At 46.8% G+C, this 288,358-nt stretch overlaps 3 protein-coding genes and 2 pseudogenes across 7 annotated transcripts; 2 read left to right on the top strand and 3 right to left on the bottom strand.

Annotated features, from left to right (window-relative positions):
- Positions 1-115,030: 115,030 nt before the first annotated feature.
- Positions 115,031-175,462, bottom strand: IPO8 (importin 8). 2 transcript variants are annotated; one of them, XM_058655750.1, is made up of 25 exons: positions 175,105-175,461; positions 171,211-171,292; positions 169,385-169,541; positions 168,183-168,341; positions 166,812-166,968; positions 165,003-165,092; positions 163,216-163,310; positions 162,569-162,653; positions 160,785-160,919; positions 158,761-158,860; positions 156,340-156,416; positions 155,908-156,024; positions 155,436-155,525; positions 152,347-152,512; positions 151,084-151,244; positions 150,341-150,466; positions 146,254-146,320; positions 143,068-143,193; positions 142,414-142,511; positions 139,324-139,419; positions 127,548-127,768; positions 125,455-125,660; positions 120,680-120,874; positions 117,431-117,547; positions 115,031-116,639 (listed from the first exon to the last, which is right to left on the bottom strand). In XM_058655750.1, exons 1-25 carry the CDS (start codon positions 175,186-175,188, stop codon positions 116,542-116,544), a joined length of 3,105 nt encoding a protein of 1,034 aa, XP_058511733.1. In that variant the 5' UTR covers positions 175,189-175,461; the 3' UTR covers positions 115,031-116,541. The 2 variants fall into 2 exon arrangements, with proteins under 2 accessions (XP_058511733.1, XP_058511734.1); XM_058655751.1 differs by lacking the exon at positions 139,324-139,419 and having other exon boundaries at positions 175,105-175,462.
- Positions 143,592-144,192, top strand: LOC118760276 (DNA-directed RNA polymerases I, II, and III subunit RPABC4-like; annotated as a pseudogene).
- A 5,323-nt stretch (positions 175,463-180,785) lies between the features above and the next one.
- LOC118760286 (U2 spliceosomal RNA) lies at positions 180,786-180,931 on the top strand (annotated as a pseudogene).
- Positions 180,932-182,924: 1,993 nt separating this feature from the next.
- On the bottom strand, positions 182,925-229,360 carry CAPRIN2 (caprin family member 2). 4 transcript variants are annotated; one of them, XM_058655997.1, is made up of 19 exons: positions 229,157-229,360; positions 228,223-228,479; positions 226,023-226,085; positions 218,146-218,232; positions 213,843-214,081; positions 212,437-212,519; positions 210,226-210,393; positions 207,484-207,527; positions 205,289-205,966; positions 202,960-203,082; positions 201,455-201,536; positions 200,136-200,191; positions 196,814-196,915; positions 195,240-195,377; positions 192,594-192,762; positions 189,397-189,582; positions 187,803-187,903; positions 185,091-185,154; positions 182,925-183,523 (listed from the first exon to the last, which is right to left on the bottom strand). In XM_058655997.1, exons 2-19 carry the CDS (start codon positions 228,463-228,465, stop codon positions 182,955-182,957), a joined length of 3,195 nt encoding a protein of 1,064 aa, XP_058511980.1. In that variant the 5' UTR covers positions 228,466-228,479; positions 229,157-229,360; the 3' UTR covers positions 182,925-182,954. The 4 variants fall into 4 exon arrangements, with proteins under 4 accessions (XP_058511980.1, XP_058511981.1, XP_058511982.1 ...); XM_058655998.1 differs by having other exon boundaries at positions 189,397-189,579; XM_058655999.1 differs by having other exon boundaries at positions 189,397-189,519.
- Positions 229,361-247,403: 18,043 nt separating this feature from the next.
- Positions 247,404-271,784, bottom strand: SINHCAF (SIN3-HDAC complex associated factor). The gene is made up of 6 exons (XM_058655962.1): positions 271,486-271,784; positions 257,716-257,870; positions 256,296-256,395; positions 255,516-255,642; positions 250,432-250,582; positions 247,404-248,324 (listed from the first exon to the last, which is right to left on the bottom strand). Exons 2-6 carry the CDS (start codon positions 257,841-257,843, stop codon positions 248,165-248,167), a joined length of 666 nt encoding a protein of 221 aa, XP_058511945.1. The 5' UTR covers positions 257,844-257,870; positions 271,486-271,784; the 3' UTR covers positions 247,404-248,164.
- Positions 271,785-288,358: the final 16,574 nt, after the last annotated feature.

Here is a 288,358-nt window from a genome sequence, read left to right as displayed (position 1 = left end):
GACAAGAACAAATCTCCAATGAAAAGCACTTGCTCTTGCCCAGGTATGGGCAAAGACATCTCTCTCAAAAGAATCCTCATGGTTTTGAGAGAAAAAAAAAGTTGGGTCTTCTGTGTACCTACATTTTCTCCAAAAATGTAAGCTCAAAATAATTACTTTACAGGTCCTGCGGTGTGGCCTAGTGGCTAAAGTCCTCACCTTGAACGCCCCGGGATCCCATATGGGCGCCGGTTCTAATCCCGGCAGCTCCACTTCCCATCCAGCTCCCTGCTTGTGGCCTGGGAAAGCAGTCGAGGATGGCCCAATACTTTGGGACCCTGCACCCGCGTGGGAGACCTGGGAGAGGTTCTTGGTTCCCGGCTTCGGATCGGCGTGCACCGGCCCGTTGCTGCTCACTTGGGGAGTGAAACATCGGATGGAAGATCTTCCTCTCTGTCTCTCCTCCTCTCTGTATATTCGGCTTTCCAATAATAATAAATCTTTAAAAAAAATAATAATTACTTTACCAAATCTACATATTTCATGATGGTACATCCTTAACTCCTTCAAGACCATGTCACCTACCTGAGTGTTCCCTGCATCCCATAGAGGTGGGAGCCCTCTTAATCCTTCTGCAGCCCACCTGAGCTAATGCTTGGATGCTGAATGCCCACAAGGGTTCATGTGTTGAGGGGCCGGCCCCCAAGATGGTACAAACAGGAGGTGGTAGAATCTGTAGGCCCTGGCCTAGTTCAAGGTCCTTAGGTCACTGGGGGTGAGCCCTTGGAAGATGCTTTTTGTGAGAGGGCTGTTACAAAAGCCAGACTTAATACCTAGTCATTCTTCATTTTTGGGGTTGGTATGTGATCCTCGTTCCATCCAACCTCTGCCACCTACCATGGGGCCCTCACTAGAGCCTACTTCATCAAAAAGCCTTTTGAACTTTCATTCTCCAAAACTGAGCTAAGCAAATCTCTTCCATTGGTGGTTTGCTCAAAGGATTTCATCGTGGCAAATGAAAATCTGAACAAAACAGTTGTGGGAGCACATTTGTAACTTCAAATAATCTCACTAGCTAGGGGCATTCATAGTAATTGAACAAGTATGGGTCCTGTGGCAACTGAATGATGGCACAAGTTCTGAGATGCCCTCTCAGAGACAGGACACCTGTATGTTCTCCCACAGAATCCAGGCAGCCTCTGTGACTGCTTTGACCAAGAGTAGCATTCTGTTTGTTCCCTGACCCATGCCTTAAGAGCCTCACAATTTATTTCTCCTGTATCTTGGAACTCTCCTTCTCAGAGAAGCCAACCACCACCTGAGAAATACAATTACCTTGACACTACCATACTGTGGGGACACTCAAGCTGTAGGCAGGCAGTAAGGCTATGTTGGGTCAGAGATATCCTGGGCCTGCCTTAGCAGGTATCACCGTCACCGTGATACAAACAAAGGACACAAATTGTACTGGCCATTCTGTTGTTGGCCAGACTCAACATAAACAAAAACTGAAGAAACGAGTCAACAGACCAAACCACAGTTGTAGGCATATACACAATCTGAGCCAGCTCTGCTGTGGTCCTGGTTATCACTGAGCATAGGTAATGCACACCCCTTTTTCCTGCCTGTATTCTGACTCCATGTTGTAAGGCTTAGCAATAGTTTGTCTATTCTACTAGATTTGGAAGTAGTTTGTACACAGCACACAGTCTGGGAACCTGATAGAAGCAGCGGGCTCTACCAGAGCAGGTGGACATATATCCACAGATTTATACAAAATCTTACATCGCCATCCCTGACCAATGCATCTTTTTCTGATTCTGGGCAAAGTATATGGTCACAATATAATTTTGGAAGTCTTTTACAATTCAGCTCAGGGGGAAAAAAGGCAGCAATATGTATTAATGCTAGACACATGTTCATATGTGAGGAGAAATCTAATCTTAAGGTAAACCCACAATACAAGAATGGAAGGACATTTCTTTTAACAGACACCTTCTTGCAGGAGTGACATTTTTCCCAAATTTTCTTTCTTTTCAAGAAATTATGACACAATGACTAAGGTAAAGTACGACATGATAATTCTGCAATTACAATACACATTTTTGTTATCACAGACTCTGCTAAAATAGTGCACAGCATTTCTGTGCAAATGGAAGAGCGTTTTTATAAGGTATGCGTCTCCAGGCGGCATTGCTGAACTGCAGAGGAAGCCAAGACAGGCTGGACCACATCTGGAGAACCTGCCCTTCAGCCTGGGTGCCACAGCAGCAGTGAAGCCCACTCCAACCTTCTCAACCAAGCCCAATGCCATGTAGCTTTCAAATTTCTACAGTTCAGTGTGTGGCTAACCAGTCAGTACTGGATACAGGGCCATTACAACTCAATACCAAATCATGCTTTAATGAAAAACTCTAGGAGGATTTTAAATTAGAAAAGAAACGTGCGTGCATGTGTATGCATACTGCATGAGTATGTGCTTCTGTATATATGTGAGCAAGCATGTGACTGCATGAATTAAGTATGGGTGAGCATGTTGTGGCTGTTTGGGGAACCATTGGGTGCAAGTTCTGTCTCCCCGCTAACTCTGCCTTTCAAATAAATTTTAAATATCTTTTTTAAACAAATAAATGCAGGAGAAGTGGGAAGCAGTCAGTCAAGCAAGGAGCTGCACTCTGTGTAGCCTCGGGATGAGGCTTGGAAATGGCTAGAGTCACCTGCTTTATCAGCACAGGAACCTGCTCCACGAGGTGGCCTACAATGGGCACAAGAGACTTACAATAAATACAGAAATGCTACCCATGCCATTAGTACTTGCGCATTCCAGTTGCCATCTTCTCTTCAGTCCCAACACGTCATTGTCAGGGTCCACACTTCAAATCATTTCCTTCTTTATGCACTGCCTGCACGTGCCTTCAAAACGTGTTTCCTGAGCCTGTGCCTTGTGCAGGCCTAGAAGACGAGTCTCTGCTCCTGCATGGCGTCCTTCCCAGTAGAGGAAGCCAGATGACCAGCACTGCAGTGAGCACCCTGAGGAAGGAAGCAAGACGTGACGGAGAAGGCTGAGCCACCAGGGTGAGTACAGAGGCCTCCCTGAGCTCAACTACTTCACCATGATTCTTACAGCCAATTGCATGCAGGACTTCGGAGTTTGAACCTTGCAGTCAGAAGAACCAATGTCTGGATCTAGATTCCTTGTGTATTTGAGAATGGGGAAGTTACTTAACCTTCCTTGGTCTCCCATTTTCTTGTCTCAGAAATGGGAAGGCTAAGGAGGAGGAGGAAGAGGTTTGGGAGAAGAAGGTGGCCTTCCAAACAAGCCCATATAACAAACATGTAACGCAATGGTGACAGTCATTGTCACCACTGTTAGCAGCATGATGCTCACGGCTCCTAAGTGGCCTTCTGCTTTTATTGAATTACTATTTATTAAGTTTCTGGATTAATGCATCACCTAGCGATTGTCTTAAAGGGGAAAAAAAATCATACTACAAGATAGGAGCATTGACTGCAGGATAAGCAGCTGCATCAGCCAAAACTTTAGTTCTTGGTGCCTTTTCACTGTGATGCTCCAGGTTCAATACTCCTCCCCACCTTACTCACATGTTTGCCGTTCACCTTAAAAAGCACAGTGAAGACCACAAGAAATTTTCCCTTCCGCTTAAGTCTATAGGAGAAAGTGCTTCAAAAAGTGTGTGGAAAATGAGATTAAATTCTAAGCTTACTTTGATAACAAACAATTGTTTGAAAACATGCCTAATTTTTTCCTAATCTACATTTCCGTAACTTTCTAAAGATTATTCAAAATCATGCACTTTGAAACTCTTGTAGCAAACCAACCTTGATCATTTCATTCCATTTTTTTCCATAAACTTTTTTGAATTACTGATGTATTTACAGTCTCTAGATTAATTTTCCTTTCGTGAGCTAGTGGCCAAAATGTTCACCAGGAATCATTTATTGGGGTTTTTTCGTATATTTTATTATTGATGATATTTACATAGTTGATCAGGGTGGGAAGGTCCAGGATCAAGGGTAAGTGGGTGAGACCATTGTTTCCACATTTTCTTTTACCTCTTCCTGTGCCTGAGGGGATGTGAAAAACTAACCTTTCATACCCTAATCCCAGTGCTGAACACAAGACTGAAGGGGTTGTCTTACAGGTGAGTGCTCTGCAATAGCCATGCCAATCGTACCCTCTGGGACTCAGGCAGACAGTGGAACTTAGAGGAACCTCTAAGATGGGAGAAGCCACACGTAGCGTCCCAACCACCTCAATACCCAGGGTCCCCAATGTGAAATATGCTCCAAGGGTTCTGCTCAAGTGATTTCAATAGTTCTGCAATGCTGTCGATCTCACTAATCCAAAGATGAAGCAATCCTTCTAAGGTCAATTGGTTGACATAGTCCACCTTACAGTCTGCATTCACTCAGATACTTGTTGTCAGTGCTTGGCTAGGAGAGTTGTTTGTCTTCCTTCCTCTGGTTATGGTCCCAGATGTCCTCTGCAGGCTCCAATGGACTGCCATGTCCCCCATGCGCATTTGCGTATGCTGTCCACTGCTCCACCTAAGCCACTAAGGAGACCCAGTTCTGATATATGCGTTCCATGGTCAAACCATAGATCTTGCGACTCTCACCTCACCATGGTTGGAGTTCTAATCCAGTAGTTCAGTTATGGGGATCCCCAAAAGATAGTTTTTGACTCAGGGAATCCACGGAATCCCTGATCTCTGCTGCAGGATTTTTTTATGTTTAGACATTTATTCAGGAGATGCTTATCGAGCACCCACTTCGTTAGCTCTACCACTACCTAGGAGGTACAACAGACCTCAGAACAAAAATGCTCTCCATGGATTTAGGACATGATCAGGAAGCTTTTACTTACATTTTTCTACTTTTCCTGGAGGAAACACAATTTAGACTTTCACTCAGTGGACCTTAAATGTCTTCTTTATAACTTTATGGCTTTACACAGCCAACTAAATCAAGAAATTAAGACAGGTTTGGGAGTACAGAGCAGTTTCATGCTGGGTGCTAAATTAAACCCACAGAATATGTAAAAGTCAAGAGACGTAAAGAGGCACATAAAGATTATGACCTTCATCGCTGTAACAGTAAGCCAAACCTTTAAGTGTCACTTTAATGTTCAACTTCCATAGACCTTGAACTGCACAACTCTTGTAAGAATCAAATCTCTCCAGACTTGCTTAAACCCCTGAGAGGCTGATGGTGCTACACATGTATGCAGTGCCATGGGGCTCCCAAGTCATCCTCAGTAACAAGGAATGGGTGCTCACAGAACTCATGAGGCCACATACTTCCTGCGGGTTGAGCTGCTGCCTTCAGTGATGTGATCAGATGCATCAGGTGTATTAAAGAATAGAAGCATCATTTCAACAGAAGGTTGAAGGTTCATATTTATTTAGCAGATCCCTACCTGCTGTCCATTCCCACCATTTATCAATGGCGAAGTAAGAAACCATGCTAGGACTCCACCTTGTGAAGCAACAACCATTTTCTTACAATCATGGGTCCTAAGTTAGAAATTCAGGGTACAATGAGGAGGTTCGTCTAAGTTCCATTGTCTGCCTGAGTCCCAGATGGTGTAATCTGCATCGCTATTGAGGAGCGCCCACCTGTAAGACAACCTCTTCAGTCTTGTGTTCAGCATGGGGTTAGGGTGTGAAATGTCAGGCATGGCTACAGACTGCCATGTGGCCTCAGGCATGGCAATGTAAGAAAGTCAGGCTTCTTTCACAGCAGCTCTCACGACTCCTAGAGCAAACATCCCAATGAACAAGACAAAAGCTGCAGCCTCAGAAGTCGGGCCACCTTACCTCAACTAAAATGCATTGGTTGAACTGGCGAACCAGGGCTTAAAGGAAAGATAAAGACTCTGCCGATTAATGAAACAAGCATCAGGGCTGGCATTGTGGCATAGTGGCTTACGTTGCCAATAGCAATGCAGACAACCCATATCAGAACACCAGGTTCAAGTCCAAATCTGAACTATCTTCCTACTAACATGCCTGGGAAGGCAGCAGAAGAAGACCCAAGTACCTGGGCCCCTGCCACCCATGTGGGAGACCCAGATGAAGATCCTGGTTCCCGGCTTCAGCCTGGCCCGGCTTCCACTATTGTAGGCAGCCCGAGTCAGAGAATGGAAGATCTCTCTATATATCTAACCTTCCTTGTCACTCTTTCAAATAAAAACAAATAAATCTTTAAAAAGGCATATCAACGAGCCCTAAGCTTGTATATCCCACAACTTTAAATATTCAGTGAAGATTAATCCTGTTGCATGAACATGTGTCCAGTGGAAGATTAAAGGGTCTAAGACCCTTTTCTTAGACCACCCTTCATGAAAGTGGACATTAGCATTTTCATGTAAAGGTTATTCCCAATGTCTGTAAGAGTTCCTCTTCTTTTCTCTACACTTCTTTCAAATTTTCCTCATAGGAACTCTTTAGTTCATCAAGTGCTAGATCACATACTGTTACTGAATTTTTCTTCTCCCTGGGTAGTAAAACCTTTTGGTCTTTCATTGCAGACCTCATGAGAACTACAAGACACGGGAACAGGACCCTGTGGAGTCGGGAAGGCGATTAAGATAGGACTTAGGGAAGAGTAGCTCACCGTGCTTTCTGATGACCACAAATACTGTAAAATCACTTATTAGTAAAATAATTCTGTATCACTCCAGTGATCTTCTCGGGTATATATACATCAGCTTTCTTTTGCCTTCTCATCTGTATCAGTTATACTCCTCTGAATTAATTCCTTACATATCTAAATTGTTCTACATAATTCACTACACGTACATACATATATATGTATGCAAGCATGTATACACACACGTTTTGTGAAATGTCGATATCTTCTGCCAAGCCTTGGTATCTTTCATGTTCTTGGAGTGTAAGCGTACTGATGCATGTTAAATTACTTCAGGAAAGAGGAGGGTGATGGAAGCATTTTACTGGGAAGAGTGGTCAGATGGTCTTATACAGTGACTGGACAGACATGACAGGGATTGCTGCAGACTCCTTTTGAAAGGTTTGTTCATTGCTATTGGTAGGGCACATTTACAAAGAGAATGAGAGACAAAGATCTTCCATACACTGGCTCACTCCCCAAAGGGCCCCAACAGCCAGAGCTGAACCAATCCGAAACCGGAAGCCACGAGCTTCTTCCAAGTCTCCCTTTTCTAGGCCCCAAGCGGGAGCTGGATAGGAAGTGGAGCAGCTGGGAAAAGAACTAGCACCCATATGGGATGCCAGTGCTTACAGGTGAAGATTAGACGGTTGAGCCACCATACCAGCCCCAACAACTGCAGACTTTAATAAAGTTTGTATCTGTGTAACGTTCATTTCTTACGGATGGTCTACATTGCTTGGGCAAGTATCACCCGAGAGAGAGGTCCCAGCTTCAATGGTGTTTAGGTTGATTGGATTCTCAATTTCTCTCATGTAAATACAGGGATTATTGAAGCTAAAAAGGTTGAAAGAGGTTTAGGGGTTTTTGCTTTTAAATCATGATGCACTTTTCCTAACCATTAATAGAGAATGTTGATTCTCCTTTTAAGTCAGATCTCAGAGCATGCAGTAAGAAAGAAATTACCTTGATGCGTTTTCTGAAAACTACTCTGGTGCTTGAACTAAGCTCAACATTAAGGCAGATCATTACAATAAAGTGCTTTTTGGCTTCTTTCAGAACTTAGCAATAAAAGCTTCTTCCAAATAAATCATATGCTAAGGACGCAAATTTCCTTTAATTTATGAATGGCTCTAGGTGGAGTCCCCCATTGCTGATGACCTTGGATCATTTTGACTAATTTGAGTGAAAACTGTTGCTTAACACTTTAGAATCTGCTGGTGAGTAACTAAACTCTTGCCTTTCTCAAAACAGAGTACTAGTTCTCAAAGCATAGTGAATTTGAACCCTGAAGATCCCCAAGAGCTTCTCAATGAGTCCATGGAGCCAAAATCATTTTTCAGTGTCATCCTAAAATGTCACTTGCCTTTTCCACTGCATTGATGCCCACAGAGATTGTGCAAAGCAATGATGGGTAAAAAATAAATAAATAAAAGGCCCCTTGAACAAATCAAGAAAGGCTCACTCATCATTTTTTCATTGTCAGGCACCTGCAATTCCTACTTTCATTGCCCACGTACGTTTTCCATATTTTCTACACAGAATGAAACAGACTTGCAAAGCACTTACGCTGCACCAGAACCAGCTGGCTGTGTTAAAGAGAGGCACTTATGTAATTGGTTGGGTTGCAGTTGAAGCGAGCAAGCTTTGTTCCTGGATGGCCTTTTTACATAAAAGAAAGACTGGAAAACAAACCTTGTGTTCTTTTTTTTTTAATATTTGTGGACTTAGAAGACATTTTGATGAAAAAGAATCAAGTATGCCATAACTTCAAAAAAATAACTGATGCTACTGATACTATGGCAAAAGGTAAAAACTGAATACTTTTGGCAAATTGGCATCCAGACCAGGAACTTCCTAACAATCTTTGTTAAGGATTGAATAACTCAGATATCAAAGAATATGATTTTTTTATATTGTGTCATCATCATTTATATATTAGAAAAAGAATCAGTTTTTAATCCACCCCACATGCATCCTAAGCAGCAGTTTCCATGGGCTGTGGGGTGTCTGGGTCCAGGTTCCTGTCTCCAATACAGGGAAGGAATTCAAAAAATGAGATGTAAGGAAAGAAGTAAGGTTGATTTGAGCACAAAGCAAAGCACACACTCAGAAAGGTGTGCAGCAGACACGCTTGAGAAAGAGCTGAACTCTTCAGGGTTCAGGTCCATTCTTTCTAGGATCTACAGCCATGACAGGGAGTGGGGTGTTTCTGGGCAGGGTTTAATTGAATATTCAAAGAGCATGGAGTTAAAGGAGGGGTTCACAACCATCCATTTCATTGCCCATTTTCGGAAAACTCAGAAAACTCATGGTCATGTGCAAATCGGACGAAGTGTGTCAGCCCTGCAAATATGCTATTAGAATGAACTAAAGGATCCTGCAGGAATGCAGCCAGCATCACTTATCGCTGGTAAAACTGCAGAGGCTTCGGTTTCCCACTGCACCAAAGTTGGCAGTGACTGGGGAGGCGCAGGCCCACCCATAGGGCTGGTAAGGCCACAGAGGAAGCTGGCAGCCTCAGCTCCTCCTTGCTGGCCATCCGCCTGCCTGCACCGTGTGAAGGAACTGACAGCATTTTTTTTTTCTTATATATTTAGACTCCAAGAGTGTTGGTAATGTGTGAATTTAAAAGAGCATGGATTTTGAGGGCACGAAAGCAATTGAGATATCAAATACAAATCCATGTGTCCCTACTGTTCCAGCTGAATGCAGAAAACAAAGTAAACTGTCTTAGACTGAAGGCTATTTGTTCCTAATGAATAACTGATACACTCCAGTTATTAACTGTAGGCTTTTACATGTCTGACAGTGATGTCTTTATCATCGATTTTTAATCTTTATACTTTGCATCTGGCTTTCATTAGAGAACCTTCTTCATGACTGATTATGAAAAAGATTATAAGCTATGCAGCAATTATAGTGAAAAAATGCGTTGAAATCTTTGTTTATCTGACTCCATAACAATTTTCGTTTTTAACAAAGGTATTTATTTTAGAAAGGTGAGATATTATGGACACATTTTCCCTGATAAAAATTGTGTCTGCTCCAATTCCGTGATGCATACATCTAAGTGGCAGGCACTTTAGAAAGCTGAGTTCTTTAATCAAAGGACATGGGTGTGATCAAGCTATATGACTAGAAAAATAGAATGTCTTGAAATGAAAGCAAGTACCAATGTTTCTTCGGCTCTTTTCTGAAAATTCAATGTTGTCCGAGCCCTGCCCCCTCCACTTCTGATTGGCTCCCTGCTTGATGTGCGTCGTGGAAGATAACAGATGAGGTTCAAGTACTCAAGTCACCATCACCTACATACAAGACCTAGATTGAACAAGCTCCCACATTCAGCCTGGCCCAATTTTGGCTGTTGTGGACATTTGGGTCTTGTGTATGCCTCTCTCTCCCTCTCTCTTTCTCTCTCTCTCTCTCTTTCTTTCTCGCTCTCTCTCTCTCTCTCTCATACACACTCACTCTTGCTCTCTGTTTCTCCATCTTTCTACCTTTCATTAATGAAAATAAATTTCTTTAAAAACCAGTGTCTAGGTCCTTCATTGCCAGAAATACCTACTATAAATGCTTCTGCTACTTTTCCAAACGTCAAATAAAAATACAAGCTACTCGAGTTAAAATAAAATTACAATCAAAAATTAAAATCATGAGAGGTTATAGCTGCAACTGAGTATGAACAACAAGAGGAAAGGAGTAGATTCTTAAAGATCGATTTATCAGTTTATTAAGATTTATTCATTTTGATTGGAAAGTCAGATATGCAGAGAGGAGGAGGGACAGAGAGGAAGATCTTTTGTCCATTGATTCACTCCCCAGGTGTCTACAACAGATGGAACTGAGCCAGTCTGAAGTCAGGAGCCGAGAACCTCTTCTGGGTCTCCCACATGGGTGCAGGGTCCCAAGACTTTGGGCCGTCCTTGACTGCTTTCCCAGGCCACCAGCAGGGAGCTGGATGGGAAGTGGGGCTGCTGGAACATGAACCAGTGCCCATATGGAATCCCAGTGCAAACAAAGCAAGGACTTTAGCCACTAGGCTACGGCATTGGGTCCTTATTAGATATTTGTATGATATGAGTTGCAGTATAGGTTGGTTGGCTGGTTTTGTAGTATTTACAACTGTCAAGAAAATTTAGGCAAATTCCAGCTTAATAATGTATGTCCCCCACTGGCTGATGGAACCAGTGCAATGGAAGCCCTTGACCAATAAGAGGGAAGCTTAGGGAGGACCAGTATGCTGGGAAGGGGTTCATCTCCAAATCTCCCAAAACCAGAAGCAGAAGCAGACAGCAGCAGCCCTTCTTCAGGATGGTGAGGGCTGGCAGCCTACAGGAGATGGCTCAGCTCTCTTGGTGGAGAGAAACACATCGTCCCTGGGGGGCTTGCACCTCATCTCTCCCAGAGTACTGGGGACACGACACGAGGGGGAGGCATTGTCACACCGGATGAGCAGACTTAATCTCAGCATCAACAGACAGCGTGGGGCAGCGTGGTGAGGCCACAGCTGCTGCAGCACCCACATGAAGACGCAGCATGTAGTTAATGAGACTAGAAAGCACAGCAGGTCCTCACGGGATAATAAGGCACAGAGACCGGATCCTGGCTCTCCAAAGCAAGCTGAACTGATTTTCCCAGGTTATGTGCTAAATGATTGTCATCAAGGACAAATAAATGAGCATGTTCAAAGACCTCGGTGTTCTGTGGATAGATAGCTTGATTTGTCAAAGCAAAGAAAACGCTTTGATTTGTTAAAGTGAAAACCATAGAAACCGTCTCAAGACAGACAAACCAAAGGGCAATACTGAAAGAGTCTTACACACACACACACACACACACACACACACACACACACACGAACAAGTGCTGAGGACAAAAAATCACTACCATTGGCACAGGAACTGAGGGATGGGAATGCAGGTTTGAATAGGCAAGTGGCTTATAAGCTGTCCAGGCTTTTGCTGAGGCATAAAGCCACCCTGATTACAAACTTCATCAGATCACAGCTCAGACAGAGAAGCAGCAGCTTGAGGTCAGAAGATAGAAATTAGGAATTCTGCTCTGGAAACAAGGGTCACGGGAGTGGTGCGTGGGGGGACCAGAGTCGCTCTTGTGACTTCTCCAAGGCAGCAGCTCTGCCTGGTGAGCCCCAGCCTTAAAGATAAGTGAGTGATTTCCCAGTAACACTGAGGATCTGCCTTTGATCACCGCTTCTGGGTAAACAAGAAGCACTAACAGGTGAGCCCTGACGTCAGCAGGCCATGAGCCTGAGGCCTGAGTTCAGCCCAGTCAGTCACCTGCCCAGGGCTCCCACACAGTGGAGGAGGAGACAGTGACCCAGAACCCAGGCAGATGTGAGCTTACACACAGCCCTGTCACCTGCGCCAGCCACAGCTCAGCAAGTCGCTGTGAGATAACCACATCTCTCTACAATCTTGTGAGAACAACAGAAGCTGTTTGTAGCCCGGTTTTGCTCCACTTCCAGCCAAGCTCCCCGCTAGTGGCCTGGGAAGGCAGCAGAAGATAACCAAGTGGTTTGGCTCCGGTCATGCATGTGGGAAGGGCTGGCTCCTAACTTCAACCTGCTCAGCCCGGGTTAAATGCATCCATTTTGGAAATGAACTAGCAGATGGAAAATCTCTCTCCCTCTTTCTCTCTCTTCCTCCATCACGCATTACCTCTCTCCATCTCTGACACTCTAACTTTCAAATCAACAAATAACTATTTTTTTAGAAAAAAAAAAGATGAATTAATTGATTTTCAAGTCAGGGTGACAGAGACAATCTGCTCAGTTGTCATCCAAATGGCCACACCTGCCAGGTTTGCATCAGTCTGAAGCCAGGAGCCAGAAGGAACTCTACCTGGGTCTCAAACATGAGTCATTGCGCCATTTCTCATGAGTTTCTCAGGGAGCTGGATTGGAAGCAGAGCACCCAGGACTTGAACCAGGACTTCAAGGCAGAATGCCAGCACTGCAAACTGTAGCTGAACCCACTGTACTACCATGTCAATCTCACCTTGGGTGACTCTCTTGGTTAAATACTTCCACGTTAGCTTTCACATTTAAGCCTCACAACAATATATGACAGCTATTTTTATCACTTACATTTTTATATTTGAGAAAATCGAAACTCGGAGGATAGTTTTTCCAACCAATATATATTGTAAGGACTTGAATTCAGGCCTTTCTTGATTCAGTCCCATGCTCACTGTGCTGTGGAGCTCAGCATAAAGAGCAGGCGCCGCCGCACTGCTGAGCACCTGAACACGGCTGAGTGAAGCGGTGCGACTTCGTTTCTGGAGTTCCAGGACAACGGAATCATTTGGGTGAAGAGAGGAGACACAAATGCCATGCCAGGACTAGTGAACATCTGAACAGAGCAACAACTAGAAATGAGATTGAGTCAGTAATAAAACACTCCCCATAAAGGATTATCAGGGTATAGATGGCTTCATTACTGAATTCCACCAAGTGTTTAAAGAATTAATATTAACTCCTCTCCATTTATTACAAACAATAGAAGGGAAGGAAATTCTTCCAGACTCACCCTGCAAGGGAAGTATCACACTGATGTCAGGGCCAGATAAGGGCACAACAGCAACAAACAAAAGGACATCTACTGGCCGATATCATGGATAACACACATGAAAACATTCTCAACAAAATAGCCGCCAATCAAAACCAACAGCACATTAAAAATATCGTCCATGATGATCATGTCAGGTTCATCTTAAAGTTACAAGGATGGTTCAACACGCAGAAATGGACTTGAAACACCACAGCAACAGAATGGACAAAAACAATACGACAGAGAAGGCAGTGTTTTGGTACAACCACCCCCCAATATCCCATGTAGAAGCAATGGTCCAGGTCCTGGCTGCTTCATTTCCAATTCAACTCTGTGTTTATGCACCTGAGAAAGCAATGGAAGGTAATCCATGTCCTTGGGTCCCGTGTAGAAGACCTCAATGGAGTTCCAGGATTCTGGCTCCATCCTGCACCAGCGCTGGCTATTGCAACCATCTGGGGAGCGAACTACTGGATGGAAAATCTTTCACTCCACCTCTTCCTCTTTCTATTGTTCTGATTTTCAGAATGAATAAATAAATCTTAGAAGGAAATAGAGTTGTAGCCAGACCTATTAGGCAACAAGACCAAAATGCATCCGCAGTGGAAATAGGAAAGTCAAAACATCACTGTTTACAAACAACATGATCTTGAACATAGAAAACCCAAAGACTATTAGGACTAAGAAGCAGATTTCGCAAAGTTATAAAATATTGGATTAACTAACAAAAAAATCAGTAACGATGCTATTTATCAATAGCGAATTACCTGAAAAGGCATCAAGAAAATAATTTCAATTATAAAGTTGCAAAACAACTAAGAATTCATTTAACATAAAATAGTTACACTGAACACTATAAAATCTGAAGAAGAAAACTGAAGATGACGCAAAGAAATAGACATCTGATGTTTACGGCTGGGGAGAATCAATATTAGTAAAGTGTCCATATCATTCAAAGTTACTAAAGGCCCAAAGGAATCCTTACCAAAACACTAAACCACAAAATTAATACACAATCACAAAAAATCTGCAAATACATAATGAAATCTTGAGCACAAAATAAGAGACAGTATACTTCATGACTTAAAAATTTACTATGAAGCCATAATAATAAAAGCAACTTGATGTTAGGATTAAAAAAAATACAAGTAATGCAACAAAATAGATAGCATAGAAGTAAAAATGATACATCTACAATCAAATGATCCTCAGTGAAATTTCTAAGAACATGCATTAGAAAAAGGACAGTCCTTCCAAAAAAAAATGGTGCTGGGACCCTGGCACCTGTCCCTGACAGCATACAAAAATAAATGTATAGTGCATTAAAAGCTAAATTTAATTTTTAAAAAGACTTCATTTATTTGAAAGGGTTACAGAAACAGAGGGAGAAACAGAGAGAGATTTAGTTCCATTTGCTGATTCATTTCCCAAATGTCCAGCATGGCTGGAGCTGGGCCAGCTCGAGGCCAGAATCTTGGACTCCACCTGGGTCTCCCCAGGAGTGCAGTGGCCCAAGTAATTAGGCCATTCCGCACTGGTCTCCCAGGCACATTCGCAGAGAGCTAGGTCAGAAGGGTCAGAAGTAGACTAGCTCAAACTGGACCCATATGGGATACAGGCATTATAGGAAGCAGCTTACTGTATCACACCACAATGCCAGGAAGAGCTAAATTTCAAACCCCAAAAACTATGACACTGATAGAAGAAAACACAGGAGAAACGCAATGTCTCAGGCCACGGCATGCACAAGGACTTTTTTGCTAAACCCCAAAGCACAGAAAACAGAAGCAAACCAAATGGGATTTCATCAAACCACAAAAGTTCTGCCCAGCCAAAGAAACAATCAATAGAAGGAAGAAACAACCTACGGAATGAGAGATATTTGTGATTTATTTATCAGGAAAGAGGTGCATAGCCAAAAACAATTAAGGAATTCAACTAACTCAATCTCAAAAATACCAACCAAGCTCATCTAATAAAGATGCAATATATTTACAGATTTTTTTCAAAGGAAGAGATACAAATGGCCAGCAGCTGAATTTTAAAAAACGCTTAACATCACTAGTCAATCACAGAAATGCAACTTAAAACCATGATGAAATATCACTAAAAATGAGGATTATCACGAAAGCAACAGCAAGTGCTAGTGAGATTGTAGAGGAAAGGGAACCCCCACACACTGTTAATGGAAATATAGATTAGCACAGACTTCAGAGAAACTAGTATACAGCAAGAAAACAGGCCATGGGCAGCAGAGAAGGGCCTTCTTGCAACACCCCTCCAAGGTCCTCCACTAATGATGGTGACTCCCTCCCAGGTGGCAAAGGAGAATCGGGCAGAATCCAACCACCTCAACACTCAGGTGGAGAGAACACTTGAACTGAAGAACAGTCATCAGTAACTCTCACAGCATCTCAGCCAAAAGTGAACAGGATTGGAGGAATTCCTGACTTTGGAGTGAGTTCAGTTTTTCTAGACGAAAATTTTGAGTGAGGACATTTAAACTAAGGACGTTCCATGTAAAATGCACAACACATAGGAGTTAAAAGAACATTACATTGGAGGAATTATAAGCAAATGTTAGAGATTGGAGTCAACCACAACTAGCAGAGGACCAAAGAATGCCTCATTCACATATAATTCAAAGTTCCATTTCATTTTTTTTCCTAGCCAACTGGCCTCTTAGATAAGGAAAAGTGAGATTGCAGAGATGAAATTTAATAATTCAGCATGAACCTGAACACAGAAACCAAAATAGCTTTCTGAGATTTACCTGATTATGAAGTTACAGATTTGCTCAGTGGAACTTCTCTATTTTGGGAAGGGACTGGGGTTGGGACGGCACTTGTCTTGCTCATATCCTAAGCGTGTGTACTTGGCAGATGATCAAGGACCATGTGCATGGGAGAAGTCTGGCCATGAGGAAGGGGCCAAGACATTCCCACTCTGAAGAGAGCAGCCGCTAAGTCATGCCATGACAGTACTGCCAAATCCGTCCTTGCAGGTTAAGTAAGTGAAAGTATGTCTACAGACATCTTGAATAGTCATTGGAAAACAAGAGAATTAGGTTGAGGAAGGCTACTGGGATGGGCCTTTGGTGCAGTTGTTTCAATACCAGTACCCCACATGTTTGTGCCTATGTTCACTGCCAGCCTTACCTCCTATCTGCAACTTTCTGCTAATGCAGACCCTGGAGACAGCCAAGCAGCCCAGTGGCTGGGCTCCTGCCACCTGCATGGGCACTCTGCAGGGCAGTCCTGGCTCCAAGCTTCAGCCCAGCAGAGTCCTGGATGAAGGTATGTGGGCAGCGAGGCAGCAGATGAGAGTCCTCTCTTACTACGACTGTCTGTTTCTCTTCTTTCCATCCCAAATAAGCAAATGAATAAATAAACAGCAGTGGATCTTTCCTTTTGTCTTTTTTGATTTACAAATCACCTGTATTTACCTTTTAAAATTGAATATTTACTATAACATTAAATTCTAAAATACATACCTAGACAATGAAGATTTCATAATTATTTCTTTTTTCCATTTTTAAATTATTATTATTTTATGATACAGTTCCACAAGCTCTAGAATTTCCTTTACCTTCTCCCCAAATGTCCTCCTTCCCCTGAGCTCCCCTATATTATTACAGTAGTATAGTCCTTCATAAGCAATCCTAAATCCATTATTGCAGGCAGCGAGCCCAACAACCTATTGTCAAAATATAATTAACAGTTTCATTGGGAGTCCATCTTTGATCCAGAAATAGAGATACATACTGCATTGTATTCTCACATCTAGATTTGCTAGTCTCCATTATGCAGTTACTGTATATCCCCTTAAATGAAAAGCCACAAAACAAAATCAACAACAGAAGAATGGAAATTTTACAATGCCATGAACTTAAATAACATAATACTGAATGACTATTGTGCTGCTGAAGAAATGAAAAAAAATCAATTATTCAAGTGTCAGATGAGAACCTGGACCAGTAGCCTACAAACACTGCAGGATGGGTATTACGGCACAGCAGGTTAAGTTGCCACATCCCACACTGGAGCACCTGGTTTGAGCCCTGGCTACTCTGTGCTTCTGATCCAGCTTCCTACCTATGCACCTGGAGGCAGCAGATACTGATGCAAGTACTTGTTTTCCTACCACTCACGTGGAAGTCCTGGATGGAGTTCCCAAGAAGAGGAGCTTCAGGACTTCTCAACGCATCACAATCATGTTAGCAATAGTATGTCCTTTGCCATGGAGAGTTTGCCATGCAGTCTGTGGGGCAATGTGATTCTGGACCCTGGAGCCCAAAGTGCAGTGTACACAGCATTCGTACACTGGCGTGCCAAGGAAGGCATGGAACCTGATTAAGTCTCTGTGGCCTGCCTTTCCAGAACATGAAAACAACCTACTTCGTGAATTAATACTTTCTATTCTCACTTTTTAAAACTAGTCATTTTTCTGTTTCTGTCTCTAATAATGGTTTTCTGGAACCCATCGTGCCAATACCTAGGACGGCTGAAGACCAAGTGGGTGACACACATCCACATGGGGCACTTCTTCTACCTTTCATTATTTAGTTTTAAAGATTTTATTTGTTTGAAAGATAGAGTGACAGAAAGGGAGGGACACGCAGAGACACGGGTCTTGCAAGCATTTGTTCCTGCTCCGCATAGCCATAATGGCTAGGGCTGGTCCAGGCCAAGGCCCCTACTATTTGGGCCATCTTCTGCCCCAAAGCCTTCCCAGCAGCTTTATCAGGAACCTGGATCAGAATAAGAGCACCTGGAACCTGGACCAGTGCCCAAATAGGAGATGCCAGTGTGACAGGTTTAACCCTTCATGCTACTCAACCAACCTTTTAAAGAAAGGTCTAGCTCTCATGTATCATAAATTTAACATTGACTCCCTATCTGGGAGAGAGCCCCAACTCACAGACAAACATGTAATTCCAAATGTTCCCACAGATGGGATTCCAAATGTTGGTACTTTCTGGCCCAAGCACACCCAAAATAAAAGAGATGAGTAAAAATGAATAATCCTTAAACAAAAGGGGGCAAAGACAATTTCAAACACTTGCCAGCTGATGCTGTGGCAAAGACCAAGCAACCTGCCGTTACTCTGGCTCATGCCTGCACCAGTGGAAACAGTCAGCCCAGCCTAGCTCTCCTCTTAACCCAGTTCACATGCAGGCCAACAGCTGTTGCAGCCCTGCCCAGCCTGGTCTTCCCCGCCCCCCCCAACCTCCCAGTTCTCACATTCATCAGCAAGAACAATGGCCCAGCAGGGGAATCCCCATATATCCCCTACTGGGCTCACTCCCTTGCCACTTCCCCCAGATCCCACAGGTGCTGGTGGGTGCTGCGGCCCAGGCTGGCATGGCCCAACTCACCTTGGCATTTGCCAGAGGTTTTGTAGCCTGGCCTCACTCAGTCTGCCCCTAGTACCAGTTCAGTCTTTTGATTTTCTAAAGGTAAAAACACTTCATCTCTGACCTAGAACTAGTCATGGATATCCGCTCTGATCCCTCATATTCAACACCACATTGAACTTCTTACCTGGAGAAACTAGATAACAGAAAAAAATTAAAAGCATACAAATAGGAGAGGAGAAAGTCAAACTACTCCCACGTGCAAATGACATGGTTCTGTTATAAACATCTTAAGATGTCGCCAAAAGACTGTTATATGTCACCAGTGAGTTAAGAAAAGTTGCAAGATATGAAAGCAACATACAAAAATTAATAGCATCTTCATACAACAATAAACTTGCTTTAAGAATTATAAAAGCAGTCCTATTCATAATGGTTATGAAAAACATTAAGAAAAAATTTCATCAAGGATTAAAAGGCCCTTACAGTGAAAATGATAATATAAATACTGATGGAAGAAATGGAAGACACTGGATTTAAAAAATGTGGCATAGAGGGCTCGGCAGTGTGGCCTAGTGGCTAAGGTCCTCGCCTTGATCCCATATGGGCGCTGGTTCAAATCCCGGCAGCTCCACTTCCTCTCTATCTCTCCTCCTCTCAGTATATCTGACTTTGTAATAAAAATAAAATAAATCTTTAAAAAAATGTGGCATAGATACATGATGCCTTTTAGCCATATAAAAATGATGAAACTCTGACTTGCAACAAAATGGATTCAACTAGAGATGATTATGCTAGGTAAAGTAAGTCAGATCCAAAAAAGGCAAGCAGCAAGTTTCCTGATTTGTGGTAGTTAGTACACAGGCAGAATATTTTTTTAAATTACTGTAAAAAATTGAAGACAAAAAAATTTAAAAGTTTACCCACATTCATTTGTTAAAAGAAGTAATATTGTTAAAATGTCCATACTACAAAAATCAATTTAAAGGTTAAATTCAACTGTTCTCAAAATATCTGATCTTCTTTCCTGAACTAGAAAATCATTCCTAAGTCCAGAGGGACGCACACAGTTCCCTGGTAGACCAAGCAATCCTCAGAAAAAAATGAACACTGCTTTAAGCATCACAACGCCTGAGCTCAAGACAGCCACAGAGAGATTCCAACCAACTGGCCCAAAAACAAACACGCAGAGCAATAAAATGGAATAGAGATCTCAGAAATAATCTAAGCAACCTGTAATGCTTTCAACTGTTTTGAATGAAAATGAGGTTGCTGAGACTTCAAGTTTTTCATCCAGCACAAAAAAAAAGGGGGGAGGTGCGAGATTATATCAACATATAAGAAGATAAGAAAACCAAAAAACTAATACAGGCCCCTAGGAAGACAGCTGAGCAACTCTACAGAACCAAACATCCTCTTACCACGTGACCCATTAATCACAATCCTTGGCATTTACTGAAAGACATTGAAAGCTAAAGTGCACACATGCTCGTAACAGCTTTCTTCATAATCACCAAAATTTGCAAACCACCGAAATGCCCTTAAGCAGGTGAATGGCTAAGTAAACAGTAGAACATTCAGACACCGCAATGTTGTCCATCTGCTACCAGAAAGAAAGGAGCTGGCAGGACACAGGGATCTTAAACATTTTTGCAGTTTATTAAATGATAACACCAAAACTACTTTTGTATCATTTATATTATTATTTGTGTAGCACAACCACTAATACTGTATTTTATAAGTAACAATATGTTTAAAGAAAAGCTTTATAATTTAGTACTTCTAGATATATTTATTTCCTGCATTTTGAATAATAATCTCCACATTCTCATTTCATTTTGCAAATTTTACAAGTGATAGCCACCCTGGGCAGGAGCTGGCTGGCTACAAGCCTTGGCTCCAAGAACAGCCTCAACCGCTTTTATTTGGCTGCTTGACTCTCTGAGCCAAGACTCTCCAAAGTGATTGAGTTTATTTATTCATTTTAACTTTAGACTGCTAAGAGTATCAGAAGATAAATGTCCAGAAATGAGATGTGCTTCTAATACCATTGGTTCTTTTACAAGCAGGATTGAGCAAAGACCTTCAACAGACACAATCTTATCTATAATAGGTTGGGCAGGAGGGATGGGGGCAAAAAAAAAAAAAGGAATGCAGAATTCGGTCAAAGTGGCACCAACTTTTCAAGGTAACATGGCCTTCCCAAGAGAGGCCAGTTATGGAAGGGATGGATGAGCCTCTTAACACGCAACAACAGTTCATGTAAGTGAATAAAAAGGAAAGAACCTTTGTCTCTGAGTTGTGCCATTCTCCCATTTAAATGAACTTGTGCTGCCAGATTTCTGTGGCAAGAAAGTCAATTTCCCCACACTTTACCATAGGCATGTTTCTAGGCCAAGGAAAAGCATATTTATGATTAATCTGAAAGAAAAAACACAGAGACGGAAAGAAAAAGAGAGAAAGAGAAAGAGAGAGACAGAGACCCACCAGGTCTTCCACTTGGGTAGCAGTGCTCCAAAGTACTAAGCCAGCACCTGCTTCCTCCCAGGGTTATTAGCATTTAAACAAATGAAAATTGGAAATGGAGTCAGGACTCAAACCCAGACACTCCCATGTGGGACGTGGTCTCCCAAGGGGCGTGTTAAGCATGATGCCAAATGTTCACCATTTCAGCCTTTGGATATTTTTTTTAGGTGAAAAATGGACCTACTGGAGCTTTCTTTGTACAGAATGAATTTAAAACTGTGTTTAATCTTCTGGATGAAAATGAAAGTTTGAATGTAAAGAGGCACACAAATGCCAGTTGATATGCCAATCCCTCCACAACAAGCTTCCTTCCTGCTATGTAACCTTATTACTTTCACGAGGCTGAACAAAGAAAACATAGAGCTCAACAGTGGATGTGAATTTCTGGTTTTCAGTGTTCTGCATTCCATTTTCCTGTAGAATATACCCTCCCCTTTGGTAGAATTCTTAAAAGAAAACCAGTGAATCCCATTCATTTTGGTTTTGCGCGTGCTTCAAAAGAGAGAGAGAGATCGGGCAGGACAGAGATTTTTGACACTGAACATCTTGCAAAACTGAACATCTTGCAAAAATAAACAGGAGCATTGTTTGCAAAGTAGCACAGCATAGAAGTCAATGAGTTAAAAAGAAATATTTTCATTACTGATTAAAATTGCCACCCCCTTTCCCAAACATAATTAGTTTTTGAATTGCTTCCAAATGGCTTCTTTTCTGCTTAAATTGGTTGAAAAATTGTACTGCTACGCCAGCTTGTCCAGTAACACTGAGAACAGTTCATTAGCAAGACTGATCTGAATTCCAATGAACTAGAAGGTAAGGGGTGTCTATTAGTTTCCAGTTAGGAGGCATATATCTTAACAGGGAGCATCATTTTGGGTAAATGAGTCTGATGCTGCAATATTAAGGAACTGTTTTCAGTTTTATTATTTTATTTTCTTTTCTGGCTAATTTTGTTCATTTGGGGCTGCAGAAACAGCTATTTCAAGAACAGCAGTGCATCATTTTTAGACATTTTTATTACTGAGAGGGAGAGACACAGGTTGAGAGAGAGAGAGAGCTCCTATGTACTCACTCACCCTTCCAAATGCCTGCAGTGCTGGGGATGGGCTAGGCCACAGTCAGGAGCCAAGGACACAACCAATGCCTCCCATTTGGCGGGTAGGAACCCAATTACTTGGATAATCATCATTACTCCAGAGTTGGAATTTGTAGGAAGCAGGAGACAGGAGGCATAGGCCAGTTGAAAACTTAGGCACTCTGCTATAAGACATGGGCACGCTTACTGGTGTCTCAACTGCCTAGGGCAAACACCTACTCAAGAGTGCTTATGCTGAGTTTAAAATATCTCAACAAATAATTCCATACAGATTGAAACTTTTTTTAAAGTTGTGTTTGTCTCTTTAAATAACATAATGCACACATAGTATTAATATCAGAGGAAAAAAAGAGGACTCACTCCGCAAGGCTAAAAAGAAAGGGCTTAGAGAGTAAAATTATCCTTAATATTTATTCACTTTTTTCTACCTACACTTAAACCATATTTTATGAAGCTATAGAATAGCATACATAAGAAACAAAACAGCGATTAAAATAAAAATAACAGGTGCGTCATTTTTTACCATCCCAAACTCCACCTTCCAGGGACCAAATTGGGAAATTTGCACCTAGATATTTTTATACTTACTGAAATAAACATAAAGCCTGTGTGTCTGAAACGTAAATGAGGCACCATCCCAAGTGGCAACATCTCTTAGGCCATTTCAGCACTGAATGGGAACATAGGAAAAAGACTCGAAACTTTGAATGTTATCAGAATTTTGTTCAGATTCAGAAGTCAAGATTGAGAATTTGAGGCTTTGTCATGCTGTGAAAATAAATACCAAATGAGGTTAGGGACCGATTTTTTTTTTTTTCTATTTTTGTAAGACACTTATGCCTTGAGCAATAGTTCATTATTTATCAGAATAAATCCTCCGTGTATATCTCTGAGAAATGCAGCAGCCCTTACTATTGGGGAGATTGTGGTGGCTAGAGGCTTCTGGGTATTCCACGCATGTCCATCATTTCCTGGGACTACTTACCCCCTGCACTAGGGCTAGATTTAATCCTCTGTCTTTCACAGGCACGTTTAGACAGTCAGCACTAAATGAAATCCTTTGTCAGTAACGAACTTTCAAACAAACTAATTTGCTCTTAACACTTGTAAGATGATCATTCTGTTGGCTACTTGCACAGCAAAGATTAGAAAGTATCCGAGGAGTGAACGCTGATTAGTCTGTTTTCTTCTACCACCAGTTCACGTTTATAACCTAGGAGGACAATAGCCTGAACATGCATTGGAGTGTGCCTTTGAAACTCCTGAAGATGTGTGGTGAAGTAGGCATGTGTGTTAGCAATAAATAATTACATAAGTCAGAAAAAAAATCGTCTAATTTTGATTATTTAAAAGAATTAGGACCATCGATGCTGCTTTTCATAGTTCTCTACTTCCCGTGACCTCTAACACAGCTTCCTTGCAATCAAGAAGAAACATCACTGAGTTTTAGTATGAGTGATGTAGTTAGCTGTGGTCTTTCATCACCTTCTCACAGGGCATCCTGAGACTTGCAGTTATTCTTAGTATTACTTTGCAATCAAGAGACATACTTGTCTGTGGAGAACTGTAGGAGCTCTTCAGAGTGAAAGGAAAGAATGGATTTGCTTGATAATAACCACTGAGGACCTGGAGACTGATCCAGGGCGTGCCCTTTGCGTATGGATAAGAAGCAGCAGAGCATCCCCAAAAGGTTTTTCTTTTCCTAACATGTGACCCTCTGTCCTCATTCATCCACCCATCTTCTCCTCCATCAATCCACTGACAAGCAATCCAAACCTTAGGCTACAGCTCTTACACTTGAAAAATAAGCTACATTCTCAGGTCCACACTATAACAGATTTGTAGCCACCAATGACAGCATGGAGAAAAATGGAAGGTTGCAATGCAGCAAAGGCGACTCCTCACCCCGAGCGCTGACTCCACACATCCCATGGAGGAACAGCTGCTCTCTGTCTCGCCCTGGATGAGTCTCCAGCCTGCTCATACCCAGGTCCTCAGAGACCTGCTCACCAAGAGTGTGCAAACATCTGATAGAGCAAAACAGAAACTGTCAACAGAACACTCACACCTACCAGGAAAACAAAAAGGGAACGTGGGTCACTATCAGATTTCAGCTCTGCCACAAACTACCACAAAGTTAGCAAAGCTATTATCTCACAGATTCTGTGGCTCTAAAGTCAAGGCCAAGCTTAGCTGTTCTCAAGGCAACACTCGGTGTGTTTTCAGCTGCAGGTTCAACTGGAGACGGATCTGCTGCCAACTTTCGTCACTGCTTGGTAGAACTCAGCTCCTTGCTGCTATCTGACTCCATCTACCTGACTCAGCTGCTGACTCTATCTGGCCATCACTACCACAACTGGAGCCTCCCACACTTTCTCAACATGTGACCTTATGCCTGGGATGTAGCACCTCCTGGAAGTTTAACTTCTTTAAAATCTACAATGAGAAGGTCTCTGGCATATGTCTACCAGCAAGATGGAGACTTACAAGATCCTGACTTTGCAGGATCCTTCATAGTGTTCATTTAAAAAAATTGAAACAAATTTATTTTGGTGAAAAAACAACTTGAAATCTATGCCTGGTTCGTTCATCATCTAACTTTTTGTTAACTTTTTAAAGGTCTCTCATAGATTTTAAATCTCTTTCTGTGTCAAAGTAAACTCAATTTTTAATTCTGTTATCTATGAACTTTTGAAGTGCCCTCCTATTGTAATCCCAAGAGTGATCAACCATAAGTCCTGCAATAGACTAATGGCTGGAAGTAAGTACGGCTCTTGTCATTTCAAGGAAGAGGAATTGCACAAGAGTATGATCAGATAGCAGAAATCATGGGGCCAACTTACAGTCTACCTGTCATACTACTGTGAAATTATTCACTCTGAAAACATATGAACTGCATTGCAAATGCACAGTACAATAGGAAAGACCATTCAACTAACATAGATGTGGTCAGTGAACTGGACAGCAAGGGGAAAGGCATTAGCTGAATCATAAAGTCGAGTGACTTTGGCAACATACAGGTCACTTCAGAATTGCCGATTCTAGAAAAAAGGATCATGAAATCTATTGGAATTGCGTCATGTTTTAGAATGCCCAATAGAAAATAAAGTTGGACTTGCTTGATTCTTTCGCTCACATGCTAATTCCAATCTTAGTCTTCCCACCACCACCATGAAGACAAGCTTCTCCTCAAAGCTTGATAAATAAAAATCACGTTCTTTAACCCTCTTGAGACAAAAAAAAAAAAAAAAACAGCCTTGCTGTCATTCTAACTCTTGCTTCTGGGACATCATGCATACTTATCCAATAACAAAATCAGTGGACTCCAGCTTTAAAAAGAATGCCCAGAATATGTCCCATTCTGACCCCTTCTGCCAGGTTTCCCACTGCTGTCCAAGCTGATGTCATTCTAAGCACGTGACCACTGCTTTCTTCCATCCTTGCCTCCTTGTCACCCTGACGCCATTCAAGGTTACAATCATGCTTTCACAATGAAGTCGCATGACGTCACTTTCTGCTCAAGGTGCCCAGAAGGCTGCGCCTCACTCAGAGCATAAGACTCCCTCAAAGCACAAGAGAGGGTCTTCCCCTTCGCGTGATGGTCCACCCTCGTCTAGAACACTCTTCCCCCAGCTGGAGCAAGCTGTCTCATTCACTCACTTCCAAAAGTCCCCTAATGTCACCTTTGGACAAGCCAAACCTATCTAAAACATCTCTCCTCAACTTCTCACTACCTGCCCTTATTTCATTTTATGTTTAATCAACACATAATGACTATGTATGTGGTACAATGTGATCTTTGACACAGGCATATATTGCATAGATACCAAATCAGAGTAATTAGTGTATCCATCTTCAAACATTATGGATGCTTCTTTTGGTAGAAATATTCAGTTTTTTCTTCTAGCTGGTTATCATTGACACCCTACTGTGTGACAGACCACCAGAACCTACAGCGTATACTGGGATCTTCAGAAAGTTCTTAGGAAATGTGCATTATAAAAAAAAAATTTCCATGAATTTCAGTTATTGCATCAACATAAAAACTTTTTAGATTTCATTTTTTCGATGAACTTTTGAAGTCACTTTATATGTGAACTCTAAAAGAGTTATCTTGTAGAAGCAGGGAACAGAATGATGGTCACTAGAGGCTTGGAAGATAATAGGGACCAGGAGACGGGAAGAGGTGGACAATCAATGAAAAGTTTCATTAGCCAGCAGGATAAGCCTGTGTTCTATAACCCTCCCTAGCCTGTTATAACCTTCCTACAGCATCAACTGCCACCTGACACATTGTATTTCGTGTGTTTATTTCTGTCTCCTCCAGTGAGAGTACAAGCCCCACGGAAGTAACTCCTGGCTGTGTTCAACTCTAACTCTGGGGCCCAGAAGAAACTGTGTACCGCACAGTCACCACTCAATGAGACTTTAAAAAGTGAAACAGCTTAAGTAGCACATGACATTTGAGATAATATCCTCTGCATCAACGATGACCAAAAACCAAGTACACAAGTGGGCATCTGGCACAGTGGTTAGGATGCCACGTGACATGCCTGCATTCTCTAACAGAGTATCTAAACTCAAGTTGCAGTTATGTTCCTGATCCCAGCTTCCTGCGAATGCATGCCATGGGAGGAAGAGAGATGGTTCCAGCAGGTGGGTCCCTGCCACCCACATAACAGATCTGGAATGTGGTTCTAGCTCCTGGCTTCTACCAGACTCAGCTCAAGCAGGCTTGGGGAATGAAAACAACCAATGGAACCTCTTTTTTTCTTTCTTTCTCCCTTTCTCCCTGTGCTCACTCGCAAATGGATAAAAACTAAAAGAACTCTCCATTGTTTGTGGCCCCTTGTTTTTGAGGATACAACGCTGTGAAGAGGTGGGTTTCCTGTGACTCTTTCCTAGATACGACAGGACGTGAAAATAAAATAATAAACCTCAGCACAAAGGTGAAGATGGTAATATATCAAAATGCAAGGGTGAGAATGGAAATGCCAAGTGAATGTCACAAGTAGAATGAGCTTTGGTTCAGAATGGAAATCAGTTTTCTCAATGGGGGAAATTAGACTGATTCAGTGCTTAGCACGGAAGGTGTTCTTTTACTCTCTGTAGATTTTATTAAGATCTATACAACCCTCACTTCAAATAACTTTCCCCAACACTATTACCTTCTTCTTTTGTTTTTTAGTAGTTAATTTCTTTTTTTGTTAATATGAAGAGGACAGATTTCATATGCCCCATAATAACTGCACATCCCTGTGCCTCCCCCACGCTTCCCTGCACCTCTTCTGTATTTTACAGTCACAATTCTAATCTACTCTTTGCTCACAGGCTTAGTTTGCCAATAATCATACTATTATTCCAGTAAAAGTCAGAAGATGTTTCCACTGGAGTGTAAACATGGTCTAAAAAATGATGGTCATATCCCAAAAGGACCATTTAATTCTTACATTATTTTGTCCTTTCTGTATTAGCTACTACGTGTCAGAGAAAACATATCATATTTGTATTTTTAGGCTGGATTCTTTCACACAGCATAATGCTTTCCAGTTGCATTCACTGTACTGCAACAGATAGGGTCTATTTCTTTTTATGGCTGGGTAGTATTCCACAGCACACCATTCTACATTTCCCCTCTTCGGTCATCTGTTGATGGACATCTGGGCTAATTCCATAATTTAACTTTGTGAAACAAGCTGCAGGAAGCCTTCCTTAATTGAGATACACTAGGAGCTTGTCCAAAAACACGAAAAAAAAAATAGAATTTAAATGAATCAAGACTAGGGAAACATCATTCCAGAAAAAGATAGGGAAAAACTGAAGATGTAATGTTGGGAGTGTATGACATGTTTGGAACAAAAGAAATAGGAGACCAAAGTATTCGCTTGAGAATTTTACGTGTGTAACTGACCCATCACGGAGCTGGAAAAAGGGATGCTTTAACAAGTTGTGGGAATCTGTACACGTGGACTTAGGTCACTGGGGGCGTGCCCCCGGAAGTCAGCTCTCGTGGGAGGGCTGTCGTGGAAGCACATGTCTGGGCCCAGCCACTCCCTTCTTTCTGGCTTGCCAAGCAACCGTTCCTCTGCACCTGCTCTGACATCTCCCATGAGAACCTGACCAGCGCCAACACCTGTATCATGCCACATTGACTTCTAACCTCCAGGAACATGTGCTCAATAAACCTCTCTTTGCTTCCTCAGTAGATGGCCTCTGGCATTTGCTGGGAGTAACAAGAATTAGTAGGTGCTGACCATGAAAAAAAGGCTGTGAGGTTAGCGTGTCAGACCTCCAGGTCTCCAGTGGAGCACAGAGACATTCCTCCTTCACGGCCGCACTGCAATTGCTGCTAAGTGTAGTTTCCTCAGTGTTTGGTGGATGTTGGCCGTGAACAGAGGAGGAGCAGTGCGTGCTCATTCGAACCGAAAGCAACTTAAAATCCTTTGACCGCAGAATTCCTTCTTGTCATAAAACATTGTAAGCACAAACAAAAGAATCACAAAAGAGACATTTTACAAAACTAGTAGCCAAGCATATCCCCGACCTGAGAACTCACCTGCAGCATGACCCACAGTGTCTAGGTAACTGGTAGTTACAGGTGCTCCTGTGTCTGTGTGAACCATCATGAGATGTTCCCCAGACATCTTCGGGTGATTTCAATTGGTAGGAATGGCTGACCCCATACTCTGCCTGGGAGAGGGGCTCGGCAAGGGGGGACTTCTGTGCAGGGCAGACCCTGAGGGTGAACCAAACCATCCCCACTAGGAATTTCCTCCTCTTTTTGACTGGCTGCACTATCTCCATACAGAAGCCCTGTGGGTCTAATTAGCACTGACTGAGGACCACCAGAGTGGTTTCTGGGACTTTTGCTTCAGCCCCTTCCTTAGGGAGGGGAGGTGAGATTTCGACAGAAGGAGAGCAGGAGGGATGAGTTGTCAAGGTCTGGATGTGCCTGCAGCCAAGTGGGCACTCCTGAGCTGCAAGCGGTGCTGAGTGGCGAGGAGGTGAGCCTGAGCCAATGCTAGCAGACATTTCTGCAAGGGCTGCTCGGATGCCTCAAGGTCTTTGGACATATCCATCTTCACAGAGCGATTTGTGGACACTGCCTTCACACACACAAAACTAGCTCCCTGGCTCGGAGGCCTGAAAGCTCGCATCACACTGTGGAATCATCTGCCCCCTGGCTCAGAACGCTGACTCTTACTTGATGCCAGAAGGCAACTTTTCCCTTACTAACATTCACCTCTTCCTTCCTTCCTTCCTTCCTTCCTTCCTTCCTTCCTTCCGGTTCTAGCAAACACGTATAAAGCTTCTTCCAGGCTCCTGTCTCACACGAAGAATAACTAAAGGCAGGCACCCGTAAGAAGCAGAGTGATACTAACATTGTTTTAAAGGGTGAGAAAGTACGATCCACACACATAAACACGGCATGTCCCACTTGGAGAAATTAGCCCACTGTGAGTGTACTAATGCTAGTCACCTTCTTTTTGATGCTTAATTCCAACAGCTAGGTTGAGAACTCAGTATATTCAAAGGTCACAGAAGCGCAGAATCATAAAACCGCTCGTTGAGCTAAAACTGAATGTTTATCAAAGGAAACAAAGAATGGCAGCAGCACGTGCCTGATTTAAAGTCAGACACTGCTGTCATCAACCGAACGTGCAAACCACAGGAGAAGAACACCCGGGATGTTTTCAAAGAAATTTGGAAACAGCAAAAATGAGCAGCAATTCACAAAACGCCTCTGTTGCCGGGTTTCCCACGCCCTTCCGAGGTGGGGCTGAAATAAAAGGAACACAAGAAAGAAACGGGTTTTCTCCAGAGGCGCTCGAACAGGAGCTCCCAGGGCCTGCCATCCTGTTTGTTCTGGGCTGGAATCCTGCACCAGTCCCTCCTCTCAGGCCACGTACCACTTCCACAGGCTCGTACCCGGAGCACGGCACCTGCTGATCATTGGTCCGAGGTCTGGTACAGGTTTTCTATACTATCTAATCATTTAATCCTTCCCCTGCCCTCATGGGACAAATGCATTCATAAGAGTCCAAGTTACAACAAAATGACTTCCCAAGGCTGCTCTCCTAGTGTGTTCACACTCCTTGCTGAGTCACTGAAGTTGTGGACAAAAGACTTTACCAATTGCATTGCAGAAAGAGGTCACAGACAAATGTCTGCGTCTTTCTTGATTTCTCTAGTCCTGCTCGAATGTTTTTTTTGCTGCGACTGTCAGCAAGAATTCCTAATCCCGAATATGACATCGTGGTAGAAATAATCACATTTTAAATGTAGAATTGATTTTTCAAGGCAATGTTATTTTTCTTAACTTAATGCTCCACATTCTTACCCAAGGAACTTATTAGCATTCAGCACTGCCACATTTATGAATATTTGAAAACCACTTTCAAGGTCAAGAGGTGTTCTTGTAATATCTGAGGCCATTCTGCCCTTCCTGTTTCTGTACAGAACATGAACTAAATATTTGGAGAAACACATTTTTTTTTTTTTGCTATCCTAAGAAAAATGTGGAAAGTTTAACATGGGGGAAAATCGGATAAAATCAGTCCACCGCACAGAAAGACTATTGCAAAGTCCACACTCCTCTGGGAACAGATGTAAACAATTCCTAAAGTTTCTTTCTAAATTTATATATTTCCATTTAATTTGAAAGGCCAAGAGAGAGACAGACAGAGAGAGCTTCCATCCACTGGTTCACTCCCTAAAGGCCTGAAACAGCCAGGGTTGAATCAAACCAGAACGAGGCACCTACAATTCTACCCTGAATTCTCACACACACAGCAGGGACTCGGCTGCTGCCTTTTGGGTTATGCTTTCATTAGTAGGAAGCTGGACTGGGAGGGAAAAAAACCAGAGGATCAACTATGCTTTCCAGGGGGGATACAGTTCCTCCTACCCTTTTTCCTGAAATAGTGTAAGAAAGGATTATAGAGTAGGGCCCCACACGATAGCCTAGTGGCTAAATTCTCACCTTGCATGCACCAGGATCACATATGGACACCAGCTTACATCCCGGCTGCTCCACTTTCCATCCAGTTCCCTGCTTGTGGCCTGGGGAAGCAGTCAAGGATGGCCCAAAGCCTTGGGACCCTGCACCCACGTGGGAGACTCAGAAGAAGCTACTGGCTCCTGGCTTCGGATCAGCTCAGCTCCAACTATTGCAGTCACTTAGGGTGGTGAACCAATGGATGGAAGAGCTTTCTCTCTCTGTTTGTTTCTGTTTTTCCAATAAAAATAAACAAAACAAAATCTTTGCACCACTTGCTTAAGCTAGAATGTTTGATATCTCTCCTCCCAAACACTCTACCTAGTCATCACTACATCGTGTCTGTTCTTACCACCTCTTGTCCAAAGTCTGGCCACTTCTCACTACCATCTATGCCCAACACCGCACTATCTCCTTGCTTGCAACCTTTGACTCTCTGCCTCACCCCCACAGACTATTCGTAGTATGGCAGCCAGAATAACACTTCAGCTTTGTAGCTCCCTTGCTTACAAATCTTCCAGCAAGGACAGGTTACCAGTCTAGAAGTTAAGACACTGGTTAACATGCCCATGTCCAAATACAAATCACAACCAAATTATCACCTTTCCCGTGCTGGAAAGACTAAAGTGCAAAAGACACAGAGTAAGAAATGCTGACAGGAATGTAAACCAGAAAATGGGTAGCATTTGTGAACTGTTGCTGTGAGTGTAATTAGTGCAGCATCTGTGAACATCATTGCAGAGAGTTCTTTAAATACCAGAAATACGCTTGCCATATGATCCAGCAATCCAGCTACTGGATATATACCCAACACAGTGGGAATACATAGGGTATACGGGCGCAAACACAGCCGATCAAAGAGACACCTGCACCACCGTGCTTGTAGCAGCGATGTTCAGAAAAGTCCAAATTTGGAATCAAGGAAGGTGTCCATCATCAGATGAATGGATAAACAAAATGTGGGTATTGTATACACAAGGGAATATTATTCAGTTACATAAAAAAAGAATAAACTTGAACCATTTGCAGCAAAATGGACGCAACTGGAGGACATCATATTGAGTGCATTAATCAGGCCTAGAAAGGAAAACACCACATATTTACCCTTCTATGTGGGAGCTAAAATTTGAAAACAAACAAATGGGGGGGTCAGTGTTGTGGTACAGCTGCTAAGCCTTTGTCTAAAGTTACCAGTATCACACACAGGTCCTGATTTGAGACCCGCTGCCCCACTTCCAATCCAGTTCCCTGCTAATGCCCTGGGAAGGCGGCAGGAGACAGTTCAGGTCCTCAGGTCACTGCACCCACATGGCAGATATGGAAGAAACGCCTGGCTCTCAGCCACAGACAAGCCCAGCTCTGGCCATTGAGGCCATTTGGGAAGTGAATCAGAGGAATAAAGATCTCTTTTTTCTCTCTCTGTAATGCTGCCTTTCAAATAAAAAACTAAATCTTTAAAAAACAAGTAAGAAAAAAGAAATATCTGTGTGTATCAGTATTGCTGCAAATATATCTTTGTAAAACTTTGTTTTTCACCTTTTTCAAATCAATGTGAGGATGGGAGGGAAGAAGGGGCTATCACCATGTCCTCAGTATTGGATCTACAAATCACATTGGATCTACAAATCACATTGCATCTGTTAAGAAACCTAATTCAGAATTAGCCTGCAGAGATAAGAAGCAAGACACCCCGACCTGTCACTTTATACAAAAGTCAGCTCTCAATGGATCGAGGACCTAACTCTGCATCCAGAAATCATCAAATTATTAAAGGAAAACATAGGAAGCACTGCATATGACATAGGAACTGGGAAAGACTTCTTTGGAAAGTCACCAAAAGCACAGCAAGCAAAGACAAAATAAACTAAGAAGCTTCACTCCAGCAAAGGAAGCCATCGGCACGCTGAAAAAGCAGCCAACACAACAGATCACTGTACACTACACAACCGATAGAGGGCTAACATCCACAATTTACAAAGAGCTTCAGAAACTCAACCACTGCAAAACAAACCAGCCCTGTGAAGAAACGGGAGAAGGAAATGAACAGACATTTTTCAAAAGAACAAATTCAGATGGTGAATAGGCATATGAACAAAGGCTCAGGGTCCCTACCTGTCAGGGAAATACAAATGAAAACCGTATTGAGATTCGCCCACATTGAGAACTCTAACAATACCTGCTGGTGTGGCTGTGGGAAAGGTACCCTCCATCACTGTTGGTGGGAGTATAGGCTAGTACTCTCCCTCTGTGGAAGTCAGTAGGAGAGTGCTAAGAGAACTGAAAATTGATCTGCCATATGGCCCAGCTACTCAACTTCTAGAAATATATTCAAAAAATGAAATCTGAGAAACTGATCTATAAATCTGTATTTATCTATGTATCATAGCAGCACAATCTACAATAGCAAAGACATGGGAACAACCCAGATGCCTGTCCAAAGAGGAGTGAATAAAGAAACCATGTTACATCTACTCCATGGAATACTACTCAGTCATTAAAAATAATAAAATTCTACTATTGCAACCAAATGATCCCAACTAGAGATTATTATGCTCAGGGAAATAAATCAATCCAGAAAGAATACCATATGTTCTCTCCAATATGAGGTGAACTTCATGCAAAATATAAGATCAGTAACTCTCAATACTGCTTTTGCTACATCTCATGAGTTTTGATAACTTTGCTTTTATTTTCATACCTTAAAATAAGGGGTTTTTTTTTCTTATTAATTTCCTCACTGACTCATAGGTCAGATAGCAGCATCATTTTCTTCAAGGGTTTTAATTTGATTGATCTCTTCAAGACACGTTAATCATTCATAGCATGTTGTTTAACTCCATGTTGCTATAAATTTCTTATTTTTCTTCCTGTTGTTGATTTTGTTTTATGGCTTTTCATTTAAGGGGATTCTACTAACTGTTTAATAGAAATAAGCATATTCAGATGTGAAGATACAATGCAGTATGCATCTCTACTTCCAAATCAAAGATGAACTCCCAATGAAACTTGAATATATCTCGACAGTAGGATGCTGGACTCTCCACCATTGTCCATGCCCACAATGTCAGGATATACTTACATAGCAGAATGATGGACTTAGGTCTGTTTATCAAGGACTGTACAACTTACTAACATAGGGGAAAACAACGGTGGGGAGAGGATTTAGGGAAGGGAGGAGGGAAACACCAAAGCCTATGGATCTGCATCAAAAATAACAAAATTAATTTTTTAAAGATTTTTTAAGTATTTTTATTGAAAAGTGAGATATACAGAAAGGAGGAGAGACAGAGAAGAACATTTTCCATCCGCTGGTTCACTGCCCAGGTAGCTGCAATAGCCAGAGCTGAGCCAATCCGAAGCCAGGAGCCAGAATCTTCCTCCAAGTCTACCACACGGGTGCAGGGTCCCAAGGCTTTGGGCTGTCCTTGACTGCTTCCCCAGGCCACAAGCAGAAAGCTGGATGGGAAGTAGGGCAGCTGGGATAGGAACTGGCACCCATATGGCATCCCAGTGTATGCAAGACAAAGATTCATGAAACTCTCACCTGTCTCCTGCCTTCTAAGTGATACAGCATTACTTGTCAGTACCAGCGAGATTATAATTAGAATCATACATTATGGCTTTGTCCTAACAACAACCATGGCTGAGAGACTAGCAAAGAAATAAGATTTGCTCAAGATGCTCAACCTGGGTAACAATTTCAAAGGTGATTTCATTATTTAAGAGATCCTGAAAAATGCAGGTAAAGAAAAAAATAGTTAAAAACCACGTAAGTTTGAAAAGTCTCCATTTCCAAAACAAACTGATCTCCTATTTACCTTAAACGTTTTGAAGCACCCTCATGGGGGAATCACAGTTTGTCCCATGCAAAACTCACTGGACATCTTTTCTAACTCTTCACAACTGCACAGTTTTCCTTGTTTCTCTGGTAACCATTCGAGCTCTGCAGTCGGGAGCAGAAACATTGTAATTCAACATATGGCTTTGGGGGACAGAACAAGGCACAGATGCGAGTAGGAGGAACAAGCTCCCCGAAGGAGCATTCTAGCGTCTGTGGGGACCACTGCCCTTTGAAATACCTCGCTGTCACTCCTATGTTGCGTCCACGCGAGGCTAATTTTAATGAGAATGTGGTTAGCGCTTATGGTACTCAGTCCATTTTCTCAAGGATCCTTCCCACAAGAACTTACCACACTGTTGTCAAGATCCATACCAGAAATCTGTGTTCTTCGGTCATGGGGGCGTTGTCAGCAGAGGATTTGAATCTGGTAAATAAGCAACAGCCAGCACAGAGAACTGGCCAGAAATGCTGAAAAGCATCATTGTCTTGAAGACATGCAGGCTCTGGCAAGCCCAGCAGCCTAAGCTGAGACCCAACTCGTTGGTCCTCAAATATCATCAACTGTCTGGAACCAACATAACCAGAAGGGTGGCTGTTCTGCCTTGCAGCAACGTGACCTTGTCCTAAGAAAGTCTCTTTGCAAGGCTGGAGAACAGAGCCAGGGGACCAAGTAGGGACTTCCTGAGCTTACAGGGGCAGATGGTTCCAAACACGCTTTGTACTTGATGGCTAATAAATATCTGTACTTGTAGCTGCGTCTTATCACAACCTACTTTCAATGCTGCATCCCATCTGGCAGTAAATACCAGGAACCACCAATGCTGACAATGGACTTGGCAACCTTTAGGAAGCCAAACTGGCCAAGGTTCATTTCTAGCACCAAGACTCGCACTTGTTACTAAAAACTCAATCAATAAGAAGAAACATTGGAAAAACCGAGTCATTCAAATGTATCACAAGACCTTCTGACGTCAGAAACTTGGGCCACTGGATTCTACATAGATCTATCTACATAAAAAAGAAAGTTAGAGGCCACATTGGACAAGTTCATTTTTAATAACAAGACCAAATATTTCAGGAAAACTAACTCTACTCTGCTTTCAATCGAACACATTTATTTTGACCAACTTCACAGATTTTTTTAGAGACCAGCGTATTGAGTTTTTTGGGTCTTGATTCCATTTGCAAGCTTCAGATGGGTCCCAGCAAGTCTCCTCTCGCAATAATATTTTTCAATTCAGGTTGATACATTTCATGAGAAACAGTCCCTTAATGCATGCGTATGTCAACATCTACTATATTCACACTAACACAGGTGCTTGGTTTCATTCTTAAATATGTATATAATCATTTACTTATTTGGAAGGCAAAATAAAATAGCCAGAGAGAGAGAGAGAGATCTCAAATACTGCTCCACTCCTCAAATGCCTGCAACAGCCAGGTTTGGCCCAGGCTGAAGTCTGAATCCGGTAATTCAATCCAATCCTCCTACATGGACTGCCGCAACCCAGCTGCCCCAACCATCACCTGCAGTCTCCCAGGTTGTGCTCTAACAGGGAGCTGAAATCATAAGTGCAGCCAGGAGTCAACCCAGACACTCTGCCACAGAATGTGAGTGTCCCAAAAAATCACCACTTCACCAAAAACCTACCCTGTGCTATACTGAAACACAGGGCTTCTTTTTCTATCCATTGGTACAATGCAGCAGACAATTACAGTTGCCCTGTTACATGGTAGAGGTAGATTATTTGAATGTGCACTTAATTATGAAGGAGGTGTTATCTTTAAAAGTAGCTTTTTAACCAATTCTCTTTTTTTAAGATTTATTTATTTTATTACAAAGTCAGATATGCAGAGAGGAGAGACAGTGAGGAAGATCTTCCGTCCGATGATTCACTCCCCAAGTGAGCCGCAACGGCCAATCTGAAGCCGGGAACCAGGAACCTCTTCCAGGTCTCCCACACGGATGCAGGGTCCCAATGCATTGGGCCGTCCTCAACTGCTTTCCCAGGCCACAAGCAGGGAGCTGGATGGGAAGAGGAGCTGCCGGAATTAGAACCGGCGCCCATATGGGATCCCGGCGCATTCTAGGCGAGGACTTTAGCCGCTAGGCCATGCTGCCGGGCCCAATCAAAATATCTTGCATCTCTTCGGACAAGACCAAATTCCTTATTTCTGAGAAAGGTGGTGATGAAAGTGTGATGGATTATTTGCTTCTTAAGAAGTGGTTAAGGGCCTGGCAGCGTGGCCTAGTGGCTGAAGTCCTCGCCTTGAACGCCCTGGGATCCCATGTGGGTGCCGGTTCTAATCCTGGCAGCTCCACTTCCCATCCAGCTCCCTGCTTGTGGCCTGGGAAAGCAGTCGAGGACGGCCCAATGCATTGGGACACTGCACCCGCGTGGGAGACCTGGAAGAGGTTCCAGGTTCCCGGCATTGGATCCGTGCGCACCGGCCATTGCGGCTCACTTGGGGAGTGAAACATTGGACGGAAGATCTTCCTCTCTGTCTCTCCTCCTCTCTGTATATCTGACTGTAATAAAATAAATAAATCTTTAACAAAAAGAAAAGATATTTTGATTATTAAAAGCATTTTGTTCTGCATGAATACAGGATGGGCATCACGAATCAAATTTCTTAGTAGCTTCTCTGGGATCTTCTGTGCAGGTAAGTTCTTCTTCTTTAGCTGTTAAAATACGAGTTTACTGGATTTACTGCTATTTGTATATGTCATTAAAATCAGCCAGAAATCTTTCACCATTTCCATTTAATAAAGTGCAATGCACATGTGGCTACCTTCCAGAAACAAAGCTCTAAAATCTTGTCTCTTTGCCAAGCGAATGAAATTCTGGATGCCTTGGAGCTCCTTTCCTATTGATTTCAGATTATGGAGCAAAGGCGCCATCTTCTACACAGCAGTCAGTAATAAATGCCAGAAAAAGCAGAGGTCATGACCTGCAGTTTTACAGACTCTCTGATCTTACTTCCTCTTCCCCAATCTGTCAATGGTACTCCTGGGGAATCAAGTTTGGTATTAGCAAGGCGAGTGCTAAATCGCCTGAGAATAGAGTGGCCACATCTGGTTTTGTCTACCAGGTGTTTACTTTCCTCATTGACGTGTTAGCTGTGGATTGGATTGCTGCTGGGAGTCAGGAAGTGATTCAGCCATGCCAGCCAAGCATGCCACACCCCAGTTTGGCTTGATCCTGTGGGGTGGAGCAGAGAACAGCAATTGTGTCCTGCAAGAACGACTGGACTAGAGATCCAACATGCCGACCCAGCTCCCAGCCAGGAGGGCTGTCCTAACACACCTTACCACGTGGTGTCGTGCTGATGTAGACATAAGCCAGGGACACGGCCAGACGCAGCAAGGACAGCTTCTTGGGAGAAGCTTCAGGTCTTCTCATCTCGAACGTCCGCCAAACCTCTCTTGTCACAGCAGTGCCATCTGGGTGTTTACATATGTAAATCTGTGTCTGTAGCTGAGTTGTCTTTATGGCGGGCCCATGCCCTGAGAGAAGAGGGAGGGACAGCAGGTGCTCCCATGTTATGCTCTGACCCCAGAGCTGGATTCCTCTGCCATGATGGATCGCACCCAGAAAGGCCGCTGCTCTTCCTTAAGCTGCCTAGCCCATCACCACCGAGCCAGACTCAGCTGACCCTGTCCCCTTGGAGTTATTAATAGGGTTGGTGAGGTTGGAGATACTTTGGTTCATCCTCCTGAACGATAAAAGAGAAAGCCAGTGACACCTGCCACAGGAAAAATATTCGCATCATCCCACCTCCTGTTTTCAGGAATTTTCTACCAGACCAAAACGTTCAGATTTTAACACCTTAGTCCTGACTGATTATCCAATTAAAGTATAAAAAAGAAATCTTGCTGAAATGGGTCACAGGTCTATGAATGCAGGCTTTGAGTGGCTGATATTATCAGGTAGCTTGATTTTAATTTCCATGTCTTTTCCTATGTAATTAGAGATAAGTCAGTTTTCACTGGACTCTTCCTTAAAATTAAATATGTTTCTTTGGAAGTGAAGCACTCCCTTTGAGAAGCAACCTCAACTTCTACCTTCTGCTTTTGAGTTTCATCTTGATCTATTCGGTTGTCAAATATGTGATCCAAAGATCCAATTCCTGATAGGAATTCTTTGTCAGATAACTAATTTAGGAATATTTTCCCCATCCCGTCGGACAACTCCACGCTGTTGACTACTTCCTTTGCTGTGCAAAAGCCTCTGAGATGATGTAATCCCGTCTGTCTAGATTTCCCTGTGTTGTCCCCACTTTTAGGGGCTTATTCAAGAAATGATGGCCTGCCCTAATACCCTAATCTCTATTTCCTTCCAGCAGTTTCATAGTTTCCAGTCTGACAGTCAGGACTTGGATCCATCTTGAGTTGATTTCCATCCATGGTGAGATGTAGCTATCCAATTTCATTCTTTGGTCACCACCTTTTTGAACTCTTTCTCCAGTGAATGTTTTAAGCAGCTTTGTCGAGTCATTGGCTTTATGTAGATGAGCTCATTCCGGGCTCTCTATTCTGTTTCACTGATCTGTGTGTCAGGTTTGTGCCGGTATCGTGCAGTTTTATTTACGATAGCTTTCCAGTATGCTTGGAAATCAGGTGCCACAATTCCTCCAGCTTGATTTTTTTTTTCTTTCTTAAGATCACTTTAGCTCTTTGGGGTCTTATGTGATTTCATATAAATTTTAGGATCATGTTCTCTAATTTTGCAAGAATCGTCATTGGTGTTTTGAAAGGCATGGCACTAAATCTATAAGTTGCTTTAAGTAATATGCACATTTACGCAAGCTAATGTTTCTGGTCAATGAATCGGATCTTTTCATTTTTTTGTTTCCTTGATGCCTTTCATCAGCATTGATTTATATTTACTATGTTCAATGGCACAATTCAAATTAACTTGTTCCTCTCATTGTCCTTTTTTTTGCTTTTGCTATTTCATTTTTCTTCCATGGGAACAACCTCAAGAAAACTTGATCTCAAAAAAACAAGTGACTAGGGCCCGGCGCCGTGGCCTAGAGGCTAAAGTCCTTGCCTTGAACGCACCAGGATCCCATATGGGTGCCGGTTCTTATCACGGCAGCCCCCGCTTCCCATCCAGCTCCCTGCTTGTGGCCTGGGAAAGCAGTCGAGGATGGCCCAAACCCTTGGGACCCTGCACCCGTGTGGGAGACCCAGAAGAGATTCCTGGTTCCTGGCTTCAGATCGGCGCAGCACCGGCCAATGCAGTCACTTGGGTAGTGAATCATCGGATGGAAGATCTTCCTGTCTCTTCCTCTCTGTCTATCTGACTTTGTAATGAAAATAAATAAATCTTAAAAAGAAAAGTGACTTTAAGATGCTAAAGAACATTCAAGTTTGTGATAATATCATGTTAATTAGCTCTGAATAGTTGAACTTTTAAAGTTGTTGTACCTTGTATGTTCTCTTCTCTCACTTTAATGTCTCACTCCATCACCTGGCAGTGACCCTGAAACAAGGAATCTGTCACTTCTTGGTCCTTTGTCCACCAAGACATGAAGCTTCTTGGAATCACATCTTCTCACTTTTCAGAATCTGGTATTTGATTTAAACAATATCTGAAACTATATCATTCCATAATCAATAAATAAAGAATAGCCGTTTTGATAAGCAATTATCATAACCCAAAACATTACTTAGAAATTATTTTTAGGATTTTGAACTAGCAATAATCAGAATATGCAATTTAATTAGGAATGGACCAAAAAATTGATCCATGAAAAACCAAACATCTCATGACTTTCTGGAAACATTTCAGGGTTTGGTTTCAATTGATTAAGGATGAAGTCACATTAGTAGATGCTTTATCAGGCTTTAGCACAATTGCTCAATAAACATTTAGGGAAAATAATACAAAATTTCTACTTGTGCCTTAAATTGCTATTCTTGTGAATTCTCAGGAAACGAAGTTGATATTTGTACTCCATATATATTTACAGGTGTCAGGAGCTTGAATAATTTTATTAGACTTATACTAGATTAAATGAGGACTTAATTTAACATATATGACCAGTCTGATTACTTGAATAAGTAAACGTATTCTTTATTTTAAAACTTTTAGTTATTTGGAAGGCAAAATCAGGAAGAATCTTCCATCTGATTGTTCCTCCCAAAAAGCCATGATAGTCAGGACTGAAAGAGTCCAAAGCCAGGAGCTTCACCCTGGTCTCCCACATGGGTGGGTGGCAGGGAGCCAAGCACTTGGGTCCTCTTCTTCTGTTTTCCAAGCACGTTATCAGGAAGCTGGACCATACATAGAGCAGCTGGGACTCAAAGTGGAGTCCATATGAGATGCTGGCTTTTCTAAAAGTGGTTTAACCTGCTATGCCACAATGCCAGCCTCATAAAGGCATTCTTACTTTAGTAGTTTCAGAGCAATTGTGAAATAATAAGCATATTTTTCTAGCCCCCAGGCCACAGAAACATCCAACCCACAATAGGGTCTGCCCTAAAGTCAACGTGTGGCTATCATTGCTAACTTCACTCAGAACTTCCGTAAGCCCACAGACTTTCTTTACTCACTATTATTTTATCATTTATTAAAGGTAAATCAAGTTTTTACTGAGCCCTTATCTGTATATGAGACATATGCCGGGTCACTGGTATGCATTCACCACATACACTTGCAATGGTTCCCAGCCCAGCCCCTAAGAAAGGACGTTCTGGGATTGAATTTAAATTTACCTCAGACACCAGCTGGGAAAATGACCCCATCTCAGTTATCACCTCCAATTAAAACGGAGGCTGCTCAGTAGGTCAAGCCATCACCTGCAGTGCTATCACCCCACATCAGAAGACTGCTATACTCCCGTGCCTAGGAGTAGTGAAGACCCTGCATTCGTGCAGAACTCGATGGAATTCTAGACCAGCCCAGCTCTTGCAGCTTCTTAGGGAGAGAACCAGCAGAACAAAGATATTTCTATCTCTTCTTTCCTCTACAAAGTTTTATGAGTAATCATATAAAGTATTAACAGTTTGGGGCCCGGCGGCGTGGCCTAACGGCTAAAGTCCTCGCCTTCAACGCCCCAGGATCCCATATGGGCGCCGGTTCTAATCGCGGCAGCTCCACTTCCCATCCAGCTCCCTGTTTGTGGCCTGGGAAAGCAGTTGAGGACGGCCCAATGCATTGGGACACTGCACCCGCGTGGGAGACCCAGAAGAGGTTCCAGGTTCCCAGCTTCAGATCGGCACGCATCGGCCCGTTGCGGCTCACTTGGGGAGTGAATCATTGGATGGAAAATCTTCCTCTCTGTCTCTCCTCCTCTGTTTATATCTGGCTGTAATAAAATGAATAAATCTTTTAAAAAAAAAGTATTAACAAATTGTTGTGGGTGATGTAAATGTTCAATGAATTTTAATGATTACTGCTGTAAAAGCACACTGAACAGAGACATTGCTGCATATCAGAATTACCTCCTTGTGGAAATCTTGCACTTTCCTGAGAAAAGGAAAAGGAGGCAACCCCAAAGCCTGGGACCCACTTGGTGACCCTACCTCTGCCCGCACACCCCTGGGCTTTTGGGGTCACCAGGGAGGAGCCCTGAGAGTGGGGACTGGATCTAGTTATAGCTGATGTTATCACCAGTCAGGAGGGCATGTAGTGTTATGAGAATCTTAATATTGCACAAGAACTCTGAATTAGCTGGTTGCCTTGGAAAATAATTGAAAAGGACCAAGTTTCCACTTCCTGAACTGCAAATTGAGAGGGCGGCCTTCCTCCCACAGTGTTGCTGGAACGGGAACTGGGGTCCGTCGGTCCATGACAGATTTTTAACTGATTTGTGAACAAACAGAAACTAAAGGGAGAATGGTGTAACTGGGTTTTCACTAAGCTAAATGAATACAGTTCATAAATTCTGAGACAGAATCCTGTTCCAATTTCTTATTAATAGAATGTTCTTTCTCTTCTAAAAGAACAAAGGCAGATGTTTCATTAATATACTCTTTTGGCAAAATCAAGGGCATAAGCCAATAATTATGAATATCTTTATTTGATACCTCCTTATTACAAGCATTTTTTTTAGCATTTGCACTTCTGGTACGGGTTATGTATTTTCTCCGATTTCATCAGCCTCTGCAATGTGTCTTGTAATTCAAAGTAAGGTTAGAGACAGCACATAGGTGGTGGCCTGAATCATTTATGCAAGGGTTTCTCATCCTGGGACACAGTTCTTATGTCTGGTTAGAGACAGCAGGATATGCCCAGGAGGGAAGGCCAGGTGTATTCACCTGCTGAGAGGACAGTTTTTCTGAAGGATCAAGAGATGACACTGGGAAGGCTCTCCGAGCACTGGTGTACAACCTCCATTGGAAGGGAACTGTGCCCTCACAAGCAGCAGGAAGACAATGGTCAAACATTCCCCTGAGCGAGCAACCCTAAGGAACGTCGACGCACGCCACTAAGGAGGGTGGCAAGAGCAAAGGCAGACCCAATGTCTCCTTGGGCAAGAGCACAGGCAGCCCTACCATGAAGGATGTAGTCGTGAGAACAGGCCGAAAGTCCACCTGCTCACACAAAGGCAGAAGGTGAGACTGGGACACTGGGTGCAAACCCAAGCCCTAACCAGAGTTCAAGGCTGACATGAGACTGCCAGCGAAGGGACACGCTCCATCTAAACTGGCCAGTTAGGTGACTCAAGTCCCTCTACACAGGCAGTAGTTTTATTCACTGATATCCTTATGTGGAAAAAAAAATTGCATGTGGTTACTGGGCCCGGCAGCATGGCCTAGCGGCTAAAGTCCTCGCCTTGAAAGCCCCGGGATCCCATATGGGCGCCGGTTCTAATCCCGGCAGCTCCACTTCCCATCCAGCTCCCTGCTTGTGGCCTGGGAAAGCAGTTGAGGACGGCCCAATGCATTGGGACCCTGCACCCGCGTGGGAGACCTGGAAGAGGTTCCTGGCTCCTGGCTTCGGATCGGCACAGCACCAGCCATTGCACTCACTTGGGGAGTGAATCATCGGACGGAAGATCTTCCTCTCTGTCTCTCCTCCTCTCTGTATATCCGGCTTTCCAATAATAATAAAAAATTAAAAAAAAATTGCAATGTGGTTATTAATACCTATTGGCTATTAAGATTCTCACCTAACAGGTCTCTGGAAGCCCCTTAATTTTGCAAGATAAAATTTTGGTGCACCGAGGCATCCTTTGACAGATAAATAGGTTTTTTAAAAATGGTATATACTTCCAGGATGACAGAATTGTTCCAAAACAGATGTGGTGAAGGTTTCACAAATTAATAGATTAACTAAAAATAAGCAAATTGTCCATTTAAAATCAGTAAAGCATGTAAACTATATCAGTAAAAACGAAAATAACAGATAATGTGGGAAAAATCAGAAATGATAGTGCCACTAGGCATATAATTTCTAAGACGTCCTACTTCTAACGTTCAACTGCTTTGTGATTTGAAGGACACTGCAGAGAACGTGTGGGGATGCAGCGAGGCCAAACGTTTTGCTAGGACTCAAATCCCTGCAGTCTGTGAGCAGTGAGACCCAAGTCCACTTTGTGTGATGTTCTCATACAATAAAACACTGTGGAGGCAAGAAAAGCAGCTGCCCCGCCCAACCACCACTCAGGCACATATGGACCTGTGACTGCATGAAGGCGTTTTCCAAAAGTTTGAAGAAAATGAATGTGACAAAAACTGTCCGTGGATATTTTTTTGTTTGTTTGTTCAAAAGTAAATTTAACTTTTAACTCCATTTTTCCACAAACTTTCTGCAGTGGCTTCTTGGTCTTCACTACATGTCATACATCCCTGCCGGGGCCACTGGAAGCACCAACCCAATCTCTGGCTTCTTCCCAGAGCTGGTTCATAACAATGGCACAAGAAAAAGAGTAAACATTTTCAAAGACCAAATAGAGAATGCTGTTGCTAGTTAGCATATAGAACATCCTGAGAGACTGCCAAACACACCCTAACTGAGCAAACAACAAAGATCATATAAACAACAAAATCAAACAGCTCTCAAATCAGAGAGCCAAGGCTGCAAGGACTCTATGTGGTTGAAACTCCAAAAAGAAAATTGAAAACATTTCATAAGTAAGAAAATACCTCCAGCAAATCTTACCCCTGGTGTAGTAGAGGGGGAAAAACCTGCCATTAGCTAGGAGAAAAACAAGCTAGAATTTTAATAATATTTAGAAGCTATTTATGGAATGATTTATAGATTATAATCTCAATGAATCAAACCACAGAGAAAATCTCTATGTACACCCCCGGATCTGCAGTATGCTATATGATCACTGACAAAAAACAGGCCACTAAGAAAAATGAATCCAAAATATTTCATAAGAGGCAGACATACTGAGTGAAATCTCCGTCATTTCCAGGATAATATGATCTCCGTCATTTAGAAAATGTGGGTGGGCATGGCTCAGATCAAACTCCCTAACTGTGCAGACAGCTCCACTCTGACTCACCTCCTGACGTTTGAAAGTTTATTTAGATATAAAGTATAACTCTGGAGTCCGACAAGAGCTTACACCACACCTGCAACATCTGAAATCAGCGATGAACTAACTCAAATTAAACTTAAGAAAAGCCAGGCACAGGCATATCCGAGTCACTCAGCTCCTCCACTTGCCAGCTGCCAGGAAGCATGCCAGGAAGGACCATGACTGTCAAGGAGCAAAACATTACTTATCTTAACGTCTACTGTCCCATTATATACAACATCTAACACAAAATTGAAAATTACTTATTTACAAACCTCACTTGCTATACAAGAAGAAATATGTCCGGTATCCAAAACAGAAAACAATATTATAGTTAGATAATACAGGATCATGTAATTGCAATATTCTAGTTGTATAATACAGAATTATAACATAATGGTGTAATAATTAAAATAACAAGATAGAGTGGAAAGGTAATAATAATGCAAAAAGATGAATAACTTCAGCAGACTCAGGAACTATTACAAATAAAATTCGAACAACATAAATAAAAGCAAAATAATCCACAAAATAATTAAATAGATACACTGTACAGCTAATTGAACTGAACAGAGAGAGCAGTTTTATCTGCTATACCACAGTGTCAGTCTATTCATTCACTTGCAACTTAAGGTATTTTTAACTTATGATGAGTTTACTGAGGAGTAATGCCATTATAACTCATGGAGGATCTGTATTTTAAAAAAGAATTGCTGAAAATTTCCCAGAATAAATAAAAGACATTATGTCAAATACCCAAGGTGATTTGCTCATGGTAGATTCTCAATGAACGACCGCTGAGGAGACACAGAACACTGGACAGGTGGCCAGGCTTGTACCTGTGCAACCAGGTGTGTGTTAACAAGAGAAATGGAGAAATGGACAGTGACAAACACCTATGTCTCAAAAGAATATGGGGAAATGGCATGAACTCGATCCTAAATGGGAGTGGACTGTACGGAAGTGAATTGAGACTAGAGATCCACTTGGCTTGGAGCATGAAGTCTCTGAGAGTAAGATGGCAAACCTAAAGGTGATTCTTTGCACTGGGCTAAGAGGATGCAAGCCAGCCAGGTCTTGGTTAAAGGCATCAGCAAGCAGCAGCACTCCAAACCGGGAAGGCCAAGTCTCCAGGGGATACCCAGGTATCAGCCTCCGTACAGACCCTTAGTATTTTATTCCACACAGATTAAACTTAAAAGATTCCTGAGGGGTCAGAGCTGTAGCACAGCTGCCACTTTTGACCCTGGCCTACCATGTGGATGCCAGTTCGAGTCCTGGCTGCTCCACTTCTGATTCAGTTCCCTGCTAACGCATCTGGAAAAGCAGCAGAACAGGGCCCAAGGATTTAGGCTCCTGCACCCACATGGGGAACCTGCAAGAAGCACAGGGCTCCTAGCTTTGGATTGGCACAGTTCCAACCAATGTGGCTATTTCAGGAGTGAATCAGCGAAGAAGAGATTATCTATGTCTCTCTCTCTTAACTGTTTCAAATAAATAAAAAATAAACCCAAAAAAAAAAGACTTTTGAATGACAAGTTCTCCAATATTCCTGGAAGATTACACTCTGTATACTCTTTCATTTCACCATAATAAACATTGCAGAAGTGAGTAAAATAGGAGAATTCTATAAATACTTGTGGATTTTAGACTATGCATCTACATCATCAGAAAAAAAGGATATGGATATGTGTGTGTGTGTGTGTGTGTGTGTGTTTCCACAACTGAACTCTTCTCATAATTTTTGTTCCTGGAAAAATTATGTGTACATAAAAAAATTTTTTAAAGAAATATGATGCCCCAGGGAAATTGTTAAGACTACTATCAGAAAATCATCCCGTAAAGCAAATAACTGCTCTCTCCATATAGAGTTCTGATAAATGCATTTAAGTGTGTTCACAGATGTAATCCCTTGGTTCATTGACAACTTACTTAACAAGAAGACACTAAAAGCATATCTAAACACAACTCTATGTCTGATGATGACCGTCCACATTTTGCTGACGGATCGCAAAGAAATTCATTCCCTGTTCTCTCCCCACAATCCCATGAGATGCAGGTACCTGGAAAGAGCCTGTTGTGTCGATGAAGAAAGCAAGGCTCAGAGGGCTTGGATGACTGCCCGTGGCCACAGCCTCCGCAGAGACAAGCAAGAATCCAGGGCTTTCTGTTCCAAGTGCTATGCATCCTTTACCAGATTCCTCTTTCCTGTTGAATCTGAAGTTATAAGGAAATAGCAATAAGTTCCCAGAATTGTATATACAGATCATATTAACGGTTTTAAAAACTAATTACAATTTTAAATTTAATTATTTAAAATCTGAAATTATAAACTGATTCATTTTTTTTAAATGCCCATTGTCATATAGCACACATAATATAAAATCGACCATCTCAGCCACTGTTAAATGTGTAATTCAACAGCATGAAACATATTCGCATTGTTTTGCAATATCATTGTTATCTCTCTATCAATGGAACTCTTTTCAATTTGCAAAATTGAAATTTTGGGTCCAGATAAACAGGAACTCCTCACTTTTCTCCTCCACGCAGCTCCTGGCAACTGCCAATCTATTTTCCATCTCTATGAGTTTGTCTACTCTGGGTCGCTCACAAATTACTTGTCCTTTTGTGACAGCTCACTTAACTTTGCATAATGTCCCAAGTTTCTTCTAGGTTTCAGCACATGGCAGAGCTTCCGTTTGCAGACTGAATCCTATTTCACTGCATGTACACACACCACTGCATCCTGTCATCAGATGGCAGACATCTGAGTTGCTTTTTTGGATTACCGGTAATAAAGCTGCAACACACACAGATACACAAATGTGGCTTTGAGACGCCACCTTCAGCTCTTTGGGGAGCACACCCAGTAGCAGAACCGGTAGATCACAGGCTTTTCCTACTTTTAAACTGTTGAAGAACTGCAACTTCACCATCTTACATTCACACAAAAATGTTCCAACATCAAACCAACATCTACATCAATGACAATATTTGTTACCTTTGCTTTTTTGATAGTAGTCATTCTAACAAGTAGTAGTAAAAGCTTTTTATAACAATGGCTTTTTCACTTATGGCCATACACTTTACCCAAAGTATGCAAAGCAATGAGGTTTTTTAGTGTAGTCACAGAGTCATGCAACCTATCATGTTAATTCACTAACACCAGGATCACTCCCCCAAGTTCCAGCAAACAGAGCACATTCCACATTGACTTTCAAGCACATCCAAGCCTAGGCCACCACTAAATGACTTTTATCTCTCTAAGAATTTGCCTCATCTCCTGCCTACTAGGTGTGAGCCAAGTTCGTAAGCCCTCGGGGTGAGGGATCCAGAGGGACTCGGGTCACCTAGTCTGGGTCTTGGGGCCTGCCTGTGAGGTGGGTGCTATTTTCGTGAGCCCTGGGGATGGGGAATCCAACGGGGCTTGGGTCACCTGGGCCAGGTCCTGGGGCCAGCCTGGGAGGTGGGTGCCTGGTTCATGAGTTCGAGGGATGAGGGCTTCGGCGAGGGTTGGGACACTTGGTCCTGGTCCTTGGACTCACATGCAAGAACATGCCCTACTTAGTGAAGAGTCAGAGCAGTGGACACAGGCCCCGTTGTAAAAGAATATGGCAGTATGGCAGTTCATTTGGTGCCGTAGCAGAAGGAGAACAGAACAAACTGGACAACTACCCCAGTTAAACAATGATACCAAAAAATCTCAGTGAATGGTGACTTGGGGCTTACTATGTCAGTCATTGGACATTGGGAGGGTGGCATCATCCTTGGATCGGTGAAAACCACAGCATCTCAGAACTATCCAAACCACTTGGACAGAATCCTTGGAAAATGTACACATAGAGACACTGGGTTGATATGAGGTGGCTGTTCCTCATCCCTGGGTACTGGGACATTTGGTAAGTCATGTGTGGCTCCTCTGGTTGTCTCTCCGCCCAGAAACAACAAATAGAAATAGCAAATTTGGGAACGATGAGTTCATCCAACTTTCCCTAAATCTCGATCCTTTCCACCCTGATCAACCGTGTAATCACTATTAAAAAAATAAAATGTAACAAAAAAGAACTTGTCTCATCTGAAATTTTACATGAATATAACACTCAAGGTCTTTATTTTGAGTGGTTTCTTTCCCTGAGCAAGGTTCATTCATATTGTAGCATGTATCATTTCTTGGTCCATTGTATGGTTGAATAATAGCTTACTGTGTGGACATACCATGTTCTGTTTATCCATCCATCACTTGAGAGATCTTCTGGCACCTTGGCATGCAGATACCCTGTGGGTATTTTATAAATTTGTTTTGCTTTATCTTGTTTTGTCTTCATTTTTATTTGAAAGAGACAGTGACAGGTGGACAGAGAAAGATCTTTCATCTGCTGATTAACTCTGCCAAATACACACAACAGCCTGTGCTGAAGCAGATCAAAGCCAGAAACCCAGAACTCACACCCAAGTATTCGCAAAGACTGCAGAGACCGTCACCTGCTGCTTCCCAGGGCAGGCATTAGCAGGAAACTGAAGTCAGACGTGAATCCAGGATTCAAGCCCAGGCACTTCAACGTAGGATGCCAACACCCCAAACACCAAGCATCTCCCTATGCAGAGTAATTGGACTGAAGGATACTGAGAGGGCCTCAGAAACCAGTCCTCTCTGACCATTTTCATTATTTTCCTCCTTCAAGACTTGTCAGAGAAATGAGAGTTCCTCTCTTTCCATTGGGTCATTGAAACTGGAAATGGTTTTTATCTTAATGTCTTTAATTTTAATTAGCTTATAACAGACTCAAAATAGTTCAAAGATAATATATGATATTCCCTTCCTCCTCCTCTCCCTTTGTCTTCCTTCAGCCTCCCTTGTTTGAGATAATGTCTTTCAGATGTACAGTAAAAGATTGGGGTGCCAGCATCCCATATAGGCACCAGTTCTAACCACAGCTGTTCCCCCCTTTCCCATCCACCTCCCTGCTTATTCCTTGGGAAAGCAGTAGAGGATGGCCCAGACCCCTGGACCCTTCACGCACATGGGAGACAGAACAAGCTCCTGACTTTGGGTCAGCTCAGCTCTAGCCATTGTGGCCGTTTGGGGAATAAACCAGCAGACAGAAGAACAACAAGTAAAAAATAAATAAATACATAAAATAACCCTACCTGAGTGGAAATATAGACAAGAGCTATAACAATAATTGAGTGGGAAAATGACCATTTCGCCATATGCAGTAGCTTTTAAAGCAATCAGAGAGCAGTAAAATTATAGCAATACATCATTCTTAATCATTGGCTTGATATAAACCACCATTTTCAGTTTTGCAGCAACGCTAATACACACAAACATTTTGTTGTTGCTGTTGTTTGTTTTCTTTTTAATCTTCCCTCTTACATATCAGGAAAATGCATAGGATCCGGAAAAACTAGAGTTGCTATCCTGCAATCGAAGCATCACACCCAGGAGGCTGGCTGACACTCTCTACCTTGGGGGTCCTCATGGGTCTAAGTCTTGCCTTGGGCCTTGGGGGAAGGAAGGTCTGAGAGAAATACAGAGGAGAATGCAGTCAAATAGCCACACTGCTCTCCTCCTCAGCTTAGCACCATCCCTGCCCATCACTGCGTGGGCTTCTTCTGTCCATCATGTTTCTGCATGGCCATCTACTTCCTCCATCAAATTTGACCAAAAAATCAGCTTTTCCTAGATTTTCAGATCAACCTGTCTGGAGACTCATGTAAGACACAAAGCTTTGTTAAATAAGTCTATTAGATTTTTTTCTCTCCTTAACATGTCGTTTTGGATAAGAATGTCTGCATGACCCACGTCCCGGACACAATAGCAATCATGAATGGCACTGCCATGAGCATTTGTATGCACATTTTTATGTAGATACCTGTAGAGTTTTTCTCTTTGGTAATTCCCGCCACGGCCTGGCTGGTCCTGTGGTCCCTCTGCGTGGACCCTTCCTCTCAAGGATGTGACTTGGATGCTTCAGTCCTAGTGTCCTAACAATACACAGTGTGCTTGGAATGCCAGCACACTCCAGGTACATTGGATTGCTGGCATCACACATGGAACTTACAACACATCAACATCACACTGGTTCTCTACCCCAGCAAACAAATACCCAGGACAAAACCCATCACAGTTTTGCACTATGTTTCATTATCATTGGTTGAATATTACACACCAGATGTTGTCATTAGCACAGCCACCATTCCAGGTAATTACTGTCATTATCCCCAATTACCAGATGAAGAAGTCAAGATCCAAAACAGTGCTGTCCCATAGAGACAAAATACAAACCACCTGCATGATTTCAAAAATTTTAGTAGCCACGTTAAAAAATAAAAACATGTAAAATCTATTTATTTATTTAGCTTTACATATACAAGAGATTACTCCAACATGAAACCATTTTTTAAAAAGTGTTGCTGAGATATTTTACAGCATTTCTTCATATTGTGTTTAGCGTTGACTTTTATACTCAGAATATATCTCAATTCAAACTAACCACATTTTAGATGCTCAATAGCCACAGGAGGTTGGTGACTGAGCACAGATCTGAAGACCTTCGATCATTTGTCTTTCTGGCATAAAATCTAGAAACTAATTTACAGCTAGGCTACATTGTCTCTCACAGCTAGAAATGTGTCACAATCATTAGAGCTCATAGGATATCAATGAGATAAGTATTTCATAGTCCAAGGTAAATTAGAATTTAAGATAGCATCTTAGAAGGTCAATGGGTGACCTGGTTCTCTGGGTTTCACTGCAAACAGAATTCAGCAAAAAAAAAAATGCCTGTGGTCTGTGTGTACCCATAATGAGTACTAGGAGTTCTTCAGATCCAACCACAGGAAGCTGGAAAAGAGCTCTTTAAAGGGTTGCAGAAGTTTGAAGAATGTGAAGTTCTAAGTGGCAGTTATCCACAATGTTTATATGAAAACTGTAATTTATATATTTGAGAGGCAGAGTGTGTGTGTTTACTCTCCAATGCCAGCAAAAGCCAGAGCTAGGCCAAAGTAGGAACTCAGACCAGAGGCATAGACCCAACCCGCTGGACCTTCGCCACTGCCCCCAAGCCTCCCCACCCCACCCCTTGCACCGTGTGCACCTGATATGAAAGCTGGGGCCAGGAGCCACAGGCAACCAGAGCCTCCATATGGGACATGGGTTTCCTGAACATCACCCACCTTCTAAGCCAAATGCCTGCCTCTGTCAAGTCTGCGAGATGAAGAAATCACAAGAATCTACTTTGTCAGGGCTCACAGAAGCCAGCAGCCTCCAGGTTAAGTCTGACCAAGGCATCTCCACTACACAGAATCACTGACTCCTCACTCCCTCCATGATGCAGCCTTGAACCCGTATCCAGACTCAGCTTCTGAGCCACTGCAGACCAACAGCCACAAGGCCTAATCAAGCCTCATCATCAATAAGGTACCAAGCACATACATCCAAGGGCTCTACAGGCCGTGGTGATCTAAGTGAGGGAATTAGCTTTGGTCTAGCAAGTTTTTAAACTTAAGTAAACCTCAACAAGCTAAAAGTGCGCTTAAAGTTTCATGTTATTTTGTTCAACATTTGTAAAAGTCCTACTTAGATCAGGGGCCTTACAGTCAACCCAACAATAGAATCCTGGGAGCTTTTAGAAGTATGGCTTTGATGACTAAGAGGAGTGTGGAAGAGGAGGAGAATGTTCAGAGAAGGGGGATGGCAGAATTCAGTCTTGAAAATGAAGGTAACAGTCTCATTTGTGACCCCATAGATGGGCCCTGAAGGCACTGAGCTAAGGAAATGTGTCAGACACAGAAAGATCCACACTGAATCATCTCACCGATAGGGTGAGCCTAAAACAGTTCAACTCACCTTAGAAACCAAGAGGAGAAAATTGATTTCTAAGGAGCTGGTTGAAAAAAGTCAAAGAGTAGGATGATAGTTAAGTCACTAGGTTTCAGTTAGGCAAATAAAATTGTTCTGGAGGTCTACTCAGCAGCGTGGTACCTAATAATAATAATTATTATTATTATAATTATAATCCTGCAGCTCCTGAGAATCTGCAATGGGTGTCAATCTTAGATCAAGCATTCTTACTCCCCACACGCAGATTCCACTGCCACCAATAACAATGGGGACAGGAGGTAACACAGTTAGGAGTAGAACTGTACTATACCCAGATCATCATCTTCCCATAGCACTTGGGATAAACTCTGTCTGACCCCCTTCCCCCCAGGGTCAGTCTTTGCATTCTGTGATGTAACTGTTTTCTTAAATGCCTTTTTCCCCAGCGAGTTATCAGAACTTTTATGAAGAACCCCACCACAATTCTGTTCTGTGATATACTCTTCCCTAAACAGTGGGCATGTCTTAACCACACTTGGGAACTGAGTCTTTGGATAGGAAATAGCTTAAATCAAAGATAGCAGATTGGAGAACAAGTCCTCCCAGCTGAGACCAGCAACTCAAATGGAACTCCCTGGCCTTGACCCCATGTCTAGGGAAGTGTTGTTCTTGTGACCAAAGTGTGTTGAGATTTGGTTGGTAAAATGAGCCATTACACTTTTGTGATCAAAGAGACTAGGGTCTCAGGGACCTGGGAAGACACTTTAAAGATTTTTCTCAATATACAAAGAGAAAGAATCAATAGTTTCAGAAACTAGACCTATTATCTTTTTTTAAAGTTAAAATAGATCTTAAAGATTTAAGGCTTTGCATAGATGAAAACACTTCAAAGAATCTGTGAAAGACTGAGTTAAGAGATGATTATGATAGTGCAATATTTTGAAATGCATCAGTAGTTTTGTCATAACATGCATGCTCCCGTGAACTGTGAAAGGCCTCCCCTGCTAAGGTCCTCACGGCCTGGAAGCCATACATCTGCCTGTGCTAAGTGTGTTTGGAAGAGTTTAATAGACCCTTACTGCTTAGAATTCTTTTTTTTTTAAACCTTAGAAATGTTTTTTAATCTTGGTTTTCTGATTTCATCAAAGTGATCATTGCTTTTTAAGTAATTTTTTTCTTTTTTTAATTTATTTGTTTTTTTAATAACCTTATTTAGTTGATTAGGGTACAAAGGGTCAAGGGCTACAGGAAAATGGGTAAGACCATTGTTTCCACACTAATATCATTTTCCCCCTGTATCTGGGGTCAGGGGAGAAACAAAGGCAAAAGCCTCACCCAGCCTCCCACCCATCCCAGGTCCCCAATGTGAGGCACGCTCCAAGGGTCCTGCTCATGCAGTTTTGATAGTTCAACAGGTCTGAATTGCTGCCAGTCTCGCCATTCCAATTGCGATGAAACCTATTCCCTTACTGCTTAGAATTCTAATGTTCATGGTCTGAGTATGTAACTCTGAGCAGGTTCCTCAGCCACTCTGGCTTTCATATCTTCATCTAGAAATGGGAAAGACCAAGAACGGTATGAGACAAAACAAAGAAGTGCAAGCCTTTGGTAAAGCTGCAGGACCCATCGTCACTATGAGCTAAGCACTGAGACACAAGGACCATGAGACCTGGCCCTACTCAAGGTAGGCTGGCTGCCCACGAGACAGACCCAAGCATCCTGAAGTCAACACAGGAGCTGTGCAGGCAGAGTCCAAAAGCAGGCCTTCAAATACACTTCTCCCCTGAGCATGTAGGAAGCCCCACAGGGTACATCATTCCCAAATAAGCCATTAATGGTATAACACCCAAAAGCAGACTACAAGGAACCATGTCCATCAAATGTCCATCACTCACAGATCTCAACACATGTGCTTCAAAGAGTGGCAGAAACAGCCACAGCATAGGCACACACGATGTTTTGGCCAAAGTTATGTTTCAGTTTCCTCCTCTGTTCCAAGCTAATCTTGCTCTCCAATTCCCAGACACACAGCCACTCCCAGCTTTCTCGTGTGGCCACTGTCCTTCATTCTAATCAACAAGAAGTCCAGGTAATTTCCTTCTGCAGTCCACATTTCTACTATCATTTCCTTAAATTGAGGGAGTAATGATGGAATCCAAAGATTCAGGTGGAAATCCTGGCCATTCTTAGCTGTGTCAAAACTATCGCCTCTCAGTTCGTCAATTTCACCACAATAATCTGGTAACAAGATTGAAAGGGCTAAAGAAATGAGTGCACATGAAGTACTTAGAACAGCATCTGGCCCACAGGAGAGATTCATGAGTGCTGGCTGCTAAGTCTTTGTGAACTCACGGAACTACAACCTCTTTCAATAAATAACCAAGTGCCAGCTGCTATTATGTAAGAATTACATTATTACCACTCTGAAGTTCAACCCTAAATTTAATGAAAGCAAAGCAAAGAAATGTAAATCCTGGAGGGGAAAATCAACAAAATTATTGCTGGAATTCAAAAAATTTATAATATGAATAAAACCAATGTCAAAATTTCTGTGTCTTAACAACTGCCAAGTGGCTCTCCATGGACTGAGATGCAAAAGAAAAAAACAGAATTAGAAGATACAAAACTCGAGTCGTGGAGGTTTGGCTTTCTAAAGTTCCTACAAAAATATTCTTTTTTTAAAGTTTTATTTATTTACTTGAAAGTCAGAAGTACAGAGATTGGCAAGGAGAAAGAGATATTCTATCAACTGGCTCATTTCCCAAGTGACTGCAAAGCCCAGAGCTGGGTTCTTCATAAGCTGGCCCATCAGAGCTGTAAGCCAGAGTCTTCCCAGGTCTCCCATGTGAGTACAGAGGCCCAGGGACTTGAGACATCTCCCACTGTGTTCTCAGGCTTTTAGCAGGGAGCTGCATTGGAAATAGGTTAGCCAGGACTCAAACCAGGATCCATATGGAATGCGGATACCACAGGCTGAGTATAAGCTTGCTGTGCTACCATACTGCCTGAACATGCCCCATTGGACACTCTTAAAACTTAGCTTTAAAAATCAGCATTCTTAGAAACACTAGCATGTTTGGGGGGTTATTTTCCAATTATTTGTTAGAACAGTATTCTACATCCGTGTATTTACCATCAATAAATCAATATTTAGCAAAACCAGCAGTTCCCAAAAAGCCACCAAAAAAATTTCCCAAAGACCACAAGTAATGAAAATCCCAAAGGGAACCTTGCCTCGTGTGCTGGCATGATTATTGAAGACAAGGTTAAAGGCAATGAGATGGCCGTATTCTTTTATTGGGATGCAGATTAGCAAAAGCAACCGCTCTAGATGATACCAGTGGGACTCTGTTGATTTTTACATTCTAAAATTGCTGAGCTTTTCTTACTGCAAACAACCTTTTCCACTTTCAGGGCACAGATCAGCCAATGTTGGTTCTAATGGTGAGTGACCATTGAATGACTTTACACAGGAGGAGAACATGAGGGTTACAAATACCTAACAAAACACAGGGTGAAACGAAATGCTTTAGTATTTCCACAGGAAAATAAAGTCAAGGACAGACACAAATAAATAAAAATTTAAAAAAACAAAAAGAATGCCTGTCCTGCCCTCTTCAGCCTTGGGTCTAACTGCACATCATGTTGGCAAATAGGAGAGGGAGGTCTCCTGGGGCATCCGCATTCCATTCACCAAGCAGGGCAGGCTACCAGGGTGGAGCAGACTTTGGAAGCTGAGTTTACTGGAAGCATTTCTGCAGTCCTGAAGATACCCAGGTTTTATAGGTCTTTTTTTTTTTTTTACAGTCATGTTTTCCTCTTTGATCTTTTTATTAACAGGACATAGGAAATAAGCATCTGACCTTTGCACAGTTGACCTCCAATAAATAAATAAAATGTGAGAATGAAAATCAGGCAAGCAACACAGGGTGTGTACGCTTAAAGGAAATTGCAAACTGCAGGACATAATGTGATTTTTACTCTAAGACCCAAATTACTTACAATGACATGAGCAATAAAAATTGTTGACATCCATGACTTTTGAACAGATGGTGCAACCTCTCAAGGAAATCGTTGAATAAAATCTAAGTCTACACTATGGTTTCATGAATTTCAGCAAGTGCTAATCTCTGTGTGGCCTGGTTTATACCCTTCTCCCCTTTTTTCATCTGTGATTTTAGCCTTTAAATGTTTGGTGAATGATGGAGCTTAAAGTAGAGGCGAGAACATATTGCACTTTGATATAATTTTTATATAACCCCGGGTGAGCCAAGCCTTGTGTATTTTCTTAGGGTTATTGATTCAAAATAATCTTTCCATCATGTCACAGTTTTCATAGCTTTTATGCTCTTTTTGTTTGACACAGAGAAAACTGCTCCTGTTAAAGATAAAATCTAACATGGTTCCTTTCCCTTTGGAAATGTGTTACATCACTTTGAGTGCCATAGGGGGGTCTTCAAAATGCTCATTTTAAAAAAGATTTTATTTATTTGAAAGTCAAAGTGAGAGAGAAGATCTTCCACCTACTGGTTCACTCCCCAAATGGTCACAGTGCCCAGGACTGAGCCAGGTTGAAGCCAGGAACCAGGAACTTCTGGGTCTCTCACATAGGAGGCAGGAGCCTAACCTCTCAAGCCATCCTCCAATGCTTTTCCCAGGCCATTAGCAGGGAGTTGGATCAGAATTCCAGGAGCCAGGACACACCCATACGGAATACCAAAGTCTCGGGCAACAGTTTAATCCTCAAACTGTTCATTGTTTTTTCAAAAGTATGAATTTCTCTTGCTCTAATAATAAACATATTTAATTCCATTTTGTATACATTCTAAGTACTCTCATATAAACAAGAAATTTGTTTTTCAAGATAACAAGAAGGGGCTGATGCTGTGGTGTAAGCCTCCCCCTAGGATGCTGACATGCCACGTGGACACTGGTTCAAGTTCTAGCTGCTCCACTTTATCCCCAGTTCCTGCTAATATGCCTTGGAAAGCAGCAGGTGCCTGAACCCCTGCACACTTGAGGAAGACCTAGTAGAATTTCCTGACTCCTGCCTTTGGCTTGGCCCAACCCTGGCCACTGTGGCCAAGCGTAAACCAATCTCTCTCTTTCCCTCGCACTCTCCTTCTCTCTCTCTCTCTCTGTCTTTACCTCTATCATTGTAATTCTAACTCTCCAATAGATAAAAAAATCTTAAAGAAAACAATACATTGGAAGGGTTCAAAAAGACCATATCTGGGAAAGTATATGCTGCAAAGTACACAATAAATGTCAAAAGGTCATTACCATTATTTTAAATCATTTGTAATTATTTTTTTTAACTCCTGCATTTTGTTTTTCCCTTAAACAAACACAAAGACTATGAGGAAAGTACATACTTTCTTGCTTGTCCACTTTGGTTTGACTTAAATAAAAAGTTTTTACTTAGGTAAAGAGTAAAGTTTCTTAAGTGCTTAAATATATGCTTTCTGATATTTCAATAAAAACTCTCAATAAATTAGAATTTCTTTCCTTGAAAACTAATTTCTTTCCTAGCCCTTCCCTTCCCATTCATCTCAGTGCAGTGTCTTTCTTGTCCTTGCATTTGTCTTTCAAAATGAAAATCAAGGTTGATTACTTGAGTGTATTACATAAGCTCATACAGTCAAATATTGCAATTCAGAAAACTACAAAATGATCAGAGCCTCCCCATACTGTTCACACGGATCCTCCACACTGGCCCACTCATGTCTCAGGCTGCTCAAAGAAGTTTTTGCTTTTTGTACCAATGGAAACCTACAGAAGTAATTCCAAGATATGCTTAAATGTGTTCTGACAATTGATGTGGAAAACCAAACACAGCTTCCCTTGTTCCTATTTCCAGTAGACATAATTCTAATCTGGCCTTTCTGAAGACCTCAACCTCCAATGTAGTTCAAGCACAGCTTTAATTAAAGAGTGAACACGCTGGATGAAAGCAGGTGTTATATAGAACCAAACTGACAAAAACTATCAACTGTTACATTTTATGGTTTAGTGAAGAATACCTTTAATAAAATTTAGTTTTGTTTCATAAATAATACAGTGCTTCAAGCTCTCTTCAATTAAATCTAAGGAAAAGATCCTTAAACATGCACGTGTCAAAAATCAGCTGACATATAAAGGAATGTCAATTAAACTCACAGGAGACTTCTCACAGGAAACTACAGGCTAGAAGAGAATGGAGTGACATATTCCAGATTCTAAAAGAAAAAAATTGTCAGCCCAGGTTAACATATCCAGCAAAGCTTTCCTTTGTCTTTGAAAATGAAGTAAAAATTCTTCCACAGTAAAAAAAAAGTTAAAAGAATTTGCCTCTTCCAAGCCTGCCCTATAACTGATAATTCAAGATGTTCTCTTGACAAAGAGGAATAGCACCTACCAAAACCAAAGGCAAATGCAAAGAACATCCCAGTAAAATCACAACAGAAGACTAAATCAGTGAACAACCCATTGCTAAAATGACAGAACCAAATTACAACCTATTTGTATTCACCATGAATGTAAACAGCTTAAACTCATCAATCAAATGTCATAGATTAGTAGACTGGATTAAAAAACAAAGCCTATCTATTTGTTCCCTACAGGAGACACATTTCACCAACAAAGATCAGCGGAAACTGTATCTCATGGATTTTGATTTTTTTGTGTGTTAGTTTCATTTCTTCAAAACACTTTGTTCTGATCAAATTCTTCAGTGACTCATAAATCATACAGAAGCATCATGTTCTTCAAGAAGCTTCTTTATTTTTCATTTCTCAGTGACACATTAGTCATTTAGTAACGTGTTATTTAACTTCTTGGTGTTGTTAATTTCTATTTTTTTCTGCCTGTTGGTGATTTTGTTTTGTGGCTTTTCATTTAAGGGGATGTATAGTAACTGTGTAATGGAGACTATCATATCCAGATGTGAGGATGCAATGCAATATGCATCTCTACTTCCAGACAAAGTTGGACTCCCTGTGAAACTTAACTATACTGTGACAATAGGATGCTGGACTCTCTGCCATTGTCTATGCCCGCAATGATGGACATATGACTGTGAATGAAGAACTATACTATAATAACGATATAGGGGAACTCGGTGAGGGAAGAGGGAATTGGGGAGAGGATAATGAAAAATCCCAGGGCCTATGGAACTGTATCATAAAATGATCATAATAAAAAGAAGTAAAATTTAAAAAATAATAATACAGTGCTTGCCTATAGTCGAGTGAGGTCTGTAGAAATTGCTACCTAGAGACAGAAAGGTAATCACTCACAGCCCTTTGTTCTTACTAAGCAATGGGGAAAGGCCACACTTTCAGGTGGAGAGTCATACTGTGCACAGAATCAGAACGTGACAATAAATGCTAGTGAGCCATCTCTGATATCCTGCCGTTGGCCATTAAAAAAAAAATCTCTTTGAGCAGAATATATGTTAAAGGCCTTTCCCACAGTTAGTGTCTTCACATTAATGGTTTTATCTCAATACCCAGCGAAATCATCTGGAAATAGTCATGTTTTTAAAAACTGCCAATTTTCTGGTAAAGAGGGAAAAGCATCCAATACACATATTCTACTTTTTTATTCTCAAGAAAGTTAAGTGTGAGAATCACTCTCACCATCTCCCCTGGACACCCCTGCCATCCACCAGAGGTCTGTACTAGCCAGCTTTCATTACTGTAAAGAAACACCCAAGTCAACTGACCAGCACAGGGAAGGTTCCCAGATGGTCCCATCTGTTCACTTCTGCTGACAGTGTTCTTGTCAAAGACCTGAGCTATTCCGGGCACAGGGAGCCATGTGTCTGTGCCCGTGCCATCTGGGTCTGGTCACACAGGCTCTATCTTAATGACCCAATCCACTCTACTCAGTTCTCAGAACCCCACCTACAAACACCAGCAACAGATTAAGTCTCCCTCCTCTGCACCAACACAAGAGTGAGGGACAAATTCCTGGGTGCCAAGGTATAGACAGCCACATCCTATCAAATTCAGAGAGCTCTGCTGAAATCTCTCAGTCCTGGCCCTGGGGCTGGTCTTAGGGTGCAGTGGGCACCAACATCCCATATCAGTGTGCCTCTTTGAGTCCCAGCTACTCTGCTTGTGATCCAGCTTCCTGCTATTGTGTCTAACAAAGGAGACAGATAATGGCCCAGCTGCTTGGGCTCCCACCATGCAGGTAGAGGACCTAGATGGATTTCCTCGCTGCTGGCCCAGCCCTCACTGTTGTAGACATTGGGGAGTAAACCCAGCCTAGTGCTAGTTCTTGAGTTTAAGACACTTGGGAACTTTGGGCCTGGCAGCGTGGCCTAGCAGCTGGGGTCCTCGCCTTGAATGCCCCGGGATCCCATGTTTGCGCTGGTTCTAATCCCGGCAGCTCCACTTCCCATCCAGCTCCCTGCTTGTGGCCTGGGAAAGCAGTCGAGGATGGCCCAATGCATTGGGACACTGCACCCGCGTGGGAGACCTGGAGGAGGTTCCTGGTTCCTGGCATCGGATCGGCGTGCATCGGCCCGTTGTGGCTCACTTGGGGAGTGAATCATGAGATGGAGGATCTTCCTCTCTGTCTCTCCTCCTCTCTGTGTATCTGACTTTGTAATAAAAATAAATCTTTAAAAAAAAAAAAAAGATACTTGGGAACTTTCATGGGGAAAAAAAACTGAAGAGTATGTTTTTCTAGACAGATGTTTTTTTCAACTTCTCTAGTACCAGACAAAGGTTACAATATCCTTTGTCTTCTTCCGGACATAGCACCTGTGATGTCTTGTCCTTTGGTCACTTCTGTCAACCTGTGGGGAAGACACGGAAGGCCCATGAGCTATCTTTGTCAATCTCAGGTGTCTGCCAGGAGGAGGCAGAACCTGGTGCAGCCCTACACGCTGCCTCTGATGATAACATCTCTTCAAAGAGCTCCCAAAGCCCTTGCGTGGGTGTTTTGAGCTAACTCATCTTCCTTGGCCCTTCAGTAGAAACCCACCCCTACTGCTCCAAAACTAAATTGACTTGTCAGTTGAACTGACAGGCATGGATCCCATTTGTTATTTCCTTAGATGTTGTTTTCAAGCTTATGGAGGGTGTGATGGTCAGTTAAACCAATTCTGCCCCATGTCAGTCAAGAGCAGCATTCACCAGAGAATCTTCCAGGAAATGTAAAAATGCTGACAGCTGAATTCAACTAACTTAGGTAGCCTTTGCTATGCGAATCATCCATTTACTAATTCATCCTGTGAATTTTCAAAAACGTAGCACACATATGAGGGTACCTCAAAAGATTCAAGGAATTAAAATATCATGTGTAGTTCCATGAACCTTTTTAAAATCCTTCCCATGACCATCAAAATTTCCTTACAAATTTTTTCGTCTTGTTGGATCTTTTCCAGAACAAAGCATTCCCTAGAAATGCTTGCAGTAGTCTTTAGGTTGAAGGGATGGGTTGGGGGGTGCTCTAAGGGCCTATAACCAAAATAACAATAAAAAAAAAAAATCATCAAACTGACCTGAAGTCAGTAGTGATAACTTTCACTCTTACAGTTAACTCTAAAATGCAATCAGTGGTGTACGGCATGTTATTCTCTTTAAGTGTTGAAAATGTGATCAGGGTAAATGGAGAACAGGTCTACACGGAGTTTTGCGCCTCGTGTTCTGTGTTACCACAAGTCATGTTGGACATGGAGCCATGACCACAACGGAGAAGGCGCTGGGGAAGCACGGGACTGAGGATTGAACTTTTAAACTCAAGAGCTGTATTGAAAACAATGCAAATGGTAAAAGGGGTGGGGGGTAAAAATAACTGAAGTAAGAGAAAGTAATTAATACACCTTTTTACTTGTTAGAATATTAACAATTAGTACAGTAAAATGACCTCCATGCTGTTAAGCTTCAGGAAACCATGGTAGACAAATATAATTGCTCATTTTGGTGATCTTAAAACATCTACAGTGCTCCTTGTTTAAACAAAGCAAAACATCTCATCAGAAATCTGTTCACCCCATGTCATATCAGGATAGCACCCTATTTTATCTACAAAGACAAAAAAGCTGAAGATAAAACATCTCTTTACACATACTTTGTAGGCGTTCTCAGGTCAAAAGTTGGTAGGTTATTTTGAAGGTAATGATAAAGTACCATTTGCCTTCTGTTCATAAATGCTTATTATTCTAGAATTCCTAATTTCCCCAATTTCACATGGAATCTTCTTGTGTGTGCACTTGAACTTCTTCAGGAGGTTGCTTTTCTGGCTCAAACAACTCATGAAAGTCACAGGTGCCCCACTAGGCAGGCATATTGGAGTGTACACCAAATCACAGAAAATGGATTCAAAGGTTCATATTGGTGTGAAAAATTTAAAATCTATGTATATGAGAAGTCTTCAAAAGACTTCATGAAAATATGTATTATGAGAAAAGTTATGCATGGGTTTCAAAAGTTCTTGCAGCAATATACACTTATGCTTGAGCCTATGAGGGTGTTGCAGGCCCCTTGCAAAGTGGCTGGCACAGTTGCCTTCATTTTTGTCCCCGGGGAAGGCCTTGCCAGAAGCTCCAATTGCATCCTCGTTTTCTCTTCACCATAATGCAATTGATTCATCTGTAAAACACCTCCCCTTTAATCCACTTTACTGGGGTACTCACAAAAATATTTTCCTTCTTATTATTTTGTATTTGTGTGCATATATATTTGATAAGAAAAGCATTTATTGAAGTTAATTATAAAATACCATGCTACTATATATGTTTAAGAATGGTTCCGTCTATCTTGTCAGAACACAAAACTTGGATGAAATACTAAATACAAAATATATGCCTATAGCATTTAATTAAAGAAAGTGAAAGAAAAAAAGTACAACTAAAATAAATTTTAAAATTAGATCATGTATGGCTATAAATTGATATTAACTAGAAATGTCAAAAATTGAACAAGAGTGGATGTTCTGGAAGCTATATCATTTTTACAGCAAGACAGTCCCTACTAAAATAAAAAGAAATCCTCCAAAGATGGGAAAAAGAAATCATTGTTTTTATGTTTTTAGATTATTGTTTAGATTAGAGGATCGTATGATGTTTACTATTTTACTGTTATTTTGAAGTTGATGTGGTCCCACTTGCTTTTCAACACCATTGCCACATCTCAGTATCATTGCCACATCTCAGTGTTTTTGGGGAGACCAAAAAAACAGAAAAACTACGGAAATTTTCAATGCCTCTCTGGAATCTTATTTTAAGATTCAGGCAGACACTTTGTTTTTTCAGACAATTCTTTCCAAAGACAACAGATATAATACAAATGCATTCCATGCAAAACAGGACATTTCCTTCAGTTACGACTGCAGCATGAATCCAAAGCAGACTCCTCGTACAAACCACAGCAGAGCCTCATCCGTTCCATTTTGCCAAGTCCTGTAAAAGGAAATGCTTATGAACTCTACTTTTAGCCTCACATTGTCTTTATTAGTACATATGAATTAAACTTAGGAAACTAGATATTTTTTAAGCATGAAAATTGTTCCTTAGTTAATGATATTAAAGAGGGATATTAAATATAGAGGGAAAGTATTTTTTTATTTCATTCAGGTAAAATCAGTTCCTGGTGTTGATCCATGCTTACAACATCTCCTTACATTTGTGCAATATTATGTAGATTTCCGAGTGGCTGCTACTCTTTCGTCAGAGCTGCACAATGAGTGTGTTACCTAGGATGGGACGGAGGCCAGGGAAGCCCTGGACATTCGGTGGCTTGACCAAGGACACAGATTGAGGGCTGAGGTCGCCACTCCACTTGACCATTCACCACACCACACGCAGAATCTGCAGCTCTGCAGTAATGACTGTGCCACCTGCAGCTAGCTGCATCCAGTGGGTTAGCCCAATGTGACACCTACTATTTGAACAACGCTCCCAGGTGTAAAATGTTCTTATATAGCCATTATTTCAGCTCACCTTGCCAACAGCCTGTGACATGGGAATTACTAAATGAGTTCCTATATGCAAGAAAACCAAGGCTCAATAATAGTATGTGCTTTTGCCCTTGGTTATAGAAGATTTAGACTTTTGATTCTCATCCCATTTTTCATAGTGTGTGCCAGGCTGTCAGATCATTCACATTGAACATTGTAACATATTTTTTGCCAATTTGAGAAAAAGCATCTTCCCAACTGCATCTTTCTCACAGAAGCAATCAAGCTAGACTATATTTCAGGAGCTGGCATCCCTGAGTGACAGAGAGAGGTGACAGGGACATCACCATGAATCACCAGCATTCAGATCAACGCAAGCTTTAAGGCACCTTCCTGAAAATGTACCTATTCCTGGAGACAGATCAAAGCCAGAGAGAGATCTACCAAACCCATTTGTACTAGACAAAATGTATTCCCTATTTCTAACCTATTTTCTGTTTTTCAATAGACACCTAACTTTTATTCATATTGGAAGCATTATCATCTATGTAATTTTTCTTGGAAAACCTGTGAAAGACTCCCAGAGAACTGATGTATGAAAATGACCCTTGTCCACAGAAAAGCAAATCCCCGTGTGAATCCTGACCAGTCTTGCTTCTGGTGGTAAACCCATCACGTCACTGCTCTGAAGTCTCCTTTGCACTAGTTACAGCCTTCAACCGGTTCTCTAACTAATACACCGAATAAAATCTTCCACAGAGATTTGCATGACAGTTATTTTTGCCTTTAAAAAATTCTTTGGAATAGAACATTCACTATGAAAAATCAAGTTCACTTCTTTGAGGCAATCTGCTCAGGGACAGTGTTGTGGTCATGTGGACTAAAGCACCAGCTGCGGTGCTAACATCCTATATAGGCACCAATTTGGATCCCAGTTACTTCATTTCTAATCTAGCTAGCTCCCTGCTAATGCATACGAGAAAGCAGAGGAAGATGGCCCAATCTAGAAGGCAGAGAAGAAGGGGAGAGATGAGAGAGAAACCCCTATACTTCTAAATATGCCTTGCGAAAATTGAGAAATCTCATTTTATATAAATGTTAACATTGAAATGTTTAAAAAGAAAAGCAAGTCCCCAATATGATGTCATTAGGAGGTGGGGCCTTTAGGAGGGGAGGAGCTCAGGCTTCATCCGCTCAGACCTCAGGACCACCCATCCCTCTGGCCGGAGACAATGCAGCAAGCAGGCAGGCACTGTCTATTTTCCTGTGAGACTGCGCAGCCACACACACGTTCATGAGACGTCTGTCCATGGGGTTTACAGGCTACATTGCACATCGTATCTTGTAGGCCATTGGAACTAAGACAACTGGGATGGAAACGAAGACTGGGACATGAGCACAGCTCTCAGAGCCCCCAGAGAAAGCCATGAGCATAACTGTCACGCTCCACTCCCTCCCTGACACCCTCTCCGTGCTGGGACACTGTGGAGACTTCCTTACTCATCAGCTGGACTGTCACAGATAGCCAACTTTAAAGCTTTGTCAACCCAAAAGCTCCAGCTTGTATCAGAACCACTCATTTCCATGAGAACATCTTATAGCCCTGAGAATAGACTGGGGCACTTTGATCACACTTGGCCCTGTTGACTGTAATGCTACTGAACACTTCAGAATTCCTCCATTTCATTCCACTGCAACGTCACATTAATGCATTACAATTCTGCAGAGCGGAGGCCCCAGTTTGTGAGAGAGAGAGATAAGAAAGAGTTTTCCGTGGAGGCATCCTTCATTTACATTTAATTACTGCTGAGTTTGCTGGGAAACTAAAATGTCAACACATTGTATTTCCAGGAAGCAGCCAGGATTAGCATAAACATTTTATGGCTAATCGCATGGGCCTGAAGGGTCAGAGTATGATAACTGAACATTTAGCTTACTATGCAAACTGAAAATGGCGTTTTTGGTGAGCACCTGTCAAGAAGGCAGCTAATGGCACAGCTCGTTGTCTCCCACAGGGACCCTCCTCTTGAATCTATTCGCCTGCCAATTCGCCTGCACACGAAGTGGAGAAGGAGGAAGCCCAGGGAGGGAAGACTTCCAGTGCCTGGTTTTAATTCAACAACAAGAAAAATTGCACTGAGGAAAAAGGAAGCAGAGTTGCCCAAGCCACCCGTTCCCTGACTGTCAGAAGTACCTGCACAACAGAGTTGACAGATTCAAAATTTATCCAGCAGAACGGGGAGAAGCATATTTACAAGCCACTGCTCCGACAACGCACTAGCACCCAGAAGATATAAACAACTCAAAAACTCAACAACCACAAAAAGAAACCCAGTTGAGAAGCAGGCAAAAGACCTCAAGAGAAAGCTCGCAAAAGAAGGAACACAAAAAGCCCAAAATACACAAGAAAAATGTTCAGTACCATGGGATATCGGGGAAACGCACCTCAAAATGACAGTGAGATGTCCCTTCACCCCCGCAGAACGACTGCTCTCTAAGAGAGCAAGAAATGCAGGCGAGGGCTTAGACAAAGAGGAACCTGTACACACTGTTGACAGGCACATAAAGGAATGAAACCACTGTGGAAAGCAAGATGGAATTTCTAAAAACCTAGTCACAGGCTTAGCATACGATCCAGCAATCCGACTACTGGATCCGAACATGTCACACCAGAGAGACACCTGCACCGTCATGTTTGTAGCAGCATTGTTCACAGTAGTCAAAATATGGAATCAATCAAGATGTCCATCAGACGAATGTACAAATTCATGTTTATATATATATAATGCAATATATATTTATATCTGAAACAACAAAATCCCACCATTTGCATCCAAATGAATGCAGCTGGAGGACATGATGCTGAAATAAACTGCACATACAAAGACCTTTGCATGTTTTTCATACATAGGAGCTAAACTTTTTTTAGAAAAACCAAAGAGATGTTTGTGTGTATCTGTTTAGCTGCAAATACAATATTTTGTCAAACTCTGCTTTGAATCTTTATTGATTCCGTTTGTGGAGCAAACTGTCAGGGATTGTGTGTTATTCTGGCCCGATGATTTGTGACTATCTGAAAGTTCGCTGTGCATTGGTGACTGCGTGTTGGCATCTTTCCATGTGACTCTTGTTTATTGCCCTTGCCCACGTTACTGCCAAACTGTGGGCTTTTTGCCTTCCGCCAGCTGACTTTTTCATTTAGTAGAGCATTAAGCCTTTGGGTGTCATGTTTATAGCTCAAACAATTAACAAAATTTTGTACTAAAATAGTTTAACTTCAGAAAGAGTGCTGCTAACCTTTTCAGCAGCAATTATTTTTAAAGTGCATGCAAATCTTGAGGATAAATTTTCCTTCTTAGATTTTAAACTTCTTCTTTCATTGTAAGTGTCACAACTATAGTTCCAACATTTCCCAGTTCTTAACTGAAACTTCATTGACTCCGTAATGCCTGCCCAGTAAGTGAACAGAGTGGTTCTCCGGGAGCCCTCACACAGGCTATCACGCCACACTGCAGTTAGAACTGACAATGTCCTCAGTTTCCACGGAATTCCCCAGACATCCAGTGCATCTGCAAACCTTCCTCTCATCTCGCTCCCAATCAATCATCATCCTCCTTCGCTCCCTCTGTCTCCTTCATTCCAAGGTTGCACCACTGACATCTTCATCACGGAAATCTTCTCTTGACCTGTTTCCCTCTGGACTTGGTCTCCTCTCTCTCACTTTGCCCACACTCCTGGTCTGTCACCTCATCCTTGCAGGTGCTCATCTATGCAGGGTGGTGACTGACAGCTGAAGCTGCTCACACTGTCTCACACTCTTCTGGACACAGTGTCTCTCCTCTTGCAGCCCCCCATTTATGCTGCTCCCGTTCATGGTGGCCTTCTGGCCTCTCTGCTTTTCACTGGCCTCATAATCCATCAGTATGTTAGTCCACGTCTCCCCTTACTCGGACATCTCAAGGAAGTGTGCAATGCCATATGAAGCCCCCTGGGTGCTCAGTCCCTCCCTGGGCCCAGTTGTGCAGGCCTAATCCTGACCCTGTAACTCCACCCACCGCTAATGACCAGGTCCAATGAGCACTCTCCTCCCACAGGAGGCCCGCCCACAAGGACTTACTCCCAAAGAATACCAAATAACTGGGAACAACCTGAAATGGACTTTGGTCCTCTGACCCTGGATGAATTCTGGCTCAAAGGGTGACCACAAATTAAAGGCAAGGAAAAAAAAACATATACCACATTCCTATACAAAATATTATTTTTAAAAACAGATGGGAGGGCTGCGGGAGAGGACGTCTAGCTTGGATCCCGAACCCAGTCCGCCATGTGCCCATGGCTCATGGCGGGCTGGGCCCGGACATGCCTGGGTGCGGCCTGCTTCCTTCTGGGGTGAGTACGCCGAGGGGGGAGGCCTCCGTGACTGGGCATGTCCGGGACCCACCCAACACCCTCATTGGGTGGTGGGTGAACGGGATTGGGGAGGGGCGCAACCTCGGGCCTGCAGGATTTAACCTCCGGCTGCCAGAGGCGAGCCGAGGGCTGCGGGAGAGGACGTCTAGCTCGGATCCCGAACCCAGTCCGCCATGTGCCCATGGCTCATGGCGGGCTGGGCCCGGACATGCCTGGGTGCGGCCTGCTTCCTTCTGGGGTGAGTACGCCGAGGGGGGAGGCCTCCGTGACTGGGCATGTCCGGGACCCACCCAACACCCTCATTGGGTGGTGGGTGAACGGGATTGGGGAGGGGCGCAACCTCGGGCCTGCAGGATTTAACCTCCGGCTGCCAGAGGCGAGCCGAGGGCTGCGGGAGAGGACGTCTAGCTCGGATCCCGAACCCAGTCCGCCATGTGCCCATGGCTCATGGCGGGCTGGGCCAGGGCGGCCAGTGCGCCATTTGGCGCCAGGCTTTGGCTGCTGGCCGCCCGGCCGGGGAGCTCTGGGGTATTGGACACCTGAATCGCTGCTGAGATAGCTCTAGAGTGACCCCACTGTTTCTGGGATCTGAGTCAATCCTAAAGATTCCCAATGCCAGTAACTCTTCCTTTGAAGAACTTCCAATCCCTTAATAATGCTGAGCTTTGAACACCTATCAAGTAAAAGATAAGCTCCGGCTTGTGTAGCAGGCTGGCACCTAATGGTCCTCGGAGCAACCACGTGCAGGTGCGTGATTTACAGCTAGGAACGGTCCCAATCTGGGATGCCACAGCTGGGATGAGGTTCCCACCAAGGGGTGTATGTGCTGGAATGGGGGCTGCATTCTATCTAGGAAACAGTTGCAGTCACCCGAGGCACTAGTGTGGGCTGGGATTGGATGCACCAGGCCGGTTCAGATCCCAGCACCATCTGGTGTTATGGAGAAACAGGGTAGATGTGGGACTGACTAGGCTGGGTCTCAATCCCCTTCTGAGCCATGTGTGAGCTGTATGTGGGTATGGACGAGCCATGGCTGGGCTGAAACATCCAACAACAAGAGTCAGAATGGGGTGAAAGCCAGCCAGGAAAAGCCACTGTTCCTGCTAGGACAGGAGGTGAACTGAGTAGGGTTGGCTCAAGAACCCCCTGGCAAGCGCAAAATCTGGCATTGGGAGGGGTTCTGATGGAGGAGCCTGGGCAACTCCTCTGGCAGGACACAGTCCCTGCAGGTAAGCGCGAGAAGCATGATTGGAAACAGCCCAGAATAGGCCATGGAAAGTTTCCCACTGGCATGCATTCGGCATGGGTCAGGAGCAGGCCAGGCTGAATCAGTTCATGTCATCCTCTGGCAAATCCGATCACCAGAACAGAGTGTGGAATGGGCCGGGTTTGGTTGCGACAAAACCAGTACACATTCTGGAACGCCAGGGCGTGGTTGCCTGTACTGGATATGAATGGAGCACCCATCCAGCACACGTGAGATCCAGGAAGGGAGGGGCAGAGCTGGCGGGGGGGTTAAGGGGCTGGTCCCCTCGCTGGACAACCACTCCCACTGGAGAGTGTTGGCTGGGATAGAGACAGACACGACTAAGCAAGGCTACAACACCTGTGCGCTGCATGTGGACAAGATCAGGGCCACAGCATCAGCTGGCAGAAGCTGGCACTGGGGACTAATTCTATCGAGTCAAATCACAGGACCACCTAAAGAGTGCATAAACCGGGACAGAGAGACCTGGGAGGGAAAAAGTGGGTTCCCCCTTCTTGGGTCACTATTCCCGTGGGAGGGCATGAAAACTAGGATGGGGGCTGGGATGGCTAGACAGAGGCACTCAACAACATCTGTGAGGGCTGGATGGTTGAGTCGATTAGATAGAACTAAGCTTTAATACCCATTGACAAGTACCAGAGCCAAATGGGATGGGGGACAGACTGGTCTTCTGCTACACAAATTGGCAAACCAGGGTAGGGGGCAGGCTTGGTGGGGGTTATTGTGGGTTGCCCCGACTAGGCTGCAGCTCCCACTGGTTGATGTAAGGGCCGAACCAGACTGGACTGCAACACCCATTGGTTCCAGTGCAACTCGGGACTGAAAACAGAACCAACACAGCAATTGCAACCACCAGCTGATCAGGGTGATGGACTGTGCCGGGCCCTGTGCTTGCTAGAACATACAAGAATCTGGTCTGGGAATACCTCAAAGTATCTTTGGAGATCTCCCCACTTGAACTGCTGGACTCAGAATTCTAACCAAGAAAAGACAGAAGACAGAATAGGACAATCATTCATCTCAGCTACATGTTGGCAGCGAAATATGGGACAAATGGAGACTTCATGATGGACCATATCAATCAGTGGACCACCTCATCGAGCGAAACTGGCAGTGACTCATAACTGGAGAACTATTAACTCCACTTGAGCACATATCTCAGAGCATGCCCCACATCCGGGACTTGGGGTGGGCGGGAAACCGGGTGGGGCTTCTCCCTCAATATCCCCTTTTACCTCAGATACATGATGGAAACAATATGGACATAATAGCATTGCCCACCTCCCTATCCCCCTGAACCTTTTTTTTTTTTTTTTTTTTTTCTTTCTTGATTTTCCTTCAACTATAGTTAACTATGTAAAGATTGTCAACAACAATACAATAAAATGGATTATAAAAAAAAAAAAAAAAAAAAAAAAACCAGATGATTTGTGTCTTAGAAATAAATGCACATCTCCAATTAAAAGACTAGGATACAAAATTCTGAGCTAGAAAGGTGATAAAGTAGGTTGATTTTTTTTTTCCTTTTGAAAAGAATTTTCCAGAGGTTTTTATTTAGGTCCTCAGTCCATTAACGTATTAGCAATAGCTTCAGATTTTCCTATTTATATGCAATCTTTCAGAATCATATCTAGTAATTTGTGAAATGACAATTTATTCCATTTCTGTTTTTTATTAGACAAACTCCTAGAAAGGGATCACAGATTTTCTGTATCTACAAATCATCTTGGTCAGTGCTTAGTGCCTTTCTGACACTCTGGCCTCAGTTTACCCAACAGAGTGATTCAAAACAGGCTCCTTCCCTGCCTTCTGACCTGGATCCCAAATAAATGAAACCAAAGGAACAGTAGGAAATGGCTTCTCCCTGGTGCTGTGGCATGAACTGGACGTTGAGAGCCACATTTGGGGATCAGAAAGCATGCCATCAGGGCCTGCAGCATGGCATAGCCGATAAAGAGGCAGCCTATGGTGCCAGTAACCTGTATGGGCACATCCAATCTGTCTCCTCGCTAACATGCCAGGGAGAGCAGTGGAGGGTGATGGCCCAAGTTCTCAGGCCCCTACACCCACCTGGAAAACCTGGGAAAAGCTCCTGACTTCTGACTGCAGACTGGTCCATCTGTATCCTTTGGGTAGTAACTAGAGATGGAAGATTCTCTCCCACCCTCCCTCCCTCTTTCTGTAACTCTGCCTTTCAAATAAACAAACAAATAAATTTTTAAAAAGATAGTGTCTTCAACGAAACATAAAGCAACGTGTCTGTACTTTAGTAATAGAAGCCTGAAAAACAAAACCAAAAGACAAAACAAATTCATAAATGGGTATTCCCATTGCCTATCATGACTATTACATGGTTCTTACGGGCAAAGTACAAACAATATTTCTGAGTCTTACTAAGGGTATTTATAAATCCTTCTAAATGAGTCTAAATTAAATTGAAATGCAAATGAAAGTCCATTGCCATAACTGAAATAGAAAATGTTCTTTTTCATAATGTGACCACAATTAAATTTATCTGATATTCACTTGGACACTACCACACAAGAACCCTGTATCCCCAGGCAAGCAGGTGTGACATCAAAACCTGCAGGTGTCTCAAGTGGCCAGAGAACTGCTAGGGTGAGGTCCTACCTCACAAGAAGTCAAACGAAAAGCCAAAATAACATGACCAGCACTGACGAGGAGCACGACCCACCAGCCCAGGCAACACTCTGAGAAGGAGAATGTATTCACCAAGTACTGTGTGACTTCAGGAGCAGCACAATCGGCCATGCAGAGCGTGAGAGAGCAAGAATTACAAACCCAGCAGGCAGCTCTTTTACACCGTGAGGTTCTGGCTGTGATCACAAGCTTCAGCATTGTACTGACAAATTATAGTAAGGCCGAATACTGGAAACATTTGAAGCCAGCTTCTCATGTCAGAAACACGACCTTCACAGAAGACAGGGAAATACCAGGTAAGTTGCTGCCCTCCGACAAGCCTGAGTGAGACTGATACAGTAATACCTTACAAGCACAAAAAAACAAACATGGCTAAATGCGTGACTTAGTGAAAAGCAAACAGACATTCACTCGCACAAACAACACAGGTGCTTGATTTTTTTCAAAACACTAACATAATAAAGATACAAGCACAAGTGTCTTGATATGTTTGATTTAACCTTGAATTCAGAAAAGCAGCAACAGCTTTCCAATTATACTTTCCCCCCCTCCAGGGCACTCACTGTCCTGTGTTTCAATTATCCCTAAATGCATGTGTTTGCTTGAAAGTCACACGCAATTCTTGCCCAAGTGTAGGTTTTATTGTTTTTCATTTTTTAAAAAATTCAGTAAGTTGCAGTGTATTCAAATAAATTGCACAACCATCATGCTCCCACGTGACAATATTTGCATCATGTCAAAAAGGAACCCTGTACCCCTCGACAGTGCTTCTCCATTACTCCCCGTACCCTAGGCATCCTCGACTCCCACGGTCGGTCTAGTCTGAACATTTCCCGTAAGTGGGGCCATGCAGCAGGAGCCTCACATCTTACACTCCACATGTTTGAGGCTCACTTGTGTTGCAGCATGGTTCAGCATTTCATTCCTTATCCTGTCCAGTGACGCTCATTGTCTGGATATGAGGTACCACATTATGCTATTCATTCATCCGTTCATAAATCCTGAATTTCATCTTCTGTTTTACATCCTGCGAGTCATGCTCCTCTGAATGTTCAAGTTAAAGTTTTTGTGTGTCTGTGTGTACCCATTTCTCTTGACAAAGTACTTAGGGATGGGATAGCTGAGTCATAGGACAACTTCCTGCTGAGCAATTTGAAGAGCCAATGAACTGTTCTCCAAAGCGCCTGCACCATTCCACTTTTCCCCAAATGCTGGATGGGGAAATGCTCATGACCCCGCACCCCCCACCTGCTATCCATCTTTCACTTCAGGCATCCTAGTGGATATGAAGTGCTACACCCCTGTATTTCTGCTCATACTTCCTAGTGGTTAATGACATTGGGTATCGTTTCTGTCCTTTGCCTTGCTGTGCAGCTTTCTCTTATATGTATCTAGTATTTTTATTTGAAAATTAGAGAGAGAAACACGTGTGAAATTCTCCCATCTGCTGCTTCACTCCCCAAATGCCCACAACAGCCAGGGCTGGGTCAGGTAGAAGCTTCAGCACTGCTTCCATGTGCCTGCCTCCTGTTGCCAGCAGAGAGCCCAGTACCTGAGCCATCCGCTGATGCTTCCCAGGGCACACCACAACAGGAAGCTGCACCTCTCCTAGGAGGGTAGTCATCTCAATTATGAAGGCTTTGCCCATCCGGGCATCAGTCCATGCCCCAGCCGCTCTACTTCTGATCCAGCTCCCTGATAATGGTGCAGGCAAAGCAGCAGATGATGTCCCAAGTGTCCAGGCCCATGAGATCAGGATGAAGCTCCTGGCTTTGGTCTGGCTGCACTTTGGCTATTGCAGCCATTTGAAAAGTGAACCAGTAGGCAAAGTATCTCCCTCCCTCCCTCCCTCTCCCCTTCTCTAACTCTCCATTTCAAATAAATCATTTTTTAAATGTTGGAATAAATGAACAGACACCTGTACACACTTGGAAATTATTAGGTCTAGGGACCAAGTCCCTACTCTACCCAAGATCAGTCACTCTCAACATAGGGCTGCCAACCTGTGTGCAGACACATGGCCACAGAGCGGCCAGCAACTGCCTGCCGGGATGCAGGAGCAATGGCCTCAGAGGGCAACTGAAAATGGGTGATTTTAAAAAAAATAAGAGAGTTAACATTGGCACTCGTGAGCCCCCACTGTGTTGGGGCCTGTGTGAGGCTCCCTCAGTGAGGAATCTGCATTCCTGTTTGTCTTCATCAGGGCGCTGGGATAACGCTAGCCCTCCACCTTCAGCAGAGGAGGCCACGGCCTCCCAGGCGACCTCCAGGGTTCCTGCAATGATCCCAACTCAATACTAGACAGATGGTCCCAGCAAGTGAGAACTCACTTCCTCTCCGATTTGTAGAGAAAGAAAAGCGTCCGTCACCACGATTCCGTGATATGATTTTATAACCTCTGGAAAGTTCTTATACTAGGACCTCCAAAAATGTTGTGGAAAATGGGATTCAAATATATTTTATTTTAATGAATACAATTTGAAAAGAGACTCATGGGTAGCTGTTTCAACAATTTATGGCAAATATTATGGAATGACCATGTAAGGATTTCAAGTGTTTTCCTCGTAATACGCTTGCCCTTTAATCCCCTTTTCGACACTTTAAAAGTCCCCGTGAGTACAGTTTGTGAATGAAGTTTCTCCCAGAATCCTCTAAACTAGATGTTCTGTGCCCAATCTTTTCACAGGAATGCATTCAGAAAAAGAAGAAGGATGCTTCAGATCTTCCTTTACCTTAAATAGGTGATGAGATCTAAATGATGAGAAACCATAGCTCATCAAGTTTATTTTTTTATTTTTTTTATTTATTTAACATATTTTATTATTATACCTCAAATACCAAAAATGATAGAAGCAACATACAAAGTAAAATTAGAAAGCAGCTGAACACAAATAAAGATAGAAGATTCTTGACAAAATGTTGTTAAGTCTTGCCTGGCAAAACTTAAAATGATCATACATCAAGACAATATATTTTATATCCCCTAAATGGAAGGTTAGTTCATCTTCTAATACCTATCTAATCAACAAAAATATTATCATAACAAATTGGCAAACAAAAACCATGACCATCATCATCAAAGCAAGGGCCTTTCATACAATTTGAACACATCATTTTTAAATAAGAAAATACTCCTATTAACGGGACATAATATGATTAAACCATCAAAGAAAATTACTTTTTTTTTTTTTTACTATTTTTTTTTTCGGGCTCATCAAGTTTAAGTAGCTACGGGAGCTCACACTGGCCAGAGCTGATTCCCACCAGCCTGTGGGAAGATCAGCTCTGCCAGCAGAAGCACCATGAGTGAGTTTACTTACTTCGTTATTACCAGTGCAGCTCTTACTGTCTGTCCTCTAAGTTTGCAATTCCAAAAGGGTAGAAACACCTAATCTCGTCAGTCATAATATTTGTTGAATTACCTCTTTACACTCACCCTTCTATCCTTAAAATATGGGTAAAAGAAAAAAAAAGATAATGTGACAAAATTGGTGGGGAAAATGACACTGTAATTCTACAGAACAGTGGATGGATTGTGCAAGTTATTGTGACTTTTTTGTTTACTTACTTACTTGACAGGTAGAATGACAGAGATCTTCCATCCACGGATTCTCCCCCCACCCCATCCCGATAACCATTACAACCAAGGCTGAACCAGGTTAAAATTAGGAGCCAGGAACTCCAATGGTATCTTTCACAGGGGTGGCAGGATTCTGAATACTTGAGCCATCCTCCTCTGCCTACCCAAGTTCGTAAGGAGGGAGCCAGACCAGAAGTGGAGCAGCCAGAATTGTACTTGATGCTCTGCTCTGGGATGCCAGTACTGCAAGAGGCAGCTCAACCGGCAGTACTAGAGCAAGTGTCCCTGTTGCGACAATCTAACTCAAAGAAACTATGAACAACATTAACTTTAGACTGGATAAGGGAGGCAAAGGAACACAATTGCATAAATAGATCTCTCAATTGGGACTTCTCACCATTTAACATTCAGGACGTCACACTGTTTAATCTGTGCACAACGCAACCTGTCCAAGAAAGAAAGAAAAAGAGACAGAAAGAAAGAAAGAGAGAAAGGAGAGAAAGAGAGAGAGAAAGAAAGAGAGAAAGAGAGAGAGAGAGAGAGAGAGAGAGAGAGAGATTCTTTTTTCATTGGAGATGTGACTTAGGGTTGTGGAAAAAAATGGGGGGAAGGATTCTTAAAGATAGACAGAAAAATGAGAAAAGCCCACCTAGCCCAACAGTTAAGAGTGTATGCTGTGCAATTAATAGGGAGCTTGCTGCCACCAAGTGGTTTCCTAATCTGTTTAATTCTCTAACTGGCGTTTCTTAGATTCTTTCTTAAAGTTTCTTGTGGGGTTGTCAACCAGCCACAAACAGTGGCTCCCATGTAGGCAACATGATGAGATACAAACAGTCAGCACAATGAAATAATCCAGAGTTCTCCTTGAAAATCCTGCTGCCTGCCTCCCAACCCCTGACCCTCTGGTTAATCGGTGTAGGATATAACCCAATCACTGGATTTTTCTCAATTGATTGATCGATTACTTGGTTGATTGGAAAAGCTGAGTAACAGACACACAGAGAATTTTCTGTTTGCTGATGCAAGGATGGCCCAGGAGTCAGGGGAACTCCATCTGGGTCTCCCAAGGATCTAATTACTCGGGGCAGTACCCACTGCCCTCCCAAGTGTATTAGCAGGAGGCTGGATAGGAATCAGAGAAGTCAGAACTCGAACCTGCTCTGCATTGTGGGATGCAGCTTAACCCACTGTGCCACAATTTCCAGGTTTCCAGATGATTCTACTGCACAAAAAGGGGGGGGCCAGTATGAGGTGATTAATAGACCTATGCATGATGGCTAATTTACAGACAGAAGGTCAAAAGGAAAGAATACCTTATCAAGGTATGTGATTCAAGTCCCAATTCCACTTCTACTCCAGCTTCCTGACAATGCATAACCCGGGAAGCAGCCAATAACAGCTTGAGTATTTGCGCTCTGGCACCCACATGGGAGACTGCCTTCAGCCTGGCCCCAGTCCTTGTTGTGGGCATTCAGGGAGTAAATTAAGCACTGGAAGATCTTTCTCACTCTCTCTCTCTCTTCCTCTCAAACTAAGTCAGTGAATAAATTAAATTTCAAAGTGCTTGTTTTGTTGAAACTTGCACCACTCCCACCCCATAGACGGTCATAGAAGTTTTAAGATGCCTATTGTACTGGTCTCAATATCACATGATTTTAAAAAAAGAGGTAGGGCACCCTTCTTGGTGACTGATGTGGGTTCAAATGGGACTATAGCTAACTAAACCAGGTGTGTCCTGAGGTAGTACCTACTTGGACCAATTATTTTAATTTTAATTTCTAATTTAAAATTAATTTATCATCATGTTTATTCTAGTCATTCATTCAACAAATATTAACTGTGCTCACTAGCATGAAAAAAAAAAACAGCTGGTAGACTTCATCACATGACTTGTCAATTCACAGGAAAATGTTATTTGGCTACCCTGTCCCCTTCTGAATTAATCTTTCAATCCACCAAAATTGTGAGCAGTTCAGCCTAATCTGGATGGGAGCTGGATCCATCACTCACTCCTGGTTTCATAAAGCTATTCGTGCTACACTGAGTTCATGCTTTCGGGAGTGCGATGGTGCCGTACGTGCTATCAAGTGGTCACCCAGTCGAAGCAGACAACTGGCGCTGCTAAGAAATGACCTAACATGCGTCTGAGATGGTCTCTTTGTGTCCCTCCTTTAACTCCTGAAAATCGACACTTGCAGGAAGCTTGCCTGCTCTCCCTAATCCACGGGTTCCAAGAGTGGCTGCTCATTCTCACCTCAATGTTCACCTTCTAATCACCCAATGACCGCCCCCTGGCTTGGTCCTCATGTCAAGCGCGTGAATTCTGAACACCGGAGCGCCCTTTAGGACTCCTACCTCAGTGTGTGTCTTAGAAGAAAATGTACAGGGTGAATGACTATTTGTCACCAGTGTTATTTTGTAATGAGTGTGGCACTATCATCGTGACTGCTGGGTTGAAAATCGCTATGATGTCAGAAGGAAAACTATTTTCATACCTATCACCACTATTTTCTAAAATGATTTGAGCTATGAAAGGTTGGCATGTATGTTTCAGAATGAACTGCACTGGAGCTAGCACAGTGGAGTAGCACACTAAGCCTCTGTGGGGCCAGCGTCCCCTATGGGCACCACTTCATGTCCCAGCAGCTCCACTGCCAATCCAGCTCCCTGTTTATGGCTCAGAGAAGCAGCAGAGGACAGCCAGAGGCCTTGGGTGCCCACATGGGAGATCCACAAGAAGCTCCTGGCTCCCAGCTTCAGATTGGCTCAGCTCCAGCTGTTCCAACCATTGGGGCAGTGAACCAGCAGATGAAAGACCTCATTCTGTCTCTCAATGAACCTATTTTAAGTAAAACAAATAGATATTTTTAAATGAATTACATCAATCGCTTCTTGGCCTCTTGGCTAAGATATAGTGTAAACATTAATTACATTGTACTCTATTTTAAAAAGCAATTTCAGAAAAAGGTAACTACTTTCAAACAATGATTTTAGAAAAATGACATCAAAATGATCCAAAAGGGCCTAACACAATGGCTCAGTGGCTAAATCCACACCTTGCAAACATCAGGATTGAGTATGGGCACCAATTTGTGTCCCGGCAGCTCCATTTCCTTTCCAGCTCCCTGCTTGTAGGTTTGGAAGGCAATAGAGGACAGCTCAAAACCTTGGGAACCTACACTTGCCTGGGAGACTCAGAACAAGCACCTGGCTCCTGGCTTTGGACTGGCTCAGCTCTGGCTATTGTGGTCACTTGGGGAGTAAACCAGTGTATGGAAGATCTTTCTCTGTGTCTCTCCTTCTCTTTGTAAACATGTCTTTCCAATAAAGTAAAATCTTTTTTTTTTAAATAGCCCAACAAAAATAGCGACTTTTATATGCTTGGCACTTACATAATCAGTTAAAATCATTCCACAGTGAGTGTCTGGCCTAAGAGTTAGGCATGTCGGAGTGCCTGCATCTGATGCCTGGTTCTCCGATTCCAGCCTTCCTTGACTGCACACCTGGGTGGCAGCGGGGGTGGCGACTATCTCCTGCAATCCACACGGGACACCTGGATTGGCAACCCAGAGCCAGCCTCCATCCATATGGCCACCCAGGGAGTGAACCAGGAGAGTTGAGCACTTTTATTCTCTCCCTTCTTCTCCCAAATAAATATATAGAATTTTTAAATAAAATCATTTTCTTCTCACAACACCTCATTTACACAGGTGCTTCTATTATATTCATTTCACTGACGAAGAAACACAAGTACAGGGAAGTGAACTTTGCTGAAAAACCTGCAGTTGGGTAAAAAAAAAAAAAAAAAACAGTGAGGTCTGAACTCAAGCCTTTTGATTTTAGAACCAGGCGAAACGAAGCTTAAGGACGAATCACTTAAGGAGGGCCTGGTAGTTAGTAAGGGCTTAGGAACTGGACGCTCCTATCACTTGTTTTCAATTATGAGTCACTAATCTCTAGGATTACAAAGGCCCTTCAAAAAGTTTGTGGGAAGATAGAATTATAAGTTAAATTTATATTGATGCCAAAAAATTTTGGACTCCATGCATAGTTTTTTTCCTGTAATAAACACTCCCCACAAGCTTTTTTAGTGCTCTCATATTTCTGTAGCATTGAAGTGCTGTAGAACGATAGATATATGAAGCAAGTACTTATTAAACCCCACACAGTATTGAGTAAAAGAGAAACTTAGATTTATGAAGAACGTTAAAAAAAGACAGTAGTAGACAGCCATGTTTTACGAGCTTAACAAGCACCTGTTAACGTGCCAGTAAATACTGATCACTCCCCGGATCAGAGTAACACCCATCAAATCCAGCCCCAGGAATCTGCAACTAGTCATCCGTCACACCCAGGGCCTACAGCCAGGACAGACTCCCTGGTAGCCTGCAGCAGGACTGCCGACAGCCACACATGCAATTTAGAATGGTGGTCCTGCAGTACCCTGAGGATCCGTGGTCTGCTGGCTGAGACCTTGGCATTGGCACCAGGCAGGGCCAGGATCCTGCAGCTGTCTTACCACATCTGGGCTGAGCAGTGCGAGCACACTCATGGACTCCCTGAGTCCTGTTGCTGGCTTTTCTTGTTAAAAAGAGGAACCAGCATCTGTGTCTTCGTGTGCCAAGGCTGCCGTCACAAAACGGGAAGCCTTACACAATAGGCATGCGTCTTCACACTTCCGGAAGCTAAGAAGTCCAAGATTAAGATACTTTTCACATTGGTCCTCTCCAAGGCCATTCTCCCTGGCTTTGAGGTAAATGGCTACCTTCCCAGGTTATCCTCACCTAGTTTTTCCTTTTGAGGTGATCACAGTGTTGAAAATGAAAGTCATAAAAATCAGTCACTTAAAAAGCTACCTGCCATACTCAACAAATGAGAAAATTGTTTGGGATGATGGAAATGTTCATCGCAGCAGTAGTTCCATGAAACTGACTAGTACCCCCATCTCACAGCACCACCCACAAAAGCTCCACCCCAGCAAATCCTGCATCTCAAGCCATGGAGACGCCCCAGCTTTGCAGTGTTGGTTACAGAGAAAAGCTACACAGAAACAACACTGAAGCATCCACTCAGAAACAAAGCCAACACAAGAAACCCAACCAACTTCCAGGTGCACATCCCTAGGGGAGACTGTTTACTGTCAGATTAGAGGCAACTATTGATCCTATGCCATGGACTCCCCCAAAAAAACAGGAAAAACCTACTAGTATGATGCCTCTCCAAAGGAACAAGATAACTTTCTAACCAAAGCAACCAAAAAAAACCAATAACCAGAAGCTGGTGACTACCTAGAAAAAAAATCAAAACAATGGGGCCAGCATGCTGGCTCAGCACTAGCATTCTAGGTGGGTACCAGTTCATGCCCCAGTTGTTCCACTACCAGCTCCCTGTTTTGGGCCCGGGTGGGCAGCAGAAGATGACCAAGGTCTTTGGACCCCTGCATCTACTTGGGAGTTCCAGACAAGGCCCCTGGATCCTGGCTCCTGGCTTCAGATTAGCTTGGCTCCACCGAGGTGGTCATTTGGGGAGTCAACTGTAGATGAAAGATTTTTTTTCTCTATCTCTCCTCTCTATAGATCTACCTCTAAAAATATGTTCAAATTTAAAATAGTGTTTTCAAGGAAATTTAATGAGACACAAGAGAATATAATTTCATGAAATCAGGAAGATAATTCATGATACAAATCAGGAATATTAAACAAAACATGAAGATAATAAAAATAAGCAAAACAGAAACCATTGAGCTAAAAAAAAAAGAATTTAATTACAATCAACTGCTGCCAAATCAAAATAGATCTGGCAGGGAAGAGTGTCTGAGTTTGAAGACGAGCTTTTAAAATCATCCACTCAGACAAAAGAAAACAAACCAGCTCAAAAGGATGAAGAAAGACTATGAACATCACCAAGCAAGCAAACTTAATCATTAAAGAAACTCCAGAAGTTGAAAAGGCAAGATTCATAGAAAATCTATTTAACAAAATAATAGTTGAAAATTTTCCAAAACCTTGGGGAAAGTGTGTACATTCAGCTCTAACAAAAGTCAAAGGAATATTTATAAACCTAAGGAGAACAAAAATCCTCTTCAAGGCATGTTATAATCAAACCATCAAAAGAACAAGACCAAGAGAGAATTCTAAATACCTCAGGAGAAAAACACCAGTGTTTTTAGAAGGGAATCTCTGTTAGATGTATAGCAGATATCTCTCTCCTTTGTATTTTTATTGTTGTTATTTTCCATGATATGAGCTTGTAGGTATAGAGATTCCCCCTCCACCTTCTCTCCCTCCCTCCCCATGGCCCCCTATACCATTTTCTTCCATATTATTACAATAGTATAGTCTTTCAGTAACACTCGGAAGTTCAACATTCTGTATAGCACCTTTCTCACTGGAAACTTTACAGGCCAAGACAGAACAGGGGATAAAAAAAAAAAAAAACTTTTACAATGAAAGGCAGAGTTACAAAAAGGAGACACAGAATGATCTGGTTCACCCTCTAAGTGACCACAACAGCCAGAGCCAAGCTGATGTAAAGCCAGGAGCCAGGAACTTCTTCCAGGTCTCCCACGTGGTTGCAGAGACCCAACGCCTGAGTCATTCCCTGAAGCTTTCCCAGGCCATAGGCAGGGAGCCTGATGAGACGTGGGACAGCTGAGACTAGAACTGACACGCACATGCTATGTCAGTGCTGCAGGCAGAGGCCTAGCGCACTATACCACAATACCAACCCAACAAGAACTTTTTAAAGATCGTATATATAGCCAAAGTCCTGGAAGGTTTCTCTCCCTCTCTCTCTCAAACATATCTTTAAAAGAAATGAAAGAAACGTAGAAGCTAAAGAAATGTATCGTGAGAGGCTTGTTCCACAAAAGGCTTATTGGAATTCATGAGTAATAAAAGGATGAACGTGTAAACTCAACAACAGAGGAGGTACACAAAAGAGAAAATGTAGAATTACAACCTATCAAGTCATTAAACAACCACACCAAAAAAGATTAATAACAAGAGAAATTGGCAAAGGACAGAAGGAGCTTTGTTTTTCACAGGAAAAAATTCAAATGGCCAACAGACACATGAAAAAAAAAAAAAGCTCAAGATCCCTAACCCCCAGGGAAACGCAAACAAAACCACAATGGGGTTTCACCTTACTCAGAAATCAGAAACAATAAATGCTGATGAGGACTGGCGACAAAGTTATCCTAACTCACCATTTGTGGCAATGTAAACGAGGGCAGCCATGATGGAAGACAGAATGGCAGTCCTCAGAGGTCTGAAAATAGATCTGCCACATGTCCTGGCTATCCCACTCCTGGGAATTTACCCAAAATAAATGAAAGCAGCGTAGGAGAGAGTTACCTTCCACATTTATAGCAGCTTAAGTCACAATACCTAAGGTACAGACTCAGCCCAAATGTCCACCAACTGATGGCTAGATGAATAAAACATGGTGTGTGTGTGTGTGCGCGCGCACGTGCACTATGGGAATACAACTCAGCGACGAAAACACTAAAATCCTGTCTTTTGCATCAAAATGGATGCCACTAGAAACCACTATGCCTAGTGAAATTAGCCAGTCCAAAAAAAGACATATGTCACATATTGTCTCTAATCTGTGGTAACTAATCGAGAGTACAAACATGTAATCTACATGAGTGAAATCGACATTTTGAGATTTATTGTTTTGATCCTTGTCTGTACTCTTAAGGAACAGTATTTTATTTTTTGCACTATTTTTTGAATTCTTTAGCTAACGAATTCTGAAGCCTGAAATTATAAAGTCAAAAACATCTCATTATAAAAATTAAAAATTAAATAAAACAAAAGATTGGCTAACAAGTATGGGAAGGAGGAGGGTGGGTAGGGTGAGAAGTATCACTATGCACCTAAAACAGTACATAATACATAAAATATGTTTATCTTATATTATAATTACATATACACAAATTTAGTCATAGTATACATACCTTTAATACATATATACATACATATAATAAAGGTGTGCCATGAAAACAGAAATGGTAAGCAAGCAGGAGTAGCTATACTAATAATAAAGTAGAATGCAAGTGAAAACTATAAAACCCAGAAGGCCATTTCCCAATGATTAAAGGACCCATTTAACCAGAGGAAATGAAAACTGCAAATATATGTTCACTCAGCCCTGGAGCACACAGTCATATAAAGCAAATACTACTAGATCTAAAAGGAGATATAAACTCTACTCACAGCATAGTGAGGGCCTTCAAAACTCCACTTTGATCACTGAACAGATAATTCAGACAAAATATTAAGAAGCATCAGAAGCCAACTGTACCAGGAAGAAAAACTATCTAGCAGGTGCCTATGGGACATTTCACCCGATGGCTGCAAAGCACACTTTTATCTCCTCGATACACAAAATGTTCTCTATGACAGAGCACATATCAGGCCATGTGATAAGTCACAAAAAAATTTTAAAGTTGAAATCACGTTCTGCCTCTCCTCTAATCTCAATGTTATAAAACCAGAAATCAAAAGTACCAAGAGACCTGGAAGCTACACAAATACATGGAAAGCAAGAAACATCTTGAAGACAATGAGTTCAGAAACTGAGGGAAAACTTCATCCCCTGAAACTGATAATAAAGGCACAACATACCAAAATCTATTGGATACAGGAAAGGAGTATAAGAAAGAAAATTTATTCATAACAATAAGTGCTTACATGAAAAAGAGAAATATTTCAAATCAAAAATCACAGCAACTCAAGGAAGTAGAAAAGCAGGAACAAATCAAACATAAAATTAGTAGAAGGCAAAAAATTAGTAGAAGAACAGAATTAATAAAGATCAGAGCAGAGCAAACAAGAATAAAACACAAAACAGCTAATCGAGAGATAAAAACTAACAGCTAACTAGATGTAAAAAAAAAAAAACTCAGTTAAAAAAATGAAGAGCTGAGAAGCAGAACAGCACAGTTAATATCACAGAAACAGAAAAGATCGCTAAGCATTTAATGAACGACTATATGCCAACAAAGTGGAAAGCCAAAAAGAATAAGCCAATGTTTACATGTAACCCACTAAAAGTGAGTTCTGAAGACAGGAAATCTGAACAAAAGAACCAGACTGAACAAGTAACAAAAACCCTTACAACAAAGAAAATTCCAAGACCTGACAGTGTCACTAATGCATTTTACCAAACCCTTAAAGGCTAATGAATGCCAACTCTCCTCAGATTCTTCCAACAAAAATCGAATTTGATAAGACTCAACACCCCTTCGTGATTTAAAAAGCCCTCCACAGATTAGGTATAGAAGGAACAAACCTCAGCAATATAATAAAGGCTATATGTGACAAATCAATAGTTAATATTATATTGAATAGACTGTGTATTGCATCATTGGGTAACTGAAATCCAAAGTTAATTAAGTGAAGAAGTATTGTATTATTTGTGTTGTACAATGTACTAGGATGAATCTTGGCAGCAATACTGGCCACACAAAAAGGATACTGCACATCATTTCTTAGCCAGGAGACAAGCCTGAAAACCTTTTTTAAAAATCAATACAAAGAAGGGCCCTCTCTGCCCAGCTCTACAAAGGACCACCAATGATCTGTCTCTTAAAAGGAGTACAATTTCGATAGGGACAGCAAAGTTACATGATACATTTTCCATATCCTTTATTTCCCACATCTGGACGTGTGAGAATGTTATTGATTTTAATATATCTCTGCTCCATTTCTACATTCCTTCTTAGATCCATTTTATTGAAGATGAAAGTTAAATTGAACATAAACATAGACCTTTAACCTCATCTATGTTTAAGAAATGGTGGTTAACCTATTTTTAATCAACAAAAAGGTTTCATCTGGATAAGCCGCAAAGGTACACTCATGAAAATTTCATATTTCATATACTTGTTATTGTGAACATATATAAGAAAAAGGGCATATGGTTAAGACTCTTTTCCTAAATACAAATTCATACACCCTTCACCAACCTTCAATGCCTTAAATGTGACCCTAAAATTCTAAGACCCATAGATGTAGATCAAAGACGAAAATTTCACTTCAGTTCCTCCAGCTGTTTACTCTCGGATTCCTGATAGAGCAACTTTTCTCTTTCATCATCTCCCCTTCATATAATGATTTTTAGAGTGTATTTGGGCTACATACCAGCCATGCACGCGCTTTAAAGAAAAATTGATTTGACTCATTCTTCAGAAGAAATAAATTCATTTCACGCAGGCGCCAATTTGTGCAGCAGCCCAGCATCTGAGGTGCAAACCAAATATGAGATCGTGTCTTAACGTCGTGGTTGGTCCTCTCTGCTGGACCTTGTCCCTCTATGATCTTACAGTCTGTTATGAACACAAACACGGCCGTCATGGTACTTCTTGGGTAATTTCCTTCTTACACTAAAATTTTACATCTTCCTCATTTTCCCTGATTTCATTTTTCTACTTGCAGTTACATGGCTTGGAATGCCTGGCCCGGGTACTTGGACTCGCCTGTAAGAACATGTCCTACTTAATGAAAAGGCTGGAGCAGTGGACACACGCAGAGCATTTGGTGCTGTAGCAGAAGAAGAACAGAACAAACTGGACAACTACCCCAGTTAAACAACGACACCGAAAATCTCGGTGAATGGAGCCAATGGACATCGGCAGAGTGGCATCATCCTTGGACCGGTGAAAACCACAGCATCTCAGAACTATCCAAACCACCTGGACAGAACCCTCGGAATATGCGCACATGGAGACTCTGGGGTGATGTGCAGTAGCGGTTCCTCATCCCTGGGTACTGGGATGTGTGGAAAGGCATGAGTGGTTTCCCCTTTGTCTCTCCTCTTCCCTCAGAAACAACAAGAAGAAATAACAAATTTGGAAGCAATGAGTTCACCCAATTTTCCTCTAAGCCTCGATCCTTCACACCCTGATCAACCAGGAAATCATTACTAAAAAAAATAAAATTCAGAAATAAAAGAACATATTCATTGTAATGGATCAGCTCAGCTCTGGCCGTTGACAGCCGCTTGGGGAGTGAACCAGTGGATGGAAGATCTTTCTGTCTCTCCTTCTCTGTAAATCTGCCTTTCCAGTAAAAATAAGTAAATTCTTTTTCAGACAGACAGACAGACGGGGGGGGCAGTGAAAGGAAGGAAGCACAATGCCGTGGGGGTCAAAGGTGAAAACCTGGTCCAACAGGTAACAGCACCACTGTGTCAAGCCATGAAGAAAAATTTCTAATTGAGAAACTAAGATCAGTGCTTTGGGAGGCAGTAGTTTCCGGCTCCATTAGCACTGAGGACGGGTTATGCCCCAGCTTCACAGAGCGACAAACAGGTACAACACAATATTAGATGCTTCCTCATTCGGCCCCGTGCTAGAAAAACAACAGAAGGAAGATAATTGTTACTACAACCGTAACAGCCTGTAAATGGTTCTTCGCCTCAGGTTTAAGAACCATTTTTAAAAATTGTGTTAATCGCCCGGGCCCGGCGGCATGGCCTAGCGGCTAAAGTCCTCGCCTTGAAAGCCCCGGGATCCCATATGGGCGCCGGTTCTAATCCCGGCCGCTCCACTTCCCATCCAGCTCCCTGCTTGTGGCCTGGGAAAGCAGTGGAGGACGGCCCAATGTATTGGGACACTGCACCCGCGTGGGAGACCCGGAAGAAGTTCCAGGTTCCTGGCTTTGGATCGGTGCGCATCGGCCCGTTGCGGCTCACTTGGGGAGTGAAACATCGGACGGAAGATCTTCCTCTCTGTCTCGCCTCCTCTCTGTATATCTGTCTTTATTTCCTGGATCTTCAGACAGTTTTTGTAAGCTCTATTCTTCTCTCTCTCTCTTTTTTTTTTAAAGATTTATTCGTTTTATTACAGCCAGATATACACAGAGGACGAGAGACAGAGAGGAACTTCTTCCGGGTCTCCCACGCGGGTGCAGGGTCCCAATGCATTGGGCCGTCCTCAACTGCTTTCCCAGGCCACAAGCAGGGAGCTGGATGGGAAGTGGAGCGGCCGGGATTAGAACCGGCGCCCATATGGGATCCTGGGGCTTTCAAGGCGAGGACTTTAGCCACTAGGCCACGCCGCCGGGCCCAAAATGAATAAATCTTTAAAAAAAAAATTGTGTTAATCAAACAGCAAATCTAATTTTTAAAAAAAGTTCATGCGTTTTGGTGTGTGTCCTCACCAAGAGTAGGAATAAAAACAAAACTGGATCAGCTCCGTACATGCCTGCTGTAGAAGCTGAGGTTTCAAATCACACCCAACATCAATTTCTCTTGTGCGGATTCCGTCTGCCCCTTGACTTAAGCATTCCAAGAACAGAAGGAAGTCCGTGCTCCTAGAGTTCAGGAGCAAAAGCAAGCAGAAACAGGAAGTTGTCATTGAGTCCCACGTCATTTCCTTTGTGTCTCCTTATATATCTTTGCAATTGTGGCCCTTGGCTCATGTCACATTTTTCTGTAACTTTTACACGACTTGGCAACTCCTTTTTTATTTTGACTTTTGTGGTTTATTTATACTTAGGCATTTTTTAACATATTAGATTCTCAGGTCACAAGTACATCATAATGACCACAATTGTCATCAAGTCTCACGTGAACACGATAATGATAAAGAGAACAGGTGCAACAGAGTAGATACCTACAGTTCTTTTTTTAAGATTTATTTATTTTTATTGGAAAGTCAGATATACGGAGAGGAGGAGAGACAGAGAGGAAGATCTTCCGTCCAATGGTTCACTCACCAAGCGGCCACAACGGCTGGAGCTGAGCCAATCCGAAGCCAGGAGCCAAGAGCTCTTCCAGGTCTCCCACGCGGGTGCAGGGTCCCAAATCTTTGGGCCATCCTCGACTGCTTTCCCAGGTCACAGGCAGGGAGCTGGATAGGAAGCACGGCCACTGGGATTAGAACCGGTGCCCATATGGGATCTCGATGCATGCAAGGCAAGGACTTTAGCCGCTAGGCCACACCGCCGGGCCCCCTACGTACAATTCTAAAAGCAAAATCTTTCTCTTCCTTCTTTTCACTCTCCTCTTTTTTCAAGTCTTGAGATAAAATGTTTAATTTACGTTATAGTCAAAGGCTTAATGCTCCTGCCGTCTTTACTAACAAAAAATATTTGCATTTCAACACATAATCACCATCAAGCCAGGCAACCAGCTTTTTTCTACGTGCTGATCCTTGCATGTGTTTAAAGCCTTAAAGAAAGTGCTATTTCTCTCTTGCTTAAACTGTCCCTGTGTTCTGCTGATCACATCCTGCTGAGTTGAGAAAATCCCAAATCTAAAAAAACTGGATGCGTTGGTAAACAGAATGTCCAATTACTCATTTCCACTGTATGTGAAAGACGCAGCAGACAGCTGCCATTCAACACCGATTGCCATAAAATGTCCAACAATCACAAATGGGGAGAATGCATCCCCCTCTGGTTGCACAAAGTGCAAAAGAAAGAGTTTCTCTGCTGTGGTTTTGGCCTGGTGTGTTTTCCATAGCATAGTTCTTAGACAATCAGCATTTGCCTGCATTGCCCTGAGCTAGATTTCAGATATCTGGATATAGGAGTAAAATTACTTTTAGCAAAGATAAAATGCTGAAAAGTACAATTAAAGTCAGCAGTTACAGTTTGGAAAACTTCTGTTCCAAACAATATTTGATTTCTGAAAGCGAAAATATGAGTGAATTGACTTCAGCGTATCTTTTCAGGGAAAATGCTTTCAAAGCTCCAAGTTGGCTTAAACGATAGCTTCTGAAATATGAAATATTTGTAGACCATTTTTTAAAACCCCTTTGACTGCTGCATGGCACTGGGGTTTATGATTTCAAGTACACGAAATGATGTTAGGATCTTTCACACCTATGTGAATTCCTAACACAGTTTATCCACACGATAAAAGCTGCGTCTCTCAGAAGTAGCTGACTATCATCCTATGTTGCCTTTCTCCTTTTCTGGTTGGATACTCAGTGGCACTAACTTGGCATACTACACTGGAAGAAAGGTTTCAATCTGGAGCATCTTAAAATTTCCAGGTTTTCTGCTGAATCACTAGTTTTTGCTTCACCTGCAGAGCTGTGCCACAGGGTCACTAAAGTTGTGTGGTAGGGCCCAGTGGCGTGGCCTAGCGGCTAAAGTCCTCGCCTTGAATGCCCTGGGATCCCATATGGGCGCCGGTTCTAATCCCAGCAGCTCCACTGCCCATCCAGCTCCCTGCTTGTGGCCTGGGAAAGCAGTCAAGGACGGCCCAAAGCTTTGGGACCCTGCACCCACATGGGAGACCCGGAAGAGGTTCCTGGTTCCCGGCTTCAGGTCGGCACGCACTGGCTGTTGCGGCTCACTTGGGGAGTGAATCATCGGACGGAAGATCTTCCTCTCTGTCTCTCCTCCTCTCTATATATCTGACTTTGTAATAAAATAAATAAATCTTTAAAAAATAATAATAATAATAAAAAGTTGTGTGGGTAAGGTTGCACGTCAGGAGTTTATTCTTTCAATTCTGTCAGCTGTAATGCAGAGGTGAGAAAAAAAAATCTGGTAAGATCATTTAATTCTTGAAAATTGTGAGAAATCTAAAGCGTATGCCATGTGGTTTTTAGTGTGAGCAAGAGTACTTACTTCAAAAAGTTCATGAAAAATAGAAACAGACAGACATTTATTGGGGTGCAAAATGTGTTGACATTTGTGCAGCTTTATCATAATCCATGGTCCCCATGAACTTTCAGGAGATGCCTCCTGTTTAACCAGTAGTTGTATGAGGTGTGTGTGTGTGTGTGTGTGTGTGTGCACACGTGTGCACACTTTTTGCTGAACAAAGAGCCGAGCTGACCTCTCTGGAACACCTGGTTTCACCCTGTCTTGTTGGTGCAAGTGCTGGTGGGGGTGGCTTCAGGGCACTTGCCAGAGCCGTGGCTTGCTGGTCCCAAGCTGCTTTCTCATGGGTAACAATGTCCTGCCCCCCGCCTTGTGGAGCTACAAGAGAACAGATTCCTGGGCACTGGCCACATCAGGGCTAATGCCTCGTTTGAATGGACTCAAAACTTCCACTGCAAAAGCGCACTGATGAGGACCGGGAAGCCCCAACACTGAGGTTTCAATGACCATGGGTCATTAGGATGGCTCCAGAAATGAATGAACGGCCAACGGGGTGTGGGAAGTTCCGCAAAGATGAATTAAACCAAGAGCAGAAACAGGTGGAGCACAGTTGAGCGCTTAGTTTATCTGTACAAAAGCCCGAGGGGTGAGGCAGGTCTCAAAAACAGACACAGCAACTGAGCAGGCAACAAGACAAGCTGGCTTCGCTGGTTAGCGAGTTCACTTGACCATGAGTTTGGGGCAACTTGTGCTAACCATGGAGTTAGCAAGCAGTCGCACATTCAAATGCCTCTGAGCGAGGGATTTCCCAAAATGAGAAACGTGTGCCCATGGAGTGGGGAGTCAGCTTCTGCTAACACTGCTGAGGAAAACAGCGTGAGTATCAATGCCAGATCTTCTAGATTTTCAAAAGAAGTCACAGCATGAAACTTTCCAATGCTTACAGCCAATTTTAAAATGCTAATCCATTTTATGGGCTAACTAAACTCAATACTTGTGTGCATTCTGAGGCTGGGCAGTACAAGCAGGATTCTGTCCTATGTGAATAGATGTCAAAACCAGTCATATCCACTAAATCTGGAAGGTAACCATGGGCAAACTGCATGGAGGTGCCACAGACCTCCAGGAGGCCAGCAAGAAACAGCACCCAGGGCACAGAGACTGGGGTGGTGATCGCCAGGGTAAATGGATTAGTGAGCAACCAGGCTTGGGCTATGGATGTTTCCCAATTGCACAAAGAATAAGTAAAGCCCCCTTACGGTCTGTATCAGCCCCCCAGAAATATACAAAACCTCCCCCAAAAGAACTATGCACTGTATATTAAGGGACAACAATTATTTTTTTCCAGTTTTATTCAGATATGATTGACAAATTAAAACTTGCACATCTTTATGGTGTATTACAAGATGCCTTAATACAACACATGCATGGTAAAATGGTTATTATCATCAAGCTAATTAAGATCCATTGTTTCACATAGAAGTGTGTGAGAAGAATACCTACAAGCTACACTACCAGCAAGTTTCAAGTAGATAATGCAATCCTATCAACTAGGGAGACCATGCTGTAAGTCAAATCTCCAGGGTTTTGTCACTGCACAGAACCAAAACTCCTGGACCTGTGACCAATGTCTCCCCATATTCCCCCATCCTGCAAGCTCTGAGAACCACCTCACACTTCTGTTTGCATGAATTTGATTTTTTACAGTGCATATATAAGTAATATCAGGCTCTATTTGTCTTTCTTTTTCTGGCTTCCTTCTGGTTCATTCATGCCACCAAACCAGGCAGGATTTCCTTTAAGGTTGAAGCACTGAGGCAGAATAACCTTTCATTCCGTATGAACATACATATCCTTTCTTTCTTATATATGCATATATACATAAGCATACATAGACAGCCAGATATACCACTCTTTATTCATGCATCTATCAAAAGGAATTTGGGTTATTTCTGTTTGTGGGCTATTATGAATAATGCTGAAACAAACATGAGACTGCAGTTACAAATTTGCACAAAACAAATTTGGAAATATCAATATATACTGAGTTGAATATATACACAAAACCATAATTACCAAACAGCATGGTCAGGGGTGAAAACAGACAAATAGACAAGAAGAGATAAAAAAAGCCTACAAAGAAACCCAGAAATTCATAGCCAACTGACTTTTCTTTTTTTACAAAGTTTTCAAGAACACACAATATGGAAAGACCATTTCCATCAGTAAGCAATGCTGAGAAAATTAAATATTCATATGCAGAAGTCTGAAATAGACCCTCTTCATATCTATAAGTACACACACACTTCAAAAGGGAGCAAACACTTAGGTATAAGACCCCAAAACTCTGAAATACCTGGAAAAATCACCCGGGACATTGGTATGGGTAATGAATTTCAGGAAAAAAAGAAAGATCCAAGGTAGAACAACAATAACAAAACATGACAAATGGAATTTTATTAAAAACTTGTGCCCAGCACATTATGCAAAGTACATGCTTGCAATGAAAGAATTATGTCTGGATTTGAACTGTAAGACTGCAATAAGGTGGAGGAATCCACCATGGGGGTTGGGGAAGCCCAGGGCCTATGAAACTATGTCATAAAATCAAAGGCAAATAAAAAAAAAAGATGTGAAGAAAAAAAACTTGTGCCCAGCAAAGTGCCCGTCATGATTAGAACCTAGATTTGCAAACTATTCATTTGAAAAAGCGCTAGCACAAAGATCTACACAAAATTTCCTTTAAAATGGAATGAAAAAGTTTATGGGTAAGCCTTGTGGTGTAAGCCACTGCTTGCATGCTGTCATTACATATCCAAGTGTCAATTCAAGCGGATCAAAGACGAGGAGTCCCAGGCAAAAAGCTGATTGCAAGCTTTTCATTTCTACCTGGGTCTGTTAAAAAAAAAAAAACTTCAAGATAATCCTGGAAAGATTTGGGTTACAAGGGTACCTACCGTTCTTCCAGTTGCTGAGACATAGTTTACACAATACAGTAGCTACAAACATGCATGTCAGTACCCGTAAAGCACTTCCGGGTTCTCATGAACATGTGTTCTTCATCTAGGTCATAAGCCACAGTCGTTTTCCAAGGATAAAAGCAAGCCTAGGGAGGTGTGTGTCAGGGGATACTGTGGCAGAGCCTGTCACCTAGGCGACATTCCCACATGGTCATTCAGGCACTTGTCTGCAGGTCTTCCGGAACACCAGGGCACTCTCACAGTTCAAGGCCTGGTTACCAGGTCTCAGCACGCACTGCTCCAAGCCCCTCATGGCTACAGACGTAAAACCAAGATGGAGTTCATGGCTACTGGCTGCAACTTGTCCCAGCCCTGGCTGAACCAGGGGAACAGGCAATGGTTCTCCCAGGCCCCTCTATCATTCTGCCTCTCGCTCTCTCTCTCTCTCTCTCATGCATGCATGCACACACACACGTTTTTAAAAGCTAACTTTATCTCTCCTTAAGGTTTTTGAAGTCTCTTCATATCCAGAACACAGAATCAATTTAACAAGTTCAATAATAAAAAAAAATAATAATTAGGGCCCGACACTGTGGCCTAGCAGCTAAAGTCCTCGCCTTGAGCACGCCAGGATGCCACACGGCTGCCGGTTCTATTCCTGGCAGCCCCACTTCCCATCCAGCTCCCTGCTTGTGGCCTGGGAAAGCAGTCGAGGACGGCCCAATGCACTGGGACACTGCACCCATGTGGGAGACCCGGAAGAGGTTCCAGGTTCCTGGCTTCAGACTGGCTCAGCTTCAGTGTTGCAGCCACTTGGAGAGTGAACCATCTGATGGAAGATCTTCCTCTCTGTCTCTCCTCCTCTCTGTATATCTGTATATCCAATAAACATAAGTAAATCTTTTTTAAAAATCAATAAAATTAAATTAAAAATAATAATAATTAAATAGAAATATTACATGATACTTTGACTAAGATTTATGTATTTTATTTGAAAGGCAGATTTACCAAGAAGAGAGATCTCCCATCCACTGATTGACTCCCCAAATAGCCACAATGGCTAGAGCTGAGTGGATCTAAAGCCTGAAGTTTCTTCCAGTATTTCATGTGGGTACAGGGGCCCAAGGCCACTCTTTGCTGCTTTCTCAGGCTAATAGCAGGGAGCTGAATAAGAAGTGGAGCAGCCAGGACTAGAACCAGTGCCTGTAGGGGATGCTAACACTGCAAGACAGATAATTAGCCTCTTGAGCCACAGCTCCGGTCCCGAACAATACTTTTCAAGACAGATAATTAGCCTCTTGAGCTCCGGTCCCAAACAATACTTTTCAAAACAAAGAAACTCAAGTGGCCTATAAATTCATGAAAAAATGTTCATGGTCCTAGCCAAAGCAATGACAATGCCGGTCAAAACCATACTGAGACATTAGCTCTATTCCATGACAACTGCTGTACTGTGAGTGAGGGCTCTCACTATCTATTAAGACTGCAGCAGCAAAGACACACTTTTCATGACAAGTTACAGCATGTTAAGAAAAAAGTGCTTAAAATGTGTAGCCTCATCTACTGAACATAGGAAACAAGGTACCATGTCTGCTCACTGATTGCGTTAGCGCACTTCCATGTATCTAACTCTAATAACACATTCTAATTTTGTAGCAAAAACAAAGAATGGCTATTATCAAAATGGCAAAAACAAGAAATGCTGATGAGGATGCTTAAAATGAGAAATTTCTAAACATGATTTTTTTGAGGACTTAAATTAGCATAGCCATTACAGAAAACAGTATGCATATTCCACAGAAAATTCAAACCAGAACTACAATAGGACCCAGAAATCTCACTACTGCATATAAACCCAAAGGAATTACAATCCATGCAGAGACATGGCACTCCCAGGTTTACTGTAGCACATTGGTCAGGTATGAATCAAGCCAAACGCCCATCAACAGATGAATGACTAAAGAAAGCATGGTGCATATACACAATGGAATCATGTTCAGCCACAGAAAGCAGGAAACCTTGCCATTTGTGGTAGGGTAGATGGACCTTAAGGAAATCATTCAGTGAAGTTAAAATAGGCATATCACAATATCTTACTAGCATGTGGAATCTAAGAGAGTCAATATTGCAGAAGTTGAGAACAGCAAAGTGAGAGCAGGATCAAGGCAGGAATTGGCAGAGGTTAGCATCAGGTACAAGGACACAGTGAAGAGAATAAAATCCAGTGTTCCAATGCACAGCAGGGTGAACACACTAAGAACAATGCATGGTGCATTTCCAAACGGCTAGAAGTTTTGATATTCACCACAAAGGGATGAGAAGATGTTAAACTTGATGGACATGCTAATCGCTACGATTCAAGCATTACATAATATGTGCCTAGATCAAAGCATCACGTTGTATCCCAAAAGGATGTATAATTATTACGCATCATTAGAATGTTTTAGAAGAAAGTTGTCACCTACAAGGAGATGCTACAGTGACTTACTGTTTCTTTGAGATAGTAACTCAGTACCAGCTTTTTCTATCTTATACACATAAGAGATACAGCTGTGAAAAAAATATAATGGGTCATTTTCCATGTGAAGCAGGACGTTTATACCTTAGACAGTTGTTTGAAAATAAGAGTTTGAGAATTTTCAATACTGAAAGAATACACAGAATGCTTTCATGGTCAATGTTGATATTAATGCAACCAGAATATGCCAAGTGTTATCCACGATACTGGCATATAGTTGATGCTGAATACATGTTTGTAATTTTCTCACTTTTCCTATCTTCCTCATTACATCTCAGTTTTCCTTTTTAGTATCTCATACATTTTCTTTGTGTTTGCTCTTGAACAGTTTGAAGATGCTTATAAAACTCATCATAATGAATTTCTAGAAAGCTCAGATGTAATAACTGCAGGGTTTTTTGTTTTTTTTTTTTTTAGTCAATCCTAGTAGGAGATTAAGTTCTGTTGACTAGATGGTGCTATGGTCAAAAAAGTGTCAGTAGCCTAAATAACGCCTCAGAAGTCAAATCCACGGAGCATGGCAGGGAATTCGTACTGCTGCCACTCACATCGGACCTTGGGGATGCTACCCTCTCCATCTCGACATTCAGCACAGCACAGCATTACAATCACATCTCTGGAAAACTCCACAGTGGATAGCTTCTGGCCTTGATGACTGAACAAGCAGCGGTCTGACCTTAGTTTGACTTCTGTACATACAGAAACCCAGAATCTTACAATGCATCTCAACAATGCTGCAAAATCGACATTTTATTTTTGTCCTGGTCCATGGTAGACACCAAGTTCATACATCTTACAGAAGCAACATGATGATAAACATGATGCTCCTGTGACAGGTGCTATAGAAAATTCCAACAACAAAAAAAATAGATCACTTAATTTTATGATGATATGACAACTACATATTAATATACAATTATAACAAAATTATTTCCTTACAGTTATTGCTTTGTCAGTGTTCTCTCTGAGGACAGAAGAAAACAGAAATACAATCCGAATCTAGGCAATGGCTTCTCATTTGTTGCAAAATGTGTTGTGGGACATTCTGTTTTGAGGATCTCAGCAGAGCTCCAAATATTATTGGCATGTAATGAATACTTATAAATAATTAAAGATACTGAGTTTAACAGAAGCACATCATTTCACTTTTATTGACTAACTCCTGGAAATAATTCTATTTCCATTATCATTTTCAACATGGCAAACTCAAAGAAATTTTCATTTTCTGGTATATTTGGATCTGGTCAGTTTTCTAGAACATAAAATAAATTATGAATTCAATTTAAGCCAGACAACTTGCCTAAGAAAAGTGCTTTTATTCTTGCCTTTCAAATTGCCGGATAATCCTGCCTGCTGTCCTAATAGCAACATAGTCCAGATTAGTAGTTACACACAGTGAGTAATTAAAAACCAGATTGGGGCCTCAGGAGAATAAGCCTTATTTCAACGACAAACCCCCCAATCAACTCGTCATCCCATATTTTGTCTTTATTCAGCTGACAATACACTTGCTCTTTGCCTTGTGTGTTTATACTCACTACATGCCTCTTCTTCCTCGTCTGCCACCCACTAGGTGGGTGGCAGGGGCCAACCAGACTTGAATCCCAAGAACACCTGCAGGAAAACCCAGCGTAGAGAGAACCATCATCCCACTGGGCAACTGTGAATCTGGTCCAGTGACTCACATTCAGAAATGTGACTGAGCTGTTGCTTGGTGACAAGTCTTCTAGACCAGAGAGACCTCATTCTCATTCCTGCTCTGATCCTTGCCATTGGCATTGATAAAGGACTTAACATCTTTGTGCTCCAGCTTCTAAGTCTGTAAACTTGCACATTTTGCCTAATCATTTAATTTCTTAGATAAAAAGGTTTTAGGTAACTAGGTGATTTAATATATTTGATAGGATACCACATGAACAGTATCTCAACCCTTATACCGCACTAGATAAGCACAAGATAATGCATCTGTTATGGGGTTCAAAGTTCTGGTCACTGTTCCAGCACTACTGTGCTGAAGTCCTACCTAGTGCTGAAGTCCTGCTTTAGCCACTACCTAGTAATCCCCACTCCACTGCTGTCTTTAATATCCTTTGCGAGCTAATGTAAAAGGACATTGCCAACTTCATGGAAAATGAAATTAAAAGATAATTTTTTTCACCCAAACTAATCTCAAATGTATGCTAGATTCCCATTTTCCATGAACTTTTGAAAGTATAAATCCTACTGGTTCTGTGGATTTTCCTAGAGGCTGTTTTCATTCACCTGCCTTCATTTCCAGCACCTCCAGGGACTCTGTCTGAAATCAAAAGATACTTACCTGAGCTTTAATCCACTAAAAGTAAAGTAACTCAGAAAGCAAAAAAGCAAATACCCATAGATTCTCTCTCGTAATCTCTCTCTCCTCACTTAAGGAAGCTAAAAAAGATAATATCATAGATGTAAAGAATATAAAAAGGTTTCTAAGTCTCTCAAGGCCCAAGAATGAATGAATGGGTACAAGGGCACAGATGGACAGGAGGAATAACTTCTACTGTTCTGCAGCACAGAAAGCTACAGTTGATACTAAATTGAGTAGAGCTAATAATGAGGATTTTAAGTGTTAAAAGTCTGAAGTGATATACGCCTATTACCTGATCTGGTAATTACACATTATATATCACAAAAATCACAGTGTGCTCCATAAATATAAATGGTTATCTTGTGTCAACTAAAATAAAATATATGGTGGGAATAAAAGCTTAAAAGAAGCATTTGACCAAGTTCTTATAGTAGGAGCATTTCACGGAGTTGAGACACAATATTATTCCTTCCATCTTTAGGAAGGAATACAGAGAAATCAGGCTTCATTGGCATGTTTGGTTAATCTTTGGTTACTCAACAGCGTGTTCCACCCTTCCCCACTCCTATAATGCGGTCTTTCAAATAAGCAAGTTCTTCAAAAAGTTATTCAAGTTTCTTCTTCAAAGCCTGAAGTGGGAAGCAGCTATTCCTTTTTATACACCAGAAGACATTCACAGTGGCCAAGGGAAATTCATGAATGTTCCTCTAGACAGACTGAATATCTTACTGCAACTGACAGTGGATATCAGAGGAATAAACATTGCAACCTAAAATAGGGTCTTCAGTGCCTCAAAGCTCTCTTTTACTAGTGTGCCTGTCTTCTTTTAGAAATATTGAATATCTTGGGCAGGTACTTAAGCCTGAGCCAGATGGCCAAGATTAATGATGCAATAATACAAGATGTTCTTGAATAGGGTACTGACCTGCCTTCGACAAGGACTTTGAACTTCATGATGACAAAAAACAAAATTCCCAGACAAAATTCCATGACATAAAATTTGACCACAATTTCTTGAAGATGATACCAAGTCAGAGTGAACACAAATAAAAATAGACACTCGGAACAAGATTAAAAGGCAACACACAGATAGGGTAGTGTGTGTTGCAAACCATATTTGAGAAGGAATGAATACCCCAAAGACATAATGGATTCTGGAACTCAGCAATAAAAACCAAACAACTTGATGCTTAGTGGGCAAAGCATTTGAATGGACATTTCTCCAATCAAGAGAAATAGATGATATACAATAAAAACATGAAAGATGTTCAGTGTCACCAATGTTTAAGGAGATGCAAAAATGAAATGACAACACACTATCCGCTACTACTGAACACCCACTATGATGGTTGCTATTAGAAAAACCAGAAAATTACCAAAGTTAACAAAGATTCAAAAACATTAGACCATTGTGAATTGTTGGTGAAAAGGTAAAATGGTGTCAATAGCACAGAAAATGGCATAGCAGTTTCTCAAAACATTAAAAAAGAATGATCATGTGATCCAACCATTCCATGTGTGAGTTTAAACCAACAAGAATTTAAAACCAGGTCTCAGAGATATTTGTGCCTCCAAGTTCATTATTCACAAGCACTAAAACCTGGAAGCAGCCCAAGTATCTATAACAGAAAACTTGAATTCACAAAATGTTGTCTATACGATAAAAGGGATATTGCCTGGCCTCAAAAAGAGGAAGTTACGACATACGCTACAGTATAGTTCGGAAGTGTGCTGAGTGACGCAAATCATGACCAGAAAGGTGGATAGCGTACTATTCCATTTATAGAGGCAATGAGAGTAGTCAACATCACAGACCGGACATGCAGAAAGATGTGCCAGTAAAGGGATGAAAACTACAAGTTATTATCTAATGCATACAATGTTTCAGTTTTGCAAAATGACAGGAATGTCGATAAATGTTATGATGTTGTTGGGCCCGGCGGCATGGCCTAGCGGCTAAAGTCCTCGCCTTGAAAGCCCCGGGATCCCATATGGGCGCCAGTTCTAATCCCGGCAGCTCCACTTCCCATCCAGCTCCCTGCTTGTGGCCTGGGAAAGCAGTCGAGGACGGCCCAATGCATTGGGACCCTGCACCCAGGTGGGAGACCCGGAAGAGGTTCCTGGTTCCCGGCATCGGATTGGCGCACCGACCCGTTGCGGCTCACTTGGGGAGTGAATCATCGGACGGAAGATCTTCCTCTCTGTCTCTCCTCCTCTGTGTATATCTGGCTGTAATAAAATGAATAAATCTTTAAAAAAATGTTATGATGTTGGCTGTACAGCAATATGACTGTACTTAACACCACCAAATGTAGTACCTTATGTAAAAGATACTAAGATGGAAACGTTCATGTTCCATGTAGTTTATCTAAAACAAAAATGGGAAGAGAGAAAAGCATTTTCATACCAACTCCCTAAGCAGTGTGTTTTGTCAAAGCTGAGAAACAGCTTTCTCATAAGGTTAGGCCAGCAGGAAATGATGGATTGTTGTAGAAATCCCTGGGGTTCCCCCACAGACGCCTTCCACCTCTTCAAGTCCACAAAATCTGCTCTGCAGGAAAATTACAGGCTCCAGTTGCGTTCACTTTAGAGCCAGCAGCTTGTGCTGCACACAGCACTTTGGAAAATAATAACTGGTTTTTCTATTACTTAGAACGTAATAATGGCAATTATCGGATTAACCATTTGAAAGATTGTGCGTGAGGAGAGCAATTTTCACCACCCTGTAGCGTTAAAGATGGGTTCTCATTCCTTTTCCTAAAACATTTCCTACTTATTTAGAGCAATAAAGCAACTTTAGAACTTACTCCAGATCAAATGCAGGCCTGGATGAACATGAGTAGCATTCAAAAATCCAAATATAATAAATAATTCATTCCTACATAGAAGTTTTCCCTTTGTGCTTTCTCATTCTGAATTTCTTATCTCATAAACGATCAAAAATCTATAATTGCACAGATTTTTGGGAGATCAAAAGCATGCACATTTGGAGTCCACATTGCAAACAGAGGTTAAGCCGACTGCAGCACAGGCATCCCATCTGAGAAGGTTCAAGTCCTGGCAGCGCCACTTCCAATCCAGTTCCCTCTTCATGTACCTGGAAAGCAACAGAAAATGGCCAAAATGTTTGGGCCTCTGCATCCATGTGAGAAGCCTGCGTGAAGCTCCAGGCTGCTCTGAGCTTTGGTCTGGCCTAGCCCTGGCCATGACACCCATTTGGTGAACAGAAAAGATTCATTCTTGTTCATTTGTTCATTCTCTCTGTCTTGGACTCTCCTTCTCTGTCTGAAATGCTAACAAATAACTAAGTAAGAATGCATTTAAAAGCAAATTGGCAGGTTTTTTTCGCCCTGCCTTCTGTTATCTGGATGTGGGAAAATATGAATCTCTTGGTCTTCAGGAAGAGAAAGTGTATCAGTCTTGCTCATAGTCTTACTCATCACAAATGGACTCCTGTGGAATTCCAGGAAGTATCAGTACGCAGTACTCACCAGGTATACTACGGGGACTAAATTTAGAGTTTAGTGGGCATATTTTTCTTGCAATATTTCTAAATGCCAACACTAAGATGCTATTTATTTCAAAGACAGAGTTAAAGATAGAAAGAGACAGTTCGTTCATCCACTGCTTCACTCCCCAAAATGGCTGCCAGAGCTAGCACTGGGCCAGAGTGAAGCTAAGAACCTTCCAGGTCTGCTACGTGGGTATGTGCAGGAGCCCAAGGACTTGGGCTATCTCCTTTTGTTTTGCCAGTCACATCACCAGGGAGCTGGCCCAGAAAGGAAGAGTCTGGGACTTGAGCTGACTCCCAGACAGTATGCCAGCATCTCCAGCAGCAGCTTTACCCACTATGCCACAAAGCCGACCCTAAAAATGCTATTTAAAATATTTTTTCACATTTTCTTGTATCTAACATACCCTTTTTCCCCTCCCTGATCTTTGATAACTAAGCTTTTTTTTTTCCTTTTTGTCGAAGGAAAAGCTTTCCTTACAGCCAAAGGCACTAAAAATTATTTGGCTCAGAGCCTAGTAAGAGCAAAGATCCATCACCTGTCATTCATTGTCTTGCACTGTGACTTAGTTCTCTCTACCTCTCCGCCCCTAGTCCGTGCTGAGCCTCCTGTCTCACTCAGCCAACATCCCTCCTCCACAGAACAGAAACACTGGGATCTGTGCGCTGATCACTAACAGCTACTTCAGACCACAGGTACGCAGAGGGCCGGACAGCCACGTGTGCATCAAAGTCACCCAGAAATAACTGCACATTCTAGGGAACTCAGTACATTGTCACACGTGCTGAAGGAAAGATGCTGGCTCAGAAAGGATCAGAGACCTTACATATGGACCTGAAGCTATCAGCACATGGCATACAAAGACAATGAACAGCAAACCCTGGGGAGGAGTAACATCTGATCTCCACGGTGGTCATCCTAAGATCACACCTCAAATATCCAGTTCACACACCAACTGCAACAATTCCCAGATACACACAGATGCCCCAGCTAAGGAAAAATGTAAACCAACATAAATTATCCCTGAGAAAAAAAACAGGTAACAGATCTACCAGACAGAATTCTTTAAAAAAAAAAAAAAACATTCAAAACATATACAAAGAACTAAAAGATAGAGAAAAAGCAAGAAAATAAGAAAGCAAAAATATCAATAAATAGAAAACTTTAAAAAGCCAGAAAAAAAGTCTACAATTGAAAAGTGCAATGATGAAGAAAAACACAGTAGAGGAATTCAAAGGTAGATCTGAGCAACAAGAAAGAAAAAAAAATTAGTGAAGATCAGACCATTGAATGGCCAAGGCTGAGTAACAGACAAAGGAAAACCTGAGCAGAACCTAAGGGGACTCTGGGCGGTCATCCTGTGGCCCAACGTACACACCCCAGGATATCAGGAGAAACAGAGCAAAGCTAAGGGCCAGATGACTTACAGGAATAATGGGCGAAAATGTCCCAAATCCGCACATAGATTTTTTTTCTTAATATGTATTTCTACAACTTTTTAAAGACCACCTGCACAGTTGTAAATTCCAGATTCGCTTTTGCCTTAAAAATGCTACAAGTTAAAAGACCCTAAGGATCACATTTACAATCCTACAAAAAGCATGCCATGAGAAAATAGATCCACCTTAAAGAAACACGTTTTATTACATTTTTAAAACCCCTCTAAGGAGTTAAGGAATTCTCTCAACCAAGCTTAAACAGCTGGACAGCATCTTCATTCCACTGCAAAATGTTAGCGGCTCAGTCACATCTGATTGACAGCACAATCCACTACTCTAATTTAGCGGATCTCTACATGGCAGAGTAAAATTAACAAGGTCCCCAAATAACCATCGCTAAGTGACAGTTCCACAAAAGCCCTGCAAGCCAAAAACCCATGTAATTGTGTTATGTCAGCAACCGTAGCCTTGTGTTCAAGCCCTACGGTCAATTCTAAACCCAGATGTCCGTAACAATTAGCCTTCCGAGTTGAATATAAACACGAGATGGTTAAAGCAGAACCCGAGGGCAGAGAGGCATGCCCAGCAAAGTGGAAACCCGTGAATGAGTCCCAGAAGCAGCTCAGCAGCAGCACAAGCTGGTCACGCCCATCAGATTGCTCCTTTCTGAACCGTTCTCAATGGAGGGAACGCTCCTGAGAAGTAACGGGCTCTTCTAGCTCTAAAATGTGCTTTTTCAATACACAACTGAGGGGGGCAGGGGTTTGGCACCGTGATTGAGACACTACTTGGGACATGCCCCTCCCTTATCAGAGCACCTGGGTTCCAATCCCAGCTCTGCTTCCCATCCAGATGCCTGTTCATATGTTCCCTGGGACGCAGCAGTAACAGGCCCAGTGTGCGAGTCCTTGCCATCCCTGAGGGAATTCCGGGTTCCTGTCTTCAGCCTGGCCCATGCCTGCCACAGACACACAATTAACCAGCATGTGGAAGATTCTCTCTAGCTTGCTTGTTCACTCTCCACCTTCCAGATAATTAAGGTAATTTTTTTTTTTTTTTTACCTATATGGAGTGCATAAGACTATTGAATAAAAAATAAACAAAGGTTGCTTCATAAAGTAAAAATTGAAGGTACAACTTGGGATAATGTCTAAATGGTGAGGGTTTAAATACAGTCGTAGTCGCACATGAGGTTTTATAGCCCTAGAAATATAACCTAGAGCCTCCCACCAAGCTGCCCTGGGACTGGCACAGAGGAAGAAGCACCTTAACAGGGCAAGCAAATGCTGCCATGGCTCATGTGCACCCGGGGATTCTCCCGGCGGGATGAAGCCAGGTCCCGGCAACCCCGGATCTGGCCTGGAGGGTGAGTGGGGGAGGCGGGGCGGCCGAGTCCTTCAGTCCTTAAGGTGAGGGCATGCTGCTCCTCCCTTTATCAAGGCAAGATAAAAATGGAAAGGATGATGTCAAATTATCCCTGCTTCAGATGCGCTGCTCCTACACCTAGGGGAACTAACTGACTCCACTAAAAAACTGTTGGAACTCACAATAGAGTTTAACAAAGCTGCACAATACAACAGCTTCTGTAAATAAGACAAATATCAGTTCCATTCACAACGGAGCATCAGAGACGTTAGGATCAACGCAACCATGCATGTGAAAGATCTCTACAAGGAATGTTACAAAACATCAAGAAAAAATTTTATGTTCCTGGACTGGAAGAATTAATATCATCAAAATGTCTATACTATCCAAAGCCATTTACAGATTCAATACAATCCCAAGAAAAGTAACAAAAATATTCTTTTCAGAACTAGGGAAAGAAATGTCCCTAAAATTGAAAGGAAATCACAAAGAGACCAATAGTTAGAACAGTCCTACACAATAAAAATAGAGCTGGAGGCACTATATAGATTTAAAGACATCTTACAGGGTTGTTCTAATCCACACAGCTCAGTGCTGGCACAACAGACCTGTGGCCTCTGGAAGACTCCAGAGATTGGAGACTGGATCAGAGACTCCAGGAATTAATTCTGGCATCTGTAGCAACTAATCTTTGACAAACAAACTAAAATCACTCCCTGGAGAAAGGACACTCTCCTCCACAGAGTTGGGAAATATCAGATTTCTGCATGCAGCAATATGAAATAATCTCTACCTAACAGCCATTTTAAAAAATATTAATTCACCATGCATCAGGGATATAAAATGAAGACTTCAAGCCACCAAACTGTTAGAAGAAAACATCGGGGAAACACTGCTAGACGTTGTCATGAACGAGTTAACACACGGGCTACGGGCATATACTGTGATGTGATAGTCTAAGCTTCTTCCTGCAGCGCTGACATGCCATGTGGGCCCTGGTTCATGTGTCAGCTGCTCTACTTCCAATCCAGCTCCCTGCTTATGATCTGGGAAAGCAGAGGAGGATGGCCCGAAGCCTTGGGCCCCTGTACTCACATGGGGGACCCAGAGGAGGCTCCTGGCTCCTGGCTTTAAGTTGGCTCAGCTCTGGCTGTAGCAGCCATTTGGGAAGTAAACCAGAAGATGGTGGAACTCTCTCTGTCTCTGCTTCTAACTTTATCTTTTTTTTTAAGATTTATTTATTTTTATTACAAAGTCAGATATACACAGGAGGAGGACAGGCAGAGAGGAAGATCTTCCGTCTGATGATTCACTCCCCAAGTATCCACAATGGCCAGTGCTGTGCCAATCCGAAGCCAGGAGCCAGGAACTTCCTCCAGGTCTCCCACGCGGGTGCAGGGTCCCAAGGCCTTGGGCCGTCCTCAACTGCTTTCCCAGGCCACAAGCAGGGAGCTAGATGGGAAGTGGAGCTGCCAGAATTAGAACTGGTACCCAAATGGGATCCCGGGGAGTTCAAGGCGAGGACTTTAGCCGCTAGGCCACTGCGCTAGGCCTTTTATCTTTCAAATAAAAAATAAGATAAAATATCATCAGAAAAAATGGGCAAAGGATATGAATAGTCATTTGTCCAAGGATCAAATACAAATAGCCAACAGATACATGAAGCTACGCCCAGGAACATTAGTCATAGTGGAAATGCAAATAAAATCCACAATGAGGTCCCACCTTACCCCAATTAGGGCTATGGTCTTACTGTGTACGAGTTACTGTCCAAAAATAAAAACATAACAAAGGTTAATGAGCATGTGAGGGAGAAGGTACTCTAATACACTACTGGTGGGTATTTAATCTCCTACAACCATTATGGAAAACAGTGAAGAGATTTGTCAAATATCTGAAAATGGATCTAACCTTCTCCCCCTCCTGGCAATTTATCTAAAGGAAATGAACTCAGCACATGAAAAAGTGGTCTGCACCCCATGTTTCTAGCAGCTCCGTTCACAATAGCTAGTATATGGACTCAACCCAGACGTTAATAGCTGACTGGATAAAGAAATTGCAGTACAGCTACATGATGAAAATATACTTAGTAGGAAAAAAAAATTGAATAATCTCACAAAGTGGGTGCAACTGAGGGCCAGCATTGTGGCATAGCCAGCCGAGCCAACACCTGCAACACCAGCATCCCATACGGGCAGCATTTCAAGTCCCAGTTGCTCCATTTGTGATCCAGCTCACTGTCAATGGCTTGGGAAGACAGAAGGCAGCCCGAGTGCCTGAGCCCTTCTTCTACCCTGATGAGAAGGGAAGCAGAATTATCTACTGGCTTTGGACAAGCCCACCCCTGGTTCTTGTAGCAAATGGGACATCTTTTTGTCTTTCCCTTTGACTTTGCCTTTCAAATAAACATAAGCTCCAGCTTCCCCGCCAGAGCAGACCCAGGGAAGCCCTGCTCAAGGAAGTGTGTCCCTGTCGCCACATGGGGGAACTGGTGTCATCTCCCAGGTCTGCCCGTGGCAGGCTTTTGAGGACAGAATCAGCAAATGGGATCATCTTCTCTCTAACTAAATTAATTGAAACTGTATCTAATCATCATAGATCTAGACAAGGAGATTTAGCAGCAAAACTGGGATTTTTAGCTACACTTGAGATAGTGCAGAAAAACAAATTACCAACTATTCAGTTTGCAAATCCAATTTAATGAAGTACTCAAGAGCCAAGTAGTTCTAGATCAAGAAATAAAACCATTTCCTGACTTCCAAACAGAACAATCAGATGCCTTTGACGTTGATTTAAAGATACAGTGCAAGTGTCATAAAGATTGAAGACGGCACCCTGCACACTTTTCCCAGCCAGATAAAAAGCCTTGGTAAGACTCTCGAAGCACTGTAGGACAAATTAAAGAAGTCTGTCTCAAAAAACAAGAGAGAGTGTGGCTTTCAGGGTGTGGAGTGAGTTCCAATAAAACATAGAACACAACTAGCGCGGCCTGAGCTGGTTTAAACAGAAGAGGTTGCACAGAAACAGGACAGACACAACAGCTTGTCCAGGTAGGGTGGGGGGCGGCTGGGCGCGCCCCCTGAACGGTGTTCCCTGACAGTCAAGGGATGCGCCCAACAGGTACCCACCTAGACCTCAAAATCCTCACACTGGCACTGCACAGTACCTTACATGACTTCAGAGGCCTTAAACTCGAACAAGCCACACAACCTCTGTGTGCACTCTTGGGCATGTGGCCAACATGGTGGCCGAGAGTGTAGTGTTTCCCCTCTGTGGGAGAAGCAGGCCTGATGGAGCAGGAGCACCCACCCCAGGCAGTCAAGCTGCAAGAACAGGCCCCAAGGGCCCCAGCGGCGTGGCCTAGCGGCTAAAAATCCTCGCCTTGAACGCCCCGGGATCCCATATGGGCGCCGGTTCTTTTTTTTTTTTTTTTTAAGACTTATTTATTTTTATCGGAAAGGCAGACACAGAGGAGGAGAGACAGAGAGGAAGATCTTCCGTCCGATGATTCACTCCCCAAGTGAGCCGCAACGGCCGATGCGCGCCGATCCGAAGCCAGGAACCTGGAACCTCTTCTGGGTCTCCCATATGGGTGCAGGGTCCCAATGCATTGGGCCGTCCTCGACTGCTTTCCCAGGCCACAAGCAGGGAGCTGGATGGGAAGTGGAGCTGCCGGGATTAGAACCGGCGCCCATATGGGATCCCGGGGTGTTCAAGGCGAGGACTTTAGCCGCTAGGCCACGCCGCCGGGCCTTACCTTTCAAATTTTAAAAGCAATACAGACAAGACCTTAGAAAATGTTGGGTTAATTGTTGTATGACTATGTTAAATTTAAAATACCTCACACTCATTTAAATCTCTCTTAAAAACTGTAGTAAACAAAACATGGCAGTGAAGATCAAGAAACACTGAAGCCTGCGGAAACACAGGGCCCGTGGGGGTGGCCCTGTACACGGGGTAGAATCAAATCAAACGTTGGGTTCTTCCTCGGCAGCACCTTTGTTCACCTGACCCCTGCCTGCCTCGGGCCCCGCGAGTCACACCTGCAGTGGGCTCAGAGCCCAGCCCCAGACACCCGGGTGCAGAGAGCTGACTCCGCAGCCATGACTCAGCGCGGCTGCAGGGACCTGGGTTGTGGGCCCCAGGACTGAGAAGCGATCATGTTCTCAGTTCATTGAGTAGGCATCAAGTTCAAGTTTGGCACCTCAACAAGAGAGGGGAACAGGGAAAAGAAAGAGATTGAAAGGGAAAGAGCCAAATGGGGAAAAGGCACCAGAAGAGCGCGAGGCTGGGTTCTCTTCAGCTTCAGGTCTTTGGATACCTGTCAACATGAGCACCAACACGAAACGCCGCACACCTGCCTAGGAACGGCCGAGGGGTGATGAGAAGCACCTGGCCAACAGTGCTGGGTGGGGAGCTCCTGTTGGCCTTACGTGCAAGCAAGTGTACACACGGAACACGAGCACAGAACCATCAGAAATCTCACTCTTTTGTCCAAAATGGCTCAATTCCACCCCATTTATGACCAAACAGAAAACATACTCCCCCCCCCCGCAAAAAAAGCAGTTTGTTGTGCCTACGTCAAGAGTGTCACAATTATTTGCTTGACACCAGAAGCAGCTTGTCAAGCACAACCCAGAGTCTTAGCTTGGGTGTTCACCCCAAGATGCTTTGTCTCGGTTGAGTGAAGGATCTCCACACGGTTCGCATCCCTCACCACCCGGTCACTGACAGATCCGTCCTCATCATGATTTTTTTTTTTGTCCCAGTCCAATGTTCTGGGGGAAAAGATCTCCAAGACACCCAGCTCCACACAAGAGTTCAGGAGCGGTCACTTTTCCTCTCCCATCCTCTTTTCTAACTTCACTCATTACAGCAAGTTAGTTTAAATGCCTAGCAGGTGTTTTTAGCCAAACTCCATCACTTTAGATGGCAAAATATAATCTCAATGTAACAACTCCTGTGTCCAAATGCTAAGTTGAAGAAACACAAGCTCCTGTATCTAACACACACACACTCTCACTCTCTCTCCCCCAGTCCCCAGGACTCAATTCTTTTTTCACTGTTACTGTATCGTTACTGCAGAGTGGCTTACAGCAGACAAATAGACCACTTTACCGGTTCAGAAGTCTCCAAGCTCAGGTTCCGCTGCTCCCGCTTCATGCAAGGTGGTGGCAGAGGGCTGCTGGGCAGCATGGAGGCCCTTGGGAGGGAACCCATCTCCTCATTCCTCCCAGCTGCTGGAAGCCGCCTGCCTGTCTCAAGGCCTCCATCCACCATCTCAAAGGCCAGCCGACAAGGGGCACAGGCTCTCCCACATTTTCTTCATTCTGGCTTTCTGCCTCCCTCTCCTAATTTTAAGGCGCCTGACTCTATTGGGCACACCTGGATAACCTGGGCCTTGCATGCCTAATTTAAGGTCAGCTACCTAACAAACTGAATTCTCTCTGGAACCTTAATCCCGCCTTCTGAGGAAGGCAACGCAGGCCCAGGCAGCAGGAATGAGGACGAAGACACTGGTGGGAAAGGGGTGGCACTCTGCCCACCACAGCCCACAATCCAGCAGCCAGCTAACGCACAACCACCAGCAGGAGCAGCAACCCAGGGAGGGGGGCAACAGAAGCAGGAAAGGGTAGGAGGGGCAGAACATAGCCCGACAGTGGGCAAGCTCTGCTCGCTTGCGAACCGTGGGTTGAGAAAGGTTGAAAGCTTCCTGGGTGCAGGTATGTGGAGAAGGTAAACTGCTTGCTTAACAAGTTTCTTTGGGGTTCATAAGTTGGTAGACAAGAAACTCTAGGTTTTTAAGTATGCAACACAATGTTTTCAAGTATACGTACATTACAGAATGGCTAAATCTAATATTGTCTTACACCATAATTATCTTAAGATTTATTCATTTTTTATTAGAAAGTCAGATTTACAGGAAGATCTTCCATCCACTGGTTCACTCCCCAAATGGCGGCAGGAGACGAGTTGATCCAAAGCTAGGAGCCATAAGCTTCTTCCAAGTTTCTCACAAGAGTGCAGGGTCCCAATACTTTGGGCCCTCCTCCACTCTTTCCCAGGCCATAGGCATGGAGTGGGATGTAAAGTCAAGCAGCAAGGCCACAAACTAGTGCCCATCTGGGTGCCAGTGCTTACAGGACTGGTCAGTTGAGCTATCGCACACTTCTTCAGACATCTGCTGGCCATGTGTATTTTATCTTCAGAGGCAACTCATTCATCTCTTATTAAGTGCTAGGGTTTGAATATGGTTTTGCCCTGGAATTTATGCAGGTGTTTAATCCTTAGTCACATGTTTATCATACAAAGATGGAGAAACCTGGGTTGATGCTGTGGTGGAGCAGCTAAGTCACACAGGGGACATTCACTCCCCGTATCAAAATGCCCGATTTTGAGCCCGTTTCCCCTTCCATCCAACTTTCTGCTAACCACAGCTGGGGGAACTGTAGGTAACGGCTGAAGTAACTGGGCCACTGCCCCCAACATGCGATGGACATCTGGCTGGTGACTCTAGCTGGTCCAACCCCACTAATTGTGGGCATCTGGGAAGTGAACCAGAGATTAGATGGCCTTTCTCTAGATTGCTCTGCCTTTCAAATTTTAATTAAAAGAAACTACCTGGCATTTGAAGGTGAGGTTTCTGGGACGCACTGAAGATTGTATTAGGTACTTAAGGTGGCACTCCATGAATGAGTCCTGCCTGGCAGCTTTGTAAGGGAAAAGCCATGCATGAGCAGCCCCCTACCATCCTTGCCCCACTGTGGCATGGCATCAGGATTCAGGTCGCATGGAGGCCACCACCGGATGTGGACCCTGGACTGAACACCTCCAGAACTGGAGTCAAAATAAACCTCCTTGCAACGGGAATGTTAACCCTCCTTGGTTGCACAGCTTGCAAATATTTTCTGTCTCTTCTCATTTCCTTGCCTGTGCAGAAGCCCTTCAGTGTGATGCAACGGTCACTTTTCGCAGTGTTGAGCTTTTGAGATCATCTCCAAAAACTCAATGCTGAGGACAATGTTGCGGAGCTTCTTATTTTCTTCTAATAGTTTGTTTCACTTCCTACATTGAAGCCTAATCCATTTTTAAGAGCTTATTCATGGTGAGATAGAAAGGTATAATTTAATTCTACATGAACTTACATAGTTGTCATTAACACTATTTCCTGAAGAGACTGGCATTTTTCTGAAATGGATTCTTGGCACCTTTGTCAACATGTGATTTCCGGGTTCTTTTATTGTGTTGCAATGCTGTCAGTACTATACTGTTTTGGCTACTGCATCTTTGTAGTATGTTTGGGCTTTGGGGGGATAAAGATTTATTTACTTACTTATTTGAGAGGTAGAGTAACAGAGATCTTCCATCTGCTGGCTCGATCCACAGATGGCTGCAATGCCCAGGGTTGGGCCAGGCTTAAGGCAGGAACCAAGAATTTAAACCAGAAGACCTGAACCAATCCTAAAGAATATTCTTACATATAATAAAGAATCTCCATTCGATGTGCAGCCTGTCCCATTATTAAGAGTTTCAGCACCTGGTGAAGAGCAGAACTTGGAATGTTAAGATGGAGAAGCAGATGGTCTGGCACAGGACCTCAGGTGTTTTCCTTGCTAGAGTTCCTGATACTGCGCTACTGTGGCTGCCCTGGGACCAGGAAGGAGCTATTCACATTCAGAGTCATGGAGACTGCTCTGAAACACGCTGGGCACTGTGCAAGGTGCTCCTGAGACTTTAAGATGCACACAGTAACTTTCATGTGGATAGTGGGCTTCAGAATCATGGAGACTGCTCTGAAACACGCTGGGCACTGTGCAAGGTGCTCCTGAGACTTTAAGATGCACACAATAACTTTCATGTGGATACTGGGCTCCGGAAGCATGGTGAAAAATGAACCCAAGGTGCAGCTATACTTACTTGAATGCAAACACTGCAAGTGTTGAAAGGGCCTGCTTTCATGGGGATGGAGAAAATTAAACCTCAGCCAACTGAAGCAGAACTATAAAAGAAACCCACTAAAAGAAACAGCAGTTGCCAAAAATCACCTTATCATCTATGTCAGATCTTACGAAAGCAATGATGTTGACATGAGTAATCCGGAAATTCTGTGAATTTTGTCATCTTCGATCTCCCAGTCTTGAGTGGCCACCTACCTGTCAGACCCTTTGCAAGTTGGGGCAGCTCCAAGGTGGGCTTCCTCTCACATACCCTGCTAGGAGCCTGCGCAGCACCCCCGTCCCCAACGGCTCTCTCCACTGCTACCACCGCTGTCCTCCGACCCAGCCACAGGTCTCTTGTTGCTCATGTGCCTTTCTTCTGGCCACATGATAGGCCGGGGCGCCCAGCGCTCTGCTTGCTCAGGTCTTGGAGAAGCGTTTGTTCGCCATGTCTGCAGCCCCGCTCACCAGGGGACTCCTCGTGGGTATCTTGATGAGTTTTCAGCTTCCTTTGCCCAAGAGAAAACTCTGCTGTGGCTCACTGTATCATCCGAATGACAGTTTAGAACAAGTGTTTTCTACCTTAGGGATTTTCAACTGCTTAACAAGGTACTGGAGAAGGGTCTGTCATACAAGGCAAGTGCTGAGAGGGAGAAAGCCAGCACATCCCAGGTTAGTTCTGACGACGCATGACGTGATGCTAGCCCCGAGCAGGTGGCTCCATTTTGGCCACCTTCGCTTCTCCTCTGGGTCCTGGTGCGAGTCCAGGACCTGTCCTCCCCCGTGGCACACCCAGGGAGGATACATATCAGGCGGGTTCTGCCTCCCACCACTCCCCACACGGCTGCTGCTCAGCCCATCCCTGTCCCACACCAACAGTCACCTTGCTCCAGTGCCCACAAGTCAGGAACACATCCAGATGGCTTCTGACCACCTGCTTAGAGAAGCTCTGCATTGCAAAAGAACACATCACACAGGAAAGCCCAGGCTCCCGGGAATCGGCCCACACTTTATTTTACAGTACATTCATGTGAGTTCCTGCATTTCCAAGCTCATCAGGTTAGCACTGCTGGTAACAAACCACACCACTAACCTGGCTTCCGAAACAGGAGAGGGGATACACTTCAGCGCTTCCTTCCCCCGTACCACTGCCGAAGACACGCACCGCAGAGCGAGACCTCCAGTCGGAAGCCTCACTCCAGTGTGAGGCCAGACCGCGGCGGGCACGGCAGAAGTACAGAGCTGGCACGAGTACACAGCTGTGCAGCCCTCTCGGATGCCCCACTGCCACGTCCCTCTGCCTCCCCCACTCAGCCCCGAGGCCCTGGGAAGGGAGGCCGAAACAGCAAGGGACTGTGCTCCTCCAAAGAAATGCACGGCCTCTTTAATTCCATAAGAATTATTTACCCTAACATTTTAAAAAGTGTTAATGTGACTATAATGGTTGGTAATAAGGGAAGCACCTGGAAAAATTTTCTCCAGACACAAACGGGTGCTTCAAGCTGCAGGCCTTTCACAAAAACGGAAATACCGCATCACACCCAGTGACATGCCATGCTCAAGAGACAGCGTCGCTTTGCTGGCCAAGGATGCTGCCGCCCAGATCCAGGTCTTGAGCCAGCTTGGAACAGCTGTGGCCTCCACCCACATTGTCTCCCAGGCTGCAAGAGGGCAAGGGTTCCCCAAGAACACAGCTAACCATCACATGGACCCCCTGAGAACTGACCTGCAATAAAGACAGAAACCAAGGAGGCAGGAGGCAATGCTCATGGGAGGAAGTGAGACATCAGATTGATTTGGGTTTTTGCTAGGAAAATAAAATGTAGCATTACAAAAGGCTTTGGACCCTGGTCTGACACAGCTGGAATGGCAAGGAACCGACGATGCAAGTCCCCTCCCAGGGACAAAGGTTACCAGGCAGCCCCTTTCTCCTGGAAGCTCAATGTGCTTTAGGAAAACTCATCAGGGCACAGGAAGTCCCAGATTCAGGGTGCACCTGCAGTCATGGCTGCCTCCAGTGAGCCAAGGGCCCAGGCCACAGGCTGCCGAGTCCTGCATTTACCAGGTTATGAACGGAATTGATACACATATGGTTAACCCCAAAATCATCATCAAGGCAGAGATACAGTGGGGGGGCGGGAGCTAAGACACTTGTTAAGAAAGCCACAAAACGTCTGAAAACCCAAGGCCAGTGCGTGTGCTGCAAGCCCTGAGAGCTCCAGCGGCAGGCTGAGCAGAGAAAACTGCGAAGCTTGTGGAGCCAGAGAGTCATGGTGACTACGTGAACTCACAGGGTCTGATGCAGAACACACCGACATAAAACCAAAGTTCACACTGTTTCTAGAAACACATTTTCGGCTTAAAAAACATCTGCAATGCACACCAGAGAACTCTGATAATTCATGTATGACAGAAGGCACTGTTATCCGCATACATCCACCAAGCCTCCCGGCCAGAACCTGGGAGTTCCCAGTCCACGCCGGTCGCCAGCACCACGGCAGCATCAGCTCTGCACTGGGTCCTCCTCGACCCGCCACTCTGCTGGTTGTCCCGCACTGCAGTGGCCACTCAGAACGCAGACTGTGACGTGAGGAAGGTCCAAGGGGGAGAGGGCAAAGTGAGGCCTAAAGCCAGGTGCGGTGCGGCCCGGCCCAGTAGGACAGGACGCCCCGTGCTGCAGCGCCCAACTCCCAGCCCTTGGCACTCACACTCTAGTGCCCAGGGCATCGTGGCCAGCATGTGCTCTGCGTTGTCCCTGCCTCAGTTGCTGCTGGGCACGGCCCCAAAGTTAAACGCCGACAAGACTCCCTTGTTCTCAAATGTGACGCCTCCCTGCTGTTCAATGTTCTTCTTGGCTTCTAGCATTTTCCAAAAGAAGGGAGGGGAGAAACAGAAGAGGATTTAAGGCAAATGGACTAGAACCTTTACACACCTGGAACAGTGAAGGAGTGAGACTCATAGTTCTGGTTATTCCTTGAAACTGAATGTCAGCAGTTAATACCCCAGGGCCAGGAAGGGAGAACAGTTAAAGTGTTGTCAGGGAAAACCTGGCCACAAAAAATTGGAGACTGACATTAAGTCTTAAAGTTGGATTCCACTGACTTTGTGATGCCCACTGCTGAAGGGCCCAGGCCTTCCATCCCGAGACTGCCATGGAACCTGTGCCAGCAGAACCTGTGGGCGGCGAGCGGAGCCAGAGTGTGGACTCCAGCCGCCAAGGCCAATGTTTCCTACCAAGGGATTTTAGGAATCGCAACTCCTGCCCCCTGGTAACTGAGGAATGGCCACAGATAGCAACCTCAACTTAAGTAACTGTGCCAACTTCCAAGCTGGAAACCAGCAGCAATCACCACATCATGCCCAGGAAATAACAGAACTTCACCTCCAGGATCCCTGGGGCAGGGGGCCACTGTGGCTGCAAACCAGGTGCGGGACGGGACTGAGGGGCGTCACGGGGAGACCCAGACGAATGCACAGGTCTCCACAGAACTAAGGAAGGATGAGGAGTAACCTGGAAGAGCTACCAGACAATAAAAGCAGCTCTCTGCATTGTGCGGGGCTGGTCTCAAACAACTGCAAAGGAGGCCGTCGGGGGCCAACTTGCTCTTCACACTGGGCTGACTCCAGGCACGGGGCCCCCGGCGCTCACCTGCCACCGTCCTCCGGTGCTCTGCCAGGGAATACACCTCCTGCAGCGCCTGCCTCTGGTCCTCGCTGAGCGGTGCCGTCAGCAGCTGATACCAGGCAGCGTCCCGATGCTGCACGGCTGTCGAGGTTTGGGTGTGGCGGGTGAGAAGGAAAAGAGGACAGGGCCCAGTGACACTGTGGTCTCAGAGAACTTAGCAGCCTGATCAAAGTACAGTGCAGTGTCAGCAACGAGACTTACTGCCACCAAGCTTTATTTCTGAGGCCCAGCTGGTGCTGAGCTTTCCCTGGCGGCCAAAGAAGGCAGGAACTGGAACAGATACAACATGCAGGCAAAGGCCTTTCCCGAGGCATCCTGGCATCTTAGATATGCTGGATTTCTTACATTTAGATTAAAACAAATTTAACGTTTTCCTCCCATGGTCCCTTCACTCTCCACCCCCACCGTAAGTTCTGTTAGCCTCCCAGTCAGCCACTGTAAGCCCTAACATCATAATTTTACTTGGAAAGTCAGAGTTATAGACAGAGAGACAGACAGACAAAAAATAGTCCACGCACTGCTTCATTCCCGAATGGCTACAATGGCCAGAGCTGGGCCAGTCCAAAGCTCAGAGCCAGGAGTTCCTTCCAGGTCCTCCCGTGTGGGGTGCAGGGGCCCAAGGACTCGGGCCATCCTCCACTGCTTTCCCAGGCCATAAGCATTGAGCTGGATGAGAAGTGGAGAAACTGAGACTCAAACTGGTGCCCATATGGGATGCTGGTGTCAGTAGGTAAAAAAACTACCCAGTTACGCCAACACACCAGTCACAGCCCTAACATCTTTGACCTTGCCCTCTCATCCAACCCTGTCTGTTTTCATGACTTCTACCTTAGGATCTCCTTTCAAATGTCATCCTCCCACCTCAGGGCCCTGTTACCTCAATGTTCATAAGCTCATTTCGTGATGCGGAGTTCCCATGCCGAGCACCCCTCAGCTCTCCTATAGTAAACACTACCACACCCCCAGGGTCATACCCTTGCAGAAAACTATCCGGCACCCCTCCCCTGGCAGTGGGGCAGAGCCCACCTCAGTTGGAATTCGAGGCTGCTCTAAACCAGTCCTACTGTTCCTCCACAGAGATTTTTAAGAAGCTATTCTCTAAACTGGTCAAAAGCTGGCAGCCTATTACTTGAGGAGCTTTCTTAAAAATTTACCAATTTATTTGAAAGGCAAAGTTGAGAGAAAGGGATGGAACCAGGGAGAAAGGGAGAGAGACACGCACTGACTAGTTCACTCCACCACAGGCTGCAACAGCCCGCTCTGGGCCACTCCAGCCAGCCTCTCACACACTATGGCAGGAGCACAGCTACTCAGCCATATTTTGCTGCCTTCCCAGGAGCATCAGCAGGAAGGCTGGATCCGAAGTGTGGCAGTCAGGAGTTAAACCAGCACTCCTATACAGGATTCTAGCATCACAGGCAGATGCTTAACCAACTAAGCCACGACGCCAGTCCCTTAGGGGCGTTTCATAAATATGGTCTGTATTCAGAGGCTCCAGCTAAGAGCAGCAAGCTTGCTGCATGAGTTTGCTGCCTGGCCACATGTGGAAACAAGCAACTTAGAGCAACCTCACAGCACTTTGCAGTCTCTGATCTCTGTCATTCTACATTCTGCACTTGGGGATAGCTCTCCCTGCATCCCCTGCCTGGTCCTGCCACATTTCTGCAAAGCCACAGAGTGTTCATCTTCACTGATGCTACCTTTCCAACAATGAACCAAGCCATTATGCTAGGACTGCCTTGTTAGTAACAGTATTTTCTACACTAGGATGCTCATGTTAATTGCAAAATATTGAAAATAATCTTTAACGTTCAAGAAACTGTAATATACTCAGAAATCAAACACTATCAACATAAAACCAGTAACAAGAATAGGATTTCTCTATTCCCAATTTCCTCTAGACAGTGTTGTGGTATGCCAGATAAAGCAGCCACCTGGGATACCACATGCCACACAACAGTGCCTGGGATGAGGCCCACCTCCGCTCCAGCTCAGCTGCAGCCACTGCCCCTGGTGAGCAGCATGTAACAGCTAGGAACCAGAGATCGTGTGTGGACACCTGGATAGGGCACCTGACTCCTGGCTGGAGTCCAGGCCAGCCCTGGTCGGGAGGGGATTTACAGGGTCAATCAGTGGAGGAAAAACCAGTGTTCCTGTTGTGCTTTCAAATAAATAAAAACAAAATAAGGTTAACTTAATTTTACTTCTAAAAAATGGACTCCAAAATTTAAAGTTATACTAATTTTCTAAATATTTCCACTGGTTCATTATTTCTTTTTCCTCAAGCATTCCATCTATGTCTCCGATTTCTATATTCTGGATAGCTCATCTTACTGGTGGATGGGCCTTTGTGTTCTGGACGCCTTAGCTTCTGACACATTTCCTGTGAGAGCTGTAACTATAAATTGCAGAGCACCGAGAGGCCCAAGGTCACTCACTCACTGCACCTAGTCTGCAATCCTTCCCCCAGCAGGGAACTGCTGAGTAACCAACAGATACTAACAGGTTCATGACCACAGCTTGTAGGCAACATGCACCTGCCGCACCGTATTCTGCTCCGCAACAACGCCTGTGCACTGACACCTCGGAGCATGAACCCTGTACGTGATGCTCCTGCCCGAGATCACCTGCACGGCAACAACCTGGGGCTTGCCTGCTGCGTCTTGGGGATGGCAGTGCCCGCTGTGGGCGATAACTGGCCTCCTTACACTAATCGCTTTCCCTGTGTGCTCGTCTGGGCATTTTCAGAACAAAAAAAAACAGAGTCCACACCAATTTGGGAACAGACAGCAAAACAACTCGTAAGAGAGAAGAACAGGGCCCGGCGGCGTGGCCTAGCGGCTGAAGTCCTTGCCTTCAACGCCCCAGGATCCCATATGGGCGCCGGTTCTGATCCCGGCAGCTCCACTTCCCATCCAGCTCCCTGCTTGTGGCCTGGGAAAGCAGTCGAGGACGGCCCAATGCATTGGGACACTGCACCCACGTGGGAGACCCAGAGGAGGTTCCAGGTTCCCGGCTTCGGATCGGCGCGCATCGACCCGTTGCGGCTCACTTGGGGAGTGAATCATCGGACTGAAAATCTTCCTCTCTGTCTCTCCTCCTCTCTGTATATCTGACTGTAATAAAATGAATAAATCTTTAAAAAAAAAAAAAGAGAGAGAGAAGAACAGAGCTTACAAAAACTGTCTGAAGATCCAGGAAATAAAGACTTACTTAGCAGAGCTTGCGTGAAAAACTGATACTCATCCACACACTCGAGTGGCGTGCTGAAGCTCTCGAGGGCCGTCTCCTCCAGGACCTCATCATCCCACTCCTCCTCCTCCTCATCCTCATCTTCCCCTCGACCAGTGCTCGACTGCATGGCCTGCGTGCTAGGGTTCGTCTCCTCTTCATCACTTGAAATCTCCTCTGTGAATACAATAATCCCAAAAAAGAGATCAGAACACCCAGCGATCAAATAACAGTTTTACACACACGCACAAAGATATTCTGGCAATGGAAAAACCAGACAGCTCTACTTGAAATCATAAAACAATAAACTTTATATGGCAAATCAAGAATGGCTGTATTCTCAATGAAAACAATTTCCTGCCCCACAACGGCCCAACTAATTACTGTCATACTGTGAGTGCCTAATAGCAAATTCCCAAATTAATTTTTCACAAAGTATGTGCATGAGTCTTCAGCCACTCCAGCTTCCCATTAGCAGTTCAAGTCTCCACAGAAGTAACTAAGCTGACCATGAGCTGTTCAGAAAGGGCTAACTGATAAGGTCACTGCTGAAAACAGCAGAACCCAAAAACAAGAAAAAGTCATACATGAGGAGGAAAGTGAAAAACCAAGTTAACCCCTTGGATTCTGCATCTGTTTTCAGCGCTGGTCTCCTGGGAGCAGTGAGATCAGCCCTGGGGACAGGATGGAACACAGAGGGCGCAGAGGTCAGATCAGCAGCAGCAGAAGAGAAAAAGCCTACAGGAAACCCAGCCCAGGCACTGCTCATTCAAAACAGTCCACAAACTCCAAAGGTGAGGGCTCTTCCTGGAGTCCAGGGGGAAGGTAAGACATCACCATCTTGAACCAAATACATGGGGGGAAAAATACATAGCAAAGGTATCATTACAAAAACAACAAGATATATATGTAGCCAATCATTCTACAGTGTAACATGAATCAAGAAAGCATGGGCTGGGCCTGGCATGGTAGCCTAGCGGCTGAAGTCCTTGCTTTGCATGTGCTGGGATCCTATATGGGTGCCGGTTTGCATCTCGGCTGCTCCTCCACTTCCCAAACAGCTCCCTGCTTTTGGTCTGGGAAAGCGGTCTAGGACGGCCCAAAGGGAGCCTGTATCCATGTGAGAGACCTCAAGGAGGCCCCTGGCTCCTGGCTTCAGATCAGCTCAGCCCCAGACATTGCAACAACTTGGGGAGTAAATCAGCAGATGCAAGATTTTTCTCTGTCTCTCCTCCTCTCTATAGATCTGACTTTCCAATAAAAATAAATATTAAAGAAAAAAAAAAGCATGGGCTATTACCAAAAAAGCCTTCCTTCAAATCCTGTTCTAAAGCCAGTTAAGTTAGTAAAGCAAAAAATAAAAGAATATCATAATCTTATAAAAGATTACTAATTCTATAATTGATGGCAAGCAAACATCTTTTTTTTTTAAAGATTTATTTTTATTACAAAGTCAGATATACAGAGGAGGAGAGACAGAGAGGAAGATCTTTTTTTTTTAAAGATTTATTTTTATTACAAAGTCAGATATACGGGCTTGGCGGCGTGGCCTAGTGGCTAAGGTCCTTGCCTTGATCCCATATGGCCGCTGGTTCTAATCCCGGCAGCTCCGCTTCCTCTCTGTCTCTCCTCCTCTCAGTGTATCTGACTTTGTAATAAAAATAAAATAATAAATCTTAAAAAAAAAAAAAAAAAAAAAAAAAAAGTCAGATATACAGAGGAGGAGAGACAGAGAGGAAGATCTTCCGTCCGATGATTCACTCCCCAAGTGAGCCGCAACGGGCCGGTGCTGCGCTGTTCTGAAGCCAGGAACCAGAAACCCCTTCCAGGTCTCCCACACAGGTGCAGGGTCCCAAAGCTTTGGGCCGTCCTCGACTGCTTTCTCAGGCCACAAGCAGGGAGCTGGATGGGAAGTGGAGCTGCCGGGATTAGAACCGGCGCCCATATGGGATCCCGGGGCGTTCAAGGCGAGGACTTTAGGTGCTAGGCCACGCCGCCGGGCCCAAACAACATCTTTTAGTAATACCTCCTGGTATACAGCAGGCACAGTGAGTTAATGCACCCATACTAGAGAGTCGTAGTAACGAAGCCCAGCCACTCCACTCTCAATTCTGGTTTCCAGCTAATGCACACCCTAGGAGGAAGGAGTTAGGCTCCAGCCACCCAGGTTGGAAGGCTGAGCAGTGTTCTACACTCCTGGCTTAGTACCTGGCCCAGGCCCAACTGTTGGAGGCATGTGGGGAGCGGGCTGAAGGATGAAAGAAAGGTCTCCTGCTTATCTCTGTCTCTCTCATCCCTCTTCCTTCTCCTTGCCCTGTCCCTCTCCTATTAATAAAAAAATGATTTCTAGGAGCTGGCAGTCGTCCAACTGGCTAGTCTTTCTGCTTAAAGTACTAAGATACCATATGGGCACCAGTTCATATCCTGGCTGTTCTGCTTCGCATCCAGTTCCCTGCTTGTGGCCTGGCAAAGCAGGTGAGGACAACCCAAAGCCTTGGGACCCTGCACTTGTGTGGGAGACCCAGAAGAAACTCCTGGCTCCTGGCTTTGGATCAGCTCAACTCCAGCTGTTGCAATCACTTTGGGAGTGAACCAGCGTGTAGAAGATCTTTGTCTCTCCTCCCTAAAATTTGTCTTTCCAATAAAACTAAGTCTTATTTTTAAATTTTTTTCAAAGCTTCAGAAGGCCATTTAGAATTCAAAAAAGCAAATATGAAGCTGCATTTCATCTGAGGAGGAGGGTGCATTACAATTCTTTGTGGCTGAACACAGCGGAAGGCACGTTCACCTCCACGTGCTATCCCAGAACTCAGCAGACAGAACTGCACACTTCCTAGCAAGAAGGCTGGCTTGGCTCAGTTGCAGATCTGTTTTTAATCAGATGACAAACAAAGCTACTTCCCAAGCTTCTGCAATTTGTTTTATAATCTTAGCATTAAACAAAACAAAGGTCTGATGTTCTGGACTCTAACAAAGTTTCTTCTCTCAATTATGCAAATCGTTCGTATCTTCCCATTTTAATTTTTGACATTAACCCCAGGATTTTTTTTTTTTAGGACACACTTGCATCTCTTATCAGAGCCAGTTCAATCCCTGTTGCCCTATGTTCGCAAGCCAGCTTCCTGCTGGTACCCAGGCCTTGGGGTCCCGCCACCCCCATGGCAGATGGCGACAGAGTCCCCAGCAGTCAGCGTCAGCCAGACCCACGTGCAGTTTGTCAGACAAACAGCACCATTCCACCCTTTCTCTATCACTTTGCTTTTCAAACAAAATAAAGCTTTACAAAGTAAAATACCCGACACTCTACCAGCGGACTATCCTGATTCTCTGCCCTTCATCTAACAGCTCCTTGAACTTCTGGCTGCTGCTTCCCTAAGGCAGCAGACAAGGAAACCCGAGGTTGCGACTGTAGTCATGAGCACTTGATGCTATTAGAAATGCACCTCTCAATGTGCAACAGCCACTAAGCCATTTAAAAAGTCATCAAGCGTACCCGGTGTCAAGACATACAAAATGGGCCAGCATGGTGGAGGAGCAGGCTAACGTGGGTGGCCCGGGTATCCCACATGGGTGCCTGTCCCTAGCTGCTCCCCTTCTGATCACTCTCCATGCTGGTGACCCAGGAAACCAGCAGAAGATAGCCCAAGTCACTGGAACTTTACACCTACAAGGACAACCCAGAAGCAGCCCCAGGCTCCTGTCTTTGCACCAACCCAGCTCTGGCCAGAACAGCCATCTGGGGAGTGAACCAGAGGACGGAAGACCTCTCCCTCTACCTCTCCTTTCTAATTCAGACTTTCAAGTAAAATAAATAAGTAAAGTAAAATAAATAAAAAAGGACACCAGTTGTTGTAGGAGGACATTGTTACTGTAGGTCAGCGACTGTAGTCAGCGAGCACAGGATTACAGTTGATGGGACAATATTTGTATGATAAACAACTGAATGGATGTCTTGTGTGTGACTGATTGGATATCCTTTGCATGAGAACAACTGTATGGTTACCTTTTGTATACCTGATGAGATATCATTTGTATAAGAACAGTTGAGTGGGAAGTAATATACAAGGCAAAAGGACTTCCAAACTAAGGCATGGAAACAGTTGATGGTTCTGTTGATGAACTAAGTATCTCTACCCTAATCCTGTATGACCCTCAGCATATAAAGTCTGTTGCCCCTAATACATTTTGGCTACTGATCATCAGTCAGTAGTCCAAGCGTGTTATTATCGGCTCCGTGCACCAAGTCCATCGCTGCAGGACAGCGACAAGTTGTAATTTATATCATCTAATTAATAACAAGCGAATCCCGAAATATTCATTAGACGCGCATCAGGTCTGGGCCTAATGCGATGGCTCAGTGGCTAAACCCTTGCCTTGCATGCACCAGGGTTCGTGTCCCAGCTGCTCCACCTCCTATCCAGCTCCCTGCTTTTGCCCTGGGAAAGCAGTATAGCCTTGGGACCTTGCACCCACATGGGAGACCCGGAAGAAGCTCCTGGCTCCTGGTTTTGGATCAGCTCAGCTCTAGCCGTTGTGCCCACTTGGGGACTGAACCAGAGAATAGAAGATCTTTCTCTCTGTGTCTCCTCCTCTGTAAATATGCCTTTCCTATAAAGATGAAATCTTTAAAAAAAAAAAAATCTGCGCATGTCAAGCAACATAAATCTGATTAATGGCTCCAAATTATGAAAATCCAAAGCAAATGCATGCTCAAATAAAAACCAATTCTAGCATTCACTGCAACACCAAGACTTTACCGTTCTCTTCCATGTCAGCTTTCTCCATTTTTGAACGATCCTCTTGGTTTAACATTTGCCTAGTCGCACAGACCTGCTTTAGGCCAAGGAAAAGGAAGAGGATTGAGGGGAGGATCTGGGCCACCACAGCATCTACTGCAGGAGGACGGTTTTGCAGTTCCAAAAGAATGCTCAGTCCTATTATACACATCTTCCGGTCATGATGCCTGCAGAACAAAGCAAAAAAAGACTTGAAAAACACAAGAACAAATTCCTTAGAAATCACGGAAAGGGGTGTCCGAAGTGTATTCTAAGGTTCACAGAGTTATCCTATACTCTGTTTTGCACTACATGAAATCTCACGTAAGATAGGATTCTGTAACTCAGAGACTACCACCTAAACCCCAGGGCAGTGTGCAGGTGGCACAGTGAATCCCACATTAACACCAGCTCACCACTACTCTACGTGCTACATGTGAGCGTTGGCATAACGAGTCTCAGCAAGCAGAAATGCCAGCATTGGACAGAAAAAGCTCCTCTGGACCAAAAAATTCAGATACCTTTGGCTTTTCTGCCATGATGCTGGCCCACAGAACTCCTGGCCGACTACACTAATCTAAGAGGCCCAAACAGGCTCCAAAAACTTAGCATCCAATAAGCTGACTTCAGTGGCTATGAATTAATCTATTTAAGTTCCCAGCTGTAAAACACAAGGAAAATTTAAATGTAAAGGGAAAATGTTTGGCCATTATATATTGGTCGTATTTAACCAGTGAACAGTCCCTGTACATTGCATACCAAAAAAAAAAAAAAATATTAGTAATTAAGACTGCATATTGGTGTAACACTCCAAATTCCAAACAGAAACCAACAGATTATATGCAGTAAGTCAAGTCTAATAATCATTTCCTGATGACCACGTTACAGCTCCTAGGATTACTCCACACCATCTACATTCCTGCTTTACTCAGGTTTAAAGCCAGAGTAGGAGGCTGTAATGGAAACTGCATGTGACCTCAGGTCTCCTCCTTCCACCAAGTCCCTAACTCGCAGACAGGGAGGAAGCCAGTGGCCCTCGGCAGGACACTGGGCCTCCAGGGACCCAGGAAAGCACAGGCCCAGTGGTTCAGTCTACACACAGCTCAGTCTGTCTCTAAGAACATGCCCACAGGGGCATAACTGCTACCGTATCCCTCCTCTCTACAGCTTTAGTAGAATTAACTTCAAAGTCCATTTCTTCTAAAAGTATGATCCTCCCATCAATACTTTAATAACAAATCTACTTAAAGTCAAACCCCAGACTCCCAGGAGCAGGAAAGTCAGAAGACACAACACCGGCTTGTGAAAGCATCCCCACTTCCCACCCCTGTCCTGAGCCAGGCCACCACCCTCCGCCCACCTGCCACAGCCTAGCTCAGCAGGAACTCCATTTCCCTCAGCAAACTCTTTTACATGGTATCTTACAACACTGAACAAGAATACTGGTTATGTTCAGGGCTTTAAAACAAATCAAGAAAGCCATCTAGCTTGAATTCTAGGGTGACCATCACTCATCACTAACAGGAGACTGAAGTGAGCACATAATCCCATCTTGGCACCTCACTTTCCCCACGCTCGAAGATGAAAAGTGTCTCTCAGCAAGTCAGTGCTCCTATGGGACACTCATGACCACGGCCAACAAGCCTTGGACCTCACAGTCAAGAACAAGCTTCCTGGAGGTTCCCAAAGAGGTCAGCATCGTGGGACAAAGCACTGAGTCTCAGCCAGGATCCTTTCCCAGGAACCTGACTCCACGGAGAATGCCCTGCACGACAGGTGCGTGGCCATCCGGGAATCCAGTGGACACCTGATTCTTGTTGCTCAGGTAACCACTGACACACACACGTCAACACCAAGTGGGAAGGCCCACATCTCATCTTTAGAGCCTGTCTCCTTTCCACTACGTCAGAGGGCTGAAAGGCACTGTTCATTCTCTAAGATGTAAATGTTAGGTTAGCAAAGCACAATCATTCCAAGGAAGTGAAAATTCTCTTTGCGCGTGCTGTCACACTGCATATTAAAAACTAAACATCCCAGGAACAGAAAAGTAGCGTAATAATCCCAAAGTCACTTACCCAAGGAAATAATCGGTGTCGCTCATCCACTGATTTATAAACTGCACAGTGATTGGCCCAGGGTTGTGAGGCAGCTGCATCCGCTCCAGCGTGTGCAGCAGCAGGTCGGGGCTGTAGTACAGGGCGGCAATGGCGACCTGAAGACACATGGTGCGGAGCTCACTCGTCTTGACCCCGCGCGTCAACCTCTCCAGCACAAGCTGCACGAAGAGCGGAATGCACTAGGGGACAACAAAGAGACACGGTCAGCCCAGCCGGCCACCGTCCCTTGCGCGGAGTGCCCAGGAAGCTGAACGCTGGCAAACACTGGTACCAGCAAGTAAGACCATCTTAATAAGACGTGTGCTTATTTTTCGGTGCATATCATTGAAAAGATACAAATTCTCAAAAATACCTATGAATATTAAATAGACAAAAACAAGTCCTGTAGCAGTGTTGAGAATCCCTTCCTTTTAGGGGCAGATTAGAGTTAGCAGGAAATTATCAAGAACTTCCACTCAAATGCTGGCAACAACTGGCAAAAGCTTCCATGCTTTTTTAAGATTTATTTATTTTTATTACAAAGTCAGATATACAGAGAGGAGGAGAGACAGAGAGGAAGATCTTCCGTCCCATGATTCACTCTCCAATTGAGCCGCAATGGCCGGTGCTGTGCCAATCCGAAGCAAGGAGCCAGGAAACCTCCTCCAGGTCTCCCACATGGGTGCAGGGTCCCAAGGCTTTGGGCTGTACTTGACTGCTTTCCCAGGCCACAAGCAGGGAGCTGGATGCGAAGCAGAATTGCCGGGATTAGAACCGGTGCTCATATGGGATCCTGGCGCGTTGAAGGCAAGGATTCCAGCTGCGAGGCCACGCAGCTGGGCCCAGCCATGCTTAAGGGAAACCACCAGCATGGGATTTTTCTTTGACAAATTAAATTGCAGGGCCCGGCGTGGTGGCCTAGCAGCTCAAGTTCTCACCTTGAATGGGCCGGGATCCCATATGGGCACCGGTTCTAATCCCGGCAGCTCCACTTCCCATCCAGCTCCCTGCTTGTGGCCTGGGAAAGCAGTCGAGGAAAGCCCAAAGCCTTCGGACGCTGCACCCACATGGGAGACCTGGAAGAGCTCCTGGCTTCGGATTGGCACAGCACCGGCCAATGCAGTCACTTGGGGAGTGAATCATCGGATGGAAGATATTTATGTCTCTCCTCTTCTCTCTATACATCTGATTTTGCAATACAAATAAATCTTTAAAAAAATAAAATTGCAAATGAGTGGGGCTGAAAGTACACATGATGCCATCAGAAAGTCTGTTAAGACAAATTCCCGTTGAGCAAAGTGAATGATGAAAAATATCAACCCGGCAGAATGGCTCAACAGGCTAATCCTCTCCCTTCAAGCGCCAGGATCCCATATGGGCACTGGTTTGTGTCCTGGTTGCTCCACTTCCTATCCACTTCCCTGCTTATGGCTTGAAAAAGCATCAGAGGGTGGTCCAAAGCCTTGGGACCATGCACCCACATGGCAGACCCAGAAGAAGATACCAGCTTGTGACTTCGGGTCGGCTCGGCTCTGGCCCTTGCAGTCACTTAGTGACTGAACCAGTGAGTGAAAGATCTTTCTGTCTCTCCTTTGCTTTATAAATCTGTCTTGCCTTTCCATCAAAAATAAACCTTTCAAAAAAAAGAGGAAAATTATCAAGGAAGAAAACACAGACCCTTCACATTAAGATCCCTTCAGTCCAACCCTAACTATGGACTCGGTCTCATTTTCATTCAGTGTATTCTGTGTTTTGGTTTGGTAACAAAACACACGTGACAGAAGTGTTGTTTGAGATCACTGTCACAATCAGAACTGCAGAGCAACGGAGCCTCAAGGAAATGGAAACCGAGCCCAAAGAGCTCTTCGCGAGGTTTTATTCATCCTAGGATATATTCACTATTTTGTGCAAAGTCATTAGGAATACAAACAAGTAAGCCTAGAATTATCTCCTCACATTCTACTAAAACAAAATCAATTCTCTATTATCGACTGGTTGGGGAAGAAAACAAAATCAGAAATCTACTGGGCCCTAGGCAGCAGCAACAGAAACACAGCCTCTCTCCACACCGGGCTGCAGCCATCTGCGTCAGCCGCAAAGGCAGAGGGGGACATGACCCGGATGCACCAAAGTCTCTGTGATTAACAATGTGGAAGGGAAGCAAGGGGACATGGGACCTGGAGGCTCCACCTGCCTGAACAAGCTTGTTCTGAAAGCTCCACTTTCAGCAAGCCCTACAATGAAGTCAATGACTCCGACAAATGAGGAATGATTTTAATGACTCTGCCATTCCATTTTGATTTTGTGTGTTTGTTTCTGTGTGTGTATCTCAGTGCGCACAACGATGGAAAGAAAAAGGAGCCTTCCAACAATCTGAGAATGTTTACAAATGGGTATACAATTTTTGTTTGCCAACAATACCGCTAAAAAGCTTCAGAAAGCAGGGTCACGCCCATAAGAATCGAAAGGATTTTGGTGCCAGGGTAGCACAAAGTGGTTGGCAGCCAGGCCAGCAGGCCCTCGTGCAAGGGAAGGCTGCAGCAGCCAAGAAGAATCCTCCTGTGTCCAAAGGGACCTCAAGATGGACCAGAAACAGTGCAAATCTACCGCTGGAAAGAACTTAGAAGGGAAAGGAAACCATGTATGAGCGGAACAGTCAGAATGACAGTAGCTCACAACACCAATTAAGAATACAGACGTTTTAAAAAGAACTCAACGGGGATTACAGACTTCAAGTAGTACAAGCAAATGGAAAAGTTGAGGCCAACAACCGACCAGATCTGGCAGAAAAGAGACTCAACACGCTTACAGACAGAATTGCAATGGTCATGCGAAAAAAAGGAAGATACCCAAAATGCTAAAGAAATGTGAAACACAGTGACGCATGCCAATGTACATCACAACAGAACCCAGAGGGGGAAAAAAGAAGCAGAAAGAATATTAAAGGACATAATAATAAAATAATAGTTGAAAACTTCCAAAATGTAAAAAAAAAAAAAAATCCAGGCATAGAAGGCTAAGCTTCCACCTTGGAACCAGCCTCCTACAGGAGCAACTTCCAGTCCAGCTCCCGGGTTACAGCCTGGGAAAGCAACAACATGGCCAAGACCCCACGGACCCCTGCACCCCCATAGGGAGACCCAGTTGAAGCCCCTGGATCTTGGCTTCAGATCAGCCCAGCTCCGGCCACTTCAGCCATTTGGGGAGTGAACCAACAGACAGAAGATTGGTCAATCTCTCTAACTCTGCCTTTAAAACAAAAATTTAAAAACCTATACATCCAAGAGATTCACAAACAAAAAGTGTTATAAATTCAAAGAAGTTAACATAAATCGCTTGTCAGCCTTTTGGCTAAGATCAAGTGACAGAAAGATGTCATAGGAAAAACGTTCAAAAGATCCCAACAGCAGCAGGAGAGAAACAGAATAATTACAAGGGCACCTCAGCAAGGCTAACCATTATTTTTTTTTTTTCAAGATGCTTTTATTTGTCTGAAAGGCAGAGTTAGAAGAGAGACACAATGAAATCTTCCATCTGCTGGTTCACTCCCCAAACTGCCCCTCAGGAGCCAGTGGCTTCGTCCGGGTCTCCCATGCATTTGCAGGGGCCTCAGCACTTGAGCCATCCTCTCTCTCAGACGCATCAGCAAGGAGCTGGATGGGAGGTGAGCAGCCAGGACACAAATCAGCGCCCATGTGGGATACGGGTGCTGCGGACCCAGACATGAGCTGTTGTGCCACGTTGCTGGCTCCCCATCTGCAGACATCAAAGGAATTCAAAGTTGATGCAGAAGATGTACTGCGGGACAAACTGTCAGAGAAACATCCAGCAAGATTATCTTTCAAAACTGAAGGCAAGGAGCCAATGTTGTGATGTAGCGGGTAACTCTCCCGGCTAATAGCCTGGGAAAAGCAGAGGAGGGTGGCCCAAGCGCGTTGGGTAGCTGCCACCCACATGAAGAAGCCCAGCCTTGGCTCTCGGGTTCCACCTGGCCCGGCACTGGCCATGGCAGTTATCTGGAAAGTGAGCCAGCAGGTCAAGATCGATCTGTTCTGCTCTTTCAACTCTCACTTTCAAAATACAAATAAATCTTTAAAAAAAAAAAAAGTGGCAAAATAAACATATTCTCAGATCACCAAAAGTAAAATGGATTCATTATTAGTAGACCTGCTTTACAGGAAGCTCCAGCTTTTCACACTAAGGTGAAGTGATCCAGATGGCAACGCAGTATCACACATGACATCAAAGAGCACCAGTGAAGATAATTACAAAGATATCCTTGATAAAGATATTTATCAAAGACAGTATTGAACAGTATTTCTTTGACTTTCTCCTCTTAACTGTTTCAAAAAGCAAGGGCATGAAAGAATACATTATGACTATATTGCTGGGCCTGTAATATATAGAAATGTAACATACTTGACATTAACAGTATCAAAGAAGAGTAAGGTTGTACTGAAGGGAATGACACCACATGCCAGCATTGAAGCCACAGGAACAAGTGAAGAAAACCAAAAATTAGGAACAGGAAGACATATACTTAAAAAAAAAAAGTCTAGAAACACATGAATTTGATCACTTTTCCTTTTCTCAGAGTCTTTAACAAAATTTCAACGAGCAGGAGTGGGTGTCTGGTGCAGTGGTCAAATCAAGTACCAGAGCAACTACATTCAAGTCCCAGATCTAACTCCTATTCTAGCTCCCTGCTGTGGTGCACCTTGGGAGGCGAAAGGGGATGGCTCAGGTAACTGAATCCATCCCTGACACTGGGACCTGGACTGAGTCCTAGGCCCCCAGTTTGGGCCTAGTAGTAACCACTGCAGGTGTTTAGGGAGCAAACCAGCCTGTCTCTGAGGAGCCAGCACACCGTATGGGTATCCATTCTAGTCCCAGTTGCTCCACTTTCAATCCAGCTCCCTGTTTATGGCCTGGGAGGGCAGCAAGGGATGATGGTTCAAGTCCTTAGGCCCGTGTACCCAAATGGAAGACCTAGAAGAAACCCCTGGTTTCTGCCAGCCCAGTTCCAACCACTGCAGCCATTTGGGAAATGAACCGGCAGATGGAACATCTCTGCCCCCTTCCCACCCACTACCCACCACCAGCCTCTCTTTATCTTCTCTGTGAATCTGACTTTCAAATAAAAACAGGTAAATCTACTAAAAAAAAACAGGCCAGAACTGTCACGGAATAGGTTAAACAATCACTCACAATGCCATTATCAGGCACCAGTTTGAGTTGCAAATGCTCTACTGATGATCCAGTTCCTTGTCAACAGACCTGCAAAAACAGTGGCAGATGACCCAAGTCCCTGAATCCGCGTACCTACAGGGGATACCAAAATGAAGTTACTGGATCCTGGCTTCAGCCTGGCCAAGCCCCAGAAGGTGTAGCTATTTGGGTAGTGAACCAGCAGATGGAAGATCCCTTCATCTCTCTAACTGCCTTTCAAATGAATAGAATAAACTTTATAAAGAAAAATTACCAGGGGGCTGGCATGCTATGCTAGTCCTCTCTGCCTGCAGTGCCGGCATCCCATCTACAGGCGCTGATTTGTGTCCCAGCTGTTCCACCTCTGATCTCGGTCCCTACTAATGGCAGGGGTCTTGGCTCTCTGCACATACATGGCAGACCTGCAGGAAGCTCCTGGCCTCAGACCGGCCCAACTCTGGCTGTTGCAGCCTGTTGAGGAGCGAACCAGCGGATGCAAGACTTGTCTCCCTGTCCTTCTCTCCCTCCACGCTAATTCCTTCAACTAAAATCAATCTGAAAAAAAAAGCAATGAAGGAAAAACAATACAAAGATATTAAAAACACGCAGAAAATAAACTGGCAGGCTAAATTCATGTGTCACAGTAGCAGCACTTAATGTGAATCAATGGATTAAACAACGAAAAGGGAGAAAATGCCAACTGAAACACAGGATCCAACTATACGCTGTGTACAGCGAAGGCACTTCATAGCCTCTCAAACAGAAACGTATCATGCACCCAGAAGAAAGGATTTACTATTATAAAAGAGACATAAAATTAAAGCTATAATTAAGAGATTTTGGTTGAGAAAAAGATCCGTTGGAAATAAATAAGCATTAAAAACACGCATGAACCTCTATAAAAAATTTTTTTTAATTGTTTTCTTCCTCCTTTAAAGAGATAAAGTCCTTGAATTTAACAGTCCCATAATACATAGAGCAAGAACTGACAGAAGGGCCAAGTATAGTAGCCTAGTCGCTAAATCCTCACCTTGCATGCCTGGAATCACATATGGGTGCTGGTTCATGTCCCAGTTATTCCGCTTCCCTTCCAGTTCCCTGCTCGTGGCCTGGGAAAGCAATCGAGGATGGCCCAGGGCCTTGGGACCTTATTCTGATGCGGGAGGCCTGGAAGAGGCTCCTGGCTCCTGGTTTCATATCAGATCAGCTCAGTTCCAGCCATTGTGGCTACTTGGGGAGTGAACCAGCAGATGGAAGATCTTACTCTGTCTTTCCTTCACTCTGTAAATCTGACTTTCCAATAAAAGTAAATAATAAATCTTTAAAATTGACAGAAATAAAAAGAGAAATAGGTAAATCTGTAATAAATTTTGGAGGCTTCAGTATCTCACTTGCAATGCTGACAACAACCAGGTGAAGAACAGCACGGAAACTGGACAAGACTGAACACTGCAGACTAGCTGAACCTAACGCCCAGGACGTGGGCAAAGCACCTCACTGCCAGCAGCACACCGAGCACTCCCAGGGCAGACCACACCAGAGGCAGCAAGCAAGCCTCGACACGTCGAAAGGATGAAATCATACAGCGTAGGTTCTGGCCTCGCAAGGGAGCCCAGTGTGCGAAGATCAAACACCCTTGGAAAAAAACCAACAGGACCAGAACAAGTCACACGGAATATGAGAAAATAGTTTGAGATAAAAATTGAAACACATAACTTCAGCTATTTAGCTAAATTAGTGCTTGAAACTTTACAGCTGCAGATGCTTAAATAAGAAAGTTCTGAAATCAATAACCTGAACTTCTACTTGAGAACAAGAGAAAAAGACCAACAAACTAAACCTACAACAAACGGAGGGGAGGAAAAACAGAACTGAAACTGGGAGAACAGAAATGTGACAAGATGAACAGTGCACAGACATTAGCTTGACCTTGGGCAGGGGCGGGATTGGGCACGGAGAGTCCTCAAATCCTGAACAGAACAGGATCATCGCTGTGGACCACACTCAGAGACAAAAGGAAATACTACGGACAACCAGATACCGACATGTTAGATAGTGACGGACAGAATAATTTTGGGAAAGAAGCAAACTACTGAACTTGACTTCAAAGCTAAAAATATGAACAGATACAAAGAGATGACTAGCTGGTATCACTGCTAAAAACTAGCAAAGAACATCAACCCTCACAAACTCTTCGAAAACACGAGAACACTCCCACAACACCATGAAGCCAGCATTACACTGATACCAAGCCAAAAACACAAGAGACACACAAGAAACAAGCATCTCTTATGAATACAAGTACAAAAAAATATTATTTAAAGACACCAGCACACTTAATCCAGAAATAATTCTGAAACATCATTTGCTGTGACCAAGTGGATTTTATACCAGGAATGCAAGGTTAACATAAAAATTAATTAACGTGATACCCCACATACAGAATAAAGGACCAAAACAACATTATCATCTCAACACACGCAGAGGCAGATCTCTGAAAGTTCAACAGCCCTTCAGGAGAAAGACTCCACACACTAGCAACAGCCGAGAACAGAGAGGGCACTTCCAAAAACCCTGCACACACAGCAGTAGACAAGCTTTCCCCAAGACAGGAGCAGGACAGGACACGTCCTCTTCCCACACAGCCCTTCAGCACTGTGTGCCAGGTGCTACCCAAGGTCATCAGTTAGAGGGGAAAAAAAAAAAAAAAACATGATTAAAAGCCCCAGGTTGGATAAGTCAACTGTATGTGCAAATGCAAGCTCTGGCTTAAGGAAATCCTAGGGAATCCACTGAAACACTATCAAGACCAAAACAAGTTCAGCCAAGAGGCAGGATTAATAACACCGCCCCATTCCTGCACACTGACAATAAGCCTAAACATGAAATTAAAAAAATACCTTTCACAACATGATTACAGAGAGTAATTTTAAGTAACTTAAGAACAGAAACAACTTGCATTGTATAACAACAATCAAATATTGCTGAAAGAAATTAAGGGTAGCCTAAATAAAAGACAAGACATCTTACATCCTGGGATAGAAAGATTAAATATTCTTCCTCTTTACTTTTTCTGTGGCAGATGTGGAAGACAGATTAAATACTCCAAACATGGCAAAACTTCGCAAGCTTATCTATATTTTCTGTACAACACCTATCAAAACCACAGCCTGGCTGGTTACTGAAATTGATGGACTAACCTCAACATTCCCACAGAAATTCAAGAAAACCTGAACAGAGTAACAGTCTTAGAGGCAAAGTTTAAAGTTGTAAATTTTCTGATTTCAACGCCAACTCCATAGAAAATGAAACAAAAAATAAGAAAACAGGGAAAAAACTTATATTTTTAGTCAACTAACTGACAAGAATGCCAAGTCTTACAAATGCTGTTGAAATAACACGGGTCTGGGGTGGCAGCCTAGTGGCTAAAGTCCTAGCCTTGCATGAGCCAGAATCCCAGAAGGATGCCAGTTCTAATCCCAGCTGCTCAACTTTTCATTCCAGTTCCCTGGCTTATGGCCTGAAGAAGCAGTCAAGGACGGCCCCAAGCCTTGGAACCTGGCATCTGCGAGGGAGATCCAGAACAAACTCCTGGCTCCTGGCTTCAGATCAGCTCAATTCTGGTCACTGCAGCCACTCAGGGAGTGAACCAGCGGATGGAAGATCTTTCTGTCTATCTCCTTCTCTCTGTAAATCTGCCTTTCAAATAAAAATGAATTAAAAAAAAAGAAACAAAGATTAACATAATATCCATAAGCAAAAACTGAATTTGGACTCTACCTTCCTATCGAATACAAAAGCTCAAAATTGGGCCCAGTGCAGTAGCTAGCAGCTAAAGTCCTCACCTTGCACGTGCTGGGATCCCATATGGGCGCCAGTTCTAATCCCGGCAGCCTCACATCCCATCCAGCTCCCTGCTTGTGGCCTGGAAAAGCAGCTGAGGATGGCCCAAAGCCTTGGGATCCTGCACCCACACGGGAGACCCAGAACAAGCTCCTGGCTCCTGATCGGCACAGCTCCAGCAGCTGCAGTCACTTGGGGAGTGAATTAGTAGATGGAAGACCTTTCTGTCTCTCCTCCTCTCTGTATATCTGCCTTTCCAATAAAAATTAATCTTTAAAAAAAAAAAGCTCGGGCCCGGCGGCGTGGCCTAGCGGCTAAAGTCCTCGCCTTGAACACCCCGGGATCCCATATGGGCGCCGGTTCTAATCCCGGCAGCTCCACTTCCCATTCAGCTCCCTGCTTGTGGCCTGGGAAAGCAGTTGAGGACGGCCCAATGCTTTGGGACCCTGCACCCAGGTGGGAGACCCGGAAGAGGTTCCAGGTTCCCGGCTTCAGATCGGCGCGCATCGGCCCGTTGCGGCTCACTTGGGGAGTGAATCATCGGACGGAAGATCTTCCTCTCTGTCTCTCCTCCTCTCTGTATATCTGACTTTGTAATACAAACAAAAATAAATAAATCTTTAAAGGATACCATCAACAAAATGAAACGACAACCCACAAATTGGGAGAAAATTAAACCAAGTCTTATCTAATAAAGGACTTCAATCTAGCATATAACAAAAAACAAAAACTCTACAGTAAAAAATAACACAATTAAAACTAGCAATGGTAACAAGTGCTCAAGCTAGCGGTTAAGACAGCCCTGGTCCACACTGCAGAACCTCTGTTAGACTCCCGACTCCAGCTTCCTACCAACGCGGACCGGACACAGAGGGGGTGGCTCAAGGAACTCGGTTCCTGCCACGTGGAATGCCTGGAGTGTGTGCGCGCCTCAACGCCGGCAGCTAGACAGTGAACCAGCAATGAGGGTGCTCATTCATGCACGTGCTCGCTCGCTCGTTCTCTTGCTCTCTCCCTCTCCCCACTCCCCCATCCTCTATCAATTTTTTAAGATATTCAAAACAGGCCAATCAGCCCATGAAACCACACTTGGCATAATTAGCCATCCGAGAAATGCAGCCAGGACAAGCAGCAGTGTCCAGGAGTCTTACCCAAGACATATAATATTGGCCCCTTCATTTTTGAAAAATAATTTTGGTAGATTTGGGTTGATGGTTTATTTTTTCTCTCCAGCACATCTTTTGCATATGCCAGCACTTCACCTCCTGGGTTCCCTCACATCTGCTAAGAAGTAAAGATGGGGGCCGGCACGGGGGCACGGCCGGCACGGGGACATGGCCGGCGAAGTCTTGGCCTACAGTGCTGGCATCCCGTATGGTGCTGGATGGAGTCCCGGCTGCTCCACTCGCCATCCAGCCTCATTTGTGGCCTGGAAAAGCAGTGGAGCTCCTGGCTCCTGGCTTTGGGCTAGCCCAGCTCTGGCCATGATCAAAATCTGGACAGAGCGAACCAGAGTACAGAACATCTCTCCCTTTGTCTCTAACTCTTTCAAATAAATAAAAAATTTTAAAGCAACCATGAGGAAGTAGTGCTTCGCACCTCCCAGGATGGCTGTAACAAAGCAGTGTTTGAGGAACTGGAGAAAATGAACCCTCATTTACTTCCAGCGAGAACTGAAAATAGTGCAGCTACTTTGGAAACAGCTCCTCGTATGATTAGGCAGAATTATCAAATGACTCGAGATTTCCAATCCTAGAGAATGAAAACGTGAACATAAAAACCTGTACGCACATGTTCCTAACAGCCTTGCTTACTATAGCCAAGAAGTCAAAAGAACCCAAACGAACACCAAGCAATGAATGGATCAATGTGGTATGTCCACACCATGGAATGCTTCTCAGCAATAAAAGATTTGGAATACTGATACATACTATAATATAAATGTAATCTTGACAACCTAATGCTAAATGAAAGCAAGATACCAAGGAACATACGTCGCACTAGCAAAAAAAGTTCGGAACAGACAAATCTATACACCGACCACAAGGGGGAAGGCCTAGGGCTGGAGGACATGAGGAGTGACTGCTAATGGACAGGGGGAAGTGGTGGTTTGGAGTGAGAGCAGGAAGGTGACGGAATGTTCTACAACTGCGGTAACAGTTGCACAACTTTGTGAACCACTGGAGGGTACCTTCCAAGGGGCACAATGGATAGCGCCGGACCTCGTTCAACAAGCCTACTACCAAAAACACAGGGGGCCAGAGAACACCAAAGGGCAAGCTAAAGTGCAAAACTCTTCCTCAGTTGCTTCAAAACTTTGTAAGTAACTGATCGTACCACTGTAGTATCAAAAACTGAACTTACCTGAGAGTTTATGAATTTCTGCATCATAATGAAAATGATGAAATAGTAATGAACACTTTTTAAATCTCAAGGGAAATTTTTTCCATAGTATCTTAATTTCTCATTTGAAAGCCGATCTTGGAGCATGTAAACGGTACCAACCAAAACAAAAGCCACCCATTCTTCACTGACAGCCCCTTAAATGACTCCATAGTTTCTGTGCACATCCCCTGTAAGCTAAGATGCATGCTCCAGGGTCCACACTGCCTGTCTCCTCTCACTGTCATTTAGATAGAACGCCGACCGGGCAACACGTTTTAGACGTCAATGTCAGACAGGCTGCTCCCCGCCCATGCGTCACCTGGTCGATGCCCCTTCCCTTGCATTGAAGGATGATCACTTCCAGCAGCTTGGCTGCGTGGCACTCTGCGTCTTCTCCTGCCTCTCCATACAGCACCTGCAGCAAGCACAGCACAGCCCAGCAGTGAACAACACGGCACCGAGTGTAGCCGAGGTCACGTGAAGCCCACAGAAACTCCATCAAAGGAACCCAAGCTTGGCATGCATTGCAAGTTTACCTTGCCATGCAAAGGAGGTTACAGCAAAGATCTTCTGTCCTCTGTATTTACTCTATGCCCTTAAAAGGTAAAATAACCCACACTTACTTGACTCAGATAAATGAAGCAGGCTATATAAATTAACTATTCAGACACATGAAGCTTCCCTCAGGACATATCAAACCAGAACAATAAAATGAAATCAAAAGAAAACAAAGCACCTTTTTTGTTTGCTTCTTTGTTTTTTTGTTTGTTATTAAGCACCTTTCAATATCCTTAAGCAGACTGCAAGATCATGGTTTTCCACGAGGTCAGGCTCTGGTGCAGCCCAGGCCCAATGTCAGCCCTAGCAGGCACTGGGTGACTGAACCAGCCAATGGGAACTCTCTCTCTCAAATAAAAATTAAAATAAAATAAAAATACTTCCCATGGGCATTACAGCCATTGAGAACTATGTGGTTTGACAGTAGATGACAGTAACAATTACCAGATGGTTCCCTGCCCTCAATTCTGTACCGTCACCACCACAAACAAGTCTACAGTGGGCACACTCACAAGACAGACACCATGTAAGATTCCCAGAAGAGGCGAGCCTACTGCAGAACAAGCTCATGACAAGTTCAGACAGGTGGAAAAATTAATACACTTAAAAGCAAACATGGACACTTCATAATTCGTTAAGTCCATTTTTTTAAAGAAATAAAGGTGAGAGAAGAATTTTAGAAAGAACGAAAGGAAAAGGACCAGGAAAGCAAAAAGACAGAGTGAAGAAAGTACGCAGTAGGGCTAGCCCTGTGGCGCAGAACAAGCCACCACCAAAGCACAGACATCCCATGCAGGCACTCACTCCAGTCCCAACTGCTCCACTTCCAACCCAGCTCCCTGCTAACATGCTTGGCAAAACCGCAGAGGACAGCTCAAGGGCTAAACCTCTGCTACCACATGGCAGACTCAGAGGGATCTCCCGGCTCCTGGCTGCAGCCTGGCCCAGCTCCAGTCACTGTAGACATGAGGCAGTAAAAGAGCAGACTGAAAATCTCTCTCGCTACATAACTCTGTCTTTCAAGTCAATGATTTTTTTTTAAAAACTGAATTCCGAAAAAAAAAAAAAAATTCAGGTAATGATGACAGATTACACATTCTCATTTAACTTCTCTCCCTCCTAAAAGGCCTCCCAAGTAACAGTGAGGGTATTTGAAAGGCATACATTCACAAAAGCACGGAAAAGAAATATAGCATAGCTTCAAAGGCTGGAAACTGACAGTGGACAGAGCTAAGAACCGAACTTCCTGCATAAATATACGCTCACCCTCCAGGCCCAGGGATCAGAACCCAGCTCCCAAGCATGAGTGGCAAGCCCACAGCTCTGCCACCTGCCAGCCCGGTGCCACCTTACTCTCCCATAGTAGATACTACGAAAACGCTAACAGCACCTACCTCATGAAGTTGTATGCCAAAATAAGGAAAAACTCATTCTCTTTTCATACAATTTCACTTACTTGTGTTTTTCTTAGTGCTGGTTTGGTTTGCTTTTAGTTTCCAACAGGGAAATCAAAGAAAGCAGATCTTGTAACTTAAAGGGCTCTGAGAGGCAGCCATGCAGCCTAGACACTAAGACGCCCACGTCCGTAACAGACTGTGTGAGTTGGATAGTCGGGCTCTGACACCTAATGCCAGCTGCCTACTAATGCCAGTCGTTACTGGAGAAGGTGGTGGCTCCAATAGTCAAATTCCTGCCTCCCAAGTGAGAAACCTGAACAGACGGCCCAACTGCCAGCTTTAGCCCAGCCCAAGCCTTCTAACCTGTAGGCAGTGAACCAGTGAACCAAAGATAGGAAACCTGTCTCTGTGCCTTCCAGATAAACCAATTTTTAAAAAAAACAGATTTCAAGATATGATCAAATAGGGCTAAATGTAACCTGTGGAAACAGACAATCATGTTCGGGCACAAATTCAAGGGCTGCCATTATATGCATAATAGTAAAGGTGTTTTGTTGCAGCTGTTGTAATTTTTCTTAAGATTTTTTTTTTAATTGAGTAGGCATATATACAGAGAGAAGGACAGAAAAAAAAAGATCTTCCATCCACTGGCTCATTCCCAAAGCGGCCACAATGGCTGGAGCTAAGCCATCCGAAACCAGGAGCCAGGAGCCTCTTTTGAGTCTCCCATGTAGTGCAGGGTCCCAAGGGTTTGGGCCATCTTCCACTGCTTTTCCAGGCCAAAAGTAAGGAGGTAGATGGGAACTGGAGCCCATTTGGGATCCCAGCACACGCAAAGTGAGGGTTTATGCACTAGACTATCATGCTGGACCCACTTTTGTATTTTTTATCTCAAATTCTTTATGCCTAAAATTTCAAATATCTGGCAACTTCATATATATTCAATCATTAAAAAAAAAAAGTTGTCATCCCATCACCGATTAACAAACAGCAGCTGAAGACAACCCAAGGACTTGGGCTTCTGCCATGCACATGGGAGATCAGGAACATGTTCCAGGCTCCGGCTTTGGCTTGACCCAACCCTGTCTGCTGCCATTTAAACAGTGAACGCATACATGCAAAACCCCTGCCTGTCTCTCCCTCTGACTTTCAAATTAATTAAGCCTTTGAGAAGTGGCCGTCTGTAGGAGGCCTGCCCAGGCTGCATGCCAACGCCACATCATGCCAACGCCGCATCCCTGCTCCTGAGGGCCAGCTGCTCTGACAGCCCACAACACCACAGACATGCCCCATGGCCCCAAAAGGCAACATGAAACTTCCCAATTGCAACCACGCCAATCTCAAAGTCTGTGAACACACAAAATGATGGAAGATATACAGCTAAAATGGAACTACTGGGTAACAGAGGACTAGCTGTCTAAGAAACAAAGTGTACGACCCAGTGCGAAGCTTACCTTTCTACACATGGTGAAAATGATTTCTAAATTTTTTGGATTTGCCAGGAAAGTATTTGTATCTATGGTCACATAATTATGTAGGAGAGGCATCATGTCTAGAAAAAAAAAATTGAAATCCCAGTGAGACTTCAGTGACAAGGGTAGGGTAAATTCCTCCCACTGAAATTGTGAAAGCAGCCTATGCAGCTCCCACACATGACTGTCCTTTGCAAGAATAAAATCCCCCAGAAGGAAATGATTCAGCTGCCCTCCTCCCACGTGGGGCAAGCGGAACCACCGGCCCAGTGCAGCTCGCCGCCAAGCACTCTCTCCACCCGCACTCACCTGCTCGCTTGTGATCGGCTCTCCCGCCTGGTGGCCCAAGCATCTCACCCACCACTACTGTCTGCAGGGCTCACTGCTGAGCTCAGGACAGTGCCTGGACTGTCAGGCGGTGGCATTCTAAGAATCTCATGGCCTTACCACCCACGTCCATGCTCTGGGTGAGAACTGCAGACAACAATAACACCTCCAGCCTCCCTCCTCTGCCTCGAGGCCCACGGCTGAAAAGCACCAGAGAGCAGCTCCACCCTCGGTCCAAGGAGAGCGCGGTAACGCTTCCTGCCTGTTCAGAAACCTAGACACAGACACACAGCCGTGTTCAGGCCATACCTGTGAAATATTCAAAGCTGCTCTGATGAAAAATCTCATACAGTATTCCCAGGAGCTGCCACATCTGAGGGGAGATGGTGTGGCAGGTTAAACTGTACGCCAGGGAGAGAATTTCTTCGTAAAACTCTGGAAGCGAGAAAATCAACAGTCAGAATGTCAGACAGGAGCAGAAGAGAAGGGCAAGGATGAGCCTGGCACACCCCGTGCCTGCGTGCCTGCCACCCTCACGAGGCCCCCTCTTGGGGATCCGCAGGCCCAGCCCTCTGCACCTGCTTCTCATGGGACCACCCTCTGCTCAACTCTCCTCTAATGCTGGAAAATCATAGGTAATGTTTTCTGTTTTATAATACACTTTTATGCATACGCTATATTAGAAATATGGGAAAGAACAGATTATGACACATCTCTCACACATCTTAGTGTTTAAAATAACACTAGGAAAAACAGAAATCCACACGTACAGGGAAAGAAAAAAACTGAAACATCATTAACATATACAAAAACAAATGAAGAGACCTGAAATCATGAAATTACCAGGAGAAAACAAAGGTCCACGTTCCATGACATTAGTCTAGGGGATGACTTTCTTAGACATGACCCCAAAAGCACAAAAACAAAACTGGGCTAATAGGATGTCAAACTAAGAAACCGCTGCACAGCAAAGGAAGCTACAGAGTGCAGAGACATCTTACAGAACGGAAGAAAAAAAACTGTCAACCATTCATCTGATGCAAGACCACAACTCAAAATAAAGAAGAAACTCAAACTCAACAGCGAGAACATGACTTGATTTTAAAACACTGGGTGAAGCGATCTGAACAGGCATTTCTCAAAAGAAGATAGGCATGGCTAAAAGGTACATTAAAAAACTGCTCAACATCGTTTATGAAGCAAATACACATTGAAACCACGAGACCGAGATACTGGGTTAGTTCTTTGGCACACAGGGCCAACGGACACCCAGAAGGATGTTCAATCCCCCCACGCAGCAGCCAATGATTTAGATTCGTGGAGAATGTCACACAGAAAATGAGATAAAATCCAGGGATTCAATCGGATGTAGAGTGTGGATACACAACACTGTACAGGAGGACAAGAAGATGGGTGGTTTGTGATGCTCGATGAAGCCTGCCAGGTGAGAGGAATGTCTGCACTGGGATTTGCCGAACATGTTTCTCCTTGTTGTACAGCTTTTGAGATAGCGTGTCCATCTTCAAACTACACATGACTGCCCTTTCAAAACCACATTGTATTTAGGTACCTTTTAATATAAGGAAATTGTTCAAATACTTGACTTAGGATTTGATCTTTGGTGATGTGTGTTAAAATTACTTTCTTACGCTCTGCTTCCAATGACAACCTAGAACCATCTGGGGTCCTCTGAAAGTCTAAAGAATCAATGACTTGGAAAACAAAACTACAATGAGACATAAGCTCGTAGCCAGAACAATGACCATTCTCAAAAAAAAAAAAAAGACAAACGTTGGAGAGGGGAAGGACAGAGCAAAGCTAGAACACTGTTGGTAGAAGTGTAGTTGTTACAGTTGTTGGTAGTGGGAGCAGCCACTGTGGGAAATATAAAAATTCCTCAGATGAAAACAGAGCTACCCCGTGACCCAGCAACCTCACTGCTGGATATACACCCAGTGTAAAGGAAACTGCATATGCATGTTAACTGCAACATTAGCCACAACAGCCAAGACATAAAAACAGTGATTGACAAATGGTAGAGAAACTGTGCAAACACACATCATGTATGATCAGATACTATCCAGCCTTTAAAAAGAAGGAAATCCCATCCAACGGTATCATGTTACGTACAGAACAGCAGAATAGAACTTTCAGGAACTCTGCATCAGTGTTAAGTCCATCGTTGACACTGGGGAGTTCCTACAGTACACTGCATGGTCTGTTTTCACAAACGAATGACAACGTAACATCCGCTGTGACTGATTCATGGAAACTCCACCACTCTAAAAATCCTATTCCACCTATTCACATTGCTCTATGTTCCAGTCCTGACACCCAACGGTCTTACTCAAAGGCGTATGTGTTTAAATTGTTATTTTTTTAGTTGATGACTAAAAACGATTATGTGCTACTGAAACTACATATTTGTGAAATAGCCAAGCAAAGCAAATTAACATATTGTTCTGTGATTGGAATACTTAAATTTTACTTTCTCAACTATTTTGAAGAAAATTATAAATGCCTGTTAACAACACCCACCTTTTTGAGCAACATCTCCTTATGCTAAGCCACTACCACCTCCCAGCCCTGGTAACCACTATTCTAGTCTTGCCTTTCCATGAATTAAACTTGTTAGGGTTGCACATGTTAGTGCTCGCTTCGGCAGCACATATACTAAAAAAGGTTGCACATGTTAACTGAGGTAAGTATTTGTCTTTCGGTCTCTGGCATATTTCACAGCAGAATGTTCTATGGGTTCACCTTTTCACAAGTAACGGATTTCCTTCTCAAAGTTGAACAGTATTCCACTATAGTATCCCATCAAGCATGCGTATATGCACGTAAATACATACTATGTATATACCATGCCATGTTTTAGTCATCTATTCAGAGATCATTCACACTCCTAAAGGATGAAAAGTGAAAGCTCAAGTAATGGCACACTTTCCCTGCATCTTCCTCAGACCTGCACCTCATCATAGCCACAGGATGTGGGGATACAAACTTCTCAATGCCTGGATACTATAAAAAAAATAGCCCTCACTACCAAATTCCCAAGAGCTTCTAATTTCTAGCTGTCATATCACTTACTGATTCCACTCAGAGGTCAAGCACAACAACCAAGAAATCAGGCAGCACTTAATTCACAATTCTGCTGAGACACATGTCTGTTAGGAGCACTGTACCTTGTTGAGTCCCACACTAAGTGGCTATCACATAAACCTCACACCAGCTTTTCACTTCTAAAAAACAGAAAATCTCAAAATACAAAAGTTCAAGCTCTCTTGTCTTTAAAATTTCTAAAGCCAAAATTTCTTACATGGATATTTCAGTTGCAGATACTGAACACTGTTAAATGCATCCAACGTCTAAAGAGCCCAAGCTCATCTTTCTCAAAACTGTCCTCCATTGCTCCACTTGAAGAGTTAAAAATGCACTTTTTGGAATTCACTAAATATTAAAAGAAGAAGCAGAAACCTTGAGCTCTGAACTTACCAATCACATGCTTCTGGAGAACCAGATCAATGATGCGCAGGCAGATACTCTCCAGCTGCTGCAGAATCTAAAGACAAACACAACATCTGCAGGTTACAACTCAGGATACGCCATTAGACATATCCACACGACTTCCCTGCAAGAGAAACGGGACAAGCTCATTCTAAACCTGGCATGAAAAACAAAACATGTGGTAACAAGGAAATTAGAAAAGTAGATAAATGATGATGGAAATTAAGTTATAAGCTCATAATGGAATTACAAATGAACCTAGTTCCTTATCTCATGTTAATAAATTTCTAAAAGAACAGACTATTTCAAGGGGAAGAAATAAACAATAAAAATACTAGAAAAAAAGACTTTTTAACTTGTTTATAATCCTGAAAAAGGAAAGAGACTTGAAGCCCACAGACAAAATCTGGAAACATTTAACAGGAGATTTTAGCTTTAACTGTTAAAAATTAAAAACCTGTATATGGAACAATGTAAAGCCAAAGATGAATAATTAAATCTTCTCAAACTTCCCTGCCATGAGATCAACATAGGAAAATTGACAAAGGTTATAAAAAACAAATACCAACAGACCTTAGTTTACCAACTCACTCCAATCTGGAAACAGCCCAGATCCAAAACACAACACCAACACCTGTGACCTTCCTGGCTGGGCATGGCCAAGCAGCGAGGGGCAGTGAGGGGCAGCGAGGGGCAGCGTGCCATGTTGCTGATCGATTTATGCAAGTACAAAGCCTCACAGTACATCACGAAGGACCAGTGACTAACACACCCAGGCCAGCAACTCCACCACAAGCAATTCACCAACCAAGCAACTGACTACACACACAATGTGACAAGCAAGTCCCATTCATTGTTGCAATATAAGAAAATATTATGCAACCACAAAGAATAGTTAAGTTCACTGGGGAAGGCAGGAGAACCAAACTATATTAAGCAAAAAAAAATGGCAGAGACAACTGTATATGATGTGCTGTTGTTTTCCTAGGAGAAAAATACACTTCTTTCCTTGTAGGTTAATGGAAAAATCTCTGGACAGACACAAACATCAGCAGGTAAGAACAGCTGCCTCCCGGGCGAGGAATCTGATGACGTCAGAGCTAAGTAAGAAGTGACATGTCATTGACATCATACTCCTTCACATTTTCAACCATATTTTCATTAAACGTTTTCTAAATAAATCAAAATCAAAACCTACCCTGATTACATCCTTCATGCAGGTATCTTATTTTCACCTAAGAACATACTCTAATTCTCAATTTAAACTACTGTTTTAATGTTCCCAAGCTTCCCAGTTTAAGAAATGACTACCAGGACCCACTTCATGGCACCGCAGGTCACTGCTCTGACACCAGCACTTCCTGTCAGAGGGCCACACCGAGTCCCATTGTTCTGCTTCAATGCAGCTTCCAGTTAATGCACCTGGGAAGGCAGTAGATGGTCCAAGTACTTGGGCCCCACCACCCATGTGGGAGATCAGGATGGAGTTCCTGGCTCCTGGCTTCAGCATCACCCAGCCCCAGACATTGTGCCTATTTGGGAAGTGAATCAGTGAATCCAAGATTCTTCTCCCCCAGCCACTGCTCTGCCTTTCAAATATATACATATACATAAAATTATCAACATACTAAAACCCATTAAGATAAGTATGCTTAAATACCTATTTCAGATTTTTAATATTGCGTTTCATACATCAAGTATTTGAGTATGTATTCACATCCTTGTGGTATTATTTGAAAGGCAGAGCTACTGAGAGTGAGAGATCTTCCATCAACTAGTGCACTCCCCAGTTGGCAGCAACAGCCACCAGCACTGTGCCATGCTGAAGCGGGGAGCCCAGAGCTTCTTCTGGGTCTCCCACATGGGTGAGGCACCCAAGTACTTGGGTCATGTTCCAGTGCCTTCCCAGGAGCACTAGCAGGGAGCTGCCTCAGAAGGGTAGCAGTTGGTTCTTGAACTGGTACCCATATGGAATGCCAGTGTTGCTACAAGTGGCTTACCCAGCTATGCCAATACACTGGCCCCCGGTTTTTTTTCCTTTTAGGGAAATCCTACCTTCAAAATCTACTTTCAATAAGTCAAAGTTCAAAATAAAAGAATACATGGTCCAATGCCATGTGTAATTGTCCCTAATTATTCTTGACCTTGGTAAAGCCTTTTTGGCAAATCCTTCGCATTGTTCATCAGTTAAGGAAGCCGGATGTGACCGACATTTCTCAATGTTAAGTCACTCCTCTCCTAAAAACCACAACAGTCACCACCTTCTTTAACATTAGTGAACACTGATAAAAAAAAAATTAACACAAAAAGAAAGCACTATTTTCAAATCAATCATGCAGCTCATCGTATTTTCATAACCTTGTAAAAACAGCTGGAAAAGTCTAACTGTGATTTCTATATCTCCAAATACAGGTTGTAAGCAGGAAATGAGAGAACTATCCTTAAAGGTACTTGCCATTTAAGCTGGAATATCTCACTGTTAACCACAAGGATCGTAGGATTTCAATGTAGGACAGAAAAATAAAATAGTAACTACGGAAACAAAACTCACATTAAATCCTTTCAGGGAAGAAAAACCTGTTCAGGAGAGAATACTGAACCATTTGGGGGCAAGTACAGCAGGTACCACATCCAGGGGTGTTACAACGTGGCAAGCTGATCCTCTGCCTGCAGGGCCAGCACCCTTTGTGGGCAGTGGTTACATTCCGGTTTCTCTACTTCCGATCCAGACCCCTGCTTGTGGCAGGCGAAAGCAGCTCAAGACCTTGGGTCTCTGCACCCACATAGGAGACCTCGAAGAAGCTCCAGGCTCCTACCATCAGACTGGCCTAGCTCTGGCCACTGTGGCTATCTGGACAGTGAACCAGCAGATGAAAGAGCTCTCTATCCCTCCCTCTTTAACTCTTGACTTTCAAATAAGTAAATCTTTAAAAATACATCAATAAAAATGTCCACAGCCAACACTAGAATACCCAAGTTTGATTCCTTGCTCCAACTCCCAATTCCACCTTTTTTTTCTGTTTTTAATATTTTTTTTTTTTAAGATTTCATTATTATTGGAAAGCCGGATATACAGAGAGGAGGAGAGACAGAGAGGAAGATCTTCCATCTGATGTTTCACTCCCCAAGTGAGCCGCAACGGGCCGGTGCGCCAATCCGATGCCGGGAACCAGGAACCTCTTCTGGGTCTCCCACGCGGGTGCAGGGTCCCAAAGCTTTGGGCCGTCCTCAACTGCTTTCCCAGGCCACAAGCAGGGAGCTGGATGGGAAGTGGAGCAGCTGGGACACAAAGTGGCACCCACATAGGCTCCAGCATGTGCAAGGCGAGGGCTTAGGCACCAAGCCAGCGCACTAGGCTCCCAATTCTACCTGTGTGTCAGTGCACACTGGTGGGCAGTAGTAATGGCCCAAGTAACTGGATTCATACCTCACTCCAGAGAGAGAGGAGTGAATTCTCAGCTCCTGGCTTCTGTCAGGCCCAATCCTGGCAGGCATTTGGACAGGGAACCAGCACACACGATAAAGAATTCTGCTTTCCTGCTGTGTCAATCTTTCAAATACATTTAAAAACATAATAAAAAAGAACTGAACCCAGTTTTAAGACCCTAGTAGTCTTCTAATAGTATGCAATGAACACAGAATTGGCCAAACAGATCAATTGCTACCTACGTAACTGGCACCTGTTTCCTAAACCTTCATCACACAAAAAAGGAACTGCAGAGCCCAGCGCAGTGGCCTAGCGGCTAAAGTCCTCGCCTTGAACGCCCCGGGATCCCATAAGGGTGCCGGTTCTAATCCCGGCAGCTCCACTTCCCATCCAGCTCCCTGCCTATGGCCTGGGAAAGCAGTCCAGGACGGCCCAAAGCCTAGAGACCCTGCACGATGTGGGAGATCCAGATGAAACTCCTGGCTCCTGGCTTCAGATCAGCTCAGCTCAAGCTTTTGCGGTCACTTGGGGAGTGAATCATCAGACAGAAGATCTTCCTCTCTGTCGTTCTTCCTCTTTGTATATCTGAGTTGCCAGCAAAGAAAAAAGGACTGCAAGGTTGGCACTGTGACTAGACTCAAAGCTCACCTCCTTATGATATTCCATCACCGTCAGGATAGTATCAATGGTGTGTAAAATCCCCATTGCCATTACTGTTTTGTCTTCTACTTCTTCATATTCATCACTCTGAAGAACCTTGTTAAATATCTCAGCCTGCGAAAGCAAAATAAAAATATTAACAATTAGCACTCATACCCCATTATAAAAGTTATCAAAAAGGAAACATTTCAGTTAAGTTCCACATTTTGATGACTGAATCAACTTTAATGATACATGTTTTAAGTAGTCTATTTTCCTCCTCTATTCAACAGAGCAAAATATACATCAGCTGTTCGAGTCGGATATCTAACATTTCCTAATTTATCAAGAACTAAGAGAATCATGTGATACAAGGCTTAGATGACAGACTCAAAGAATCACCTAGGAACTAACACATACGGGGCAGACCTGGAAAACCAGCAGTGCCAAGGCGAAGCAGAGGTCCGGCTCAGTCCACGTCCGGCACTCCACGCGAGGAAAGAAACATATCAGAGAAGCCAACCAGACCTCCTGATCCAAAGCCCACACAGCAAAGACCCGGAATGCTCACGTCGAGGCACATCACCACCAGAACATGAAACATGGTTCTCCTAAAGGTTACCAAGCCTAATGAACTTCAGAAACGTTTTTATAGGAGTAAGTTCATTATAGCGCTGCACTCCACACTCCGGAGTTTAATGTCACTTACTCCAAGCTTCTATACGAAACCCAGCAGGTGTGTTCAGGCTTACCAAGTGCTGGGTCATCTCGACGGCGATGGAGGCCACCTCCTGGGTGTATTCACAGATCATCTTCTGGATCACGTTCGTGACGTCATCATTTTCCGTCTCCCGGACAATGTGCAGCAGCTCCTGCATAATGGGCCGCACCTGTGGCTTCATGTACTCCTTAGCTAACGCAGCAAGAGACACGGAGAAAAATTATCCGTCCGTAGATGGTCAAAACAACTACCGTGATCACAGCTGAAGGGACACAGTGCAACACCTAGATAAGAGGCTATATAGGCACTTGCTATACAGTGAACAAGTTAGAAAGCTGTGCCAAATAACAACCTCCATGAAGTCAATTTCACCATGAGTAACAAAGGTAAGTCGTTCTGCACAGGAAATAATTGCCCTGTCCAAAAGGCTAACAACTGCCACTGAAAAATTCGCATTATTGGAGTAGCTGATGCTGTCACCAGCATGACGTGGAGACCACACTACATCAGTTGTGATGACAAGTCTGAGAAGGTAAACTCACAAACGCGACCTACACCCACAGGGATGGGACTCAGCCACTCGGCACCCAGGCTCCCTTCCTCACGCCACCATCCATCCTCCAGAGGAGTACCAGGGTGAAGCAGGCCCAGCAACCAAGTTTACTTTCAAAGTTTATTTGAACTTTGAGCACAACATTCTTCTAACCAGCACCTGTACCATCTTTCATAACAAACGCTACTTGTTGATTTTCAGCACTGCTCGAATCCTGCACTCCTGGCACTGACAGGATCATGAAGTCATCTGGTCCCTAACTTTAAAAGTGTGTATAAACTTGAGCCTTGCAGAATCACGTGCCTCACGGAATATATGGAAAATTAATTTTAGCAGAATCAGCAGTGGACTTAGCTTCCCGATTCCCATTCTACTCTGAAGTCCAGCAATTACTAACTTGGGTCCTGGTTTAAAAACTTCTGGAAAGTGGGCTCGGCAGTGTGGCCTAGTGGCTAAGGTCCTCGCCTTGATCCCATATGGCTGCTGGTTCTAATCCCGGCAGCTCCACTTCCTCTCTATCTCTCCTCCTCTCAGTATATCTGACTTTGTAATAAAAATAAAATAAATCTTTAAAAAAAAAAAAAAAAAAAAAAAACTTCTGGAAAGTACAATTACAGGAATTTCTGAATTAAGCAAGGATGAGCCCTAACAAAATTCTGAGGGGGCAAAGGAAGCGAAATCCAAACCCTGAACCCTCAGACTTCAACACACACACACTTGAGAAAGGGATGTTGCTTTTACCTTGTATCTGATTAGAAATTAAGGACTGCAGGGCAAGCGCGGCTTCCACCTTCACTGGCATCTCCTTATCTTCAATCAGGCTCTTCTTGGCTAATTCAACAGCATTTCTTAGGTTGAGCTCATTGTGAAACTTCAAAGAACTAAATGCATTGAGTACCCAGCACGACTGCATCATGAGAAGAACACAGAAAGCAACTGAGATTACGGCAATCTGCACTGACCTCACATACACAGGACTGCTTGCAACGTGTCCAGTGACAAAGCAGGCTGAGCCTCCGCCTGGGCACTGACCGTCCCTATGGGGACCAGTTTGTGTGCAGTCTACTGAACTTCAAATCCAGCTCTCTGTTTATGGCCTGGGCAAGCAGCAGAGGATGGCCCAAGGCCTTGGGCTCCAGCACTCACATGGGAGACCCATAAGAAACTCCTGGCTTGGGCCTGGCACAGTAGCCTAGTGACTGAAGTCCTCACCTTGCATGTCCCAGGACCCCAAGTGGGCACCAGTTCGTGCCCCGGCTACTCCACTTCTCATTTAACTCCTTGCTTGTGGCTTGGGAAAGCAGTCAAAGATGGCCCAAAAACCTTGGGATCCTGCACCCATGTGTGAGACGCGGAAGGAGCACCGGGCTTCCATCATATCAGCTCTGGCTGTTGCAGTCATTTGGAAAGTGAACTAGTGGACAGAAGATTGTGTGTGTGTGTGTGTGTGTGTGTGTGTGTGCGCGCGCCTCTCTTGTTTTTTCCAGTAAAAATACAGAAATCTTGACAAATAAATAAATAAAACTTCTTAATAAAAATACCACCAGGTTTACCAACAATTGCTTTAATTTCCTTTTTTCTTTAAGATTTATTTTTATGGCCAGGCGCAGTGGCCTAGCGGCTAAAGTCCTCGCCTTGAAAGCCCCGGGATCCCATATGGGCACCGGTTCTAATCCCGGAAGCTCCACTTCCCATCCAGCTCCATGCTTGTGGCCTGGGAAAGCAGTCAAGGACGGCCCAATGCATTGGGACCCTGCACCCACGTGGGAGACCCGGAAGAGGTTCCTGGTTCCCGGCATCGGATTGGCGCGCATCGGCCCGTTGCGGCTCACTTGGGGAGTGAAACATCGGATGGAAGATCTTCCTCTCTGTCTCTCCTCCTCTCTGTATATCCGGCTTTCCAATAATAATAAAAAATCTTTTAAAAAAGAAAAAAAGATTTATTTTTATGTATTGAAAGGTACAGATACAAAAAAAAAAAAGGAGACACCAAGATCTTCCATCCACTGGCTCACTCCCCCATCTGACCCCATCACCCAGAGTCGGGTCGGACTACAGCCTAGGCTTCTTCTGGGCTCCCACGTGGGGCAGGAGCCCAAGCATCTGAGCCGTCTGCTGCTTTCCTGGGCACGTCAGCAGGGAACTGGATCCACAGTGGAGCGGCCAGGCCTGGAACAAGCATCCAGAAGGGATGCCAGCATCACGGGCACCTCTTTCCCTACTATGCCAAAAACACAAGCACTGTTTACTTCCTTTTTAAATTTTTATTTAAAAGGGAGGCAGAACTCCCACCTGCTGGCTCACTCCTGAAACGCCTGCCATGGTGAGGAACAGACTGAACCACATACAGACACAGCCAGCTCAATCCAGGTCTCCCTGCAGGTCACTCAGGCCATCACAGCTGCCTCCAACCGGAGCCTGGAAGAGGGGGCCAGAGGCAGGTACCGAACCCAGGTACTCTGACACCAGCCGAAACACCTGCTCCTTGATTTGGTTTCTTAACTTCTGAATTCCCCATTCTTTTAAGAAACGTGGTTTCATTATTTCTAAATTATTCATTTGCTGGCTTCGCATTTACGTGAAACACTTTTCTCACATGCGTAGAAGACAATTTTTTTCTTCAGGTTATCATGAACTTTAAAAACGTGCCTAGATTAACAAGTTTTAAGCTGTTAGTAAGCTGTTGGAACGCAGTGGCATTGTCCCTTTCTTTAACATCTATGTGCACGAAACACAACAGAAGGCATTTTTTTAGTTTCAAAAGACTTGAGGAAGAGAATCCCCACTTAGGGAGTGGCAGGAGCCTCAGCTCAGGGACACTCAGGTGGCCTGGTCAGGTCAGCTGACAGCTGTCCCAGCGTTTATAAAATGCATGATGGTATACTGACAATGCTAATACACTATTGTTAACAGGCCATTTTCTGTTGATTTTTTTTTAATATGCTATTTTTTTTTTGGGGGGGGGGAGTCAGATATACAGAGAGAAAGAGACAGTAAGAAGATCTTCCATCCACTGATTCACTCTGTGGCCACAACAGCTGGAGCTGAGCCAATCCAAAGCCAGGAGCCAGGAACTGCCTCCAGGCCTCCCACACAGGTGCAGGGTCCCAAGACTTTGGGGCTGTCCTCGACTGCTTTCCCAGGCCTCAAGCAGGGAGCTGGATGGGAAGCAGAGCTGCCAGATTTAGACTTGGCACCCATATAGGATCCCGGCACATGCAAGGCGAGGATTTTAGCCACTAGGCTACCACACTGGGCCCTCTGTGTCGATGTTCTTACAGAAACAAATTCTAGGCTCTAGGATTAAATTTGCACTTTGATTTCTCCATAACATAGCTGGATTCTAGAAATAACACTTAGAATTACACGGAATGTTAATTTGCCTAACAGTCTTAACATCTAAAGATCTTAGCCAAACTAGATCTCTTGCCCTTTTAGACACTAACAGTCAACTGTGAATTTACATTATAACAATGCTGTAAAATCCTCCCTCATGTTGGCTGTTGTACAGTACACAGCAAGAGGCTAGGCTGATACAGAACGTGATATCAGACGGAACTGAAATCTACAAATCCAGGCCCAGTGCGACGGCTCAACTGGCTAAATTGTCTTCCTGCAAGTGCAGGGATCCCATAAGGGCACTGGCTCGTGCCCTGCAAGTCCCACTTCCCATCCAGCTCTTTTTCTTTGCCAGTTTGCTCTTTAATCAGGTGATTTGATTATAAGGAACATTCCAGCAGTAGTAGGCCAATTCATCCCGGAACATTTACTCAATGATCATCTCACAGATGAAGATTTTATGACACCTAACAAAGCAGGGAGAAACTTACTCTAGCTCGAAGATACCCCAGGTTAGACAGTAACAGCGGAAACACGTGGTTCTGCAGAAACAACTCGATTTGGTCCTTGAATAAACTCTTCTGTTAAGAAACAAGTTAAATTTTCAACTTTTCAATGTCCTTTCATACATAAGATTGACTTCCTAATAAAATAGGTTTATTATGACTTGTATTTCTATTTAAAATTTTAGAAAATTATTGGACTGACACACAGCTTAATGTACAACATGCCAAGACCATTACCTTAGCTCCGCCTGATACTGACATTTGCAGAATAAAGCCATTTTGTATAGCAATCACTTCAAAAGGAAAAGTTGACAAAAAGCTTAAATATTCTTAATTAAAGCCATCCCTGGCAGAAAGGGGGTACAATGTCACTTCACCTATGCAGCAGTCGCTGTTTTACATGACCCCAAGTTCTGCTTGTGCTGAGCAGTTTAATTAAACCTGCAGCCAAACTGACCTTCAGCAACAGTTCAGCCAGGGAGCCAATCACATGCAGGGCCCCGTCTTTCTTCCTCGGGTCAAAGTTCGGATCCGTGAGGATTTGGTAGCAGAACGACATCATTTTGGGCAGTACCTGAAGAAATCGGAAAATGGATTCCCATGAGCCTCTGCTGTCTCACTGTAGCATTACACGCACACATTTTCAAAAACAAAGCCAGTTTGCAGTGTTCAGTCCGAAAAAAGTACAACCTCACTAGCATCCTTACCATCAACTAAGAAAACAAAACAAACAGGGTACTTCATATTTTCCCTTTACTGGGACAGAAAAAGAATTCTGAAGTCGACGGACAGTAACCGACAGTATGATTTTTTCCAACACTGCAGCTCGGTCACAGTGCCACACACTGGCTGCCTGCAAGCCGGATACACAAAGGAGAACCACACGTACCTCCTTCCTTTTCTTGGCAGCAGTGTATAAGAGAGTCTGGGCTGCCATGGTGGGAGAAGCATAATCTTCAAAAATATCTACAATTTTAAAAGGTTAAACATTGTTAGTAAGAAAAGGATAATTGCTTGCTATACACTTTAAACCCGGCCAACTAGTGTCCTAAACCAAGAGGTGAAACAGGCCCCACAGCACTGGCTGGCAGCAGGAGACAGCCCAGGACCCATCACTGGGGGACCCCCGTGAACCAGCCAACATCAGTGAATGGGGCCCTCCCTCCCCACTCCCTCATCTCCCTGGGGACGAGAAACGGGCTGGCTCCCTGTGAAAACACAACCAGCACCTCTTCTGAGCTCATTCTGCCAGGCTCTGGAGATCACAAGATGAAAGAGGTGATTTTATGGCACCCACGTGGGGAGAGGAGCAAACAAACTGGAAACCGCGAACACTCACTCAATGGGACAGGCAAGGAACAACAGTGAAAGGGATGGAGACAGCCAGTGAGAGGTGCAGGTTCTACTTGGATCTCGAGCCCTCCAGGGGCAGGGCACAGCAAGGGGCCCAGCTTCAGGTGGGCACCCGGCTCCACAAGCAGGAGGCGCAGCCAGCACCCCGCGGACACTAGTTCAGTTTTTGCCTCTCTAAACCCAGCACACCACTCATTCCCAGGACAATTTGCACATACTTCACAACAGGCACTTTCAGGTGAGAATCTGAAATCTTGAGATCTCTCTGTTAAATCAAGGCTTCAACTCACAACATAAAATACACCCCTAATAACACAGACAACTAGCCTGGCCTACAGCTGTACCTGACCATTTCACACCCCCATTTTCTCTCCAGGATTTTGTCCTATTGAATCCTCCCTGGACAGTCATCAGTACCCGTTTATTGTTAATCACTCCACCTTACAGGGTTTAAGTAACTGCACACAGCTACACAACAATGAAGAGACCAAGCAGCAAGGCACGTGTAGGTGCCTGAGCACTGAAGTCTAGGTGCCTATCAACTGTACCCACACTAAAAGCATTACTACTGGGGGAAATGAGAAGATGTCTGTTAAATGTAACAGGAAACAGAAAAACACATTTTAAAACATTAGTATTGATACCAGTGAATACACTTAGAAACACTTCATTCATAACAATGGCTACAACTGACAAAAACCTGAAACACACTGTTCTTCCCAATAGTGACACAAAAGCAAAATTCATGGATCAAATGAGTCGCTGCATTCTAGCCCCCAAAAGGAAAAGATTAAGAAAAAAGCATGTCAGCCAGACTTCACTCACTTTTAAACCAGTAAAATCTAAATGACCCATCCAACAACACACAGCTCTATTTCATGATCTCAAAACTGAGACACTATCTTCTCTGGATTTAAGACATCGATGGCATATCAAGCACCCTGAATAGGCTGTAGATGATGAAACAGATCAGCGTTACAGAAAAGTAAACACTGAACAACTGCCTTCAGGACCAAGCTCATCACTGTCAGATCAGGAAAACAAAGACCAAGGCGAGGACTTTCAGAAGCAGGGATGCCGACAGCAGAGGGCCTGCGGTGTCCGCTGGCTTCTCCCACACCCGGTCTCCCAGGGAGGAGCCTCCTCCATGCTGAGTCCAAACCGCCCACAGCACACACTGTTAGCACACTCCAGCAACGCAGCCCGCATTCCAGTAAGTTCAGCTCGGGCAGCTAGACACCTGCCCGACAAGGGCAAGCCCCGTGAGGACACAACGTGCCTTCCACAGTGCTGCTGTTGGCAGTCACTTGACATTCCCTGAAGTATGCTGGATCCAGGCACTTGTAGAGGAATGCAGAGATGTAAAAGGGATGAGGAACACGAAACCAGTGACCAACACGCCTGCTCTCGGAAGAGCCTAAGGCATGCAGCCAACAGAGGGACACACATCAACACGTTGCTAGGCAAACTGCTCAAGTAATCCACAAATCCACTCATCCAAACCGGGAGGCAGAATGGAATGATTCCAGTAACATGCCCAGCGGAACAACTTCCAGGAAGATGCTGCAGAACCTGGGCCACACACAGCGGGGCTGCCAGCGGGAAGTTCTATTCCCTCGGACAATCCTGGTCCCTGGTGTGGAGGCAGAGTGAACTGGGCGCCCTAAAACGTGCAACATTCCAAGGGAACCTCCCAGAGCTGAAGGGGGGCCCCCTTTAGAGATGGGTGTCCCGGCCAATGGGTCCCCACAGGTCAGTCACACACAGTCCACGGGGGCGGCAGCACCCTCACCCGTCACCCCACCGCTGCCCTGGAGCAGCACAGCAAGCTGCACAGTTCGCCATGCAGAACACACCGCCGCGAGTGGAACCACCAGACACTCTGCTGCAAACACACAGTGGGTTACATGACTTGTCACGTGCAGGGACTGAAGGGGACCCAAACCACGTCCATTACCAAATTTCATCCTGATGTATTCGTAGGGATCTTCCTGCCACAGCTCCTCATCCTCGTCTTTGTAACACATCACTGAAAAAATCACATCCTCAGAGATGTTCTAAGACATGGAAAAAACAGAACAGCACGTGGGTACGGCCTGCTCCCACGTGTGGAGAGCAGGCGTGGATACGGCACGTGGGCACGGCCTGCTCCCACGTGGGGAGAGCAGGCGTGGATTCACAGCCGCCTGTGGCTGCTTTTCGCCCGGCTGTCATGGTAACTGCTCTTGCACCTGCCTTCATCCGTGGCAAGCAAGAGACCAAGACGAGGCTGTGCTCAAAATGGACTCCCACAAGTAGCAACATTTTTCTCTGAAGCAACAAGGATATTAAGATATAACAAGTGAATATTAAATAACTACCCCCATATCAAGCCAAGATTATATTTACTACACTATTTTTTATTTTGGAAAATTTTAATATTTCCATTGTGGCCTAAGTATAAATGGATCAACAACAAATTTTTTTTTTTTTCATTTTCAAACTCCAATTTTCTACGTTATATACAGAACTTTTGGGAAACTATTTCTGGGCTATCTCCCATTTTTTTTTTTTTATTGCCAACTAAGATAGATAGTTTCAGAACTGAAATATATTTTCCTAATACCTTAAAGATTCGAAAGCCCCACAAATATTTCACTAAGTTTTTAGAATTGTATCTTCTGGGCTCGGCAGCATGGCCTAGTGGCTAAGGTCCTCGCCTTGATCCCATATGGCCGCTGGTTCTAATCCCAGCAGCTCCACTTCCTCTCTGTCTCTCCTCCTCTCAGTATATCTGACTTTGTAATTAAAATAAAATAAATCTTTAAAAAAAAAAAAAAAAAAGAATTGTATCTTCTGCCGTTGAAGGGCCTAAATGCCGCAGTCCTGAGAATAATGTTTTATAGCATATTGCTGACATGCAACTTTGAAGTCGCCTCCGGACACCTGTATCATGTTAGGGCATGGCGTCATTTTGGTTGGTATCTATGGTGAGTTCCGACTCCAGAGTCATTTTTACCCATTTAGAAAAATTCCCTTCCTGTCAAGTGTGCTTATGTAGGGTGATAAAAATTGCCAATAAAACCAACTTCAACTCATGAGTCTAGAATGTCCAAAGATAATGTCTGTTAGCTTTTCATGTATATGTGCTTTGTGACTATTTAAACTTGCTACTTCCATTTACTCATTGGAACTTCATTTGTATTTACATGAGAAAATGGATATTTGAGGGATAAATACTAAGAAATATATTGAATTTAAAATGTACGTCACGATTTGGCATTTCTAAAGAAAAAAATGCATGTTTAATGTGTCAAGGTGCTTTGGGGAGCTAAAATGGTATTACATTCTATTTAACTTTATCATGAATATAAAAGTGATACTGTATAAAAGTGATATTGATATGTATGATATAGTAACTCTAATGCAAAAAAATTTTAATTTTCTCCTCCACAAATATGAACGTGGAGGGACAATTCTATCTATGGTCCCTGTAGCCTACTACTGTCATTTATTCTCTGCACCCTGCTCCCAACGTCACTGAATTACCAAGTTATTTAGATGCAGTAAGAACTCATTCTGTTGGTCTATGATTTTCCACTCTGATCTGTTCTTGAAACAATGCTGAATTCTACCTTTAAGTAAATACCTGATACTAAAAAAGAGACATGCAAGCCTTATTGCTCGTATCCACCACGCTCGAGGCTCTATGCTCTGCCCAGTCCCACCGACTAGCTGGAATGCTTTCTCACTCACACTTCTCTGGTTTTAGCAAGCTTTCAGTCAACAGAATAACAAGCTTTCTCGGCTTTAACGATGAAAAAGTGGGGCCAGATTCTAAGAAAGATCAGCTCAAGTCATCAGCTCAGAAAACTTGAAGGCCGCCCCCCATCACATGCTCACATCTCCAAGTCCTCTAGACCAGAGAGATGATGGCACTCCTCACAGAAGAGCACTGAGGACACAAGGGCCAGAAGACCAGAGCTGTTCCCAGACACGCACCTGCATGTGTGGTTTCAACTGCTTCCAGGTCACGGAGTGGACCACTCCCTGGTTGAGATAGTTGAACGCCTGCTGAAGAACGCGAGGAGCTACATATTCTTTCTGCCTGTACTGGTCTAAAATTTTTAATAGGACCTACAGGACACAAGAGCATAAACAATTTTTAGGTCAAGGAGCAGCAGGGCAAGTGACTGGTGTAATATTTCAGGTAGAACTTAAAATTCAGAATTGACAAACTCAAAAATCAACACATCTAATGGGGAATCAGGAATCCATGAAAAAGCATTAAATACAGTCAATTTTAGTTGCTCAACAGGTATATATCATATTGAAATAACAAATGTCACACTGTTAACTTGCAGGCCTTAGCTTATGGAACTACTCAGAATAAATCAAAATTCTATTCTACTAGCACTCCAAAATGAACAAAAACTCCCATTAAAAACATGTATTTAGGGCCCAGTGCAATAGCTTAGTGGCTAAATCCTCGCCTTGAACATGCTGGGATACCATGTGGGTGCCTATTCATGTCCCAGCTACCCCACTTACCATCCAGCTCCCTGCTTGGGGCCTAGGAAAGCAGTAGAGGACGGCCCAAAGCCTTGGGATCCTGCACCTGTGTGTGTGGGAGACCTGGAGGAAGCTCCTGGCTTCAGATCAGCTCGGATCTGGCTGTTGCGGACTCTTGGGAGTGAACCAGAGAATGGAGGATCTTTCTCTCTCCTCTTTGCAAACTGGCTTTCCAATAAAAATAACCAAATCTTAAAAAAACAAAAACATGTATCTAGTAGGCATTGGAGCAATGGTACAGCAAATTAAGCTGCCATTTAAGACATCAGCATCCCACCCCATACTGGAGTGCCCAGGTTCAAGTCCCAGCAACTCTACTTCTGATCTAGCTTCCTGTTGATGCACAGCCTGGGACAACAGCTCAAGGAAGTGGCACCATGTGTAGAAGGGTAATCCTCTGCCTATGGTGCCAGCCTCCTGTATGGGCGCCAGTTCCAGTTCTGGTTGCTCCACTGCACAATCCAGCTACTTGTGCCTTGGAAAGGCAGCAGAGGATGGCCCAAAGCCTTGGGACCTTGCATCTATGTAGCAGACACAGAAGAAGCTCCTGGCTTCGAATTGGCTCAGCTCTGGCCATTGCAGCCACTTAGGGAATGAATCTCTGCTGCTCCCTGAAACCCAGACAGTCCACATAAATAAATGTTTAAAAGAAATGTGTAATTACTCAGCTAAGTCTTAACACATGAGATCAATCCATTCTCGAAGTACATCAGTCCATGCTGCATCAATCTTCTAATAAGAAAGCCTAGACCAAAGAGGTGAAACTCAATAAAAATTCAAAACATCAGAGACAATAACCAGAAAGACACAGTCTAACACTGGTGACTCCTCCAGCAGCATCCACCAACTCAATTCTGGTTAGCAGTCAGGACTAGGAAGCTGGAAGGACCACCCCACAGCAGCTGCCCAAGGACATCTAATTCTGAAACTGATCACACTCTATCAGATTGGCGGGGCTGCCAGCGCAGGCTCCCTGAACATGTCCTCAGTGAGTATGTCTGTAACCACTTTGAAGACTTCTTTATTTTACTGGAAAGGCAGATTTACAGAGACAAAGAGACAGAGAGAAAGATCTTTCCATCTGCAGGTCCACTCCCCAAGTAGCTGCAATGGCTGGAGCTGAGCTAATCTGAATCTACTTTGAAACAAACTTTCAGCTGAAACAGAAACTTTCAGTAACCATCGTTCTACTTCGAAGAGCATAAGCTGATTACCTGCTGAATTCCCACCGCATAGGTTTTCAAAAAGAATTCAGAAAACTCAAAGTATTCTTTTGTGACATTTCCTGGGCTTCCATATCTTAAAATACAAAGAGGAAAAACAAATATTTAATTACTGTGATGTTTAAAAACAAAGCATGCTCACTAGTTAAAATGCAGTCCCTCCCTCACTGAAACTCCAGTGGGAGTTAAAAACAACACTTTTACCTTTTTCCCAAGCCACGAAATGGAATCATGGTGAGTTGTACTTGGCCTCTGTGTGATACTTAAAGCTTCAGAGAGAAGCTTGCATCAACTAAGCCAAGGGTATATCAAGGGCCAAAGTTGATATACAACTGTTACATTTGGTAGGGTAGTGCTTTCAATAATTTTTTAAATGTGACTTTCTTAAGGGTCTGAATGGCCAAGTGCCTTCTCCTGGATACGTGCAATGAAGGGAACAATATTGCTTCTCCACGTTTCTCACACAACAGCGGACCCAGGAAAGGCTGCCCACCTTCTAAACAGAAGGCCACACTTGCCCTGCTGTGGCTTTAAGGACAAACCATCTATACTATAGAGCATGTACGGGTTCCTGCAGCCTCACCGCTCCCAACGAGACCAGGACTGTCAGATGGCAGAGGTGATGAGCAGAGGATTACCGTTCAAAGAGACGCGCCACGATGTGCAGGGCCCACTTCTTACACTTCCACCACACCAGCTCTGGTCTATCGTCCTCGTCAATCTGCAAGGTCTCCTGAGGGACAGAAACACCCAGGGTCAACTTCCGCCTGAAGGACTTTCATGAGTAAGTCAACAGACAAGCAATACAATCTCAGGGCCCCAAGAAGACTGTCTGGAAGGTTCGAACTTTGACCTTTGACGGCTAACGCAAATATATTCTTGTCAGATTCCCTGAACTGTTCACAATGCAAAAAATACTGCACATTGTAAAATGAGCTCTGGGGTGGGCACTGTAGCCTAAAAGGCAAAGCCACCCACCACTCTGGACGCCCACCTTTGGGAGTGCTAGCTTCCAACTCTGCTACTCCACACTTTGGATCCAGCTCCCTGCTGATCCATCTGGGAAGTAGCAGATGATGGCCCAAGTTTTCAGGTTCCTGTCATCCAAGTGTGAGACCTTGGGTGAATTCCTGGCTCCTGGACCCCACCTGCACAGGCCACACTGTGGCACAGAATAAATAAAATCCTTTTTATACACAAGCTTACATTTTAAAACACTGTTCATTTGAGATTTTAAAAACCCTGCAAATCAGAGTGTAACACCATCTTTTACCATCTAACAGGTTAAATTAAATGTGCATTCTGGGGCCTGTTAAGGAAAGCACAGACTAGGGCTCTCTCTGGAAGACACTTTGCAAGATCTTTCAAAACCCAAACACACTTCCATGCATTTGTCCAAAGACAAGTCTAATCAATGTTCAAAAAAAATGTAAGTATAATCTTAGCATTAAAACATACAAAAAATTTCAAATACTCTAAATATCCAGTGAATAATGCATTCACCAAAAAGATACCATAAAACACTCAATCATATAAATTTTAAGTGAAAAGTGAATTTTAAAATAGCTACTTTTCTGTAAGAGGAAGGGCATTTATTTATTTATATCAAAGGCAAAATCACAGAGAAAGATACAAAGAGACAGGGATCTAAATCTGCTGGTTCACTCTCCAAATTGCCACGCAGGCCATAGCTGGGCAAGACCAAAGCGAGGAGCGGGAACTCTTCCAGGTCCCCATATGAGAGCAGAGCCCCCAGCACTAGGATCATCTTCCACCACTTTCCCAGGGGCATTAGCAGGACGTTGGATCAGAAATGGAGCATCCAGGTCTCGAACCAGCACCCAAATGGAATGACGCTACAACTCTGGCCCCTACATGTATTTTTTATAAATAAAATACTACTGTACATAAATGCACAGAAAGAAAGCTAGAGGATAATATCAAGCTTTCAAAGTGGTTTTCTGGGGGCAAGCACTTGGCCTAGCAGTTAGGATGCCAGCTAAGATGGCCGTGTTCTGGCTTCACCCTTGGCTCCACTCCTGACTCCAGCTTCTTGCCAGGGCAGATCCTGGCCGTCGCCATGGAGTGCTGTGGGATGAGGGGAGTGAACCAGTACGCAGAGGACCTCTTGGTCTCTCTCCCTCCGTGTCTGCCCCTCAAATCACAACAAACGGACACACACACACACACACACACACACAGACATACACACACACATTTTTATTTGTAAATATTAAAAGCGAAATGTGTTTTACCACTGGTAGGATTAAATAAAGCTTTTGCATCTTTCTCTTGCATCTTAGCTCTCAAGACTGGTATACAACTTGAGTTAGTTCATACCTAACCCTTCTTTCAAGCAGCAGACATGAAGCATCGCTCAGCCGACCTTGGAATCCCACCCCTAGAGTTCCCCAGGGCTGCTTACGGGAGGCACCGGGCGGTCGATGACTGAGCGGAAGATCTCCATCCACGTGGTCATGGTCTGGTTGTTGACCAGCTGCAGGGGCAGTGCGTACTGGAAGAGAGGCAACAACACATGCAGTAACTCCTCCCCTGCAGAGGACACCCCAGTGCCACCTGCAGCAGATGCTGCAACACAGCAGGCGTTCAGAAACGCTATGGAAACGCACGGAGGTCTCAAGCTGTTCTGCAGCAGCACAAACACCCTGCACTTCCATTTCCCCGTGAACGTTCCCAAGTGCCGTCCCATGCAACAACTACCACAAGAACAAGAAAGCAGCAACTTGATCGAGTTCAACTGGAAGTTTAAAAATGGATCCAGAAGCATATTCCAAAGGCATCTTTGGAAACAAACACCTGGTCTCTCTTCCACTGCTTTCCCAGGTGCATGAGCAGGAAGACAGATCAGAAGCAGTGCAGCCAGGCCTCAAACTGGTGCTCACATGGGATGCCGAAGTCCCAGGTGGCAGCTTTACCTGCTACGCCACAGCACTGGCCCAAGTTTAAAAAAAGAGGTGTTCAGAAAAATGTAAGCTGAGGGTGACGTAAAATATCCTGACGGTGCAGACCCGTGTCCCTGCAGTCAGACACTGGCTCCTCTCGTGAGGAGAGCCCGGCCAGGAAGCAGCACAGGCTCACCTGGCTCGGGCTGACGGCAAGCACTCCTCCACCCAGCTCACAGTCACTCAGCCAAGCCTCCCGAGGGTCCAACAGTGGATGTTTCTGTATTCAAAACATGCCCGCTCTGTCTTCCAACTACATTCTAGAATCCCGTATTAGGGTAAGAAAAAGATTGTCATTCTTTTTTTTTTTTTAAAGATTCATTTATTTTATTACAAAGTCAGATATACAGAGAGGAGGAGAGACAGAGAGAAAGATCTTCCACCCGATGTTTCACTCCCCAAGTGAGCCGCAACGGGCCGGTGCGCACCGATCCAAAACCGGGAACCGGGAACCTCTTCCAGGTCTCCCACGCGGGTGCAGGGTCCCAAAGCTTTGGGCCGTCCTTGACTGCTTTCCCAGGCCACAAACACGGAGCTGGATGGGAAGTGGAGCTGCCAGGATTAGAACCGGCGCCCATATGGGATCCCGGGGCGTTCAAGGTGAGGACTTTAGCCACTAAGCCACGCCGCTGGGCCCGAAAAAGATTATCATTCTAAACCAAGGCAAACGAACCACTAAATTGCCTTAGCTTTAAGTTGGGTCAAATGTGGAGACACTGCCATCCATGTGACTTCCCTGTGAACAATCAGGGCTCACGTCCAGCAGACAGAGCATGCTCAGAGCACCGTGGCCAGCTCAAGACTAGGGGCTACCAGAAATCCCCCCGCCCTGGACTCAGACACTGGGCACTAAGACAGCCTGGGATCACCTGAACCTCACATTAGGATACCCGAGAGGCAATGCAGCCTCCACCGCCAATACAGCTACCTGCTAATGCCCTGGGAGGCAGCAGGCAAGGGCCGGGTGCTTGGGTCCCTACCACCCAGAGGGGAGACCCAGAAAGAGTTCCCGGCTTCCGACTTTGGCCTGACATAGCCTTGGCTGTTGCAGCCATTTGAGGATTGAACCAGTGATGAAAGGTGTCAATGCGATGTGTCTCTAACACACACACACACACACACACACTCACTCTCTCCCTCTCTCTGTCTCGGTCAATTTCTACAAGCCCATGTCTCCTGGAGTCTTATGTGAGAACATAAAGGGGTTCCAGTAGGGACTGCCACTCGCTGCACACTCCGCTTGTGCCCGTCTGACGGCGAGGGACACTCACCTGCACGAGCGCATAGAAGATCTTGAGAATCTGCTTCTGCAGTAACACGGAGTAATGGCAGGCGTCGGGCAGGAGCTGCAGGATTTGCTGCTGGATCCGAGGCAGAAATAGCTGCATGGCTGCTATCAGAGGCTCCCTGTCCTCCGCCTTCTTGTATCTCCACAAAGACGGAAAGAGAGAAAAGTCATCTCCCCCGCCAATAGCTCGGAGCAGGGAACAAGCAGAGCTTAACTACCACTGCCAGGCTGGAGCTGGCATGAACCTCAGGAGGGTATCTCCTGTTGAGGCACAGTGCCAAACTCCCTCCAGCAGGTGTAGAACCGTCTAGAAGAAGCCAAGACTATTCCGCAGCTATTGTAAACTGAATTGCTCTGGAATTAACTTCAAATTCTGGTAAAACACAAGTTATTCTTACAGCTTAAAAAACACTCACACTGGGCCCGGCGGCGTGGCCTAGCGGCTAAAGTCCTCGCCTTGAACGCCCTGGGATCCCATATGGGCGCCGGTTCTAATCCCGGCAGCTCCACTTCCCATCCAGCTCCCTGCTTGTGGCCTGGGAAAGCAGTTGAGGACGGCCCAATGCATTGGGACACTGCACCCACGTGGGAGACCTGGAAGAGGTTCCTGGTTCCCGGCTTCGGATCGGCGCGCACCGGCCCGTTGCAGCTCACTTGGGGAGTGAAACATCGGATGGAAGATCTTCCTCTCTGTCTCTCCTCCTCTCTGTATATCCGGCTTTCCAATAATAATAAAATCTTTAAAAAACAAACAAACAAAAAAAAAAAAACACTCACACTATTTAATATAATGTAGAAAGCCATACTTCTTGTACCACCCAAAATCGAGAAGTTAATTACACATCTTGGTGTTTTTAGGTCACTTTAACTGCCATAAATCGAAAATACTACCTTAACGTTTCTAACAGTGTGTAGACGAAGCAGTTCAGAAGAATGTTACACGCGCAAGTGCCAATCCTGAGACCAGACGCAGAGGCCTTCAGTGTAGCTCCAATCTACCCAATGAAGCAGCTCTGTCCTCCACCTCCCAGGCAGCTTTTACGGAAGGGAACATCACAGCACCCCAAAGGATGCCCACCTTGCATCCCAAAAGGGAGACTGTTCACGAACGCTGCGGCAGCTCTAGGTGAGCATTTCCCGGGAAGCAGTCAATTCACAAACAAGCTAGACAAGCACGGCGCGCGGGATCACTGCCTCAGACACAAGCAACGTCTACTGTCTGTGTGACTGCAACAAATAAGCCCGCGTTGCATTTCCCAGACTAACGCTTTCTGCAGAAAACCTACAAGTCCCTCCATGCAGCTCGGGCACAGGGCGAGCAGGCTGCCCCTTCCAGCCGCAGCGGTCAACTTACTCGTACGTCTTCACCAGCTGATACAGACACAGCAGACTGCCCAGCCAGCTGCTGCTGCTCTGTGACTGCAGGTAACAGCCTATCTTGTCCACCACCGCCGGCCAGTGACCCGGAAAGTCGTGTTTGATGATGACGCGGAGACACATGGTCAACTGGATTCTGTAAGTGGGGCGAGGAAAGTCCGAAACCTAAGTAAACACCGATGTCGTGTTTCACAGAGCTCCGCTCTCCTACTCTGGCTCCCGTTAACCCACATGGTGTCATTACAGTCGTACACCGCCTATTGACGGGAAGGTTCTGCGAAGCACCTGCTGGGCTATCTTGTCACCCAGCAAGTATCCGAGCGCACACACACCCAGAGCTGGCTCCTGAGACCACCATCGCACACATGGTTCACGCTCTCAAAGCCATTCACTATGTGGTGCACAGAGGCATTTAAGGGGCACAGGAAAAAAAAATGCCCCTATGGAAAAACAGCCTCGGGGCCGGGAACTGTGCCATAGCAAGTTTAAGCCACCGCCTGCCATGTTGGCATCCTGTACTGAAATGCAGGTTCAAGTCCTTGTTGCTCCACTTTCCTTTCTTCATTCTTAATGTTCAATTTCATTTTTAATATTTAATACAAACGTGAGGGGTTGCAGACCCACGTGGATCTCCGATTAGGATGGAGAGGGTTGGGGCAGGGGGAAGGTGAGTGAGATAAGTGATCCAGTTTTCCCTCCTGTGCCCACCGAGGGAGGAGAGAACGAAGGGAGAAAGTACACGCTCCACTTCCAGCCTGACTCCTGCCGAAGCTCCTGGGAAGGCAGCAGCAACGAGCCGAGTGCCCAGGCCCCTGCCAACTCCACAGGAGACCAGGACGGGGCTCCCGGCTCCTGCTTCTGGCATGTTTCAGGCTATACTATCGTGCCCTTTCAGGGAGTCAAACAGCACGTAGGCTTCTGATTGGCTGGGAGTAGGAGTGCCTACTGCAATGTAACTTCACTTGCCCATATGTTCGTCTCCATTCTATGACTCACCTAGGAGAACACAGACTTGTTCAACCAGACATCTATTTGTTTTGTATTTTGCAGGAAGGTCCAGAGAGATCATATGCCACAGACATCCTCGACGCTGGCGGTAGACCCCAACACCCCTCCGCCTGCACGTCGCCGCAGCCCCCCAGGGACTGCCACCTGCCCGGCCAGCGGAGCACAGCGCACCTCACCAAATCCGGCGAGCGGATGATGCCTTCCACGATGTTGTCGCGGATCTGCTGGCGGTCGTTTTCGTGGATGTTGAACGGAAATACTGCTTCTCCTGGCGGAGGCTCCCGGTCTGGCCAGTACTGCGTCACCATGTTCTTCAGGTAGATGGCAGCTACGTTGGAGAAAAAGCAGCAGGCTCAGAACAGGGCCTGCGAGTATACCAGCCAGAGCACCGAAGGCTGGCACCGCAGCGTGGTCTCCCTCTCACCGGTTGAAGCAGGCCAAGATGGGAAGAGCAAAAGGCCAGAAACTCAGCAGAAATGTTTCAAGCCCAGAGCTAGCATGACAAGAAAGTGATCTGCCGACCGCCTGTGTGACCTTCTGGCGAGCCGCAGGTGGCCTCAATGAGACCACACGAGGTGGACGGAGACCCCCAAACCACACTCCTCCAGGGCCTACCCTAAGCAGACAGCGGGTGAGCCCCACCTCCCCGCTGCTGGATCCCTTTGGGTGATGGTCGAAGGCTACCATCTCGCACCAGCATTCTGGAGTTGGCTAAACTTTCAACTGTTTGGAGAACTTTCACTTAAGAATTTGACAGCATGTACTACAGGTAAATGTAACTCATAGGGAAATGTATATCGCCCTTCAAATATTTTTGGAAAATAGCAAGAAACTTCATCCATCTGTATTTAGGAAAGCACCTAATCAATTATTTGGTTGCTGTTTTCCAATGATCTTCAAACTGTCGCAAAGACTTGGGAAAGGAACAAGGTGATCCATGGTCGCGGGACCGGAAGAGGGAAGGTGAGGTCTCCAAGCGTGCCAGCTTGAGGCTGAACCAAACACGGTACACTCGCGGGCTGGGTGGGGCAGGGAGGTGGCACAGCAGTCCAAACATCACAGGCAGAGCCCACATATCCTACTGGCACACAAGTTCCATTCCCAATCGCTCTTCTTCCAACTCAGCTCCCTGCTAATGAGCCTGGGAAAGCGATGAAAGATGGCTCAAGGGCTTGGGCCCCAGCTTCCGCATCCATGCAGAAGACCCAGGCGGAGCTCCATACTCCCAGCCTCACCTGGCCCAGCCCTGGATATTACAACCATTTGAGGGGGTGGGGGGAACACCGAACCAGCAGATAGAAACTGCCACCCCTCACCCCCACCACTATCCTGTGTGTGTGTGTGTGTGTGTGTGTGTGTGTGTGGCTGCGACTTCATTTCTCTGTAACTCTGCCTTTCAAATAATTTAAAAAAAAAAAAAAAAAAAAACAGAATTGAAAGCAGAGCACGCTGCGATCCACGCCCAGGTGTGTTCCTCATATGTAAGGAAAGAGGCGGCCCGCCAAACACTAACCTCATTCCTTTGAGCTGCTCCTCTCGCATTTTCTTTTTAAAGGTTTATTCATTTATATAAAAGAGAGAAGCCAGGAGTTTCATACTGGTCTACCATGTGGGCACAGGGGTCTAAGCACTTGGGCCAGTTTCTTTTGCTTTCCCAGGCGCACCAGCAGGGAGCCAACCATTTACCTCCAAGCTGAAACACCCCAGGAGCACCCCAAGTCACACCTATATCCCCACATGGAAAGCTACCAGAGTTCAAAGCGCAGGGAGATGAAGCCATGGGCATTGAGAGTGCGTTAGCGCTGAGGGGGGAAAGCAACTGGGGGCTGTAGGCAAGGGGCTCTACAGCAGGGGGCAGAGCGCTCAGGCCCCATCCCCAGGAGCAGCGTCAGAAATGCTTCCTGTAGGCCGCCCAACTTCTCCAGGCAATTCCTTGGAAGGAGCGCACACCTTCCTTCCACTTTGACCTGTCAAAGCTCTGTAGGAAAGCAACTCACCTGCCTGACGCACTGGGAATTCCACGTGCTCAGAGACGATGATTCGAAGCAAACTGGGGGCAAAATTGATGATCTTGTAGGACTGCAATCACAAAGAAACATTTTATAAAGTACAGCAATAATATTAACGAGTCACTGTAAGAACTTGTTACTGAAGGCATCACCTTCCAAATAAAAGGAAACCTTCTAGAGAAACTCTCCAAGGTAAAATAAACATTACTAAAATATTTCCAGTACAAAAAGCCCTTAGAATAAACTGATGAGATCATGAAGCATTTTAAAGAGTTCCTGATACATCAGGGTGCTTCAAAAAATTCACAGAAAATGGAATTAAAAGATACATTTATTCTGGTACCAAATAAATTCTGAAACGCAGGTAAATGAGGAGGTCTTCAAAAAAACTGTTTAAAGATGCCTTTACGTTCATTTGGAAGGCAGATTTACAGAGAAAAAGAGGAAGAGAGAGAGATCTTCTATCTGCTGATTCACCCCCCAGATGGCAACAATGGCTAAAGCTGAGCCAATCGAAGCCAGGAGCCTCCTCCAGGTCTCCCTCGCAGGTGCAGAGTCTCAAGGACTTGGGCCGCCCTCCACTGCTTTCCCAGGCCAGGAGCAGGAAGTTGGATGGGAAGTGGAGCAGCAGGGACACATACCGGCGCCCATATGGGATGCTGGCACTGCAGACTGAAGATCAGCCCGCTAAGGCACTGTGCAGGGCCTGGTGTCTGCAAAACTTGCATGAAAATATGTATTAGAAAGAAATTTAAAACAAAAAACAAAGGTGGCCAAGGGAGGCCAGTGCAGTGGCTCAATTAGCTAATCTTCTCCTGCAAGCCCCAGCATCCATCCATATGGGCACAGGTTCATATCCCAGCTGCTCCACTTCTGATCCAGCTCTCTGCTTATGGCCTAGGAAAGCAGCAGAGGATGGCCCAAAGCCTTGGAACCCTGTTGGGCCCGGCGGTGTGGTCTAGTGGCTAAAGCCTTGGGACCCTGTACGTGTTTGGCAGACCCGGCAGGAGCTCCTGGATTGGGAATGGCTCAGTTCCGTCCGTTGTGACCATTTGGGGGAGTGAACCAAAAGATGGAAAACCTTCCTCTCTGTCTCACATTCTCTCTGTAAATCTTCCTTTCCAATGAACAAAACTTGACCAAAAAAAAAAAAAAAACATATATATATATATATATGGGCATGGATTTCAGTTTTGGAAGAGATTAAAATGAATTTGACCTTTAAGTTTTCATTTCATTTTAAAGGCAGACAGATGGGAGGGGAGGGAGCAGAAAGGGGAGACCTCCCACCTGCCGGTTCATGCAGCATTCAGGGCTGTGACAGGAGAGCTGAACTCAGCCAGTCTCCCCCGTGGGTGGCAGAGACCTGGGCACTCCAGCACCCACTGCTGCCTCACATGGTGCACACTGGTAGGAAGCTAGATGGGAAGCAGAAGTGCCAGGTCTCAAACCAGGGCATCCAACAAGGGACCCCCAGGGCAAGTGAGCAACAGTAAAACATGCCGTCCCCTGGTTTTTTTAACTTCATTTTTCCACAAACTTTATCAAGTGCCTTTTTAGAGTGCCAAAATGCCCCCCCACACCTCCAAGGGACATGGCAATTTATACACCCTCATGCGTGGGTGTCTGTAACCAAAGCACGTAACACCACTCCTTTGAAACTACAGCCCATGGTCAGCACTTGAACTTACACCTCCCTGTGGCTCTGCAGGGTGCACGTGTCCCTGATTGCTGGCTATCTATTCCACAAATCCCTGACTCCGCTTCATCCTTTGGTAAACAGAACACTTGCTTTATGCTCAACAGATCTGACACCGAACGCACAACCTTCAGTTGGATCTGTACTCCACCGACTGTTCGTGCTTTGTCTACAACATTTCTTGGCAGGAAGGGAATCCTGGGTTACAACAGCAGCAGCTGCAACATGCCAAAGCAAACCAACTAGTGCTGGCTCCACAGCTGGGCACAAGGAAGCGGAAGAGCCGGCCCCCACAGGTACTAAGGGCGGCCCCACGGCAGCTGCCTGGGCCACTGCAGCAGCTGTTGCACGTGGCTGTTCCCAAGCGCCTGGCGTCCACCCGGCTCCCGTGGTACCCTCGGCCCCACAGCGGTGCCAACAGGTACTCCCCAAGCCCCTGCTCCACACCTCCCACACGCACATTATAAAATGACTCTGGTTTACAACATGTTCGATCCTGCAGCAAATCAAAGACATACACCTCTGCAGCTCGTTCTAATCGTTAAAATTCACCTGTTACTCTCGGGAAATCTTCCTATGCCTAAATACAAAGTCACACGTAGCTGAGGGCTGCTTCATGGCAAGCTCTCCTGCCTCAGTGAAACACTCTGCTTGCAGCCCCTCTCTTGGACACTGCACCTTCAAGGCCTCGGGAGGCTTGGTCACCCCCTGCCCACCACAGAACCAGGGGTCAAGGTGGACAGCCCCTCCACGGCCCTACCCTCACAAGTGTTCACCTGCTACCTTTCTCTCTGTGGACACCGAACTTCTACCATCACAGTCTAGCCCACCAACCAAAGGTTTCTTGAGAATGTTTGCATCTTCAAGTTCTCTGAAACTCAACTCTTCTCCTGCCAGGTTAAACCTCATTTCACAGGAACTGCCTACAGCAAAGGCCCTGAGGCGTCCCAGGCTAGGACTCCTAGCAACTCTCCTACAGCCAGGAGAGAGCTCCCGGCTCGTCATCCCTGCACAAGCCAGCCCTGCAGATGCCTCCCCCCACCCCTCTGTAGTTTACATCCCCACCAACATGCAAACTCCACAGGGGCCATCTCCGCTCTGCCAGCTGACACGTGCAGTCAGAGGCACTGGTGGGCAGTACCCAGGCTGACCAAGCTCGGCCACAGCACGCAAAGCCTTTCTGACCCCACTAGGACACGCAGAGCACAGCTAATTCAAGACACTTGTGGGCCAGCCCCGCATCCCTACTGGCGGTAGTTGCGGCTAGCCGGACTTGTGGTCCACAGACAACCCTAAAGGAATCTTAACACTCCGAGATAAACTCAGGACTACACTTCCCCACAGACACCGGAGAGGATCCGCCCCTAGCAGCAGGCATGTGGGCCTGAAACCAGGGTGCGTCCTCTGGGGCGCTGGGCAGGGAGCTGCAGCTACCCAATGTAAGCAGAGGTACCCGGCAGGGCCCCCCGCCCCACTTCTCAGGCAAAGCAGGCAGGCCCCGGACCACGGCCACCTGAAGCAGGGGGGAACGGCGTGGGGGGAAGGACAGGTCCTGGAGACCCCGACGGCAGCTCACTCCGGGGTGAAGCGACCTAACATAAGGGCCTTCGACTCACAGGTCACCCCAAACAAAGCAACAGGAGCGCACTGCTGCCCACAAAACACTGACGCCGGACGAGCCATCAGGCCACGAGCAGCTGCAGGGTAAACGCAGGCGGTACAAGGGCAGGACGGGGTAGGCGCGCGCGGCCTGAGACTTCTGTCCCCGCGCCCGGGACCCAAGGTCAGGCCCGCGCGGCCCCGGGAGCACGTCCCCGGCGGGCACCCTCCAAGCCACAGCCGTCCGCACCGGCGACCTCCGCGAGCTCCGGGTCCCTCTCCTGCTCGGCAGCCCGGGACGCGCCGGACACTCGCCCTGGGCCAGGGGTGGGTGAGCGCCAGCTCCGCTCCACGGCGCCGGGGTCGCCTTCCCGTGACCTCGTGTTGAATGCCGGACCAGGGCGACGCCAGGAGCCCCGCACACTTGCCGTGCAAGGAGTCCCTTGGAGCGGCCCGAGCTCCCTGCGGCCCCGCCGAGCCCCCCCAACAGCGGCGCGCGCCGGTGCCCAACAGGTGCGCGGGCCGCCGCCCAGCCCCGCGCTGCCCCTGGGCCGCCGGGGGTCGCCGCAGGCCCCGCGGCTCACCTGGTTGAGCTCGTTCTCGGCCGCAATCCGCAGCTTAGGGTCGATGGTGCCCTTCAGCGCCTGGATGATCCGGTTGAGGTCCATGTCCTAGGGTAGGGGCTCCGCGCGGCCCCCCGAGCCCGCCGGACGGGCTGCAGCTCGGCTTGACTTCCGACGCCCTTGGCCTCCTCCTCCTCCTGCTGCTCCTCGGCGCGCACCGCGCACTACCTCACTCCCCGACCACCGCCGCCGCCGCCGCCACCTGCAGCCACTTGCTGCGCCACTCTGACTCCGTGCCCCCGGGCCTCCCTTTTTCTCCCCCACAACTCGCACTCCATTCACCCTTTTACGACAACCGGTGGGAGGCGGGAGAAGTCAGAAGACGAAACGGCGCTTCCTTTACGGCTGCCCCTTCCTCCCGGCGTGCGGCCGGGCCCCGCGAACACAGGAGAGCGCCATATTGCTGTACGGAAAACAGGACGCTCGCCTCTTTGAGGGCTGGGACGGCGTTTCCAAGTCCCCAAAAGTGATCGCCCTGCTGTGGTGCCGAACACAGCCCTAACCCTTCTTTCTGGGTGTGTTGGTGAGAGCAGTGATCCCGAGCTGCCTCGAGTAGTCGCCAGGCTGTTGTAAAGGAAAGAGAGCCACCATGGTGCTGTACGGAACATGGCTTCCCGCCTCTTCCCAAGTGGGACTGCTTTCGCGGGCCTGTGTTCTCCTTAAGCCCTACCAGCTGAGCCTGAGCGCCTGGAGTAACATTTTTCGTTAATCCACGAGAACTGGGACGTTGTGATCACCTAACAGCCCACAGGAAGACACAGATTCCCTCACAGAAGGAATTCTTGCATTAGTTCATTCACTTGCAATGAACCTTAAATATGTATTTCTGAACCACAGGACTAGGATGTGTAGGTACCACATGATGACAAGTTGAATTCAATACAGAGCCTAGGAGATGGGGCAAGAAGCATGGTGCTGAGTGGGCACTGCCTCCTTGCCGCCTTCGGACTAGCGCAGTTGGAAGACTAGTCCCAGCTAATGTACAAACTCCTGAGCTCCTGGGGCTTAGGAAGCCCGACCCCTTTCTTCTCCCCTCTTGAACCTCTTGAAGAAATCTTATCTGCTTCCTTCCCTCCCCTCTCCATCAGTCATTTCACACCTGTTCTCCAACTCATTTCTTCAGGTCACCCTGACCACTCACCCTTGGCTGCTGTCAGACTCCTCCTCCCACCCCCACCCCCAAGCACCTTCTTAAGCCTCCTTTGGGCCCCACTACACAAATGGACCCTCAGCGAGTCCCTGTCTTTGATCGGTGCCACCTTCCAGGCCTCAGCACCAGCCTGCCCCTCGGCACAGAGCCCTCGGCAAGCAGAAGCACCTGCCGCCAGTCAACGCTGCTTCTTCCTCCGCCTCGCCTTCCTCGCCTCACCCCAGCTGTCCCCCTCTCCTCCTTTTCCAGTAAAACGCTCGCTGAGTCTTATGATGCGCTTCTTGTTGACAGTGCCCAACATTCCTTTCCTGCACCTTCTGCGGCCCCCTCCTGTGATTCAACCTCAGCCTATTTTCCCCCGTTAAAATAATAATAATAATAATAATAACTCTTCCTTAACTGGCTCTGATCATTTCCACACCAAGTACATGAGACAGTTCCCCTACTGCCCCTCTGATATCTGGCACGCTAATATATACTCTTACTTTTTTGTTCAATGTCTCTCTTGGCTTCAGATTATTTATCTGAAATAAATAAAACTTGGTAGGTGAACTCTTCCATCAATTAACTTTCCATTTGGCAAGTTAGAAAATGAGCCAGGGGTCAGTTCCATGGAATAGTAGGGTAAGCCTCTGCCTCCAGGCACCAGCATCCCATATGGTTGCCAGTTCATGTCTTGGCAGCTCCACTTCCCATCCAGCTCCCTGCCTGTGGCCTGGGAAAGCAATAGAGGATGGCCAAAGCCTTGGGACCCTGCACCCACGTGGAAGACACAGCAACTCCTGGCTTCAGATCAGCTCAGCTCTGAGCATGGCAGCCATTTAGGAAATTAGTCAGTGGGTGGAAGATCTCTGCCTCTCTCTCCTGTCTGTAAATCTGCCTTTCCAACAAAAAATAAACAAATGTTTTTAAAAAAAGATCCAACATCAAGACCGCAGCATCCTAGATGGGTGCCCATCCTTGTCCCAGCTGCTCTGCTTCTCATTCAGCTCCCTGCTGATGACTCGAGGCCTTGGCCTCTGCAGCCACAGGAGAGACCCAGGAAGAGCTCCTGGCTCCTGGCTTCAGAGTTCCCAGCTCTGGAAGTTGTGGCCATCTGGACACTGACCTGCAGATCGAAGTCCTCCCTCACCACCCCCACCATGCAGTAGCTCTTTCAAATCAATCAATCAATCATCTTTTATTAGGAAAATAAACAAATGTCCCCAGAAAAACTTTTATGCCTTGGACACTCGATGAAGACAAGTTACTAAAAGCAATGCTATCAGGCCTAGTACGATAATCTAGCAGCTGAAGTCCTTGCACACGCTGGGATCCCATTGGGCCCTGCTTCCCATCTAGGTTCCTGCTTATGGCCCGGGAAAGCAATCGAGGATGGCCCAGGGTTTTGGGACACTGACCCACGAGGGAAACCCAGAGAGGCTCCAGGCTCCTAGCTTTGGTCAGCACAGATCCAGCCAATGTGGCTACTTGGGGAGTGAACTCATGGATGGAAGATCTTCCTGTCTTTCCTCCTCTCTGTATGCCTGAATTCCCAATAAAAAAAATAATAAAAGAAAAAGAAAAGCGATGCTATCAAATTAGGGGTTTCCAAAACAACAGAAGATCGGGGAGGAAACGACAGACCCTGCTCTCAGACACCCTGACGAGTTTGGAAACGGCTTGCCCTACACTGTAGTCTGACTGCCCTCAGGTTTACCGGTTATGAGGGCTGTATCACTGTGTGTGAGGACATGGTCTTGTAACAACAGTCTCGCCTTGTTATGGGGACAATGTGAACCAGCTCTTCCATCTCCTAGCATCATGCTGTAACATCATGCTGTAAAGACACCTCACCTCCCTCATCTGCTTCTGAGCGCCATCGCTGTGAGGGCTCAATAAAATAAGCTCTCTACCCATGGACCATGCTCAAGAAATGCTATTAAAAGGAGAGGAAAGAGACCTTAGTCAGCCTACGATGAGTAAGACATAATGAGACACAGTCTCACGTTGCCTGGCACAGAATAAGCAATGTGCAAGTACCCATGAATGAATAGATGGATGCAAATGATGGGTGAGGGGTCTAACACAGGATACTCACAGCAGGAAGGAGAGAAAGGTATGGGATATGTCCCACGTGGAATCAACAGGAATTAAGTCACTAGAAATCAAGAATGTTCCACAGTTCCAGACTCTGAGGACCGATGAAGTCCTTCACCAGGGCAAATGGAAAACAGACCTCAAAGATGAGCTTGACCTTTGGACGTGAACTGGACATGCCTGGAGTTCTCACACAGGGGCTCCCAGTGAACCTGTGCGGTCACCAGGGAGCTGGGTGAGGGACACGTGGGGATGGATGAACTGCTGCCAAGTGCCTGAACAGGGGAGCTGATGTCACACAGGTGGATGGCACTCCCCTGGGAGCCAACAGTGTGTGACTTGTGCTACAGCTCAAACTGCAGGAAGCAAGTTTCACCCCAAGCACTGCTACTGTGGCATCAGATCTGCATGTCAGCTGAGAGCTGTTCCCCCCTCTCAGCACAGTTCATTTCTCGCCTCTGAAGCGAGTTAGAGAGGGAGACAGATGGAGCTCTCATCCCACGGTTCACTCCCTAGACTGCACAATGCCCGGGCCAGACTGAAGCCATAGGCTTCTTCTTGCTCTCTGCCATGGGTGGCAGGGGTCCAGGCACAAGGACCATCTGCAGCTGCTTTCCCAGGCCATTAGCTGGGAGCTGGCTCACAAATGGAGCAGTGGGGGCATGAATGAGTGCCCACATGGACGCCAGTGTTGCAGCCTCCTATCTTTTAAACCATGTTAACTTCTGGAGGGTGAAGGCTGTGTGGCTGGTGCCGGAGTAACTGTATTGCAGTTGTACAGCAGAGCTCCTGGAAGACAGGCAGGAGCATGCGCGCAACTCGGCACTGGAGGGTTCTACCGCAGGGTCGGCTGAGCCCTCACAGGCTGCCAGTGCAGAAGCTGAACGCGCTCCAGACTTCCAGCCTCTTCGGACACTGGCGCTGGGCAGCGGCGGCTCTGGGCGGAGGCCTGAGGATATCCTTTGCCAATCCCATGCCTCTCTGCTGTTGTATTTGTCTCTCAGTGTTAGAAAGTCCACTTAACACTGACCCAAGTTAAAAAAAAAAATTGAAAAAACTTGTCCTTGAGCAATGAGAAAATAATGCAATTATGGATCACAGGTACGTGTAAGATATACTACAAATTTTAAATGCTAATTCAACACACTGTAAAATGGCAGAAAGACAAAAACAAGGAAATCTCCCACTCAGAGAAACAGAACTGAGACAAGGGACCGAGACGCTGTTCTGAACAGTGGCACCAAAGCAGTAACTTGAGTTGTTTGTTTTTCCCCTCAGAGGCTGAATCTGTCACACCTGACACGTGGGCATCTCAAAGTCACATCATCCAAGTTCGGAATGATGGTATGGGATATCTAAAACAATGTTTGAAGTACTTGGAGGTCTGAGGCACGGTAACTCTAAGTATTGGAGGTGCGTGATGGGAATTTATAACAGCAGTCGGCGTACACTGGGAGCTGATGAACTACACCTTAACCACTGTCAACATTTTCCCAAAACCTGAAAAAAAAAATGAGGACAAAGCTATCACGACCTCATCTTCAATGAGACAAACGGAATACCCCAGAATAGGTACAAAATTAAATACACAAAGTAGACCCATGAACCTCAACTTTTAAGTACTTTTAAAGTACTGGGAGGAAGGGCACAGAATCCGTATGGAAAAATGTGTACATACTAACAGCTATGTCAACTGGTAAAACACAAAATCATATTTTCACACATCACATCAGGTCATTAGCCAAGGTGCTGAATCTAACCTGGCAGACAGGAAGTAATCATATATAAACACAGTACAGGATGTGAGAGAATTAGGAAATTACAGCTGTGTTGGAGCTGCATAAGCAAAAAACAACAACAAACCCCATGCAGCCCACAGGCTACAGGGGGTGGGGGAGAGACAGCAATAGCTCACACAGTCACACAGCCGCAAGGACTCCCTGGTCACCTCGGAGGGGGTCAGGAGAGAGGTCCCTGAACTGGATGGAAAGCAGGGGAGTGAAGGCAAAGCCCTCGGGCCTCGGGGGCCTGCCCTCCAGCTCCGCCTGCCCCATAACTGCACACAGAAGGAACTATGCAGCCTTTCGGTGTCAACCCCCCAGGAGAAGCCGAGGGGGCTGCTTCCTCCCTGTGGGCAGCTGTGGATCAGCTTGGGCTTGTAGAGCAAAGTGTAGCCCGTGTGAGCCAGAATAAACTGACCTGGGAGTGACTTAACTTGTGTCATTTGAAAGATTATTCTATTTCCCTGACATTTACACTCCCTGGTTATTTCCTCATTTCCTTTCTATCTGTGCCATACATATGTGTGCCAAGGTTGGAACTTCTCAATATAAACTCATTTAAGCCATTAAATATTTACTAGACATCAAGTTTCATGTAAACACTCCACAACTCCATAGTTCACTACTGTTTGATCGCTTCTCGGCCTTTTGGCTAAGATCAAGTGTAGTTCACTACTGTTTGCCATCATGTTTAAAAAAAATTTTTTTTAATTGTACTTGCAAAATCAGACCTACAGAGACAGAGGAGGAGAGATGCTCCATCTGCTGATTTACTCCCCAGATGGCCACAAGAGCCAGAGCTGGGCTTATCCAAAGCTGAAGACCAGGAGCTCCCTCCAGTTCTCATGTGGCTATGGAGGTCCAAGCACCTGAACCAACCTCTGCTGCTTTCTCAGTCTAGAAGCAGGGAGCTATACAGGAAGTGGAATAGCCAGGACCAGAATAGGATGCCTTCCCAGTGCAACAGGTGGAGAAAAAAAAACCACAAAAACCTCCAAATACAAGCACAATTTATCCACGTGTTCATCTGGGAAGCTAAGTAGATGACCCTCACTAAAACTTTCCAGAACTATTTTCAATACCCATAGTGTTTCAGGAAACAAGATCTTGTCTGTTCATCCTCTTAAGTCTAAGAATAATTTCTAGTCTAGCCTTGGCAAAACAGCATTTGGACACTCCTACAACGTGACTTTCAGCATGACTGGTCACCTTAGTTTATCTCCTGTTATTTGACACTTGTCATTGGAAAAAAGTTGGAGGTAATATTTTAAATAATTCCATGTGGGAAGAAAAATCAAGACAAAAGCCCCAATGTTATCAAATTATAATTGCTCAAGAAATGTCATTTGAACTCGACTATCACCTTTTCTTAAACCCGCAGTTTGTCCCTCCATCGTTTTATGACATTCAGAAGACCCTGGAGGAAAAGCCATGATCTAATTTGCCAACCTAAATACTAACAGCCCTAACCCCAAAAATACCTACCAGCAGCTGAGAAAGTTCTGCAAATTTCTTTCCTTTTCTGGAGAACAATAAATGAGGGTCCTTCAACATGTTCATCAAAAATGCAAGTGAATTGGGCCTGGCGCGGTAGCCTAGTGGCTGAAGTTCTTGCCTTGCATATGTCGAGATCCCATGTGGGCTGCATTTCATGTCCCAGTTGCTCCACCTCCCATCCCGCTCCCTTCTTGTGGCCTGGGAGAGCAGTAGAGGACTGCCCGGTTCCTTGGGACCCTGCCCCTGCGTGGGAGATGAAGAAGCTCCTGGCTCTGGATTGGCTCAGCTCCATTTGGGGAGTTGGAGCAGCATATGGAAGATCTGTCTCTCTGTAAATCTGCCTTCCCAGTAAAAATGCATATCTTCAAAGGAAAAAAAAGTGAATTAAGTTTGTAATTTTTAAAAAAAAATCCATGCAGTTTTCTCATAACTGAAGAACCCTAGGAGAAAAGTTATTTAGGCTAAGGTGGAATGTAAATCTTACAGGTGAAATAGCCTGTTCAAGATCAGTAAGTAAGGGATGCAACGAACACCACTGACCACCAAGTCTGTGTTTCTTGCCTGTTCCAATGAAGAAGCCACCAGAAGCTCAAGGCTGACAGTGGACCAGCAGAAATCACCTGTGTATCCCCTAGCATACCTTCAACTATAGCAGCAGATGCCCAAAGATACCTAAAAAAGCAAGCATGTCCCCTACGGAAAAACAGAAGAGCTTCAAGGAGAATGCATGACAGGGTCCATGGAAAAGAAATCAAATTTTTTAATGAACAAGATGCTTATATTTATGATAAAGAGCCCTAGGGGAAAAAAAACGATTTCCATAAACATCTTGTTTTAAAATTATAGCATGAGCTCATGAACGAATAGCCATTACAGTTAGCAGTTATGAACTCAAGGAATTGGGTAATCTACCTGTCAACTCAATGTTTAATCAAAGAGGAACATGCAGAATGCAGGGAACTTTTTTATTGAGGCACAACAAGGCATTGTAACTTGCCTGTACTTGAGGCAGTCAGTTTAGTAAGCTGAACGTTAATACAGTTAAGGTTTAAGTGCAAACAATATACATTCACAGCTTGACTGGCGAGGCTACATCACAACTGATAAAGTGCCAGATTAGTGCTAATTGTCATTCAGCCTGAAATTTTTTCACCTTGGGGAGGAAAACAAAAAGGTAAGGCTCTCCTCCTTCCTCTAGGAAAGAAAACATTTTGGCCAACACCAGTCTGTCCCAAGGGCAGGGATGCCTCTGCCCTCCACTGCACACGCGTGAACACGAGCCTTTCACTGCCAACTCTGTCCTTTCAATCCTGATAGAGAAGGTAGCCTGAGAATGTGGAATACTTCCAGGTGCTGCCGTAGATGGCCCCCCTGTGCAGGCGCAGCCAGACGCGATCGCCCTGGAAGAGCTGCAGGACGGCATGGTTGCTGGCCGTCTCGTGGTCCGGAGCGCCGTCGTTGGCGTAGGCAGAGACCAGGACCTCTTCGTTCTTCATGAGGTTCACGTACAGGGGCACGTTGACGGCCAGCTTCAGCATGTGGAAAATGAACACGTACGTGCCGTTCACCGGGCAGTTAAATCTCCCGAGCTGCAGGTCGAACGTCTCCCCCAGGTTGTTGAGGAGGAGATCAAACACGATAGGCTGGTCCAGGGTCCCAGGGGCCAGGTTGGAGGTCCTGGCTGCAGAGAAGGCCACGCGCATCTGCTGGGGCAGCGGGTAGACCTGCACGGGCAGGATGGTGGCGGCGGGGCTGGGCACGGGCACATCCACAGGGGTCATGCTGCGCGAGTCTCCTTGGCCCGAGTCGGCACTGTTGAAGGTCTCGCTGTCTCTCTCCGGGCTGCTCACCTGAGAAGAATCACTCCACCCTGCTGTGTTATTAGCAACAGTGAGTCTCTCATACTCAGGCAGTCAGCTTTGAACACAGTATTTAACATTAGTCGGCTACTGAAACTCAGACCCAAGACACATTTTATTACTCAATCCCAAAGCAAAAGCAATGCAATGCAACTGGATTGTATTTTCCTAGGTACTTCTGATCCTGGGTTTTCATAATATTGTTCTAACATTAGGTAATCTTGCCCAGTTGCCTTTTTTTAGGGAAGGGAGGCTGTAAAGAAAATGTGTTCTCCAAGGGCCTGGGCAACTTAACACAAGTAGTTGAAGTTAAAGATTAAAACGTTCTCTCAGAATCCCTCAAAACTCATCTTCTACTCTAAGCGTTGGTGAAGAGGCAGGGCTTTGGCACAGCAGTTCAAAAGCCACTGACGTCCGAACCCTTATGGAAGTGCCTGGGTGTGAGAGCCTGCTCCCCTCTCAACCCCAGCTTCCTGTTAATGTTCACCTGGAAGGGCCTTGGGGTCCCTGCCATCTATGTGGGAGACCAAGGCTGAGTTTCCGGCTCTAGAATTCTGGACCCAGCCAAGCCCAGCAGGCATCTGCAGCATAAACCAGTGGATTATAGAGCTCTGTCCTCCATCTCTACCAGTTCGTGTCAAAGAACTCGGGCAACCAGAGCTTCAACAGAAGCCCACTTTCTGAAGGATGTGTCTGGAGTCGCTCAGAGACGTTCTGGGCTTCTTCTCAGGCTAGGATGAAGGCTTGTTTTTCAGTCCCACGTTAAGATGACATCACGAAATTTTGATATTTTAATTACACTACAGAAACACTGGGCCAGACATCAAGTGGACACATAGTGACTACTGGCTTCCTTCTCAAAAGGAGAAGAATGAAATTTTCCTATCACAAATTCAGAATAGCAGAGAAGAGAGAAAGCAAGAGAGAGACAAAGACAGAATGACTCTTCTATCCACTGGTTCATTCTCCAAATGACCTCAGCAGCCAGTTCTGGGCCAGGCGAGATTCAGAAGCCAAGAACTTCACGCTGTTCACCCACACAGGTGGCAGAAACCCAAACACCTCCAGGCACAGAGGCAGGAAGCTGCACGCAAGTCCAGCACCCTGACGTAGAACAAGCACGAACAGTGGTTTCGTCACTGTGCCACCATGCTGATCCCTACAGGAAATCTTGATTTTTTTTTCCCCCCTCAATTCCATGGAACCTTTCAGTAGTCTCACATTTAAAAAAAAAACCATTTCACCTACACTACTTTTGTCTGAGTAACAAATAGTACTGTATCATTTTCTTGAAAAAAAAAAATTACTATCAGCCTGCAATGCCACATGAAACCCCCTTCAAGGAGGCAGCAGAATGAAAACTGTTCAATTATGCTCTGATGGGAAACATTCTTTTTAGAAACCACACACTTCTGAGCAAACTGACAGCTGGCTGCCTAACTTCTCCAGTACCATGTCGTACTAGAGCTGGTACGGCACCTCAGCACAAGGACAGGGAACAGTGTGGCATGCAGAGAGCCTGCCACATGCACGAACAGCCTGCCATGTGTCTGGGTAAGCCACCCAGATAACAACCCTTACCTCTTGAGTTTGCCCGAGGACCACCAGAAGCCCCTCCTCGCTTATAACACTGCTGGAAATTCTCCTGAAAGGAACACATAACATTCACCTTGGAGGACTGTGACTGCAATTGGTGACTGCACAGCGCTACTGAGTGGTCAATAAAAGATTCAAGCCCCTCCAGTTCTTCACCCAGCCTCCTCCAACCACCACTCCTGGAGAGACATGTCAAGCAACAGCAAGGGTGGCAATACTGGCTTCGTCTGTTCACGAACCTGCCCGATTGGAGAGCTAACACTTAGAAAAGCAACAAAGCACTTGGAGAATTCTATGTGCAAGGCACACTGCCAGGGCCAGCACCGTGGCACACTGGTTATGCCCCAGCACGCAAGGTCTGGATGAGGCTCCAGGCTCCTGGCTCCTGGCTGGCCCATGCAGCCCTCGCAGTTGAGGGCATCTGGGGAGTCAATCAGTAGGTGAAGACCTCTCTCACTTGGCCCCTCACATCCATGGAAAAGGACACCATCAAACAGGACTGCAGATCTCCAACCCTGCTCTGTTCACAAAACCAAATGTAAATATTCATACAAACTACATCAGCACTGGCTGGTTTTTGGCTGGTTTTTGGCTGTTTGTGTTTGCTTTTTCTGACAGTAAGTAACAAGAGTCTGATTATGTGACTATATTTACTGCCTGAAAACGGGGTCCAAAATATGAAGACAAAACGTTGAGGAAGCAGTGCTTTCAACTTCCTGGGTTGTATGGACAAAGCCAGCCTCCATGTAACTCAGGAAAAGCAGTACCATTACAGGAAACTGTAACAAAGCATGCACAAACAATGACTGAGTCACCTCCTATCCCTTCCCAGCAGCAACCACTAATTTCTTAGGTTTCTCAGGAAAACACATAGACAGCATATTCAAGTATTGGAATACTGGGTTACCAACAGGCCTGGTTCTGAACCAGTCAGCAGCCCGCCCTCACGTGGTTGCAGAAGATCCCGGGACAACAGCTACACATGCCTGTACCACACGCTCATGCACTGTTGTGCTCAGCATCCTTATGACCTGCTCATTCAATCCTCAGAGCATCCCACAGCAAATCCTCACCACTCCTAACTGAGGCCCATCCTAAGACAGCAGCACTCTGGGGAGGAAGCCGGTGCCTGGGGTACGGGCATCCCGTTTGGGTGCAGCTTCAAGTCCCAGTTGCCCCGCTTTAGATCCTGCTCGTGTACCTGGGAAAGCAGTGGAAGATGTCCCAAGTGCTTGGGCCCCTATGCCCACATGGGAGATTGGTAAGAATCTCCTGGCGCTAGCCTGGCCAAGCAACGGCCTTTGCAGCCATTTGGGCAGTGAACCAGCAGATGGAAGATACTTGTCTTTCTCTCCCTTTTTGTGTACTCTGCCTTTCAAATTCTGGGGGGGGATACACAGGGTGGACCCCAAAGTGTGTTCTCTACCACTTCTCAGTACTCCCACTATGGAGACACCTGTCCTCCCTCCTCAGGTAATGAGGCTCTCCTAGAGCAGGCACTCCAGGCATCACATCCAGCTCGCACAGGCCCACCCACGCCCACTCCTTGCCACATCCTCAACTGCCCAGCACCCTGAGGAGGACAGGCACCCAGACATGCCCAGCACTCGAGCTCAGCCACACAGCACAGGGCAGAGTGCCACTCACCTCCCCGCATGACTGCTGGGCTGGCACGGGGCGGTGCTCACTGCCCAGGTCACAAGGGGGGATCCACCTGCAGATGGCAGCCTGGGCAAAGGCAGGAATCCAAGCCACAGAGTTCGCTGCATGCAAGCAGCTCGACACCATGAGCCACAGCACCTGCACATACTGAGACCCTCCCCAACTGCCAAGCCTGGTGCGGACTAAGTTTACAGTCAGACACAAGCAGCGATAGGACGCCTGCTGAAACGCCAGGTACAACATCCTCCTGTCGCCCTTTCATTATATGCAATAAAGAGAATCTACCGAGCTATTCCAAGCAGACCTCAACCACAATACAAACATAGAAAACAGCATCACCACACTTGACAGGGAAGCTACAGCCAAGTTAAGACCAGGGGCACCGGGCATGGGAATTAACACGCCACTTGCGAGTTCAGATCCCGCACCCCAGCATGCCTCGGTTTGAGTCTCTGCTCCAAGTTCAATTCCAGCTTCCAGCTAAAGCACATCTTGGCCATGAGCAGGTGATAGCCAAGTACCTGGCTCCCACCCACCTTCCCAGCCCTCTCCTCTCACAAGGAACACCAGGACTGAGTTGATAGCTCTGGGCTTTGTCCAGGTCCACCCCTGACTACTGCGACTATTTGGAGCAGTTAATGAAGGGAAATCTCTCCGCCTTTCAAACTAAATCTATATAGAAATGAAAAAACGTTTTTAAAAAATGATGAGCTTCAGAGTTAGAAACAAAGCTTCGTCTAAGTTCTCCCATCTACTTTGCAGAGTGACCTCAAAGTTACTTAAGCTCCAGTCTCTCTTGTAAGTTGAGGTGAACGTGAACAGCGTGATTAAAGAAACGCCTGACATCTTTGGGAGCGGCAGCGCCACCTAATCTCCTGGGGCAATGAGGACGGTGCCAGTGCAGTCCTCCCCAGGAAGTCCAGGCTGTTCGAAGACTAAGAGCACCTTCACGAAGCCACCGATGCTGCTGCGCTAGCTGAACCACAGCGACCGCCAACGCCTGCCATGCTGGCCGCAAGGGGCAAGGCCTCTTACCCTTTGGGAATACGGGGATCCGGGATAGTCGCGCCCTTGGAACTGCAGCTGGCTGTAGTTTCCATTGGAAATTGAGGGGAGGCCTCTGTAAGTATCAAAGCCTAAGGAGTAAAAAAGATGGCAAGAAAAGCAGGGATTAAAAAAAACAAAAAACACGCTGAAAAGTTTCAACAGCCCCGTTCTGAAATGCTCTAAAGCTCCACTGATCCCACAACACCATCCCGGGCGTCAAGCCTTATGCAGGGACTACAGAACTGCAGAGCAAAATAGACAAAATATCCCGATCTCTAATAAGCCAGGCGAGAAAGCTGCTGCTAATGGGGGAGGGGCTCCCTCTCCCCCTTCTATACAAGTCCCAAGCAGAAATCTCTCCCATCCTTCCCCTCTCTGGCTACTCTACCCTTGGGCATGTTTCTGCGGTCTCCTCAGATTTCAAATAAACTTTACTGAAAAACAGGTAACAGCAAAGAAAAAGATATTTGCTACTGCTGGAATGCAGTAGAGGGAGGTTGAGGGTGGTACTGTAATTAGCTACTTACAGCCTCTTTCCAGAATACTCTTGCTAATGCTAAACAGCCACTGAAATATTTAACAACCATACTGAAATTTAACAGTATTACTCTTGGACATCTCATTGTAGGTTTTGAAAAAACAAAAATTCTATGTTCTAATCTGTGGATGCATCAGCAACACCTAGAAAATGAACATTGATTTAAGGCACTTGCTACCAAAACAAATTAACAAAAGGAAAAAGAATGTATTAGAATATGAAAACAAAATTTATGTCCTTCGAAACGAGATGGAAGCTGTGATGCGGCCAGTCCTGCTTCATGTGGCACACTTGGCAAGCCACGCCTGCTCTACTTCCGAGCCAGCTTCCTGCCAAGGCTGGGAAAGCAGCAGATGATGTCCACGGCCAGCCGCAGGGGAGACCCAGAGGCACTTTCAGGGTCCTGTATGTGACCTGGCCTAACACTGCCAGGGCGGCTGAACGGGTGGGGGAAGACGGAGGAGTGAAACAGATGGAAGATCTTTGTCTCTCCCTTTCGCTCTGCTTTTCAACTAAATAAATCTGAAAACAGAGGTCAAAATTATGGCACAGTGCATGACGTCTTGATCTGTGACACTGATATGCCATGTGAACACACCCATTCAAATCCCAGCTGTTTCACTTCAAATTCGGCTTCCTGACAACCCGCCTGAGAAGGCAAACCAAAGATGGCCTAAGTCTTAGCTGCAGACACCCACATGGGAGACCAGGATGGAGCCCCCAGTTCCTGGCCTCAACCTGGTCCAGCCCTGGCTGCTGCGCGCATTAAGCTCTCTATCTCCATCTGTCCCTATACGCTGCCTTTTGAATATATCTATCTTTAAAAGCCAACAGTCAGCCCTCATCATCCAGCGGCCCCCAGAACCCAGGTGCTTTTCCTGCAGAAAGCAAGCTCCTCAGGCAGGAACACTGTATTATGTACCAAGCATTCTCCATCTTGTTATCACAGTCCAATGTGGAAGAGAACAAGGCAAGGCAGAAGCAGGCTCCCTGGTCAATGTGCAGACAAACTGCCAGCGTGACCGAGCTTCAGGCAGGGCCTACCTTTGTAGCCACCCGGCGAGCGGTAGGAATTGGTCAGCAACCTGCCCCCGCGAGCACATCCTCTCACTGAGCCCCGGCTCCCGACGAAGGGCTGGGCAGCTCTGGGAAACACGTTGGTCTGTGCTGGGTAAAAGGCAAGGCTACCATTGCTTACTTGAATAGTTCCATCGGGATGATGATTTGCTGCTTAAGGAAACAGTTCAAGAGTCCAAGAGTTAACAATCACAAAGGGCCAATGCTCTTACTTAAAGGCTGAGGGATGTCAAAACCCATCACACTGCCTTCCAAATAAATGTGTACATGTGAGTACGCACACATACAGCTATACACGGATGAAGGAGAGCATCATGTTGCCTGATAAAGGAAGGCATTCTGGCTTATGGCACGACATGGGCTGACCCATGAAGGCACCATGCCATGCGAAAGAAGCCAACTCCAAAGGACACTTGTTGCAGATCATGCCACCGATTCGCATCCTGAGAGGAGTTGGGTTCAGAGTGAGAAACAGAATGGGGCTGGCGCTGTGTTGCAGCAAGTTAAGGTGTCAGCATCCCGCAAGGAAACTGGTTCAACTCCCGGGTGCTTCACTTCTATCCGGTTCCTACTGAGGCACGCGGGAAAATGCCTGAGCACCCGCACGATGTGGGTGGCTCCTGGATTAGGCCCGGCCCAGGTCCAGCCTCTGCAGCCATTTGCGGAGTGAACCAGTTGGATGGGAGAGTCTCTAAGCAGTGGAGGAGAATAGGAAGAGAGTTGATGGAGAAAGAGGAAGGTGACAAGCTTCTGGAAGCAGACCATGCTGTGGCTGTAGTTAATGCCACAAAACCATATGCCTGAAAACTGTGAAAATGGTTATTTTTCTGTTGTACATATTTAAACAAGGCAAATGTTCCAGGTCCTGGAGTCAAAAGAAAGGAATTCTAATTAGAACTCATAACTCGGAAGACACGATGGAACCACCTTGTCAGGCACAGGTGAGAGAGCGCAGGTGCCAGGCAGGGAGTTACAAGAAAGCATCAGCTGGCTGAGCCAGGACTCCGAACACCTTACACGCCCTGGCAAGGGCACAGGGTCACAAAATTCAACACCACTGAGGAATACTGCCACCTGCTGTCTACACATGCTTTTCAACAGAAACGTGGGATTTTTTCATGATTTATAACAGCCCAAAAGATCAAAATGTTCTCCTATCTCTAGGGAAACAGCTTTAGAGGCACAATAAATTGTATCTTCCCATTAATTATTGTTTCAGCTACAAGGAAAAAGGACAGGCATTCGGTGTATCATGTAAGATACAGCTCGGGACACCTGCAGCCCACTGAAGGGTTGCCTGGATTCATGACATGGCTCCACTTCCGATTCTAGCTTCCTGCCATGGTGCGCCCTGAGGAGGAAGCAGGTGAGGACTTCAAGAATGTGGGCCATCACTATCCTGGGGGAGGCCATGGTAGGGCTTGTGGTCCCTGGCCTCTGCCTGGCCCACTCTGCTCTGGTGGCTTGGAGAGGTGACCAGGGGACAGAGGAGATTCTTCTGTTTCTCTCTTCCTTTTAGATCACCTTCAAAAACTTTCTTTAAGGTTTACTCTTATTAGCAGATCAGATTTATGGAGAGGAGATGGAAAGTCCTTCCATCGGCTGGTTCACTCCCCAAGTGGCCACAACAGCTGGAAACGAGCCGATCCAAAGCCAGGAGCTTCCATTGGGTCTCCCATGTGGTTGCAGGGTCGCAAGGCTTTGTCCTCTACTGCGTTCCCAGGCCACAAGCAGGGAGCTAGATGAGAAGTGGAGCTGCCAGGACACAAATCAGTGCCCACATGGGATCTCAGCAGTTGCAAGGCAAGGATTTAGCCATTGAGCAATTGTGCCAGGGCCCCCCAAAAATTTATAAAGGAGCAAGGAAAACAGAAAAGGCCAAATAATTATTTTTCTGCATTTTTCTAGGTATTAACAGAATGGTTTCAAAACCTGCAGGATAGCATGTCAGTGTCTAATCTACCTCAATCACCATGTATAGTAATCAGTCTGTAACAATATTACGAGGGAGCCTGGTGTGGTGGCAAAGCCGGCTAATCCTCCATCTGTGGTTCCGGTATCCCAATTGGGCACCAATTCAAATCCTGGCTGCTCCACTTTCAATCCAGCTCCCTGCTAATGGTCTCGGAAAACAGTAAAGGTATGGCCCAATCCTCAGGCCCCTGCATCCATGCGAGAGGCCAGAACAAGCTCTAGGCTCAGCTTTGGACAGGCCCAGCTCTGGCCACTGCAGCCATTTGGGGAGTGAACCAGCAGATAAAAGGTTTAACTCTCCTCTGTTTCAAGTAAAATAACAAATCTATATTTTTTAAAGATTTATTTTTTTTTAATTGGAAAGTCAGATTTACAGAGGGGAGAGACAGATCGTCCATCCCCTGGTTCACTCCCTAAGTGGCCATAACAGCCAGAGATGGGCTGATCCATAGTCAGAGGCCATCAATTTTTTCTGAGTCTCCCATGCGAGTGCAGGGTCCCAAGACTTTGGGCCATCCTCAACTGCTTTCCCAAGGGAGCTGGCAGACGTGGAACAGCCAGGACACAAACTGGTGCCCACATGGGATACCTACACATGCAAGGGGGCAGGGGGTGTTAGCCATTAGGCTACCACACCAGGCCCCAAACAATAAATATTTTAAAAATATATTACGGCGGGGCCCGGTGGCGTGGCCTAGCGGCTAAAGTCCTCGCCTTGAACACACCCCGGGATCCCATATGGGCGCCGGTTCTAATCCCGGCAGCTCCACTTCCCATCCAGCTCCCTGCTTGTGGCCTGGGAAAGCAGTCGAGGACGGCCCAATGCATTGGGACACTGCACTCGCGTGGGAGACCCGGAAGAGGTTCCAGGTTCCCGGCATCGGATCAGTGCGCACCGGCCTGTTGCGGCTCACTTGGGGAGTGACTCATCGGACGGAAGATCTTCCTCTCTGTCTCTCCTCCTCTCTGTATATCTGGCTGTAATATAATGAATAAATCTTTAAAAAATATATATATATTACGGCAACCACCTGAGTACCACTGCTACACAATAAACATGGACATGGGAACTGAATCAGACAGAGGAACTGTTCAGGGGACACGTGAAGAGCTGTTCCGCTCAGGAAAGAATGCCCAACATGTCACAGCTCGCCACCCAGCCTTACGACTGTTGCACGCCAACAGCTTACCAGTCTCCGGGGAGAGGACAGTTTGTTCCACGTGTATAGCTGGCAGCTGGCATTGGGGTGGGGTCTGTGTGCTCGCTGTAGTGAAACTCTGATTGTAGCCCGGTGAGTAAGCGGGGTCCTTCATCTCTTGTTCTTTGCGCGGAGGCAGAGGTGCGTTCACATCAAACACCTTCAACGACAATGGGACACTGAGCCACCTGTGAGGCCTCATGGGGCAAGCTGATAGATGGCAAGCAATGACTCTCTACAACAGTCAAACACTGCACGGGCCAAGGGCCTGGCAGGCATCTCTCCCAGGATGACAAAGGGTCAATCAACACAGGAAAATGTGCTGCATGGGCCCAGGCCTTCGAGGAGCGTCAACCAGCCTCAGGAAGACACCAGCTCCTACCCACTGAGATGGCCATCATACCACAGACAGAAGCGGGCCGTGGGGAGCTGTGCAGACACTGCAACCATCGCACACTGCCTGCAGGAGCGGGAAGCGAGGCAGCCACATGGAGAAGGGCGCAGTGGCCCCGCAGGAAGCTCAATGCATCCCCCCAAGAATGAAAAGCGGGGACTCAGACAGACATTACTCCTAACAGACAAAGGTGCAAACAACACCCCCATCCATCAGCAGACAGATGAACAAACAAAATAAGGTGCAGAGGAGTGCTACCTTGCACGCAAACCACAGAGCCCTGGTGCACACCCTGGCGACACCCATCAACCCGGGAAACACTACGCCAGGGACTCTCCATGTGTGGGGTACTCAGACCAGGGAAATTCACAGACACCAAAATGGAACAGAGATCACCCGTGGCTGGGGGAGCGGAAGACAACGGGTGACAGCTTAACAGCTAGGACTTCTGTGTGAGGACATAATCAAGTTCTGGAAACATCGGAGACGGCCGTACGAGCACTGTGAAGTGCAAATTCTAGGTGCCACTATGTACCACGGGGGAGAAAACAACCTTCTATGATGATACTGTAAGTTTGTGGAAAAATGTAATGATGAATTTATCTTAGTGTTAAAAAAAACTAGAAATTTGTGCGTAATTTTTTTGTAATATGGACTTTTTTTTTAAGCATCTAGATTCCTCATGTTGGACTGCTGACAGAATTGACAGTCAAGAGAGTTCATGTTCTCCCTATTACGTTTTCATAGTAATGTTCGCTCAGAATGTAAAAGCTTTAAAACAGGAGGGAGCTTTGTCAAAAACTGGAAGGCAAAGTGCTGGCCCTTCCCTGGGTTTTTTCCACGCCCCAGCCGGGGTGTATACAGGACTCCCGGGCGCCCCTCCAGCGTCCCCCATTCGGCTCCCGTTCCTCAGAGCGCATGGCAGGCTCTGCTCTCTCCTCCCACCTCCCTAGGAAAGCCAAGGGTCCCGAGCACCAGGTCGCTTCCATTTTCAGGGCTGCAACCCTACAGCCTGGCGGCAGAACTTCCTGTATAACAGACAACCCATCTGAGCTGGGAAGCTGTCCAACAGGCAGGCGTGAGCCACAAGGACCCAGAGCAAGAATGCACAAGGAGTCTGGGTGCGGGAGGGGGGCAGACACCTGTGTCAGGCTGGGGACCCGACCCTGCAACGAGGCACTGCGTGCTCTCCATCAGGCTCAAGGAAGTCAGTACAACTGAGGCAGCAGTCCTCTGGGGGCTGACAGGGACAGGACTACGAGGCAACTATATTTATCTGGGGGGCCCAGGGCCACATGGGAGTGTGAGCGAGCCGTGGCGTCAGCAAGCGGCTGCCTCTCTGTGCAGGAGCTGTCTGCTCCGGCTGCACGAAGGGCTCCATTCACCACTGCAGGGCACCGGGCACCATCAGGAGTGCCCCCTGTTGGCTCATGCTGGTCTTTTTCTCCCCCAGAATTGTCTTATACTAAAGTTTTAACAATGCTGGAGGGAGGGCGGGCATGCCCCAGTGTGGTAGTATATCAGGCTAGTCTGCCTGAGGCATCAACATCCTATGTGGGTTGTGGTCCAAGTCCACTTCTAATCCAGCTCCCTGCTTGCGGCCTGCTGGAGCAGTGGAGGATGGCCCAAGTCCTGAAGCCCCGTCCCCACGTGGGAGATCCAGAAAAAGCTCCTGGCTCCCGCTTTGGATTGGCTCAGCTCAGGCCACTGTGGCCATCTGGGAGTGAACCAGCAGATGGAAGATCTCTGCCTCTCCCTCTAATGCTTTCAAATGAAAACTGTATCTCTAATAAATAAGCCTTTTTTTAAAAAGTTTCAACAACAACAGAACTACTGGTAGAATGCAGGTGAGGGCTGAGAGCAGGCACAGGGGCGAGGTATGCTGGTGCTGAGCCGCCATTGTGTGTCCTGTGTCTCCTGTCCCTGTGGACCATCCCTTGTATGCCAACAGCAGGGATCAGGGAAGTCTGTTCCTGGTCCAGCAAGTTCCTGACCCAGCGTCTCACTGATGGGAGGCGGGTCCTCACGCTAACCTGCCACCTGCACAGGGAAGCAAGCTAGGATCAAAAGTTCTGTCAGACCTGGAGAGGCCGTGCAGTGACTACTCTGGCCACATGGAAATTCTACCACGCCCAGCAACACTAAGGCAGAAGGTGCGCTTCTCCCAGGGTCCCAGCAGCAGATGTGTAGAAACAACGGCCGTGCAGGGACAGTGCACCGCAGCCACATCGCTTCATACTCACGGTTTGCATGGCTTGGAAGGGTGCAGTGTTAACGGTCACTGAGCTGCTGCTTGCAGGAGGGGACTGGGAGCTCTGCTCAGAGCCCTTGGACATGGGCACGCCGGGCGAAGACGGCCGCTTGCTGGCGGTTACGGCTGCCTGGGGAGGACAAAGGCCACGTCAGCCAATCACCTGTCACGCAACGAACGGGCAGCTAGCTCCCACTAAACCCCAAACTGGTGCAAGTCAGCAAGTTCTTTATGCTGGCATTTGAACACAGGAATGCAGAAGAACAGCTTTTGCTTACAATCCCAAATCTCAGCTGCTGAGGAGGCACAGCCGTGCGTGCTTTGTAAAGCTTGCTGACCAAGGCAAAGTGTCTTCCCGGCATGCGGGCCTGCAGACCTGGTGGTGGGCACCTCTGAAGCCACTACTGCCCCCAAACCACACTGCAGGATTTGGCATCAGGCGAGCCTGCAGTGAGTTTCTCTACATTAAATCATCCTCCTCTACAGCCGCAACGGCCGGTGCTGTGCCGATCAGAAGCCGGGAACCAGGAGCCTCTTCCGGGTCTCCCACCAACACATCATAAACCCAAAAGCTCCTGAGATCTGTCCCTAGTAGACAGCAGAGCAGGCAACTTGGGGTGACCCAGTGACAACCACTCCTCTTCTGCAAATGACCCCAGATTTCAACTGGGAGCAAGTTGGCACCACAGAAAACTACTGTCTGTATTTGAGTGAGTATGCATTGTTCCACAATAGCTAACCCCTAAAATGAAACCTAACAGTTGCTAAATTATCTCACCCCTAAACATTCTTCTTCTGCCACTATGCCTCTGTCAGAAGCATCTGTTCAAGTCTGGCAGACTAAAATTTAGGGCTGCAAGCACAAACAGACCATCATCAGAATGCCTCTGATGGAATTATTCAGAAGGGAATAACTCATTCCAACTGAGTCCATGCTAACCAACACTGCCAAGTCACTGTGTCTTCGCTGATACAATGAGTGGCTTTTCCCCTAAATGATCCTTAGGGTAAGCACACTGAGAAATATGGCTGGTCCTATCTTAGATTTTTCATCCTTTTCTATGTTCAAAATTAGGAAAACGGGGGGGGGGGGTCAGCCACCATCCCGTATGGCGACCAGTTCTGGTCCCAGCTGCTCCCTTTCTGATCCAGCTCCTTGCTAATGGCTTGGGAAGGCAGTGGTGGATGACTCAAGTCCTTGGACCCCTGTATCATGTGAAAAACCCGGAAGAAGTTCCTTCCTCCCAGGCTCGCACCAGCCCAGCTCCGGTTACAGTGGCCACTGTCCTTCTCTCTGTAAATCTGCCTTTCAACTAAAAATAAACAAGCCTTTAAAAACACCTGGGAAAACTATTCCATGAGATAAGGCAATCCAGCACATCATCTACTGCCATGGCAAAGCCACTGTAAAGGTGCAGTACTACTTCCAGAAGCAGCCCAACTACAGGAAGCAACACATTGGCGATCTAGAATGTTCCATCACTCAGCTGAGGCAGGCCTAGCCACCCCATGAGAAGCCATTACTGCTACATTTTAAAGAACGAGGAGAATCACTCTTTTAGTTACCTGAGGAGTCTCTGAAGTCATAAACTCTGCTTCCGTTCCCGAGGACACCTGGTCGGTAATGACCAAGCCAGCAGTGGCGCTGCAGGCGATGGGAGAAGCAGCCTAGACACAGGAAGACAGACAACACTGTCAGAGCCACGCCGTGAGCAGGTTCTGGACCTGTTCTGGGCCCTGGAGTTCCTGACAAGTGCTGTGAATGCTCACTGCAGCCAAGCCCCCTGCCGATGCTTCACACACGTTACAACGCTCCATCCTACGCACTCAACCCTAGCAGTGAGGCCCCACTGCTGCTCACCAGGGAGAGCCAAAACAGGTGATGGAACTTGCCTCGTTTCCCACGAAGATCCAGCAGCAGAGCCAAACAGGCTAAGTCCCCCAACTCCTCGGACCCCCAGCTCTGGAATCAGGGGTCTGCACCCCAGCCTGTGACATGCGCAGTCCTTCAGGCACACTCGCAGCTTGGCAAGGAGCGGAAGGTGACCACTGCACAGAGCCACAGGGCTCCGCAATGCCATGGCAGGGCACAGCTGGGCACCAGGGCTGCAACTCTCAAGGAGCTGCCAGGAATGGAGCCCGTACACAACAGAGACCCAGGATGACCAAGCCTACAGCTTCAAAGAGCCTGCTCCAGGCACGGGGCTTCCAGCGGGGCGCAGAGGCTCTGGCCGCTAAAGGAAGCCCAGGTCTTTGACAAAGTAAGCTTTTTAGCGTAGAACAATGACTGCCTGGAATTCCCAGGACTGCTGTGACAGGAACTCTACCACCAAGGTGAGAGCCACAGGAGGAACCTGAGTTTCAGTTAAAAGGTTCACTAAACCAACATAAAAGAGACACGTTTTTACCATTCCTACTGCGCTAGTGCTGCCACTCTTGCTTCCAAATGAGCTCTCTGCTACAAACTAGCAGCAGAAAGACTGAAGTACGCCAGGACGCCTGGTAGATGAGACCGCAGCTCCCAAGATGGGCAGGCGCACCAAGGGAGGTGACACCCATGAAATTCCTGCTCCTGGAAGACTAAGGCAGGCCCCTCAGGACAAATCGGGGGTGGGGAGAAACTCATAGAGGACAGCCTTGCGTTGAACAGAAATGGAAGCTGACCAAACAGAACTGCCTTTGTTAAAGCAGGGAGTGGAGTGGAAACCCCGCAGGTGCCCCAGACTGCAAACAGTTTGAAAACAGAGGCTGAGGGCCAGCACTTGGGCCGAGCAGGCAAAGCCGCGACCATGTGGGCACCGTTTCAAGTTCCAGGGTGCTTCTACTCCAGCTCCCTGCTGATGGCCTGAGCAAGTACCAGAGGGTGACCCAAAGCCCTGGGATCCTTTCCCATATGGGAAACATGGAAGCAGTTCCTGGATCCTGGCTCTGCAACTGCAGCCATTTGGAGAGTGAACCAGCAGATAAAAGATCTCCCTCTGTAACACCGCCTTTGAACAAGTTAGTAGCTCTTTAAAAATAAAAAAAGAAAAACAAAGAACAAGAAAATTGAGCCCCACCTTAGCAAATGACATAGAAGCCACCATGCAGAAAACAGCATTCATTGGGCAATTTTTGGAGAAGCAACATTACCACTGTTAGCCAGTCCAAAATACCCAACTTCCTGTCCAAGCTGTCACTGTAACGGATGCTGCCAAGGGACCCCGAGACCACAGCTTTGAAAGGCTGAAACCAGACACTGGTGAACGCTAGGCCAGCCCAGTGGGGAAGGCAGCATGGCCCTCTGGACCTCAGCAGCCTGATCCCTCTGGCCAGCCAGTTGCATCCCGAGTAAGCAAATTAGTCAGGCAAAGAGGACGACTCAGTAACTACAGTTCAAACTGAATAAGCTGCTGTCTCAGGACCGTGGCCTGGGCCCATGTACCAAGATCACAACGAGGAACTCGGACAAGGGTCCCAGGAAGACCTCGGGCTTGCTCCTGCCTTACCAGGATGCTAATGTTATTACAACAGATGACTTCAACACAGCCATCAGAAGTCATTTCAGAAGGCTGGCACTGTGGCGCCACGGGGCTAAGCCACCATATGTGACATGAGCATCCCACGGGAGCTCTAGTTCAAATCCCAGCTGCTTCACTTCTGATCTAGCTCCCTGTTGATACATTGGGAAAACAGCAGAAAATGGCGCAGGTGCTTGGCCCCAGCACTCACGGGGAAATACAAATGGAGGATCAGCTTGTCTGGGGTCGGACCTGGCCTGCTGTATCTGGCGAGTGAACTATTGAACAGATAATCTCGCTAACTCAGCCTTTTCCACAAATCTCTGCGGGAGCAGGGGAGAGATTTTAGGATCTGCTGCACTTAACTTTAAAAATTAGCTGGAAGATAGTTGAGCTGGATAGATGGGACAAGGTCGTAATGCCCACTGACATGTATGAGAGCAGATGTGGGACAGACTGGACTAGTCTGCTACACATACTGGCAAACCAGGGTAGGGAGCAGGCCTGTGGGGGTTATTGTGGGTCGCTCTGACTAGGCTGGGCTGCAGCCCCCACTGGTTTACGCAAGGGTCCAGTATGTGATGGTCAGAACCGGGCTGGACAGCAAACACCCATTGGTTCCAGTGGAAAACAGGGATGGAAGCAGAACCAACCCAGCAACTGCAACCACCAGCTGATAGGGGCAAAGGACTGTGCCAGGCCCTGAGCCTGCTGGTGCATACAGGAATCTGGTCTGGGAACAAATCACACAAAGTTTCTTCTGCGATCCCCCCAATCGAGCCTTCGGTCTCTGAACGCTAAACATCAAATGACAGAGGACAGAACAAGTCAATCAACCACCTCAGCTATATGTTGGCAATGAAAAGACGGGGCAACTGGAGACTATATGATGGACTATATCAATCAGTGGATTTTCCAACGACCGCATCGTGCCTGGAGTGGTGAGAGTGGCAGCAATACAGTTCTGTGGAACTATGAAAACCACTCTGCCAGCTCTACCTTCAGACCAGAGATGGTCTCCCCAAGAAACTGATGAGCTTTTCTGGACAATAAGATGCTGGGCTTCTTGCCTGGTAGATGCATGCAATGAAAGAATCTCAACTGAATTTGATCTGTGGTAATGCAGCAAGGTGGAGGAATCCACCATGGGGGGAGGGTACGGGGAGGGGTTGGGGCATCCCCAGAGCTATGAAACTGTGTCACATAATGTAATGTAATTAATAATATATATATATAAATAAATAAATGATAAATAATAAAAAAATAAAAACTAGCTAGAAACTTGGAACCTCAATACACCGGAACCATTCTCCTCATGCTTGTGAAAGCAAGAGGCCCTCCGCCAACAGCAGAGCATCATGAACGAGGAATAACCTTGGCGATGTTACCTGCGAGGGCTCCTGAAGAGACTCACTCCGGCTGGACAGCTTCTGCTCCATGGAGGCTGCACAGATGCAAGTGAGACAGTTACAGCTGCACGAACGTCACCGTGCACCACCCAGGGCGACTCTCAGGGTCACACTTTGTTGTAACAGCAGGAGCGGGAAGGACTAGAACTCATAGCCCTCAGGCACTTCCTCTCGGAGCAGCGTTGGCGTGAGCGCAAGCAGCACAGGAACAGGAAATGCTAGGCCCATCTGCAGAGCACAGGCACATCTTGCGGCTCAACGGGCAAGAGCCGCACGCCAAGGCTTCCAAAACAAAAGGCCTGTTTTGTAGATGTCACTGGTGATCTTGGCCGCTGCTACAGCCTAGCAGGTGAAGTAGCAGTCTATGACGCCAGCACCCCATATGGGCGCCAGTTCACATCCCAGCCACTCCACTTCTGACCCAACTGGCTGCTAACATGCCTGGGAAAACGATGGCAGGGACTTAGGAGCTACAGTTAACACCTAGGTGGAGAGCCAGAAGCTCCTGGTTCCAGAACACCCCAGCTCCAGCCATTGCAGCAATTTGGGGAGTGCATAGGTGAGCGGAAGATCTTTTTCCTTCTCATTCTATATAGCTCTTGCAAATAAATTAAATAAATCTTTAAAAAAAAAAAAACCTGGTGATCATCACCTATAAGATAAAATCTGATCTGTTGCAAATAACAATTAATGAGTCTCAAAGTAAATTTTAGCTAGGTCACCTTTTTAGGTTTTCTCATTCTCTCATGTAATAATGTAATAATTACATTACTAATACACTTTTTCAACTGCACAGATCTCAGATGGTTCTTCCTGTTTGTTCCTCTCCATTTACACGGTTTCACCCAGCCTCCCACGCGTGTCTGCGCTCCCTGCAGACACGCCTGGCTCTGAGTCTGTTCTCGTCCCCCGAGAGAGGAAGTTAGAGGACAAACACTCAGGTTTGAAGCCCCAGACCAGACCCTGGTCTACACTCCACCAGCACTGGAGTCAAGATCCAAGAACTTCAGCCCCAGACCGCAGAGTCCAAAGGAGACCCAAGTCCGAGGTAGCACCTGCCCCAACAGAGAAAGCCGCAACACTGGGCAAGTTCACTCACGCACACGGAGACCTCCAACATGCAAGCTAAGTACTAGGAAACTCATCTCCTAATGCTGATCTTCCTACAGTAGCAGCTGACAGATGGATGCAGCTAAGCCAGGTCACCAGAGACACAGCAATACCCTTAGAATACCTCGAGGGAAATTCTGTGCAAGCCAATACCTACAGGCCCCATGCGGTCCAGCCAAGTCACCCACCTCCTGGGCTCTCCGGAGCAGCTGAAGGCGGCTGTGACGATGGAATTGCACTTGAAGGTTTCTCAAACTCCAGGACTGATTCCTAAAACAAGATTTTAAATGACCAATAGGAACAATTTTTCATTTAAAGGCTGTCATCATTCATGATGCTACCTACAACTCATCAGGTATAGGTAGTTAATTAAAGCTACAAGTATCCAGCTAATAACTATCTCACAGTGTCAATAACATAAACGAGAGTTAAAAATCAAATCTAGGGCCCGGCACGGTAGCCTAGTGGCTAAAGGCCTCACTTTGCATGCGCCAGGATCTCATATGGGCTCCAGTTCTAATTCTGGCAGCTCCACTTCCCATCCAGCTCCCTGCTTGTGGCCTGGGAAAGCAGTCGAGGACAACCCAAAGCCTTGGGACCCTGCACCCATGTGGAAAACTCAGAAAAGGCTCCAGGCTCCTGGCTTTGGATCAGCTCAGCTCCAGCCACTGCAGCCGCTTGAAGGCCCCGGGATCCCATATGGGCGCCGGTTCTGGTCCCGGCAGCTCCACTTCCCATCCAGCTCCCTGCCTGTGGCCTGGGAAGGCAGTTGAGGACGGCCCAATGCATTGGGACACTGCGCCCGAGTGGGAGACCCGGAGGAGGTTCCCGGTTCCTGGCATCGGATTGGCGCGCACTGGCCCGTTGCGGCTCACTTGGGGAGTGAATCATCGGACAGAAGATCTTCCTCTCTGTCTCTCCTCCTCTCTGTATATCTGGCTGTAATAAAATGAATAAATCTTTTTTTAAAAATAAATAAATAAATCTTTAAAATAAAATAAAACCTAAAGTAACTGACAAACCTCAAGACTTTGTCAAGCGTTAAAACAATATTTAAAAAGAAGAAAAAAAAAAAAACTAATAGTACCACAGACATACACTGCGCAAAACCTTCCCTAGTACCTGAAATGCCAAACCTGGAAAACAAACAGCTGACCTGAGTCTTGGGCATAAGCATTCGTCCTGGTCTAGCTGGAACCCGCATTTTCACTATTGCCAACAGTGAGGGCATCTGTCTTCCCGAGCCCAGGCCGCTCAACGCTCCCACTGGGAGAACTCAGTCTAAAGTTCTAATACTATACCTACTCCAGCTACACACTTGGCATCCAAGCCTTGTATTTCTTCTACCTTCCAACCATCTGCAGAGGCAGGTAAATACCTGGAGGGATGGCTGCTTGACACATCACAAATCACAGGGCTGGCTAAGTTACAACAGGAATTTAAACCCACGCCTAAAACCAGTGCTCAAAAAATCCCTCCCCAGGACCAAGAACTACTCGATTACCCTCACGTTGCACGTGAAAAACCTGAGCGGCAGGTCGTCTGCCTGAGCCCTCACAGCAGAGAGGGCAGCCCCGGTGCTGGTTCCGGACACCAAGGCCTGCGACCAGCAACAAGGCCCCTGGAATACCTCCACAGTGCCATGTCTGCAGTGCCATGTGTGCCATGTGAGACTTTGTAAAGTGACTCATACTTGCATAAAATTACAGGTTCCTTGAATCTGGGTCATCAGATCCTGCAGTTTCTCTTTCCTCAGGACTGGATCCTTTGGGAGGGCAGAGGAAGAGCCTATGGGCTGCTGCACAGGGCTAGGCACCTGTAACACAGACAGATCCACAGTTTCGAGAGGGCAATTCACCATCCACTGGCAGTGCCTACTTCTGAGACCTGCCACACGTGCAGAATGCCACCTGAGCATTTTTTTTAAATAATTTAAGCAACCTGAAACAGTTCCAGAAAATTTTAATGAAAATTTTAGTAAAACACAGACGATGCTCTTTTTAAAAATAAAGAAACTACAGTGCAGAACTTCCTTGTTAAGTACTTTCATTTCCAACATCAGTAACAGTGCCATTCTATGACATCACTGACTACTGGGAAGTATCAAGGATTTATTTTCTTCCAGGGTACAAACCGCTACTACTGCTACGTTAAACATACAAACCACTTTAAACGGCTCGGCACTATAGCCTAGTGGCTTAAGTCCTTGTCTTGAGTGCACCGGGATCCCATGTGGGTGCTGGTTCATGTCCCAGCTGCTCCACTTGCCTTCCAGCCCCCTGCTTGTGGCCTGGGAAAGCAGTCATGGATGGCCCGAAGCCTTCTGACCCTGCACCTGCCTGGGAGACCCAGAAGAAGCTCCTGGCTCCAAGCTTCAAATCGGCTCAGCTCCAGCCAGTGTAGCCACTTTGGAGTGAACTACTAGGTAGGCAGAGGATCTTTCTCTGTCTCTCTTCTAAGTCCAACTTTCCAATATAAAAGAAAATCTTTTAAAAAAAAACAAACCGTTTTAAAGATGCTGCTGACTTAAAAGCATTAAAATGTTAAAATACACACACACACACACACACACACAGAGAACACCCTAGAGTTGAAGCAAATTTAATGATTTGCTTATTTTTATTGGAAAGGCAGATCCACTGAAGAGAGATAGAAAGATCTTTCATCTGCTGATTCACTCCCCAAATGGCCACAACGGCCAGAGCTGAGCCAATCTGAAGCCAGGAACCAGGAGCTTCTTCCAGTCTCCCACATGCATGCAGGGTCCCAAAACTTTGGGTCATCCTTTACTGCCTACCCAGGCCACAAGCAGGGAGCAAGATGGGAAGTGGAGCAGCTGGGACACACCAGTGCCCACAGCAGGGATGCCAGCATTTGCAGGCAGAGGACTAGACAACTGAGCCATCACGCCAGGCCCTGCAATAAATCGTTATTCTCTTACAAGCTAAATGTATTCTTGAGGGTTGATGCTTACAAGGTGGTTGGTTTTCACACTAATGTGCATCAAATTCGCACAAATTAGACCAAATGTACAGTCATTCCTTACAACTTTCAACCTGCCCAGCTCCTGTCCTCACTCTCTGAGAAGTCACACGGGCTGAGCTGGTCCAAGGTAACAGGTGCAATGTGCATACAAGGGGCTCTTCTAGGGGACAGTGGAGCTGCATGACTGCGTCTCACCTCCCGGCTCTGAACTCGCCTGTGTCCCTGCTGTTCTTGCTCATGCTCTGACAGCTGACACAGAGCACACTCTTAGTCACGGAGAAACCCCACAATCTCAACTGGGAAAGCAGAAGATGGCCCAAGTCCTTTGGACCCAGCATCCATATGGAAGAGCCAGTAGAAACTCCTGGCTTTGGACAAGCCCAACTCTGGCCACTGTGACCATTTATGGAATGAACCAGCAGAAAAAAGATCTCTTCCCTTCTCTCGCTTTCAAACAAAAATAAGATAAATGTAAAAGACTTGACACTTCATAATTGCAGAAATTTCATCTTTGGTTAGGTTCAAAGACATTTTCTAGTGAAAATAGATCTACCCATTGAACAAATGAAACCCTTTATAAACATCCACTTAGTTTGGATCTTGCTGCTCTGTTTTTGAAGAGAATCAACAAGTAACTACATTACTACAACTCCTTTCTTCTAAACAAAAAAATGCCATTCACATCTACTTCAAAGGCAGAACAGGAGAAAAGAGAAGCCTTCTATTACTGCTCCTTGCCACAGATGCCTGCAACAGCCAGAGTTTGGCCAGTCTGGAGCCAGGAGCCCTGAATTCCATCTAGGTCTTCCACCTGGTGAGGCGCAGTACCCAAGGACTTGGGCCATCACTGCTGCCTCCCCGGATGCATTAGTGGCTAGGCAGATTAGCAGTGGAACAGTCCGGACCTGAATGGGCACTGCAAGATGAGATACAGGCACCCTGAGCTGCAGCTTAACCCACCATTCCACTGTGCCCTCCTCGCCTGTGGGTTCTAAATGCCCAGGAGGACAGAGGCAAGTGGACATAGAACGACTCACATCTTTGGGTTCCGCATTGAACTTCCTGGGCAGCAGTGGGTCACTGGGCATGAGGCTTGCAGCAGCCGCCCCCCAGGACTTCGGAGAAACCTGTGACTGTGGTGTCGAGGAATGCTTCTGACTCCTCACCCCGTTCTCCCAGGTCTTTGGGGACTCGAGCTGTTTGGATTCCTGGTCTTCGCCCAGGGAAGGGGTCCAGGACTTGGTCAGGCCCTGTTCACTGTGCACTGGAGGCGTCCAGGACTTTGGCGGTGATGGCTTCTTGGGATCCTGCTCTTTCTGCGGCTGACCCGGCCAGGGCTTCGAGGGCTCCTGCTTCCTCTGCTCCTGTGCAGTACAGCTGGCCTTGGCCTTGGGTACTTCCTGCTTCCCCTGGCTGGGGGCCGGCTTGACCTTGGAAACGCACTGCTTCTTGGGATCTTCCTGCAGAGTGGACCTAGGCTTCGGGGCCTCCGGCTTCCTTGGCTCCAAGGACACGGCCGGCTTGGCTGCCTCCGGGGGCTTGGCCGCAGACTCCCAGGATCTGAAGGGCTCCTGCTGCTGCTCCTGGCCATCTGGTTCAGCCAGGACATTCCAACATTTGGGGAGATTTGGTTTTCTAGCATAATCGGCTTCCCATGGCTGCTCTTCTGCTTTGCTTGAATAATCTACTTCCGTCATATAGTGCCTGTTAAGAAACTAAGCCAGAGGAACATGGCATTAAAGTCACAGAATTTGAGGTCAATTCTATTTGTATTCGACTGATCCAAGTTTTATCCTTACCCCTTCTTGAATAGATCAGGTTTTTTTGTTTTGTTTTGTTATGTTTTTCAAATCTGAAATGCAGATTACGGAACAAAGGGAAACACAGGGAAAGCTCTTCCATTCATCAAGCTCACCTGCCAAATGCCTGCAAAGCTGGGTCTGGGCCAGGCTGAGACCAGGGTCTAGGAAGTCATTTGGGTAGCAGAGTGCCCCAGGTTCAAAGTAGAGCCCAGCGTTGAACCCAAGGACTTTGAAACAAGTTGCAGGGTAACCACCAAATACCCACTCCTAGAGCACTTCTTTGTCTTTTTTCCCAACTTTAGCAAAGCAAAGGGCTTGGTACTTTGAAAGCATCAAATGGAGCCTGCACTGTGCTACAGCAGGGCAAGCCACCACCTTCTGCACTAAGATCCCATATGGGCACTGCTTCAAGTCCTGGCAGCTCCACTCCCAATCCAGCAGCAACTGATGCCTGACTCACTCAAGCCTGGCAGGACCTGCTCATCATAATACACCATTGGCATGACCAGGCTCTATGGATACTCTGCCATTCGCGGCCTCAAAACCCTGCTACTCAATGCACTCCCTTCAGAACTGAGAGAGAAGACAAGGGCTGGAATCATGGTGTGGCACGCTGAGCCAGTACCTGTAACACCAGCATCCCATATGGGTGCTGGTTCGAGTCCTGGCTGCTCCACTTCCACTCCATCTCCCTGCTATGGCCTGGGAAAATGGTAGAGGATGGCCCAAATTCTTCATCCCCAGCACCTACATGGGAGACTCACTAAAAGCTCCTTGCTATTGGATTCAGGTTTTTCCAGATGTGGCCATTATTACAGCCATTTGGGAAATAAACCAATAGACTAAAGTTCTCTCTGTCTCTCTCATTTTTTTTGGTAACTCTGCTTTTCAAATAAAAATAAATTACCTGAAAAAAAAAAAAGTTCACCCACAAGAAGTAGTGCCATTTCAGCTTAAGCTGATGTTCCCTGAATCACCAACCATTTCATCATTTCCCTTGGGTATCAGTTATTTCATGCTTTTGCTTCTCCAAGTCTTTTCAGTTCAGAAAGCAAAGACATACCCTTTCTATTAGTGATGACCATGAACTGTGGGCACTGCAAAGTCCTGATCGTCTTGAAATCCCAACAGAGGGCAAAACTAACCACAGCAGTTAATGCTGTGGCACTCACTTGCATGCCAGGCCAAACTCTAAGCAATTCCAAATGCAGCGAGTTCCTTCCATCCTCATGATACACCCAAGACACAGGTCAGTTTCTAGCCACATCTTCCATGCAGGAATAGCAGACACAGCCAGCCTAGGTCTGGCCACAGTCCTAAGCTCGGAAGCTGCAGCGCCAGGGGGTGAGCTCAGCCTGGCTGGTGTCCGAGCCTGACAGCGGACATAGTCCGGAAAGCCAGCATCAGCACATTACCTCTCGGGATCTTACCTCTTGGGGCTGTATCTCTGGCTGTGCAAGTTCCAGCAGAGCATCTGCCAAGATCAAAGAAGAGTAAATCATTAGTAGGTAAGCTACAAGCCTAAATGTAGTTTTCAAAAACAGGTTCTGAGAGACCAATGTATAAGAAGAGTGTTTCTAACTACGGGTCATGTTCCAGAAGGCTGCAGCACTGTGAGCGGGCTGGGCTGGGGCCAGGAGCTAGGAAAGCAACCCATGTCTCCCATGGAGGTGGCAGGGTGTCAGGTCCCTGCCCCCACCATCACAACTGCCTTCCGGGGGCTTCTCCAACAGGAAGCAGGAATGAGAAGCCAGAGTCAGGGATCAAAGCCAGGCATTCCAAGGACCTCACATCTTAACCGTGAGGCTAAATACCAGTCTTGTTAGGCTTCGCATGACAGTTCCAGCAACGCATCTTAAATGACTCAGAAGAGCAATGTGAAAAGCATATTACAATGCTGCTTTAAAAAAAAAATGTGTCCCAAGGCTTCAAAAAACTCAGGGAAAAGGCATATTGCAATTAAAAAAAGAGAGAGAGAAGCTGGTGTTGTGGCCACCTGCGATGCCAGAATCCCATGGCAGCACCGGTTCAAGTCCTGGCTGCTCCACTTCTGATCCACCTCCCTGCTAATGCAAACATCTGGCAAGTAGGAGCTAACAGACCAAGTGCTTCAGCCCCTTCCACCCACGCAGGAGACCCAGACAGAGTAAACCTGCTGATTTCTTAAAATTTCCAGGTACTTTCTGAAGAACCCACAGGCTCTCCTATAGGAGACATTTCGCTACAAGTAAGTTTCAGTTAAAAATTGATTTGTGGGCTCGGCAGTGTGGCCTAGTGGCTAAGGTCCTCGCCTTGATCCCATATGGCCGCTGGTTCTAATCCCGGCAGCTCCACTTCCTCTCTATCTCTCCTCCTCTCAGTATATCTGACTTTGTAATAAAAATAAAATAAATCTTAAAAAAAAAAATTTTAAAAAAAATTGATTTGTGCTGGAAACATTATCATCTCCTCTTACCAAACACATCTTCTTTTTCCAAGCTGAAACTACAGCTCAGATCTCAGCAGTCACTGTCCACTGCAAACCATGGCCAGCAAGACCCTCCCCCGGGCAAGTTAAGGTCAGCAGATGACCACGGGAGCTACTGAAGCACCGGGCTTGATCCTGACACCCACAGGGGACAAGGCCTGAGACATGACTTGGCTTTCACCAGCGGCTGTAAGAACCTGGCTCCACCTCCTTTTGGGAAGACACATCTCTTTCTTTTAAAAAAAATTATTTTTTTTATTGGAAAGACAAATATACAGAGAGAGGGAGAGAGAGAAAGATCTTCGATCAGCTGGTTCATTCCCCAAGAGGCCACAACGACTGAAGCTAAGCCAACCCGAAACCAGGAGCCAGGAGTTTTTTCCAGATGTCACATGTGAGTGCAGGGTCCCAAAGCTTTGGGCTGTCCTCTACTGCCTTCCCAGGCCACAGCAGGGAGCTGAATGGGGAGTGGAGCATTTGGGACACAAATCAACAGCGCCCATATGGGATCCCAGTAGATACAAGGTAAGGATTGTCACTAGGTTATCATGCTGGGCCCAAAGACACATTTCTTTATGATACTGATCTATTTATACATTTAACCTGAATAAACATAAGCAGAAGTGCCACTTGCTCAAAATATCGCTTTCCCAAATAGAGAGCAATTTCAGGGGCCAACGCAGTGGAACAGCCGGCTAATCCTCTACCATGTGGTCCTGGCATCTCCAACGGACACAGTTCCTGTCTCAGTTGCTCCACTTCTGATCCTGTTCCCTGCTCATGACCTAGAAGAGCTGCGGAGGATGGCCTAAGCTCTTTGGTTCCTGTACCTGCATGGGAGATAGGGAAGAATCTACTGGCTTTGGATTGGCTGAACGCTGGCTATCGCCGCCATCTGAGTAACAAGCAGACAGAAGACCTCCATCTCTGTGCTCTCTCTGTAAAAATCTGTCTCCCAATAAATAAATCTTAAAAAAATAAAAGGATAGTTGAAATGTATATTACTTCCTTCACAAATTTCAGCCAATGTTTTTCCTGCATCAATATTTTAATCATACATTATTTGTGTTCTTCTACCATGTTACTATAATCTGTAGGACACATTTTCTACCAATTTACATAACATTATTTTACTCATGGTAAACAATAATTCGCTCCAATGTTAAAAGCACTTCATTAAATTTAACCCATGTGTTCTATTGGAACCAATTACAACCTCATGTTTCTATCAAGGTTCACACCACAAACCACACAAGTAAAGGTCAGAAAGGTTTTCCAAATTTGTAACTATCCTACAGCAAGTGTTACCTGCACGTAGAAACACACACAAGGAAATAAGGCCACCAGGGCAGGTGTGCTGGCACAGCGGCTTACCTGCCCCTTTGGGAGCCTACATCCCACACTAGAGTGTGTCAAGTCCTGGCTGCCTAGTACTTCTGATCCAGCTTTGTGCCAGTGCACCTGCGAGGCAACGAACATCCCAAGCATCTTTCTGCCGCCCATGGGGAAGCGAGCAGTAGCTCCTGGCTCCCTCCAGCACCAGCCCCAGTTGCAGCAGGCATCTGAGAGGTGAACCAACAGATGCCATGTGCCTTTCCCCCTCCTCTGCCACTCTGCACCTCATTACTGAAGGAAAGGGTGCCATGCTTTCATGACTTGAATGATCGCACTATCACTACACAGATTATCAGCAACCACAGCAAACCTGACTCTGTGACAGGCTCAGTCTTCAACAACTGTTTTTTCTTCTCCGACTGTATCAGCAGTTCTTCCTCCAAAGACACTTTTTTTTCTTTTGCATTTTTGGGAACTGGGATACTTTCAAAATAGCCTGAGTTCAGCAATTTTGACAGGAGATCTTTCATATGTTTATCTAAGAAACAAGGATGAAGACTTAGTATCATATAAACTAACAGTTCACTGAAACTTCAAAGGAAAAGGAATCTTAATTCTACTCACATATCGACAGCACTTTTCTTTGGGGAGACTCAGAAAAATGGTTAGTTCTATGAAATCTGCACTTTGCAGTCGTTGTTATTTTATGCTTCATCAAAAGAAATGTAAAAAAGAAAAAAACAAAACAATCTCAAAGTTGGGTGAGTTATTTAAGTCTCTCTAGACTTTGGAGCTTAAGCCAAAGATCCTAATCAAGCACTTAGAATGCCACAAAATCCCTCCTTTCCTGAGCTGAAGGCCAAGTCCCTCTCCCCAACGACACTACAGCTGGCAACTTCTCCACCTTCCCAAAGACTCGGGAGGAGGAAAGGATCATTTCTCTAACAAAACCAAGAGAGAACCCTACCTTGGAGCACGGCCACGTATTTTCAAACCAGAAAACGTCGTGGTTAAGCTCTCCCTCTTGGGTTACACTGCATGCCTCTCCAGGCACATCCCCATTTGATGAACAAGAACAATCTTACAGGGGGCGGGCTACGGCCTCACTGGACGTTCCAGATTCAGTAAGAACTACTACCCCAACTGGAAGTGTGTCTCCTCTTCCTGTCACAGGAATACTGCAATGCCATTTTTGTCTTCCGTGAAGTATCATCAACACAACTCGCCAGTGCCAAGCGTATAGCTTCAGCAGATGTATGGTCATGTGACCACGAGGCGGCAACACACAGCCTTGCCAGCCCTCTGCTGCCCAGCCCCGCTCCAGCCCCACCCCAACCCCTGCTTTCATCCTAGCAATGCCCCTGCTGTAACTTCTAGCAAACGAAAAGAGTTTTTCTTTTTTTGTTTCCTTGGGGGGGGGGGGGGGCGGGGAGAGTGGTGAGGGCTATCTGGCTTCCCTTGCCCAGCAGAATTATTTTCATATTCATACGCGAAGTTACATGAATCAATCTCCATTCCTTTTTCAAATGGGTAGATTCTGCCATATGGTTACAGTACATTTTGTTTATCTATTTCTCAGCTGATGTCCATCTGGCCTGTGTCCAGTTGGGAGTTATTATAAATAAAGCATAAATATTCAGGCATAAGTACTTACACAAACATGCTTTCACTCTTTGGGTATTAGAAATACAACTGCTTGGTCATAATAAATTCACACTTACAATTTTACAAAATATTGTCAAACTTTTCCTAAACTATATTTCACTATAAAAAGAAATTTTGGGGGCCAGTGCCATGGCACAAGTTAAGTCTCCACCTACAGTGCCAGCACCTCTATATGTGCGCCAGTGTGAGTCCTGGTTGTTCCACTTCCGGTCCAGTTCCCTGCTAATATGCCTGGGAAAGCACTGCAAGCCAGTCTAAGCACTTGGGCCCTGAATCCACATGGGAGACACAGAAGCAGCTCCTGGCTTCGGATTAGCTCAGCTCTGGCTATTATGGCTTTTTGGAGTGTGAACCAATGCATCAAAGACCTATCTATCTCTCCTTCTCCATAAATTTACCTCCTAAATTCAAGTAACTTGTTTCAAAGTATTTATTGTTATTTAAACGTGAAAGGGCTTAGAAAGCTTTAAAAAAAATTCATGTCCTAGGGAGATTTCATTATCCTAAACTAGTACAAAAAGCCTTGTACTTGACCCCCCCCCCCCCCCCGTCCTTGGTCATTAGACCACAAGCTATTCCCAGATTGGGAAAAAAAAAAAAAAGACCAATGTTCCAACAGACAATGCTACCAACCTATTCACACCTCTCCGTCTGATCCGGCTGGCAACATGTCATATAAAAATGTGTGGATTTGACATTCTTAGGTAGACTAGGTACCATCACGCAGAACAGAGACTGAACCGCAAGATGTTCCAGCTAGGGTTGATGTCAGTGCTGGTATGTAGCCCCTGTCCCCAAATCATACCGACATGCCACTTCTAACATCTCCCTGAGTTCCACTTTTGTGAACAGGATGACGTAACAGCACAAAGGGGTCACTCGCCAGGAGCATGAGCCCAGAAGGGAGAACACTCACATGTCGTTCCTACTACTGCTTTCTCGCTACCTTCCAGAAGGTCCCAGAAGTACAAGGATGACTGCTCCATCTGGTCTTCAACACTGGCAAGGCAAAGCAGGAGCAAAACAGAGAGGCTTCAGAAGCAGGCAGAGGGGTGGAGTGGTACAACGTACGCAATGAGCCCATCAACCGTGAAAACACTCCAGTGTTCATGTTGTCTTTTCTCTTCGGGAACAATCAAAATTTTTAAAAACTGACCCTGCTCATTTATAAATTTCAGATGTAAGGGCTTTTCCTCAAAACAAGTGAAATACACATTTTTCCCAGCTTAAAGTCAGCAAGCCACAGACCAATAGGAACTGTAACTGCCAATGCAGTATCATTAGCTACCAGGTGCAGGGCCTAGGTAGAAGAATGGTAACGATCAAGTGAAAAGCGTGTGTTAAAGAGCAGCTTAGTTTTCATATTAGCGTTCAGCTGCATCTCATGAATCCACAAAAAGTGAGAGAAGCAGCAAGCAACCCAACAGGTAGTGAGGGAGCAGGCTGTCAGCATGAGAATAAAAAGACCAGTAGTGTTAACCATATGCCTCGAAATGCCAGCCCATATGGGGCAGCTTGCATCCTAGATCCTCCACTAATGGCCTGGGCAAAACAGTGCAAGAGGGGCCAAGTGTTTGGGTCCCCGACATGAAGCTTCTGGCTCTGGCCTGGCCCCGTACTGGTTGTTGTGGCTATCTGGGGAGTCAACCAGGGGATGAAAGATTTCTCTCTCCCTAAATCTTTCAAAATGAATGAATAAGCCTTAAAAAAAAAAAAAAAAAAAAAGATAGAGAGAGGGAGAGAGACACCTGGCCAAGCACAGGTAGCTGAGAGCTTCACGAGGCTTCTCTGTGACTGGCTCCTAGTGACAACTGAAGTCTGACTCTACACATGGCTGACAGATGCTAAGCTGGAACACCCATGCTTCAGGAGGCCGAAGCAGAAACACTGAGCCATTCCTCACTCCACTTCACGCACCCAGCTCACAGATAACCAGAGAGGAAAAAAAAAAAAAAACCAAGGGGCCCAGACTTGCAGCCTCAACACCGGGTTGTGGCATTAAAAATGCAAAATAATTCTTACTCCGATTCTGGCCAACCTCCATGTTACTCTCCTCTCTGTACGTAGAGCAGGTGTACAAAAGCAAAGGTTCCGATTAAGTGTTTCACGCATATGGGCAACAGTCCAAGCATCGGATCACAACTTCTCAGATGTTCTTAAAACCAATCTCTTCAGACCTCTACCTACCCGAGTCTGAGCCGGACAAGGCTCGCCAAACTCCATCAGCTGCACACCTTTTTCAGTGAACCTCTCATTTTATATGTAACTAAAAGGCTGACGTATAATGCAATCAACTTCAGGCAAACCTCCTCCGGAGCTCACCTCAGACTTTCATTTCTCTCGGGGCAGGTGAGTTTTGAAAATTTAATGAGGTAGTCGAGTTCTTTGGAAGGCAAATACACCGCCCCGTTCAAGCCCCCTTGGAAGTCCTTTTGCACGTGCTCCTGGGCCAGGTTCTGCAGCACGTACTGGACCTGAAGGATGGTCCTCAGCTGCTTCTTCTCCGCCTCCAGTTTCATCAGCTGCTCCCTTCTCTGGGCCTTCTTCTGCGCCTTCAGCAGCTGCGGAAACAGACACGCACTGAGGGAGGTTCTGCTCGTCCCCACTCACGCACTGAGCCTCTGGAGACCAAACATTTTAAGGAAACACTTCCGTGGACACTTCGGGTAGTTGCTGTTTCATGCTCACATCATTGGAAAAGGTCCAAGATGGACTAAAACGGTCCATTTCCAACCAAGCAAGGGTTACAGGCTAAAACCTAAGGAAATGAAAAAAAAAAAAAAACTGACACACATCATGCAAATGTCATATAAACAACACCAAACATTCTTTCCAGGAGGAAAGCTGCAGACATTTTCATGAATAGTTCACCCCTGTCAGTCTAGAGACACTCAGCTGACAAAAAGGGCATGTAAAATGAATGGAATCTAGGTTTTCCCTTAAATAATGTGTCTGCCTGGAGACTGAGCTAACCCTAAGCTTCAGTACCATACCAAAGCCTTACAAGATCACCTAACGGTACCACCTTTTTGAAAAAAATTATTTTATTTTTATTACAAAATCAGATATACAGAGAAGAGGAGAGACAGAGAGGAAGATCTTCCATCCGATGAATTACTCCCCAACTGACTCCAACGGCCAGTGCTGCACCGATACAAAGCCAGGAGCCAGGAACTTCTAGGTCTCCCATGCGGGTGCAGGGTCCCAAGGCTTTGGTCTGTCCTCGACTGCTTTCCCAGGCCACAGAGAGCTGGATGGGAAGCAGGATTGCCGGGATTAGAACCAGTGCCCATGTGGGATCCCAGCGCATTCAAGGCAAGGACTTTAGCCGCCAGGCCACCATGCCTGACCCAACGTTACCACCTTCAAGCCTCACCTAATGCACAGAGGTTACCAAAAAAATCTTTAAGGTAAAACCTTTTCTAGACATCAGTTAAAGTATTGTGACAAGGATGACATCATGACTCCCCATCTCAAGAGCAAGCCTGGAAGTAGATCCTGGGACAAGACCCGGCGGCCAGAGAGACTGGCCAGGGCTGTGTGGACAAGCCCATCTCAGGACGGCAAAGGCTGGGGAAGGCCTCTCCGAAGACCTCAGAACCCCAGTACCAGTGGCACCCCTATGAGACAGATCGCTCTGCTCTGGCAACAGAGGTTGAGGAGCACCCACCCAGGCCTTCTCTGCAGCCTGGCCCACCAGGAGAAGGAGAGGAGCCCCCACCCAAGCCTTCTCTGCAGCCTGGCCCCCAGCCTTGCTAACGGGGTCAGACACCTCTAGAGCCTGCCTCCCTGGCTGCGGAAGACTTCTCTCTCTGGCCTGTGCTTCCGATCCAGCTCCCTGCTAGTGTGCCTGGTACAGCAGCAACAAACAGCCCAAGTGCTTGAGGGACTGCACCCACGTGGGACACCCGCTGGAGCGCCTGGGGTCCGGGCGCGCCTAGCCCCATTGTGGCCACTAGGGGAGTGAACAAGCAGATGGAAGATCTCTGTCCTCTCCCTCCCCATCTCCCTCTCTCCCTCCAGCTCCCTGTTAACTCTTCTTTCCAATAATCCAATCTTTTTCAAGATGTGACAAAAGTCTATTTCCTTGTTTAGGCAGACAATACATCTTCCTTCTTTTTCTGAAGACACGTGAAATAAACTGCTCCCAAGCAACAGGACTCATGGATAGAAAGTACTTCCTGAATCAGGACCTGGAATGACAAACCCAGCCAAGCTCGCATCTCTAAGACAAGGATGACATGGCTTGGCCGCGCAGCGCAGAGGCAAGGCAAGGTCAGTGCCCCACCAACAGCACAGAGAGCTGACGGATGGAGCAGCCCGAAAGTCAGAGACAAAGCCTGTGGAAAGATCAATTCAGGAAGGCAAGCTTCGCAGCAACAGCAGCTCTGCAGGTCCCTAAAAAGAACATCCCTCCAGAACAACAGGCCAGCAAGAAAAACCCAACCCAGGGGGAGCCTCTTGCTGCCACAGGGCTTTGACTCCTGGCCTCAGGCGCCTCATTTGCACAATGAGATCTGTGCAACCTAGACGGCTGTAGAAACCAAGTGTGATAAGCTAAGCGTGTGGCACAGGGAGCAGAGCAAATGTGGAGAGAGGAAATTGTGCGGAACGTGCTGGCTGAGAAGCTGCTCAGGACACCTTGAGGCTTTATCAGAATGCCTGGTGTGAAGCCTGGCTCCCTGCTTCCTATCCAGCTCCCCGCTAGTATGCAGCCAAAGCAGCAGCAACTTCAAATATCTGGGTGTCTGCTACACATGCTCCTAGCTCCTGGCTTGGGCCCTGACCGCTGCAGGAAACTGAAGCAGTAGATGGAGGAGGTCTGTCTCTTTCAAATAAAATAATAACGTTAAAAAAAAAAAAAGACTTGAAAAATAAACCTTGAAAGAAGGAAAAAAGTTATGATGTATCAGAAAAAAACTTTTTTTTAAAGATTTATTTATTTGTATTGGAAAGTCAGATTTACAGAGAGGAGGAGAGACAGAGAAGCATCTTCCATCAGCTGATTCACTCTCCAAGTATCCACAATGGCTATAGCTGAGCCAATCCAAAGCCAGCAGCTTCCTGAGTCTCACAGGTGGGCACAGGGTCCCAAGGCTTTGGGCCATCCTCTACTGCTTTCCCAGGCCACAAGCAGCGAGCTGGATGGGAAGTGGAGCCGCCGGGATTAGAACCGGTGCTCATATGGGATTCCAGCACATGCAAGGCAAGGAGTTAAGCCACCAGGCTACCATGTTGGGTCCACAACTGTACTTCTAGCCAGTCAAGAAGAAAGAAGATATAAAAGATGTCTTCAGAGTAAAATGGACCAAAGCTAAAGCAATTCAAAGGGTATAAAGAAACGGGCATTTAACCAAGTAGTTAAACATTTGAGACCCCCCCATCTGGTACAGGAGTTCTCAGCTTCACTCCCAATCCCAGCCTCCTGCCGACGTGCACCACGGTGGGCGGGGAGTGATGGCTCCCAGGGTTCGACAGCATGCAGACCCAGACTCAGTTCCCAGCTTGACGTCCGCCTGGCTCCCATCCACTGAAGGTATCCAGCCAACCAGCAGATAGGCGCTCTTGCTGCCTTTTTAAAAATATGTATTTAATTTTATTAGAAAAGCAGATTTACACAGAGAAGAGACAGAAAGATCTTCCTTCCGTTGATTTACTTCCAACTGGCCTCAACAGCCAGAACTGAGCCAATCTGGAGCCAGGAGCTTCTTCTAGGTCTCCCACACATGTGCAGGTTCCCAAGGCTTTGGGCTGTGCTCCACTGTTTTCCCAGGCAACAAGTAGGGTGCTGGATAGGAAGGGGAGTAGCTGTGGGACATGAACCGGTGCCCATATGGGATCCTGGCACTTGAAGAGGAAAGATTAGCCAATTGAGCCACTGCACCAGGCTCTCCACCTTTCAAATTAATTATTTAATAACAGTGTAAACCAGCAGAAACTGCCAAAATTAAACAATAAACGTGTGAGCTGCAATAGGCTGCAGATGACAGAGCTAACCTCTTGCACCAAGACAACAGGACGCAGTAGCTTTGGTGAGGCTACTTAGTTCCATGTACCGGTACCACCCTTAGAGGTTAACTACAGAGAATGTTAGAACTGTAGTGCAAGCAGTGGGATCAGAGCTGTCTTCCTTTTGGAGGTTCCTCTCTTCATTCCAGTGAGAGGACAGACAGAAGAATTTTAGATCACTATCAAGAGTTGGGAAACACTCAAAAATCAGAAGAGACAATCTGAGAGCAATGCTCCCTCGGTGAGGAATGGCGTCATGAGGAAATGTCTCCCACTGATTGAAACAAGCCCCTCACCGGGGCTTCTCAGGCCGAGCCATGAGCCGGGAGCCATGACAGACGCGTCACTGAAGGACAGTGACAGACCTGGTCAGATGCAACCCTGGCCTGCCAGCACGGACCAGCACACAGGCAGCGAGAGTGGGGACCGACGGCAGCTCTCCAAGCACGCACCTGCCACCTTCCTGCTGGTCGCGCCTACGCTGTCGGAGGAGCACAGGCTCCACGCAGCCGCCCACTGGCCTCCCCAGCCTGTCATCGCACACCTTTATCTGAGGCTGACCCTCCCTTCGGCACGTCTAACGTGGTCTCAGGCAAAGCAAAGCAAACACACTCACATCTTGGCTTAGTCCAGAGAAGGTTTTCTGGAGCTCCTTGGCAAATTCCAAATTATGTAGCACTTCTTCGTATTTCTCTACTGCTTCCTACCAAAAAGAAGAAAGCATCAATGTTGTGATCTTCTCAATACAAGCACATCAAAATTACTGTTCCTTAAGTACGGAAGAACCAACTCAGGACTTCATGAACTAAGAACTTAACACATAGAGCAAGGTACTTACCTTTTTCAAAAGTTACATAAAGATTAACTGTAAAATACAATTTTTATTTCTGAAGTTCCATTCTAAAGCTAGACAGTCAATTGTGTTTTATTATTTGGAACTTCGCTGTTTTAATTTAGTAGCCAGGATCTTTTTATTTGAAAAGTCAAGGGGCTGCTTGGTATGGTCAACCAGCTTCTACCTTTGGTGCCAATATCCCATGTGAGCACCAGTTTGAGTTCCAGCTGCTCTATTTCACCCACCTCCCTGCTTGTGGCCTGGGAGGGCAGCAGAGAATGCTCAGGACATTGGGACCCTCACTCATATGGGAGACCTGGAAGAAACTCCTGGCTCCTGGCTCCTGGCTTCAGATTGGCTCAGCTCCAGCTGTTGCAGCCATCTGGGGAGTGAACCAGTGGATAGAAGATCTCTTTTTCCTTCTCCCTTCTCTTCTCCCTCTCCCTTTCTCTGTGTGTATGTGTCCTCTCTCAGCCTTTCAAGTAAAATAAAACTTAAATTTAGCGGGAAAAAGGGAAGGGGGCAAGGGTAAAAGACTTCCTGATATATCTTCCTTTGGTTGGCTCACTGCCCAAATGCCCTTCTAGGCCAGGCTGAAGCCAGGAGCCAGGAACTCCCTCTGTGGCTTCCATGTGATGGTGCCAGAAACCCAACTCATTGAGACTTGAGTATGTGAGGTTGCATCCTATCCATTCCAGTACAGATATGGACTTCCCAAATGGCAGCTTAACCCACAGCACCCTAACGTGCAGCCCAGAAATCCAGTTCTACTGGAAATCTGTCTACAAAGCAGAAGGTGTGAAGTCTATGGGTGTTAAGATTACTGAGCCAACAGGATCCTTTGTCAATATTCACTATTAACTCACTGCAGTAGTACCACAGAGCATCACAGACGACCAGCAACCTCACAGTACTATCATGGAAAAGACATGCCAACAAGTTTTTAAATTTATAGAAATAAAGTCAGGACATAAAAGGAAAATCTGGAGGCTAGAGAAGTGTTCTAAAACTAGTCGCTGACAACTATCTAACTCTAAATTGACTATAAACCACTAAATTATGCACTTACAGTGTACTTACTTTATAAAAATGTATTCTTATTTACTTGAAAGGCACAATTATGGAGAACGAGGAACAGACAGAATGAGGTCTTCCATCAGCTGGTTCACTCCCCAGATGGCTTCAACAGGCCAATACTAGGAGCTTCTTCCTGGTCTCCCATGTGGGTACAAGGTAGATTAACCAGGAGCTGGCACCAAAATAGGGCAGCCAGGATTCAAAACAGTTCCCATGTGGGATGCTTGCACTGCAGGTGGCAACTTAACCTGCCAGGCCACAGTGCCAGCCCCTGAACTTTTTTGTGATATGCAGTATTATACCTCAACAAAGCTACAGGAAAAACACATGTGGGTCCAGGCAATGGGAAGCACTGGGCTAAGCCAGTGCACAAGGCCCTACGTCAGAGGGCCGGTGAGTGCTCCAGCCCCAAGTCCATTCCAACCACCCTCACCAATGCTCCTGGGAAGTAAGAGATGATGCTTCCACCATGTCAGACCTTGCTGCCCACGTGAGAGACACACAGCAGCTCTGGGCTCACAGCCATCACAGGCCTTGGGGGAATGAGCCAGAACATGGTAGGGAGCTCTTTCTGTCTCAGTCCCTGCCTTTCAGGTAGACAAAAAATAAACACTCAAAAAAGGGTCAAAATCACATACACATTCATAAAAGCAACAGACAAGTCTGATAATATTAAGTCTTTGTAAAGATACAGGACAATGTCCTCTCCCTTGAACTACCACTGTCGATCAAAATCAATGCAATAATTTTTTAAAACGATTTTGACATTTTGCCATGAAAGTTACTTATGGGTATAAAAAACAGGCTAATTCTTTAGATGCCCAAAATGTAATCTTTCAAAACCAAAAAAAAAAAAAATCTGCAAGGCAACAAAATGCAGCCATCACACACTGCAAGTTAGAGAAAAAACAAACAGCTCCTCGCATCATTCTAACGAAGCCATCTTCCCCTGAGCCCTTGCCACAGGTCAGAGTACCGTCTGTGCTGGTTGACTCCCCACCTCTCTTCCCATCAGGTCACCAACTGTCCCCTACAGAGTCCAACCTCACATCTGACACAGAACTTTCCAGAGTACGTACTGCCTGTGTATTGCTGAAGGAGGGAAGGGTCATTGAGATATAGCGCCTTGGGAACCTCAAATATGCTTAGGATTCTGAACAGATTTTAAACTTTCCAACAGACTCCTATCCTAGAATTTGTTTCAAGAAAAGGACACTGGAAACAACAGGACTCGTGACCCACTCCCCCAAAACATCAAGTCTCCAAGATACGCAGCTCAGTTAGGAGGTTTCTGTAACACTTAGACAAGCAGCATTCACGCATGTGTGGGACAGAGCGTGCCACAATCTTCAACCGGTTTATTATCAGAGCTCAGTAGTAAGAAGTATCAACTCCTAACTCATTTTGCTTTTCAAAATGTTTTTTTCTGTACTGATGTGGGAGACAGAGGGCAGACAGGGAGGAGGCAGCAATGCAGACACGACAGAGCCCACCTCTGCCCCAATGCCCACGATGGCAGAAGAGACTGGGGATACACCACCCCAAAGCTGGAATCAGGAGCTCAGCACAGGCATTCCAGACAAGTGCCATGAACCCAACCCCTTGAGCCATCACCACAGCCTCTCCAGAAAGCTCGACCCAGGAGCCGGAGCTGCAACTCCAACTCAGGCCTAAGATGTGGGCACCCTCCCTGACAGCTCGACCACCCCAGGGAGGGTGAACCCTTCTCTGCCAGGGACCAACTGCATATTGGTAACTTCACTCACAAGCTATACAAAATGATCTATTTACAATCAGCCTGCTAATGTTTTACTGGATTTCCAATCCTACCCACAGTATCTTAGACAGCCCACCCAGCACTTGGCCAAGCATCCACCTCCATGTCACCCTAACAGTAAAAACCTCAGGGGATCAAAAGGCTGTAAGTGTCTCTTGCCAAAGGCTTGAGAATTCACTCCCATCTGGGTCCTCCATTTCGAATTTGGATCCAAATCAAAACATACTAAAGTTACAAATGGAACTCTAAAAGCAGAAACTGTGGCATTTCTCAAAGTGGGTGGGCACTGTGATATGGCAGATCAAGACATCGCTGGAGACCCTTGCAGCCCAGAGAGCTCAAGTGCCAGTTCAAGCCTCCGCTCCGCCATTTCCCATGGAGCTGCAGGCTCATGGGCCTGGGAAGGCGCTCATGACCACCCAAGTTCTGGGTTCCTGCCACCTGCATGGAAGGCCTGGGTGGTGGTACAGGCTCCTGGCCTCAGCCTGGCTCAGCCCAGAGGATGCAGGCGTTCAGGGAATAAAACAAGCCAAGCCAACATCTCTCTCTCCCCCTCTTTTTGTTACCTGGGCTTTCAAAGAAATAACACATTTTTCTTCTAATAAATCATGAAAATGCAACAGAAGCAAAGGAAAATTTACACTCCAAATAACTGTTAGAAAATCTAACCTTCATCATTAGAAAAATCAAATGAACCAAAAGAAAGCAAAAAAGTTAAGCAGAAAAGAAAGAGTGGAATAACATACACGAAAAAGATAAAAAGCACACCAATAGTGAATTTGAAAAACTAAGCAATTCAACCACACAAAAGTATAAATAAATGGAAGGAACCACAGAAGCAAGTAATACTGAACTTTTACTTAAAAAAAAATCCAGGCTGGCCTTGTGGCACAGCCAGTAAAGCCACTGCCAACCAGCCCATCATTCCATACGAGTGCCAGTTCAATCTGACCTAAGGCCTTGGTAACAGCCTAGACAAAGCAGTAGGTGGTGGCCCATGTGTTTGGCCATCCCCACCCACGCGGGAGGCTGGAGAAGGCTCCTGCCTACAGCCTGGCCACTGCCACCATGTGGGAAGCGTTCTCTCCTCCCCTCTCTCTGCAAACCTATCAAATAAACACAGCTTTTTAAAAAATCAACTTTTTCCCAATCTAGAATAGTTTTTAAGAACTGGGAAGTATACTATTTTCAAGACGTTTAATGAAGTTAACTCCAAAGCAAAAAATCTAAACACAGGCTTTTTTTAAAAAAAAAATATAGACAGCATGTCCAAAGACAGTTTCACACAGGAACCAACCCGACCTCAGAGCCTGCGCGTCCAGGCAGCCATGTCAGGAGGAGGAGCAGGCAGAGCTGAGCACCTCTGGGGCCGTTCACCTGCTCGGTCGGACACTGTCAACACCCTCAAGACTCAAGTGTCAAAGGGGCAGCTTGGGGTGAAAGCGACTTGTAAGGGCAGGTCTGTCCGTGTAAACCCGTTTCCTGAGGGGCGCCGACAGCGCACAGAGCTGTGCCCATGTGGGGTGCACCACACGACAGCCCTGTGCCTCCTGCATGCACTGTCCTGTCAAAGCTGATGAGAAAACAAAGCTCATCTAGAAGCAGTGTGGAGGGGCAGGGATCCGGCCCAGCGGTCACCATGCTGGTGCAGATGCCCGGAGTCCAGGACACGGTCCACTGCCGACCCCAGCTTCCCGCTCACACACACCCTGGCACCGAGCAGGGGTACTCAGGTACTCGGGAAATCAGACGGAATTTCTAATTACTGGCTTTGGCCTAATCCAGTCCTGGCACCTGCGGCAGGTGGACAGGAAAGTATCGCATCTCTCTCCCAGAAATAAATCAAATATGAGAAAAACCAAGAGGTATTCAAAACTGCGCCCCCTCCATGAAGTGCCTACAGAGGGCCACGCTGTAGAGAAAATGGGAAAGGGAAGGGTTAATTATGTAGTCTTCAAGTCTGGAAGGAGATAAAACCACTTGTTAACAATTATCACAGCAGGAAGAGAACCTAGTGAGGGTTGAGAAACACTACATCTTTGTAAGTACTTCACAGCTTCGGAACAATGTAGCTGTTTTAAAGCTGAACTCCAGAACCTTTTCAATTAAACACGATAACACTGACACCAATCCTGTTTTGTTTTTCTCTTCTGTTTTCCAACTGTCCTACTTTAAATATACAGTGTTCACATGAGGAGATGTCTCCCGGTACCACAAACACGCAAAGATGGAGTCTGCAGCCCGCTTGACACTGAATACATCCTCAGGGTGGCACGTTATTTTAATGCCACTGTGTACCGTACACTAGGCATGCTACAGAAAACACACCAAGCCCCAACTGGCCTGGAACTGACAGTACAAAAGGACAGGGACAAAGTGAAACGTCACCGCCTGTCAGAGAAACGCTTGCTTCCACAAAGACAACAACCCAAGGACCAAAGGCCTGCGGACTGCCAATGTGCCCATGTGGCCGAGGTGACCTGCAAGCGGAAAGCAGGAGAGCGGGCACAGAGCCACTGACACACAGCAGGCAGAGCGTGTGCAGCTGCACACGCACACACCACAGCCGTGCCGGGGACGCACAAGCAGCTGCTGAAGGAGCTGGCCAGGGAGCGGTGGGCAGGCCGCCCAGCTAAGAGACGTGCTGGGGAGGGAGCCAGGGCCGCAGGGGCCAGCAGAGCATGGAGAGGCACCACGCCTGCCCCCCAGGAACCCAACAGGGAATCTTTTTCTCATGTTTATCTAAGAGGCAGAGAGACAGAAGAAAAAGAAGCCGTCAAGACAGAATCCACCCATCAGCTCACCCCCCAGATGCCTGCCACGGCCAAGGTCAGGAAGCAAGAGCCCAAGGAACCAGAGCTCCAGAGCTCGGGCAAGAATACAACTGCTTCAGCCAACATTGCTGCTGCCTGGGTTCTGTGTCAGCAAACGAAACTGGAGTCAACCATCTAGAGCCAGGAACGACACCCGGGTATCCGGGTACCCTGCCACAGGAGGCACATGTCCTAACAGGCTACATGCCTGGCCCAAGGGAGACTTTTAAGCAGACAAAAGTCCATCTCCACAGGCTCACTGAGGGAACTAGATTTAGAACAGATTTCAAGAGGGTAGAAGGAGAGAAGCCTGTGAGAAGGCTATGACAATGCGGAAGCAAGGCAACGTCACTCGGACCAGGACAGCCCAAGTGTAGTGATGAGAAATGGCGAGTTTCATTTACCGCTGCAGCAGTCAGACTGCTGCCAAGATGCACAGCAGACAAGCAAAGCAAGGCGATGAGCCACACTGCAAGGTTTGCCGGAATCCCAACCTTGTAGCTGACCAAGCCATCGGCAAAAGGCAAAAGGCAGGAACTAGGAGACACCAGCAGATGTCTGTCTGCTAGGCCACGGGACACGGGACTGTGGCCTTCAGAGGACGCATGTGACAACAATAAAAAGCTGGCAACTGGCAACTCATCATTCAAGAGACAGAAGAGTTCAGGGTTAGCAAAGGGTACAGCAGGTTCAACTGCTACTTGCAATTTCAGCATTCCACACTGGAATGCCAGTTCAAGTCCCAGCTACTCTTTTAATTCAGCTCCCTGTTAATGCCACTGGCGAAGCAGCAGCAAATGGCTCAAGCCCTTGGGTCCTTGCAACCCACGTAAGAGACCAGGACACAGATTGCAGTTTGGGACTGTCCAGAACTGGCTGTTGCAGCCACCTGAGCAAGGAGACCAGTAGGTGAAGATCTCCTCTTTCTGACACTCTGCCTTTCAAACACACAAATCCTAGAGATAGAAGCTCGTATTTGTGTTACAGAAGCAACATTCTGTTAGGAGGACAGGGATCAGATGCTGAGACTGCAGCTTTCCTGACGCAGGTCTGCACCAGGACACGTCCTTGGGGTTTCTTACAGAGGCACCATGAAAACCACCAACCCACACGGCTGCAACAGAAACCCTCCTTCAAGGGCAAGTCCACAGATGGAGGCCCACCACAGGGGTTACCACGCATACCCCTAAGACTGCAAAACAAAGCCGTGAGCCAACACTGGTGTCCAGCAAGGCAAGCACACTATGCTCAGAGCTCACACAATTCAAAACTACACGTCAGCAAAATCACACTGTACCACATCACCAAAATTCCGGGTCAGTGGAGAAGAGCCAACCAAGCAAGGAAACGGGCCCCACGTGCCAGCCGCGGACACACAAAGATTGCCATTGAAAAAGACAATCCACTCACAGGCTAGGTCAGGTACTTTTATTTAAAACAAATTGTGTCCCTTCTCAGCCAGAACATGGGATTGGCTCAAGAATGCAAAGGCTGGTGAACTTTGTTTCCATACGGTCCAAAACTCTTTTTCATAAATTAGAAAGTTGCCCCTAGGAAACACATCATGGACTAGTTCAACAATGTAACAAAGTGTGGCCAGGAGTCGTATCAGGGCGCAGTAACACCAGGCAGAAAGTAGGGCGGCGGGAAGGCCACTGAACAGAAGCAACTGGAAAAGAGGAAGTGGCCGACAGCAATGTTCTGTATTTCAAGGCAGGACGTAGTCAGGGTCAGAGGACAGCCGGGAAGGGTAGGAAGCTGACAGCTCCCCGTCTCATCGCCTTCGTGTAAATTTACCAGACATCTTTAAGTTGAATATTGCTGATGGTCTACCCCCTCAATTTGTACTGGCTTCAACACCCCATCCACACGCCTACGTCCAACAGTGAGGACCAACCTGTGGCCTCCGAGTCTCCAGTTCCACCAATTCTACCCAGGGTTTTCCTTAAGAAAGTGACATTGGAGATAGGACAGGACCGCCGGGCACTCACCAACTGGTCTGGGTTCAGGTGCTCTCCATTCTTCAGGCGATCCTTGTAGTCTTCCAGTTTGAGCTACAAAAGAGAATGGTGGATCTGCTATGGCCTGATCAAGCTGGGCTACGAAGGCAGCTCAGGAACAGCCCTGCCCTCCCTTGAAAACCAGAGTCTGAAGTCACCCGTCTCCAGGCACACCAATCCACAGCAAAGGGGTTCCACTGGGCAGGGAACAAACCCTCACACGCAGAGATTAGTCTGGAACTATTCTGAATTAGCCTGCTCAATACACAGGGACTTACCTGGTCAAACACCTGCAACTTCGCCCACCCATGCTGCATCAGGGGCAATTTCCCTCTGCCTCCTCCCTAAAGATCGGGCCAATTCTGGGGATACTTCAAGTTATCACAACAGGGAGTGAGGGCTGGGGCAGGGGAGCCACTGGTCCCTGGGGTGGAGGCCAGAGACTGCCCCTCCCCTACTATATCGGGATCCGATTCCCCTCAGGAGACCTACTGGCAAGGCTGCAGTGCTGGATCCAGACCCACAAAGCTCTCCCCCCAGCAACATCCCAGAAGAGGGTGAGGGAACCACAACCCAGGCCCGTGCCCTAACGACTGCAGCCTGGATCTGCATTCTTCACTGAGACAGCACCTGGCCTGGCAGGCGCATCCTGTCCAGCACACCCTGCTACGCTGCTTACTGCTTCTGTTTCACACAGGCACCAAGAAGGGACCTCTGGTCCAGCAGCGTCAGTAACAGCAGCACAAAAATGGACAAGACTTTCAGAACACTAGCAACATCAACTTGAAGCTATTTTTTTTTTAACACTCAATTTGATATTTTTAAAAAAATCCACTCAGTTACTTTCACTGGCCCCATATTAATGGCATACACCCACTCTGGTATACATATAAGATCGTATTTCTTTAATAGAGGTGCAGAGACACAGAAGTAATTTAAAACCATCTTTCCGGCTTCTCTTGAATTGGCTTCATGCTCTCAAAGATGCATCCTTAAAATCTTGAAGCACAAATACTGGTTCAGAATTACGGACAATGTTCCAGCGTATATGCACAGCATCCCAGCAAGGCCACTCAGCAGATCCTGCTCTGGGACAGGGCATTCCGCCAGCAGGTGGGACACCGCGCCCCACCATGGCCCAGTGCTGAGCTCTGGCTCCTGTCTCCAGCCTCCTGCCCACGCACACGCTGGCAGGCAGCACATGACAGCTCCTTCTTGCATCTGAATCCCTGCCCCCCGTGGGGGAGGCTGCGACCCCGTTCCAGCTCCAGGCTGGGTGGCCGGCTTCTGCAGAGTGAACCAGCATACTCGAGTTCTCTAGTAACTCTGCCTCTCAAAACACGAAAAGTAAAAACCAAAAAGATTCTCTCTGACTGATTTCCACAGGGTATGCGATTTGCGCTGACACAGCCACAATGCCCTTATCACACGTGGGGTCAAGAGCATGCGTCTTAAACACAGACAAGGAAAGCCACAGGAAAGCTAATAGCGCCAACACTTCTTCCCAGCTTTGAAAAAAGGAACAGCCATCACCCACATCTCCTTCAACAAAAAATGCCCTAAGCTTTAACTTGGCCTAGCAATAGTTAAGAGCAAGCTATACACTCGCCCTGAGCTGTCAGAAGCCCAGACGGCCGGGGCCCCACAGCGTGCAGCTCACCAGCTCCATGACTCAGGGATCGAGACAGGATTGCAATCTTAACATCAGCATTTCCTGTAACCTCAGGCAGCCAGAATCCACGCAGCCCCGAGTTCCACCCTTCCTCCAACTGTTCCTGAGCCATCACCTCACAACATGAACAGGGCTGTCACTGGGCCGGGCTCCACCACGGGCCAAGCTACCGCAGCGGCCACACTGCAGTCCCACCAGCTGCACAGAGTCCCAACAGACGCAAGCTTTATCCCACAAAAGCAGGTAGGAGGACTCCACCCAGGCGAATTCACCTGGCCTCGAACACTCCGCCCTTCAAGCACTCCCCCAGCTTGCACCAGTTAATGAACGTTTTATTCAAGGAAACAGAACACGGGATACGTCCAATAGGCAGCCTACCTGCTCAACTGTTCTCAGGCAGTTCATTCCCAAGGTTAATTAGGAAGCTCGCCCATCAAATCAATCAGCTTCTTAACCCTAGTTACGGTCAGGCATACCGCTGCTAACAGGAGGGAAAAAAAGATTTTTTTTTAAAGTTACCTTCTTTTTCTCGATGTTTCGGATCTTGTGTTTAAGGCAAATGAGTCCATTGTCAATATAGGTCTCGTAAGCCTGGGAAGGCGACGCTGCGGAACTGAGGGCGGCCTGCAGGGGGCTCATGGCCCGCGGGCCTTCCCCGTGCGGGCTGTGGTTCACCTGGGGCTTGGCGGCCTTCATCGTCCCTTGCTCCGCGTGGCCTGAAGGTGACTGGGAACCAAGCGCGGACGAAGACAGCTGCACCATTGAAACAGATGAGGCTGAAGGAGAGAACAGGGCATGAAGCGCACCAGTAGACCTGGGCTTAGGACGGCCACGGCCAGGCTCCCCGGACACCCCCTCCCACCTGCCAGCCCACCTGCAGCAGGCGCTCCGGCTACTTCTAAGGGAACCCTGTGCACGAGCGAAACCCACGCTCCGGGGGACGCTTCCAGAAACTCACAGCCCCACACAGCCAGGGAGGAGGCGCAGTGGCCTCGGAGCTGCTCGTTTGTCAGGAGAGCAAAGCCCGCAGCGAGCCCTGCCCAGGCCCAGGAGTGGGGACCCTGGGCCTGGTTGTGCGGTCCCCATGGTCCAGGTCTACCCTCCCAGGGAGGCCCCCCAACTCAGGTGCCTCAACAAGAAGGTTCACTTGCCCCCGGGGGCCTACGGGGCGCGCCCTTCCTTACTGGCCCCTCGCGGCCGGCGGGCCCGGGGGGTTGGGGGAGATTCCTCAACGTGCCAGCGCCCCCACGTTCACTCTCCGAGGTATCCCTGGACTAACCCAGAACGCCCCAAAACCAGCCCGCAGTAGGGTTACCTCCCAGCGCCCCTGCGTCCCGCAGCACGCAGCTCGCTCTCCACGAGCATCCGCGGCGCCTCGCCTCGCCCAGCGCTCCGAGAGCACCGACCCGCCGCGCCCTGCCAAGCCCCTCCGCACCGCCGCGCCCCACTTCACCTCTCCTGGCCGCCGCAGCCCGGGCCCGCCTCCGAAGGCCAGCGGGAGCCAGGAGAGCTGCGGAGGTGGCCCCGCGCCACCCCGCACCGCGTCTCCGCCTCCCGGCCGCTCCCGCCGCTCCCACCGCCCCGCTCCAGGCCGCGCGTCTGCGGCGCCGGGCGCTCCGCCGACCCCGCCGCGCGTGCCCAAGCCCGCCCTCGCCGCCGCGCGGGGCACATATAGGCGCGCCCGCGCGGCGCTCCGCCCTCTTCCGGCCTGCTCCCCCGCGCAGCTGGGGCGGAGGCGCTGCGGTAGTGGATGCGTCCGCTGCAACCGAGCGCTGTGTCCCCGCCAGGTGCGCCCCAGGGATGGGGAGCCGGGGGAAGGGAAGCCCCTGCGGCCGGTCCTGCCCGGCTGCCCGGAGCGCGCTCGCCGCGCCACCTGGAGTAGGTGCCTTTCAATCGAGTAGACGCAGCCTGGGGCGCTGGTGGACCAAGTGGGCGCTGCTGCCTCCGGGAAAGCGTTGGTCAGGGGAGGATGGGGAAGACCCTCCACTCCTCACCAGGGACTCTGCTTGTAGGAGCGGCGCGCCGCGAGTCAGCAGAGCCACATCAGAGGAGGTGACTCTGCACCCTTCCAGAACGGGCTGCGTCCTTGTAGACTGTGTCATTCGCTGCTGTGGAAGATGGACAAGAGGGCACTGGGAGAAAACGCCGGCAAAAAAAGCTAAGGCTGAAAACACTCAAGAGTGTCAGGAGAGGGTGGCATTTCTTTCACCAAAAGAACATTAGCTGTTAAAAGCAGTCAATACCTCACTCTCCAGTGTGCCCAGACATTTCATCACCCGGAGTTGTTTTTTGGGTAGACCCTGTTCATGGACTCTAAAAAAAAAGAAGATAAAGACTAGAAAGAGCTGTGGCTGGGCCAGGGCAAGCTCAGCAACCAGCAGCTTCCTCCAGATCTCCCTCAGGGGCACAGGGGTACAAGCCCTTGGAGCATCCTCTGCTGTTCTCCCAGGAGTATCGGCAGGGAGCTGACTGCAGGGGAAACAGCCAGGATTTGAAGCAGTACCCATACAGGGCATCCACCTGGCAGGCTGCAGCTTGACCCACTGGGACACCACCCCTTGCACCCCACACCATACCCCACACCACCCCATTGCTGGTTTCTTCACCAGGCTGGTGAAAGTGCCTACCCTCCTGGCTTGCACAACATATGCAGTTCCGTGCTGTGAGAGCGGCAGCCACAATCGAGGGATCCAGACATGTAGCTACTGTACCTGTCCTGGTGAGAAGGACCTCTGTGGAGAACAGACTGTTGGGGTGTCTTGTGGCGGGTGGCACATCAACGGCAGCCGATGGTCCACAGGCCGCCTGCGGGAGAAAGAGTCTTGAATCCAGGATGATCCCTGGAGGAGGGTTGAACCATTCCCTGGTGAACGAGAGGGCAGCAGCGTCTGGCAGGGGGCTGTGGAGCCTAATTCCTGCCCCAAATGCACACGACAGGGATGCCTGACCCCTCAAGTGTTTCCTAGGGGGCCCTGAGGAAGGGAAGGGGTCGTCGTGAGCCCCTGCTTGGAGATGGCGTGGGAGGCCACGCTGGACAGAGTTGTGGCAAGAGGAGACCTGTGGCCCTCATGGACAGACAGAGACACACACACAGAGACACATGCCCAGGCCCTATAGGAGAGAAAGACAGTGGGCAGGCAGGCAGGAGGGCAGAGACAGACTCCAGCATCTGGGAAAGGGGGTTGTGACAGCACCACCGGGAGGAGCAAGCAAGCAGCCCATTGTGATGAGGCCACAGCCATGCACGTGGGCTTGAGCTGTGGAGCGACTAGGTAGGAAAGTGTCCTGTGAAAACTGATGAGCTGGGCCTGACGGAGTGGCCTAGCGGCTAAAGTCCTCGCCTTGAAAGCCCGGGATCCCATATGGGTGCCGGTTCTGATCCCGGCAGCTCCACTTCCCATCCAGCTCCCTGCTTGTGTCCTGGGAAAGTAGTCGAGGACAGCCCAAGGATTTGGGACCCTGCACCCGGCGTGGGAGACCCGGAAGAGGTTCCAGGTTCCTGGCTTCGTATCAGCGCGCACCGGCAGTTGCGGCTCACTTGGGGAGTGAAACATCGGAGGGAGGATCTTCCTCTCTGTCTCTCCTCCTCTCTGTATATCTGACTTTGTAATAAAATAAATAAATCTTTTAAAAAAAAAAAAAAAGAAAGAAAAAAACTGATGAGCTGGGCCTGTCAGCGTGGCCTAGCAGCTAAAGTCCTCGCCTTGAACACGCCGGGATCCCATGTGGGCGCTGGTTCTAGTCCCAGCAGCTCCACTTCCCATCCAGCTCCCTGCTTGTGGCCTGGGAAAGCAACTGAGGACGGCCCAAAGCCTTGGGACCCTGCACCCGTGTGGGAGACCCGAAAAAGGTTCCTGATTCCTGGCTTCAGATCGGCGCACACCGGCCATTGCGGCTCACTTGGGGGGTAACTCATCGGACGGAAGATCTTCCTCTCTGTCTCTCCTCCTCTTTGTATATCTGACTTTGTAATGGAAATAAATAAATCTTTAAAAAAAAATGTAACACTGGGCCCGGCGGCGTGGCCTAGCGGCTAAAGTCCTCGCCTTGAACGCCCCGGGATCCTATATGGGCGCCGGTTCTAATCCCAGCAGCTCCATTTCCCATCCAGCTCCCTGCTTGTGGCCTGGGAAAGCACTCGAGGACGGCCCAATGCATTTGGACCCTGCACCCGCGTGGGAGACCCTGAAGAGGTTCCTGGTTCCCGGCTTCGGATTGGCTCACATCGGCCCGTTGCGGCTCACTTGGGGAGTGAATCATCGGACGGAAGATCTTCCTCTCTGTCTCTCCTCCTCTGTGTATATCTGGCTGTAATAAAATGAATAAATCTTTAAAAAAAAATGTAACACTGCTATTGGTACAAATGTCAAAACATCACTAAAGTCTAAATCTTATTGCATCATTGTTCACAGTTATCCTAATGACCAAGGCCTAGGGGCCTAAACAGGACAAGTGTGTGTAAAGTCCTACAGGTAGTTCCACAGTGTGCCATGTAAAATAAATACTTTCTTGATTGATAGCTTAATAATTATAACAATGAATGCTTCATCTTCTAGGTTCCGACTAAAAGCATTTTTAACTTGAGTTACTAAGAGCAAGATATAATTCTAAATAACTGAGAAGAATGGAGAAAACGAAGACCCCGTTTAAAAGTCTGGCCAAATTCACACACCCATGACTTTGAGGTTAACCTCTCTGGATACAGTAGCTACTCCTTGCTATCTGCCACTCTCCCAGTCCCTGGGGATATTAGATACCTCCCGGCTGCATTTTAACTGTGGATGGCAGAGTCCCACAGGAGAACTTGAAGGTCAGACAAAGAGGAGCCTGTCCTGTGACTCTTGTTCATAGTCAAATCTAGAACAGTCTCACAGCTGAATGTTCGGGGGTTAGGGGGGAGGCTATATGCTTTGCACCTGGACAGGGCAAGACAGCGGATCTAGTTCATGAAGGAGTCAAGGACACATTTTTGGACCAGTGATGTGGCATACTTAGAACACGGGTTATGCCGATTGTAGCCTGAGCCAATGATGAAATTGAGCTGGGATTTCAGTACATTGCTCATGAACTTACTCAGCCCTTAACTGACCAGGCAACACCTAGCTCCTGGGTCGTGTAGATCAGTTAACAGATCCTAAATAATCCACAAAGTGCAACGATTCTGGGTAATTTCATGAAGATTTGCTTCCCAGTGTCAGTTGTAAACATGAATCAAGAAAGGGGCCTAATGCAGTAACCTAGTGGCTAAAGTTCTCCCCTTGCAAGCGCCGGGATTCCATATGGGCACTGGTTCGTATCCCTTCCCTTCTAGCTCCCTGCTTGTGGCCTGGGAGGGCAGTCGAGCATGGCCCAAAGCCTAGGGACCCTGCACTCACGTGGGAGACCCGGAAGAAGCTCCTGGCTCCTGGCTTCAGATCAACACAGCTGTGGCCGTTGCTGCCACTTGGGAAGTGAACCAGTAGATCTCTGGCTCTCCTTATTTCTGTAAATCTTCCTTTCCAATAAAAATAAATAAATCTTAAAAAAAAAAAAAAACAAACAAAAAAAAAAACAAGGAAAAATGTAAAAAAGCAATGGGATTTCATACCCCAGAAAGATGAGTGTCTCGAGCACTCGTAACTCTCATGGGAAAATGGACCACAACATACAACAGCACCGTGTCCTCTGCCTGCGGCTGCTGGAGCTACTTCCCTGGGAAGCACAGGGCCCATCCCCCCAGTCTCCTTAGTTGGGGTTTTGTTTGTTTCTCTCCTCGGCTCCTCCACCACCTTCTTCCCTAACACCTGCCTGCGCCCCGACTGCCTGTGAGGCACTGTTCATGGAGAGCTGCCTGCAAGATTAGCAAGGAATTGGGCCCGGCGGCTAAAGTCCTCGCCTTGAAAGCCCCGGGATCCCATATGGGCGCTGGTTCTAATCCCAGCAGCTCCACTTCCCATCCAGCTCCCTGCTTGTGTCCTGGGAAAGCAGTTGAGGACGGCCCAATGCACTGGGACCCTGCACCCATGTGGGAAACCCGGAAGAGGTTCCTGGTTCCCGGCATCGGATCGGCGTGCACCGGCCATTGCGGCTCACTTGGGGAGTGAAACATCAGATGGAAGATCTTCCTCTCTGTCTCTCCTCCTCTCTGTATATCCGGCTTTCCAATAATAATAAATCTTTAAAAAAAAAAAAAGATTAGCAAGGAATTACCGCGTTTGAAGTGTAATGTTTTTACAGTCCGTAACACAGGAAGAAGTAAAAGCTTGTCCTGTTCAAGACAATCCTGTAGGAATGTTCTGGCCTCGGTGCAGATCACCAGGAGGTTGGCTAAGGTGATTGGTGAGCCTGCATTCAATTAGAACCCAACCCCTCCCTCTCCAGCAGCTGGCTTCTCTTTCCCTCCAGGAGTGCCAGTCCCAGGGAGGCCTTCCTACATTGCTGGTGGCCAACTTCCTTCAAGTTTGTGCCCTAGGGGAATCATACTTGCCACAATCATTAGAATTTAGCTTGCAATTCACAGGTAGCTTTTGAAAACCTCCTCTCAGTATCTTCTTTAAGTCTTACGAACAACATCGTAAGCTATTATTACAATTACTGTTATTTTGTTTTAAAGAGAATAAAACTAGGCACAGAGAGGGGAAAAAATAGAAATGTAATGTTTTTAAAAACATTATCCAGAATCAGTGAGGGAATAATTCGTTGATTTGTTCAGCGACTATTGACGGGGCACCTGCTGAGTGCTGGGGGACAGGGAGATAACGGTGAGGCAGCCTAACAACTGACCTCTGGAACAGAGTAGGAACTCAGTACAACCTGCAGGTGTACATGAAAAAAAAAAATACTAATAAAGACAAGTACAGACTTTCAGTGGGTGGCTTCATTTCTGTAAAAGCAGGCTTCACTTTCCTTGAAGAAAGGAAATCGGCATTGCCCAGCAAGCACACACTTCCTGCAGTGAGAAGCATGCTACGGTCACTTGACATCGTGTAACTGCGTGCTATTGAACCTGGAGCGATGAGTTCGCGAAGGACAGGCGAGCTGGCGGCGTGAAGCAGGAGGTGCCGGAAGCTGTCCTGGACCTTCACTCGCAAATGATGGAAACCTGGTTTTAGGACATCTTGTTCAGAAGAGCAGTGACTCTGAAAAACGCAGTGTCCCGAGGAACAGGGAACCGAAGGCAGCTGGAAAAACTGCCCTCCTCAGAATGTGCCCAACAAAGCAGACGATAAAACACGTGGTTGGGAGACGCAGCTGGAGTCCTGTGCTCCTGGCCTTAAGTGATCCAGCCTGACCGTCGTGGCCATGTGTGGAGTGAAACAGTGGACGGAGGATTTTTCTCTCCGTGTCTCCTTCCCAACCCCCCATTCTGCCTTTCAGATAAATAAGTCATTTTTTTTAAGATTTATTTTTACTATGAAGTTGGATATACAGAGAGGAGGAGAGATAGCGAGGAAGATCTTCCATCCGATGATTCACTCCCCAAGTGACCGCAACGGCCGATGCTGAAGCCAGCAGCCAGGAACCTCCTCCAGGTCTCCCACACAGGTGCGGGGTTCCAAGGCTTTGGGCCGTCCTAGACTGCTTTCCCAGACCACAAGCAGGGAGCTGGATGGGAAGTGGAGCTGCCGGGATTAGAACCGGCGCCCATATGGGATCCCGAGCATGTTTAAGGCGAGGACTTTAACCACTAGGCCACGCCGCTGGGCCCAAATAAATCATTTTTTAAAATATATTGTATCTTCACAGACTTTTAGATTCAATCTCTTCAAATACTTAAGGAGAAAGTGTTCTTGAAACAGCTAAGAGTTATAGACCTGTGAGAGGAAAAACAATAATAATGATAGCTTAGAGCCTTTTTCACAGAACCCTTAGGAGCCAGCACCACAGCACAGCACAGCACAGCACACCAACCTGTTTTCGGCAGTGCCATCGTCCCATAGGAGCCCCAGATCTTCACCTGCCAGCTTCACTTTGTGCCAATTCCCAGCTAACGTGCCTGAGAAAGAAGCAGGAGATAGCCCATGTGTTTTGGCCCCTGCGACCATGTGGGAGACCTCCATGAAGCAGCTGGCTCCTGGCTCCAGCCTGATCCAGTTCTGACCACTGTGGCCTCTTGGACAGTGAACCAACAGATGGAAGGGCTCTCTTTCTCTCCCTCCCCTTCCCCTGCCCCCCCCCCCACATTTTCTCTGCAATTTTCAAATAAACAAAAAAATCAAAAAAAAAAAAAAAAAAAAAAAAAGACAATTACGGGCCTGGCGGCGTCCCCTGCAATGTGCCAGGGACAGCAGCAGCAGATGCAACATGTGCTTGAGCCCCTGTGCCCACACGGGAGACTGAGACAGGGTGTGGCCTCCAGGCTTTGGCCTGGCACAGCCCCATCATCCATCACAGTCACTGGGGAGCGAACCAGCAGACAAAAAGCCCTCTCTCCCTCTGTCCCTCTGCCTTCCAAATACATAAATCAATCCTAAATAAATAAAATGGGCTAAAAATCCACAGAACTGCTTTGATGGCTAAGTGAGCTGAAAGACGAAGTATTTAGCCTACTTCCAAGAATGATAGTCATCAATAATTGGTAGTGTTTCTTAGAAACATTGTTTCCACTGCTAGAGCCATCCCCCCACTCCTGAAGACTAGTGAAGAGTCAGGGAATCCCCAACCCAGGATAGTCACTGACTGGAAGGACCAGTCAGGGACAGCAGGTGGACACTGCTTAAAGGATGCATGCCCACACCTCTTCAAGTGCGAATCCAGAGCCTGCAGGGCCCCGTGCCTGCCTCCCGCTGCTGTGCCTACCCCAACTTCATAAACAGACCCAAGGAGGCACCCTGAAGTTCATGAGCAAACCCAAGGAGGCACCCTGGAGTTCATGAGCAAACCCAAGCAGGCACCCTGAGAGTTGGCACTTGAAAGAACAGACAGGATCGCCTGCCAAAGCTACAGAAGGCATCTTTTCTCTGAACGTCTTTATCTAACCCCTATCTACCAACTTCAGTAATGGCGGTGTCCCAGCTGCTCCACATCCCATCCAGCTCCCTGCTTGTGGACCCTGCACCTGCATGGGAGACCCACAAGCTGCTGGCTCCTACCTTTGGATTGGCTCAGCTCCAACTGTTGCAGTTACTCGGGGAGTGGAGGGAAGGTCTTTCTCTCCGTCTCTCCTTCCCTCTGTAAATCTGTCTTTCTAATAAAAATCAACTCATTAAATCTTAAAAAAGAAACATCCACAACAAGAAACAAAACCACATTGAACAGATTAGCGTGCACGCTTATAGGCAAGGGAAGGGATGCGAATGGGAAACAGGGTTAATGAGGAATAAATAAATCAGGAGAGGAGCTGGCCCTGACACATAATGACGGTGCGCTAGGAATTAAGCCCTGTGACTCACCCTGCCTTTGGCATCTGAGAGCCAAAATTCAGGCAAAACCAAACGTGTAGATCAGAGATCACAGGGCATTGGCAGCTGAGGAACAGGAGTGTCACTGTCCTTCCAACTCACCTCCCCTGTGCAAACAGACACGCGGCAGTCCTCAGCGCATCTTGTGTTGTGAGCCTCCACTGTCCCAGGCACCCGTCAGGATGACAGGTCACAGGTGCTGGGGAGTACACAGAACAAGACTTTGACTTTGGGATAAAGCTGCCAATTGCTCGGCCCTTGCCAAGGCCTGAGGATCGCCGCGTACACACCCCCGGTGCACGCCCCGCCCCGTCCCCATGCACGTGGGTCTGCCTGTGTGTGAGCCAAGCCAGGTCCTCCTGACCTGTCCCAGCCAGGCCGCGGCCCCAGCACAGCTGCTGACCCTCCACGGGACACGGCTTGGCCTTCGCCACCCTCCTTTCTGGATCTCCCATTAATCCCTTTCCTGGTTAGAGGTTTCATTTACGTATTTTTACATTCCACGGGGGGTTGCACACTCTGCAACGAGCATGCACTCCGTGTGCATGGTAGTGAACATCCGTGCAGTAAGCACTGACTCAATCATGGTGATTGCGATTTCCGCTTGTTCAGGAGCTCTTCAAGCTCCTCTCCTCCAATTCCACAAATGCTACCTAACAGTGACGGTGCTCTGCAGGCATCACGCCACTCCTCCACGAACCCCAACACATTCCTGCACCTGTGTATTGGTCCCTACGGTCCAGCCTCCCACTACCCCCACTCCTCCACCCTCCTTAGCCTCTGGTCATCCCTGCAGGGCATTCAGGTCAGCATTTTTTTTTTTTATTATTAGCTCTGATATATGAGTGACAACATGCAGTACTTGTCATTCTGTGTCTGGCTTTTTTCATTTAACATAATGTCTTCAAATTCAATTCATGTCATTGCAAATGAGAGGATTTCACTTTTTTTGGCTAAATAGTATTCATCTCTCTCTCTCTCTCTCTCACACACACACACACACACACACACATTTCTTTTATAAATCTGCCTACTGCAGACACCTAACTCACTCCCACATCTTGGCTACTTAGAGAACAGAGCTGAAGTAAACACCAAGCCCCAGGATCTTTGACAAGCTGATCTCATCTCCTTTGTTACTTTCTTTTTTGAGTTTATTTTCTGCAACATCCTAAGAAAAGGCACTTTAGGGGCACGATGCTAGAGATGAAAACTTTGCTCTAACTCACAAGGACACGGCTTCTCTCTCAGAACCCCACAGCCGTCCACTTTCAGAATCATGGCTAGACAGGCCGCGCCACGATGATTCCAAGCGCTCCCCACACCGCCAGGAAGCTCCCAGGGTACTCTTTTTATTCCAGGGTTCCAGAAGTTCAAAAAGAGAAGCCTTTTTAAAAAAGGCTAAAATGGGCCTGGCAATGTTGCCTAGTGATTAAAGTCCTCGTCCTGAATGCGCTGGGATCCCATTTGGGCACCGGTTCTAATCCCGGCAGCTCCACTTCCCATCCAGCTCCCTGCTTGTGACTTGGGAAAGCAGTTGAGAATGGCTGGCCCAAAGCCTTGGGACGCTGCACCCATGTAGGAGACCTGGAAGAGGTTCCTGGCTCCTGGCTTTGGATCAGCACAGCACCGGCCGTTGTGGTCACTTGGGGAGTGAATCATTGGATGGAAGATCTTCCTCTCTGTATATCTGCCTTTCTAATAAAAATAAATAAATCTTTTTTAAAAAGGCTAAAACACCAGGTGTTATCATCATAAAGTAAATGTCCAACATTTGAGGAGGTGGACACACCTGCTCTTGCTGGATGCTGGAACACAATGTGTATACAGACAGAGCTTCTGCCCATGAACACTTCCCAGAGAGCTGTGGTACCTTGGGGTTAGGGAGACATGTCAATCAGATTCTCAGTTGTGGGATGACCAAAGAATTATTTCTCTGACAAAGTCCCACTTTCTCTCTCTCTCTCTGGAGTCCCTTACTCAGACGTTTTATCTCCAGGGCTGACTTTCTAATTTTCTTTCTTATTTGATATCGCCTTATCTTTTTTAAAAAAGATTCATTTTTTTTAAATTGCAAAGTCAGATATATATAGAGAGAAGGAGAGACAGAGAGGAAGATCCTCCATCTGCTGGTTCACTCCCCAAGTGGCTGCAAACGGCTAGAGCTGCGCTCATCTGAAGCCAGGAGCCAGGAGCTCCTCCAGGTTTTCCACATGGGTGCAGGGTCCCAAGCGTCCTCGACTGCTTTCCCAGGCCACAAGCAGGAACCTGGATGGGAAGCAGGGATGCCAGGATTAGAACCCTGGCGCCCATAAAGTATCATGGCATGTACAAGGTGAGAACTTTACCCACTAGGCCACTGTGTCGGGCCCTTGACAGAGATTTCTGTTGACAATTCATTATTTATCTGCAAGTGAAAATAGAATAATGTGTACCAGTCGAGCAGAGCCCTCAGAGCATGTCCCACACTGGGGACCCTGGAATGCAGCTTCTCCCTTTATCTCCCCGCTTACCGCAGATACAGAAAAAAAAAGAGAGAAAATATGGAAACACCCACTTTCTCTAGCCCTTGACCCTTTGTGCCCTAATCAACTATGTAAAGCTCATCAAAATTAAAAAAAAAATAGAATGTTCACTTACTAGGCATTTTGCTGCACAAGGAGGTTTGAAATGGGCCTTCGATAGAGTGGTTACAGTGCCAGCTGGGATGCCTTCCTCATATCAGCAGATATCAAGTCTCTATTCCATGTCCAACCCAGCTTCGTGCTAACATGCACCCTGGGGGGCAGCAGGGATGGGTCCCCGAGAGCTCCATGGGAGACACAGACAGACATCCTGGCTCCTGTATTTTAACTGGTCCAGTCCTAACCATTAAATTCTGCCCAGTGAGCCAAAAGTGCACCATCCAGTCTTAGCTTGTTATAGATTTGCACCGATGAATAAAAGCTGCTGTGAGGTTGATTCTGAATCGTGATCCATTGAGAAGCTGGCTGTGGTATAACTACAGATGGAGCATGGCACTCACTTTCTGAAATCACAGTAATCACAGTGATCTGTTGGATGATTCAAATGGAAAATCACAGCCCATATTCATCAATAAAAGATACTACGGAACGTCATCACTCTTGAGTCGTGTCAAAGACCAACCAAGTAATATGAAAATTAGCCTAATTGGAAATATTGTGAAATTATTTTCAGCACCATAGGTTAAATTAAGAAGCTGCTTTGAGTGCGATGTGCCTAATGAAAATAAGCAAATTAGTAGGGTTGGTTACATCTGCGCAGATACTTTATGAATCACTTATTTTCGAGTACTGTCGCCACACTCAGGAGCGGCCCATTTCCCAAGGGCTTAGAGTTCAAGTGGAAAGAAAATGGTTTATACAGATAATTTCAAGAACTTGTTTAAAAAAAAAAATCTCTCAGGTTGTTTCCTCTTTGAGAGTTAAAAAAATATGGTCCAGTATCTGGTCATCTGCCCAGCACGTATTCAGTAAGTATGTATAGAGAGAATAAAGATGGGCAGTGGCAATTGTTGAAGACATTTGAAAGGCAGATTGACAAACAGGTGGGCAGAGAGGAAGGAGAGGAGCTAGAGAACAGAAATGCCTTACAGCCCAGTGGTTCACTTCCCAAATGGTGGCAATGGTCTAGGCTGGGCGGAAGCTGGCCGCTGGAACTCCAGCTGGGGCCCCAGCCAGGAGAGGCCACCCTCCATTGCGTGCCATCACCCACTGCATTTCCAAGTGCTTCAGCAGGAAGCCGGACAGGAAGCAAAGCAGCCAGGAGTCTGGTGCTCACAGGGAATGGTGGTATCACCAGCAGTTAACCTGCTGTGGGGCGCTGGGCATTTGGTACGGTGCCTAAGTCACTGCTCGGGGTCCTTCATCCCTCATCAGAGTGCCTGGTTCAAGTCCCAGCTACGTGGCTTCCTAACCAGCTTTCCACCAAGGAGCACCCTGGGAGGCAGCAGCTGACAGCTCAAGTGCTTGTGTCCCCGACGCTCACATGGGAGACCCAGATCAAGTTCTTGGCTCCTGTCCTTAGCTGGGCCTCATCCTAACTGTAGACATTTGCGGAGGCGGGGGGGTGAATCAGCAGAAACTCTGTGTGTGTATGTGTGTCTGTCTGTCTTTCAAAAAAGAAAGAACATAGGAATTTCAGAAGCAACCAGCAGGGAAAAGCTTATCCCCTCACCTTGCAGAAGCCTGGGTGCTGCACGGGAACACGTTAATTATCGGCTGCGGCCCCTTCACCTAGGATGGGCTCATTTTCCAAATCTCTTCTGCCGATTCAGTCCTGTCGCTAGAAGTCCAGGCCCAGCCCCTCCACAGCGCATCCACGCCAGGCAGTGCAACCAGCTCCGCCAGGACACAGCTCAAGTCTCTGCTCCCACCAACCTCAGCAGTCTGACCTCTCTGTGTCTCTCGCAACCTCGTTTGCGAGGCCACAGCATCTCCCAAAGTGCGTTGCAGGGATTGAATGATAGAAGACAAGTAAGGCATTTAAAACTCAGCACCTGGGGCCAGTCCAGTCGCATAGTAGGTAAAGCTGGCTGCTCCACTTCTGAGCCAGCTCCCTGCTACTGCACCTGGGGAGGCAGTGGGGGACGGCCCTGTAACCGTATGGGAAGCCCAGAGGCTCCGAGTTCAGCCATTGCTGCCACCTGCAGAATGAACCTGTAGATGGAAGATTTCCTGTTTTCTCTCTCCCTCTCCTTTTCCCTCTGTAACTCCACCTTCCAAATAAGTGTTTTAAAGAACAATAGAATAGTTCCCCTGCCTGCGGTCAGCAGCTCCTTACACAGCTCCCGGGGAGCACCCAGTGCTGGGTCACCAGCCATTGTGTAATCTCATCTCCAGCAACATGGGCAGGGAACAATGATTTGCTCTGACACAGTATGGTGCAGGTGATGTCTAATGTCTTAGCGCGATGTGACTGGACTCAGGGATGCCCGGAGAGCCAGGGAAACACTGTTCTGGCTGTGTCTTTACAGGTGTTCCCGGAAGAGTCTAGAACGTCAATCAGTCGTCCGCATCCCTCAGTACAGGTGGTCACCCTCCCGTCCATGGGCAGAGAGAAGGGCCCATAGGCTCGCTGCTACGGGTAGAACATCTTGCTGCCCCAGACTTGTGTACCTGGAGCTGGAGCCTGGGCTGTGAAGGAGGCCATGTCATGGCAGGCCTCCTGCTTTAAGCAAAGTGCTTAGTGGAGGTTACAATGGGGTGGGATACACACAGCAGCCAAAATGCTACATGTAACTACGTGAAATGTCTGGATGGGTCCCAGCTCTGCTTCCAATTCCAGCGTCCTGGTCCTGTGCACCATGGCAGACAGCATGGGATGGCTCAAGTGCACGGCCCCTACCTCCCTTGTGCGAGACCCAAGGGCCACTTTTGGCTCCTGATCCCGGCCTGCCTAAGCCCTGGCTGCTGTAGGCATTCCAGAAGTGAACCAGTCTCTCTCCATCTCTGTCTTTCAAATAAAATAAAAATTAGAAAAATGCCAGGCCTGGTGTGGTAGCCTAGTCGTTAAATCCTCGCCTTACATGCACCAGGATCCCATATAGGTGTTGGTTCATATCCCAGTTGCTCTACTTCCCATCCAGCTCCCTGTTTGTGGCCTGGGAAAGCAGTAGAGGACAGCCCAAAGCCTTGGGACCTGCATCTGTGTGGGAGACCTGGAAGAGGCTCCTGGCTTTGGATCGGCTCAGCTCTGGCCATTGCGGCCACTTGGGGAGTGAACCAGCAGAAGGTGGATCTGTCTCACCTTCACACTGTAAATCTGCCTTTCCAATAAATATAAATAAAACTTTTTTAAAAATTAGAAAATGTTAAAACTTGAAGATTAAAATATGTATTTACTTATTTCATCCGAAAGGCAGAACGACAAAGACGTTCCTTCTACAAGTTCACTTACCTAATGCCTGGAAGAGCCAGGGCTGGTCCAGATGGAAACCCGGAGCCCGACGTTTCACGTGCGACGAGCGCCACCTGGTGGCCACCTATGCGCATGGCAACTGTAGACTTTGGTTTTAAAGATGTATTTATTTACTTTAAGATCTGAGTTATAGAAAGGGCTCGACAGAGATGTCCCAACTGCTGGGTCTACTCCCCAAATGGCTACAATGGTGGAGGCTGAGCCAGATCGAAACCATCTGGATCTCTCATGTGGGTGCAGGAGTCCTGCCTTGCCAGTATTATATGGAGTTAGATCAAAAGTGGAGCAGTTGGGACTTGAACCAGCACCCATTTGGGACAGTTATGCCACAACACTGCCCTATGGAAGGCTGTCCTTCTAGCATATTTGTTAGATGGTCCGTGCCAAAGATGAGAAGAACCAAGGGTGGAATGAAGTGCTAGGTACATAGCGCAGGCCATGCCCAGCCCTGCTGGGCACTGGGGCAGAGTCCGTGGCCTCATAGAGCAGAGAGCCAATCTCCTAACCTATGTCTGCGGGAACCACCGTGAGTAGACATCATCCTTCCGGTCCCTGCTTGCCTGACCAAGAGGGGGTGTGGTGCTGGAGGTTCAAGTCTGAAGACACCTGCTGGCAGAGGCATGGGTGACCCTGGAGGGCTAGGCTGGCAAAGCCCCCCTAGGACCTAAGCACGTCCCACAAGGACCACCTCCTCCACACCACCTGCTAGCTTAGGCCTTAAAGGGCCAGCACACTCAGCTGCTCTGCTTCCCATCCAGCTCCCTGCAGGTGCGCTGGGAAAGCAGCAGAGGATGGAGCAAGTGTTTGGGCCCCTGCACCCTCATGAGAGACCAAGTCCCAGCCTTCCGGCTTAGGCATGGGCCAGCCCTGGGCATGCTGGGCATTTAGGATAGCATAACTCATACATTTTTAAAATAAATTTTATTTTCAAGGCAGAGAAAGACACAGACCAACCTTCCACTTGCTCGTTCTCCCACACATCAACAAAGCTGGAAGCTTGGCGCTCCATCCAGGTATCCTGCACGGGCGGCAGGGACCCAGGTATCAGACATCACTGACTGCCTCCCAAGTGACAAGAAGCTAGGATTGGAAGTGGAACCAGGATCAAACCCAGGTTCTCCCAGATGGAGCGCGGGGAGGCGGTTGTTCCAAGTGGCTTTTTTCCTAATGAATATATTTATTCACACTTGGCACGTAATTGTACATATCTCAGGGCTGTGTGTCTGGACCTGTAATGACCAGATGAGACAGCACAGCCCTCGGCTCAAGCATTCCCCACTTGTGGCGGGCTCACTCCGGATCCTATCAGCTATTCCAAGACACAGCGAAGCAGTTTCCATCCGGGAGCTCTCTGCGCTGCGCGTCACTATAGGTCACGCCCCTCACTAGTGGGTGGGAGATCTTCGTCTCTCTCTGTAAATCTGCCTTCCCAATAAAAATAAGATCTTTTTCAAAAAATAGTCTTTTGGGGATTGGCACGGTAGCATAGTGGTTAAGGTCCTCGCTTTGCACGTGCCAGGATCTCATATGGGCGCCGGTTCTAATCCTGGCAGCCCCACTTCCTATCCAGCTCCCTGCGTGTGGCCTGGGAAAGCAGTCGAGGACGGGTCAAAGTCTTGAGACCCTGCACCCCTGTGGGAGACCCCGAGGAAGCTCCTGATCGGCTTAGCTCCAGCCATTGCAGTCACTTGGGGAGTGGGTCAACAGAAGGAGGATCTTTCTTTATCTCTTTATCCAAAAAAGAATGGCAGATAAACCTTAAGTAAAAGACAGACCTGGGTGGAGTTTCTAGCTCTCTGATTGGGCCTGGCTCAGCTGGTTCGTTTGCAGAGTGAACCAGTTGCTGATGGAAGCTGTTTCCTAATAAAATCAGTAAATAACCAAGAGGAAAGCCTGAAACCATGGTGTTGTACCAGCTACTCCAAGAAAACAATGAATGACTGTCCCACGTGCTGGGAGAGGCTGCAGGAGAAAGCCTTGGGCGTAGGTATCCCCGAGGGGTGCCACCAGGACCTAGGTGTGACGGGGGCCAGGAATCCACCCTGCACACACAGAATTGTTAGGGTTCCCCTTCTCTCTGTCAGGGACTGACTTGAAGAACCCGATTTCTGAGCCTTCCTTTTTAAGATTGAAATATAAAACAAGACTGAAATGCAAACCCATCCTTGGCAGCTGCAAAAACCCCACGCCTGGATGAGGCGAGTCTACATAAACAATGGATGGGATGGGGACACGTAGCAGTCCTAGACCCTAACAGGAAGTTGGGGTTGTTCCAGAACCTTCTCTCAACAATGAGTAAATTCTTCCCCATTTACGTTTGCCACTCAGTCTGCCTAGGACTCCCTCCTCAAGGTAGAGTCAGAGCCATTTCTACCCAGGATTCTCAGCATCTGATACCAAACACTCGTGATTACAACGAGTAACCCAACTTCAGCGCTGGAGGAATTGCTCAGGTCCTTTTGGGAACATGAGCCGCAGAATTAGTGATCTTTGCTGCAGCTCACCCAACATCACAGGGCAGCTAGGCGGAGTCGGACGTTGGCTAACTGCCCTGTCGTTGCCTAGGCCCAGCCCAGCGGGCAACCACTTCTGGCTGTCCTGATTCACCTTTCTATAAAAGGCAAAAAGCCATAGCTTGTAGTAGCATCAGAATTCAAAGCCTTGTGCATGGCCTGTCGTTTTCGGCCACCAGGAGGGGGCCAGGCGCTCACTTCCGGGCAAGGAGGATGTCATTAGGACAGTCCTCCTGCAGCAGGGACCACGTTGCTGAGCCAGAGTGACAGACCCAGAACCCCAGAAGCAGGTTATCTTGTTACACAGCCTCCCCACACTGCACTCCCATCTTCGGGGCTGCAGCTTTGACCCTGCAAGGCTGCTTAAAGGGCTTGAATAAAGTGCCTAGCATTTCGGCTCTGGAGGGCAAGAGGCCAGGGAGAAGCTGGGGAGAAGCTGCCTCCCCACCACCCCCCTATTGGCATCCACTCCTATCTGGAAGCTTCTCCACCAGGGCGGGGGCCTCACCAAGAGCCTGGGTTGGTGACGCCACTGGCTCGGGGTACTTGGAGGGGCCCTGAAGTCTGAACACTCGTTCCTACCTGTTCATATAAGGAAATTCAGTCCACCAGGCACCTGTGGGGTAGAGCGGGTTCAGAGTCACCTGATAGGAAGGCAGCTCTCTGGCAACAGGGGCCCCACGGGCAAAAAAACTTGGCTAAGCCACGTCCCAACAACAGGCCTGCTGGCCGTGAGCCACTCAGCGTGGCATTCATCACACAGCCACACATACAGGCACTGCCACCTCGTGGTAACCGCATTAGGTGCCAGCTGCATCTGGACCAGAAAAGCACAGGTGCAGAGGCAGGAAGGTGAGAACCGGGTCTCACCCCTAACATGAAACCCACCCTTCCAACCTGCCCTTGCCTCTACTCCAGCTCTGAGGCACAGCTTAGGGCGCAACAACTGACAGCTCAAGTCCTGGGGGCTCTGCCACCCCCCGGGAGTCCCAGGCCCCTGGCTCCCCCTCTTGGCATGGTTTAGCCCTGCTGTAGGCATTTGGGGAGCGAACCAGTGGGCAGGGATTTCTCTCCTGTCTGTCCTTCTTTGCCTGACAGATAAAAAATGCTCTGTGGAGACCAACTTATGCTCACCAAAGAGCTTGCAAACAAAGCCACGAGACAGCTGCCTTTTATTTTCTAGTAAGACTAAATTTATTCAATACCCTAGTAAAAGTTCTGATTATAAGTATCCAACAGTATAAAAAGTACAAAACAGATCTGTAGATATCTAATATATTAATACAAAGTGCATGACTACGTACAGTACATCCTACAGGCAAAGAGAGGTGGAGGGGGAGAAGACGGTGGTTGAGGTCTAGCAATAAATAAATAAATACAGAAGTAGAGATGCTCCATGTTATAGTATATTCTACCACCAGTACTGCAGCCAAAATGTACAAAACAGAACAACGGCAAAGCCATTTCCCAGTAACTCAGGCTGGAGGCTGCACGCCTGTGGTCCCCCCAGAGCCGTGCACCTGGATGGGCTGGCGGGCTGCTTCTCCCACCACAAAGCAAGCCCACCTGCGCGGTGCAGGGCAGCTCACTCCTCAACTGCGCTAGCCAGCGGGCTCAATCCAGTTTTACAAAAAGAATGGACGCCCTGGGTAGCAAGGAAAGCGGGCGGACTCCCTCCAGGGTAAGACCACTGCTCCGGGGCTTTCGGGTGCCGTAACTTCCCCCTGAACTTGCAGACCAGACACAATGAGAACCCTCGAGTGGGGCTCCCAACTAGAGTCTTAGAGGGGCTCAAAGTTAGGAGACCTTGAGAGCAGGGAGTCTGGCCCAATGCAGATCCTCTTAGCACAGAGCAAGGCGTTTTTACCCTAAACCTAGCCAAAGAAGCCCAAAGCCCGGCACCAAGCGCCAGCTCACACAGACAGCACGGTCCCGGAGGGTCGAGGAACGGGGCCAGGCCCGTGGCCCAGCAGCTGCCATGCAACCTCACATGGATTCAAATCCGCATCCAATAGCAACTAACGGGGAGTGACACGGGGCACCACACACACAGGCTGGGGATCTCCGCCCCCCAAGGGGAATGACCGTCCCCTTCCCTGGACGCACACCCAGCAGCTGTCTGTCCTGTTTCGTCGTCAGTAGTACGGGTTTGAACCCTCAGAACCTGGCCAGACCTCAGCAGCCCCATGCTGGGGCTGGTCCCAGGATGGCCGGCGGCCTGTCAGGAAGACAAGGAGTGCCGGCAAGCCCCAAAACTGCTCCAACCACTGCTTCTCAGAAAGACTACACACTACAGACATTTTATCATACAACAGATCCCATCTCTGTCCCCTGAAATTCCCCTAATTCCATTCATTAGAAGGGGATTAAAAAAAAAACAAAAACAAAATAAGATGCCAAAGAGCACTTTACAGCAGCATCCAGCTTTCCTATGATACTCAGCATCTTAAATAGTATGTACACGGATTCTCGCTCTACAAGAAGCCAACAGTGACTTCAGGATGTGGGGGCCGGGGGAGCAAACAACCCATCCAAAACTAGCCTAGAGACCGTCTTTTGGCAGAATAGCAGGTGTCCGAGTAGAAGGAGGGGGGGATCAGTTTGTCACTGGGTGGTCGAGGGCGGCGGTCACCACTCCTGAGTGGCCATGGGCAGCGGCTCGGGGCCCTGGGGCGCGGGCGGCTCGGCGGCCGCCTTCTTGCTGTTGCAGCAGGGCTTGAAGAGGTGTGTGTCAATGAGCACCTCCCCGAAGCGCCCTTTGTAGATGATCCCACAGCAGATCTTCTGTCTGGAGGGACGAGAGAAACAGAACAGACACATGCGTAAGGCACCGTGGGCGCACAGCGTCTCTTCCTTGCTGCAGCCGCGCCCTGCGTGACCAGAGGGTCCCCTACCGGCCCCGGTCAGGCAGGGATGGGGGATGCTCCTCAGAGTGAGTGAGTGTGTGTGTGTGTGTGTGTGTGTGTGTGTGTGCGTGGGGGGGGGAGACGTAAGCTGGAGACACAGCAGACATCTTGTTACACTGTTCAAGCATGAACCATTTTCTCCCCCAGTAACCAGCCCCCTGTCCACAGGCTGACCCAGCAGGCCGAGGTCCTGGAGTGACCCAGCTGGGGTACTGGACGGAACCAGCCTCGGTCTCATCTCTGCTTTGTCCTAAGAAATCATTTCCAGCCCAAGCCATTTTCAGCATTGCAGCGACCGTTACTGCTGACTGTGTGTGGGACCCAAGCACCATGCCTCCACGCGAGGAGCCCCGTAGCTGCCGACACCCTAACGGCATTCCCTGCACAACCATGTCTCCCCACTGGTCCCCACTCCACTGGTGTACTCCAATTTATAGCCCAAATCACACCGTACTGATCACTATGGCTTCACACGTCCAGCTTCTCCTTAGCTCACAGGTAGCTAGGTCTTTGTCACCCGAAAGCAGACACCTTGGCCATGGCTCTTCTCAGCAGTTTATATCCTAGAGCTTGCAAAGTTACACCACTGTGGTTCCCACATGGCTGCTGTGTGCACGCCTCCGTCCCATCTGCCTGTCTCGGTCCCTCCCTGGTGACGCACGTGGAGAAGCAGTGGGTGGGGTGGGGGTGGCCTAACTGCTTGGTCCCTGCCACCCATGTGGGGGACCCAGAAGCTCCAAACTCCAGCTTGGACCAGCTACAGTCACTGTGGCCACTGGGGAGTGCATCACGGAACGGAAGTTCTCAACGCTGCCTTTCAAATCAATCAATCAATCAATATTTAAAGGCAGTGGGGAGAGATCATCCATCAATTTCACATTTTTTCAATCTCTCTCCCTCAAGGGCCTGACCGTCACCACTGCGTGCTGTTAACGTGGCCAGCGCTGTGTGAAGGTGTGTTCCGCTCCGTGTGCTGTCTGCGGGCACGCGGCCATCTCCTGTGGCCGTCTCCGCCCTGCGCTGTGGCGTGCAGGGCCTGTCCTCGGGGCTCACTCCCTGCCACACTGTGAACACAGCCAGCCCTGGACTGCTCGGATCTGCTCAGGATCTCACAGGAAGGCAGGTTCATTTGATGACAACTGATGACCTGTTGTGGTTTTCTGGTCACCATCAAGCGTCACAGTTCCACACGACATCCCGAGAACAGACCTTCGCTCCTCGGGGCCGACCGTCTGGGTAGCAGGTTGGCACGAACGCCTGGGAGCTATGTTCTCTCTAACACGTGGTCTGGGCGTGCCTCTCTGGGCCTGGCACGTCTTGGTGAAGAGTGTTTACCACCGAGTCAGTTCATGCACTATGGGACTCTTCCGGTTCTTCACCGTTCTTGGAGAAAGGCAGGGTGGACTACCCTCCGCAACACACCCACTTCCACCTGCGGTTCAACTTCACATTTCCATTTTTTCTGGGTCAGGTTTTTACTTCACCGACTCTCCACTCCTTATCACTTCCTATCCCGTTGGTTTCTACTCACACCTTTAGAATTTCTTTACTGTTTCCACTTCCCTACTTGTGGCCTAGAAAAGCAGTCGAGGATGGCCCAAAGCCTTGGGACCCTGCACCCATGTGGGAGACCCGGAAGAGGCTACAGGCTTCAGATCGGCTCAATTCAGGCCGTTGGAGCCAATTGGGGAGTGAGGCAGCGGACGGAAAAATTTTTCTGTCTCTCCTCTCTATAAATCTGAACTTTCAATAATAAATAAATCCTAAAAAAAAAATCTTCATAGCACTTCCATCTTCTTACAGTTGGAAAACTATCAAAATATGAGGTCTACTGCACTAAAGAAAATGGGGATCTTAGATGTTTGCGGTTCCAATGGCCAACATCCCTCTCCCGCTCTCCCAGCCACTTCCGGACCATGACACAACTGCTCCGTGCGACAGGGTGGCCTGCCATCACGCCGGCCAGCTGACCAGGGCACGGGCTCTTACCTCTTCCAGTATGTGAGATCCAGAAAGGAAAACACCGGTGTCCTGTTGGAGCCCGAAGCCATCTCCGTGTCCGAGCCGTCGTCCGACTGGTTGCTGTAACACGGAGACTGAGCCGGAGAGGCACTCGATGTGGTACTGTGGGCATCAGAATCTACGAGAAAGACAAAGCATCAACCCTGTTACATGAAATGGCCACGCGGGCATTCCTCAGCTCACACTGGACCTTCAATCGCAACGAAGGCAGCCAAAGGCGAGCATGCCCTGTGCGGAGGCTGGCAACGTGGCACTGTAGGGTTAGGATCCCATGCCAAGGCCGGCGACACCCCTTACTGGAGTACCGACGATACCAGTCCCCATGCCCGCCCGTGCTCTTCCAATCCAGCTCCCTGCTGAGGTGCCAGAGAAGCTGGCGGCAGACGGCCCCTGGGTCCCTGCCACCCGTGTGGGAAACCAGGACCGAGCCCCTGGACCAGGACTCCAGCCTGGCCCAGCTCCAACAGGTGCGGCCATTCAGGAAGTCAGCCACTCTTCCTTCCAAATAAAAATAAATAATCTTTCTGAAAACACAGGCTATGCAGCTAAGCTGCTGCACATCATTGCAGGGCCGACGGGCACCACCACAGGGCCGACGGGCACCACCACAGGGTTGACCAGCAGCTTGGAGTCACTAGCCCAAAAAAACGTGCAATTCAGAAAGCTGGAAATGTAGGTTCTACTTAATGGTTATCACTTTCATGTCACAATGCCTTAAGTTGGGGGACATAATCTAACCTTCAACAGAAGACAATCAACAAACTGGTAAAACAAAGAAAAAGCAAAATGGAATGTATCTTTTGCTCACTGCTGATATTTGAAGATGTTTGTTCTAAACTTCTATTAAGAACTGAAAGGGCTGGCACCATGGCATAGTAGATTGGGCTGCCCCTGCAGTGCCAGCATCCCACATGGGCCCGAGTCCCAGCTGCCCCACTCCTGATCCAGCTCCCTGCTAAGGGCTGGGAGAGCAGCGGAAGCGCCTGCTCAGCTGAGGTCAGGAGTGAATCAGCAGATAGAAGCTTCCTCTCTGTCTCTCCCTCTCTGTAAATCTGCCTTTCAAATAAAAATAAACCGTTAAAAAAATAAAAATAAAAAAAGGAGGATTTGGACTGACAAGACAGAGCGTCCTCTGCCATTCCCGAAGGTTGAAGGCCACCAGGACCTGTGACACGGGCAGGTGTACGGTCTCCTTGGCTTGTTTTCTGCCCCCGTGAAGGTGACACACAGAAGCCCCAACGTGCCCAGGAGGGAATGGAGAGAGACAGGGAGGGAGGGAAAGTCAGCTTTCCCCTTAGCCAAAGGGCAGCCTAGCAAGACACGCAACTTTCATCAGACAATAACCTCGCTGCCTTGGGCAAACACCAAAGAATAAACTGTGGCCACTCCGGCCCAGCCTGTGAGCTGAGCTGGCCCCTCAGGCACCTCCAAGGAGGCGGTCCTGGAAGAACTCTCACCAGGACCGAGAGCCAGGACTGCCTCCCCAACCAGAAACAGGCCTAACCACCAGGCAGACAGGGGCAGCAGATCCCAACCCTGCTGCACAGCGTCCAGGAAGAACCAACGACAACCCTGAGCTGCAGTTAAGACTGAGAGTCCCACGCCGAGACCACGGCACGTCCAGGTACCCACAGAATCGCATCTTACAGAAAAGCAGGCGAGACAAGGGTAGGATCTATAGGAACCAACACAAACACAGCTCCAGCAAGCAAAGGGGGAGTCAGTAAAAACAAGCCGAATTCCCAAAGGAACAAGCAACAGGAAACTCCACAAGCCTACTCAGCAGCAGGACAGAGACCACTGTTGGGGAACAGGAACGACTCTGGAAGAACACACGAGAGGGCGCAGGGAAGCTGGCGACGCAGCCGGACGTGGCAAGGATGCGAGTCAAGAGGCTGAGCAAACCCGAGCTATCCAGGCCCAGGCACCCCACATGAAGCCCCGGAAGCTGAAGAGCCAAGGGGAAGACACCTGGGAAGCAGTCCAGACAAAGGCCACTTGACCTTGGAGGGGAAAGTGACACACCCTGACCCAGAGCCAAGCCTCCTGTGATGGCGGGACCCTCAGGACATTCCTGGGAACCCGCCAGTGGAAAACAATGTTCTGTGGGTGTCACCGAGCTAAGACTGGACAGCTGAGTCACCTGGGTCACAGGGACAGCAGCGTCCCCAGAGGGCGGGACTGAGCCCCTCTCACAGGTACGTAGACCCATCTTCCAACAGATTAGCAGACCAAGGCTTTCAAAAGAAGCTCACAAGTATTTTGGATCAACAAAAATTTCCGGAAAATTGGTCACCTAAAACAAGGGAAGCACCCTTACTGTCTTCATAATCTTCATTTATTTCCATTATTTTAATAGTGTCAACTTCATACAAAACAAAGGGGACCCTGCAGGCCATGCTGGCCCCTCCTCCGGCACCAGCTACGGCTCAAGCGCTGAGGTTCCTGCCAACCACCTGAGACCTGGCCTGCCCTCCTGCTTTTCCGCCCTTGGCACCAAGTGGCTCAAGCACTGGCGACTCTTGCTTCCAACCCACCTTCCAACTGTGCTGTCTGGGAAGACCGTGGAGGAGTGCTCACGGTCCCGACACCCAGGAGACGCCCCCTGCTTTCAGCCTAACTCAGCCCTGGCCACTGTGGCCACTGAGGAGTGAACCAGTAGAAGGAAGGTCTCTTTCTGCTTCTCAAATAAAGAAATGTTTTTGAAAAAGGAATAATTACCATCTGCCTAAGAATTTGTTTGTTTCGTAAGCATGTTTTTTTTTTTTTTCACCAGACTGTCAAATGATGTCTGGTCACATCTTTGTCGGGTAAGACCTGCAACTGAAATTCCAAGCAAGCTCCAGGTAAAAGGCCTTCCCAGCAGCCAGGAGACCGCCTGCGAGGTGAGGCAGGAAGATTCAAATGTCTGAGCATGGCGGCACACAGGTGCTGGCATCACACAGCACCTGCCACTGGAAGAACCAACGCACACCGAGCACCCTCCACCGCCAGGCAACTCAGGGAAGAGCGAAGTACAGCCAAACAAAGAATCGCTGCTTCCCAAACGCTCACCACACATCTCAAGGGGGCAGACATCTGTTAGGGCAGTTGCCATGTCGCTTGGGATGCCCACTTCCCAGGTGGGCTGGGGTCCAGATCCGGTTCAGATTCTAATTTCCTGCTACTTTGCATCCCGGAAGGCAGCCAGTCGGGTCCTTGGAGAAACCTGTATTAAGTTCCAAACTCCAGGATTCAACCTAACCCAGCACTGGCTGCTGTGGCAAGTCAACCAGGACAAAAGATCAGTCTCTGTCTCTCTCCCATCCTTTCAAATCAGTGAAAGTTAATTGAAAAAATAAATAAATAAATAGAACAAAAAAATAAAAACACCTTTAGGGACCAACACTGTGGCACAATAGGTTAAGCCACAGCCTAGAACGCCAGCATCCCGCAGGGCTCTGGTTTAACACTCCACTTCCTGCCCAGCTCCCTGCTAATGACCCTGGCAAAGCAGTGAAAACGGCCCAGGCCCCTGGACCTGTTACCCACATGGAGATTGAGAGGAAGCTCCTAGCTTCAGCGTGGCTCCAGTCTCAGGCCATTGTGGCCGTGTGCGAGTAAACCAGATGGGGAACCCTCTCTAACTCTCTGGGTAATTCTGGCTTGCTTTCTCTTTTTTTATTGGAAAGGCAGATTTACAAAGAGAAGGAGAAACAAAGATCTTCCATCCGCTAGTTCATTCCCCAAGTGGCCACAACGTCCAGAGCCGAGCCTGTCTGAAACCAGGAGCCAGGAGCTTCTTCTGGGTCTCCCATGAGGGTACAGGGTCCCAAGGTTTTGGCCCATTCTCAATGACTTTCCCAGGCCAAAAGCAGGGAGCTGAATGGGAAGTGGAACAGCTGGGACACGAACTGGCACCCATATAGGATCCCGACACATGCAAAGCAAGGACTTTAGCCACTAGGCTACCACAACAGGCCCAATTTTGGTTTTCCGAATACAGATACTCTTTTTTAATAAAAACAGACAGAATGAAAAGCGGACGAGACTTCCTGAAGGAAAGAAGGGTCGGCCCGGGGGTGCTGCTTGGAAAGGTCAAGGCTACACTTCATATCAAAGAGGCGGCTGCAATGACAGCTGGCACCCTGCTAACGCTCCTGGGAGGGTACAACAGCCCAAGTATTTGGGTCCTGGATACCCATGTGTGAGATCCTGAAGAAGCTCCTGGCTTTGGACTGCCTCAGCTCTGGCTGTTGCGGCCATTTGGGGAGTGAACTAGCAGATGCAAGGATTAACATCTCTGTCTCTCCCTCTGTTAAGCTGCCTTTCAAAATAATCAATCTTCTCTTCAAAAGAAACAAGCAGAGGGGCCAGCACTGCAGCCTAGTGGCCAAAGTCTTTGCCTTGCACGAGCCAGGATCCCATATGGGGGCCAGTAAGTCCCTGCTGCTCCACCTCCCTTCCAGCTCCCTGCTTGTGGCCTGGGAAAACACTAGAGGATAGATCAAAGCCTTGGGACCCTGCACCCAGGTGGAAGACCCAGAAGAAGCTCCCGGCTTTGAACGGGCTCAGCTCCAGGCACTGTGGCCACCTGGAGAGTGAAACAATGGATGGAAGATCTTTCTGTCTTTCCTTCTGTCAATCTGCCTCTCCAATAAAAATAAAGCAATAACAACAACAACAAAAAGATGCAGGCAGAAGCTAGACAGGCAATGCCACAACGCTGGCCCTCTAGACAGATCTCGTCTAAAAATCAAGTAAAAAAGCTGCAGATGAACTTCTAGGAAATAAAGACGTGAATAAAGAATCGAGTGGTCTGCACAAGCTGAAGCCACGGCCAGTGAGCAAGTCGAATATCAAAACTGGAGTGCCAACCCACAGACTGCCTTCCAAGGCTCTTTTCAAAACAAAATCAGAAATCTAAGGGGTAAATGACCAACGTGTCCCATATGCTGCCACACTCACAGACATTGAGACAGAGAGAGAGATCTTTGCTTCCTGCCACTGTGTCTTTCAAATAAATAAAAGAGAGAAAGAAAAAGTTCTGCAGCTCCAAGTATCCAGCTTACTGTGACGTTTAAACTCCTTCTGCAGCTTGCTGATCTGGTTGCTCTTGATCCTGTTTCCAGACAGCGCCTTCACTTTCTTTGGCTTCAAGGTCGTCTTCAGACTGGGTCCCGCCCTGGCATCAACCACCTGGGAAGAGAGCAGTGCAGATTAGCACCACCTCAAAAGCCACAGCGGCGCGCCCCTGTGGCTCTGACCCACTCCCGCCTGGGCGCTGCAAGGGCACAATGTCCAGAGATCCACCATGCACGTGGTATCAAAAAAGAATATGGTGGATCTACACTGGGGCTTTCATCCACCTCTGAAGCGGATGCAGCGAGGATCCGCTGAAAAAATGCAGATGGAGAAAATGACAGCGGTCAGACCTGGGTGGGCCGACAGCCGCCCAGCCACCCCCAGCTGGCATTGGTGCCCGCTGCCACGCGGCTCACATCACGTCCAGTCCCGAGTTCACTTTCGTCACACGCGGTTGAAGGGGCCACTTTTGTTTTTCAATTTTAGGCTGAAGTCAACACAGAAGATGGGCCAGGCCCTGCAGCCGGCCTCAGCCAGGGTGCTACTTGTCACCACCCACTCACTCGTTCCTTTCTCCTATGCGTGGCTTTTTACTCCTACACTGAAAAAATAAAACTTCACAATTTTGATCTTCCTCAGGAAAAAATATTACACCGGAGCAAGCATGCGTAGTTTCTGACTTCCACTTATCTCTAACGCACAGCTTCCTAAATCAGGAGAAAGCTAATGCTGATTCTATCAGTGAGCAAGAAGCAAGCTGTACTAACGTGGTTCCAGTTTTTTTTGGATCCTGCCGGCAGCTTCTTCCACCTCTTCACAAGCAGGACACAGGCGTTACAGATGTCGCCGGAACGCGTCTCGTGCAACCTGGGGAGACACGGAGCCGCCCTGGTCAGTGTCCACCCCAGACGACTCCCCGGGCACGTGTCTCAAGGCCTGACCCTCCCGGATCAACACCAACTCTGTCGTCAAGCTCAGAAACAAACTCAACTTCCAGAGCGAAAAACCAGTCCTGTGTTCCCCAGTTTCCTCGCTTAAAGTCAAGCAGTAAAACTTAAAGAGTTTCAACTCATTTTCCTTGAAACGTGTAATATTTCATAAGCAACAAAACACCACCCTTTAAGTAAAATATTGTGCCATTAAATTCTAGTTTCATTATAAACAAAAGCAGGAAGTCAATTTAATTAAATATTGACAATATTCATTATATGTAAGGCTGGAAATGAAGACACCAAAATATAATTTAAAACAGTTTAAAACAACCTCAAAAAACAAACAAACAAACAAACCATAAAAACTACAGTCCAGGATTCATAAGTAACAATCAACAATGTCTAGCTAGGAAAAAGTGGCAGAATTATCTTCTAACACAAGAAGTGGTTCCACAGTAGACATTTTATACAAATATCTGTTAGGAAAAAAATAATTTCTTTAGATTTCCATCAAAAGATAAACTAAGCATAAAATTATAAAACAGAAGCGAACGACCCCTGGGAAGCTCAATGGCAGGACTCTATCTTGCCCAGCAGGTCAGTTTCAAAACTATTCCAAAATTTCAAATATGGGACCCACTGCAGCAGCCCAGTGGCTAAAGTCCTTGCCTTGCACGCGCTGGGATTCCATATGGTGCCAGTTCATATCCCAGCGGCCCCTGCTTTCCATTCAGCTCCCTGCTTGTGGCCTGGGAAAGCAGTCAGGGACAGCCAAAAGCCTTCGGGACCCTAGACCAATGAGGGAGACCCAGAAGAAGCTCCTGGCTCCTGGCTTTGGATCAGCTCAGCTCTGGCTGTTGCAGCCATTTGGGGAGTGAATCAGCAGATGGAATATCTTCCTTTCTGTCTCTCCTTCTCTTTGTAAATCTGACTTTCCAATAAAAAAAAATAAATCTTTCAACAAAACAAAACAAAAAAACAACCAAGGAAGACAGTCTATCGGGGGATTGCTTCCTTGAGGACAAAGGTCATACTTACAAACGTACATAAAGACTTGTGTCTACATCCTGAGGCTAGCAACCAAGGGTGTGTCCAGCTACAACCTTAGGGGCCTTCACGACCAACCGGACAGCAGAGTCAGCACTGTCCGGCCACCGGAGCCTCTGCCTCTCGCCCTTGCTCCACCTGCCTGGCTCGCAGGTGATTCTTTTTTTCCCTTCTTTCTGAGAAGGGGACAAACATCAAATGATCTTACCCAAAACAGCTCTGGAAGTCCTTCTCGTAGCGTTTACTGTCAGTGAAGCGAGAACTGGAGGACTTGGCTCTGCAAATACAGCAGCCCTCTATACTCCGGTACATCTTTGGCTTGTGAAAACCAAACATCTTCTCGTCTTCTTCTGGCGGTCAGGTCTGTAGGGAATTGACACGGCTCCATTGAGTGCTCTAGCAAGACACCAAGGCAGGTTTCCTTGGCGCCACCCCTTCCCCACCCGGCCAGGGTCACATAGTAGGGCTCTGGGGAGCAGCGCCAGGACTAAGCTCTACTCCTGGCATCGCCAGGCTAAGTGTGTGACACCCACAACAGTCCATCTATTTAGGGAAGCCCCCACTCCCTCCTCCCTCCTAGCAGACACTCATTCTGAAAATGAGGAAGGAGAGTTCCTTTAAAAAAAAAAAAGTATTACTACCTATTTTCATTTTTATTTGAAAGGTGAGAGAGAGGCAGCAAGGATCTCTTGTTGGCTGGCTCACCCTTGGAAGGCCCACAGGCAGCTGGGGCCAGGTCAGAGCAAAGCCACAGAGCTCGTCACTCCACGAGGGTCTCCCCGTGGATGGCAGCAACCCAAGCACGTGAGCTGCTGCCATCTGCTGCCTCCCAGGATGCACAGATGCAGAAAGACAGAACCAGGAACCCATCAAGGATTCAAGGCCAGGCATGTGGGCACAGGAAGTGGGTGTCCCAAGGGCGTTCTACCTGCTGTGCCCAACAACCAGGACAGAGAGCACTTCTTAAAGTTCTTAAGCAAATGCTACACCATCTCCCTAGGACCCTGTAAAAGGGTGACATCATTCAGGTCGAATCCTCAAGTTGAAGGTAAGGCACACCTCTTCATTTTGCGTCTTTGCAAGAGGTGATTCCCCTCTGGGGAAGTTCTAGCATTTCCCACGATCACTCGTGGACGGTAAGCACACAGGCAGCTCAGCACCTACCAACCCACACCACCCAGCCCTACGGGAAAATCAGAGGGGCTTTCTCATGTGAAAAATGGGGAAGTGTTGTCAAGCTCATTCCTGAATCGAAACTGATCAAAGGAGGATGAAATTTCATGAAAACCCAGAGTTAAAGATTTTAAAAACAGTATTTTCATAAACCAATCAAGACAGCTGAAGAATGCGCCCGAGCTGCCTGTGTACCCACAGCTGAGCCCTCAACTGTTGGGCCAGTTCCCTTCTGCAACATTCTGTACCTGACAGCAGTAACACTGGGATACATACACCCAGGAAACACAGTGAGATACATTTTCCTGCTCGGCAACAGCCAGAAGCAACCCAATGGACAAGTTTGTGGAGGTGTACGTGTCAGGATCCAATACTGCATTTTTCACAAAAGCATCACACACACAAAGTCAGCAAGAGAAAATTACACAAGTGCTGACCTTCGTGCCTATGGTAAGGAGCTCACAATCCCAGAATTCCACCCCTTTCCATTGATACTGAGGCTGGCACTGTGGTGTGCGGCTAAGTCAGCACTGACAATGCCAGCAAGCCACACAGCGTCCAGCTGCTCAGAATCCCAGCGACTCTGCTTCGAATCCAGGTCCCTGCCAGTGTGCCCAGGGAAGGCAGCAGAAAATGACACCAAAGCTTGGGCCCCTGCTACTCCTAAGGGACACCTGGATGTAGTTCCTATATCCTGGCTTGGCCTGGCCAAGCCCTGTTGCCATCTGAGGAGTGAATCGAAAGGAAACTGAGGTACTAACAGGTTTTATAGCAAAATATTGAAGAAAATACTGGGAGGCTGGCACTGCGGTATAATTAATGCATAAAGCCACTGAGCACCAATGCCAGCATTCCGTATGCATGCCAGTTTGTGTTCCAGCAGCTCCACTTCTGATCCAGCTCCCTGCTAATAGAACCGGAAAGCAGCAGAAGATGGTCTGAGACAATACACTCCCATCATCTAGGTAGGAAAACTGGAAAAAGTTCCTGGCTTTACCCAGTGCTAACCATTTGGAGACCCAGTGGTCTCTCAGTAAAATCTCTCTCAGCAACTCCAACTTTCCAAATACACACACACATACTTGAAAGGCAGTTACAGAGAGAGACAGACAGAAAGAGCAGTGGTTCACTTCCCAGATGGCCAAGATGGAACTGGGCAGATCCCAATCCTGAGGCCTAGAGCCAGGCACGTGGGCCCTCTGCTGCTTTCCCGGGCACATTCACAGAGAGCCAGACTCCAGTGCAGCAGCCACACTTGAACCGGTGCCTGGCACCTCAGGAGCAGCTCTAACCTACCACGCCACGGTGCCAGCATGTAAACAATGTTTTTAAAAACAGAAAACATTTGAAGATTTTCAATAGCAAGTAATTAGCTAAAACCAAAGCATCCCTTTCAAAATTCTAGCCATTTTTACTTATATGAGGGGCAGAAAGCGAGAGAGCCCATTCCCCTACCTGCTGGTTTGCTGCAATGGCTCTCAACCCAGGTCCCCCACGTGGGTGGCAGGGACAAGAAGCAAGAAGTGGAGAAAGAGCCAGGATTGGAAACCCAGAGTTCTGCAAAGGGGAGGCTGGCAATACAAAGGGAAATCTTAACCTTCGGGCCAAAGACACCCCCAACCCAAAGGCTTCCCTTTTTAAAGGGGAATCAAGGGTTCTTAAGTGTGTGCTGGTTAAGGATGCTGGGGAGCAGGGGTGGCCATAAGAGAAGTCTGACTACTTGATCACTGCAGTTAAATGGCTATGGACGCGACCCTCCTGAGAGGGACAAAACGGACAAGCACTCCACGGGAGGATGCCGAGCGCGTGTCTAGGGCTGCCTAGGAGACGGACTGCTTTCCTTCGGTCTAACAAACTCATGTGATCATTGAAAAGAAAACAGCCACACGTTGCCGTGGGATAAACAACATCCAATGACAGGATTACAGAAACAAAAATACCAAGAGTCTCGTCCCGGTTCAAGGCAAACCGGCACAGGGCGCTCCCGTCCATGGCTCTGCTCCAAGCACCCTCACATCCAGGTCAGAGCGCATGGGGGCTCCAAGAAGCGTAGCCCCCTGCTCCGCAAGGCCAAAGGAAGCACAGCAAAATGACCAGTCCCTTCCATTAATAACCAGACCAAATCCTATTACAACAGATCCCTATCTCTGCCCGCCACCCCTCCCCAGCACACCCCTTAGGCATTGCCGAGCCGAGCCGAGCTGGCCTCACCCAAGGAGCCTGGGTGTGTGCCAATGACCATGCGGCTGCCGCCACACAGAGGCTTCTCGGGAACCCACGGCTACTGCAGTCAGGCGGGCCGTCAATGCTTTTCTGTTGGTGGAGACCTCACACATCTGACCAGCCCCTGGCAAGACATTCCACTGCGCCTTTGAGGAATACTCTGGGCCGTCAGGGACAGCAGGCTGCTGTCTCGGGTCAGCCGGTCCTTCCCTGCGGAGCTGTGACCTTGTTCTCATCCCCGGAGGGAGCAGACTTCAGGAGCAGGAAGTTACCTGCCCTGACACAGCGCAGCAGGAACACAGCAACTGCATAAGGCATGATGACACCAGAAACCTATTAAGGACTGTGTGCGCCTCTCCCTGCGCTGGAGGGGCACCTGGGAATCAGCAGCCAATCCGCAGGGCTTTCATCCTGGGCTTTGTTTACAGCAACTCAGTGCAGCCACAGTTAAGAGTTTAACCATTTTCAATGTGGAGACCCCTGAGATGAACTGCCAGTATCTTCACTAAACCTACAGGTTCATCAATGCAACCACCCTCTATGTGGGCGTCCAACAGCTCCGACTTTATTGAAGGTGAATTTACTTGAAAGGCAGGGTTACAGCAGAGGGAGAGAATACTTTTGATCCGCTGGTTCGCTCTACAAATGGCCACAAAAGCTGCAGCTGAGCTGCCCCACGCCAAGAGCATCTCCACGTGGGAGCAGGGGCCCGAGCACCAGGGCCAACTGCTGCTGCAGTCCCAGGAACTTCAGCTGGGAGCTGAGCTGGAAGTGGACTGGCTGTTCCACTCCCGGTCCAGTTCTGCCTCTCTATCTGTAACTCTGATTTCCAAAAAAAATTAAATCTTCAAAAGACACAGCACAAAAAGCCAACAAGAAGGAAAACCAGGAGCAAAACGGCCTCTGAAGCCCAACCCCCTGCATGTGTGAGGAGGAGATGGGTGCTGGGCACACCTGGTGTTAAAGTGGAGACGGGAGAGCCCCAGCAGGTTGAGGGTCTTTCCTAGATTTACATTTGTGCACTGTTCCGCGATTTTTTGCACCAAAATGATATCTTTGGATTTCATTTCCCATGCACTTTGTGCAGCACACTTGTGAGAGTTGGAGCAGCGCTGCCCCTCAAAGCTGCGGCTTCTGCCCGGCCTCTCCTGAGCACCGCATCATTAGACCACCTGGTTGGGCGGTTTTTGTTCGGGGGGTGTGGTTTTTTCCACTATAAAATGCCATCTGCTTCCTCACTGAGGAACAATCAGCAAAGTGCAGACCCTCTCACCCCTCAGGTTATGCAGAAGAAAGAGAAGCTTGGAGACAGGCAGAAGTCAGAAGGACTTCAGATACCTTCTAGAAACTGTCCTCTAAAATGATGTGGTGGCGATGCCACCTGACAGCCTGTGGAGACGCGGGAGGAGTGCACTGTGGATATGTGAATTACCATCTCAACAAGCTGTGACCTCGGCAGCCAGGACAGCACCCACGAGTTGCTCCGGCCTCCAGACACGCTGTCCCCGTGCCCTGTGCACAGCACTTTCCCCGAAATCAGTCCTTTGGTGACTGCCAGCCTGATACCCACACACTTTAACGGTCACAAATGAATCAACCATGTTGAAATCACAGCTCCTCTCGACTTTATCAAGCTGTCAAAGTTAAACCAGCAAAAATGGTAAGAGAATTAACTATACAAACAAAATACACACAGATCCAAAAAGTAGAAGGTCAAGTTTTCAAAAATGCAACAATTAATTCTCAAGTTCTGTTTTGGCTCACTTGTTGAGGGTTCCTTCTTTGAGTTTGCCCTCAACCCAATGATCGCCTTGCTGTCGACCGTAACTTTGGTGTTGATGGGTCAAGAAAAGGATGAGGTAACCAGTGGGCAGACACAAAAGGGCCCCACTAATCTAACCTAAGGAGATGGGGAAGCCAAGGCCAGGCCCGCACATCCTTTCACGTCTGACCGTACATTAAGTTAAGATCATGGAGCACAATCAGTGTGTTCTCAACCAGTGAGAAAAGCTTTCCTATAAACAAGTTAAGGTTACAGATGACCTCTTACGAATCTGAACTCTACACACTTGAGAAGTTTAAGCTCCAACTAGGAAACAGCACGAAGAATATGAAATGCAAATGTGCGCCCTTTTTAATTAAGGAACTAGGCAAAGAGGAAGCCTCGATTTGCTTTTTAAATTCTATAAGCTCATCAGTTTAATGTCTATGTAAACAGAGAAATGAACCACCATTAGGCCCACTGGTATGAAGTGTGGAAGGCCACAGTTGCACCAAAAAGACGTTTCCCAATTGTAAAAGGCTCCTTCCTCTAACTTCTTCAACTTTTTTTTTTTTTTAATTTCCCTAACAGTTAAAAACAGGTTTTTGGAAACTTAAAAATGTCACTGGGTGCAACAGGCTGAAGAACAGAGATAAGTAAGGAGAGTGGTAAATCACAAGTTACCCAGGTAAGCTGTCCATTGCCATTTTGGGAACTGAAATTTCACAAGGCATCAATTAGGAAAATCACCTTCTAAACAGAAATACTCTTAGTTTTCAATAGACCAAAACCCTCTAGTTTCCGACCACGTTAAAAAAAAAAAAAAAAAAAAATCAACTGATTTTAAAAGAAAGCCTCACAATATTGCAGTGACCTACACTGCCCAGGAATTTCACTGGACGGCGAGCAATCAAGCTACGGCGTCTTGGTAACCAGAGCCTTGCAAGTCTGGCTGTGCCGCGTGCAGCGCCGGGACCCTACTCAGGACACCCTGGTCCGTGACGCAGGGAAGCTTCAGAGCCGCTTCTCAGCACAGTCCCACGAGACATGTTTTTAAAATGAGATCTTAAATGTATAAACTTTTTAAAAATAGGTTTATAAAAATAGTAAATGGTTTTGCCCATGCAGAGAGCGAGCCTGAGCCCAAGGAAGCTTACTTTCACTTCACCCGCCCCCCCAGCCGTTTTTCCCCTTTAACTAAAAGCATCCCGCTCCCAAACCTGGGTCACTACCACACACCTTCCCTTTATACAAGAGGGTTCCGAAAAAGCCTCATGTTTCCATAAATTTGCTCCAGGAGACACAGCCGGGGAGACACACCCCGGAAATGCACACCATCCTGGGGTGAAATCAGAGTGGAAGCAGAGCAGAACTGGAAGGGAACTGCAAAGAGGCAGACTTCAAAAATGCGGAGGAGGCCCCGAACAAGACAAAAGGAGCCAAGCAACCAGAGACAACTCTGAAGCTAAGGAGGAGCATTCTAGAGGCCCCCTTCCTACACGCAGGAGGACCAGACAGGAAGAGAGGCAAAGTGGAAACGCCACTGCGATCCTTTGCAGCGGCCACTGTTGTCGCTGTGGCCGCCAACACCGCTCTAGACAACAGCAGGCTGCCCCGTAATCACAGACGCCCAGGATCCAGGAAGCCAACAGGGTAACTGCAGCAACACGCTTCCCAGAGTCACCGGGACCCAGTGTTTTGTGTGTTCCTGCTGCTAGGCCACTAGGTTGCTGAAATTCAATGACACACGTCTCTCTTCCCTGCTCCAAGGAAGCCACGGGGCAATAAAACATTATTATTTCCCCTCACCTGCCTCTGGATACCAGCCCACTTCCTGGCATCAAAGGCTCTGAAATTAATCACTTTCAAGGAACAAAGTTGAATTTGTCCAATAGGAAACAGGGAAAAAAGGGCCAATACGCACAGTATCTCTGAGAAGTGACAAGCTGAGGCAGGCTTGGCTCGACAACAGCAGGTACACCAATCCTACGTGAGGAGCAGTTGTAATGGACAAGAAAGCTGAAAGATTAGAGAGAAAATGTTTGCTTTTAAGGGACAAGGATCAGAAGATGTAACTGTCTCTACAGATGAACCGGAAGCCACTTCTTAGTTTTCTTTGCCCCTCTGTAATATCAGGGTGATAGCTCACTTCTACTTTCCAGGGATGCTGTAAAAGCAGGGATGAGAAAATGCCAGTGTCTACCAATCCGCCTCTCCAAGTTGGTAAGACTTACACCTTGAGACAGACAGTCTGTGTCCCGAGACACATCTAATAAATTCAACTAAGGGTGGAATCTGGACTTTTCAGTTTTCTTTCAAGCTCAGGTCCGTGGGAAATGGGGAACTTGGCCTTTTCAGGGAAGATTTCATGGTCATAAAACAAGCCTATATTTCTTTCTGTTTAGCCGCTGTCCTACTTTGAAGCCTGATAAAAACATTCAGGGGCAAGCATTTACCCCTGCACAAGATACTGAGCTCCTAGACCTGCCCTGGGAGCCTGGCTCTGGCTCCGGCTCCTGCCAACAACGCAGAGCCCTGCGGAGGGGCCAGCTCCCACACGGTGGGACCTGGTTTCAGCCCAGCCTAACTGGACACTGCAGTGGGGAGAGAACTCTCCCAGGGCTCACTTTGCCTCTAAAGGAAATAAAATCAAGTTTTTCAAGTTATGAAAGGGGTGTGGGGCACAGAGCCAAACTGGTCCACACCTTCCCTGGCCCCCTTGGGCCCTCTGATTCCTCCTCCTTAAAAGGGCCGAGTGCCAACTCTTCTGTGAGACACCAACGCAAGGACAGTCCATGCTGCCATTTGTTCCTGCAAACCAGGCTTTCCTTCATCTTTCCTCTCACATTTCAGGGATCGCCAATCCATTCTACCTTGTACAAGTTCTAAACTGGCTACTTCTTCAGCGAGCCTCATCCCTGTACCCACGTAAGCTGGTTTATGCTCCACACAGGTACACAAAAAACTTGCAATTCCATCAGGGCTCTTCCTTCTCGCCCCTGGGAGATGAGGTCCGTGGGATTTCCGCTCTTTCGGCCCCCTGGAAAGCCGCTTCACTGCTGCCCAGCCTGCATCCTGACAGGTGGAACCCCTCTTGTTCCGATAGTAATCACCCTCTCCCAGGCGCTACACTGACCTCAGGATAGGATCAGAACTTCTTGGCAGGGAATTCAAACCTTTGTCCAGATACAGTCCGTGCCTACCAGCTGCTCCCAACTTGGAATTCTGATATTCGTGGAGTGACAAACCCTCTGAATACCTAGTCAGCCTGACCCGGCTTCCCTTCCACACACCCCTCAACGTGGGAACTTCTCTTACAAATTACTTCTCTGAACAAAACATTTCCATGCCTTTATGACAACACCTAGGAGGCAAGGCTGCACGAACTGCACCTTCTCACTCAACAGTCAGTGGCTTCAGGGCAGGCACGGAGCCCTGTGTGACCTCCAGGTGCCGAGAGCACTTGGCGAACTGTGCCAACCACCCCGCCAGTGGGGCAACCAAGACCCAAGACGAGGCTGAGAATAAGGCCATGGGAAGGGGAGTGGTACCCGTCGTGGAATTAGTTTAGGGCTGAAGAGGAGTCATTTTTCTCTAATCTTCGTCTGCAGCCTTTCAGGATTCCCGGGAAATGTGGACCAAATCAACGACTTAAACTTGAGAAGACTAATGGTAAGCAATTCTTAACTGACAGAGAGGGAGGAGCGGATTAAACCAAGTCAGGGAGCAGTACACTGAAAATGCAGAGGAGCCTAAGAGCACACATTATTAACCAGATCAAACCAAACCAAACTTATAATGCGACATAAGTAGAAATGCACTATGTTAGCTCCACTCCAACGTTTGTACTTCAATAAGTAGCAGCAAATACATGTGACATTTCAGCACTTCTGGTGTAAAGAGGAAACTTTCTGAAAACAAACTTTGGGGCCTGGTAGATGCACGATTATTTCCATAATATGAAAATCCTTAACAGCAAATTCAATTAAAACAAAACACCGTGGAAGGACCAGCATTGGGGAAACAGACTGAGTAAAAACGGGGAGTGGAAAGGCCTTGCCCCACCCCCCACACCCATGTGAGACTCATGCAGACCCAGCCCTGGCTGTTGGGGCCATTTGGGGAGTGAACCAGCAGGCCAAGTTCTATCTCTCACTCTGCCTTTGAAATACATAAATCTTACCAAAAGAAGAAGAAGAAGAAGAAAATCTGGAGAGCCAAAAGATAACAAAATATTTCAAAACCCTCCAGGGGCCAGCACCATGCATGGAAGGCTAACCAGCCCGTGGCATCCCACACAGGTAGCTGGCTCCTGTCTGCTAGCTCTACTTTTGATCTAGTGCCACGCTCATGACCTGGGAAAGCAGCAGAGGATGGCTCGAGGCCTTGGGCTCCCGAACCTGCATGGGAGACCTGGCAGAAGCTCTTGGCCTCAGATCAGCTCAGCTTTGGCAGCTGTGGCCACTAGGGGAGTGAACCTGTGGTAATTTGTACCTCTCCCTCTAACTCCACCACCTTGCAAGTAAAAACATAACAAGCCCTAAAAACAAACAAGCAAACAAAAAAACACCACAGTCAAAACTAAGTATGGGAAACAGCAGAGCCTCTAATCCCGAAGGGAAAGCAGGAGAAAAGCCAAGGACATTTTCTAGGTTTTCCCCAGGACATCCTGGTGTCCGAAAAGGAGAGACCACCAGGAGCTGAGGGCGGTCTTCGGGGGGAGGGGGATGCCCTCCTGCCCCCAAACCCGCAGCTCTAGGGGTGCCATCTGTGGAATGCTGGCATCCCCACGTGGGGATGGCAAGTGCTCTCGCGGGAAGAGCACCTTTGGAACCCACTCATTCTTTCCCCTGAACCCCAAAAAGCAAACCTGCAGCACGTGTTCCCTGCCTCCTCCACTCCCACCACAAGAAAGGAAATGACTCTAACAAAAAAACAAAAAAAAAAAAAAAAAAACAAAAAAAAAAACCAACCTTCTGCGGTAAAGTAACTAACTTGCCATAAATAAGAGCCTTCTGAGGTCAGTTTAGGTTTCCAACATCAAGCTTTCGCCAGTGAAAAAACTTCTTTTACAAAGTAAAGTCATTTTTGAAACATTCATCTGACAGAAATATGCCTGCGTCTGAGCCCACTGAGTTCGGTTTTCGCAGCTCTGCAGGGGAAAACCCTGGTTTCACTTGCACAGAAGGAAACTGGGGGGATGGGGGAGGGGCGGAGGGGCTTTTGCAGCCAGCTTTCCCACCAAAGTTCTAGAACACTGCCTGGGCACAACTTCTCACCTTCCACTAATGCAACACAAATGGAAGGCTGTGTGAGTCTTTCTCGCCTCCATGCGTTCACCACGAAGGCGCAGATCACTACAACAAGAAGCACGACCCTCCGTGTGCTAAAATTGAAACTGCCCCAATACCGTCGTCCTAGCCCCAACTGCGCTACTAAGCATGAGGAACTGGGCACAAGCATTTCGGTGTGTGTGCAAACGTCCTGCAGGCACTTCAGACTTGAGTCACAGAAAACAACTGCCCGAAAGGAAGCTGCAGTCATTACACTCACAGTCCTCTAACAGGCTCCTTCCACTCACTTCAGAAACGTAACAATGTGAACTGCCACTTCATATTAATTTGCCCAACCAAAACGTGGGAGAAATGTGCTTATTAAACAAAGCAATTAAAAAGAAAACAAATGGGTCTCCACTTGCGTGGATTTCTTCCCCCCCCACCCCCCCCAAGGTTTTAAATTCTCACTACAAGATAGAAACGCTAGAGAAATGAGGAAAGCAGCAACAGATTCGGGCTGCTTTTCGGACGTCTAGACTGCAGACAAACCCCAAATTCCAAAGAAGCATCCATGTGTCAAACCGGCAGAATTTTTTGAGCTCTGCCTGGGGCCACATACCGATTTAAAAACAAACAAAAAAAAAAGTTGGCTGGAAAAGAAAAATCGAGGAGGGGTGACTAAAAGGTCAAGCCCAGTTCACCGGAACTGGAGAAGAGATGGACTGGTTGGTGGGCGAGCCATTACTGGGTCGTCTTCCTGCCCGAAATGTTTGCTTCTCTCAAGGTCAACGCGAGATAAGACAGAGTGCAACCAGCAAGACACACACACACACACACACGCACGCACCCCTACCTTCCGGCTAAGCGACCCCCTCTCCCCAGCCTCTAGAAACACACTTGCAATGCCTTCAGGCTCCTCTCGGAACTGCACCACAAACTCTCAACACTTTCATTCGGTCTGGATGGGGGGCCCTCCACACGTGTTCGAACGCGCAGCGTGAACAGGCTTTTCGAGCCTGGCCAACCAGGCTCCAAAGCAGGTGTTTTCATAAGACCTTTGATGGCAAGGTCAAATTCACACACGTTTTTAAGGGAAAAAAAAGGGGGGGTCGGGGGAGAGAGCCTAACGGATGGCTGCGGGAACCCAAGGTGAGAGCGAGAAAACAACAACAAAGGAGCTGAAGGGGGTCCTGGCCACCGGCACAAACTCTGCACCACCCTCCGGCCCCCCGAAACCTACCTCGGCGGCCGCCTCCCACGCGTCCACACACAAAGGGCCGGCGGCACGCACGCTCTGCCCCCGGTCCTCCCTCGGCTCGGCCGCACCTCACGGAGCTCCGAAACTTCCCCTCGGCGCCTTTCCGGGTGGCGTCGGAGCAGAGTCCCCTGGATGTGCGGGTGCCGGGCGGGCGGGGACAGGCGCTCGCCCGTTTCCCCGAAAGCAGCCAAACGCCTCTCTGGCGCTCTCGGGGTCCCGCACAGGCTGCGGATCCCGCCGCCCCCGGCCCAGCCAACCCCCCGGCCCCTGTCACGCGGCCGCCGCCGAAGGAAGACACCCAGGCAGCGGAGAGAACTACTCGCCGGCGGATGTGCCGGTCACCGAGACGCCTCCGGCCGGGCGGAAAGTTCCAGCGCAGGGCGGCTCGCGGGGCCAGGGCGGCGGGAGGAGAGCCGCGTCCCTTGCCGCCGCCCCCCTCACCTGCGCCGGAACAACGGGCCCCCGCGCCCGCCCTCTGGCCCGCCCGGCGCGGCGCCTCCCGCAGGCCGCGCCTCCCGCACGCCGCGCTGCCGGGGCTTGTTCCTCCTCATGGCTTTGCCCTGACGTAATTCAAACATGGCAACAGTTCGACTTCAAAGGCGAATCCACAGACCTCCCAGACGCAGGCTCCCGGGCCGTTGCCGTAACGGGCCCGAGAAGTCCGGGTTTCGCCCTCCGGCCCCGCGCCCGTCGCAGCCCCCAGGGCTCCGGCACTGGGGCGCAGGGGGGCCGGGCCCCGCCGCCTCCCCCCGGGGCCTCCCGCCCGCGCCGGGGCGGGGAAGCACGCCGCCTCCGGTGCTCCAGCATGGCACCGCGCACGATCCGCGCCGCCAAAGTTTCCCCACGAGGGGCTGAGGGACAAAAGCCGTCCCGAAACTCGCCCTAACTTAAAGGGGGGCCGCGCCCCGCACGGGCCTTGGCGCCGGCACTGGGCGCGGGGGCCCGCACGGGCACATGCAAGCCCTTTGTTTTCCGTCCAGCCGGCGCTGCCTACGTGCAGCATCGGGGGTCGGAGCGTTTCTCGGGGCGGGGGGGGTAGATGCTTGGGACCACCACCCCGGAGCAGGGTCCGGGTGGCCACGGCGGCGGGGCCCATCCCTACCAAAGTTATGCAGTGTCCTTGAGGAAAAAAAACGCCCGGATCGCCGCCCCGCACGCGCGGAGAGTTGGCGACTTTCACTCTGCTTTTTAAACTGGCAAGACGCCATCATCGGCGGATCACATTGTCCCTCGCCGGCCCCAGCCGCCCGACGGCCGGCAGCGGGACACCCGGCGCGGGGCCGGGGTCGCAGCCCGCGCGGCACGTGGTCTGTCACGGAGGGCACAAAAAGCCGTGCCCCTCCGGAATGCCCTCGCGCGCTGCCGGCCCGCACCCCACGTCCCTCCCTGCACCCGGCTCTGCGGGCCATCTTAAGAGCGCAGACAGCGGCCGCGCCACGCCGCGGCGCCCACACCTACGCCACAGGTGAACGCATGGGTGGCACAACTTGGGGCTGCGCGGGCACCGCGGACGCGGGCCGCTCCTGGGCGCGGCCCGGGGGGACGGCGGGCGCGCGTGGTAGCCGGGCCGTTTGCTGGGCGACCGCGTGTTTGCTCATTGTCGCTGCCGCATCCCTCTGGAGTTGGGCAGACAACGCCGCGCCGCGTGCGCTCCGAGGGAGCCCCAAGGCCGAGTTAAAACCCCCTCGCGCCGCCCGCTCGGAAGTGGAAAGCAACTTAGTCGGGGAGGGGGCGCTTATTGTCCCACCCTTAGCGAGACGCGGGCGAGCGCACCACCACGAGGTGCGGCGACGGCGCCCGCCTGCCCCCACCCACCCAGCCCACGCGGACGCACCGGCCCCGGCCGCCCCGCACCAAGTCCCTTTCCGCCCGGGCCTTCCCGCCTGCAGGACACACTGCGGCTGAAAAAAAGTCATTGTCACCTTTAACGTGGGTCCCTCAACTCCGCGACTCCCCAGTCACTGCCAGGCTCCGCTCACTTCCCCCACCCCAAGACTTTTGCTTGGCCTCAGATACACTCCCCGGTGGAGAAAACACACACACACACACACACACACGAAACGTGTGTATACAAAAGGACCAGGGATGGGGGGTGGAGGGGTATCTGGCCATCACGGAAACGGCGCGCCCCGCCAATGCCATCTCCAAGACAAAACTTCCTCTGTGCGTGTGTGTGGCGTGTGGAGGGACAGGGGAGGTGGGCGAGGCGCAGAGAGGAAATCCCACTCTGAAATCAAAGCCTCGGGACACAGTTCTGCAGCCGAGCAGCCGGCAGAGTTCACTCACCCTCCGCAAGGCAAGCCTCTCCACGCGCGTTCAGGCTCCCGGGGTGCGCGGTGCACGCAGGCCAGCCCCCTCCGGGCACTCCCTCCTCCTCCGACTCCTCCACCGCGTTGTCTAGAAAGATTGTCTCCTGTAGTTCTGCAGTTGCTACCGCGGCCCGGGAAGGTGTAGATTCCGCTTTCGCTCTGCGCACGCGCGCTCCCAGGACCTTAAAAAAAAAATTTTTTTTTTCTCTTGAATCGGGCTCATTTGCATGCGGGCGCGCGCGCGTCGCGGGCGGGGAGGGGAGGAGGGCGGCGGGCCGCGCGCGCTCCCGGGGCCTCTATTGTCCTTTTAAGGGGAGAAGCGGCGCGGCGCGGGAAACGCGGCGGCCCCGGGGAGGCGGGGACGGGCCCAGCTTACTACGGCAACGACGCGTAAACAAACGCCCCCTGCCCCGCACCTCTTCGGCCCGACGCTGGGGATGGGTGGCGGCAGGAAACGCGCGGTGCTGGGCGCCAAGCACGCCCCCATCCCAAGTTCTTGGGGCGCTCCCGTGAGCACCAGACGTAGTTTTTGTAAGCTGATTTTCCAAAGTCGTCGCACCTGTAAATTGTGACAGGACGTGGAGGTGTCGGCACTCAGAAGCCACTCCTTCCCTCCCCCTACTGCTCCGTTTCCTCAGTTTTGCTGCAAGTTGGGACTGTCGTAGCTTTGGGGAAAAAAACAAAACACCTTGAGCCCCGGAGCCGGCAGAGCTGTCGTTTCCGAGCAGGTTTGAGGAAGTCCCGCGTGGACACCGACTCCCGCTTGCCCCCGTCCCGCAGGAACTCGACTCTTGGCGCCGAGCCGGCCAGCCTCGCCGAGCTGACCGAGTGGTCACTTCCGTGGTGGCAGCGGCGATCTCCCGGGGGACCTGTCCCTGCCCCGGCCACGGCACCACCCCCTGGCAGCTTGGGACGCGCAGGCTCTGCCTGGTGCCTAGTGGAAGGCCACGTGCGACGAGCTCACACCCAGAAACACGGCGCTCCAAGTCGCCTCTCTCCCGACCCGGAGGGAAGCGCACCGAGCGCCTCCCCCGTGCGCGCACAGCTTCTCCCACGGGAGGGTTGTTTCTCCCAGAAACACGATACTGGTCTCGACTACAGACGTGTGAAGATCAACCATAAAACTTAATCATCTGCTGACAAGCTTCACTGTGTTCCCTGTAGTGTCAACAACACGGATTTAAACAGATCCTTGGAAAACGCTAATTTAATTCAACAGACAGTAGGAACTCCCTGAGTGTGTCTAACCGTGAAGACGTCCTGTGAGCACGCACTTGTCCTGGCCCTGAATGATCCTTGCAAAGCAGCAACCAGCGGACGTGACCCAATTGATCGCAGCTTTATCGCGAGGACTTTATGGTGTTATAGATGACCTAAGTGATTTTGCAAGTTTGTGGCAGCCTTGACTGGCAGGAAGCAGTCCCTGGCCATTGGCAAGGACGATTGCTTTAGTTTAGTACTGTGGCTGGGCTTGAGCTGGTGGCCCCTGGACCCTGAGCTGCCTCTTTGGAGGACAGTTTTAAAAGTCATCCTACGTTGTCTCAAATACTTAGTTGGCTTACGAAAAATTCTCCAACATTTATTTCAAATTATTACATCCCTCTGAAAATGTGGAAATTGCAAGTAAGTTTATTTTGCAAGGAGTCTCCGGAAGCTATCATTCAATTTCAGGAACACCTACAAATATTTTTCAAACTTCAGTTAACTGTTTAAGGGAGAAACACATATCACACCAAGTACCTTAAATGCCCTTCTCTTGAAAGTTTATATAAGTCATGTAGGTTGTACTGCAGGCATGCAGTAAGCCTGAAGGGGCACAGGGAGCAATCCCAGGTCTGGCTACATTGCTGGGCAAGAAAGCTACTGAGCTCACACCACAAACAAGACAAACCCTGCCCTCGCTGCAGGTCAGGAAGCCATCAGGGAGGCTTTGCAGGAGGAGCCACAACACAATTCTCAAAGGGAAATTTGAATTCCTGGGAGCCTGTTTTCTTTTTTAAACAACCACCTGCTATTTTTGAGAATCCAGGTGCATTCCTGCTTGCTGTGGCCCAATGGACTACTTTAAAGGAGGATTACCTGAACCCTGACCAGCTCTATCTCATCTAAGGAAACAAGAGGAAACCCGACAGAAACTGGGAAGGCAGGCAAGGCAAATCTCCATTTTAGGGCACTGAGTCACAACATACTAGAAAAATTCCTGAGTTTTGGGGGTTTTTTTTTTGTGTGTGTGTATGTGTGTTTACAAGATCACTCTGCAAATGACTGCAACAGCCAAGGCTAGGCCAGGCCCGAGTCAGCGGTCACCAACTCCCAGGTCTCCTCCGTGGCTGGCAGGGACCCAAGGAAACGAGCCATCATCGGCTTGCTCCTGAGGCACCAGGAATCCAACCAGGCACTCAGATACGGGATGCAGGTGTCAAAAGCAGCGGCTTAACCCACTGTGCCGCACCGTCAGCCTCCCCCTCCACACCTGGGAATGTCTTTTAATGCCTCTAAAGCTATGTTGAACTCCTGAGTTCAAACGGAATTTTTTTTTTTAACCAACTACTTTGATTACAGTGGGTTGTCCCACTCTGGAATTACCCCCGAGGCGTGAATATTTTCATGCACTCAAAAACACAGCTTTGGGCCTCCTACTGAAGTCATTTCAGAACTAGAGGAGTTCAAGTCCCATCACTTACAATTTTTAGCTACATAATTCTGCTAAAAGGTTGTTTTTCTTCCGTAGAATGGATTGTCTTCTTCTTTAAAAAAAAAAAAAATTATTTGAAAATGTCACAGAGAAAAGAGAGCCAGAGGAACATCTTCCACCTGCTGGTTCACTCTCTAGGTGAATCTTTTTTAAAGATTTATTTTTTTTTTTACAAAGTCAGATATACAGAGAGGAGAGACAGAGAGGAAGATCTTCCATCCAATGATTCACTCCCCAAGTGACCGCAACGGCCAATCCGATGCCAGGAACCAGAAACTTCTTCCAGGTCTCCCAGGCGGGTGCAGGGTCCCAAAGCTTTGGGCCATCCTTGACTGCTTTCCCAGGCCACAAGCAGGGAGCTGGATGGGAAGTGGAGCTGCTGGGATTAGAACCGGCGCCCATATGGGATCCTGGCGCTTTCAAGGCGAGGACTTAAGCCGCTAGGCCATGCCACCGGGCCCCAAAATAAATAAATTTTTTTTAAAAAAGATTCAATAATTATCTTTAGAGTTTATTTTACTATTATTAGAAGGGACGATAAATTATAAAGGATTGAAAAGGACAATTTAAAAAATTTTGAAGGTATTTTTATTTGAAAGGCAGAATTACAGAGAGAAAGACAGAGATCTTTCCTCAGTGTTTCACTCTCCACATGGCCACGATGGGTAGAGCTGGGCTGGTCCGGAGCCAGGAGCTTCCTGTGTGCGCGTGGGATCCCAAGCACTGGGGCCACTTTCTGCTGCTTTCCCAGGTGCGTTACCATGGAGCTGCATCAGGTGGGGAGCAGTGAAGACTCAAACTGGCACCCATATAAGGATGCTGGTACCCAGGTTGAGGCTTAACTTACTAAGCCACAATGTCAGCCTAATAATGAATAATATTACCCACAATTTCGTAATGTTTATAGTGACAGTTGTAACTAATACCTGTTTCTTATTGGCTTGTCTTCTAAATAAACACTGCTAGTCTCATCAGACGTGCGCAACCAGCACAGCACACATTTCTGCTAACATTTTTGCTGCCGCTGAGCTTAGGACACAGCTGAGGGGTTTTGGGTTCGGGTTTTTTTTTGTTTGTTTTGTTTTGTTTTGTTTTTGTTTTACATTTATTAATCTATTGGGAAGAGTGACAGAGACAGAAGAAACGGCAGAGATGATTCACCCACTGGTTCGCTCCCGGGATGTCTGCGACCTCCAGCACTAGGCCAGGCCTAAGTGCTCCCAGGAGGGGGCAAGTACCCAAGTCCTGGAGCCATCTTCCACTGCCTCCCAGATACACTGTAGCATGCTGCAATACCCAGGACCTCGACCTTTTATTTATTTTTTATTTTTACTGGAAAGGCAGATCCACTGAGAGAAGGCCCACGATGGCTAGGCCAGTGCTCAGCTAAAGCTGAGAGTGTGGACTGCAATCCGTATTTCTCACGTAAGGGAGAGCAATCCAATTATTATTATTTTTTTAAAGACTTACTTCTTTTTTATTAGAAAGTCAGATTTACAAAGGAGAGAAAGAGAATGATCTTCCATCCACTGCTTCTCTCTGCAAGTGGCCCAAACAGCCAGAGCTGAGCCAGTCCAAAGCCAGGAGCCAGGATCTTCTTCTGGGTCACCCACATGGGTGCAGGGTCCCAAGACTTTGATTTGGCTGGCTCCTAGTGTTTTCCCAGGCCACAAGCAGGAAGCTGGCAGGGAAGAGGAGCAGTGGGGATACGAACTGGCACCCATACGGAATTCTGGCACATGCAAGGTGAGAACTTTAGTCACTAGGCTATTGCACCGGGCCCAGGACCCCAACTCTTGACTATAGTAAGGTGTGCAGACACTCTGAGCACCCTAACCTGCATGTGCCACCTCTCCAGCCCCCTGGAAAAGCCTGTTATCAAACATTGGGTTTAGTTCCTGCTAAAGGTTTGAGTGTGTTCCCCAAAATTCCAGCACTGGGAAATTAACACTCCGCAATGCAACAATGTCTAGAGGTGGGCCGCTGGGGCCTTTGAGGAGAGGGCAAATGAGAAGAGCCCCAGCTGAGGCCTGGAGGGATGCGGGTGGGTGATCCCAGGAGGCACAGCAGCACCCTGCCCGGTTGCCCTCCTCACGCATGCGTGCTCTCGCCACTTGGCACCGCCCACCATGCTGTGGTGCTGGAAGGCCCCCATGGGATGGGAAGCCCTCTGCTGGGGCCTCCCAGGCTGCAAACCAAGAGCTGGATATGTTTCTGTTCACTGCCCAGCCATGGATATTCCGTTACAGGAGACCAGACAAAGAGGGGGCCTCGGCAGGCAGTCGCTATAACAACCAAGCGTTCCTTCCCGCACACCAAAACAACTACAGGGTTTTGTTACTTATTTGTTTAAATCCCTTTGAAGTTCAAAAAGCAAGTCAGATAATTTTACGTAGTACAGTATAGAATTGGCTACGCCGCTAAGGTACTCCAGTCCTCCAACAACCGTTGACAGCTGCCAGGAAAAAGGTATCTATTACTTCATTGAAACTAGCTTTTCCAATTTCCGAGCTTTAAGGCTTATTTTTAGAAAGACAAATCTCTGAATTTACAGAGATTTTTAGTTTTTTATAACCATTGTAAAACATCTCTCTCTCTCTCTCTTTTTTTTTTTCATATGACATCTTAAGTGTTTGAAAGATAACACTGGGGAGGGGACTATAGTGCAGGAGTTAAGCTGTCCTTGGAGGCTTGCATTCCATTTGCGAGTGTCTAGTTGGAATCCCAGCTACTCCAGAATTCCAACCCGGCTCCCACAATGACCTGGGTGGCAGGAAGTGATGGGGACCTGACAATCATGTTGTAAGTCATGCAGAGCTCCTGGCTGCTGGCTTTGACCTGGCCCAGCCCTGGCCATTCCAGCCATTTGGGGAGAGAATCAGCAGATACAGCAATCTTTACCTCAGTGCCTTCTTTCTTCTTTGTGAATCTACTTTCAAATAAATTATCTTTAAAAAAAATTAGCCCAGTAGCTAAAATTCTTGTATACACCAGGGTACCAGTTTGTATCCTGGTTGCTCCATTTCCCTTCTAGCTCCTTGTCTGGGAAAGCAGTAGAGGATGGCCCAAAGTCTTGGGACCCTGCATTTGTGTGGGAGACCTGGAAGAAGCTCCTGGCCCCTGGCTTCAGGTTGGCTCCGCTCTGGCCATTATAGCCACCTGTGGAGTGAACCAGTGGGTGGAAGATCTTTCTCTCTGTCTTCTGTAAATCCAATAGAAATAAATAAATCTAAAAGAAAGAAAAATAAAAGATATCTTTCAAAAAAAATTACAGAGAGAGAGAGAGAAAAAAAAATCCTTTATCTGCTGATTCACTCTCCAAATGGCCACAATGGCCAGAGCTGAGCCAATCTGAAGCCGGGAGCCAGGAGCTTCCTCCAGGTTTCCCACATTGTTGCAGAGTCCCAAAGCTTTGGCCATTCTGTGCCGCTTTGCCAGGCTACAAGCAGGAAACTGGATGTGATGCCGAGCAGCCAGGACACAAACCAGCACCTATATGGGAAGCTGGTGTTTGCAGGTAAGGGATTAGCAATTGAGCCATCTCATTGGCCCCTAAATTTTTTTTAAGGAATTCTTCGGTTAGAGGATAGAATTTAAAATATATATCAGATCATTTGTAATCACAGAGTAAGAATTCAAAAGACAGAAAAAGAATTCAAAAGACTTGAACCATTAATAAATTTAACTACCTGAAAATTAAAAATTTGTATATGGAAGAAGATATAGGAATCACTACATTTATTATTAGTGTTATTATTTCTTTGAAGGAGAGAGAGAAGGAAAAACAAAGAAAGATCTTCCATCCACGGGTTAATCCCCAAATGGCCACAACGGCCAGGACAGCCTGGACTAAAGTCAAGAGCCAGGAGGTTCCAGGTCACCCACACGGCGACAGGGGCCTGAGGACATGGACTGCCTCCTGCTGATTTCCCTGGTGCATCAGCATGGAGACGGATCAGCGGTGGAGCAGCCGCAACTCAGCCAGTGCCCAAGTGGCATACTGGCACTAGGGGCAGCAGCTTAACCCACTGCATCACAAACCCAGCCCAGATCATTTCTTTTTTTAAATTTCACTTACTTGAAAGAGTCTAAGACCATCTTCCATCCGCTGGTTGATCCCCTGAATGCCTGCGGGTGTCTCACAGGAGCAGCAGCAAGTCGGGTACTTGAGCTGTCATCTCCCAGGAGCTCCTGGCTGCTGCCTTTGACCTGGCCCAGCAGGAGGCTGCAATCAGAAGCCAGGACTGGACCCCAGGAACTCAGACATGAGGTCAGGTGTCTCAAGCGGCAGAGCAACTGCTGAGCCACAAGTCTGCCCCCAGCGGACGCATCTGCATCCAGATGTGATCACTAACCGTGATTCCTCATAACATATGTGGGATTGATGACTATGCAGGAAAAGAGAAGTCCTTATGCTCTATTTTTGGGAGAATAGATTATTTGTTCCTTTAAGACAGCAACATCACATGATCAAGATGTAAAACTCTTTGGTTCCACTTCTGGAAATTTCCCTGAAGATGTACTCGCACAAGAGCACAGGCGTCTATGCTCCCCAGCATAATTCCTGAGTTACCACCAGAAACAATCCGGAAGTCTATCAATACACAACTGCTTAAGTCAAGGACCATCCATGAGACAGAAGTCTAGGCTGTTAAAAGGAATGCATCCGCTCTCCACATACCAACGCAGATATGCTAAACAGTGGTAGAGTAATGAGTAGAACAGCACCAAAGTATGACTTGAGGAGCAAAAGACAAAGCAGTCAATGTACAGAAGTTGCAACATACATACATACACCACCTACACGAAGAAAGTTCATGGAAGAAAATGAGCATCACAGAAAACAATTTATTTTGCACCAAAGTAAGTTTGCACCAACCTGTTCTTGCCTGCTGAGCAAGGATCTGGTTTGAGGCACTGCAGGGAACGAGAGGCAGGAGTTTGGCCGCTAGGGATGCTCAGAGAGCCTGGGGATGGGGTCCTAACTATGCTGCTTGCTTCCAACTTTCCACAGCACACAGCCTGGGAGGTGACAGGATGGCTCAGGAACATGGTTCCTTGCCTCCCCCAGACCAACTTCCCAGTTCCAGGCTCCTGGGTTTGGCATGGCCCAGTCCCAGCTGTTGGGGCATTTGGGAGGTGAACCAGCAGATGTAAAGATCTGTCTTCTCTCTGCTTTCAAATAAAATGAAACATTGTTGAAAAAGAGAAAAGAAGTTAACTTTCTGAGAAGAGTTTCTAGCTGATCCAGATGCATTCTGCTAACACTGAAGCAAAAACAAACACCAAACTTAGGATAAGGCTTGGCGGTCTGACGATTAAATCATGCAAGGATACTCTGGGAGAACTTACCAAGCCAGTGTCCGCAAAGAAATCAGATTCCAAGTGGGTCACTTGTTTTCAGAAGGAATAGGGGGCAGGTGTTTGGAATAGCAGTTAAGCTGTGGCTTGGGCCACATATCCCAGAGTGCTTGGGTTCAAGCACAAGGGTCTGTTCTGGAGTCCAGCCTCCTGAAAATGTCACCTAGGGAGGCAGTGGCGATGGCTTCAGCCTTGGTGACCCGCCATCCACAGGATGAATCTAGGTGAAGTTCCCGACTCTGGCTTCAGCCTGGCCCACCCCCGGCTGGCTCTCATCTGGCTGTCTGAGTGTCTCTGCCTCTCAAATGAATTAATGAAGTAAGTCAAGAGGGGCGGCAGGATGGGGAAGATGAAATCTGAAGCAACAAATCAACCACATTCATTTCCGGGGAAAAAGTTTAATCTCACTCATGATCAAATGGAAGCAGAGAGAGAGATTAAAAGCAGAAGTAGTACCCAATGTCACTGGTCCAGCAGATGCAACTCTGAAACATCCAAGTGGAAATTTTCTGTACACTGGTGCCAAACCATCAGACCCAGTCAGGTACAGATGAGAGCAGAGCCTTCTATGCACACTATAACTAGGGCGGATCACTAGCATTTCTTCCAAGAATTGGAACAGTGCAATCCTGAAAGCTCCCTGCTAATGTACTGGGAAAGCAGTGGAAGATGAGCCAAGTGCACCCGCATGGGAGACTCAGAGGAAGCTCCTGGCTCCAGGTTTGGACCAACCCAGTTCCAGCCATTGTAGCCACTTACGATAAACCAGTGGATGAAAGATTTCTGTGTAAATCTAAATTTCAAATACAATGCATGTTTTTAAAATTATTTATTTTTATTATTTTATTTTAAAATTTTTTGAAGATTTATTTATTTGTATTACAAAGTCAGATATATATATACAGGAGGAGAGACAGAAAGGAAGATCTTCTATCCGATGATCCACTCCCCAAGTAACCGCAACAGCCGGTGCTGCGCTGATCCGAAGCCAGGAGCCAGGAACTTCTTTCCTGGTTTCCCACGCGGGTGCAGGGTCCCAAGGCTCTGGGCCGTCCTCAACTGCTTTCCCAGGCCACAAGCAGGGAGCTGGATGGGAAGTGGAGCTGCTGGGATTAGAACTGGCGCCCATATGGGATCCTGGCGCATTCAGGGTGAGGACTTTAGCTGCTAGGCCACCGTGCCGGGCACTTGAATTATTATTAAAGGAACTTAAGCACATTTACTTCTGGGGACAGATGTGAGAATGTGGGAGAAGTAACTTTGCTGAACATCACTTACATTTATGGTATGGAATATTCTAAGGCAGGAAAGCATTAAAACTCCTGCAGCCATTCTTGGGGTCAGATGTAAGTAAAGACGATGCCGCCAAACGCACCAAGGCAGCTGGGATCCTTGATAAACGTGCCTCCGTCTGGGAAATTCAACCTGCAGCACTGGTTCCTTCTGCAGCGGTAAGCATCACCCGAGATGGTCAGAGACGCAGCAGGGCTCTGGCGCCACGCTCCTGCACGAGTCGGCAGCTGGTGGCACCGCAGGTGCAGCGCCACACTGCCCGCACCCGAAGTCGGCTATGAAAGCGCGAAGGGATTGAAAGACCCGCACAAGTTCCACCACTGGAGATGGCACTAGCCGATAATCTGTGAGCAAATTCACAAAACAAAAAAACAAGAAAAAAAAGGCAGCAGCTCTCTCTTCATGGAAATGTCCCGGCAGGAAGGCGCCATCTTGGGAGTGGACATTTGCCAGGACAAAGACTGGCAGGTCCGGCGCGAAAGAGCCCTTGAGCCAGGACCTCTGCGTGAGGCTGCTGAGCAAGCTCTACCGGTTTGTGGCCAGGAGGACCAACTAGACCTTCAACCAGGTGATGCTGAAGAGCTGCACCAGCCAGCAGCCCCTGTCGTGGTGGTCCAGAAGAGGCCAGGAAAACGTGAAGGTGGCGGAGGTGGGGACTGTCACCGCTGAGGTGTGCAGGAGGCGTGTGCCCTGCGCCTGACCAGTGGCCCCCAGAGCGAGTGGCAAGGTCCTCACCTTCAACCGGCTGGCACTGGACTCCTCCAATGGACGGGATTCCGTGCTGGTCTCTGATCCAGGCAAGGGCCCGGAGGTGTACGGCATTTTGGCAACGCTCCGGGCACCCCATACGACCACACTAAACCCTGTGTGTGCCTCAGGCCACCCGTGGGCTACAAAAACTAACCATGTATCCTGTGCTGTCAACAAGAATATTTTGGATGGAAAAAGAAGAAAAAAGACACATGTAGCACACTAGGGTTATCAACAGCATCATTTAAAAGAGGGTATGACTTTATTATTTTTTTATTAAACATTTTCTTTATTTTGATTAGAAAGGAAGGCAGGTTTACAGAGAAGGAGAGGCAGAGAGGATGATTTTCCCATCCACTGGTCCACTCCCCAAGGGGCCACACCGGCCGGAACTGAACCAATCTGAAGCTAGGAGCCAAGAGCCTCCTCTGGGTCTCCCACGTGGGTGCAGGGTCTCAAGGCTTTGGGCTGTTCTAGCCTGCTTTCCCAGACCATAAGCAGGGAGCTGGATGGGAAGCAGGCAGCCAGGACATGAAGCAGAACCCATATGTGGTCCCAGCACCTGCAAGTTGAGGATTTAGTCACTGAGCCATTGGGGCCCATCTGTATAATTTTAACATGAATTATTTTTTTTTTAAGATTTATTCATTTTATTACAGCCAGATATACACAGAGGAGGAGAGACAGAGAGGAAGATCTTCCATCCAATGATTCACTCCCCAAGTGAGCTGCAACAGGCCGGTGCGCACCGATCCGAAGCCGGGAACCTGGAACCTCTTCCAGGTCTCCCACGTGGGTGCAGGGTCCCAATGCATTGGGCCGTCCTCAACTGCTTTCCCAGGCCACAAGCAGGGAGCTGGATGGGAAGTGGGGCTGCTGGGATATGAACCGGCGTCCATATAGGATTATCGGTGCTTGTAAGGTGAGGACTTTAGCTGCTAGGCTAATGTGCTGGACCCAGAAACAGATATTTTTACAGAAAGGAAGGAAGCTGATAAACTTTTTAAATTTTATTTTTAAGGACTTATTTACTTAAAAAGATATCTTCCATCCACTGGCTCATTCCCTAATAGCCACAAGGACCAGAAATAGAAGTCTCTGGGATCCTGGAGCTTCTTCCAGGTCATGGGTCACCCACGTGGGTGCAGGGTTCCAGTGCTATAAAAAGAAACTGTTGCAGCTGCCACCATGTTGTTGCAAGCTAAGCTTCTGCCTGTTGCATCAGCATCCCATATGGGTGCCAGTTTGTGTCCTGGCTGCTTCACTTTCCAGCTCCCTGCTTGTGTCCTAGGAAAGTAGCAGAGGATGGCTCGACTCCTTGGGAGCCTGTATGCATGTTGGACACCCAGAAGAAGCTCCTGGCTCCTGGCTTTGGATAGCCTCAACTCTGTTACATCCACCAGGAGAGTGAATCACTGGATAGAAGATCTTGCTGTTTATTCTCCCCTGTAACTCTGCTTTTCAATTTTAAGAAAGAAGGAAGAAATAAGGATGGAAGGAAGGAAGGAAGAAGGGATGAAGGGAGGGAGGGAAGGAAGGAAAGAAAAAGGAAGGAAGGAAAGAAAGAAAGAGAAAGAAAAAGAGGAAGCGAAAGGAAGGAAGGTAGTTAGTTGTTTAGGAAAGGACTCTTGTCTATTTCTGCAGGCTCGGCTTCTCCCATGTGGTCACCCCTGAAACCCTCAGTTCCCCTTCCTCCAGGGCCAGCTGAGGTCACCATGTGCTAAACCACACTCAGCATGTAGCAAGTCTCTGCGCCACAGGCGGCACCTCTCTTTGTGTTTCCTGTCCCCTAGTGACGCCCAGGTTCCTAACGGGCCTGCCTCTCAGTTAGACAGGCAAGCTGACTCAGTGCCGGGCCTCCCCGGGCAGCGAGGGGCTGAGACCCCATGCGTTCCCACGGCTTCTACTTTCGCTCCCGGAACTGCACCCTGGTCTCTCACACAGGAAGTCACAGTTTCTTCCTCTCAACTCTGCTATTATTCTGTTGGTGCCCCCAGAGGCACAACATATTAACTTCTCCTTAGTTCGGTTACAGATAAAGCCTACAGGCAGGCATGATGCTACAGCAGACTAAGCCACCACCTAGCACACCTGTATCCACATCAGAGTGTCTGCGCCATCTCGAAACTACTTCCTGTTGATATACCTTGGAGCCAGTGAACCGTTCCTCAAGTGATGGAGTTCCTGCCTCAGCTATGGCAGCCACAGGCATCTGGGGCATGGACTAGCAAATAGAAGATCTCTCTCTATCTCTCTCTCTCTCTCATTCTGCCTTTACATGAATAAATATAAAGCCATGGTCTCCATGAGTGTCAGCGCTGACTCTTAAAGCTTTAGGCCTTGGAGGACATAAAAACCTTCGGTGAACTTCTAGAAAACATTCTCAGACCCCATGAACGGGAGCCTCTGCAGGGGGAACCCGACCACCCACACTGTCCAGCTGCCACAGGCTCGGTGCTACTGTCTCTCACACCTCGCCTCTCTCTGACTCTCTTTAGTGCCTTGCAGAAAGCAGATACCCAAACATCCTTGGTAAATAAGTCACAATCATTAATTTTTCTAAATTCAAATATAGACCCATAGCTGCCTTCGTTAGAGGAAAATGTCCAGGGGTTGGGGGCGCTGGGGACAGGGGCAGGAAGCCATCAGGAGCCTCTAAGGGGATAAACGGTGATACAAGGTGTACACAAACACCATGCGATGTTCCCAGGAGAACGGAGACCAGCTTGTCACCAGGCCAGGGTCACCCCTTCCTGGATGGCCCAGCTCTCTTTCTCCCTTGGCTGGTCGGCTTTGTCCATGTGGCGCACACCTGCTTACCACTATGTTTGAGATCTGGGAAGGAATTCCAGGGGGTTGGGGAGGTGACAAGGAGGACTAGCCGAGGGGGGGTGGGCAGAGCTTTGAAGAGGGAAGAATGGGCCTGGGACAGAGAAGGAGCTTCTCTGCCACAACAGAATGTGGCTGAGCAGGCCTGACTGCATACCCAGCCTGAGTCATGCGGCCTTTTCCCTGACCATCCAGCCACACTCTACTTCTTCCCCAGACACTCTTCCAACAGAACCAGAGCCAGTGTCAGCGTGTGTATGTGTCAAATTAATTGATGCCTTTCTACTAAAAAAACAGTACAGGCAATCTCCTTGGAAATCTTACTGCTGAAACAGACGGAGTTCATCACCCGGGATGACGCTGTGGACTTACAGTCAAGAGAGGAGCTGTTTTCATAATGCTGATGCTAACCCTCAGTCACATCTCCAAGCGCGTGTTCTGCTAACCAACAAGCACATGCAATATTAAGAAGCCTTCTTTCTCTTCTTCATGGGCTTCCAGCTCCACAAGGGAAAACTCACAGTGCTATGAAGATACTTAGAGGCAGGCATTGTGGCGCAAGGTGAAGACATGGCTTAGGATTCCCACACCCCATCCCAGAATGTCTGCTTTGAGGCCCAGCTCCACTTCCAACTCCAGAACCCTGGGAAGCCCCGCAGGTGAAGGTTCAAGCACTGAGGTCCAGACCAGTATTACACTGTGACTGGTTAAGTCACTGGTTGAGATGGCAGAGTGTCTCATCTGAGTGCCAGTTCAAGTCCCAACTCCTTCTCTTCCAATAGAGCTACCTGTTAATGTGCCCAGGAAGGCAGTGAAGATGGCTCGAGTACCTGAGTCTCTACTAGCTATGGGGGAGACCGGATGTTCTGGGCTTCTAAGAGAGTCAGTGAGTGAGCGATTGAGTGAGTGACTGGGGAGAAGACAGGAAGGAGAGAGAGTGAGAGAGGAAGATTTCCCATCAGCTAGTTCATTCCCCTAAATGGCTGCAACAGTGGCGGCTGGGCCACACTGAGGCACGAACCTGGGAACTCCGGCTAGTCTCCTACATGAGTGGCAGTAACTCAAATACTTGTGCCGTCAGCCATTGCTTTTCCTGAAAACCAATGCCGGCAGCAAGGGAAGACTTGCCAGAAAACTGGGATTTGAAGGCAAGAGAGAGGAAGGCAGGATAATCCAGGATGAGAGGATGGGAAGTGGGGTGGTAAGAAACCTAGAGAAGGGAACAGGCACTTTGCACAATAGTTTAGTTACCACTTCGAATGCCAGCACGCAGCATCAGAATGTCTGGTGTGAGTCCTGGCAACTCCGCTTCCAATCTTGCTTCCTGCTGGTGCAGGCCCTGGGAGGCTTAAGTTTATGACTCAAGTACTTGGGACCCTGCTACCTAACAGGTGGGATAACCAGATAGTTATTGGTGCTTGGCTTTGGCCTGGACTAGCGCTGGCTGTAGTAGGCATTTAGGGAGTGAGCCAGTAGATGGAGATCTCACCCACTGCTTCTGTGCCTTTCAAATAAAAGGAAGTCCAGATGGAAGTTCAGCCCAATGGCTCAATGGCGAAATCCTTGCTTACATGAGCCGGGATCCTACATGGGTGCTGGCTCGTGTCCCAGCTGCTCCACTTTTCATCTGGTTCCCTGCTTGTGGCTTGGAAAAGCAACAGAGAATGGCTCAAAGCCTTGGGACCCTGCACTTGCATCCTGCATGGGAGACCCGGAGGAGGCTTCTGAGTCCTGGCTTCAGGTCGCCTCAGTTTCAGCCATTGCAGCCACTTGGAGAGTGAACCAGTAGATGGAGGATTTTTCACTGTCTCTCCTTTTCTCTGTAAATCTGCCTTTCCAATAAAAATAAATAAATCTTTTTTAAAAATTATTTTGGCGTTGGTGTTTTACAGCGGCAAGGTTAGCCATCAGCCGAAACACCTCATCCCATATTGGGCAGTTTGAGCCCTAGCGGCTCTGCTTTGAGTTCAATCCCGGCTAATATGGATGAGGAGTCAGCAGTAGATGGCCCACGGTGTCTGGGCCCCCTGCGAAAATGGTGTGTAAGGCTCCTGGCTTCTGCCTGGCCATTTGAGGAGTAAAGTAGCAAATAGAAGATCTCTTTCTCTATGTCTCTCTCTCTCTCTGCAGCTCTATCTTTCAAATAAATAAATCTTTCTTATATGCAATTAAACAGATGCAGAAAACCAGTGTTCTCAGAGCTTTATTTATCAGGCAACAAACAACACCTTCTGGAAGAGCAGCAGCCAGCAGTGCCGCCGCAGGGCACAGCTACTCCCAGAACAGAAGCTACTCCACCTCCCCACACACTGCTTCTGACCAAAACTTCATAAAGCATTGTTTACATTTTTATTTATTTGTAAGAGAGCGATGTCCTATTCACTGGTTTGTTTCCCAAGTGTGACAATGCTCCAGGCTAGACCAGCCCAAAGGCTGGGGTCGGGAGCTAAAGCGAAGTCTCCTAGGTGGGCAGCAGGGACGCGGTATCCTGCACCTCACAGCGTGGCCAGTAGCAAGATGGCGGGTTAGGGAGTTGGGTAGGGGACCCAGGTGCTCTGATGTGGGATATAGCCACCTTAACTGGGATCTAGGCTAAACGAATGCCCCACACAACTATTTGTCTCATGTGTATTCGCCTGAAATCCCACTCATTTCCCCAGTCACTGGTATTTCCCGGAAGGACTTTTCTCTGCCTCTTAGCTGGGGTCAAAGCCAAAGCTTCTAATCATCTCTTAGAGTTACTCCTGGCGCCTCTGGTGTGGGTACAAACTCCAGAGTTTCCTCCCTCCTGTTAATCCTTCTTTTGTGAGTTTAACTCCTAGGCTCCTAGGCTTTCCTCCCTGACCCATCCCACAGCCAGGAGGAGGCCCCTCTGAAGTGGGCGGGCGGGGAGCTAGCGAAGAGCAGCTTGTGCTCTCCCCTGCCGTGACAGCCCACCACGACCACGCAGGTTCCACGCACCCACTGCCCATTGTGTGCGCCTGCGCCTTCTGACCTGCTTGAGACATGGTGAGGACCAGGGGCGTGAGACAGCCCCACGTGGAGATGGCAGGACACCTGTGGGAACACAGAAGGGAGGGGGTGCTCACTCAAGCCCCGCCCAGACTCCACACCATTTGAATATTTAAGTAGAAAACCATCCCCCTGTCCCATTAAAGGACAGCCCCAACTTTCGTGGGGGCAGCCCCCCCTTCCTTCCTCACGCAGGGAGGTTGCCTGCACTCAGGCCTTGCTGGGCACTGCCCCTTGAGGCAAAGGCTGCTTTCTGCACACGTTGAGGGGTTCCTCCCCGAATTCTCTCTCACACACAAGAGACTGTAAGAAGCCCACAGCGTATCTACATGATCAAAAATAACTTTGCTTGAAGTCAACTAGCTGTAGCTATTTGTTCTAGCTAGAAAACATCTTCCCCGTTGTGATGACACTATACATAAACTTACCATCAGGCAAGGCAAAAGAAAGGGGGCTCACGCCACCCCAACACACACAAAACATAAATAAGTAAATCAGAAAAATCACCGGGACTTGGTGATTGGCTGGATGTCCAAGGTCGTGGGCTTATAGGCAGGGTTCTGTATGTTTTCACCCTCAGTCTTGCCACACCCTTGCTTGCATAACTGCACAAACATTTCATTAAAAAATTTTTGTTTGAGGGCCCGGTGCGGTAGCCTAGTGACTAAAGTCTTTGCCTTGTATGCTCCAGCATCCCATATGGGCGCCGGTTCTAATCCTGGAGGCCCTGCTTCCCAGCCAGCTCCCTGCCTGTGGCCTGGGAAAGCAGTAGAGGACGGACAGCCCAAAGCCTTGGGACCCTGCACCCGCGTGGGAGACCTGGAAGAAACTCCTGTCTCCCGGCTTCAGACCAGCTCAGCACCAGCTGTTGCAGCCACTTGGGGAGTGAGTCATCGGACAGAAGATCTTC

This window comes from Ochotona princeps, chromosome 27 (assembly GCF_030435755.1).
Source record: "Ochotona princeps isolate mOchPri1 chromosome 27, mOchPri1.hap1, whole genome shotgun sequence".
NCBI classification, from domain to species: domain Eukaryota; kingdom Metazoa; phylum Chordata; class Mammalia; order Lagomorpha; family Ochotonidae; genus Ochotona; species Ochotona princeps.
The sequence above is the reverse complement of the archived record's forward strand: the minus strand, read 5'-3'. Positions and strand labels throughout refer to the sequence as shown.

Bases quoted from the DNA above. Each gene is read 5' to 3' on its own strand.
- CAPRIN2 (XM_058655997.1), bottom strand. From the start codon at position 228,465: ATGGTGCAGCTGTCTTCGTCCGCGCTTGGTTCCCAGTCACCTTCAGGC. The intron at 214,082-218,145 runs GTGAGTGTGTTT...CTGTTTCCGCAG, and splicing joins TCTCTGGACTAAGCCAAGAT to CTGCTGAAGGCGCAGAAGAA. The intron at 192,763-195,239 runs GTGAGTATGAAG...TTGTCGTTGAAG, and splicing joins CCTTCCAAGCCATGCAAACC to GTGTTTGATGTGAACGCACC.
- IPO8 (XM_058655750.1), bottom strand. From the start codon at position 175,188: ATGGACCTCAACCGGATCATCCAGGCGCTGAAGGGCACCATCGACCCT. The intron at 165,093-166,811 runs GTGAGTGTCCCT...CCTCTCTTCCAG, and splicing joins TCTTCTATGCGCTCGTGCAG to TACGCACTGCCCCTGCAGCT. The intron at 117,548-120,679 runs GTAAGTCTTTAT...AAACCTCGACAG, and splicing joins TTTCACGCAAGCTCTGCTAA to CCGTGCAGCATCGGGACGCT.
- SINHCAF (XM_058655962.1), bottom strand. From the start codon at position 257,843: ATGTTTGGTTTTCACAAGCCAAAGATGTACCGGAGTATAGAGGGCTGC. The intron at 255,643-256,295 runs GTTAGTACAGCT...CTCTCTTCCCAG, and splicing joins CCAAAAAAAACTGGAACCAC to GTGGTTGATGCCAGGGCGGG. The intron at 248,325-250,431 runs GTAAGAGCCCGT...TCGTCCCTCCAG, and splicing joins GATCTCACATACTGGAAGAG to ACAGAAGATCTGCTGTGGGA.